The sequence below is a fragment of the Neolamprologus multifasciatus genome, chromosome 5 (assembly GCF_963576455.1).
Source record: "Neolamprologus multifasciatus chromosome 5, fNeoMul1.2, whole genome shotgun sequence".
Taxonomy (NCBI): domain Eukaryota; kingdom Metazoa; phylum Chordata; class Actinopteri; order Cichliformes; family Cichlidae; genus Neolamprologus; species Neolamprologus multifasciatus.
Genome location: NC_140443.1, coordinates 19312582 through 19588340, shown reverse-complemented (window position 1 = coordinate 19588340; position 275759 = coordinate 19312582). Strand labels below are relative to the sequence as shown.

Here is a 275759-nt window from a genome sequence, read left to right as displayed (position 1 = left end):
ACATTTAACAGCAAAAGTTTAGATAACCACCCCCCCCCCCCCCTCCCAAAATGGTTTGTTCCAGCTCGGCTCTCCCCTGCTCTGCAGCGCCACTGCTGCCAGAGCGATAGTGGCTGTTACGCAGCGGAGCGGAGGGGGAAGTGCCTGGCTTAAAACAGGACATATTAGCTGCATTTAACCTTCAGTTACTCTTTATATAGTTAGGTAGGAGTCAGACCATGTTTCTTTTTAGCCGAAAAACATTACACCAGGTAACCTGCAGGGTTGAAAATGTCTTTTCCGACGATGTTTGCTACCCTACAATCCGTCCTGCTCTGTAGTAAAATCAGTGATATTTGACCGTCCCGTTGCGCCCATTGAAATTTATATAGCCTATTTAAAATCTAAAACTTAACATTATCTAGCCTGCTGTTGTTACCACTGTCCTGTTTGAAATGTAATGAGAGAAACTGGTTATTTTGTCATATGTGCATGTGCCGATATTGAACCCAAGTTACTAACTAGCTAACTGACTGGATGCAGTACAAAGAGGCAGCCAGGTTCATAATGGATATGAGGAAGTTTTTTCAAAAGAAGGAGCCACACTTAGGTAAAAGTGTAAAATCAAATGATCCATCAATAAAGAATAATGTTGGATCAGTGTTTCAATATTTGTATCCTTTATTAGATGTGCATGTGGTTTGGTTATTTGCGTTTTGGTTGAAAGTACACTGAGAGAGGACTTTTTTTTATTAGTGATCTTAATAGTATTTTTTTTTAATCTAATTGAATACAATCTATTTGTGTATGATTGTCAGTCCAAAGAGGGAGAGAGGAAAGAGGAGAACATGAGGAGAAAGTACAAGATCAGGAAGAACCAGGTAAGGAAACAGGCAGGGAGTACTAACAGGCAAGACAGAAACTGTTAAACTGGCAAATAAAAAAAACAACAACTAATTTTACTCATACAATCTGGAAGTTGTGTTCTCCCTATATTAAAGCTGCTATACAGAATCTGCTAAACAAACTGGGTTGTCAGCCCTGGACTGCATTACCATATTGAGCTTCAGTCAGAGGAAGTCGGGTTGCCAAAAACTTTTTGAAGCTCAAGAGTGAGGCTGGTGCCATTCCAGATATGTTAACATTGTACAATCTTCTGGATAATCAGATCTTCCCCAAACTGAAAACTGTTATTCAGGTTGCCCTAACAAACCCAGTTAGCAGCTGTAGCTGTGAGAGGTCTTTTAGTGTCTTGAGTCAGCTCCATACCTGGCTGAGAAGGACCATGGGTCAAAGCAGACTCCAGCACCTGGCTGTGATGTCAGTTGAGAAAGAGATGCTTCAGAGACTTGACCACCAAAATGTGACAGATTTACCAACCTCAAGGTGAGGCGACATAGGTTAAAAGAAAAGAAAAAATCTGCAGAGCCATAGTAGTATCTGCAGTAAAGATCTTTTCATATATTGTATACATTGTACCATAGGCCAAGGTCTCTCAATTTTCTAATTTTTTAATAATATTTTGTACATTTCAAGGACTCTTCTATTTTTGGAGTGTATTTTTTATGTATCTATTTTATATTATACATACACATTAAAAGTGAATCTCTGTCCAAAAAATGCACTGAGTTTACTTTTTACTCACTATGAGCATCATTCATTATTCTCCCGCAGTAATTAAGGTTAGGATATGGTTTTTTTTATTCCAATCCATTCTTCTTTTGCAGCATTTAAATGACCTTTATCAGATTTGATGGTTTTGTTACAGACTTTTCAAAAAAGTGTTTTGCTTTTCTTTCACAAATGTGGGATTAAATTGTGTTAAAACGTACAAAACAGTGATGTCATGTTTTGTGACGAGGACCCAGGCACAGAGAGACTTGATGAATTTAAGAATCTTATGATTTAATAAAGAAATTTGCAGACTTGCACAGAGAGGGTAAAATTATGATGACTGATAATGGAGATGAAGTCAGCAGACGATGAGGACAGAGAGGAACAGGGGTTTAAATGCACCAAGGAGACAGTCAGAGAGAACTGGTGACAACTGGAGACATTTAAGGAGGGACTGACAGAGACAGGGAAGACGTCTCATTATGACGAGTAAAGTTTACCTGGCCTGGATGGGCAGCTCTCTGGGTGCTCAGCACCCCCAAAGCTCTGATCCTAGAATCGCCCCTGATTTAGGCTCTGCCTGTGAATCACTCTTTGCTTCTCTTCTTCCTTCCATCCCATCATTTCATATATCACTCTCCACTTGCTGTCTATCTGAAAACAAGGCACAACTTGCTATTGCAATAAACTATAATTTAATTATCCACACCTAACAACTCTTGCACTTAATGATGACAGAAAAATGTTATAGCACTGCCTTTAGTAGCCTCACACAGCTCCTACTGTTTCCTCCTCATGTCCTTACCAGGCATGTCTGGACATTGTTATATCATGAGTAATATTTTTTTTTTAAATCCATCTAAATAAAACACACACATGCACGCACACACAGTGACATTTTAGACCTTCTTTAGAATACTGTATATACTATGGGCAGTGTTGGGAAGGTTACTTTTAAAATGTATTCCATTACAGAATACAGAATACATGCCCCAAAATGTATTCTGTAACGTATTCCGTTACTTTACTCAATGAGAGTAATGTATTCTGAATACTTTGGATTACTTAATATATTATCATGCTGTTTACAACTACATGAATGTACTATTGCTGTGATTTATTCCTGTTACTGAAGGTCCGCGGCTCCGAACCGTAGTAAAGGGACCTCTGGCTAATATGGTGGGTTCGTGGGCTCGTAGCCGAAAACTAGCTTTACTTTGTTGTCTGGGTCAACTTTGCTAGCAGAGACAGAGAGAGGCGTTGAAAGGCTGCTCCAACGGAACTTATTGTTTCAGAGGAAAACACAAACACAGTGTACAGTCGAGTCTTAATAGCTTACTTACAACTGGGCTCGTCAAGCACTCTTCTTGGCTGCAGTGGTTGTTATTATATTTACATGCTTCCAGCTCCCGTTTTTGCTCGATGACAGCTTGTACTTTTCCTTTTTCTCCCTCCCTCGCTCACAGACACATAACGTGTATGGCAGTCCATTCTCCCTGCAGCACGGACTACACTGCCCATGATGCTACATTCTTTAGAGCTATACCTGTAGCATTCTGCCTATTAGCTTAGCACAACACCAACAAAAAGGCCTCTCTCACCCAGGAAACACAGAGAGAGAGGGAGAGCGTCACCCTGTAACCATGGCAACCGTAACGCTGCCGCCTGGAACAACAGAACATAGCTGTCAAACAAAACCCAAACAGTCCTGACCCGCGACAATATGAAACAGGAAAGTACTGCCGTGTAATCCATTTATTTCAACAAAGTAACTGTATTCTAAATACTACCTTTTTAAACAGTACCTGTAACGGAATACAGTTACTCATATTTTGTATTTTAAATACGTAACGGCGGTACATGTATTCCGTTACTCCCCAACACTGACTATGGGCATCATGGTGCTGATCCAGAATCCTTACATTATTATTTATTACTAGAGCTACAATAATAAAGCAATGAGGAGGGGGAAGTAATAAATATGAAATAATGTCATTATGATGATTCCATTTGTTTCACTATCCACTCTGTGCAGGGGCAAAGCTTATTACATTTTTAAACTGTAGAGATACAATAATTTTACTGCTGTAAAAATCAAATTTTGTCTTATTTAAAATATAAATCTAATATAATCTGCTTAATGTATGTTCTTTAAAATACAGCATGTGTTTTTTAATATATTATAATTATAATAATGCATAATTATGTGGACATGCATATTAGATCGTTTTTTAGTGAAATATAATCCCTCCAGAAAGGCAGGAAAAGCCCAGAAACTTACTTTAAAACTAAATATGTTCCCTAAAACGGTGACAGAGCTACAGACCCATGACAGCCATACACAGGTAGCCAGCAGCTATGACCAGCACTACTTGTGCAGTTAATAAAAGGACAGGTAATGTTTGTCGCGCTGTTGCACACACAGCACGCTCGTTTGTTTCAGTTCGTCAGTTGCCACAAGACAACTTACCAACGTGTACATAATAAGCTAATACTCCTGAATGCTATACACTACAGTGTACGCTGTACACCTACTTACTGGTTTTGTCGCATCAGTCTATGTCTCTGAGTTAATTTGTGTTTCTCCTACAGCTCCGGACCGCAAAAAATGAGCATGCTCTTTGTGAGCTCGTTCCCGGCTCGTAACCAGCGTGTTCTGCCGTCAAGGGCGATCATTGGTTAAATGTGATCATGTGACTGATGCAAGCCAGATCCTTTTATTTAGCAAAACTGTGATTAATAGTTAAATATTATTGTTGAGGGGCACAGACAGGACTCCACACGCACACACACATTAAAAAAAATTTTTTTTTTTAAAAGTTGCCTCAACAAAAGGGCACTTTCGGCACCCATCAAGAAAGGGGCGGGTGCTCAAGCCCCTCTAGCCCCCCCCCTGCATGTGCCTGCTAAAGGGAGCATGTAGAAGGAGAATAAGACAGGGCCCAGAATAGAGCCCTGAGGTATTCCACAAGTAAGTGAAGCTGGGGAAGAGTATTTATTACCCTGCATCACAGAGTATGATCTGCTCTCCAGGTAAGAGGCAAACCATTTTAGAGCAGAGCCTTGAATCCCAACACATGTCTTTAGACGGTTTAATAGGATTGTGTGGTCGACAGTGTCAAATGCTTCACTCAGGTCTAAAAGAATCAAAACTGTACTTTTTCCAGAGTCAACAGCTAAAAGCACATCATTGAACACCTTCAATAGAGCAGACTCTGTGCAGTGGAAGGCTCTGAGACCAGACTGATATTTATCCAGAATATTATGTGTGTCTAAGAATGAGGATAATTGGTGGAGGACAACGTTTTTGAGAACCTTAGACAAAAATGGCAGCTTAGAGATTGGTCTAAAATTGCCAAGAACTGACAGATCCAAACCAGGTTTTTTTTAGAAGCGGCTGGACAACAGCTTGTTTAAACAAATGAGGAACAGTTTCATTTGAGATACTGCCATTTACAATAACGAGGATGTTAGGGCCGACTGTCTTCACCACATCTTTGAGAAATGGTGTAGGTAACACATCCAAGGGGCACATATTTGGTTTCATGTGCATTATTATATTAGTAAGATGGGATAATGAAACTGGTTTAAATTTGGAGAAAAAGAATGACCATGTAGGTGGTTCAGAAAGGTCTTGGGATGAGAGCGGGATATGTGCTCTGATATTATCATTTTTTTCAATAAAGAACTTTTGAAAATCCTCAGACGTGTGTGAGGCAGTCTCAGATATGGCTGAAGTGGTGGGATGCAGGACAGAGTTGATTGTGTTGAATAGAACTTTAGGATTGCCAGAATTCTTAGTAATGATTTTGGAGAAATAATTTGCTCTTTCTACCTTGATGGTGCGCTGATAGTTATTTAAACAATCTCTAAACACTCGGTAAGAAACGTGGAGCTTATCTTTCTTCCATGTACTTCCTGTTTTATTTTGACAGTCCTGTGTTCAGCGTCTGTTCCCCGTCTTGTCTGTGTAGTTAGTACCAGCTGTGTTTCCCTTCTGTCTGCCATTTCCTGGTTACTCTGTCATGTATTTTAGTCCTATGTCATCCCCTGCTTGTTGTCACATCGTACCCTCTCTTTGTGCTGTGTTTCTCCCGTCATGTTTCAAGCCCATGTTCCTTAGTGTCTATTTTCCAGTGCCAGTTTAGTTTAGGTTTTAGGTTTTGGTTTCTTTTTGTAAGTGTTAAATTCCATGAAGAGCTCTTTTGGCAATAAAGCTGCGCCCTAAGCTTAACCCTCTGTTTCTGAGTCCTGCATTTGGATCCTCCCTCCTGCCTGCTGCACGGCACTAACCATGACAATTCTAGAAGATGCAATTACAAAGAGTGCCAAAGCAAACGTTTGGTAAAAGAATAGGACCAAGCATAAAAAAGGTTATATATTTTCTGCTTCACCATCTGAATATGAATACATGCCATGACAATATGGCATGTAATTTGCTCGGCTTTATTTACTGCTGTTTTTTACATGTTTATATATAAATTGTAGTAAAACTATATTGCATTTATAGGATACTATTAAAAAAAGGATTAGTGAAAATATGTCACTTCCAGCCAATTTAAAGCCAAAATTTCATACAAATACTGGTGTGGACCAGTAATGTGTTCAGCATAGGTTACCATAGCGATGTAGGTGTCAAAAGACATTAAAATCTCCTGTTTATATTCAGCTTACCTTGCTAACCCAATAATTTTGCTTTATAGCACAGTCCTCAGACCTTTTCCTATTTCATACACATTATATTTTTATGCATAGAAATACAAAGTGAAATAAAGGTAACTCTGGTTCTGTATTACTCACAGGGTCTAATCAACTCAAAAGACAGGAGTCTTACACTGAGAATGTAAGTGTAAGTGCATCCTCAGTATTTAATATGTTTACCACAGAGAAGACACAGATGCAAAAACCTTTTGCTCTATTTTTTTTTTTAACTTTTTCTTTCTTTTATTTTTTAGGAATCTCACTTAGATAATATTTCTACTTAAGACAATAATTTCCAAAAGATTAATAGAGAATTATTAAACCCAATTTAACATTTTGTATGTGCATGGCTTGCTTTCTGGTGTCAGCCCAGAGATTTGTATTACCAGTGCAGTATTATTCAAGTAGCATTTCTATGTTCTACATAATGTGTTCTGTAGAACATTATGGAGTCTTTTTATATACGGTCATTACTGTGTCTCACAATGGCAGTGCCAGCAAAAGTGCTGGAGCTTTCTTTATGTTTATCTACCTTAGAATGATCTTAATAAGGGCACCACCTTTAAAAGAAGAAAAACCAATGAAGCAATTAAGCTGATCTTTACTGATTAACCATTAATTTAGAGATTCTAATAACTACATTTGTGAAAATCAGCAGGAAATCTAAATAAGTTTTTAGTTTAATCAGTCTTATAAAATAGACTATTGGTTTGAAACCAGTTTATAATAATTACAATCACAGTTATATGTCAATAGTCAGTGAGGTTGAAGGATTTGAGAATTTTGGTAAAGCCATTCATTCCAACAACATTAATTATGCCAACATTTGTATTAAAGAAAAATTATTTACAACAGCGCTGAGGAAAACCAAACAAAGATCTAACTAAAGACTAAGAGAAGAATATATGTGCATGTGAGAAAATTTCCTCATCATGTGCTTCAATGTTAATAAAAAATGTTAATAAAAAATTGCCGCAAAAATTGCCTGCAATGTCTGCATGCATTACTGACAGTATTACGTTGCAGGGGAGATAATATATGTAAACCCAAGAATTTCTAGTGCGCATGGAGGGTACAGCATGAAATACAGTCCTTCTATACCAATACATGGCAGCTGCATTAAACATTGTCTGTATTATGTTCAAGATATTTTTGTAACAGGATATGTTTTGTTCTTCTGGATACAGTAGACACACACACACACACACACACACACACACACACAGATAAACAAAACAAAACTGTAAATTAAGAAGTATTTTTCTTAAATATCATTGGCTTTAAAACAAGAACAAATAAAGCCATGTTAAAATCTACACTGTCTTTCTGGTATTTTATGTGATTTCATTCATATAAATTTTTAAAAAGTAAAAAAAAAATATGGATGTACTTCAATACTAAAAAGGGAAACCGTCTCATTGTGCAAATTTATTTCTGTTCATGTTCTCTAAAAGCATGACCGTAAAAAAAAATTTGTTTAAAATTTTATTGTACAGATACTGATGAAGTAAATTCTCTAGCCTCTATTTCTATACTTCATATATTTACATCAGCCCCAGCATGTTTGTTTTTTTGTGACAGATTCATTCTTTTTAAGGTTGTGCACAGAGATCGTTTTTTATTTGTTTTTTGAAAGCAAGGAACTAAAACTGTAACACACATTTGCATCAGTATAAAATCCCCAGAAAGCTACTGTTGCAGTTTATCAAAATGTGCTTTTTATTAAGTTATTATTAAAACTTTGTAGGGGTGCAGAGTGGTGTAGAGTTAGCATTCCATTCAAATTTGGCTTACTTCAAGGTGTTCAAGGTGGAGTTAATGATTTATTGGTCAAAAAATGACAGATTATAACTTGGAAATTTTGATTCTTACAAGTGTCGTGTGTATGGTCAGCATATAGAAAGTACCGTATAAAGACTTAAATTGTCATGTCAGATTTGACCTCTGACCTCTCATTCAAGATTAATAGACTGATTCGAAGGTAAATGTGATATTAATGCAATAAAGAGCTATTAAGAACTATGTCCCTTACTGCAATGTTGTACTGAAAATGTAAAGAGACTGATAACCCCTTTTCAAGGTCAAGCAAGATCAAACTATAAAGATAAAGACGCGTCAAAATCACATGACCAATTTAAGACTGAACATAAACTATACTGAACACAAACTATTTTCTTGGACTGGCACAAATAATTTGTGTGCCTTCTTATTTCATGCAGCACACCTGATTGTTCTGTAAATAGATTTAAATGGTTATATAAAAAACGCCTGAGGCCTTGGCTGCATTTTTAGGTAAATAGTACCATATAACTTTGTTGTTTGCAAAACTTGTGCATAATTTTTTAGAAATATACAATTTCTATTTGCATTTCAAGTTATGAAAATGATTCGTTAAACATGTTTGTGGGTTTTACAGTAAAAAATAAAATAAAATTCTATTCGGATTTTGATTTTTTGTCTAAATTTAGATCAACTGTGCTAATATTGTATGCAAAAATGAAAAAATAACTCAAATTTTAGATATTTGAGGTTTTGCTGGAAATAATGATACCAAACAAGGCAAGATAAACAGTTTTTAAAGGTGAAATCAAAAGTAGTTAAAAACGGACAATTATACCCTGGACCCCAGAGGGTTAAAACTATGTTCCTTACTGCAATGTTGTACTGAAAACATAAAGGGAAGGGTATGAGAATTCTAAATATCACCTTATTTGACATCTGACCTCTTCTTCAAGGTCAAGCAAGGCCAAACTTTAATGAAATGTCTTTTATCTCTAAAACTATGCTTTAAATTCTGCTGCATTTGTGTGTGTTGGCCACTTTTAGGAAATAATACTGGTATATTGGGATTCTAAATATCACATTATAGTTTGCATTTAAATATCATGTCAAATTTGACCTCTGACCTCACTTTCACATTTGACAGCTGCCTTTCATTTACACTGACCCCAAAATGTGTTATATCTTTATAAAAGACAGTTTTGTTAAGAGAAAGAGAATGACTGTTAAGTATGATAAAATAAGTTTCAACAGGGCATTTAGCAAAAGTGTGGATTTTACAGTTGATTTTATTCCTGTACAAAAAATTTTCAAGTACATTAAAAAAGAACAAAAAAACAAAATGATTATGATAACGCCCAGAGAGGGGTCTGTCCCTCTTCTTGTTCTACATCACATCTATGGGGTGAATAATAAACATAGGTCCAATATGTTTATTGTCTTCATCTTTTTCCTGAAGTCAACAGGCGCAGGATGTGAGTGGGCGTTAAGCCGTCTAGGAAAGGATCTGAAAACTGGATTATAGATGGCAGACAGTTGATGTTGTAAACCACCGCCTCTGTTCACTACCACTGTGAACGACCATCTTTGAACAGAGGAAATCACATGATAGGGTGGGGCTAGGTTTCACAGCGGGTTCACGCAAAACCTTGGCTAATTGTGACCTACACCTGTTTACACCTTGGCACGTGTGATTATGTAGAGAATCAGCAGAGGGTTCATGACCCCCTTGGGGGACACTCCCCTAGGACTTAAATCTGGGACTCTCCACCATTTGACCTTAGAACTCAAGAAGCTTCTCAGATAAAAGGTGAAATGTCATCAAGGAACTTAAAGAAGTCCAGATGCTTTTCTTTCCAAGCTCTTTAGACTACCATGACCTGGATGACTGAGAACCTTCACAGACTTATTTCACACAGACACCACATGAGGCCACAACATGAAGTTGCATTTCTTTGTATTTGAAATGGTTTTGTATTTAACCCGATACCTTTTTAATGTCTGCTTTTAAACAATATTAAATGTTTATGTAATTACAGTATATTATATTAGACGGACAAAATTACACTTAGTGGGAGTTTCAATCTTTTAATATTTAGTTTTTAATCAGTTCTTTCTCCAACAGATTTCTTTGATGATATCAAAGCACGAGGTCAGTCACTGAGTCTAGTATTACGTTTCTTGGTCACCATCGTGGATATTATTTGTATTTCATTCACTTATGTTCGCCTCTAACTTTTCAGCCTTTAATCTGCCAAAAGTGATTCTGAGTAAATCCCTGATCAGAGAGACAGACTCAGTCACACTGAGCTGTGAAGCTCCATCATCTATTTTTGTGTCTCAGTGTGATTTCTAGTCAAAGTCTAGGCAAGTCAAAAAGTGTCTACAGGCTCCTCCTGTGTGCAGACACTAACAGGGACTATGCTGCTGAGGATGGCTCGAAAGACTTTACCTGCTGAAGTTGAAGTTAGATGTGCTTATGTTGCAAAGCATGATGGGTTTTATTTAACATGTCTTGACAGTGAACCATCTACCATCGCCATAAATGGTACGTAACTTTTCTGACATATATATTGCAATTACAGTATATACATGAACCTGAATCATTTACATCTCGGTGCTGACTCTGATAATTACCTAACTTCAATTTTTCAGCCCTTCTTCCACCTAAACTGAAAGTGAGACAACAGGTGATGACAGAGACCGACTCAGTCATACTGGACTGTGAGACTCCACCATCTGTTTCAATATCTGATTGTTATTTTAGCACTTCAGGACAACAACTTGCCAAGAAATTTTCTTCTTTGCAGAAACTGAATGGATCTGAAATGCTATCACTTGCACATCAAAGTGCACCTGTTACAGTAAAAGTGACCTGTTTTTACCTTTTTATATATCAGTCTCCAATGAGTAATGTGTCTCCACTCACCATAAGATGTGAGTAAATATGATTGTAAAATATCACTTTTAGTTGCAGTATTACAATAAGCAGCAAAACCACCCTATACCTATTCCAGACACATATGTTATAATCTGTCTCTGCAGCTTTTCTCCAACCTACACTGACAGTGAGTAGATCAGCTATCACAGAGATGGATTCAGTCACACTGAACTGTGAGGCTCCATCTTCGGTTTCAGAGTGTTATTTCTACACTTCGAGTAAATGAACTGTTAGAAAGTTCTCCTGTCTGACACAACAGACAGTAACTGAACTTCTGGAGATGGCTGGTCTCAGACCACCTGCAGAGATTATAGTGAGTTGTTCTTACACGCCTCAGACGGGAGGGTCAAACTCTTTGTACAGTGACTCTTCCTCCATCATCATCCAAAGTGAGTGAGCGGCTTTACCACAAAGTACTGATGTTATCTTAATGTGTGAAAGCAAAGAATGCATGATGGTCAGGCACAGATGTGATCCTAACTGTATTTAATGTTTCAACTTTTCAGCTCCCCTTCCACCTAAACTCATTATTGATCCACCGGTGATCACAGAGGCAGAGTCAGTCACACTGAACTGTGAGACTCCTTCATCTGTTTCTGTGCCTGAATGTTATTTCTACACTTTGAGTGGAGAGACACACAAGTTTCCTGTCTAACAACACTGACAGCTACAATATATAACGCATTATATATTGTATAATTTTAGGGTCTACCTTAAAATATAAAGTGCCTTAAGGCAACTGTTTTTGTAATTTGGTGCTCTATAAATAAAATTGGAATTGAAATATTTATACAATATCATAACAGCAGATGTTGTGTATCGTAACATTTCAGTTTTAAATGCGACTTCAGTGGAAAATCCAAAGGATGCAAGCATGACAGATTTAACAACCGTCATTCCTGATAAAACATCATCATCATCATAAAACATAATGTGTTTTAAGTTTGTCCTCTATTCTAATTTACAAAGATTAGTGTCACATACATTAAATATTATTTAATTACACAACAGTAACAGTTCTAATTAAATCTTTGTTTTACAAATCCAAATTTACAGAAGTTCTGATTCTGTATAAAGATGTAAAGAAAAAGAAAATGCAAAGATGTAGAAATGGACTTTCTATTCCACCTCATTCACAGTATGCTAATCACAGATGTTTCCTGCTGTAATATTCCAGTCTTAAATTGTGTTTAGGGACAACTTCAAAGGATGGAAGAACCACAGATTTAGCCACTGTCAGACCTGGTAAAAAAAACATCTGGGCACAAAGTTCACACAGGTATCTATCATGAACATATGTCATTGTTACAGTGTGCCTGTAATATTATTTTCTAGTTTGTCCACTACTGTTCCACATGTTATGTAATCACATAAAATAACAGGTATAACCCTATCTCTTTTCAAATTTACAAAAAAACATAAATAAATCCAGAATGCAATAATTTTTTAAATCTTATCCATCTGTATTTTATTTACAACCAAATGAATACAGTACAAAGTGAATGACTTTCTTTTCTTTCATTTATACATTTATGCAGTATCCTCATCACAGATATTTTGTGCTATAACATTTCACTTTTAAATGTTTATTTAGGAGCAAATCTCAAGGATAAAAGAACCACAGATTTGACAACCTTCAATCCTGGTACACTATCATCTGGGGAGACAGTTGATACAGGTATCCTTCATTAAAATATTTTACTGGGACAGCGTGACATTTCTTTTTTCTTTTTTTGGTATCTTTGGTATCTTTGTTGTTGTTGGGTTTTTCTTTTTTGTTTGTTTCAAGTTTGTCCACTACTCTGTTTTTAAAACACTGGTGCCACATAAATGTCATCTAATTACAAAACAGTGACAGATCTGAATTTATCTTTGTTTTACAACCAAGAATCCGAAAAAGTTATAATGCTGCGTAAGCTTTAGATAAAAACTAAATGCAAAGATTTACAAATGTCATTGTTTTTATTAACAATGAATAAAAGAAACTAAAAGTGAGTGACTTTCTATTCTACCTCATTATACATTTATACAGTATCCTAATCACAGATGTTTCCTGCTGTAATATTCCAGTCTTAAATTTGTGTTTAGGAACAACTTCAAAGGATGGAAGAACCACATCCTTTGAAGTCACTGTCAGACCAGGTAAAACATCATCTGGGCACAAAGATCACACAGGTATCTGTCATGAACGTATGTCATTGTGACACTGTAATATTATTTTCTAGTTTGTCCACTACTGTTCTACATAGGATCAGTGATGGGAATAACGGTTACTAACGTTACTAATGGCGTTACTTTTTTCAGTAACAAGTAATCTAACTAATTACTATTCCTACTGTTACAACGCCGTTACAGTTACTAACAAGAAAACGCGGTCCGTTACTATTTTTCAACAAACAGACAGTTGAAGCTGTGTTCAGCTTACCACATCTTATATCAGTTGTGCGAAAGTACCTGTAAGTAATCTGGACGCTACAGCTTTAAGCAGCTGCGCGCGCTCCCGCGGAAGATAATCACGATCACTGTCAAGCACAACACCTGAAGCTAAGGAGGCAAAACAATCGCATGAGTGATAAATAAGTGATGATAAACAATATATAGGCAGCATTTTTTCCTCAATAGTTTCGTCACGTTTACTGTCTAAGGACAGCGCTAGCAAGCGCTCTCTGCTTATGACCCCACAAAAAAACAGAGGACGTTTTAGGAGTGACGGCGAGAGAGAGAGAGAGTGAGCGAGAAAGAGCAGAAAAAGAGAGAGAGAGAGTTTTGAGAGATTTGTGACGTTTAGCATGTTTGGAGTGTGTAATTAATGTGTTGTCTTGTGTAGTTAGTGTGTAGTGTTGTGGATAGTTTTGTGTTGTGTGTCAGAACAATGAGGCGACTGCTGTCTCCAGGTAGAAAAAGGAGTGATACACCTGCTTTCAGGCCTGCAGGTATCAGGCTGTGATGTTCTCCTTTATAGTGGGCAATTATTACAATTACAATTATTGTTTTGGAGTGGCACAAATAATTTTTGTGGCATCTTATTGAATGCAGAACAGCTGATTTTTCTGTAAATAGTTTGAAATGGTTACTTTAAAAAATCAAGGTAAAAGGTAAATGGATGCAAATAACTTATGCAAAACTTGTGCATAGGATTTTAAAATTGACAATTTATATTTGCATTTAAAGTTATGAAATATGATTCATTAAACATGTTTGTGGTTGTTACAGTAAAAATATAACTTTTTCTACTCTGATTTTATGGTTTTTTCTGATTTTAGATCAATTGTGTTAATACAGTATGTCAAAATGAAAACATGACTGTAAATTTAGACATGTGAGGTTGTGCTGAAAAGAATGATGCCAAACAAGGCAAAGTAAATAGTTTTTAAAGGTAAAATGTGGAGGGAAAATCAAAAGTAGTTAAAAATGGCCAATTATACCCTGGACCCAGAGGGTTAAACATTTTTTTAAAAGTAACGCAATAGTTTCTTTTCAAGTAATTAATTACTTTTAGAATATTGTAACTCAGTTACTAACTCAGTTACTTTTTTGAAGAAGTAACTAGTAACTCGAATTAATTATTTTTCAAAGTAACTTGCCCAACACTGCATAGGATACATGTTATATAATCTCATAAAAAATAACAGGTATAAGTCTATCTTTGTTTTCAAACTCCAAATTTACAAATAAAAATAAATCTCTATGTGATGGTGTGTTATTTTGAAAAAAAAATCTCAAAATGTAACCAACATTTTAAATTATCATCTTAGAAATGGTTACTCCATTATCTATGGTAAACAATTTGTTAATGCTTGGTTTCACTGTCTCAGTCGCCATCTCAGCTTTGTCTCAGTCTTAGTTTTGTGGAACTGAAAAAGTAAGATTTTCTTGTTTATGTGCTCTTGCTGCAAAACAGATGTACTGATATTGAAACTGGTGGTTTCAACTGGTTGTGGAGTTGCTGTGGGTGTTGTCTTACTGGGATGTGTACTTGTGAGGAATCTGAAAAGAACTACTGAAAAATGCTGTTTACTTTTATTTATCTTTTAATGATCTTCAAATACATTTTTTTATTTAAATATTGATGCTGCTTTTCTTACACAAAATTGAGAATTAGAAAAAATTATTTTAAAAACAACTTGTATCAAGGTTTTTCCACTTTTATTTTTACAAAAAAAAATTGTATTGGGCATGGAAGCTCATAATTTTGCATGTTGTAGCATTATAATTCCAAAGTAAATATCTCAAGCCTAAATTACAGCTCGTCATATGACTTAAAACTTAAGCTTCTGTGTCTACTGATCAGAACTGGTTTGTTTAGTTTTACTTTAGTATTTCTTTTCTCCAATATTTCCTTATGGATCATGAAAGTTGTTTGATCAGCAATTACTTTTATGTTTTCTCTTTTTTTTAATAGTTCCAGTAAATTCTGTTACCAGCAGGTAAGACATGCTTTAACCTTATCTGCAACTGTTTCCAATGGTTTCTGTATTATGTCCATGAAAATAACTGTCTGGTTGTTTTTTCTTGTAGCTCACAAGCCCACTGCACTGGTAATGTAAACGCTAAGTGACTTTAAGCTTTTTGCAATTCTTACCTATAGTATATACTATGTTTATGTTTATACAATTTTTTTTTTTTTTACTTTCAATTGTAGATGGCTTAATGAACACAACACATCTTGGACAAGTGGTAATTAAAAACAAAAGCTCTCAATATAACATTCTGAGTTAGTGGCTCTGAAAAGTATCTGGACACTTCAAGCTGTGGCAGATGGGTACTTTTTGAAGTAATTTTTAAAAAAAAATCCTTTAACCCCTTTCAAAATACTGAAATTCACGTAGTGTCAATGGAATGACATGTTTGCACTATTAATAGGCTTTGTGGCTAGAGAAATTTTAAACTGTGAGCAGTCACATGTATTTTCAGATAACATTTATGAGTAGGGATGGGAATCACTTCTTGCAGAGAACTGGTTGTACCTTTGAATTGTTACTCTCCTTGCCTGTAAATTTGATTAAAGGTGCCACTTATACTATAATCATCTAATTTCAGTCCATGTGTTAGAGGTGAACGATAGTGACACAGTCTACAATTCAGATTTGGACCTTACTTTTATTTTTGTTGAACAAATGGACAAGAGTGCGATGGTAAAATGCATACTCCATTAAGAATAGAAACAACTGCATTATAGTGCAAATAGAACTTCGGCTCTTTACAAGTATGCTAATGATAAGCTAGCCAAGAATCCATAGTGACATTAAATCTGAGTGGATGCCAACTGCAGCAGCAGTGAGACCCTGAACTTCAACAGGTAAAAAAAGCAATGATGAACAGTAAGGCTGGACATCATTTCTACCACCTGTTCATGTTTCTAAAGGAGAATCACTACTGAAGTCTCTTTGTGCTGGGTTTTGTGTTGTCAGAAGTGTTGCGTTCATACCGATTCATTAACCTCCTAGGACCTGGCGTCTACATATGTGGATATCACATTTTGGGTTATTTAGACCAAAATACTAAATTTTGCTCTACAAGGGCCTGATATCCACTTACAAGGACATTATACTGCTTCTGTTCTATCAAAATTTTAAACGAATATCCTCATATGTGGCTCTCATTTTTCTTAAAAACAAAAATAAGGAAAAAAAAATCTGGTAATTCTTTGTTTTTACATTCATCGGGCCCCAATATGTCCAAATATCAAAGAGAAATTAAAAATGCATGCTGTGGAAGAGTTCGGGTCTTAGGAGGTTAAGACAAAGATTGCATGTGTCTCCTCATTAGGATAGGCGGGTCATCCCCTTTGTCCCCAGACTCTGCTTCCACCACAGAAGACATGCCAGTGGGATTGAGGAGGTCCTCAAAGTATTCCTTCTGACAATTCTGACAATTTTCACAGCTGAAGTCAGCAGCACTCCACCCACACTATACACAGTGCAGCTAGAACACTGCTTTCTTCTCCTGAGTTGCCTGACGGTTTGCCAGAATCTCTTTGAGGCAGTCCGAAAGTTTTTTTCCATGGCCTCGCCAAACTCCTCCGACACCTGAGTTTTTGCTTCAGCCATCGTCCGTGCTGCATTCCGCTTGGCCTGTCAGTATCAGCTGCCTCCGGAGTCCCACAGGCTAACCAAGCCCAGTAGGACTCCTACTTCAGCTTGGTGGCTCCCCTCACCTCTAGTGTCCACCATTTGGTTCGGGGATTACCACCACAACAGGCACCAACTACCTTGCTGCCGCAGCTCAGTGCAGCCGCTTTGGCAATGGAGGTGCTGAACATGGTCCATTCGGACTCAATGTCCCCAGTCTCCCTCGGAATGCTGTTGAATCTCTGCTGGAGGTGTGCATTGAAGATCTCGCGGACCGGGGCCTCTGCTAGACGTTCCCAGCACACCCTCACTGTACATTTGGGCGCACCAGGTCTGTCCAGCGTCCTCCCTCGCCACCTGATCCAACTCACCACCAGGTGGTGATCAGTCGACCACTCAGCCCCTCTCTTTACCCGAGTGTCCAAAACATATGGCTTAAGGCCTGTTGATACGATTACAAAATCGATCATCGACCTGTGGCCTAGGGTTCAGATCCGGGAGGCTGTCCCTCCCAATCACGCCCTTCCAGGTCTTGCTGTCATTGCCCATGTGAGCATTGAAGTCTCCCAGTAGGACAACAGAGTCCCCAGGAGGAGCACCCTCCAGTGCCACACCTAGGGACTCCAAGAAGGCTGGGTACTCTGAACTGCCGCTTGGCATAAATGTTACCTTCCCTGACCCGAAGGCAAAGGGAACAAACTCTCTCCTCCTCTGGGAGAAACCCCATCATACCAGCACCAAGCCGAGGGGATACCAAAATACCCACCCCAGCCCACCGCTGGGCATTGCTTTTAAGAAAACTTTCAGTGTAATACTTTTGTTTTGTTTTTTTGAGTCATGACCCCAGCACTAATCATAACAAGGAGGGGAAATACCTCCAGTATGCACAAACAGAGATCAGTGATGTACACGATTTCCACACTCAGTAATTATTAGAGTCAATCCATAGAAGAACATTTTTGGCATTGTTTGGGTTATTATGTTACATGTTTGATTTGTATAAGATGTTATGAGGGAAATATATGCTGCATGTCAATTTGTGTCAGGTAGGATGAACATTGTACATGTGTGGTAGGGGGATAGAATGAGCCAGCACAGCACTGGAAATGTGTGCTGTACAGCAAACAGTTTTTTGAGCGTGACATCGTGATATGATAGCTTTGTTAGTCAGAAATAAACCTGGAGAGCTCACATTAAGAAGTGGAAGAATTATTTTTTCAAAGTTTGGGACAGAAATTTGCCATTACAATAAAATTGTAATTAAGGAGTCTGAATGATTTCTGAGCTGTCTAAAAATCAGAAAGTTTGCCTCAGATTTATTTTTTCTCTCCTGAGCCTAGGCAACATCCCTTTTTTTGAGGATACTGGATAGCTGAGGAGAAAGCAAGGACTGTTTTGGTAGTCAGATGGGCACATGTTTATTTATAATTTTGATAAACGCATCATTAAAGAATTTTCATGCCAGCTCTACAACAGTGATGTGGAGCTGATTCTATTCCAGTTATAGTTCCATAAATCACGAGAGAAAGCTTGATCACAGAAATGGTTAAAAGTTCATTTAAACACTATTTGTGCAGCTACCACACAGTGGCCACTGATATCATTTCCAAATCTTAGGTAATAAATATAATCTTAAATGCTTATATGCTGATTATATTGGAGAGGCCCAGACTTCAGTGTAAAACTAGGTTGCAGGCTGACAGGAAATTACATGCTTTTGCAGAGCAAGCTTTTGCAGCTAGAAAGTGTGGTGTGACGTAGAGAGCAAGTAATAACTAGGCTTCTGTTTGTGCTTCAGACCTGGGGTTGTGTGTTTTGTGCACAGGTCTCCATATCCCGGATATGTAAAATAAAGATCATTTTTTAAAGTAAAAAGACCACTTTTGAGCCGTGTCTTTCTTGGCCCTAAAGAATCCAAAAGAATTTAACACAAACCAGAGTCTCAGTTAAAAATAAATAATTTTCTGGGCATTTAAGATTTGGGTGAGTTTTAGCTGTAAATTAGTGTTAAGTCAAATTGTTGAATGTTGTCATTGTGTTTCTTAAATTTGTAAAGTCTTAGTTCAAACTATAGGATCAAAGGCATTCCTTTGTCTGACCACCTCCCCAGCCTCTCAAGGTTCTGGGAGGAGGCTGTAGTGTTTTATCACAGACACATCCCATGTGAAGATTCTGTTTGTTGTTTGGTAAACATCCTGCCCTTTTATGACTTCACCTTTGTTGTGTATGGTGTACCAATACAGGAATTGAACCATATACTGGGTGTGGGGAGATTACCCCCTTATGACCAAGGATGTTGTGATCAGGAGGACACACACACACACACACACACACACACACACGCACATAGACACACACACACACACACACACACACACACACACACACACACACAGTGCCTTGGAGTTGGAGTTGGTCTGGAGACAGGTGAGGAGCATTTAGCTTCACAGCCTGGTTCTGACCAAGCCTTTCCTTGCTAGCGAGTAAAAGACCGATTGAAGATGTTCTGTCTTGTTTTTCATTCTTCATGAGGAATAAGTCTCTAAACTAGCGGGGCCTGTGGAAACACAGACTCAACAATTAGTTTTGTAGACATAGACTTAAACTCTCTGAGGAACAGAAGACAACCAGTTAAAATCTCCAGCCAGGAGAATTTCATTAAGTTCCATATGAAACATCACAGAAATTTGGTGTTGAAGTGTCCAAATTCTTTATGGGGCCAATTTCCAGTATGTGTATTATAAGGGTATCAGGTTAAATGTATTGTTACAAATAATGTTTTTCACTATTCCAAGTTTCCCATCATCTCTTCAATAATTATCCTCTCACTTCTGCCTTATTTTGCTTTTTCAAACTAGTCCCCTCCAGGAAACGAGCAATCATACTCCAGGTGATCCAGGTGAGCTTCTTTGTATCCTTATTTGTAAGAATGTAAATGATACAATTTAATGGCAAGTTCTATAAAACCTCAAAAACCTTTTTCTATAACATGCTTTGCATTAAAGATTTTCCTTTTCAGTTGCAGATTCTACTCAAGAAGATGGACAGCAACTTCAAAACAATGAAGTAAGTCTGTCACAAGCAGAGGTAGCAAAAGTATAGACATTCTTAAGCAGAAGTGTTGAAGAAATTAACACTGGAGACAGTGGAGAAAAAAAAAGAAAACAAGATGTACATTTGCAAACATTTTGTGAGATCTCGTGTTACTTCTGTGAGGTCCCACAAGTCCATGCACTTCCAGGTCAGTACTGAGACCTTGGAATCAACCATAGCGATGGAAGACAAACACTTGCGGCTTCGCCTAAATATGACAACATTAAATCAGTGCTTGGCAGTACACATGGTTTTTATAATTAAAGATTTCTGAAGACAGTTCTTAGTGTAAGCAGGCAAAGTCGTCACAAGGAGTACTCTGACCTGGCAGTTTTGGTTGAATTCATTAACTACCACCTGAAGTACTTTGAAGCTCCAATATCAAGTACAATAAATGCAGGGGGGGAAAGCATTTCTCAATCTCTTGCAAAACTTTTGCAGGATCTTGCAAAAGTACATCTTTTTGTTTTTTTCTCCCATGTCCCTTGCAAGGCTCTGTACATTTGAAATTATCTGCCTCATAAAAATATTATACCCTTATCCTCACTCCTCTTCTATAGCTAGCTAGATGTACCATGATCACAATTTGTGCCCATCTGCACTTGTCCCGGTGTTTTGCCATAAAAAGCACTGGCCCACTTTAACACCTATGGCGCTATAAATAATGCAAAAATACAGTAAATGCAGTAATGTGAAATAATAACTCCCCTCAAATGTCCTAAAACAAAAGTAACAAGCCTGTTTTGAAAATGTAAGAAGCAGAAAGTGTTAGTTGTGTTAAAATGTAAGGAGTAAAAGTGAAAAGATGTTAGAAAAATAAATGCTTAAGTAAAATACAGATACCTTAGAAGTATTTGTACTTTGTTACTTCCCACCTCTACTCACAAGGGTAACATTATATCTGCTGGTCATATAAGTTAATAGGTAATACAGTTTATTTTCTCCCCCCCAGTCTGACATATACCATTTGTACTCAACCATCCCCAAGGAGCCAGCTACATCAGCCCTGAAGAGTATGGTGTATAGCACTGTGAACCCTATGTACACCTCTGTAAACTCCGTGTAAACTGCAAATGAAAATTGTTTTAACTTGACTGCCTTAAGACAGTTTGCTAGCATAAATGTTAAATTCCTGATTAAATTAAAATGTTAAAACAAGTGTTGTTTTCTAATGTGTCTATTTTATGCTCAACACATTTTTTGTAATGTTTAATTTTTTGATATATTTTGTTTTTCCTCCAGGACTGTATATACAGTAAATAGCATCGCATTTATATTCATTGTCTGCAATACAGCTACACAAACTCACCCACACAAAAAAGTAACTTAATGTGTAAATGATGGAAAATATTTATTTGCATTTATTCATCAGCTTTCCTAAACATGTAGTTACGAGTATGTGGTCACCTTGACAAATGGCTGAACACATCAATGCCACATTCTTCAAACACACTGCTCTTATACATGCATCATGTACTTTTCTTAAATATAATTTGCTTAAAAAAACAGAATAAACAGAATAAAGCCATTTAATATTTTCCAATGTCTCGCTACTATTTTACATGATCCATTACAGACATCAAAGCAAATTTAGTAAAACAAATAAATTTTACTAAATAAATTGTTTTAACAAATCATTACTGTTTGTAATGATTTACTACCTAAAACAAAGACCACTCTGCATTCTTTTCTCATTTCACAAAAGTGCATTTTACATTCTGCAGACAATAGCTTTCATATTTTTCCTGACACAACAAATAATCAAACATTTAATGTCTTCCTGTGCACAAAGGCCCTTGTCTTAGACTTTGAGCAAAGCACTCTCACTTGTTGAGAGGCATTCTACGTTTCTTTCTTCTAATAAATTCAGCACACATGTAGAGCAATTTTGCAAACTCTATTTGGTATGCTTTGCTGTGCGCTGATCAAAGTCACCAAGCACTCCTGTTATTCTCATTTTCTTTTGTTCTCTGCATTAATGGATGTGTCTCAGTGCTACTGATTTTGTCTTTGTAGAGTGCTGCCTGTATTAAACGTATGAGCAAATTCATGTTTTTATGTGTCTATAAGCTTCTTCTCATTGAATTAGTCCTTACTGATTTCCACTGCAGCTGCTATTGGTCACCTGCTGATGGTCGCTGTTATCAGAGGCAGCAGAGCTGCTGCTAGGGGACCGGAGAAGCGTGTTGCTGAACCACACTCCATGGCATTTTCCTGTAAGGTACACAATCAATTGTCATATTGCAGTACACATGCTTTTTAGTAAACTTATCAGCTGTATTTGGCTATGACAGTACTGAATATAACTTTAGATAACTTTTTTAATAATGTTAACTTGACCCATATAATGTTATTTATATAAAAACAAAGTGAAATAATTATTCAGTGACATGGATGAGAACGATCGCCCTTGGAATTGCAATGTACAAGTGAAAAATACAGATGTGGACAATCAGGATTTCAAAAAAACAAAGAAATCAACCCTCTAAAATTCTGGGATGAGTTAACAATTCATAGCTGAAAATGTTAAATATAAGATTTATGTACATTTTTATTAACAGATTAGTTTTTAAACATTTAATGCTAGAAGAGGATATGCCATCATCACTCCACATTGTGTTTGGACTGGCCTTTCATATACTACTGTAGCCCACATCTTAAAAGAAGCAAGCCAGTGGGTTAAAAATCAAGTACCAGCTCCCTATTACTACTACCACTTTAACTACTATCTCTAAAGCTAACTTACTATTATATTATTATAACATTATTATGTTGTTCTTACAGAAAGAAAACAGTTTCAGTGATGTTATATGGAATTATATTACCATTATCACATTTTCATAGAGTAGCACATAACCTTATTTGTATTTCCTTTACTGTCAGCTTTCACTGTATCGATGTTGACCCGCATACATACAGATAGTGTGTGCAGATAACCACTTTCACATACCTCAGGGTGGAAAGGATGACATGATTCAGGCTTTTTTCTGTCCTTCTGATACTTCAGTCTCTCACATTTTAGTGACTCATTGTGTTCAAAGGAGTCAAGGGTGTAAGAATAAATCAACAAGATATGGTGCTAAGTTTGAAACCCAACTAACATGCATTAAACCTCACTTACCCTAAACCACAACTTCAAATTTAACCCGAAGTGTAATCATCTCAATAGTAAACCCCTCAAGATGAAATTCATGATGATCACTTTTTCTCACAGCCAGCTAAACATATTTAGGAAAAAAAAAAACTTTCAGCTATTTTGTTTCAGTTCATGAAATGTCTCTGCTTCATACAGAAAGGATATATATGATCTCAATGGGATCCATTGTCACTGGAGGAGCACTGCTGCAGTCACACTTATTATCCACAACAACCATGAACAGGTTGCTGCTGGGAATCTGCTGTATGACAAAAGATCTGCAGCACAAACACAAAGTCACATTTTTAAAAAAAGTTTAATGTTGGTTAAATATAATCAGATGATACTATTAGATTATTATTTCATGATTAATAGACAGTTCACTTTGCAGCACCTGATGCAGCCGTCGCACTCAATGTTTCCAGTTGTTTCTTTGATGGTGCGTTCAGACACAAATGCAGGGTATTCTGTATCACATGGTACCATCATGGTTTTACCCCGAGATCTCTGAGCTGAACGTGAAACAGAGCAGGTTTAACTGAAACACAGAGGCTTTACAAAATCAGCATTAAGCAGAAGAGGTTTTCTTTCTGCCGCTCATACTTTCCAAATATTCTCCCTCTCTCAGATCTCAAATGCCTATAAATCATCACAAAGTTACAGTTACCTTTAACTGAGAGATCAATATTCCACCAGCTGTACAGGTTAAATTCTAGCAGGAAACTAAGAGAAAAGCAGAAACATAAAACATAATCAGTGTTTGTGATGAAAGTTATGAGAACAGAGTAAACAATACTAAACAAATATTTTATCAAAAATTCTTACATGACAAGTTCAGTCAGAAGCCATTTAACTACAGAAAATGGCTAAAAGACAAAGAAAAGATAAGGTCAGCTTTTTTATTTGCTTTGTTTTGTATTGATCGTTATAAATGCTGTAGTTCATTTTCCACTTGTTCAACATGCATCAGCAGCATGCTAATGATAACCACAAACTGAAATATGTTCGATGGCCAGTGGTTTAGTTTGAAGACATATGCAGCTGTAGATGTTGTGAACCACAGATTATAAATATCCTTTTACTTCTCTTCCTCTAAACGCTGTCTGTTGCACACTTACATCTGACAAAGTGCGTGCACTGTCACTGCTCCCAGCATACTCTCTGCAAAGGGCCTGGTAGTCATAAAGAGTGATCCTGAAACACACACAGCACAGTGAAGGTCTTAATAAACATCTGATCTCATCATCATCATCGTTTATTTACATAGCACTTCGAAAACACACCTGGTAGACCAAAGTGCTGTACAATAAAAATATAAATATAGTAATAAAATAGCAAAAACCAAACATAGCAATAAAATGAATAAAAATGTCAGTTACCCACAGAGTTAAAAGCCAGGGAGTAAAAATAGTTTTTTTTTATCTGGACTTAAAAACTGGCACTGATGTAGCCTGTCTAATATGGAAAGGAAGAGTATTTCAAAGCATCGAAGCCGAAATAGAGAACGCTCGGGCTTCTCTAAGTTTCAGCCGTGACTTAGGGACTGAAAGCAACAGCTGCTCAGCTGACCGAAGTGAACGAATGGGGACATGGGGCTTCAACAAAACAGACAACACAAAAAGTCCAGTTTGAGAGATAAGATTTTAACCACAAAAGTGCCGAACCAGAAATTCCTGCACAGTGCTGTAAGCGGGAGATCAGCAAATCATGATCCACTGTGTCGAATGCAGCGGTCTTGTCCAACAAGACAAGCACTGCATATTTACCACGGTCTGTCGCTATCAGAATGTCATTCATAACTTTTACGAGGGCTGTCTCCATACTGTAAAAGGGCTTACAGCCGGACTGAAAGATTTCAGACAATTGAGAGTCATTCAAATAGTTCATCAACTGAGTATAAACAATCCTTTCTAGGATCTTACTCAGAAAGGGAAGCTTAGAGATGGGTCTAAAATTTGACATGACTGAGCTGTCTAACCCTGGTTTCTTAAGTAAAGGATGTATGACTGCATGCTTAAATTTGTTAGGTACTTAACCAGACAAAATACTAGTATTAATGATGTTCAGAATGTGTGGTCCGATGGTAGGAAATACCTTTTTGAGAAAGCGGGGAGGAACAACATCATTTGGAGAGCCATACGGCTTAGACTTCAACACAGTTTCACTAAAACAGGTAAAACCATTGGTAGAAAAGCAAGGACCATGCATGCCAGATCAGCAGAGGTCTCAACCTAGCAACCTTGTCCACAAAATAATTAAGAAACTTATTGCACATAACCTGAGAAGAGTGCAAAAGAACATAGCCTTCTGTATTAAGTACATAATTTATAGTGTTATAGAATACACGAGGGTTATGCGATTTGGCAGCAATAAGTTGAGAAAAATAGGAGTACTTGGCAGCCTTTGTTGCTCTCTGATAGATGTTCACAACCGTGAAGGAGAGTGGCCCAGTTCGCACAAACAGAGTTGAAAACTGGTGTGGTGTGTTGAAGGGGATAGCTGCTTAAAGTCAAGATGTGCCTTATTGTCATATATAGCAACATGTTTTTTAGCCTTTGAGTTTAATTTATTAGGTTAAAGCTCAACCAGTTGTTAAACTGTGTCTCAAACCTTTTGAAGGATCCCATTTGTAGCAGTTTGTTCATAACAGCACCTTCCACCTCTCCAAAGAAAAGCCCTGTCTGAGAGAGAAATGATGTCAAAGCACACCAGAAAGCATAAAAAAAATTATTTTAATTTGTTTAATTGTGTTTTATTTAAGCAGCATTAAGCATTCACAAAGAAACATGAGATGCAAGCTGGCTTTTTAGGGCATCAGCATGTAAATAGCGTCTACCACAGCGAGGTGGTAACCACTGAGAAGTGGTCAGCTAAATGTTGTGTAGTTATTTCAGTACAGCAAGCCGGAGCTATTTGTTCTTGGTCTGCAGCTGAAGGTTATGTGAATGCTCTGATGCACACAATGTAGAGCACTTATATTACCAGATGTTACTTAATGTTACTAAACTTGGGATTTTCTAAAGTGGTAAATGCATAGTTCACTCTTCCACTTTGATATTTCCTTTTGACACTAATGCATTTCAAGACTCAATGGAAAGCCTTTAAAGGAAGAACTGAATGAATAAATATCATAAAGAAAATTTCTATGCCTAAATATGTAATAGAAAAAATTGCTAGATTTTAAATTTATAGATAAATTTGTGCTTTTAAAAAACAGATATACTAACACTGGACAAAGGAAGGTCAAAATCTAAATAGCTGAGCAATTTATTAAAAAGAAACACATTCTTCAAGGCAAAACTGGTCCTTTGATGTAGTTTAGTTGCACACAGTACCTGAGACTGTTCTTCTGTAACAAGAATAAATCCATTGTTGTCAATGAGATAACAGTTGATGTCCTGTTTGAAATGTGGATATAAAGATCATAGTCATATTTTCTTCTAATACCTTTCAGTACTCCTCAAGTCAGAATAAAGAAGCTTTCTTACCTCATTATCGCAGCTAATGCTACATTTTCCATCCAGGGCTGTACACTGAGCATATAAAGGACAGGTTAGTTTCATGCATAATCATGAGGCTCACTTTTGTATGAAAAACTGTTGTGACACTTGTTCTGTTGTTACCTGTCTGCAGGCAGTCCAGAACTTCTTCTGAAAGTATTCAAGCTTCATTTGGATCCCTACAGCTGAGAGCAAGACCAAGCAAACGTGAGCTTGGACATAGGTGCAGCTAGAAACTAATGATATGACAGAAACAAAGTCATTACCAGCAACAATTGGAGATTTCCTGTCATCAAGGAGCTGAATTGCTGTGCTGGCCAAAACCACACTTTTATTTTCTAAAGCTGGAGGAGAAAAGGAAATAAATACAGCTCAAGTTATAGTTTCTGCTCACTAGATGGCACCCTTTACCCAGCAACCTCACAATAAACCTAGTAATGGAGTTCAGTCTGGTCTTTTTTGCAGCCAGATGACTATAATAATTCGGAAATGGGTTCTGTGACAGAACATTTCAGGTTATGATGGTAAAGCCTGGCTGGATGCAGTCATTATTAACAGGGGAAAGGGGGGCAAATGTCCCGGAGAAGGAAACTGAGATCTCTACCCTCCAGATAGTAGACAGCACGTGAGCCACATTAACGGCAGGAAAGCTGTGAGGGAGATGAGCATCCCACCAGTAAAAACCACAGTCCATAACAAAGAGAGAGACGTAGAAAGACAAGTTAATGCCTACAGCAACCAAATGAATTTGCAAAATGTACAGTGTGCAATGCTGCATTGAGATGAACTTGTATATTAGAAGATACAGGAAAATTTACCAGCACTGTGGAGATAAATTCATGTTTTGTACATTTTTGTACAGGCTCATAGAGCTGATATTTCACACTCCATAATGTTCTGCATACCTGTGCTGAAGGGGATGGAGTAGACAAATGTGCCGGGAACCTGCTCTGCTGCTCTCTTGTACCACAGAGGGAAGTGATCAGCATTAAACACACCCTCCTTGTCCTCTGCTGTCAGGAAATCTCTGAGGAAGCATACAGAGTGAAACTGACGTGAAGAGCAAAGGATTAGATTCATCAAGTACAATCACAGCCTCACCTCACGCTGAATGGTTAGAGAAATGTTGAGCGGTGGCACTCACCTGTTGGAGAGCTGATCAACGGGTACAAACAGGTTGGTTCTCGAAAGACCCGTACGTGTTCCCAGAAAAGTAATCTCCACTCCTTTGTCTGAGTTTCTGTTGATCGATTTTAAAGCAGTGAGTGCATGCCACAAAAACATACCTGCGATTTGATTTTAAACACTTTCCCTGAACATTTGTGACTGATATAAGGCAGCATGTAATTTAAATTTCTCTTTGAATACAGTATTTGACAAACTGGGTATTTTTACATAAAAGTTAACTTAACACGGATGTTCCTATTAAGTTCATACTTGATTGCTTTTTAGTTAGCCATGTAATTATTCACATATGACTTCTGGTGCACTTAGTTTGATATTTTATCTGCAAAATTATTAATATGTGACAAAAAAAATTCAGCAGCTTTATCAAAAAGAAATTATCATCAGTTGCAAACATGCATACACATCTTACACATTATTCTAAATTCAAAGTGTTGCATGATATCCTGTAACAGTGTAATAGTTGATGAAGAAGTAAATTAGCTTCAGCTATATCAGCCAAAAACTGAATTATACAGATGTATTAATTTGAGTCTTACAAAGCATATCTTTTTAAGGTATGTATAATTCGAACAAAAGATATGTTATTTAGAATTAAATAATTTCATAATGTGTCAGAGATTTATAAATACTACTAATAATTAACTTCATATTTGGGTAAATGCTTCTAAAGTATTAAAGTGATCAAACCTCAGCTACATCAAATCACCTCTGTGCATATGGCACTAACACAAACAGCACTTCTGACTTTGCTGGTAAAAGATGGCGACTGGATAATTGCTGCACTCCTACTTGCAACATGGAAAGTTTTGCAATCCATCATATCAGCATAGTCAATTAAAACTTAATTTAGCGTCGTGTACACATGCCACCAGATGGCTGTTTTTAACTCCCTGAGGCAACCACAACTTTTCTTAAATGTACAGTAATATATACCCCTGTGACTGATTAAATGAACACTAAAATCAAATAAATCATATTGTTTTATAATTAAAATAAAGAAACGTATTGCATATCATAATTTTGAGTTGGGGGGGGGGCTTTTTTAACTTCTACAATCTAATCTTATTTTAATGTTCTTTTATTCAACATGTGTGTTGAGCATAATCTTTATGTGTTTAAATGTATTCAAATATGTGGAATGCAATGTTTTTTTTAATCTATGTTTTTAAAAACAGACCCCAGGAAGATAATCTGTGCCTTCCTAATAAATAAACAAAACAAAAGATGTCAGTATTTACCCAGCAAACCTGCTGGGCTTCTGTAGGAACCCTTCACCCTTCATTTACAGTGACATTTAAGAGTGCAGATGAATTACAAGCAATCTTGTGATAGTTTGGTATATAATGATAATCATATTATTAATGCTTTATTCACAACTACATCTCAGGAATAGGTACCTAACATTTCTTACTCTGACTTGTTGAGAGCCAATCCAGTCCAATAGGCCTCGAGTGGAGCAGTGACCACAGCATCAAATAAAACCTCCTGGATCAGCTCTCTGTCACCTGTAACATCAGAGGATAACATGGGTCTGATTAACTGTATATCCATCTCATTCAACATGTTTTAGTCTTGATTGTTCACACTTGATAGGATAATTTCATTTCAGAAATTATAGGCTGCTTGTACTATGACTTGCTTATGTGTCACTTTATGTCTTACATTTGAGGTGCGGTCTGCGGCCCGTCATGAAGAGTTTAATAGCTTGAATCTGGGTCAGGTGACGATGTTCATGCTCCTCCTCTATGTTGCAGTAGGTCCTGCATCCAAAAGAGCCACACTGTCAGACCACAGGCCTCAGGATCCCTGGTGATCACAAAGGGGTAACCTACATAACGCATGAATGCCCACTCCCATAACCCCTGCGTTACCATTCGTCTGCCAGGGCGACATCTGGCTGTTCCAGATCACGGAGCCCTGAAAAACACAAGTCAGTAACGCTTCAGCAATGCCGGTCTGCAATGACTGAAACACAGAGTAAATTTACATGTGCAAGGATTTTTATCATTAGAGAAATTTGGTTATGTGTTGCTGATGTAAACGTCTTACTTTGTTGTGTTGGTACAAAAACCCATGTATAAATGGATATAAATAACCAGGTTTTATATATTTCCTGTAAATGCCACATTCTCAGGATACTCACTACAGGATACTAACCAAGTAAGATCTTCCTCACAAGCCATTTCTTCGTGCATTTGTGAAGTATTCAGACTTAAAAGTGTAAATCAAAGAGTGGAGTACCTGCTTCGAGCGACACATTTCCTCTGAAGAAGTACTTTCCGTGACCTCTTGAGAGAGCTACTCCGACACTAGAGGCACGCACCGAGAAGAACATTAGCCTGAGTCAGTCAACGTTTGAGTAGAAGTGAGACATAAACTGACAAAAAGTCATTTATGAATGTAATAAAACTTTTCTTCCACCTGAATGGAGTTCCTTTGATGTCAGTGTAGTAATAGTCATTGTGCATCTTTAGCACACGCCTCTGAAAGAATAACAGATTCATTCCCTCAGTTCAGAGACAACGAAGAGAACATTCTCATTTGTTATGGAGACACTAAGCGTCTTTATCTGCAGCCTCACCCCTCTATCCACAGTCTTCTTCACCTCCATAGAGAAGGTCCCTGTCCTCCTATTCACCATAGCATTGCGTAGCTAGAAGATAAAGCAGAGAGGGCAAGGCTGGGTCACTGATCATACTACCAGCCGGTGCTGGATTTCAATGCCATTGCACTGTGTTGCAGAAAACTGAGCAATCCCACCATGGCAATTCGTATGCTAATTTGATCTAATAGAAACCTTTGCCATTACTGAACAAAGTAATAAATGTGTAATTACAGTGTGTAATGCAGTCACTGCTTTGCTTAATATTGCAGATCCAAACACATTTAGTGGTTCATATTCTACTAAACATAAAGACTTAAAACGATATGAATTTTGGCACATACTATGCCATCTTTGTCTTCCCATTCCACCTCCGAGAGATCCACACTGCTGTAGTTGGGCTTCCTCCTCTTCTGACCCTCCTGATACTGCATAGAGGAACACAGTGTGCACAACTTAGTGACCTTTTTAGTGTAATATTATTTTATTTGAACTAATAGCTTAACTTAGGTTCAAACATGTCATCTTATCTAGCCTTATTCATCTATTAAACATACACATAAGACATAATTTTCAAATGCATGAGCCAGATATTAAGAAAATAGATCAATTTAGAAATCGTTATTTTTCACTGTAATCTGTCTTTTATGTTGCACTTTCAGAATTAAGACCTACTCTTATTTATCAAGTGCAGTTATTGAGGTTTTGCTGAGTAATTATTTAACAAATCGACTGTGAAATGAACACTGTCAGGTAAATTAAAAATAATTAATATGATTGATAGAAAATCCACGCTCAAACAACTCTACATCGATGCATTAAACTTTAACATGTCAAACTTTGCTACTGAATGTAGTCCCGATCCACATGAAACAACAAGTCAATGACTATGACCACAGCACAGTTTTAGCCACAAAGAGACACAAAGAACCATCACAGACCAACACACACACGCACACACAGTTGCACAGAGAGGAATAGCACTAACACTGGCACACACAGATCCACTAGCACAGCCATAGCTCCCGAGGAACCAACGGTGCCAGGGCGAGCGGCTGTGATCTCTGCCAGCGAGTGTTAAGTTACCTCTGGGAAATTTCAGGCCAGCCAGCCCTATGAATGGCCTTTATCCCTGCATGCATACATCAAAGGAAAAGGTGGGGATTACAGACTATACGAGCCCATGTAGCCTCCTAACCAGATAACACATTTGTCTCTGCGTACCCTCGTGGGAGGTTCATATTTTTGGTTATGCATACAATAGCATGGACAAAAGAAAAAAAGGGAAAATAGGGTCAAGTCAGGGAATGCTGTGAGAATGTTCAGGTGTAAAAGTAATGCTAAGAAAGTGAGTTACCAAAGGCCTGAGGTCCGGATGTATCAGGATGTAGCCATTGTTTGTGATGGCAAATGCATATCCATGGATCCCTAACTAGAGACAGAAAATGAGATACTTAAGGCAGAATGAAAATATGCATATGAATACATTAATCTAGCCCAAGACAGCTGATTGTACCATATGTTTGGGGATGAGCTTCATCAGCTCCTGCAGAGGGATGTCTGTTCCTACGACCCCCAACAGAATACCCTGGTTCTTCTGCATGAAAAGATTCAAAACACATACACAACTTTAGATAAAAACGGCGTTTAATATTCAGTCACCCAGCAGTGGGAGGATATCATTGCTCTAGTAAAAGGTGTTTAAAGTATGAAAAAGTAAGTTTAGTCTTTGCTTTGCATAATTTAAATGAAAGAGAAGGGGCATTTCACCGTTGCTTGTCAGTTTGGTAATTTAGTCCACCAGGGGTGTTTTTAAGGTATATGCGGAAGATAAAGTCAGAAAGAAAAATACTAAGGTCTGGTGCTCGCACTCTGATTTCAATTTCTCTTTATTGTTCGTTTTTTTTCAAAAGTTTAGATACAAAAATGTCTTTTTGTCAGAATTTTTACACCAAAGAAGCCATAGTTTGACAAATTTCTTGTATTCATATAGATTTAAAGTGGACTTATTATGTTCATCAGCCCTACATTTATATGCCTGAAACCAATTAGAATAGCTTTTTCACAATTTCCATATTAAAAATAATCTTTATTTATCAATACCAGAGCTTTACAAAGCCTATAAGTTTATCCATGACCCTAAAACAAGCAGTCTGAGCACCCGTTGATCATTTTTAAAACAACTTTCTTCTGACTGGCTGCTCTTTAAAAAAGAAGATTTGAACATCAGGGGAGTTTTTGTGCCCACAGCCACATATAGTGATTGATCTCACCCACAGAGACATGATACACAGCCGTTATGTGAAATTTAATCTTTCATTTAAAATTGAATTGAATTTAAACCCAATTTAATCAAAACACCTAGTAACTAGCTAATAAATGCTATAATTGACTCACAGTTTCATTCTTTGTGCTGAAGACCGGCATGGCCACTGTAGTTGTCAAAGTTGGGCCTGATTTATCGTTCAACTGAAAAAAAGACAGAAAAAAGTAAAAGAGGACTTTATAATTTGTAATAATAAAGCAAGGGAAGAAAATTTGTATTGAAAAAACCACTCTCTCCCCTAGATAGGCTCTGATAATCAAACATAATGAAAATAACTTTTTTAATTTAAGTAATTTAATTAAAAGCTGACAGGAACCAACAATGCATTCATCCACAGAACATAAAACTTAAATTAAACTTTCTTCACCATCACATTTGATACATTTTAAGACAAGTTACATACAAAGCATGCTGCCTATGTTTATGTTGACACATTTTGTTTATCAGCAGTAGCTAAAGTCCTGCAAAATTATATTAATGACATAGATTATGTAAAAACAATAAATCTGAACAACCCAATAAAGTAGTTAATTGGTAATAACGATACAGCCTAAGTTACATATAAGTGTGTTATTAATGTATTTATTAAATGTGTAAAAATTTATCATGTGAAAGGCAGGGGCGGAATTTATTTCCTTCACATAATATATAACTGTAGCATCCAAACGGCCCTGAAGAATTACATGTAAAATGAACTAAGGCTGGTTAAAGCCTTTAAATTGTCAGACCTGAACCATGTGCGGCTCATGTGCTCAGGAGGATGAAGGCTGACATCAGCGCATGAGCACCATTAAAATAGGTCTGCCTTTCCCTCACATTGTGAAATGGTACAGCTGAGCATGCCTGTGTCCGTGTTTGTGCATGAGCGTGGTTGATGTTCAGTTTGTGTGTGTGTGTGTGTGTCTGCATGTATATATGAAGCCAACGAGCTGTGAACTGCTGTGTGTACAAGCTGGCTTGACAAAATGAAGAATGGAGGCTCCTTAAATTCATCACAGCACACAATGGAAGAGAAAACTGGCCTGCTTTAGTCCTTACAACCATACGCACACAGGTACAGCAATGGACACCTCCATCGCTCTCGCTCTCTACCTTCTTTCCTTCTTTCTTGGTCTCTCCTCCAGTGTCAGTTTTATTATGGGCTTTAGGAGATAAAGTGCAATGATCCACAGAATGATGAATGGTGTGTCTGAGGCTGAGATACAAGAGCACACACTGCAGAGGACAATCTCCCAACCCTTTCTGTATGTGTGTGTAAATGTATATGTGCGTGTGAGAGGGAGAGTGTGTGTGTTTTAGTGTGTGCATGGGTATTGCCTCCATATTGGAAAAAAAGACAATAAATGCTCCTCTGCTGTTTGTGCCCCTCAGAGCAACCCCCCGACTGAAGCACGTCGAAAGGCGAGAAACAATGGGCAGGTATTTAACCTCTCAAGTCACTTCTGCTTCATATAATATGACTTGTACTGGCTGATACTGAATAAAAACTTTTTTTATATCCTGCCCATGATGCCTTTTCTGGTCCTACTTCAGAATCAGATCCACAGCACAAGGCCAGTTCTTGCACAAGAAAACGAACATTTTGCTGACGTACCTTGTAGGCCAGGGAAAGCTGATGGGGAAGAAGAGATACACAAGGATTGAATCATCAGTGAAATAAAATCTGCATATTCTGCATCGACTTTGTGGACACAGATGCACACTTGGGGGAAAAATCCATGCAGATTAATGAAGCTCATAATGAGGAATCATTCCAGCAGCATGAGGAGTAATAATGAGAGAGCAGACCCACACATGTGGATACTCATTGTACAGTACAAGAGATGGACAACACAGCATGAAAACCTCATATCATGTAGAACAGGATACAGCATTTAAATGTCTCTGAAACAGACAGTTCGACAAATCTGTTGCTTTATTTCTGATGCTCAGGTATTTTATGAAAAACGCTTTCACACCAGAAAACTATTGTATACTTGAATAATGAACCAGTAATATTAATTAATGTACAATACTTAAGATATACTTACAGCACTGTCCACGTAAGCCTCAGTCCACACTGTGTCGTGCTCATGATCGATAACCTTTGGGCGGCTCATGACATGAAGATATCTCATGACGTTCTCCTGAACATCAGCTAAGGTTGAGATCTGACTAAAATATCCTGCAATCACACACACACACACACACACACACACACACACACACACACACACACACACACACACACACACACACACACACACACACACACACACATTAACCCACAATCACATCAAACACACTTCTGCAAGAGGATGTGATCCATAAACTCATTAAAGAACAGCCCAACATGTGGAGTATTTAACACATCAAACGCAAGATTTACATCTAGTGGTTGGAACAACAACAAAAAAAATACAAGCGAAAACTCCAAGTTCACCAAACACATCAATGAACAATCATTCATAAAATGGATCTACAGGAATTTTCATCTTAAGTACAGATGATGTAGAAAATCACAGCTCACTAAGCAGAGCATCTATGTATAAACTATGCCGTTAGGGAGGGTCCTTCACACTCCCGTATCTAATGTATTCATATGTGTTATTCTTTTAAACTTAATTATTAACATTTTGCATAAGTGCATGAGAGACTTCCTGATGCTTTTTTTAATCGACTATCATGACCATAGTATTAAATTCCTGCTTATTACACAGAAACCACCACAGGTGTTTCCTGGTAATCATTACTATTCTTTAAGTGTGTTTTAAAAGTTTATTACCTGGCTATTAATATGTTATTAAGTAGAAACAAGCTGGTTTGCATTTTACAGCTATGTTTTCTGCTTATTATACAGAAACTACCCAAGATATTTCCAGGTAATAGCCTCACAAACACACAAGTTTGCTTTAATGGGATATTCGTATGTTATTAAATAGAAACAGGCAGTTTTGCATTTTGCAGCTGTGTTTCCTGCTTATTACACAGAAACTACCCTGGCTAATTTAGTGGTTATAACTTAGAAATGACCACATTATTTCTTTCTTGTTACCCTACAATTACCACTTTATCACAGAGCTGTATGTCCACATTGTTACCCCAGTTTTGGGGCCCTTATTATCCTGTTACATAAATTTCAGAGTACTATTACTCAACTCTAACCACTGTTGCTACCATGCTGGTACTTGGTTATTATGTAGTTATTACTTTGTAATTGCATAGTAATAACTTAGAAATTACCATATTATTACCCTCTTGTTTTCCCTTTATTACCGAGCTGTGATAGAAAGTGGTACCGAGTTTCCTGATGGTTATGTGGGAGTGTTTGAGTTATATGTGCGTCCAAGCCTGAGATAAACTTTGCAGATTTTCCTTCTGCCCCACTTCGTTCACTGCAGCAGCAACACATTCCTCCCACACAGCGTGTTTGGCTTTGTTTGTCAATCCTTCACCACTCGTTTGATTTCTAACAATTTAGCCCTACTCTTTTGGTGTGAGGCTAAATCCAACCTTTGCTAACATGATCTAGGCAAAAGGAGAGATAAGTTTAAAAGATATTACAGATCGCTGGTGTGTAAACTCCTCAGCATCCTTAGACAAATAAAATGTAAGGACACCAGTGGGGATGGTCTTCAGTCTAAGTCCATTTATGAATGCAAAAAATAATATTTTAAATTTAAACTTTATATTAAAACTTTTTAAACTATTATATGTTTTTGCATATTTTTATCCACACAATTAATAAATTGTATTAGATTTATTAAGGTGATGTGGTGCACTAAAAAAAGAATTCTGAATGCTAAAGGTAATACAATTTCAACATGCTGCACATTTAAATCAGCTCATAATACCCACCGTGTGTAGTTTTTAATGGACTTTCTGACCAGTGACTTAACAACCCAACATATATCCATCAATCCATCCATTTCAATAGCTACTTATAAAATTCAGGGTCATGGGGAGGCTGAACCCAGCTGTCACTTTTCAACATTTCCAGGAAAAATGACCCAGCTTTGAACCCACTGTCTTCACTGATGTCAACAGAAATGTCAGCAAAATATAAGATTGCACAAAACAGTATCTCTCAAATATTTTGTGTATATATTCCATGTTATTTGACTATTATTGGTGTGTTTTAAAACTTCTACTGATTATATTAAAATTAAGTCTAAAATAGCTTTTAATTCAAATATGGTTCCAAACCAAAAGAAAGTACCTCAAAACTGTGTTAAAGTACACTACTGCCCTCCTGCTGATGTCTCTGCTGGATTGCACAGAGCCAGTGTTTCTGTTTAAACTGAGTGTCACCTCCTGCTGTTGCTGACAATGTTTTATATCAGGCATGTTGGGTTATAACGCAGCGGTGGCCTGTATGGGAAGGAGGTTTGTGGCTTGTCATTCCACAATCCCTCTGTGATCTGTTTTCCTGGCTGTGACTTTCCCTTCCAGAGGGCACTCATCTGGAGCGTTGACGCGAGGGAGCCATCAGCAGTGAGCAGCCAAGAGGAAGACACTGACAGGAAGAGGGATTAGAGCAGATTGACCTCTGACCCTCCCAAGTGCCACTTCATTGCCTCTTGGCAGAAAGAGTCTGAGCAAGCACATGCATATGCGTGCACACACACACAAAACACACAAAGCTACACATACATGTCCAAACCGCACAGATCCCACAAATCCTTAATCTATCATATTATTGCACACAAGCGCAGCATCAGACCCTGTTTGACACTCTAATACGAAGCTGTCTTGGAAAGTGTTTATCAAAAGGTCTCCAACCTTTGTTGGCACAAGCCATCCATTTAAGGTTATCAGCAAACGCAGACTCTCGTCCAATCAGGTAAGGGAATAACCGGACCTGTTTAAAGGACACATAGATGACAAGAGTTTTTGAGATAGAAGGATTAAAAAAACATGCAAAGTGATGTATCTCCTCAGTGCTTCATCTTCCTGTCCTGATTCTATCTGGTTCTAGAGAAGGAGGAAGCTATATGTTCTTTTAAATTCTCAGGAGGAAAGTGTGTGTTTGCACTTTTCTTTTTTTAGCCAATCCTTTTTAGTTTATTTTAATTTTTTCATCTCTTTTTGAGTTTATGTATTCAAATTAAATTAATTTTCCTTTGTTATTGTTTGGGCATGGGGGCATGTACAACTGTCCTTCTGAAGAACGCTGCGTGACACTTTGCCAGACCTGTACGGCTCATTGGCTCCAGATGCTTTGCTAAGCAGAAAGCATATAGAAAACACTGAAAGGCTGCCATATAGCAGCCCTCGGGGTGTATTTGCGGGGTGGGTGGGTAGGATGAAGGGGGGGTGCCCTGCCAAACACTGCCCGGTGCTCTGCCAAAAGCCCCACACATATGCTTCACAGGACTGAACAAAAGCCCTTTAGCTGTTGTTTTTATGGCTCTGTGAGCTGCACAGCAGTTCATTTCATTTTAACTGCATTTAGGTCTTACTGAGAAAGACCAACAAAAGATTTTAAACCCAGTATTGAATCCACAAAGAAGTGTGGGGAGAGCACAGCAGAGGGGTAAGAGTCCTTTGAGCCTGAGCTGCTTGTACATGCAGTGCCCTTGAAAATAATTAATTTCCCATGCTTTATTCCCTGAGCTGTAATTCATCAACACACTGAAAAACATCATATTGACAACGATTTTTACACGAGTGATAATGAATTAAGAAACCAATTCCTCAAAACATCAGACCGGAGCTCCGGCTGGGATAATGTAAAATGTACATTTGATGCAAGAAAACTGCAGTGCAAGCAAAAAACTGTGATGCTTACAATTTAAAATTAGACAGAAAAGACAGCAGTGTAATGGAGACGAATATAAGAGAGAGAGAGAGACAGTGGTTAAGACTCACTTTTCTTTCTGGCCAGTTGTATTTTTCAAAAACATCGTCATACATCTCAGTTGCCCCATCAGTGACGAGCATTATGGCCTGACTGCACACGCTGCCACGACCGGTCTGATTGAACTAAAGTACAAGGGGGGAAATGCATGAGAGTAACATAGCATAAAAGAAAAATTAAACAATATCTATGATGTTATTTACACATGAAATAAATAGAACTAGCATTATGTTGAAGTAAATAAACCTGAAAAATGTGGCATACTTGACTCAGATGCAAGAAGATGCAGTGCAGTAATTAAGTGGCTTATTGACTTGTAGCAGTGTAAATGTGAAGAACCACAGGAGTGTGAAGAGACAACATCACAGGACAAATCCTGCTGAGCACACCTGTTCTTAACATATAATATGCATCTTTTCATTTCTGTTGTCATTGGAGGACAACAGAGACTGTGGCTGTATGTGTGAGGTCAGCATGACTCCGTGTCAGGAAAAACAAGGAAAAGGATGAAACCCTTGGCTGGTGCAGGTATTAAAAATTAGTTAGAAACATACAGCATACAGCAAACTCTTCTGATTTGGTAACTTTGGGTAAGGTTTCATCTAATATTAGAAAACAGAAAGAATGAAAGCAGTGACTAATGTGATCATCCACCACATCTGAATGTTAAAAAATGGTTTTAGTTCATCGGGTGTTTTTGCTGACAGGAGATCTTTTAAACTGTCAAAAGTAAAACATGAGAGTGGCGACAGTGAACCAGTATAAACATTATCAGGAACACCAATTTTTTACTTTGATTAGTTAGACCTGTGCCTTTTCTGAAAAATGCCAGCAGAGAGCTCAGTTGAGATGTTGCGGGATGCCTTTCCAGCTGTGGCTGTTCCTCTTTTCAGGCTGTTGACTTGCTCTTGTTTTCTGCCAAGCATCCATTCTTTCTTATAAATTCCAAACGCTTGCTGTTAAAGAGTTAAATCTATATTCTTTTTTCAGAAAATATATTATAAATTAGTATTGGCAGAATGTTTTTTGTGTTTGCTGTTTTACGGTACTTTTATATCACTAGCTTTGTAAAGCAGTTGAATTTTGTGTGTGTGCTTCTCAGCTTTACTCTCATCCATCTCACCAGGCCTCAGTATAAATGCTGCAGAGCTTGTCAAGTGCAAAGAGTTTCTCTGTGATCCGGTCTATGATAGGATGCATTGTGATTTTATTCACTGTGCAGCGGTGTAACAGTGAATTTCGATGGTAAGCTACAGACTACCTGATTACCATATTCATTGCAGAGCTTTAATTAATCTGACAAATGCAGAGGTAAAAGCTGCGCTCCCTCAGCTTCAGCAGCACTGCCAAAGCTTGCCTGAAAACAGGGAGATAAAAGCAGTGCGGCGTGGCTCCTGGCCTTATCTTCTTTGTGTTCCAATCACACGTTATTAATCATTGACGTTAATTAGAGCCATTAATCACAGTTCCGAATAGATGTGTCTGTGTTTGGTGGGTGGAACGGGGATTGCAATGGAGCATTTCGATGGGCGGCACACCTCCCAAATGCTCGAATATATTTGACTAGAGTGTGCTACTTTTTATGATTAGCTCGGTGTTGTACTTGGAGCACATTCTGACAGTGAAAACAAATGTGGCTTGTAAAATGAAAGTTTCCCTTGTGTTCGGGTCAAATGGAGCACTTGAATTAAATGAGAACGAAGAAGCATTTGTCTTATGTGGGCACGTGCAAAAATGCATTACTTTTATGTCAAATTAATCAATAAATGAATTAAACTTTTTATAATAAAATTACAAATGCTAATAATCCAACATTAAAATGCAATCAGAAAATCAGAAGCTGTTTCACCTCCTTTGTAATATGTTAATTTATTTGAGTATAAACTGAGAGGATGTTTGAAAGATTTGTCATTGAATGTCAGTCGCAGTTTTTTTTTTACTAGAACTTACATCACTCAGGATCATGAAAGCTTCAGTCAGAGCTTCACCAAGCAGTCCGATCCCTTTGGCAAACAGCTTGTCCAGATGTTCACGGAAATGCTGACACATAACCACAAAAGTGGAAGAAGTTTTTCAACTTTAGCTGCATGAATTCAACCTGCTGCGAGACATATATTCATTAGTTTTAATAGGGACTCACGTCTTTATTGGTTCTGTCGGCCCGGACCAGCGTACCATTCAAACAAGGCTCCACATAGTGGATCTCCTGATTATACTGTGGGAGTATAACAACCATTTAAACAGAAGAGATTTAAATAACCAATCTTTGTTTTTCATGGATGACTGCGCTCCAGTTATGCCGAATACAAGAACATTGTAGAAACATCTAAAAATGTGTTCATTAAAGTAACAGAGAGGGCCTGAGATTACACAGGAATATGAGAATCATTAATTTAAAGAAGTAAATAGTTTGTTTCGACTTTAACTTACAGCAATTATGTTGAAGAAGTCGTCATCTCCCAGTGTGTCTAATATGGAGGAAACAGTCTGTCTGGCGATGGTAAGCCTCAGCCCCTTCATACTTCCACTAACATCAACTAAGATCACAACATCCTTGGGAGACGTAGCGGCCTGAATGTACCTGCGAGACAGAGTTCACTTAAAGCAGGGGCGTCAAATATTTTAATTTATGGACCTTGTCTTGTTCAATTTAATCCAAAGGGACTAGGAAAAACCATCTATTATAAACAAAGTGTCTTTTTTTCTTTTTAGTGCAAAAAAAAAAGTAAAGGTACATTTTAGAAAAGTGTCAGTTGTGAGTGTGAGTGTCTTTAAAAATTGAATGCAATTAGTGTCTTCGATTTCCCACATCTAGTCAATCTGTAATTGCATTCATTGTGCATTACAAATAATAGCGGTTGAGCTACAAAGGCACAAAACCTTCACATGTAATTGCAGCTAAAAAAAACTTTCAGATGATGCCAAGATCTAAAAATAAACTTTTGAAATGTCTTCCTTTGTTTATGTAATTTTGACCTCCTCACACCAGGGATTGCAGGAATATATATATATATAAGATGACTTACACACTTCTTGGACAAATAGACGAATGACTTCTAGAATCTAGAAGCTGTGTGATGTACAAAACTTCTCAGGTACATGCCGGCTTACCACTTCCGATTTCTGCAGTCGAAGCCAATGACACCATGCTCATCTGGATGCCACTTAACTCCTGGGGGGCAGATTCAGACAAATCAGAATTGGCGGAATTTTTAAGTAATAAAATAACATTGCTTCACAGAGAGCAAACACAAGCACACTGACAAGATATATTAACATGTAACAGTAATCAAAATATAAGTTCTTCATCTGTCAAGCCCTTCAGTAAGACACAGCATACTACATTGTTCCAGTTACAGATCATAAAGAGTCACACTTTAGTGCGCTGGCTAATAAGCTACATATTGGCAGGTTTGTTAAATACGGTGTTCACCTTGCATGAATCTACATAAAAGACTGATAATGCACTATATTTTTAAAGCCACCAGATTTGTGAGGGGGAAAAAAACAAAGCTCTCCCACTATCAAATTTAGCCTGTGGGTGAATTTCTCTGAGCCACTGAGTGCTACTGTTGCCAAAAAACTATTAAAAAGACATTACAAGCCGCATTGTTGCAGTGGGCAACATGTTCCCTCGTTATGATGAACACACTCAGTGTGGCTTATCTCGAGTCAGTCCCACATTAACCATCCTGATGCATTAGACTCACGAGGCTCATCAAATCTGGTTTAATCTAAGGATAAAAACACTCACCACAAAATAGCTGTTGAGACCTATTTATTTAAAGTTTAAAAGCTGCAGTGCTTGAAAAACCAATGACACTAAAAGACTGGACATCTCTGCAAAAACTGAAAGCTCTAGAAGGATATCTGGGTGTGAATTAATTACATTTTAATTTGATATTTGTGAAGATATGAAAAGACATGAAAAACACACAGATGTTTGGCCATGAACAACAGCCACACACAAATATATTTGTCTTCTCAGTTAGTTTCTTTAACAGAAACCAAAAACACAACAATTTGCTTGTCTTTTCATATTTACGAAGATCCAGAAAAAAAAGAACAATCAGGCTGAAAATATTAAAAATTAATATCTGTTCATGTAAATTTATTTCCTCATTTAATGCAACGTGCTCCCAAAACAAAGAGCAGTATTGTGGAGTGAGTAATAAAAACATGAATACATATATTAGCAAAAAACTGATGAGAAACGTTTGGCCTTTATAGATTTCCCGTTATACATTAATCACATAAAGCCTACATCTGTTAACAATCTCAAAAGCCATTTCTCATCACTGCAGCTTCTCTACAGTGAACAGGCTGCCTGTTTTACATCAGCGTAACCGTCTGAATAACATCGTCTGGATCTAAGAGATGTTACTGAGTGTGGCTGCAGACCAACACTTGCAAATTCTGATTAATTGCAGTCTGTATATATGCATCCTCTCTGATGGTCTGTAAAATTACAACATTAGCCAAATTACCCCTTTAGTAATTCAAAATCATTTGTTCTGATCAGTTTTTTTTCCACTGACAGTTGAGAGCTCCCATGGGATGCTCTCTCACTCACTCTCAAACACTCACACACACACACACACACACACACACACACACACACACACACACACACACACATGCAGACTGACAGACAGATTGGCAGCACTCACCAGGGTACTGTCTGAAGAAACCTTTGGCACTCCCAAAGTACTGCCAGATAAGTGTTGGATCTCTTTCAAAATTATCTACAAACACTTTATTCAGGGCCTCAGACCAGTAAACCCCGTTCACTATATCAGGATCTGTAAATGGCAGCCACAGGGACACACACACAGGCATGGTGAAAAGAAAGGAGAAAAAGAGAGAAAAGTAAATTAAATGGTGATAATGGTAACCATTCTGGTCACCATTACCGAGTGCATGGTTGACCTTTGTCCCTTATTGACCCCCCTGAAAGAGATACAATGCCTGTGACTAAATCATCCCTCCCTTCCTCCTGCTGGGTGACTCCCCTTTTGTGCTGTAAACAGAGAGTTATGGGGAGTCCATTAATGCAGAACAAAAGCCACACAGGCAATACACGGGAAGAGGTGAAAACAAGAAGCGACAGAGCAGCTACCATATGGGCAGCATCTTTCCAGAGCGGACTGCTGCTGCTTTCTTGTTATGTCTGGGCTCATATCGATCACCTATCTCCACTTCGCCCAGCCTGTCACACTGATACAGCTTCAGCTACCATTCCTCACTTTCACCACTTACTTTCCTCCCTCCCTCTCTCCTCCCCATTCATCAGCTTTCTGTAGGTGAATATCACCCACATAATCCTGAATTTAAGGCAGCCGCAGGCAACAGGAATACACACCTTTGTTGTACATGTTGGTGGGCACCTGGACAACACTGAGGCTGAGGTTGACTGAGAGGTTATTGAAATGGTAATTGGGCTCCAGGATGAACTCTCCTCCTAGCTCCACATTATTGCCCTCCTCATCCACTTCATTGATCAGCACAGCATTGAAGTATTCATACTGCAAAAAGAGCAGACACAACAGATATTAGACATACAGATATGTTAACCAAAACCCGCAAAAACAAAGACAGAACAGTTACTGCACACACAAGACAATAATAACAATATTTATGTTCATATTTAAAATATGTAGTGGGGGAAATAATTATTTTATCCACTGCTGAATTTGTAGGTTTGCCCAAAAAGTAATGAAGAGTCTATAAGTTTTATAGTAGTTTCATTTTAATCAAGAGAGACAGAAAATCAACCACAAATCCAGAAAAAATACATTATATATAAGTTAGAATTTGATTTGCATGTCATTTAGTTAAATACGTACCTGATCGCTCTCAAGCCAATCAGAAATTTGGCTGACACAGATTAGCTATTTGCCCATGTGGCACACAGATTACAATCAACCAATTACAGATACACCTGATCTCAACTCATTATGTATATAAAGCAAACTTATCCACAGAATTTCAACCTCTCAACCACTATGGGCAAGACCAAAGAGCTGTCAAAGGATGTCAGAAACAAGCTTGTAGACCTCTAAGAACTAGCTACAAGACCATCAGCAAAAAACTTGGTGAGAAGGTGACAGCGGCTGGTGTGATTATTTAGAAATGGAAAAGATCTAAAATGACCATAAATCGCCTTCTGTCTTGTGCTCCATGTAAGATTTTGCCTCATGGGGTGAGGATGATCATGAGAAAGATGGTGGATCAGCCCAAACTACAAGGAGCTCATTAATGACCTGAAGGTAAATGAGACCACATTTACCAAGAACACAATTGCTAGCACACTAGGAAGTAATGGATCAAAATCTTGCATCACCTGTAAGGTTTTCCTGCTCAAAAAAAATGTTCAGGCCCATATTAGGTTTACCAGTGGACACTTAATTTGTTCAGAGAAGACTTGGGAGAAAAAGCGGTGATCAGATTCAGCTTAATTCAGTTTAGTTTTATTTATACAGCGCCAAATCACAACAACAGTCACCTCAAGACACTTTATAATGTAAGGTGAAAATTTTTTAGTCCTTTATTTATCCAGGTAAAAAATCTCATTGAGATTAAAAATCTCATTTCCAAGAGAGAATGCAAGTGCTGCAATAGAAAACAGAAAATCCCAACAATCATATAACACCCTATGAGCAAGTGCTTTGGTGACAGTAGAAAGGAAAAACTCCCTTTTAACAGGAAGAAACCTCCAGCAGAACCAGGCTCAGGGAGGGGAGGGGCCATCTGCTGTGACCAGTTGGGGGTGAGGGGAGGCAGACAGGACAAAAGACATGCTGTGGAAGAGAACCAGAGTTTAATAATAACTACTGACAAAATGCAGAAAGGTGTATATACACAGGATTCAGGGTCACCCCTAACCCCTGATCCCTAACTATATGCTTTAGCAAAAAGGAAAGTTCTAATCTTAAAATTAGAGAGGGTGTCTGTGTCCTGAATCCAAACTGAAAGATGATTCTATAGAAGAGGGGCCTGAAAACTGAAGGCTCTACCTCCCATTCTACTTTTAAAGATTCTAGGAAGAACAAGTAAGCCTGCAGTGTGAGAGCGAAGTGCTCTAATGGGAGAATATGGTACCATAAGGTCATTAAGATAAGATGGGGGCTGATTATTTAAGACCTTGTATGTGAGGAGCAGGATTTTGAATTTTGGATTTAACAGGGAGCCAATGAAGGGAAGCCAATACAGGAGAAATCTGCTCTCTCTTTCTAGTCCCTGTCAGCACTCTTGCTGCAGAATTTTGGATTAATTGAAGGCTTTTCCAGGGGGTTTTAGGACATCCTGATAATAATGAATTACAGTAGTCCTAGACCTAATAGATGCACAAAGTAGTTTTTTTAGCGTCACTCTGAGACAGGATGTTTCTAATTTTAGAGATATTGCGCAAATGGAAGAAAGCAGTCACATATTTGTTTCATATGTACATTGAAGGACATATCCTGGTCAAGAACGACTCCAAGATTCCTCACAGTGTTACTGGAGGCCAGTGTTATGCCATCCAGAGTAAGAATCTGATGAAATCCAAATCTAGCTCTTTGGCATCAACTCAACCTGCCATGTTTGGAGGAAAGAGAAATGCTTTGGATCTATTTTCTACTAAGGGTACCAAACTGACGGACCAAGGGATAATATCTTGAATAAGAACCTCCTTCTTTTAGCCAAAACACTGACTCACAGATGGGTCTTCCAGCATCTTATCCAGAAAAATTAGGCATCTTAGACCCTAAACCCCAACCAAAATGACCTTTTCAAATGTTAACACTCATGTGTGCTCTGTCTACATCTGCAGGTTCCAAACCATGAAATCAAAAGAAAAATTAAACAATGGACACAAATGGCATCAAAAACAGACCTTTCTAAAGCAGATTACAGTTAGCACAGTTGTTGTTTTTTTCTTTATATATATTTCTCAGTTTGTCAAAAAAAAAAAAAAAAAAATTGGCACTGGATGTGCAAACAAGGACTATGAGTAGAAAGTGAAACCCAACAATTTTTCTGCCCTGTCCTTCACTGCCTGCTGCTGCAGTAGAAAGACTACCTCATCCCGTGTGAGCGGCCTCTCTGTGGCCTCTAGTCCTCATTGTCTGCACTAAGAAAGAGAGCGTGAGAGATGGGGGAGGCAGGGAGGGAGGTGAGATGGGTGATGGACTCTCAACCATCCCTCCTAGGAAGAGGGGGAGCAAGCGGGCACCGCCATCAAGCAGCCTCTGACAGCTCATACCACGCCTGAGCAGCTCTCTGACGAGCTGTGGTGGTGGTGGGGCGGGAGGAGGCGGGGCGGCTGTGGAGGAGGAGAGAAACGTGCACCCTCAGCAGAATTGAGTGCTGTAGAGAGGCACGTTAACCACCAGGGTTATTACTGTAGAGCAGGCCATGGGACACTGCAGCTCTCCGAGACGGCCCGCTGACTCTTACACCACTGCAGTTAGCTGTAGGCCTTACTGCAGAGATCTGCCCTCCATTACAAACAGCTAGGCCTTACTGTATAAGCAGGCTCGACAGCTGCAGCTATCAGGTGTTACTAAACATTGCTGGATTTAACAGCCCTTAATCTTCACACTACTCTTATCATATCGAAGTTAAAACTTGTTAGTTTCAAAGCTTTTGCTTTGTGTGATGTGATGAGTCAGATTGTTCATGGGGGAAGTGCTGCTTACAACATGAAGTTAAAGTGTCATCAGTGAAACACTGTGATACATTCATTTATAGTAAGTATTTATAGTATAGCATCTTTAAAGATAAACATCACAAAATGGTTCACAATGAAATGCCAGAACAGAAAAACAAAAGTATTACTAGAGAATTAGCATAATAATGAGTGTGATTATACAAACTTAAATCTTTGTGGTGTCTATAAAGACCTTAGTTGTTGTTGTTGTTTAAATGAAGTGATTCAGATTCAAACATAGTTTTTTAAACCAATGTTAAAACATCTGAAGTAGGAAATAAAGGAATTCTCACAAAGCCTTAAAAGTATTTTTGAAAACATGCACAAAGTCAGACTTTATGTTGTTTCAATGTTTAGAGAAATTTAGAGCCTGTATGAAACAATTTTATTGATGTGTCTTGCTATGCATTTGTATTAGGAGACAGAATAATTCTAAAGGAATGATTTTATGAACAACAACTTTATATTGCTCATATTTTAATATTTAATACTTTCTTTTAGGCATACTGAAAGGAACACTGACACCCCCCAAAAAAAGAAACTAAATAAAGCTCTACTGTACAAATGTTTCGTTTACACCATCAGACTGGATCCGCACACCCTTGAATTGCACTCAGGTCAGCACAAAACATCCGAGTGTCCTGAGACAAAGCAGCTGAGATAAGAGCAGCCAGCTTATCTCACTGTGGTCAGTGAAATGGTGCGTGAAAAATGTGTGGTGTCAGAGGAGGCGAGGTTGGCTGAATGATGCCAAGAGGAGTACTATAATGACATCACATCATTACCGCAGGTGGATATTGAATTTTCCTTATTATTTTTTATGGCCTTTAAGCTGAAATGGCTGCGTGATAGGCCTGTGTGATAACTGTCAAGGGCTTGGATGAGAACTGTTGTTATCTAAGAGTGTGCAACAATTTATGTGTACCAATGCAGCCACGGGGGGATCATGAAAAACTGAAAAATAAAAAACAAAAAAAATGAAATATGATCTTTAGATATTTCAGGAAATAATATTTTTGACAAAAATATAAAGAATGTAATATTTGTGTTTCTTTGAAGGGACTCATAAATACATAATTGCATAAAAGATATAGTTTGGTTTGTGGATTATTGCTTTGAGTCTGATAAGTCTTCACATTTCCTACAGATCGTATTTCTTAAATATAAAATAGAGGAGGTTGGGGGTATTTAAGTATAAGCCAAACCTCCAAATAGGTTAAAGACAAAAATACTTCTTCTTTATTTCACTGGTCATATATTTCTTTTAAGGTAGCATCTCTCCCTCTTGTCCCTCTTGTTCTGTGGATGTGAACAGCAAAGAAATGGACAGGAGAACAAGGTGACAGAATGTATTCATATGATGTAAATGCTTCTATTAACTGTAAAGTGCTCCAGTTATTTCAGTGTTTTGTTGCTCGAGTGGTTTTCCAATCTACAGCCATGGAAGTGAAACAATGCGCCACGCAAAAGAGTTTCATTTATCTCTGTCCAGTGGACGGAGAGAGAGCGAGGGAGAGCGGTAACAAACGCCAGAAATACTGCATTCCCTCTGCAGAGACCAGGGAAGCGCTCAGCGCGCACTGGAAATCCGCCATGAGAGCCGCTAAATAATGTCCCCAACAAAGCCCGAGCGCATGAGCAGATCCTGTGAAGTATAATTAAATTTAGAATGACTTGTCTCCCTTCCCTTTTCTTTCTGGTTAACCTACAGACCGCCCTCTAATAGAATACCTTACCTGAGGGGGGAAATTGGTGGTACTACAAAATATAATACCATGCACAACAACCCGAAGCCCATAATTGTGTTCGCAGAGGGTGAGATAGATCTTAATCTCCACTGTGTTCTAGTTAGTGTTAATTACAGTATGTAAAAGCTTAAAGGCTCTGCAGCCTATATTCAAAAAAAAAAACATGGTTATGAGTTATGGTAGTATTGGCGCCGCAGCCTTCACTGTGTGAGGCTTGACTTATCAAAGAAACATTATGTATCAAACCGCTCGCAGGACGTCAGAGTGAAGGGCGCTGCCAACGCAATTAAAGACTTTTAGGGCCTATTACCCTTCTCTCACCTTGCAGCCGCTCCTCCCCTCACCAACTAAAAGATGATTCATCGTGATCTATGACAGTGACACGCCACTTAAAAAAAATCACGTCTTTTCTTTCCTTTTCTTTTGCAGCCTCACCTGCAGGTCGGGATTTTCCTCATGCTGATGATGCGCTTCTTCGGCTGCCTCCACGAGTCGCTGAGAGGAGAGAAGTGTTGCTTAATAAGAGCAAAACTTAAAAAAAAAAAAATGCATGTTTAAAATATACAAACTCTTCCGTTCATACATGGTGACTGTACAGAAACTGTTAAGACACTGCGTAAAACTTGGCGTAGCTTCGAGACTTCCACAAATTTCCCCCGAGGCTTTAACACTCTGCTGCTTTTTTTTTCTGTTTCTCAGACTTGCTGTTTGGACATTGCTCTGCTCCTCGATAATTTCCAAAGCGCAACGAATGACATTTCACCAAAGAGGAACGTGATCAAGGACCGTAGCACTGCTTTAAATTAAATCTTAGAACGAAATCGGCAGCATGTGAAGATTTCTGTCAGCGCTCTCCAGAACTTACGAAAATGATATGTTCTCAAAATTCAGTCGATTAATTCTTGACTGTCCTCGCAGCATTTTAAAGGGGAAAATGTACATAAAATATAGGCAACTGCTGCAGAGAGCAGGAGCGGAATGATTGATGGAGGCAGGTTGGAACGGGATTTTGATGCTTTTCACCAAAGCAGAGCTAACTTCTGGAATAGATTGATTCAGAGAAATATGCTTGACTCCGGGTTTCCCGGGAAACCGCAGGTAAGCAGGTAATTAACATCTGTCACGCGTGTCAAAACAAACTGCTATATAAACACAACTGCGGCTTTTTCCGCCGACTCCTGAGGATAAATTCAATTGACCCCAAAGCGAGTTCTAGTGGTGTCAGCAGTTGTCGAATAAAAGCAGCAGGAAATAGGTTAAATCTATTTTATTTTATTTATTTTTTTGTGGTAGTCTTATGTATGAATGTTTTTCACCCTTAACACTTGAGAACAGCGTCGATTTTCAATTTGGAGCAAAGCGACGACGCAGTCAGACTGAGATAAACCTGAGACTGATTTTGTTTTTGCACATGTCCGTTTATTTATATATTTAATGTGTATTATTCAGCCGCACTTCAAACTGATTCCAGCCAGGGTTTTTTTTTTATTAAATTAAATCTGTGTATCCGGTGTCATTTGTGGCCGGAGTTGCCATGAATTATCGCGCACATGGGACAGGGCGCAGGGAGATAAACGTTATCATTTCCCAGCAGTTCGTGCGAGGCGTAGCATTAAAATGGTTACAAGCTCCTGTGCGCTGAGGTCGCAGACAGGCTGCTGCTGTGAGGCTTGACTTCACCTCAGGCCCAGACTGTAACAGACTACATTCACGACTACACTTCAGAACCACGTAATCTCTCAAAGTTTCTCAGATCGGTGACTACTCTTTTTATTTTCTTCCTGGTATTCACGAACTTACGTATTATTATTACCAAAAAAAAAAAATGCACATAAAAAAAAGCAAAGCCAGCAAAAGTCATTGTGGTCACTGTTACTGAGGATAACTCCTGCAAATTTTCATAATCCCTTTATGAGAAACAAAATAAGCATAAATTGTTGACTTGATCAGACTCCAGACTGTCTTTCAAAGCTAAACTCTCATTGACACAGTTAGAGCTGCTTTTAATTGTCAGGTGCGTCAGAAAACATTAAACATTGAAGCTCAAGTTAAGTAAATGAGAAGGGAAGAATAAAAAAAAACAACAACCCAAAAACCTTATTTCAGCAAAAAAAAAAAAAAAAAAAAAAGGAAAGGAGAGGAGAGGAAAAAGACTGATTTCACCCCTAACCCATACATGCCCTTACCCTGACAAATTGAAATTAATATATTGTACCATAAATGTATTTTTCTGATAAATAAAAATTCAGTAGCACGGCCTACCCTTGTTGCTTCGGCTTTTCTCCGGAACATTTCTTCCATCTTCACAGCCAAGTTCTTGACCACTTTCATACCATCAATCTCTTCCACTCTGACTGACTTTTCAAATTCTTTATATTTCTGAAAATAACCAGAAGAATCATAAAGTGTGGCGCTGACAGGGGCAACAGCTGTGTGTCCTGTAACATGGAGAGCATAGTTTAAACGTAATGAGATCTCAAGACTGATTAACCCATTCCTTAGATCTTACTCAGCATGACAGGGAAAGAAACAGATAATTAACATCTTCTGTGTGTATATTTGTATGCATATTTAAGCCTTATTGTTTCACTGTATCCACTATAGAAATGAGTAAATTGTTAAACAAGGTTTAAAAGCTTTCACAGGTTGGCTGACGGGCTGCATGCAGCTAGTCTCAGGTGAACATAAAATCCATGCTGGGACACAGAATGACTGATGGTCTTTATCTGGTCTCAGTTACTGGCTGCACATGCCGCATCTTCCTCGCTGATTGGCTGGAGAAGGCCATGTTGGGTGGCCGGGAAGGGGGTGGAGCTGGATCTGAAGGCTATGCATGGTAAGAGGGTAATTGAAATGGAGTCAAAGCACAGAAGAAAGATAATAACGTGTCAAGCTTGGGCGACTCTGGGTAATGAACTACACCTCACGTAATGCTGATTCTGCTGGATGCACAGGACCTCCAGTGATACAGAACAAAGCCCGTCACAGCTCGAAGGAATATAGCATTACATAATCCCACACCTGCCTGCCACACACACACACACACATACACACACACATGCCAAGTAAAAACAAAAAGCTTGATCCTCCCACACTCTCCAGTCAGCCACTTCATGCACACATCCAGCAATCTTATCTAAAAATAAACACAAGCCACTAAAGGCTCGTAGCACGTCCAACATTACATGTTACGGGGACAGGATATACAAAAAACACACACAAACCAGTACATGAGGCGACAAATTACCTACTGAAAGGAAGAGTGTGGACTTGCAGTGGAGCAGAACAGTTCATTTCACGCCTGTCCTCCTCGCCCCAGCACCCTGAGTCCCCAGTCCCACCCCAGACCCCCACCTTCCTACCTCCCACCCCTCCAAGTCATCAAGTGGAGGTTAAGCCCCATCCATCAAAAACACTCATCACTATTATTGATTAGAGTAATGACCAATGCTTGAGTGCTGGGAGCCGGAAGAGCCAGGCTTTTCCCCCTTCTTTGTGAAATCGGGTAAATCACCATAAAAAGCATCTAATGATCAGCCTTAATGACCAGCCCCTAACGACCCGTCAGTTCCCTCACAGCTCACTGCTTTGTGCTGACTGGTTCAGTACAGCTCTCTCCAGATATGCCTGCATGACCCGCAACATAAGCAAAGTGCTTACATACAGACAAAGAAAAAAAAGTATATTTGCAGGGCATCATGAAAAAGTCTTTTTTGTTCCAATTTGATTTTAAAAAAAAATAGAAGGGGAGCTTTATATACAGCTGTGTTTCACTTTCAACCGCACATCTGAGCTTAAATTCAAAAGAAGTCACCTCAGAACAAGAAGATCCTAGGCTGGGACCCTGAAGACGTCTTCTAATTGCAGTTTGAACACTCTCTCCATGCTTGCGTGGACTTCCTCTGGGAAGTCCGCCTTCTTCCCACCCTCCAAGACAGGCGGGATTCTTAATCCTGCTGCTGCCCTTGACTGAGGTGGTGCCCTCAGAGCTGGAGTTGACACCTGGACGTGGCGCTGTGATTGCCCACAGCTCCTAAAATAGCAATGTGGATCAATGCATTAGTATTAGCAAGAGTCATGCACAGATTCATGTATTTAACAAGAGGAAAGTAAAGGTTATAAACAGCAGACCGGGAAGATGACAGTGTTCAGACAAGAAAAATGGAAACACTGTAATACAGTCCTCTATACCAGTTTTGTAATTAAAGCCTCATATAAATTTAAAGATTTCCCTATTTTTATTGCCACACATATGAAAGGATAACTCGAATATGACACCACCACAAAGAACAGCTCCACGATACAGTGAAAAAGAACCTGAATATTTAACTGTAGCTATACAGCACTGGCGAGCTCCTGCACTGCACCGCATTACATCACACTTAAGTGAGAAGGTCAGGAGAAGGAGTACGCACACTCAAAAACTTACTCAGTAAAAGTTGCTTTTCAGTTTAGAGACACGCTTACAGCATTCATCTATTCAAGCTAAGCTGAAATTGCTTGTACAACCTTTCAACATACAAAGTTTTTTTTAAACTTTTTTCACTTCAAAATTAGATGATTCAGCAGTTTGAAGTTAGACTAAATACGTGGGAGAATCTACAAGATTTCCAGAGACACAGCCATTAAAACACAGAATGTCCACTTTGACTTGTTAGCAGCAATAAAACATTTAACCTGATGAAACACATATTAAAGCTGACGAAGTGATTGCATGTTATTTTCCCAAACGCTGTCATCCTAACATTCATGCAGGGTCTTTACCTTACATCATAAAGCACTTGGTGACTGTTGTAATTTGGTGCTTTATAAATACAATTGAAAAACCCTCACTTGGGTTACTGCAAATAATTTGGTGTGTTTTTTTTTCTTTTAAATCTTTTTACCTGAACCCTGTAAAAAAAAAAATAATTCGAAGTCTTTGCACACAGTGCTATAAGCCTGTACAGCTATTCTGTATTCATGCACAGCTCCTACAGCTGTTTGCTTTGCAGTCCCTGGTTTGGTCACTTTTAAGGGCAACCTGCAGTTTACCATTCATCCCGAATGAACACTGACCACCTTTTTACACCGCAGGCCTGTGACTACAGCGCACACCTCTGCCATCATGTGGTCAGAAAGTTAAATCTACTGCATTGGACCGTCGCTCATCCTCCCGAGGTTTCACTTGTTCATCTTATCACTCCCCTACACCCTCTATCAAACTCCACCACACTTATTTAATTTGTCCCCTTGTCACAATCATATCCAAAGGTTGAAACTCTTGACTCCAGAGAGTTAACTGGAGACATGAGATGAGAGAGGAATCAGAGCCATGGTTAATGGGCCGTATCATGAACAAATACACACACACACACACACACACAAATGTGTGCATGCGCACAAAAACACATGCACACACATGTACACAGAGTGCTCTACCAAGCACACCTGAGTCTCCTCCAGAATAACGCATCAGCATTCAGCTGAGACACGGAAATGTCTCTGCAGTCATTAGATAGCACTACAGCATACAATGGATGTAACTGCATGGCATTCAGACAAAGGAAAAATCCATCCATGTTAAAAAAGAACATAAAGGAAATCTACCTTTTGCAGTAGCTGGGAACCAGAATATTTAGCAGATATTGATTTAATTTCTCCCCCAAATGCAGAGGCCCAAAGCTTTACGCTAAGAAAAAAGACAGAAAACGACAAGGCAATTTATCCAACAGTTCTCTACATAAAAGAGAAGAAGCAAAATTTAACAAGACAAGACAATAGAGTAGAGAGTACTTTGAGTATTTAAAATGTGAAATCCTTTTGATCTATCATTTTTAAGCTTCCTTTATGAAATAATCAGTGAGATTATTGCAGCAGATTATCATAAACCTTCACTTTCCTGATAAAAGTTTATAATCTGATGATCTAAACTACAGTTATTGAACCTTCTTCTATTAAACTGTAAATAACGTCTACGTGGCATCAAAATTTTGCACTGTGAATATTAAATTAACATCATTTCAGCTGACTAACTTGCCTATTTATTCCTAAATGGGAAGAAGATTTATTTAATGATATGCTAATTTTAAAAAGCCCATGAAACAATGAATACATGTTTCAAAAATAATGTGTTGCGGGTCAACTGTCTCCATGTGCAAAACAAACTTTGGTAAAAAAGAGAATCCTTCTAGCGCTTCCCAAATGGTTTCTCAAATATCCAAAGGGGGAGATTTTTTTTCCTTTGCACAGTTTTTATTTGTTTTCAAAATCTGTCCATTTCACATTAAATTGCACCTTAAATGAACTTGCTAGGAGAAAAAAAAAGTATTTTTTAAATATTTTACAGATAGATGCACAGCACTAACTTCCATATAAGTGAGCGTTAACTGCAGTGGAAACTAGATTTATTTACATCTTACACTTTATTTTAGATTTTACAGTCTTTGATTTAGACATTTTCATAACAAATGAAGCTTGGTAAAAACTTATTTAATTAAATTATACAGCATTGAAATAGGTGTCTACAATCTGCTACAAATAGGCCTACAAATAGATATAACAAAGAAAATGTAAATCACTAAACAGTTATGTGGGCATTAAATTACTAGATTACACTTGTATAGGACTGGGTGGGGATTCCAGCTATAACACTTCACACTTATGTGTGTTATTATAATGAAGAGTGTGTCTTCTTTATTGCAACTCTTAAAAAATAAAATGATAAAAATTTCCCTTTAAGAAAAAGATGCTGTAGTCCATCATATTAAAATGTCTTGTTTTATGAAAAATGAATAGGAGCTTCATGCTTACATTTATACAGTATATAAATGTAATAACAGCAAATGCAGGTATAACTGTAGATAAACAGCTAGCATTCACTGCAAAGAACGTTTAGGTCTACTTCTGCAGTTTAGTTTCCAGATATATCTAAATTCCTCAACCTTATTTTAATTTTTACAACATTTTTTGACATACATCCAAGAGACAAGCGGTATTTTATGAGATGCAAAATACGTTTGTTACTAGATACATTCATTTAAATCTAGAACATGCATGATTTGAAACGCGGACGTTGAGGTAGTTTAATTATCTGTAAGTCACAAATCGACACGTTCGATGCGAATCAAAGTTGCACAGCAGTTTCTCACTCACACTGACAGAGGGATCCCTTGCTGGGACCCTACCACCTCTACCACATTCAAGCCGACGAAGATCCAGAGCAGAAGAAAGCTGGTGCTGCACACGTGGGAGAACAGGATCCTCCAGTTTCCCTCCATCTCCAACTCTCTTTATAAAATGTGGGTACAGTAAAATCCAGCTGGACCGCTCGACCCCGGTGCACCTTCTCAAACCCGCGCTTCTGCCAGCACGTATCCTACTGTACACGGCTGTATGGACGAGAGAGAGAGAGAGAGAGAGGGAGAGAGAGAGAGAGAAAGAGAGAGAGAGAGAGAGAGAGAGAGAGAGAGTATTACACTCCAGCTTGTTTCTCCAACCTCTCTGCTCCATTGCCTTATCTGAAAATGGGGGGAAAGCCCTTACTCGGCTCTCGGGTGCAAGAATCGCGATTTCTGTGTGTGAGAAAGCCTGAAAAGCTCGGAGAGACAGGAGATCACTTATATCTAGCAAGACTTCATGCGTTTTCATTTCCACCTCAGCAGAGCAGCACACAGGTGTATGAGACTCTGAGCTGCAGAAGGGGGAAAAAGCACAGTGCTGTACTTCTGTACTTGTCTTCTGTCAGGTCGAAGGAAACTGGCACCGAATTGTCCTAAAGTTGTAGCATTAACGCTGACGCAGCAGTATAACTGTACTCGGCCGCTGGACCGTGCTGCCTCCAGTGTCCAATCTTTTGCCGGTATAAAGGTAATCAGGTGGTGCAAAACGTACTTTCTCTTTTTAAACACATATAAATGGTTAAATATGAATTCTGCTTGGCGTTTGAAGGGGACATTGTTCACATAAATTGTGGCTCTGCGGGTAATAATGAGACTGCAGATGTGATGAAAGCTTCCGCACTGGCAGCACAACAAAGGAAGAAGAAAACATTCAGTTATTTGCTTTAGCGAAGATGCGGGTAGTCAGCCAAAATGAAAGAGACAAAACACTAATGGGTAACCGTGGAGGGGGGAAAAGAAGCTCGTCTATGATTGGATGAAATCCTGCCGAATGAATCAATCATGGTCACTCAGTGGCAACTTTATTTTAAAAACGTCAATCCCACGAATTATTTGGGGAGTTGTGAATAAGCTCCTCTCTTGTGGAAACAGTGAAGGTGCAACTAAATGGCTTTGCAATAAAAGTGTTGGATTGTGCGCAGTTTTCACTCTCTGGTATTCAGTCAGGCCGAAAGATGTCCCCATCGTCCTGCACCTTAAAGGCTGATTAGGAGGCGATAATGATGTCAAGGCAGCAGGCGAGTTGATGCAGCACGCCTCCCCTCCACCATCCCCCCCTCCGGTGCCACCATCACCTCACCGGGAATCCTGTTTCGACTTGAAGCTTTTATTAGTTTAGTAATTGCATCATACATCAAAGTTGTGAGGAGCCTCTGCTGCCTGCGACGTGTCGATAAGGCGCCCGCATGTTGGATGACGGACAGTATCATCCAATGTCTTCTCTCTGACCGCCCGCTCTGTTCAGCGGCTCCCAGAAAGCTTTAATTAAGTAAATAAAAGCAACTCGCTCTTATTATCCTTAAGGTCCTTTGCTTTTATCGAGCCAGTTCAAGACGCTTACTGTAGCTCAAGGTGTGCTGTCCTTGTGCAAGCAGTGGCATGGTTTGAGGTTTTCATGTATTAGGATACAGAGTTCATTGACTACATTTCTTATGATCTCCACCCACAGAGTGCAGCTTGGGTGTATTTCAATATATCTTGTTCTAGTCGCTGCAGTGTTTTATGTAAAGCAGCCTATAGAGAACCTGAGTTATTCCAGGGTCTCTTTTTTGGCATAAATCTGTGTTTTCAGGTTAAATTTATTTACTGATCTGTATATTTTACTGAAAGTAGAGTCTGATTAGCTTAAGTCATAATTCAGCTAATCAGGTACTGAGTTTGATTTACAGTTCAATTTCAATTCAATTCAATTTTATTTATATAGCGCCAAATCACAACAAATGTCGCCTCAAGGCGCTTCATAGATACAGAGAAAAACCCAACAATCATATGACCCCCTATGAGCAAGCACTTTGGCGACAGTGGGAAGGAAAAACTCCCTTTTAACAGGAAGAAACCTCCGGCAGAACCAGGCTCAGGGAGGGGCGGCCATCTGCTGCGACCGGTTGGGGTGAGAGAAGGAAGACAGGATAAAGACATGCTGTGGAAGAGAGACAGAGATTAATAACAGATACGATTCAATACAGAGAGGTCTGTTAATACATAGTGAGTGAGAAAGGTGACTGGAAAGGAAAAACTCAATGCATCATGGGAATCCCCCGGCAGCCTACATCTATTGCAGCATAACTAAGGGAGGATTCAGGGTCACCTGGTCCAGCCCTAACTATATGCTTTAGCAAAAAGGAAGGTTTTAAGCCTAATCTTAAAAGTAGAGATAGTGTCTGTCTCCTGAATCCAAACTGGAAGCTGGTTCCACAGAAGAGGGGCCTGAAAACTGAAGGCTCTCCCTCCCATTCTACTTTTAAATACTCTAGGAACAACAAGTAGGCCTGCAGAGCAGGAGCGAAGTGCTCTAATAGGGTGATATGGTACTACAAGGTCATTAAGATAAGATGGGGCCTGATTATTTAAGACCTTGTATGTGAGGAGCAGGATTTTGAATTCAATTCTGGATTTAACAGGAAGCCAATGAAGGGAAGCCAAAACAGGAGAAATATGCTCTCTCTTTCTAGTCCCTGTCAGTACTCTTGCTGCAGCATTTTGGATTAACTGAAGGCTTTTCAGTGAGTTTTTTGGACATCCTGATAATAATGAATTGCAGTAGTCCAGCCTGGAAGTAATAAATGCATGAACTAGTTTTTCAGCGTCACTCTGAGACAGGATATTTCTAATTTTAGAGATGTTGCGCAAATGGAAGAACGCAGTCTTACATATTTGTTTAATATGTGCGTTGAAGGACATATCCTGGTCAAAAATGACTCCAAGGTTCCTCACAGTGTTACTGGAGGCCAAGGTAATGCCATCCAGAGTAAGAATCTGGTTAGATACCATATTTCTAAGCTTTTCAGCGCCGAGTACAATGACCTCAGTTTTATCTGAGTTAAGAAGCAGAAAGTTAGTGGCCATCCAAGTCTTTATGTCTTTAAGACATTCCTGCAGTTTAACTAATTGGTGTGTGTTATCTGGCTTCATGGACAGATAGAGCTGGGTGTCATCTGCATAGCAGTGAAAATGTATGCTATGTCTTCTAATGATGCTGCCTAGGGGAAGCATGTATAATGTAAACAGAATTGGTCCTAGCACCGAACCCTGTGGAACTCCATAATTAACCTCAGTGTGTGAAGAGGACTCTCCATTTACATGCACAAATTGGAGTCTATTAGATAGATATGATACAAACCACTGCAGTGCAATACCTGTAATACCTACAGCATGTTCTAATCGCTCTAATAGAATATTATGGTCAACAGTATCGAATGCTGCACTAAGGTCAAGAAGGACAAGCACAGAGATGAGTCCACTGTCAGAGGCCATAAGAAGATCATTTGTAACCTTCAATAAAGCTGTTTCTGTGCTGTGATGAACTCTGAAACCTGACTGAAACTCTTCAAATAAACCATTCCTCTGCAGATGATCTGTTAGCTGTTTGACAACTACTCTTTCAAGGATTTTTGATATGAAAGGAAGGTTGGAGATTGGCCTATAATTAGCTAAGACTGCTGGGTCTAGAGATGGCTTTTTGAGTAAAGGTTTAACTGCAGCCACCTTGAAGGCCTGTGGTACATAGCCGATTATTAGAGATAGGTTGATCATATATAAGATCGAAGAATTAATCAATGGCAGGACTTCTTTGAGCAGTTTTGTAGGAATGGGGTCTAAAAGACACGTTGATGGTTTGGAGGAAGTAATTATTGAAGTTAACTCAGAAAGATCGATTGGAAAAAAAGAGTCTAACTTAACATCAATGGAACTAAGAGTAGCTGTAGATAATATTACATCTGTGGGATGATTATTGGTAATTTTTTCTCTAATGATAAAAATTTTATTTGTGAAGAAGTTCATGAAGTCATCACTAGTTAACGTTAAAGGGATGGTTGGCTCAACAGAGCTCTGACTTTTTGTCAGCCTGGCTACAGTGCTGAAGAGAAACCTGGGGTTGTTCTTATTTTCTTCAATCAGTGATGAGTAGTAAGCTGTTCTGGCTATGCGGAGGGCTTTCTTATAAAGCAACAAACTATTTCTCCAGGCTAAATGATGATCCTCTAAATTTGTGACACGCCATTTCCTCTCCAGATTACGAGTCATCTGCTTTAGGGTACGTGTTTGAGAATTATACCACGGGGTCAGGTACTTCTGATTAGAGACCTTAGTTTTCACTGGAGCTACAGTATCCAGAGTCGTACGTAGTGAGGAGGTGAAATTATTAACAAGATAATCGACCTCTGTTGGGGTAGCGTTCAGATAGCTGCTCTGCTCTGTGTTGGTACAGGGCATTGACGATGATAACAGTGGCTGGATTATATTCTTAAACTTAGTTACAGCGCTTTCAGAAAGACATCTACTTTGATAAGGTCCACTCTCCACTGCTGCGTAATCAATTATTGTAAATGTAAATGTTATCAAGAAATGATCAGACAGGAGAGGGTTTTCAGGAAACACTGTTAAATGTTCAGTTTCTATGCCATATGTTAAAACAAGATCTAGAGTGTGATTAAAGTGGTGGGTGGGTTCTTTTACATTTTGAGAGAAACCAATTGAGTCTAACAACAGATTAAATGCCATGTTGAGGCTGTCATTTTTAGCATCTACATGGATGTTAAAATCACCCACAATAATTATTTTATCTGAGCTCAGAACTAAATTAGATATAAAGTCTGAGAAATCAGACAGAAACTCTGTGTAAGGCCCAGGTGGACGATAGATGATAACAAGTAAGACTGGTTTCTGAGTTTCACAGCTGGGGTGGACAATGCTAAGCATCAGGCTTTCAAATGAATTAAAAGTCTGTCTTGGTCTTTCATTAATTAATAGACTGGTGTGAAAAATTGCTGCCACACCGCCCCCTCGACCTGTGCTTCGAGATTTCTGGTAGTTAGAATGACTCGGGGGTGTTGATTCATTTAAACTAACATAATCATCCTGCTGCAACCAGGTTTCTGTAAGGCAGAGTAAATCAATTTGTTGATCAATTATTAAGTCATGTACTAACAGAGACTTGGAGGAGAGAGACCTAATATTTAATAATCCACATTTCACTGTTTTACTCTTTGGTTCAGATGTGGATACTGTATTGTTCTTTCTTTGTGATTGTTTAAGTTGTTTGTTGCTGGTTTTTAGTTTGTTTTTTGTCTTTTTGGAAGCAGACACAGTCTCTATGGAGATGGGTTTTTGGGGGGGTAGCAGGAGGAGAGAAGCTGCAGAGAGGCGTGTAAGACTGCAACTCTGCTTCCTGGTCCCAACTCTGGATAGTCATGTTTTGAGGGGTTTAATAAATTTGTCGATATTTCTAGAAATGAGAGCTGCTCCATCCAAAGTGGGATGGATGCCATCTCTCCTAACAAGACCAGGTTTCCTCCAGAAGGTTTGCCAATTATCTATGAAGCCCACATCGTTTCTGGGACACCACTCAGATAGGAGCACCTTTGATGCTGATAGGAAATAGGATAGAGACAGTTCCACAGCTAGACACTGGTGTGTTGACAGCCAGACGTAGGAGAAGTGTTAGGGGTGTGCATAAATATGACCCAAGATGGGACTCACCAACCTGGATTGACTCAATAGGAGTTCCCAGGGGAGTTCCAGATGAGTATAAGTTAGTTAATCAGATAGCGGCCGGTTTTGAAAGTGTGTTTCTATGGATAACTCCAAATAAAAATGTTGATCGCATTAACTATGTTCATTATAATGTGTTGAGACTCTCTAATCTCACCAGGGATGCGGTAGAAGGCCTTGCGGAACAATTGGGACCGACGTCGTTAATGGGAATCCAAAATCGCATGGCCCTTGACATGCTGTTGGCTGAGAAGGGTGGTGTGTGTGCCATGTTTGGGGACATGTGCTGTACTTTCATTCCCAACAATACGGCCCCGGACGGTACGGTTACTAGAGCGCTTGAGAGTCTGAAAATGTTATCTAAAACTATGCATGACCAATCAGGTGTGAACACTGGACTGGGAGACTGGTTCACGTCTGTCTTTGGGCAATGGAAGAGTGTTGTTATGTCTGCCATGTTTTCTTTTGTTGTTTTTCTTGCTATATTAGTGATCGGATGTTGTCTCATCCCTCTGGTCCGGCGAGTTTTGGTAAAGATGCTGGAGAGAGCCCTGAGCTCTGGCTCGAAGGGTTCAGCGGCACCGGAGTCTATGATGCCCTTGAAGGAGATTGTAAGCTGGAAGGATGAGTGAGACAAATCCTGGTGTAAGTTGGTCTCGCAAGCGAGCCCAAGAGGAGGAGTTGTCACGTAAAGGAATGTTATTTTTCTGTCACTATGTTATCATTCACATGCACAATCATTATTTCATCATTACTTCATTAGTCTATCACCTATCATTATCATTATTCGGTTATCATCCTTATTATCATGTATCATTTACCACATTCTAGATGCAATGCTTCATCATACATAGCACCAGTACAGTGGTGGGTGTAAGAAGTCAATTGAGGACACTCAACTTTTGGTGGCCTGGTCCAACAATCTTACACAACAGAACACTCGTCTTACACAGTTGTTCTGTTTCATGCCCATATATAGAAAACATCTGGTTTCGAGTCCGGGAAGGGTTGTTGTTGTTCTGATAAGATCATGTCCAGGAATTGTTCTGACGTCATAAAGACTATAAAGCTTTCTGTTTTGGGGATGAGCGGAGAGGCTGGCTCCCACACTCTGTAATACGTGTGTGTTTAATAAATCACTTCTTGGACACTCCCTGGGACTCTGTCTGCGCTTACTTTTCCTTCCAAATCAAAAGAACCTCTACATTTTGGTGCCGAAAACCCGGTTTGGGGGGAAAGAAGACACGCTGCGAGGGAGCGGAGCTCCTGGGGGGTGCCAAAAGACGGTGGAAACCAGGGGAGTGACCGACTGAGTGACAAAAACCGCGGTATAAAAGGTCAGTACCACCTGTTGAATAATTTTTATCCAAAGGTACTAAATGGGAAGTTAAAACTAAATTGAATGTTCACTCAGGGGGGCCTTCTGCTGGGTTCTGTCCGTAGTGATTTTATTTAATTAGGATAATTAGTGGTAGAAGTTTGATAAAATTCTCTCAAAAGTTATTGTTGTTTATTTTAGGGGGTTCTCTGTGTTTTTTGTGAGGTTTTTTGTGGTGTTAAAGTTAAGAGGCTTGGGTTGTGTGCCTCAAGAGAGAGTGTGGAGTTAGATGCCAAGCACTCTTTAAGATTAGGGGAATTGGGACTAATTGGGTGGTAGAAACGCGGTTTCGGGCGTCAGGTAAATAAAAACTGAGGGGCTGAGAGTCCCCAGGGATGCTTTTAAACAGTGTATAAATTAACCTAGACCGGGGTGAGACTCCGTAGAGCGCAGTGTCCAGCGTTTAGCAGCGACAGGTAATTTGTGGATTTGTGCACAGTTACCCCTGGTGGCGTCCAGGTAGCTCGGGTGGCCTCCCGCGGGACTTCGGACACCCGTTAAAGGCCAGGTAATCAAGGATTGCCTTTTACTGTGCTGTTTGGCTGAAGGGTGAGACCCGGCCGTGACTATTAACGTGGGTGACAGTGAGCTTTAAGTAAAGCTGAACGCGTGAGGTTGATCCCTTGACGCAGGACGTGGAGCGACCTGTTAACTTGCGGGGAGCGGTTTTAAATTAATTAGGGCTTAGGAATCTGACCGTGGCCGGTGAGGGCGTTCCCGACGCGGGGTTATTGATCATCAAGGCTGGTTCTGTGGACCAAGGTGAAGCCTGGGCTTAGAGCTTTCAAATTAGTCAAAAACTTAGGAATACTGGCATCTATACGGGCCCGTGTATGTAAATAGTGTGTAAATACCGGTGGAGAAGCGCTCATATTGTTTAAAAGCTTGCAGGTATAGGCTTGCTGTTGTGTGTGCTGGAGAAAAAAGAGAAAAGCGTCTCTGCCTCTCTGTCTCAAGCAGCTGCAAAGGAGGGGGCTTGGTGAACCCTGCAGTGTGTGTGTGTGTGTGAGGAGAAAGAGACAAAAGGGGGGGGCAGCGCATGTGCCCATTGAGAAATAAAGGAAAAAGTGTTTTTATCTATTTGTTTAACTGTGCAACTCGGTCTTGTTTTGCTTGTTTAATTCCTTCAATTTCTTCTTTAGTTTTATTTCTCTATCTAGGTGACGTTGTTTGTGGGGTGCAGAAAAGTAATCTCAGTCTCCCCAAGTGTTTCATATTACGAGCTGTAGGAAGGTGAATATGGTTGTTTTGTCCTGTTTCTTGTGGTGTGATTGACTAAATAAAAGCAATAAACTGTGTGATTGCTGGATGTTTTTCGGTCTTGTTCCAGGAGTGTACAGGTGTGTGGTTTGTCTTTGTTGATGTTTTATATGTTGTGAGCTGGTTGATTGGAGGGGATTTCTCCCGTTTGGGGGAGGAGTGCCTGTGTTGTGATTAAGTGAATTATTTTATGTTGAAACTTTGTTGAAGGTGTGTGAGTGTGAATCTTTGTTGGTTTCTTGTGGTTAAATTGAAGTAGTGGATTTTAGAGGTTTTGGTGTCCTGTGAAGGAGGGTGCTGTAACTTTGAGTGAAAGAAGAGATTGTGTGTGTGTGTGAGTGTGTGCGTGTAGGTGCGGCCCAGAGAAAAGGGGCAGTAAGCCGGTTGGGTGCGTTTGAGCCTGAGAAGGGAAATACGCCGAGCCTACTTCCAAAGGAGGGGCTTAGCAGTGGCCATTTTGGTGAGGGCAAGGTTTGGAGGTGGAGCTAATTAGCGGCCATTTTGGTGAAGGTAAGTGAGCTCAACAACAAAATGGCTGAAAACAAAATGACTGAAATCGGGAAGGCGACCCCTAGTGGGGAGAAGAACTATAAGCCACTCAAGGACCAGATAGCCCAACTCAAGAAGGCCCTCAAGATCACCTATGAAGGAGCTTCCAAGGAGGTTGCTCGCCAATGTAAAGACATGGAGAAGGAGGTGAAGAAATTATGTGAGGATCAACAGATAACGATGGAGGACAAAATACCTTTGCATTCGGTTTTCCAGCTAGGAGCTGAGAAATGTGAAAAGATAATCAAAGATCTCGAGGAGGAACTTGAGGGGGGTTTTAAGGGGAGAAAACTCAAGGCAGAAAAGAAACAGATGATGGAGAAACAGAGTAAGTACTGTAAGTATGTGATTGTCTGCCGAGGTGTCTCCCCCTGGATGAAAGACGAGGTCAATGACCCTACGCCAGGACTGGCAGAGGAAGCCCAGGCTGAGGGGAGGTTATATCCCAGCCTGAAGGGACTCCCCGGTGCACCGCCCCCTCCCTACATCTGTCCAGTGCTGACCCTGGAGGGTGGCACTCTTTGGGGACCGGAAGGGAGAACAGGAACCGTTAAAGGGGGAGTTGTGGATTTTCAGGAGGATCATGCACCATCGACGCCTCTACGCGACACCAAGGGGGTCAATACAGGAGTGTCGCAACCCCTGTCGCCGGCAGCTACATCGAAGGGGACTCAGTTCGAGTCAGCTGCTGGAGCATCAGATGGGGGCATAAACATATCAGGTGTGACTTTCCTCCCTCCCTCTCACCCCAGCTCAGAAGGAGCTGAAGAAGATCAACCTGTGGCTTCCACAAGCGCAGATCAGGTGACATCGGAGCAGCCTAGGCAGGGAAATACATCCCAGGAGGACTGGACTTCAGATGAAGATATGCCTGTGTCGCCGCGGCAGAGGCTATTGAAGGCGAGCCAAAAAGCCTGTCAGGAGCCAGGGGTTGGCGACCTGGAAGAAGGCCAGTGGCAGGGACAAGTAGTAGGGAAAATATCTACTAACCGAGAAGCTGTGGTAAGGTTAGAAGAGACCTTGAGAGACTTGGAGGCGGAAGGCGTGCCAGCACCACACCTAATAGCACAAACGATTGAAGCATTGAAAAAGGACCTCGCAGCGTCAATTGGTAAGACTCAGAAATCCCGAGAAGTGGCGAACCTGAGAATTGAAGGGTTTGGCCCAAACGTTCAGGGTGCCTCAGGGAGGAGAATCCTCCGGTCTGAAAAGGCCTTGCAGGGCCTGAAAAACAGAAGACAGTCGATCTTTGAGAAGAACCGGAAGCAGAGTGTCGGATTGCAAACTGAGGAGGAGTCGCTCTCAATGCCTCTAATGCAGGGTTTAAGGGGCGAGCCAGTATACCAGCCTTATAACATCAGAGATTTGGAGGCTCTGATGAAGCAACTGCCCCCTATTACAGAGGGAGGAGCTGCGTGGCTGAGGAAACTGGGGAGTCTTACTGAAGGAGAAGAACTTGCCCTGGGAGATTTTCGTGCCATGGGAGGAAGGGCCTTCAGGGGTGGAGGCCTGGCAGATGTGGAAGAGATAGCAGAAACCACATGTCAACCAAATGATGTCCCCTATGCAAGGGTGCGAAATGCTCTCTCTGACGCAGTGCGTGAGAAGTACCCGACCCCTAATTCAGGCACAATGCCTAGAATATTGTGGAGCCCAGAACAAGCTCCTAGAGAGTTTATAGAGCATGCAAAGGAACAGTGGATTGCGCAGACAGGAGAACATCCAGGACAGGAAGGAGAATATCGGGCGTGGTTCCGATGCGCTGTGTTAGCTGGTTTGCCAGAACGAGTGAGAGCAGACTTACAGAAGAATCCAGATTTTGCGGTGGCAAATTCGGTAAAATGGGAAAGGCATGTAATACATCGGCTAGAGCTTGAAAAAGACGAGGTGACCAAAAAGAAACAGGACTTGGAGGAGGCGCAAGGGCAGTTGGTAAAATTAAAATTGGCTGAGGCAAGAGAAAAATTGAATGAGAAGAAAAAAGAAAGTAAAGAAGGTGCTAAGAAAATGCTGGTGGCAAAGCCTCAGGGCGAGCCGGGGCCTGATTGGCCAGATTTGGACCCAGTCGTGTATCCTGATGACCGATGGCCCGCCAATGGACCAAGGCAAGGAAGACCCGCGGGGAATTGGGGGGCTAATAGGTCGTTGAGGGGGCGTGGTGGATCTCAAAGAGGAGGCGGACTAAGGGGTCGTGGTCTGGGGGGACCTATGCTGGACCTTGATCTGTGTAGAAGGTGTGGAGGACGAGGACACTGGGCTCGTAACTGTCCTACGCCATGGCTACCAGAAATAAGTTACCAACCACCACCCCAGGTACAGAGAGCGCCGCGAGGCAGGACATTCCAGACAAGGGGACTTCAAGCTCCCAACCCTGGCATGGCGCCAGTGGCTCAGTATCCCCTGGCCAACTGGGGCAGGGAGGAGGAGCTGTACTGACGGGACCCACAGAGACCCGGCAGCATGGGGATGGCAGACCCTCTGTTGCCGATGACCGTGGAAGGGACTGAACTGACCTTCCTGGTGGACACTGGAGCGACTTACTCAACGCTGAGACAGAAACCAAGCAGTGCCACACTTTCCAATCACATGGTCAGTGTTGTGGGTTTCTCTGGGGTTCCAATGACTCTGCCGACAACTAATCCAGCCCTGACGGTGCTGGGAAAACAGACATTGAAGCACAGCTATGTGGTGTCTCCCCATGTGCCTGTGAACTTGATGGGCAGGGATTTGCTCATTAAACTGGGGGCCACTATCATGTGTTCAGCTGATGGATTAACAGTGACACTTCCAGGAGGAAAAGAGTTCTTTTGCCTGGGGACTTTTTCAAAGAACCAGTATTTGCTGCAAGACTGTGAACAATCTACAGCGGATATATACTGGGGTCGGTTGGTGGATGAAGGCATTTTGAGACTGTATCAGCTGTGGAAACCTTGGATTATGGCCTCAGCTGTCTATTCTCCTCCGCGAGACCCATACCACGTCACCCTCTATTATGATAAGAACGAGGACGAAATTTATAGAGACCAGTTCCAGACTGAACTTGAGAGTCAGACTTGGAACATACGTTCTCAGAACATCTATGTTGGTCCTGAAGGCGTCGCTGCAGGAGTAAAATTAACCGAAGAACAACGGCCTTGGTTCAAAATGGGGCCTGATTCAGTGCCTCATATCACATTGGCGGTCCATGAGGGTCATCAGGCCAGGGAGCTGGGAACAATGGTCAGGAGAGCTCTCGACGAACCTTGTTGGCAGCCCACTCAGATTCCAGATGTCTGGTATTCGCCAAAATGCAAAATTTATCGCATCACTAGTCTGTCAGATGACGCAGTGGTATTGGAGCATAAGCAAATTTTAAGAATTCATGGTAGTGAAAGAGTAGATCATGCTGACGCAGTAGCCGCACTTGCGACTCTTCCTGATACTTTGTGGTCAGCTGGGTCTACGGATGTGGGCCTGGCAACTTGCTCGCCGGTCTTGTTCCAGCTAAAGTCCGAGGTACCAATTTGGAAACCGCAGTACAGACAGAAAAGAGAAGCAGAGGAGGGAATTGCAGAGACAATAGAAGGCCTATTGAAAGTAGGAGTCCTTGAGCCCTCACAATCATACTGGAACACACCCATTTTGCCAGTAGAGAAGCATGGGACAGGAAAGTACAGGATGGCACATGACTTAAGAGCCATAAATGCCATCCTACGTACTGATACTGTGCCTGTTCCAAACCCATACACAGCTTTGACGGCATTAACACCAGAACAAAAGTGGTTTACGTGTATTGACCTAGCCAACGCATTTTTCTGTCTCCCCTTGCATGAGTCTCTTAGGGACATTTTTTCATTCACATACAGGGGGCAACAGTATAGATACACACGGTTGCCACAAGGGTTTGCCCTCTCCCCGGGCATTTTCAACCAAGTGCTGAAAGAAGTTCTTTCACAGTGTCAACTCCCAGAGGGGTGTACACTGGTTCAGTACGTGGATGACTTGCTCATCGCGGCTCCGTCTGCTTCGGCGTGTACGGAGGCCTCGCTTACCGTACTGGAGAGACTCGCTGAGTGCGGGTTCAAAGTGAGTAAAGATAAGTTGCAGTTGGTCCGACCAGAGGTGACATTTCTTGGCCGTGTAATCGCGCACCAGTCAGTGGGTTTGCTAAACACCCACCGAGATCAGATTCTGACACATCCAAAACCACGCACAGTCAAGGAGTTGCTCTCCTTTTTAGGTTTAACGGGATACAGCCGTCAGTACATACCAAACTATGCAGGCAAAACAGCCCCTTTGAGGGATTTGGTAAAAACGGTAGGTGTCCGTAACCTTAAGGCTGAACTGCCATGGACATCGGCCACGGAGTTGGCATTTATTGCATTGAAACAAGATCTCTCGAGATCTGCTGATCTGGCCATCCCTAATTATGACGAACCCTTCTATCTAGATGTTTCAGAAACTGATGGGATAGTGAATGGGGTTTTGTTTCAGAAAAAGGGGGGAAGGAGAGATGTACTCATGTACGTCAGCATCCGCCTGAATCATTTGGAGACAAGACACCCGGTATGCACGCAGCATGCCCTTGGGGTGTCAAAGATTATACAAAAAACAGCACACATAGTGAGGGATCATCCATTGAAGGTGTTGACCACCCACAGTGTGGTGGCATATGTTAACTCACAAGCCTTCACCATGACACCATTGACACAACAGAGAGTGAGTAAAGTCTTAGACGCTCCTAATCTGACATTCACACATGAAGGAATCAATATGGCAGATTTGATGGGTTCGGGTGATCCGCACGACTGCGCTAAGAGAGCTGAAGTGGACGAAAAAATAAGAGAAGACTTGAAAGCAGAACCTTTGACGGGAGCTGAAGATTGGTTCACGGATGGATGTTGCTACAGAGATGACGAAGGATTGAAAGCAGGCTACGCTGTAGTTTGCAGAAAGGGGACTGAATTTGAGGTAAAGGAGGCTGGGAGACTTGAAGGGCAGCAATCGGCCCAGAGAGCAGAAGTAATTGCTCTAAGCAGAGCCCTGAGACTCGCGAAAGGAAGGCGAGTCAACATTTACACGGATTCAGCTTATGCCTTTGGAGCAGTGCATGTGGAGCTAGCCCAATGGCGGAGAGCAGGATTCAGGACAGCAGACAATGCACCCATCTGCCACAAAAAGGAGATGGAGGAACTCGAGCAGGCGTTGGGAGACCCAGAGGAGGTGAGTATCATAAAGTGTAAAGGTCACTCCTCGGGGACTGGCATGGTGGCCAGAGGAAATCAGGAAGCCGATCGAGCTGCGAAAGAGGCAGCAGGCTATAAAGCACTACGGCAGATCGTGCAAATAAGTGTGGAGGAAGAAGTAGGAGTCAACATGTTGGAGGAGGCCAGGAAGGCCCAAGAGGAGGCAGCCCCGGAAGAGAAGGGGGTCTGGAAGAATCGAGGAGCATGGGAAGAAGGAGGTCTCTGGCGAGGACCTGACGGACGACCGGTGTTGACCGCCAACCTAGCGGAACAGAAGATTGCAGAAGCACATGGGCTTGGCCATGTGGGTGTGGCCCAGATGGAGAGACATCTGTGCCATTGGTGGCATCCCTTTTTGAGGGATATGATTAAGGAAAAAGCTAGGACGTGCCTGATCTGTGGGAGGCACAATCCAAAGCCAGTGATTAAACCAGAGGCAGGTAAGTTCCCCATTCCAGAAAGACCAGGGGAAGAGATTGTCATTGATTTCACTGACATGATTGATGTGGGACCAGGAGGAGTCCGGTATTTGCTGGTGAGTGTGGATGCTCTGACGGGGTGGCCCGAAGCGTGGCCAACAAAGAGGGAGGATGCAAAAAGTGTGATTAAGTGTTTAATTAATCATTACATTCCCCGCCATGGGTTTCCTAAACGGATTCGTTCAGATAATGGAACTCATTTTAAAAATAAAGATTTGGCAGAAGTAGAACAGAAGCTGGGGTTGCAGCACCGATTTGGGACGGTGTATCATCCTCAGTCCCAGGGGAAAGTGGAAAGAATGAATCTAAACCTGAAAAATAAAATTGCTAAAATTTCTGCTCAGACGGGGCTAAATTGGGTTGCAGCCCTGCCAATTGCATTGATGATAATAAGATGTTGTGTTAATCAATCCACAGGTTTCACACCATATGAGCTGTTGACAGGACGACAGTTTCCAGGTCCTTGGACAACAGTCCCGGCGGAAGAAAGTATAAAAAGTAATAGAAAACATGCTGAATGTTGGAAAGAATTAAAAGCTCTTGTGTCTAGTTTCACACAACAGGTTGGAGTAGGAGTGAATGCGGTGGACAGGTCCGTCCCCGACGCCAAAGCAGTGTGGCTGAAGGTCATTAAGCGAAAGTGGAGAGATCCGAGGTGGACGGGGCCATTCGAGGTGACTGCTCGTACCACCAGTGCGGTTCGGTTGAAGGGAAAGGGTGAGACCTGGTTCCATTGGTCTCAATGCGCAGTGGCGGACGAGAGCTTACTCGAGATAAGCTCCACCCAAAGTAACACGGGGGGGAACATAGAGGCAGAATAATCCTCTCCCCCTGTGCAGCGGTTCTCCCCAGCAGTCTACCTGGGGAGACGAAGAAAGAAGAGGAGCGTCACGCGCCGAGCATCAATTCATTCCAGGCTCATGATAGGCTAGGGCTCTAGTCTAAAGTAATTGATAGTTTAAAGGAGTCGTAATAGTTTTGTACGTTAATCGCATATTTTTATACTCAGAATTTTATACTCAGAATTTTATACTCTTATTACGAAGTTTAAAGTAAAAGTAAAAGAGCCTGGGGACAGTGATCATGAAACTGTGGGAAAATTGGAAATTAATGGGAATGTTGGGGTTGATAAGTGTTGTAACGTGTTTGTTTGTTCATTGGCAGACAGATGAATTGCCCAGACGCAGAGGTCTATCCGCTCCAAAGTCCAAACCGATCGAGCCGTCGAGAAAATTCAAGCGCGAGGTTGGCTCAGGTGGGAACGATGGGTGTCTCAAAGCCAGTGGGGGAGTCGAGTTTGGGTATGTTAATGGGTCTACGACAGCATTCACATTCGATTTGTGTGAGGTAATTAGATGCCCAGGAGACGGTAGCAGCTGGAGATCATATGATGTGTGGATTTGTTATCACCCTATGGTATGCTACCCTAAGTCTGTGTGGGGCCCATCACAGGAAGGAGACATTTACAGTTATATAACGGATCAGTGGTGTTCTTGGCAGGATGTGGTTGCTTGGACAGGAGTAGGATGGCAGCCAACAGTTCCACAGGCCCTTGAAGGGATAGCCATTCAGAAAGATTATTCTGTTACACATAACCCTGTCACTCTCTCCCTAGGACCCTGGAGTAGACTTCCGGAGGCAAACTATGACGGAGGGGCGTTCTATTTAGTGATAGGGGTAGATAAAGCAGGGACAGATCCAACAGGGATAATTCGGGTGAATTTATTCAATCCGAGATCTAAACCGGTAGGGAATGACACTGTAATGAATCTCACAGAGCAAATGGATCCCTTAGAGACAGTTACTTACCAGGACTCAGAAGAGAAATGGTTTGTTGCCACAGATTACACTAGATTAAAACCTCAGGAGTTAATAGAGCGTGCCACAGGTTTTGGTGATAGGAATCTTTGGTTAGATTGGGTGGCTCAAAATGCTAAAGAGCAGGAAGTGGTTGATTGTGTTGCTTGTGCTACAGCTAGGCCTCGTCTGTTCACTGAACCCGCTCCTCTGTATCCAGAGGATGAGTGGGGTTATGATTGTATGCTGAGATTAACTAGAGAGGCAGTGAACACAGGTAACTGCACCACTTTGTCAGGGTTATATCCGCCAATTGATAAACGTACACAGCCAGGTTCATTCACACCTAAAAAGGATAATTATACATGTTTTGAGTTCTCTACAGACAGTGTGAGATATACGTTAGGAAGAATTGATCCAAGCTGGTGTCAGAGGACAATCCCCGGCAGGAACGGTACGGTTACTAGAGCGCTTGAGAGTCTGAAAATGTTATCTAAAACTATGCATGACCAATCAGGTGTGAACACTGGACTGGGAGACTGGTTCACGTCTGTCTTTGGGCAATGGAAGAGTGTTGTTATGTCTGCCATGTTTTCTTTTGTTGTTTTTCTTGCTATATTAGTGATCGGATGTTGTCTCATCCCTCTGGTCCGGCGAGTTTTGGTAAAGATGCTGGAGAGAGCCCTGAGCTCTGGCTCGAAGGGTTCAGCGGCACCGGAGTCTATGATGCCCTTGAAGGAGATTGTAAGCTGGAAGGATGAGTGAGACAAATCCTGGTGTAAGTTGGTCTCGCAAGCGAGCCCAAGAGGAGGAGTTGTCACGTAAAGGAATGTTATTTTTCTGTCACTATGTTATCATTCACATGCACAATCATTATTTCATCATTACTTCATTAGTCTATCACCTATCATTATCATTATTCGGTTATCATCCTTATTATCATGTATCATTTACCACATTCTAGATGCAATGCTTCATCATACATAGCACCAGTACAGTGGTGGGTGTAAGAAGTCAATTGAGGACACTCAACTTTTGGTGGCCTGGTCCAACAATCTTACACAACAGAACACTCGTCTTACACAGTTGTTCTGTTTCATGCCCATATATAGAAAACATCTGGTTTCGAGTCCGGGAAGGGTTGTTGTTGTTCTGATAAGATCATGTCCAGGAATTGTTCTGACGTCATAAAGACTATAAAGCTTTCTGTTTTGGGGATGAGCGGAGAGGCTGGCTCCCACACTCTGTAATACGTGTGTGTTTAATAAATCACTTCTTGGACACTCCCTGGGACTCTGTCTGCGCTTACTTTTCCTTCCAAATCAAAAGAACCTCTACATTTAAGGAGAACATGCGGCTAAACATGTCACTCCTGGTCTGATTGGGGAGGGGACCAGAGAAAACTACAGAGTCCGACATTGTTTTGGCAAAGTTACACACCGATTCAATATTGATTTTAGTGACCTCCGATTGGCGTAACCGGGTGTCATTACTGCCGACGTGAATTATGATTTTATTGAATTTACGTTTACCCTTAGCCAGCAGTTTTAAATTTCCTTCAATGTCGCCTGCTCTGGCCCCTGGAAGACAATTGACTATGGTTGCCGGTGTCTCTAGCTTCACATGTCTGAGAACAGAGTCACCAATTACCAGAGTTTGACCCCCGGCGGGTGTGTCACCGAGTGGGGAAAAACGGTTAGACACATGAACGGGTTGGTGGTGTACCTGGGGCTTCTGTTTAGGACTACGCTTCCTTCTCACCGTTACCCAGCCTTTCCCCAGCTGCTTGGGGTCTGCCGGGGAACAGCTAGCGGGGCCTACGCTATCTTCGGCTGCACCAGCTACAGGGGCCTGGCTAGCTAAGGGTGAGAGCAGGGTGCAAAGCCGAGTCTCCAATTCAGTAATCCTGGCCTCCAGAGCTGCAAATATGCTACATTTGTTACAGATATCATTACTGCTAAAGGAGGCCGAGGAGTAACTAAACATCTGACACAATGAGCAAGAAAGTGCAGAAGGGACAGGTGAAGTAGCCATGGTGCTAACGGGTCGGCTACGAGCTAAGCTAGCGAAACAGTACAGAGACAGTGAGTGAATACTATAAATTAGGTAGTGAGTACACAGAAAGTGTGCTTCGGATGAAGCACGTGAAGATTATACTGTGAAAAAATAATGTATTTAAAAGTTGTTAATTAAACTGCTAAGCAAATAAGCTACTCAGAAACACCACTGTGTTTGAGCAGGAACAGGAAGCGATACTATACCACAGAGCGAGCGAGCGAACACCAAGTGTACAGCAGCAGCATGAAATAAAATATGATCAATTGAGGTTTGTCTAAGCAACTCTGGTTTATCGTGTATCAGAAAAAAACGTGATTCTAGGGGAAAGCAATCTATTTCCTTGATCATTCTCTGATCCCTGACACTTTTCCTCCTGAACTCCAGCACGATTGCTTTTACTTCCAGCCTCCATTGGTCCTCATGGACCCTCTGGTCCCACCCCAGAAAACGTTCAGCAAAAAAAAAACTTCCAAGCAGTAAAAAGTAGTCAAGGTGTAGTCATAATAATATTGTGAGGGGGGATGGATTTGGTCCATGCCCTTTGACCTCTATTGTCATGCTATGGGATCTATGTTGCCTGATATCTGAACATGTTGCCAAAATGCAGGCTTGTTTTTTTGTTGTTGTTTTTTTCAAAACAGACTTAGTTTAGTTTAGTTTAGTTTAGTTTAGTTTAGTTTAGTTTAGTTTAGTTTAGTTTAGTTTAGTTTAGAATGGCTTGAACTTGATTCATCTGTAGTTGAAAAGACCCTGAAGTATTTCTGCTTTGTTGACCTCTTGGATTACTGTCTGGGCTCTTCTGAAGTCTGTTCATTTACTGTCCAGCCTGGACCTAAAGGTATACCTGAGGCTACATGCTTGTTAGGGCAGTTGGTGTTTATATGCATTACTTTAGGTAATGCATATAAACACCAACTGTGTACTTTGTGTAAATGTTGAACTGGGATAATCATTAAGAAAGTAATGGTTGAGACACCTTCATGAATGGGAAAAACAGACGGCTGCAAACACTGAATACACTCAAGAACAAAAAGGCGAGGTTAGACTCTGTAAAAATAACAAACAAACAAAAAAAACATTTAAAATAATCCTCAAGTCCACAATTCTGTTTGGAGATATGATACCATGATTGACTGGCACCAGAAAGATGGGAAGAGAAAATTAAGGAGAAAGAGAGAATCAGCTATCTAAAGCATGCCAAATATCTGATGAACATGATGGAGACCATGTTATCACACAGGCATGTACGGCTACCAGTGGAACCAAGCTATTAGTGTTTGTTGATGATGTGACTTGAGAGGCTGAAGTGTACAGGCCTATACTCTGTTTAGATTTAGCCAAATAATGTTAAACAGACCAGACAGCACTTGGATAGTGAGTTTCTTAAGACAAAAAAATGGGATGTTCTTTATTAGCAAAGTAAGTCACCTGATCTCAGCTGCTTGTTATCTCAGATAACAAGCAGCAACTAAACGTGGCTGCAGTAAAGATCTGGCAAAGGATCTCAAGAGAGGAAACACAGCAACTGACATCAAAGTATTAAAATCAAATATTACAAATATTATCTTTGAAATTAAGTTAGATTATCAAATTACCGTTGTGCCTCTGAAAATGAACATACAGTAAATGGTTAACTGAAAGCAGTGTGAGTATCTGTATTTACTGTCCTCAACTAAAAGTAAATATTTCCAGTGTTGGGAAGGTTACTTTTAAAATGTATTCCATTACAGAATACAGAATACATGCCCCAAAATGTATTCTGTAACGTATTCCGTTATGTTACTCAATGAGAGTAACGTATTCTGAATACTTTGGATTACTTAATATATTATCATGCTGTTTACAACTACATGAATGTACTATTGCTGTGATTTATTACTGTTACTGAAGGTCCGCGGCTCCGAACCATAGTAAAGGGACCTCTGGCTAATACGTTGGGTTCCGTGTCAGCTCGTAGCTGAAAACTAGCTTTACTTTGTTGTCTGGGTCAACTTTGCTTGCAAGACACAGAGAGAGGCGTTGAAAGGCTGCTCCAAAAACACGAACACGGTGTACAGTCGAGTCTTAATAGCATACTTACAACTGGGCTCGTCAGACACTCTTCTTGGCTGCAGTGGTTATTATATTTACATGCTTCCAGCTCCCATTTTTGCTCGATGACAGCTCGTACTTTTCCTTTTTCTCCCTCCCTCGCTCACAGACACATAACGTGTATGACAGTCCATTCTCCCTGCAGCACGGACTACACTGCCTATGATGCTACATTCTTTAGAGCTATACCTGTAGCATTCTGCCTATTAGCTTAGCACAACAACAACAAAAGGCCTCTCTCACCCAGGAAACACGCAGAGAGAGAGAGCGTCACCCTGTAACCATGGCAACCGAAACGCTGCCGCCTGGAACAACAGAACATAGTTGTCAAACAAAACCCAAACAGTCCTGACCCGCGACAATATGAAACAGGGAAGTACCGCCGTGTAATCCATTTATTTCAACAAAGTAACTGTATTCTAAATACCACTTTTTTAAACGGTAACTGTAACGGAATACAGTTACTCATATTTTGTATTTTAAATACATAACGGCGGTACATGTATTCCGTTACTCCCCAACGCTGAATATTTCCAAATTTATTTCACAGAATTTATAATATATATTATATATTGTACATTGTTTTGTTAAACACAGATCTACCCACCAAAGTCATATTATACCATGCATAAATACAATATTACATGCAAGATAAATAACAGCTGTTAATTTTACTGTGTGCATAATTTATTAGCAGGGTAACAATAGCATCAAGGTAAAAACAGAAAAGTCAGAAAAGTCAAACAAGGGCACTGAAGGAACATGGAGTGAGGAGTAGTGACACGGTAACACACAATTGCACAAAGTGCTCTCTAGTTACATAAGTAAGATTAGTATAATAGCTTTCCTGATAGCTGTCAACAACAACACGGTCTTTATGAGCAGATCGTTTTACCCAGGAGATGTTCTGGATGTGTTCAAATCTGTCAAAAATATTTTGGGGAAGTAATTTGGAAAAACAACATTTCAATATCAAAGTGCTTTCAGTGATCTGAAAACAGTTTTAACATTCTCATAAAGGTATGGAAAGTAAAGTTTTCCTGGATGAGACAATTTCCAAGAATTCAAGTAAATGTTAACCGACAACAGTAAGGCCTCTGATAGTGGGGTGGGCTTCTTTTTTTTACCATTTAGGTAAGATTTTGTTTCAAAATGAAAGAGAAGTCTATCATATGAATAAAAAAAAGAAAAAAAATCTTTTCATCAGTGCTCTGGAACACACGACCCAAACAGTTGTAATCTGTGTCTTGACTTGATTGAAAATAAGCCTCTTAAAGGGTTAAACATCGGACACCTCTTGGCATGTTCTCTTGATAATCTTGAGGATTAACCTCACCTTGCAACCCCAGCAGCTGCGGATAACTTAATTCAGGCCACTTCCAATGGTCATTCAGTCTTATGTATTCAGTAAAGGCCGTGACTGAGTGAACTGTTCTGGCTTGCTGTACCATATGTTATTAAGTCTAATATATAAATACAAATCACATTTCATCATCAAAAATCGGTTATGTTTTTTTCTTTACTTTTTAATCACTGCTGTGAATTTGTGTAACACATTAATTAGCAATCCAGTTAGCAGTGAAATAGTAATATAATAGTAATATTACACTTGTAACGTGTTGTTATAAATAAATATAGATCAAATAAAAATATTTATTTTTTCTTGATGATTAGGTTCAATCCTAACCTTTGCACTTGTTAAAGTGTTTTTATCTTGTTGTTGTTTGTCTGAGTTCTGGTTTTAGGTGGAACTTTAATACAGAGTTATTAATAGCACATCACCGTAATCCTGAGTCCAAACAGCCCGTTACATGAGTTTGTAGCTAAAACGTAACCGGTTACTTCATCGCTTGTTTAATCGAATCTCTCTTTAAGAACTAGTCTTAAGCCAGCCTTCAGAATGAACTTTGTTGCACACAGAGAGACAAAATTGTTCACATCAAACTAATTCCACATAATATAATTAATGCAATGATATATTTACCATAGTCATTATCCTACACAGCAAGCACTTCATGGCTTTGTCAACCTGAAGTAAATATTTTATTCATATAAACTATAAAAATACTCAATATATATGTTGTGCTTTCTGACAGAAATCTGTGATTAGTAATATAGTTTCAAAATTAAGTTTGTTGAAGACATTTGTATGCCAACATTCAAGAGAAAAATATTTTAAATCCTCGGACCATTTTGTATAACCCTTCCTTCCCCAACTCACTCAAATCCTAAAGGTAAAACTACTCTTGAAGAAAAAAGGATAATTTAATCACATTTGAACTGATTTGTTACACTATTATTGTCATTTTATTGATCTGAAAAATAATTTCCAAGAAAGATGATCATGTTTGTTACGCTGCTGTGTTCAAAATTAGCAACTTAGAGAGTTTAATTATGCCTATGCTTTTTCTATACAGAGCAGTACCACTAAAAGATGCATATTTGAAAAAGTTACAGTTTGATTTTTTTAAATATATATATGTCCTCATCTCATTGTGTCATAATGATCATAATTCTGGATTTATGTCAATCACTAATCAATGTCTCACTTGCAGTTTAAACTCAGCAAATGTTCTGTTTATGAGGGTGGGGAAACCTACAAAAGAAGTCACTAAGATGAGTGAGAAAATGTTTCTCCCACAGAAAACGCAACATCTAGATGAACAGAATCAACTTTTTGGGGCACGCAGTCTTAATTACAGTAGTTAGAACATGTTGTGAAACACCTCTCTCTAAGCATTTCACAGACAACTAAATCAGCAGTCTGATTTAGCTGTCCTCTGTGAGGGGGAACAGTCACAAATAATATAATATTATTGTATTTTTATTTTTGTTGTATTGTCTTGTTTTTCTTCTGTACTTGCTCAGTGGTTTGAGCCCAGCAACAAGCACTGCCTGTTTAAATCCTTTTACAATTAAGAAAAGGGTGGGGGATCAAGGACCATCATTTTGGAGGAATTACTCTTTGGTAAGTCCAGATCTGGAGGATTTATTCTTAGACTCGAGTCGTCTAATCTCCACTGTCACACTCGAGTAGTGAGATATTGAACTCTGAGCACCTCCAGGGAAGAAAAGACGACCATACCACTTTTTTAAATATAGTTTTGCATCCATGCAGCACTCTGGATCTTTGCAAAATGCTTCTTTTTACCTGGGTCCACAGGGGGAACCCTCTCTTCCACGGGCTGGCTTCATCATTCTGTCCATCATTATGGCCATTTTTACTGGTCCGGCCATCATCCTCAACGCTACAGTGATTATTGTGTCCCTCATGTACAAGCAGCTGAGGCAGCCGCTCAACTATGCTCTAATGAACATGGCTGTGGCTGATCTGGGCACAGCCATGACCGGAGGAGTGCTTTCTGTGGTCAACAATGCCCAAGGGTACTTTTCCCTGGGCAGAACAGGCTGTGTGATGGAAGGTTTTGCTGTGTCCTTGTTTGGTAAGTTCAAAGAAGACCACATAGAGTACAGTGTCATTAAAAGTACTTTCACCTCCACTAGCGTCTGTGAAAATTCAAATTTTATTTAATTTACTTATTTATTTATTTTAGGTATCACATCTCTGTGCACCGTTGCTCTGATCGCAGTGGAGAGGATGTTTGTGGTGTGTAAGCCACTGGGACAAATTACCTTCCAAAAGAAGCATGCAGTTGGAGGTGTTATATTATCTTGGCTGTGGTCCTTGACATGGAACCTGCCTCCGTTGTTTGGATGGGGAAGGTATGAGTTGGAGTGTGTTGGGACATCCTGTGCGCCAGACTGGCACAACAGAGACCCTCAAAATGTCTCCTACATCGTGGCTTACTTTGCGGTGTGCTTTGCTGTTCCTTTTGCCACTATCCTGGTATCCTACACCAAGCTAATGTGGACATTACACCAGGTGAGCTATTATAGATCATCGTTGAAAAAATAACACGCATACTTTTAAGTTATGGTGTTAAAGTCATCTGCGGGATTTGTAGCGAAATGGAAGTATGTGTTTGAATTTACATTATAACTCTGATCACTAGTAAAATCTCTTATTTTTAAATTTATCATATTTAACTGACAGCTTTAAGCTACACATACTATTCACAATAAAGACAATATTGTCTTTATTGACAAGAAGTGTGTAAACTTTATGATACAGTGTTTTATTTTTCTGTTTTTTTAAAGGTTAAATCAGTTCTAATCCTGTTCAGTAAAGTGTTTAGTGTCTTGCTGGGGCTTCTTGTCACTTTCCAGTTCAGTCTTGACTCTTACTGCAGAGATGTTTCCTCTCTATCAGTAACACACCATTTTACAGGTATCAAAGATGGCTTGTGTGGAAGGTGGCGCAGTGGCTAAAGGGGAGATGAAGGTGGCATCTATGGTGATCCTGATGGTCCTGACATTTCTGATCAGCTGGATGCCGTATGCCACCCTGGCCATGCTTGTGGTGTACAACCCAGATGTGAAGATTCATCCTCTGGTGGGCACAGTGCCTGTTTATCTGGCCAAGAGCAGCACTGTGTACAATCCCATCATCTATATCTACCTCAATAAGCAGGTAATAATTGTTTTCAACCAAATATGGTAAACACATTGAGGGGAACTAGTGAATCAACACATCACCACCACCCAGTGGGGATAAAATGTATTACACAGCTATTCAGGAAATACAGGAATAAATACAACACTGTTTCTGTTGGTATTATATAACTTACAGATTAGATATATTTTACATTGAATATTCCAGTTTTAATGAGAAAATTTTAAATTTGTCTACAGTAAATAAATCATTTCACCTCAGTTTAAAACTAGTCTATTTTTGTTTGTTTTTAATTTTACAGTTACCTTCACATATGATCAATTCTCCCATAAAGCCAGTAAAATATATTTTCGTTAAACAATAGACACACAGGAGGGGTTGTAGTTACAGACATGTATGTTTTTCTTAACTGTATATTTCTCTGCTTACAAAAGCCTTATTACATGTTTATACTCTCTTTCTAAAGCATATGTGTAGGGTTGGCAATGAGTTACATTTTGAAAGTTATTTTTATTTTGTCACACTTTAATATCACTGTTAGAGTGTTTGTTTTGTTGTATATGATATAACCTATAATCTAAAAGCTTATTTAATGTACGTAGTTTCTACTGTATATGCTGATAAATCAGAAATGTTATCATTGACTTACAATAATAGACTGCGATATATGTTTCCTTTAGTTCCGTAAATACGCTGTACCCTTCCTGATGTGCGGGAAAGAGCCACGGGAGGATGATGAGGCATCGGAGGCGACAACAACTGTGGAGATAAACAAAGTGTCTCCTTCCTGAAATGTGCAAATGCAACAGCTACCCTGAAACATGCTTGTAAAAATTCATTTTGCAGACATCTTCTGTCACATTACACAAATGTCAGCGAAGTTATGCGTTTGAATTATTTGTTTTTATTTGCGAGGCGACACTCACAGCAACTGTCTGTCTGCTAAAAAGTGTAGAATGCAAAGAGATTAGAACAGCATTTCAGCATAAGTTTATTCAATGATGATCAATAGAAAATAAAATATCAGTGTCGATTCAAAGAAAATCAAGGCCAAAATAAAATAGAAAAAAAAAATACAAAAAATGTATTGATACAAAACCTAGAGGGTTATAGTAAAGCATTTGCTACTAAGAGAAAAGATGTTTACTCAATAAAAACATTAAGGAGCAGATATCAAGACTTTCAAGTAGAGAACATTACCATGGGTCTTTCCATATTGTACATATATTACATTATCTTCTATTTTAATACAGCTTTCTGAACATTAATAGTAGTAATAGTAATTATAATCATAACAAGATGAAGAAAACTAATAGAAATGTTCAAATCAACATGTGTTTCTCTGTAAACTGGTACTTGATCGTTTTATTTTATTTTTTCTCCTACCTGCAAAACAGAGGAACAGTGCACCTTGAAAAATGTTTTTAATACTCTTTCATTCCCAGCATTATGAGGTGAGGTGTAAATGACAAATATAGATTCCACTAAACCATACACAGTCACAAAAAGTACAAAATTGTCTCACCTTAATACACAAATCTGTTTAGAAAAAGGAGAAACAAAAAGCACTATACAGTTACTTGTGCAAAGACAAACAGCTATGTGCTAATATTTAAATACCATTGGTAGACTGAACCAAATCATTATATTCTTTTTTTCTTTTTTCAGGAATCCCTGACATGAGGTAAAAGTAAGTTCTTTTAATCTTTAGTTTAACACAACTTTTAAAAGTGTTTACAAAATAATGCATATCTTCAGTTCATCAGTACTGTAATTGCTACGAATAGTACAATGTGCCTTTTATGTGCATTGGTCCTTTTTATGAGTTATCAACAAAAGGACTACAACACTTTTTTTTTACTCACAAACAATTCAAAGAGCCCTTTCAATGTGCACACAAAATGGAAAACCTACATTTTCATGACAGTATTCGGTTGAATTAGAGTACAGTATGCACTCGCCTACAACAACAGGTCACATTAACCCTTAAACGCTCTATGGTAACGCCTGAAATAGCCCACTTCAATTTATTTAGTCCAGTATCTTTATGCGAGAGAAAAACGGATGATGAATGATTAAAAGATATTTTGTTGCCTTGTGTTTTTAAACTTGTGGGCTCCAGCTACTCCTTTATTTTAACGTACCCAGCGTGGGGTTTGCCATTCATTTTCATACAGTCACACTAAAATCCACGTTCAGCCCTAGTTAATCTCAACGAATCCACTGTGGGATACTGGGACAAACAGATAAGCTGTGACAATGATATGTCTTCACCAATGCCTAACGAGGTATACTATACGCAGGAACCAGGGAGGCTGAGAAAGAAAGGTTGGGGGTGTGGGGGTTAGTATTGCTTTGCCTCTCTGCAGCATCCTGACACCAGGACACCCTCAGTACTTTCACCTAGAACACATGTTGGGGTTGTTTTCGGCCCTTGGATGTGTGCATGTGTCTTCTGCCACCTAAGCCCTCTCCACATACAGCACGAAGGCTAAGATGTGATAGCTAAAATTCGGTACAAAGGTCTAACGAAACCCTGCCATGACCAACAAAGAGTGAAATTCCCAGCATGAGCTTTGAAAGTGTTCATTTATCCCTGTTATTACCATCTATCAGTTTTCGTTCTTTCAGCAGCAAAAAGGCATTTCAGTAGGGGCTGACAAAAACCTAGGTTTGACTCCGAAGCCAACTAAAAAAAGCAGCATTGTTAATGCACTATGCATTTTAAAATACTGTGCACAAAATATCCAAACAAATGTGTTCGTCACATCTGTGAGAAATTTCAGCACTGGATCTTTGAGGCTTGCCTTCTAAAAATGCTCCATTGTCGGTTTGATGAAGTAACAAGTGTACTCTTATGCTAAGAAAACAAAGCATATCTTGTGCGGTACTGTCGCCACATAAGCAGAACCTCTAAAGAATGCTGTCGTCATAGGCAAAATAAAAGGTGCATATTGGCAAAAAAAAAAAAAAAAAATGCAAATAAATATCTGAACAGTTTACCTAATAAAATAATGCAAGTCTGCTTTTATAGTATAACATGAGTCACAAGGGTCCATATTGCTGATCTTTTAAATGATACATAATTACAAAATATAGAATATCTCTTTACAAAGTTTCTTTTGTTATATAATACAATTTACAGCATATCAACTATGAAATATTAATCAGGCTATTCTAAAGTGTTAAAATAACCTGCCTGCTAGTGCATTTATCACAAATGCTTTAGTTGCTTGAAAAGTACATATCTCAAGTTGAATGATGCTATAAGTAGGACTGTTAGTTCCTGCATAATCTGGTGCAACTCAGCTCTCTATCTCACTATTTCACTCAGCTCTAGCGATCTTTAAACGATCTGCGCTAACGACGAAGGGGTCGAGTTATTCTAAAAACTATGTGAGGAGATATGCCTTTCTATGCTTGCATTGAAAACTTGCATGATATGCCAAACCTTAAAAAAGTGACTGAGGTAATGACATCGAACATCTGATTGTCATCACCCTTAGAGACCCACCCTCTAGAGCATCTCACACCTTTGCCAGTTGGTCCATCTCTTTCACTGGCATCAGCGTTATTGTCTTTGACTGGCTGCAGGCAGAACCTGTATATTACCATCAGGTCAAAGCCTTTGGAAGGAAGATCCAGTCTGTCCCTCTGTGCTCAACAGGAATGGTAACTGGCTCTGTGCTGTGACCTCCACGGCTGGCAGGTGGAGAACAATTAAACGAACAGGACTTGTGTGTCTCTCATCCCTATGCCTTTTCTCTTCACTTTAAAGGCACTTCTTTGGGTCAGAGCCAACAGATGCATTTCTTTTAAATTTTCGCAAATCTATAAGGGTCCTAATGTGCAGAATCCTCCAGCCTCTGCTATAAAGTTGTGATGCAGATCATCTCGTCTGCCAGGTCCTCCTCGTAAGGACCTCTGGGTTCTGTCTCTGGCTCTTCATCGCTGTAGCTGGCTGCGGTGTCCGGCAGTTCATAATCCCTTGGAGTCAGAAGGGGAAACACATTTACCCCATTGATACCCGGGGACATTCCTCCATTCAGCAGGTGGCTGGCTGCACTCTCCATCTCATCTATCGTCATCTCACATGCATCTGCTATCTCGTGCTTTGTGGCAGCGACAAACTTGGGATCCTTGGCATATCTCCCAAGTCCTTCTGATATCAAAACCTGTTCGGAGGAATTTGAAGAAAAATATCTCAGTTTTTTAGGACTGTGTTTTGTGTTTTGTTCAGATGACACAATAAATCTGAAAATGTGCTTGTGAGATCAAAGCCCAGCTCATGCAAAATTTCCAGTAACTATTCCACCAAAAAGCCTTAAACTCACCGCTTCCACAAGGCTTGTTGCGCTGCCTCTTTTCTGGTGGTACTGGTTATGGTACTCCGGAGGAACCTGCAGGTGCACAGGTGAGTACGTTCTCTGGGAGAACTCGGGATCGTCTGTGTACCAGGAGCTCTTGCGCACAGACACTTGGCTACCAACAACACTCTCCCTGTGTGGGTGTTCCACACGTATGAGAGGGGTGTAGTATGGTGACTGGTCTTTACTGGCCGGTGTGGCAGGGGGTGTGGCCCAAGAACGGGTGGAGCGGGTTGGGGAGAGGCGATGGGCTCTGCTAGAGTCCAGCCCTGCTACGGCCATAACCTGATGGGTGAAGAAGAAGGATTTTGACGGTGGAACACAAAAGTGACTTGAAGTATAGTTAAACTTTGTTTGCTGCTATTTCATAGCTGTGTAGTATCTCGATTCAACAGTTTTCTGTGATATTTAGCAATTAATTTAAGAAAGCTGATGCAATCTGCAACTTACTAACAAATGTCACTCCACCCAAGGCCAAAAATGTAACTTAAAGAATGTCTGTGTTACCTGGTGCTGCATAAGGTGCAGTGGTAGAGCAGTACGCTGATGTGGAAGCTCATCATGGCTACTTTGTCTGCGCAGACACTCAAAGTTGAAGGATGGCCTTCTATGACCTGAATTAATCCCGAGTAGAGCAGTGAGCATTAACTTAGAAACAATGAGAGAAATTCAAACATACGAGTAATACAATACAATAAAACGAACAAAAAGCAAAGTTTGTGTACATATACAACCGTTAAAAGAAAACTATAGCTTTGTGAGGTTTGTCCACAAGCACACAAAAAAACCCCACACAGCTATTTTATGTTGCTCATCTATTAAAATCACCTTAACTGGATAAATGATTAACATTTGCCACTTTAGTAATTTTAGATATTCAGAAAATTTTTGCTCTGATCAATGTACTAATATACAATGTAATAATAAGCTATGAAGAAATGAAAAGCAAAGAGGGGTGTACCTCACGTAAAAGCTTTCTACAATATTTAACATTGACACATGGCACCAGATCAAGTAGGACGACAATCACAGGCTGTTTTTATAGGATGAACAATTTTAACATTTTAGCCACCTTACTTTTTTGGAACCAGAGCCCACATGAAAGGGAAGGATCTGACCAAAAACCAAGGACACTATTACTGTAGCAACAATCACACAATAAGAATACCCTAAAGCATACCCTTCTTTCCTGTCTGCTTACTCTATATCAAACCATAACTGACTAAATGAACATCAGGCTGTGTTAAATAAAGTCATTACTGAGAGTATAGACTGATTGAGAAAGATTTTTTTGAGCATAATGCTTATTTTTCTAATTGACTCCTTTTTGCCCCCTACTGGCCATTAGAAAGAATGCATTCAAATATCAGCCTCCACTTTCAGAGAAGAAAGCCATGTCTATCTTTTATATATAAATGATGGTCATAATATACCTTGAGGTGTTGCAGGAAGCAATCTTCTCTTTGGTGACCTCCGTGAGTCGCGGTAGAGAGGCTGCTCATCATCATCGTAGTAACTGTCAGGATGATGGTAGCCTTTGGGAGTCTCATACTCCGTGTCGCTGTTCTGATACCTGGTGAACATTACATTATGGGATCCATTATCCAAAACACCTTTGGAATAAATTTCTAGCCAAGTCAGAATGAAATTGCAATTGCAAACTGCAAAACTGTGAAAAGACTGTTACCTGTCCCCTGACAGCATACTGTCATCTTCATAAAACTCCTCCCCGCTGTAATACTCCCCGGAGAAATGGTCTTCATCAAACTCCTCCTCCCTTCGGATGGTGGGATGGCGACCATCCCCTCTGTGGGACCTGTGAAAGAGCCAGGGCAGAGGGGTTAGAGCGTGCACACTGTTACTGTCGTTATGGGGGTTACTGGTATACTGCCATGCACTGCCATGCAGACACAAGCCTACAGGGGGCAGCAATTCAAGAGACCACCCTTTTACAGCCAAACCAAGACAAACAGAAGTCCTGGGTTATCTCTGCCATGTAAACACCTCATCCACTTTGACATTCACTACTTTAATTAAAACACATCTCTTTCTAGTAAGTCATGACGTTAACTATGTGCAGTGTTGCGGGAAATGTGCACTAAACAGAAGAAGTGGACACAAGTAGTGATTTTCAATCACTTCATTTCAAACATTCTCATACACTCCCCTGTCTTCAAGCATCTGGGTAGTCCTTTAAAGCAAGCGCATCACTTTTACACATGCATTAAGCAGGGCTGCTCTCAGCACAATGCTGGCCACTCACATTCATTTCTCTATTATTTATCCAACAATGCATAAACACAACTGTGCCATAACAACTAGGAAAGCAAAATGACTGGCCAGCATGTAATGTGAAACACTGACTTAGCAAGGATGCAACAATTTCCAAAACCAAGTCAAAATAAAACAAAAGTCCTTCTTTTGCTGTTGAGACACATTGCTGGAACCAAACCTAGAAAAACAACATACCTAACATAGGTCTCATAGTAGCGCCTTCTGTCCAAGAAAGCACAGGGATGGTCAAGAAAAGAATTTAGTTAGGAAGGAGAAAGGGAGAAGGAGAGAACACAGGAAACTGGGTGATGAAAGTGTGACATATATATCATACAGTATATGAAGCATATACAGCATTCTCATATATATGTACGAGGAGAACAGAGAGTGACGGCGATGACTCCACTGTCGGTTGACAATTCCATTATCTATCTTTAAGATAAGAAACAATCTGAGAATCATTTCTTTTTCATAAAGAGGAAGCAATAAAATTGTCCCCCAAACTTCTTGGGCACTAAGGAAAAACAGGCCCAATACTGGAGAATGTAGTTTAAACAGAAGATGGGAAATCAGAAGAAAAATGTGCTACTGGTCACAAATTAAGTGTCAGTACAAGAGTAGGCTTATGATGCATGGTGGAATGAAGTTTCCAGTAGAGGCTAATGTAATGGAAAAGTGTGATAAGAATCTGCCTGTGGAAAAACACTTTTGTAGCAGTATTGTCCACCGATGTCTGACAACAGCAAGCACTCACACAGTGAATAACCACAGTGATGTTTTTAAAAATAAATCCTCTTATGTGTATACACCATAAGAAGTCTCTTCATGACTATCACTGGGCAGAAATGAAGACAAGGACAGCTCTTAATATGTGTTAGTGCCATATGTTCTTTCATCATTATCAAATTCATTGTAACATACACTTGTAATTACATTCATACAAAGGTGGTATCTGACTTTTCTACAAAGATTTTCTTACAGATGAGAATAGTTCAGACAGTATTGAAATTCCTGCTGCAACAGTCCATGTTGAGCACGTCTTGATGTGACGTAATATTTTACATGTTTAGTCCACATGTAATTGCAACATTTGACGCGTAATGGGAGTAAGTACACACCGCCAAATAAAATGTGCCAGAGACAGAGGGTACAACAACAGGGTGTGAATGGCGCTTCAGGTTTATATCAATTTATATAAATCCACTTTCACTCTATATTGTTTGATCTAATTCTGCAACATGACATAATGATCACTGTGTGGATACCTTTGACCCTGGGGTGTCCGTGGCTTGTCGTAATCATAATAGGAGCTGCGTAGACCTGGATAGCCATTGGGAGGTGCGTGTTCGTAGTAGCGATGGTGTCCTCCGTTGGGCAGACTGGACACGTTGGCATTGTTGAGGTTTATGTTGGTAGATTTGGGAGACTTTCCGTAGGAGTTGTGGTGGCGGTGGTGATGATGGTGGTGGTGGTGATGGTGGTGGTTGGGATGGGACATTGCATTGGCTCTAGACAGGCGTCCTACTGGCTGCTCCATGTGGGCGTAGTGAGGTGGAGGCTGCACTTGCAGAGGGCGCTGAGTGGCATTGGTCTGATGCCCATTGGATCGCCGATGACCACCATTCATGAGATGGTTACCAAAGAGTCCACCATTACGCTGTGAAGGAACACTCACAGTAAAACCACCAGCATTTCTCCTTCTTACAAGACAAATGCTATTGATGTTAAGTCTGAGGGCTGATATTGTTTAAGAAAAATATATGTGCAAAAGTAAGTTAGGAAGCTGGTACATGGCATGATGTGCGAGCAAAACAAAACACTGTTTAGATTGTTGGAACTGAAATGGAGAAGAAACATAATAAAGGAAAATGAACTCATTAGAAGAAGAAAAAAAACTTACATATTGCAGATATAAAATCTGAAGCCAGTGCTTCTGCTACAGATTTAGCTGCTAAATGCTTCCTACTCCATTTCCATCTACAGCTAGCTTTTTCATACGTACTTTTCCATGAACAAGAATTATTATTTACAAGCACAAACATTTCCCTTTGTGTAAATTTGAATCAGTTACCCTATAAATTTCCTCGTCTTCCTCTGGAATAAAGTCTATTAGTTCGTCATCCTGCAGATCACATGATATCGCTCGGCGAATTTCAGGCCCAATATCATGCAGCGTACGAAGGCCAGCCTGGAACCATGACAACAACAAGGCTAAGAGCTATGGTTGTGACCTTCATCTTAAAACTCACAGTGCGAACTCTGACATCATACAGGCACAACCACCACACATACTGAACATACACGCACCTGTGCTGTACAACACCTGACACTTACAGTACTTTCAGACTGTGAGAGATGAGAACACAGAGACAGGCAGATGTGCTCTCCTGAATGTAGCCTTCGGTAGATTCCAGATATGCTTCTGTCACATACTGGGAATACTTTGAGTACTGCAGGAAGTAATTTAATATGAATAAAAAAATGTGATTCATGGCTATTTCTTGAGTTAATTATAGAAAAATGTATGTTCAATCACCCATATGTTGTGTTTAGTATTCAATTTTCATTGCAATGATTGCAATTTGTCAAATAAAACTGATTGCTGCAGTTGCCTTCCTATCACCAAGAACGGGAGATTATGTTGACTGTGTGGTGCCTAAAATGACTGGATTCCAATTTCTTAACCATCTTATTAATTTGGAAAAAGAGAGCAATTTACATTTCAGGTGAAAGCATTGCATGTAATTATATAATGGATTTGTTTTACTTTAATATTTATTTATCTTCATATTTATTCTGCTATTAACTTACCTTCCCATTTTTAAGTTTTTTCTTTAAATTAAATCATTTTTGTATGTACTCATTACTGCGCTACTTTACTTTTACACTTCCAAAATACTTAACATTACTCCAAAAAAGTATTTATTCGTATATTTCGCTTTTACTTTTGCTGATTTTGTTTTGTAGCCCTTTCAGTCCCTTTTTTCCCTCTGAAATATTTTCCCCTAGTTGGAAAGTACTTGGATGAAAAAAAATAACAAAATGTAAATAATGTAAAAATATAATTTTCTTCTCACTCTTTTCTTTATAGATCTATATAATAGCAGAATACATAGAAAAAGTTAAATATAAAGAAACTAGTTGGTCATGTTTTTGTCTGACAGTGATATATGGGACTATACTGACGCCATATATCATACGATATAAGGTAACAGAAACTGCAACAAGCTTTGCATGTGAAATTCATGAGTCGTGGACTGTGATGCACAGAAAATACATGCAATGGTGGCTGAAGACAGTGATGTGCACTTAACATCAACATCTAGCTATTTTTTTAAGACACAGAAGACACAAGTACTAAATTCGCACAAGAGAAACATAAATCACAGAATCATACTGTACACCAAGATCATGAACGTCCTGCTGGATCACAAACCATAACATCAGCACTCTTGATGAGTTTTGAATGAAATGCACAGAGATGTATATCAGATTTAACAAAGTTCATTCATTCATCCATTTTAACAAAGGTCTCGACAGCCTGTCTCACGTTGTCAGAAAAACACTTGAGTGTCGTAAGACTCACCTGTAAAGCAATGGCTGTGTTGTTCTGGGAAGGGTGTGCACCCACCAGGCCTTCCTCTTTACGTTTCTTGAATTTCCTAAAGTAGTCCTGTATCAGGAAGGTGGCATAGAACTTCCCCACGGTTACCTCATCATCTGAGTGAACAGACCACACAAATGCTTCCTATGTCAGCAACACACAGTACCCTGGGAGAGAGAGGGAAAGACTCTTCTCTTCCCTCGTCTATGGGTGGGGGGGAGGGGAGGGGTTCACCACCTTAGAACTTAAGAATAGCGAGGCACTTTTTAACCTCCACCAACCAAATGATTTCTAACCAAATGTTATAAATCCATTTTGATGGTGTATATACTTTACCTCATTATGTACCAAATAGGATCATTTGCTGTGTATCAGAAAGGACAGAGAATGAACATATCCCAACACGACTTCATGTGTGTATTTCTGTGAGATTACATGTATGTAAGTATGTCTGACTTGTGGATGATTTAATTGGAGGAATTTGTGTTCAAACACCTGCAACATTAAAAGGACTCATAAAACTTTAAATGATTACTATTGCTCTGGAGAAAGTCTTTTCTTCTTCAAGAGAAGATCAACAAGAGCATCAGAGCTCATTGGAAATTAATGAACAATTTTAATTCTGTTCAGTTAATCATGACAGGAAAACAGAAAGGCTTTTCAATTTTTAAATGTGTATCAAAAACTATTTTTCCATTTAGGCCACTTGATTAATTTCTTCAAATTTTTCTTAATTTTTTTTTTCTAAATCTTTCTTGAATGTCAAAGGATGCTATTGAATGTTTTTTAACTGCTTTAGCACATGCAAGCAAGCAAAACTACAGTATGCATCATACATGTCCGTGTGTAATTTCATATGCTTGTGCTCATGTATGCCCCTACATAATATTATGTATGCTTTTTTTCTAAATACTGTACTCAAAGCTTGTGTTCTTGCATGTATATTCTGCCATTTTTTGAATTTAAAAAGCATGTACGAGTGTGTGAGAATCATTCTGAAGCAGGGGTCTGAATCACTTTGAACAAGCACGCTGGGGACAGAGATCAGAGAGAGAGGCAACACTAGTTCCATGCCACCACCCTAAAACAGAACTGCTTCAGAATATTCTGAAGTGTTTTCAAAGTTTTGGACACAGAGATACAAAAGTATGAGAAGAAAAAAGCTCAGGCAGTAAAAAAAAAAAAAAAAAAAGACAGAAGAGAGAGAGTAGAGAGAAGAAACAGATAAAGAAGGAAAGACAGATGTTAGAGAGAAAGACGAAGCATGCTCTTGCACAGTGGTCTATAAGGCCATGCAAGCCCAAAGCCCAGCAGATAGTCAGTGGCCTCCATCAGCATCCAGGGCAGGCGGGAGGGAGCAGTGTGTACTGAATACACACAGACTAAAAAAGACATAATGCTGAGGGGACAACAGGGAGAAGATGAACAAAGCAGAAACAGCACAATATAGCCTTATTTATATGTGATACTGTCTCAGTGTGAGCGTGAGTGTTGGGTTTTATTTAAGGACTTGGTTACAAAATACCTGTTTGGAGTAATTATATGTGAACAGCATGGAAGCATATGGTTTGTGTGTGTGTGTTTTCTGCAGGCTGCTTTAGGCTGATTTGTGTGTCAAACAGAAGGACATGAAGGTGTCTGTGATGTTAATTCCACTAACCACCAGCAGGAGGCACCACTTGATCCAGCAGCTTCATGCTGGTTCTCTTCCAAATTTTCTTGATGACAGCTCGCAGCTCTTCGTTGGCCTGCTCTAGATTACCTGCACCACAGGGAAACAAGCATCCCTGAGAACCCAGCCCTCCACTTTACAGCCATTTAAACTGAAGTTGAGAACAATTAACGCAGTGTGTGCATGAGCTGGATTTTGGGGGAATATTTTTCTTTGTTCTCTTAGCAGCAATTTAATGAAATGTCATTCATGTTTGATTTATACCTTCTGTTTTTATCTTTAGGGCTGTCCGCACCAGTGCAAACAAAGTGGCATTAAACATAACAGTACCATCACTGTTCAGAGGCATGTTCATGGCTACCAGCCTCTGAAAGAAGAGAACAAGCCTTTAATACTGTTATTGTCATTTCTACCTGAAATTATTAATCAAAATGACAGGAGAGGAGGGGAGAGGAGGGGAGAGGAGAGGAGACCTTGCAAGCCACTCTGTGAGGACACAGCTTGCCGAAACCCAGAGGAGGCTGGATGCGACGAAGAAGGGTTACAACATCCAGATGTTTAATTCTGCCTCTATATGAGAAAAATACATAGAAATGAATGACATAGTCAAAAAATGAACATGAGCATGAATATTCAGATGAGGAATAAAGCACATACTTTGCCTCAGGGTCATACTCTGACCAAATTCTTTTGAATTCATCAAGGTGGTGAGGACCAAGAATGGACCAATCACGTGTGAGATAGTCAAAGTTGTCCATAATGACGGCCACAAACAAATTAATAATCTACGAAAATAACAGAAAAAGGTCTTAATATATTTACAAAGTATTTTTTCAAAATAACAGACATACAGTATACATAGGGTTCTAGGAACACATGCTATTTTATAGAAAGGACATTTTTTTATGACACTATTGTGCTATGATGCACATAACTTGGACCTGTTGTTTTATGTTAAGATGATTTTAAGGATTATTCATTTTTGCCCCATTTCATATTAGCTCTAGGTGTAAGAATGATCAAAATGATGAGCAAATGTGAAAACTGATATCTTTAGGAAGCAGAACTCCCACTAGTGATACTGCAAATGATAAGGTAGTGCAATACACACCACGCAAGTATAACTGATAAGAAATGAATCCTAAGATAAACATAGTTTCATATCTGTGTACCAAGAAAGCACAGAGCATGTAGAAAGTGATGAAGTAAACTATTGCAAATCCACTGCCACACGTCATCTCCTCCCCGGGGTTGTAGTCAGACTCTGGGTCGCACAGTTTCCCTGGCATACAGGCCAACATGATCTCTTGCCACGCTTCACCTGTGGCACACCTGGAGAAAACGCAGGCATGGCACACACAAATTAATCACCTAGAAAACAAATTTGATTTTCCTGATGGCCTGACATCAGTTATCCACAGACCTGAAGAGAAGCAGCACGGCCTGTGGGAAGGTCTGGAAGTTGTTGTTTCTGTTAATGTGAGTGCCATCAACCATTGCAATCTTTCCAAACACCTGTTAGAGAAACATTGCCAAATGAATACAACTGCACTCTTACTGTTGTGGTTAAAAATCAGTGGAAAAAGTATTTTCTGTCCAGTTTACCAACCTGCATGCCAATGACAGCGTAGATGAAGAACAGCATGGCTATCAGAAGAGCAACATATGGCAGAGCCTTAAGACAAAAACAGGGGAAAAGTAGAAAAAGATTATTATGAGCAAATTCCATTTTTCCCTTAGACATTGATTAAACATTTGCGCTGCATCTCACCTGAAAGGATTTAATAAAAGTCCAAAGCAGGGTGCGAATACCCTCTCCTCTGCTGAGAAGTTTGACCAGCCGCATGACTCGAAACAGACGAAAAAAAGTGATGGAGATTCGAGCGCTGTCCTCTGTGTTCTGTGGAGGAAACGTTCAGTGTTATGCAGCAGAAGAGCAACAGAGCACGTTTATAGTGAACACAGAGCACCCGGCTGTGCTTTATGGGATGATGAAGTCTTATCCAAGACGTCTGTACCAGCTACATATGGGCTGAGAAAGCAGCACTGCATCTTTTCATAGTGAAAAACTGAAACTGTATCTTTAAATCAAAGCTGAGTTTTGCTTTTATTTGAGCAGAGATTTTCTGGTTTGACCGCTATGCCTTTCGGATAGGATTGCAGCTCTCAAAAACAAATGTAAAGACTTCAAAAAACACAATCTAGAGAAGTCTTTTAGGCAGTCTGCGGCAGCTGATATGTGTCTGTTTCTGCCTGTGTATAAAGCACTGTCAGGTTCCCTGTCACTGTAAAGACCTACAGGGAAGGAAGCAAGGAGGCAAGCATGCTGGAGAAAACCTTGCCATACTTGACAGGACACATCTGCACAAGCATGGCACCCTCAGTCCAGAGTCACTGCATGCGGAGTCACAGTGGGACCAACCCGAACGGGTCGGCCAGGAGGTTCACAGGTCAGAGCTGGGTGACCTGATCCCAGGGGTCATCCATGGGTCACTACCCCACCCAAGAATGGTGGCAGAGACCATGTAGCAGTGTCAACAATACAAACGTGAAGAGCGGCTTAAAAACCGCTCCCACCTAACAGGATACAAACGTCACGTTTGAGAGACACACTCTCCTTCGAAATAACTCCAAACAAAAGGAAAAATTAAAAGCAAATGTTTTGAGGATTTATGCGAAGGAGCTAACAAAAGCAACATGAGGAAAAAAAGAAAAGAAATATAACGAGAAAGGAAACCTGAACGTGAAAACGTAATAGTACATAACATGGACTTGAAATAAGCAACAGATCATAGAAAGTGTAACTGACAACAGAAGACCAAACAGAGAAATGCAAATCCAAACATGGCATGGCCCTGACAGAGTTAAAGGGGTGGGGGGTGGAGCATCTTACCCCCATCTCATCCAACTGAGGAGTCTCCGTTGGCTTTAAAATCAAAGACCTGTATTAATGACTTGTACAGAGGCCGCAGGTCTAACACACAGTGGGCCAAAAACGTGGAACAACACAATTGATAATTTTTGTTTTGTTTTGTTTTTAATATCACATGACACCAGCACACGTCAGCAAAGACGCAGACAGAACACAGTCACTACTCTTCTCACTGAGAGGACAAACTGTCTTATAGTTTCACTGTGACAAAGACACACATGTATTTACCATTAAATCTTATCTTAACACTTTAAAAGACCGCCAAACAACAAGTTCACATTACTTAACATTTCTATGTGGGGTTGACTGACATACAACATAAAATTACTTAAATACGAATCAACATTTAAGACTGACACACAACTTTATCACTCCCCCAGTGTAATGGTTTTTATTGATGGGACTAAATGATGATGACATCCTCTTAGACAATGTTAATGAGTTGTTACGTCTAACTGACAAATGCAATGAATCGATGTTGCTATAAAAGCATCATGTGCTGTTCTTACAGTCCTGCTGTATCTCGACATATACCCTGCAGGCTTCAGATTCAGACAGGTACACATCAACATATGACTGCACAAAAATCATATATTGTGTGCTTGAAGCATTATCTATGGCACAAATAGACACAAGAGAGTACAAGTAGGATGTTCACAATCCAATAGTTTGTCATTTTAAGTGACTGAAAATTTGCTGACCAAAAGAGCTCGAGTATGATCAATTATGTACACACAGTCGCTCGCACAGATTCACACCCATACACAACTTTTGTTTGTAATTCATGTCAATTGACAAATAAATCATTTGATATCATCAGCTGTAATCAGCGAGCATTTATCCCCAAACAAAATCCAGATGCAAAACTTTTAAAAAAAGAAAAGAAACATCAGTCATAGTGATGGTGGTTAGGCTGAGCCTGTATCATGATAATGTGATTTTACAGCAAAAAAAAAAGCATTTAGCTCCATGTGGAAAATATCAGAAAGGCTCAGCACTGACAACATAAGATAATCACACAGATATGGCTTGAGTCAATATTTTGCAAACTGTCATTATGAGGTGCAGCATGAGCAGAAATGATTAAAAAAATAGAATTAGCCTGAGGAGGTTCTTTAGGTAATCCTGGCCACAGCGCCGATGGAGCATGCGTTCAGCATTGCCACGTTGCTGGGGAAGCACTGCACGCACACGCAAGACCTTTGAATGATGTGAACTCATAGCAATGCAGCAACTCATGCATGTCAGTAGTGCCCTGCAACAAAACTGCCATAGCAGGGCGCTCTCACAGTCCGGTGCAGAAGGATATGAATAAACATCAGAGAGGGAAAAGAGAGAGAGAGAGGCAGACAAAGAGGCAGGAGGAGGAGGGAAACAGCAATAGAGACCAAGACTGGGACAGAAAAGAAAACCAGAGAGACTGAGCCATACTGAAACAGGGAGAAGAAGAAGAAAGGCAGAAAGGTAGAAAGAAGGAAAAAGTAGAGAGTTGCTGCGGGAGTGTTCATGCACCTGACTGGAGTCTACACACCTGCGCTACATATGAGCTCCATTCTGAGCTTTAAGAGCTCACTACAGGAAGACAGAACAAAACACAGAGACAATCACTCACAGAGACACAAACACAAGATCATCAAAGAACCTCAGACTCAGCTGCATTAAACCACCATCATTGTAAGTGTACAAAATCACACTAAATTCGTGCCTACTGAACTCCTGGGAGATTTTCAGACCTTACCTGAATTTTTACTTTGATGTGAACACTACAACTGAGGCCTAACTTTTAGTATAGTTTCCTTTTAGGTCACTCTGTGACTTGATCTGTTCCCTGATTGATGCATTACAGCAGCTGCATGTGAAGCCACAGTGGCCTCTACACAACTTTAAGGACAATAAATGGTGACATTAGGAAACACAAGTAAATTTTTGTTAGGAATTCCCAAACACACTGAGCTTCATAGGTTCATCGGTTTAATTCCCAACATTATTGCCCTTAATGTTGTGTAGAATTTCCAAGCTCTGAGCACCAGGGCCATTCTGTCTGGAAGTAAAAAGGAGTGTAGCAAGCGAACAAGGACAAACTGCACAAGGCTCTATGGAAAAAACTGACCGGAGGGGAATGGAGCGGGTGGCCAAGCGCCATCTGCGAGAGGCGGGACATGGAAAGGATGTTAGGGGGATGAGGTGAGTGTCTGACAGCCCAGCATGCATTTGGAGAGGTCACAGTGTTCTGGTAAGAATCTGAGTAATGACACGAGTCATGACTGACACAGCAAGCAAGTAGAAAAAAAATATTACTGACTCAAAACACATCCTCATAACAGATCTCCTGTTATGAATAAATGCAAAACTAGAATATCTGAACATTTACATGCAGTGCAAATAAGAAAGAAATGCCATGAAAAAGCATGTCATAGAACCACAATGTGAAATAAACATCATGTCTCCAACACACACACACACACTAACACACTCCTCTGCATACACTCGCACATACAACCTAAAGCACACGCTGAACACACATTAAACACACATGCATAACAATAAAAAACCTGAAAACACACCACTGTGTCTTATGCTTCAAAGAAAGTTAATGTTTTCTTGTGCACTCATGCAGACACACATTTTGGAACACAAACTAAGAAGACATGAAAAATTACTCCAGAAAAACAGCACTGCAGCTCAGACATGAGAGCACTCAGGAGGGGGGAGGAGGGTCAGTTTGGGTGATAAGCCTTTGGTATGCTACTGCTATAGTAAGCACCATATTCACCATAGTTATTATTTGGAAATGCAACATTTGGGTGTTTGTTGGAACTTTCTTTTACTATTTTTTCCTAGCTAAGCTCAAAGCAAAAGAAGCACAAAAGCAGACATCCAGTCTTTGATTTTAGATGTTTCTTTTAGCAAAGGAAAGCTATAAAGAGAAGGAATCATCTACTATTTTATTGAGCTTCGATATTAATTTTTTAAAAGTACTGCAAAATTACAAAAATCTCTTTGTCTTTGTCGTTAGTCCATAGCAAAGGGGTCCCAAAGATAAAGTTGTCATCAACAAAAGGTTACACACAAACAACATTTTTTCATTGCCATACTTGCCTCTACAAGTTTCTATGGAAACAAAATAAACAAGAGTAAGAGTTAGACAACTACATCAGAAACCATCCTGCTCTGGACCAAATTCTGGCCACAGTTCACAAAGAAATGTGAGGTTTTGACATTGCTATGTCCAAGAATAAACAGAATAATCAACACGTTCATCAACAAGTTTGTTGCGATGTCCTGTCAAAAACTGCAACAAAAGTTACAGCAGCACAGACAGAAGCAGAACTCCAACAGGAGAGATCTGAGTTAGGTCAATTTAGCATGAAAGAAAAGCTTCATGAAAATCAAACTGAAGTTTTACAAACAAAGCCAACAGCCAGCTTTAAATCATACTTTTTAAATTCTTTTATTAGGGATGCATTTTCAACATTTCTATTATATTTTATAGCGGAAGCTGAATAAGATTCACAGTAAATTTAAGCTAATAACACTAAAACTTGCCAGGTGGCTTTCTTATAAGGCTTCAGTTCAACTTACAAATCAGAAAAGAAGTAGTACTTACGTTAACTTCTGTGATAGCGATATCGACGACACTACCGACAACAATTAAGGCATCAAATGTGTTCCAAGCATCAGCAAAATAGTGCTGTTAGTGCACGAAGGTACATGTAAGGGGAAATGATGGGGATGAAAGTGATGACCAAGAAGACGGGGAAGGGATAGGGGAAGAGAATCAGACAAGAGTGGAAATTTAAAGGAAGTCGTTGTAATGAAATGGAAGGGTTGGAGAGAGAAAGAAAGGAGGAAAAAGTTAGACAAAGCAGCAGAAATCAGAGTCCTGCCCCTGAAACCTGCTATGGAGGTGGTCTGAAAGGAAAGAAGTCAAAGAGCAGCGGGGTGCTTCAAGCTGAGCTTACTTACATCAATCTCACTGAGAACAATGTCTACTATGCTGCCAATCACAACCAGGGCGTCGAACACATTCCAGGCATCCCCAAAATATCCCTGAGTGAGGTTGAGCGTGTGGTGGGGCGAGTCAAATGTGATATCAGCACAAAAACAAGAAGGCTTTACTCTCACACTGAAATTTAAATCAACGAACTGCTCATTTAAGGACACACGGAAACCCCAGCTAGCTACTTCACCTGAAGGGCTCGTGATTATACAGACTGTGACTGATTGCAGAACACTAAATTTGCACAAATTCCATGCTAACAATAAAATTACACATGAACACTCTGTGACTAAAAAAATGGTAAAAAGAAAAAAAAAAGATTATTTTTAGCTTAAAAATGGAAGCACGGCACCCCACACGTGTTTCTCTTACTAGCATCCTGTCCTTCTTCGCAACACAGAGCTGTCAGCAGGCAGGCATGCCAAAGGGGAAATGGAAACAAATATTTACATGTCCACATGCTGCTTCTTTAATAAACATAACTGAACATTTTACAAATCGCAGTTTTAGAAATATGCTGAAGAGATGGATACCACTCGTTGCTTTACTTAACAGTCATACTGAAATGTTATTTTCTGCAAGCTTGTACACTCAAAAAAAATGAAATTTGGTGGTTGTTACATGTACAAGATTCAAACTTGTAATTTGCACTAAATAATTTCATGTTTCTATGGTGAACGTAATTAAATCATGTAGCATCTGCATGAAATTCAGCAACTTAATTTGTTCTTGTTGAGATGACATGATACAATCTAGTAAGAGTGGTTCGTTGCCTGGACTCACGAAATTCACAAGATCACAGATAGATGTCAAACTGCAGGAAAATCGCTGGAGTTTTAAGAGGCAGACAACTACACCCACACCACGTGTATGCTATTGCTATTTATTGTGGTTTAACCTGTCAAGGACAAAAACGTACAGAAAATTCTGCATCAAGCCTTGTAATCATAGCTTTCCTGGTTTTGTTAAGCCTAGATTGACAGCATGGTGGTGTGATGGTTAGTGCTGTTGCCTCACAGCAAGAAGGGCCTGGGTTCAAATCCACAGTCTGGCTGGTTTGCAGTGTGTAATTAGGGTTAAGTTAATTGGTGATTCTAGATTACCCATGAATTTAAGTGCAAATGGTTTGTCTCTATGAAATCATCAACCTGCATATTGGTTCATTAAGAAAGACTAGCAGTAATTGCCTTGATTAACAAAGTAGTTGTTCAAACAACAAGATTTCACTGTGCTTTCCTAAAGTTTTAAACTTGTGTAGAATGAATTAAAACAAATTTCACTTTACATACTTAAATGAATCACTTCAAGTCAATGTAAGTATACTACGTTGATCCAATGTAATCTGATTACATTAAACCACCAAATCCCAAATGTGTTGGTTTGATATGGTCAAAAATGGGTTATTGTACTTGGTTAAATCACGTGGAAAAAGGTGCCGTGATTAAATTGTGTTCGTCCAACAACAGATTTTTTTGAGTGTATAAAGAAACTGAATATAACCATAGACTGTACATGAAAGCTGGATAACCATCATTATGAACGGGTTTGTGATGTTCTGTAAAGTAGTGAGTTTAGTATTCTGGATGCTACCACCAAATCTTTCTATAGCAGGCTGCAAACATGTTTATTTCTGCTGTAAGGCTGGACATGTGAACTGAGGTGTCTAAGGGGACTGACCTACCATTCAAAGTCAGCTCTTGGGGTTGCCAGTTGTGTTTGACACATTTTGCCCCGTTCATATTTTTTATGATTAGCTAAGCTAACTGACTACTAGTTAGTGTATAGACATCTGAGCGGTATTGTCCTTCTAACTCTTCTCCTAATGTTGAAAAGTTACTCTAATAAGCAAAAGCATTTCACAGCAAATGCATCCGTTTAATAGCTGGACTTAATTTGATGCTTCATGTCAGCTCACCCTGGGTTTGAAAGCGATGAGTTTGAGAACCATTTCCACAGTGAATACAGCAGTGAAGACCATATTGAGAATATCCATTACGTAGTTAAAGAGTGCAGACTGGCCGTAGTGCTGCAGACAGAGATGGAGATGGTCGGTTAACATAAAGATTCAATGTATTCAATATACAATGGGAAAGTAATGCGATGTGTCTGAACAAACAGTCTGTTTGCATTTTTTATGTTTTTCTGTGACTCTAGTACTTATGTTCACCACATTGCTTCTTATAATTCTGTCAGTGCCAAGAAAAAATAGCAAAACCTGAGCAACTGAAAATGACATTTTGCAGGCTGATGCATCCATACTAATGAAAAGACTTACAGCAACTTACGAGATACTCTAATGATTTAAGTCTGCATATTTACAGTCTCGTGGACTCCATGCAGTACTGGGAAAAAACTAAAAACACCTTTATTGCTTCCATTAGCATTCAGAGGGTAAGGAGCAGCCATGTTCTGGGGTTGGTTAACTGATTATCAGTAAGTACCTCTATAAAATAACAGAGGCTTTGGCAGTTTGCCGGTTTGAAGCATTCAGGTGTGTGTTAACACAATGCCACAATCTTTAACAGACGTCCCAGAAAATTCAAACCGAGGTCACTCATGTGGCACAAGTGTATGCTTCAACAAAAGTTTCTCTAAGTAGAAAAATCCATAACTTCAAAGACTCTTTGATGGCTGGTTGTCTGGCAGGTAAATACTTGACTTCTTACCTGTACAGCCAGGCAGAGTGTGTTGAGCATGATGAGCACAAACATGATGTACTCAAACCCAGTGGAGTTCACCACATACCAGAACTTGTACTGGTATGGGTTCTTTGGGATGTATCTCCTCAGAGGACGGGCTTTAAGAGCATATTCCACACACTGACGCTGCACACAAATACACAAAATATTTAACATCATCATTTAAGAACAATCTTAACGTTCCCTTTTAAATGAGACACAATATTAAAAATGTAAAGGAGCTCATGAGCATTAGAACGTCATCTGTCTTGCTACTTTGTTGATGTTTTGTTTTTCTTGACACAAAGTGAGAGGAACCCCAGATTTTTAGTGTAATACACTAAAAACATAAAGAAAAGCCTTCAAAATTAATCATTATACTTTACACATAATGTTTTGTGCTTCTAATGACACTGACCTGGTTCTTGTCGAGTTCACAGTTTTTATACTCCTTCTCTCCCTGTTCCTGAAATGTGACGATCACAAAACCTACAAAGATGTTCATCATGAAAAAGGCGATGATGATGATGTAGATGATGAAGAAGATGGAAATCTCCACGCGGTAGTTGTAAATGGGACCAAGGTTTTCCCTGTTGGAGTCAATGGCCTTGTACAATAACCTAAAGAAAGATGAGAACAAGCCAACACGTGATTCAGATTCACAAATTCAGGCTTTCTCCGTGCATTATCTAAAACGTAATCAGCTCAGTGATGATATCTTTCAATCTTACGCAGGCCAGCCTTCAAAGGTGGACACAGTGAACAGAGCCATCATGGCCATGAGGACGTTGTCAAAGTTAAAGTCACTGTTGTGCCACACCCGTTTGTGGACAGTTGGCTGGTTCACGTCTCCATCTTTGTACAGGATGTAGGTGCCCCTGTGACAAAACATGTTGCATGGAGGTTTAAGTCCAACCTGTGATGTTAAACCAGGAAATCTGCAGTTCAGAAGCAAGACGGGATGAAACTCACTTGCACTCTCCTGGGCTGGACTTAGCTTCATCTGTGCAGCGATAGAATTTTCCCTGCAAAAAGGAAAAGGAAACGTTTTTGCTGTTATTACACATTTTGAACTTCTTTGGATTGATGTGTATTATTTTTCAAACTCAGAGATGCTCACCTTGAACAGCTGCACGCCTATACAGGCAAACATGAACTGAAGCAGCGTGGTGACGATCATGATGTTACCGATAGTTCTGATGGCCACAAACACACACTGCACAACGTGCTGTAAGACACAGATAAAAATGTTTAAAGCAAGGTTTCAGATAGTGGCTATTGTAGGCATGCTAGAAAAGGTCTCGAGTAGCACCCACCTTCAGGCCTTTGGCTCTATTGATGGCCCTCAGGGGTCGAAGTACTCGAAGGACCCTGAGAATCTTCACCACAGAGATGGCAGAAGACCTGAGTGTAAACAAATAATAATAACAGTTTATAAAAAAGAAGAATCAGAGAAATATGAGCATTTTTAGGGGTCAAGAACCACTTCAGGAGCTCACTGTGGGAGATAAAGTAACTGCTGCACTCTGCTTGTATGTTAAAATCTGAATGGCCTGCTTCAACCAAAAGATAAAAAAAATGACATAAAGTGCTCAGATGATTGATGATTGAGCTTCTTGTCACCTCTATATTATTGCTCAAAGGGGATTTTAGTTTATTTCCTAACTTTCTTCCTTTAACTATTTTTCTTATGAATGAAACCTTTTTGTTTGTGCAAAAAGCTTAATGCAAATATGTTCTGGTTTTTCTGTACTCACTGAATGCCAAAGGAAACGAGGGAGACTCCCACCACCAGCAGGTCCAGAAGGTTGAAGTAATTCCTGCAGAATGCTCCTTTATGAAGAAAAGCTCCATATGTCGTCATCTAAGGAGAGGACAGAGGAAGTTAAAAGAGCAAATGACCAAAAAAAACAAAAAAAACATGTAGCATCCAGAAACAAATACAGTGTTGTACTCCTCACACTCCAGCAGAAACAAACAAACACACTGAGCTAACATTTTAAATAGGAAAAACTCATTCTCAGCACTCATTCCCATTATCTCACAGTCAAACACACACGCCCGCACACGTCTCCACACTCTTATAGATCACTCTGATTCGGGGTGGCGAGTTCAGAGCAGTGAAACAGGAGGCTAAAATCTACCATCGCCACCCCCACGGCCCTTAGCTACATGAATGTAGTAGTAAGTCATTCATTTCGCAATCTACTATGGGAGGCAATAAAACATGCATTTTGTTGCCATGACGTCGGGGATATTTACTACCTGCAAGAGCTCTAGTTATAGAGATTGGAAAATAGAAATGGCCTTACTGTCACATTCATGTGGACCGTCAGCTTAAAGCACATTCCATTATGTTCTTTAATAGTTCAGCGTAAGGGGAAGCAGCTCCCAATTAAAACTCCAGAGATCAGCAGGCAGAGAAGAAAAACCAGCCAAAATAACTCTTCTTCAAATAATAAAAGTAAAGGATTCCTTCCAAGAGTGCATGTAAATGTGGAGACCTGCAGACAAAGACTGGATGAGGTGGCTCACTAAGAGCAGTGGACGATTTAGAGTCAAACAGCACTGGGTTGGCAAGTGTTTGCCCACTCCCACGGAAAAAAGAAAGAAAAAAGCTGCAGAGAAAACTCCACATTTCTATGCACTCAGTCGGGGAAAGCAGACTGAACCATGCTCGGCAGGAGCATGGTTGATTTTGCCCCCTCTTTTATGGGTAATCTGAGGAGCAGTCAGTACGAGAGGCATGGAGTTAGCTTTGACTGGAGTTGATTTTCGACTTTCAATTACCGCCACTCTGAAGATGACCTCAAACTCAACTTCAGCCAATGCTCTGATATGTCTGAGCAGCCCATTAAAAAATTGTGTTGCATCGCACGGGAGGGGGTTGCATTACTTATTACATATCTGCATCATCAAAATCATTTCAGCAATGACTGCCCGAATGAAGTGACACCCATGTGAGTATAATGTAAATGTTCATGATGTTTCCTTCCCCTAACAGTTCTTTCATCAGTGCAATTTGAGCAAATCTTGTGTTTGTGTTCGTGTGTGCAATATAGTGACTAACAATTCCAAAATTCGCTTCATCTTCTTCTTTTTTTTTTGCTTTTTTTTTTTTTTTTTTGCTTTTTAAAAGAGGTGCCATGAAGAAAAAAGTAAATAAGAGAAAGGAAACAAACAAGCCAGGTTGTACTGAGTGGCGGGTGACACACAAGGAGAGAATGCAGCAAGGCTCTCGTTGTCATTTAAGGGGTTACCTTCAATACGATCTCAAATGTAAACATACTAGTGAAGACATAATCTGCATAGCCTAGGACCTGGAAGGCAACGAGACGTTTGGAATGTTATTGGGGTGTGGTTAGTTACAGCACGCACAGGGGACACAGGGAATTTACCTTCAAAACGATCTCAACAGTAAAGATAGCCGTGAAAGCATAGTCAAAGTAACCAAGTATCTGCAAGAAGCAACGTAGATGTTTAACAAAGACAGTTCATTGAGCAGCGTCATACATTACATGTTAACAAAATGAAAGGGGAAAAAAAGGAAAGCATTTTCTGGAAAGGATTTGTTAGAGTGAAGAACTCACAGCAAAGTTACTTACTGACCTTACAGCTGTTTTTGCCTGTTTTAGCTCATAAAATATGAGTCTGCACCTTGAAGCAGACAAGGAACTTCAATCTGCTTTTAAATGGAAGTGCAAATCGAGGAACAGAAACCAGGAACTAGTCTGATGTGTTTCTTATTTTCTTGTAAAGCACATGCATGCCCAACTAATTAATCAAAAGCTCTACTAAATGTACTGCAATCACATGCAAAACAATAAAAGACAAACAATACTATAAAAAAACAATGTGAACTTGAAGTGTCTTAGATTTAAAAGGCTGCCATTAAGGACTTGATCTCTATATCTTGGAAAGGACCAGAAGGAACGGAGCGATCAGATGTCCGCTTTCAATATAGACACTAGATTTTCAAGTACTTATCCCGGTGTCCTGACAGGACAATTACACTGAATATATGTTTTCGAAAATAAACTGTATCTAATGCTTTCTTGTCTAGGTTAAAGAGAGAATAAATCACATGGCTCAAGATAAAGAAATTGTGAAGTGCAGAAATAACAGACATGAATTTAATACATACCATTTTCACTGCAGTAAAAAGAGTATTGAATGTCATCCTATTACTGATTACTATGGAAAATAAGTGATTTATATTAAAAGTAAAATGCATCCTTTGTTTTGTTACTTTTTTATGTTTTTACAAAAGTGTATAAACTCATGTAGAGTATGCTTTGCAAAATCATCCATATAAAGTACAAAGATCAGCTATAGCAGGGATGCCGAACATAAGGCTCAGGTGACAAAGACTCCAATCCAGCTCACTGGGGGACACAAATTTCGAATTTCTAACTGTATTTTCAAAGATTTTACAGCTTTTTCTACTGATAAAAAGCTCGCCTACTGCCATTCATACTGCACTTAAGTCAAGTAATAGATAAACAGAAAAATTCTTGTTTTTCACTACCTACTATAGAATTGTGCATTTTTTTTATAGTGGGTCCACAGTCTTAACAAATTGGAAAAAATTACATTTTCTGGGAATGACCAAAAACTTTTGTTCATGATTGCAAAACAGGCCATGAGCTCCCAGAACCTTATCTGTACATGTCAATTGACTAATTTCAGCCCAAAGAGTTGTGCTGACAGACTTTCTATGTGGCCCACAATGTAAAAAGAGTCTGAGATCCCTGATTTAAAAGGTGTAGTAATTACAATAAATGGGCTAAAACATGCAAAACCAAGAGTACGGTCATTTATAGAAGCATCACAAATTGTTAACCAAAGGCAAACATGAGAAAAGTTATTTTTAAATTATTTTACTTCATTTATGTGACTTTACTAATCTGTTCATTTGAAGTTCAGAAATTTTATGACAGGGTTTATAAACTTACGATATTGCGAGCTGAGAAGTTTCGGATTGGATCCTCAGCAGCGAGTGAGACGGAGCTGAGCATGATGAACACCAGGATGAGGTTGGTGAAAATGTGATGATTAATGAGTCTGTGGCAAAACACACGAACCCTGAAGAAAAACAACAACAAAAACACAGCAGACATCAGTGTTATATGAATACCGACCTGTTTGTGCGTGCACAAACGTAATTTCATCTCACGGGTTTGTGTTGCTGAAGATGAAGAAGGCACTTCCCTCTGGGATAGGAGTGATCTTCTCCTTCTTTACCAGGTCGGAGATGACCGGCCGAGGCCCCGATGGGACTTCAGGATCCTCCTCCTCCGCTGCAGTGTCGTCATTGTCCTCCTCCTCCTCCTTAAACGAAGGCAGGAAATATGTAATGTGTAACACACGTAACTTTTCAAACTGTAAACATGTTTTATGACTTAATAAAATTTAAAAAAGAATACCTTGTCATCTTTATCATCATCTTTTTTGTCCCTGTAATGAACACAGATATTTTTATAAATGCAGACTGGAGTTTGAGCAATTATCCAAGCAAATATTTGAAGTAATTCGTTGTCACAAAGAGACATATTGGACGGTCACCCTTTTTTGTCTCCTTCATCTGTGTTGAGAGATTCTGCATCTGCCAAGTTGTCCACAGCGATAGCCAAGAAGACATTCAAGAGGATATCTGAGTAAAGTGTTAAGTCGAGAACAACTCTCCCACTACGAATAAAGTAAAATTCTAGTGACTAATCAATAACACATGTCTGCAGTGGATACAAAGAATTATTGTTTTCTTTGTAACAGCTACACCTTTGTCAGTGTGAGCGAGGATACAGTTTCCACAGATGAATAGGATGATGAAGTAAAAGCACACAATCATTCCAGAGGAGGACGGGCCCCCATACGCCATGATCCCATCATACATTACAGCATTCCAGTCTTCTCCAGTCAGAATCTGAATAGTTCACAATATTTATTATGTGAGAAACACAACAACTGAAAAACATCAAGCATAATAAGTGCCAGCTTCTTTGTACGATGCAGGGTGGCTACAATGAACATGTTAGAGCTGCAGTAAATTTGCAGTGATTGTGGGTATGATGTGGATGCTGAAACAAGTTTACTGGCATTCATATGCATTTGGACGCTGTGGTCTTATGCCAAATTGTTTTAGGAATTGACACTCACGGCCACTTTTTTAGGTACACCTTGCTATTTCCCTTAGCCTTCAGAACGGCTTTAATTCTTCATGACACAGATTCAACACGGTGCCACAAATAGTCCTCAGAGATTTGGTGCCATACTTTCATGACAGCATCACAGCGTTGCTGCTGATTGATCAGCTGCATGATGTAAATCTCCCATTCCACCACATCCCAGGTGTTAAACTGGATTCAGATCTGCCAAATGCCAAATTCAGACCCCATCATCTGAATTTCACAGCAGAATTCAAGACTCATCAGACCAGGCAACATTTTCCTAGTCTTCTATTATCCAATTTTGGTGACCCAGTGTGAACTGCCTCAGTTTCCTATTCTTAGCTGCTGTAGCTCATCTGCTTCTCCTTTGACCTTTAATATCAACAAGGTATTTTTGCCAGAGAACTGCTGGTGACTGGATAACTTCTTCTGTTCAGACCATTCTCTGTAAATAATAAAGATGGTTGTGTTGTAAAATCCCAGCAGATCAGCACTTTCTGAAATACTCAGGGCATCCTATCTGGAACCAACCACTATGCCACATTCAAAGCCACTTAAATCACCTTTCTTCTCCATTCTGATGGTTCAGTTTGAGTTTCAGCAGGTCATCTTGATCACGCCTACATACCCTAATGTCCTGAGTTGTTGATCATGATTACATATTTGTATGAACCAGCAGCTGAACATGTATTCCTAATAGTGGCTACCTAAAAGTAGTAATAGTAGTAATATTTCAGGCTGTGCTTTTCCTGACTAAAATCCAATCTCCAGTCCAGCCCCTCCTGCCCTGGTTGTACATCACCTCTCTCCAGAGGTTTACTAGCAGCACTTCAATTCTGTGTTTTTGCTAACCTGTGTCTCCTCATGTGTGGTGTCTGTCTGCTCATTCATCTGTGGTAAAATTCTCCCGTCTACAGTGTCTCACTTTAGTCTGCTGTGCCCAATCTGCCACAACCTTTCAGCCTGCCGCTCACAAACCATGCCATATAAAGAGATCAAAATGTTCTTTTGAAAAACTTCTCTCAACAATTCAAATTTGGGTTTTCAATAAAGCTTCTGAGTTCAGCCTTCAGGTACACTCACGTTCCTTACATGTTTAGTTGTTTTTATAAATCTGTTCTACAACTTCTTGTTACTTATGAACTGACATTTTAGATATGAATCTCTAAAATGGGCAAATACTGACTCATATAATGGCTTGTTCACAGAATCTGTCTAGTCTGCCACAAATTCTTCTACATCTGTATGAAACACACCCTTCACCAATTTTATTTACATTTTCAGCCTATTTTACTTGCTGTGTATTTGTATTTAACAGTCAGATTTTACTGTATGACATTATCTGAACTCTGTTAATACCTGAAACACAGTGAGGAGGGCCTGGGGAAAGTTGTCGAAGGTGCTCCTTTTTGTCTGGGTTTCGTCAAAGTTGAATTTTCCACCAAACACCTGCATGCCGAGCAGGGAGAAGATGATGATGAAGAGGAAGAGCAGCAGAAGCAGGGAAGCAATGGACTTCATGGAGTTGAGCAGCGATGCCACCAGGTTACTCAGAGACTGCCAGTGTCTAAACAGACGGTCGACCAAGAGAGAGGAGGACGGACGGGATTTTAATCGAACTCCACAGGCACAAGACTGTGAACACACGAGCACGAACGCACAGCATGTTGACAGTCTTACCGTGTGACCTTGAAAATCCTCAGCAGGCGCACGCAGCGGAACACAGAGATGCCGAGTGGAGACATGATTTCCAGCTCCACCAGAATGGTTTCAGTGATTCCTCCGCACACAACAAAGCAGTCAAAGCGGTTGAAGAGTGACACAAAATAAGCCTGCAGCCCAAGACTGTACATCTTTACCAACATTTCACATGTGAACAGGGCGAGCAGCACCTTGTTGGCCACATCTGAAAAGCAGGGGAAAAGATATTAAATCAGATGAATAAATAGTGAAAGAGAATGATGCATTATGTATTGGAGGGTTTTTCTGTCTTTTAATGTAACATATAGTAGATCAAACCTCTGGTTGCACAAATATTTTTATATTACACCTTCTTGCAGCTTCTTGTAGCTTTTTCTTTGTGTACACTTCATTTAATTATTACTCTTTTTTTACTTCAACCTTATTTCTATTTTCTATTTCTTTATTTTTTATCACAGTTGGACAAAATCTTGCTATGAATGCACATAATTCCCATTAATTAAACACATTATTTGCATAAAAATCATGACATTTAAAACAATTTAGCCTTAGCCATCCACAAAATACATACAGTAATAGAGAAGATGGGAAAAAAAATCAAATTAGTAAAAATATTCTGATATTTCATGAGAACATCATGACAACATGTTACATTAAGTAATCCTTTAAAAAAACACTAATTAATAGAAGATAACCCATTTAAACAAATTCATTCATTTTATTTCAAAATGAGACGTTTGTAATTCGTACCTTGCACCTGTGTCAGCCACAAAGGCTGATTGTAATGTTCTGATGATATGGTCAGGGTGTTGAGGAACACAAGGATGATGACCAGCCAATAGAAAGGCACTGACTTGACAGCCAAACGGCACTTCCTGCGGCAGAATCTGTTCCATCGGCGCCAGCGCCGACTGCAATGGCAAAGGACACTTTCAGCACAAAGAGGCTCAGTTTGCACATAAAGAACACAAGACGCAGTCACACCGATTATGAAGTCAAAACAATGGAACAAACTCATCACTGCAGTGTTTTTAAGAAAATCTCGAAAGTGTGTGCCTCGAAAGTGTGCGTAATAAGAAGAACGCAGTGAAGTATGGGTGAATGCCCACAGGGGACTGCATCAATGCGTTTCTGCAAGTCATACAGTACAGTAAATGAGCTGAAAAGTACTGTGTAAGCCTATTCTCTAAAAATACCTTATAGCACATGCTGACTATATAAAAGTTGTTGATTTATCATTCCCTGTAACATCTCATTAAAATACAGTAAAAAAGAAGCCAAGCAAAATAAAAATCAGTGTAATTGAATGCAGGCAAAAACCATATATTAACAGCTACATGCACTATGTAGACATGCCTACCTACAAATATACTGACCTGAACTTTGACTTTGAAATCTTTTGACTGAAAAGAAGAACAAGTGAAAGTTGATGAATGCATCTTGTAGCTGAAATGAGTTGCTAGCATGTAGTTAACTGACATCAACCCCAAAAAGTGCAGCTGCAATGTTTGCAGCATGAAGTTTACCAGTTTTTTTAAACACATATGACAAGATAAAGCAGGCACTGACACGGCAAAATGGCTGTGCTGACTGAAAATAGTGACACCGAAAGAAATCCTGTGTACAGGTTCATAGTGCAAAGTTCTCACCACAGAGGTCCGCAGCATGGCGTCTTTTCATCCTCCCCGTTCTGATTCTCGGTGTTCACAGACTCTGTTTCACTGGCTGGAACGCTTGCTGTGGCATCAAATAAGGGAGCATATTTAAAAAATATATATAAACAAAATCTATGCACTTTGCAATGGTAGAAGATTCTTCAGAAAGGCACAACGCATGCTTCCCATCAGGAGCAAGTGTAGAAAATGTTCCCATTGTATCAACAAGAACGTAGATGCACAAGAAACATATAAACAAAGAGAATTCAGAAACTCTTTTCAGGTGAACGAGAACTGTATGACAGTGATTTTAATCTCCAAAGCCACAGTGCAATCACAAAGCTACCTCAATGAAAGCAACGTGCTAAGTTCCACAGCTCTGCATCACTGTCATCATCAGTATCATTTACCAAGTGCTGAGAGTGAGCTGACGTGGGTCAGGCGAGTGGACAGCTGCTACGTGAGAGCTGACTGATGCAGACAACGAGGAGTGGAGAGAAGACGGGAGCCGAGAGAGGAAGACAGAGCTCTTTAAACTGTCTCTGAAATGCTACACTCAAACTACTGCCAGCACTTTGGAAAGACTGTGTGTGTGCAGACTGATGATGATTAACCGTGTGAAATGTCTCGGTGCTTTAACTCATGTGAGCGAGCGTGGTGTGCTCTCCTGCTTAGCTTACGCAGACGTGCCGGCTTTGATTCATTAGTGGTCGGACAGCTCTCAGCTCTGAAAATAGTGCTGACTGCTGGAGTAGTCATCTGGGTTTAACCCTGTTTCCTACATTCATACTGAGCTCCTGCATTTGAAGTGGAACATGGGAGGGAAACAGGGTGTGGTTGCTATCAAGCACAGCTGTACGGCTCTTCCATATCGGACTAGTTTAATAGGTAAGAGACAAGGGGTTTTTATTCAGGACGAGGACATAAGGAGAAACGTAAGAAGGCTGTGATGTTTGGACACAACAGGTAAAAAACAATTGTAAAGCACAATGTGATGGTATATTTTGTTAGGTTTCACACACACACCCACAAAGCAACAGTTATTAATCTATCCTGGTCAGTAATATGACACTGACTGGTAATATTGCAATAATGACAATGTACATTTCCGTCGAGTCTTAATAGTTTGAGAAAATATGAGCTAAATTTTCTGTATCAGATTAGTTTGATCTTAAAAGACTAACACACACACACACACACACACACACACACACACACAAAAGCTAAAGAACACTGGAGGGAAGCCACAGGATTTACCATGAGTGTCGGACGACTGGCTGAACCACCCAAACCTTCCTTTCTTCTTCTCAGTAAGGTCAGCCAGAGTCACCCCTTCATGTGTAATGCATGCAAGCCAATGCATTCAGACACAACGGCACAGCAGAGGGACATGGAGGGGAGGGGGCGAGAATGGGCTGCTATCAAAATGGGTCAGAGCAGACAAGCACCACAGGACAACAACAGTTTTCAAAATATCAATATTCAACCACGACAAGAGCAGCAGGAGCCACACCGCAGACACTGAGGAGGGCAGAAGAACGACACAGAGAGCTGTTAGTCAAAGGAAGCGTCTGGAGGTGGCAGCGCCCTGTACTAACATGTGACCATGCAAATTAAAGCATTTACCTTTGAACATGTTAGTAGGGGTTCATGTTTCGTGGACAGACACTATAAAGCCAGCATGGATGTCTTAGAAAAGCAGTATGGACTCCCTCCTTCTAACACGGCACAATTAACGGCGATTTTCCTGCTTTCTGGTAAATTTACAAAGCACCGCTGTTCTGAAAAATTGGAGCAATAGACTGGTGGAAGAGGCAGGAATATACACAAGGAGTACATAACAGACGTGGGGAAATCATAATGAGTTGACAAAAGGCAAAAAATAGAAAACCCAAGCTCAAACTCTAGGATGAAGCAGTTGCAGGTTTTCTTTTCTGTATCATGTGTGCCGCTTATATAAAGAGGATTTGGATTACTTTTTTTCTACTGCTTGAGTAACATGTTTCTTTTTTTTCCTTTCCTTTCCTTTCCTTCCTTTCCTTCCTTTCACTGGTGCTTACAGAGTGCTCCACTTCCATCACCGACATACATGGAGGCTGGAGACAAAACTAGTCTGATCATTTAGTTTCAAACACCTTCCACATATCCACATATGGATGTCAATACTGGCCTCTGTGTCGATATTTGTGCATCTACGCATTTGTCAGTATGTGTACTCTGCTTCTCTATAACCAAAAGGTAGAAGCACAGGCATTACTGTGGGTCATCAATAAATCCCAGGAGTCCTGTTTTGTTTTTTTTCTTTAACTGTGTTGATCAGCTGGCACAATTGATCAACTTGCCTTGTCTAGCTCCATTATAGCGTCCATTTTTGCAAATTTGCATGAGAAAACAGAATATTTCAGGGCTCAATCAGACCTAATTAAGATTTCCATGATGCTGGTTTCAAATCTCTGGTGGCTTTCTTCCTGCTTGATTCAAGCAGAATCATTGGGCTAAAAGCAGAGAGGACTTAAATGATGTGTTAGATTATTAAGATTTTTTCTAATTAATACCCCCTCTATCTGTTCTCAATATGTCTCAGCGTAATTGACCAGTTATCTGGGGCAATATGAAAAATAGAGCACTTTAGACCCAATAAGTCAGGACACAGCACCGATTCTGATTTAAGCAATGGCACGTTCTTTCTCCAGAGTGATTTTTGGTTTGAAGATACTGCTTTTAACCAAGAAAAAAGAAACTCTCTCAAACCAGTAATGATGTACACTACTTGATATTTATCCTTGACATGGAAAGAGTAGCTTCAATCAGTTATTTGCATTGAAGCACTCTTGTGATGGCAGCGTAGCGTTAACGGCCGGAAAAAGGAAGCGGGTCAGACGGCGCTTACGGTTACGCTTGCTCTCCTCATCTGCCTCGTCCTCATTGTCAGGGTCAATGTCTTCAGCCTGAGTGATCCAGTCCAGGTAACCCTTCAGATCCTCCTCCAGCTGTTGCTTTTCACGCAGCTTCTGGAAGTCTCCGCGAGCTTTGGCCTTTTCCCTCTCCTTGGAGAACTCTCTGTATTTGCAGAAAGAACCCCCAAAACAAAACAAAACAAACAAACAAACAAACAAAAAAAAACAGAAACACCAACAAATACACAGTAATGCACGAATTAAACACAAACATGGGACGTTTCACAGCAAACAAGAAACAAATTGTTTCACACAAAATGGAAAGCAACAAACATGTCGTTCTGTTCTAGATCATTTTTCCCAACAGAATAAAGACATTCTGTGTATGAGTTTCTGTATATCCTCTTTTCTACATTCTTTAGTCACAGCCTTTTAATTTCTTGTGTGTTTTTCAGAAATGTAGCCACTGGAGGGAGATGTACGCCTTTAAGAGACGACACAGAGCTATATTTAGAGCCCGGCAGTACAGTAGTGTATCCGTCAGGCGGGCATCTTAATCTTACAGAAAAGGCAATTCAGGTAGACAGATTGTTTCAAGAGAACTGCAGCATTTGCACAGTATCCAAACTTATAGTTTATATAAGACAATGAACTTGAAAACAATGAGATTCGACTGTATCTACCCACAGTGCATTGTGAGATAGTCTTATTAGAATAACCTGTATTTAAGCTGCTACACTAAAAAATTAAGATGAATGAAAAAGTCACATGTGTGACAAAAAAGTGAAGACATCCAATGTCAAGAAGCCAGCAATGTAGCACAGGTAAAGCTGTATCAAGGTGACTGGTGCTGACAGGTCATGCCAGTCTAAAGACGCCAACATGCGCTGTAGGAATGCTTGACTCGATTGTCATGTTAATCTTGTTTTCTTTAAAAAAACACAGGTTTTCTTCGCTGGTCAAACATCCAGAGTTAGTTGTACTGTAATACCCCACCCCCCACTCCACAGAGCAGGGAAAGCAAACTGGGGTTTGAGAGAGCTTAGGCGTGCAGAGGGAGTGAAGGGCGAGGAATAAGATTAATTTCTTTCACAGGAGGTTGGGTGGGCTGTCAAGGGGGTGGGGGAAGAAACGCTCACTTTGCAGTTGCCGTGGAAAGGATGTTATAGTTTGACATCAACAGAGGTCAGAGAGGAGCGATTAAGAAACAAAATAGACTCTAATGTAGACTGGCCACTTACTGCTTTATTACTTGTAATGATTTATGCATTTCTGGTGCACAATTTCCCAAAAACACACATACTAATTCAATTTCAAGTCAACTCTATTTTATTTATGTAGCGCCAAATCACAGCACCAGTTGCGTCAAGGTGCCTTATATGTTTATAGATAAAGAGTAATAGAGTGAAAACCCCAATAATCAACGGCCCTCTTTGAGCAAGCACTAGGTGACAGTGGGAAAGAAAAACTTCCACTTAACAGGAAGAAACCTCCAGGCTCAGGGAGGAGCAGCCATCTGCTGCAATCACCTGGGGATGATGTTGTGAGTGTCAAGGAGCACAGCAAACCCAAAGTGCATGCACTTTGCACACTACAGACCAAACCCACCGCAAAAGTTGCCTCTTACCCACTTAGCACACCTAATACAAGGTTTAACACGAAAAAGGATCCCAGTATAATCAGACTGACAAAATAAATCCACGGTGTTTCCCATCCAATGGCGTCATTGACCTACAGAAGCCAAAAGTAGCCCGTCAACAAACATGGACACATACAAAGACAGAAACCTTCTGCCTCAAAGAAGCAGAAAGTCTCTGTTTTGAAAGAGAAGATGGTGCTTACCCGCTCAACACACCCAAAACCAGGTTAAGAACGAAAAAGGAGCCGAAGATCACAAGACTGACAAAGTACACCCATGGAAGTTCAAAGCCCATGGCATCGTTCATCTGCAGGAGGGGATCAGTCACCGCAGAGAAAGGAGAGCAGGGGGAAAAGGAAAGAAGGATGCACAGACAGAAAAAGGGTGTTAAACTGTTAGAAAGGAGGAAGAGAGAACAAGTCTTAGGAGTGCTGATGACTGTCACGACAGTATCGTTTTATTTGATGAGTTGTTGATTGAATTCAATCATTTAGCCAATCAATCATATCAGAGTGGTAAGAGCCGCCCCAGGAAATTATCAGCAGCTTCATCATCAGACTGTCACTCGCATTGGTGTTGTGCGTTTGATTTGAGTAGACATTAAAGCTGAAAGAATGTGACAGTCACAGGTTATTGAACTGGGTGCACAGAGCGAGAGACTCACCCAGTACAGCACGTCAGTCCAGCCCTCCATGGTGATACACTGAAACACCGTCAGCATGGCAAAAAGAAAGTTGTCAAAATTGGTGATGCCACCGTTGGGACCTTGCCAGCCTTCCCTGCACTCCGTGCCGTTGATGGGGCACTGGCGCCCATGCCCTGAGATCGCACATGGAGCTGGCTCCTCTTCTGCTATCATATCTACAGAAAGAGAGTTTTAAATAATCTGACACTTAACATAAGTGCTGCAAATAAAATTGCTTTTTAGACTGCCTGGTCTTAACTGTAGGATTTCCTACTATAAACAGTGTAAATGTTATGACTAAGAGCACTCTGATTCACTGCATCTTATACCAAATAGCATCTCTTTAGCAGCTATCTTATTCTTCTCATTTACAGTTGTTCAGCAGTAGAAAAGTCTACTTTAGACTTTTAAATAACTTTGACAATAACTTTGACAATAACATATCTGTATATCTTAGAGACGAACCACTTTTCAACTTACAGTTTCACAATATAAAAACATATTATACAAAACATTATTGGAACAATTAACTAACATTTGTGGTTAGGTTTTATGTTTCAGTGAGTTCCATCAAAGAGGTATTTCCATCTCTGAAGATTTAGTTCACAAACTATTAAAATGATTATATTTCTGTGAAATATTGCTCCATCTCTCAACCCCTCACATAGACTTTGGAAATTCCTGACGTCTATGTTTGAAGTAAACTACTTAGAGAATAACTTCTGTCACAGAATCCAATATATCAGTCATGCAGTACATACTTTTATGTTTTTGTCTAAGTTATGAGTTATATTTCAGCTTATGGAGAAAACAAGCCAGTCAAGATTGAGTTTGGCATGCCTGATTTGATTTGACCTGCCACATTAATTTGTGAAAATTCATCATCCCTCTCAGAGCTAACTGTGTCAATGTTCATAGAGAATTACATATTGTTTTGTTTGCCATTAGAGGTTATATGAAATAAATAATACAATTTGAGTTCTAACTGGAAAAAGATTGTCTGGGACTCATCTTTGTCTGCTTCATTTTGTCAAATATGAGGCATAATCATAAACTTCTCTAACTATACTCATAAAAACAATCAAACTAGCTTACTATATCAGCTTTAATCTTGGCCAGTCTTCCTTGACCAGCGCAGGAACTGTTTGAGGAATGCTTCTATAGGTCGATTGCTACCTAAGATCCATTATAACTACTTATACTTTGTGTCTGCAATGAATGCTGAATTTTCTCCAGTGTGTCAAAATCCTGAACTTTAAACTCAAACAGTATGAAGCAGCGCTGAGCTAAATGTGGAAAGCACAGTCGCTGATTTTGTTGAAGTGAATAAAAAAGTCTTTTAACAAGCTGTGTGCTGGCACACAATGACGTGCACCACAGTTCAGGTCGTTTCGGCTGCCTCGCTCTGAGACACCTCAGGATGCTACAGTAGAACTCTGGGTTGGCATTCTGGCCCAGGGGGGACAAATTGACAGTGCACAACCCCGTGAATGACGAAAAAATGGCGCACACGTTCCTGACCAATGTGCCGCCTTGAGGCTTGGACACTGTAGACTGTTTTACTGAAAACTGCTGCGTGATGTCTGCATCATAGCAACAGACCCTGCTCTCTTGAAAGCATGAAAGTTGTGTCAGTTTGACACAGAGCAAGAAGGGAGGTCGGGTATGGTTTTTGATAGTCACTGACAGAGGCAAAGAAGATTTTGACCACACCCAATAAGTAATTAAAGCACAGAAACTATTACTGTATCTGATAAAGCTATTACCTGTCCTGATAAAAATCCCTTGTACTCATTTGTCTGGGTAAGCAAATCACCAGACTAAGCATTATCCTGATTATACCTTTAATCTGTTGTTGTTAATGGAAAATCACAGCTGACATACAACAACCTCAACTCCTTGTTACTTTATTTAAAAAAACAATTTGATTTTATATATAAAAGTCAAAGTGCTCACCTGTACTGGGGAAATAGCAGGTTGCATGCATTTTACCAATGAACAGCTCCAGGCCGATAATAGCATAGATGATAATGACAAACAAGACCAGGAGGGCAATGTGCAGGAGAGGGACCATGGCTTTAATGATGGAGTTCAACACCACCTGTAAACCTAAGCAAAGAAAAACAAACACTTTACACAAAGCCTGGCCGTACTTTGTAGTACCAAATGGAAAACACAAACTACAAATTCTACCAGTCTTTGTACCTGTTCTTAACACAAAAATTAGATTCCTGGCTCCAGATGGTGAAGTGGCTAATTCTGTTTGCTCTTGATCTTACTTAGCTTACCTTTAAATTGCATAAATACATAAAACGTAATCACAACCGTATAATAATTTCACAAACTGCTAACATAAATAAACGGAAGTATTTATGGTTTTCAAGTATATAAATATATAAATATAAATAACAATGTAGAAAGAATGTAGATACTGGTTTCAGTATATATTTCAGAACATCTTTGCCTCGTATATTTCATAAGCATGTTGTGTTTACTTCTGTAAGTTTGTTTATTATTATGGAACTGAGAGCACATGGGCCTTGGTTGCTGATGTAGATGCTTAAAGAAAATAGTCCTCAGGGACCACACATGGACCATCTGGACTTGCCGTGTTTAACCCTTAGCCCTGCATTTTTCTATAAAAAAAGGACTAATTTTATTGTACGAGAGATGCAAAAATTATGTACATTTAATAAATATGGGTTGCCAACGTGTGGAGCTTAAAAGTTCTCTTACTGGGTACTCCTGAGACCAGCCGCAGGGGGCGCAGCACACGGAAGGCTCGAAGGGCTTTAACATCAAATCCACCTGGCTTACCCCCGTGCCCATGCATTGATGCATGGTTATCTCCTTCAACTTCTCCCTTTTCTTCTTTGGTCAAAAGCTCCAATGCAACACTAAAGAGTCTGTTGGAAAACAAAGAAAAATCCTTACATTAGTCACCTCTGCATTTGAGGTACATAATGAACAGTGTTGACAATCTTTAACAAATAGTAGATAAAGATTAAAGATCATTTTTGAGAAGAAGCATGGCAAACCTTTCATTCAATTCTACTATTTTCACTCGTCAATAATTTATTGCAATTAAGAAACAAACCTTCACGAGCATGAGTAAACGTAAGACGTAACAAGTATGTTGTTGAATCTACAAGGCGCTAAAATGGGGTTAATAAACCTTCAGATTCTGACAAAATGTGAGAATATATTAAAAGTCTTTCTTTCTCATAGTTCATAAGCTCCTATTCACATCAGTAATGTCACTAAGTCAATTTAAGATCTCCAACAAACACTTTTGACATTAAAGATTTTGCCTGGCTGAAAGCTTTTTACTTTGCCGTTATTCCCTCAAAGTATCATTTAGCTGTGAAACTATTATGTAGTGGCATCAGTTTACTTTACAGCCACCCACAAGCCATACTGAAATCTCCAGGATACAATTTGATAAAAAGCAGTCTGAAATCTTTATTAACCACAATCCGCTGTAAATATCATTTTAGACTGCATCAAAATGGTTAGTAAACACTGTACTGATAATGATCCAATCAAAAAAAAATTTAAGACTAGAAAAAAACCCCAGATATTTCTTGCCCTACATGCAGCGCTTCAAAAAAAAAAAAAAAAAAAGCCAGTGGATATGTTGAAAGAGCAGGATAATATGACAGCATTGTAACCCGTCTGGGTCAGTGCCCAGTTTGAGTGTACCAACAAAACCTACCCACCCAGCAAAAATTTGGTGAAAAGACGACTTCGTCATACTAATTTGGATTTTGTTAAAAAGTGAAAGTCGTCTATTTACATATGTTCCCAGCATGTGTCACAGTCAAGGTCCATGGAACAAATGTGGATCTCCACAAAGTTTACATGTTAAGGTTGTCAAAAGATTTGGCTCCTCCTTACTGTATGTGTGGTCTGGGCAGAAATGCTCGCACCTTGCAAACAGCAAACATTACGCAAGCACATATCCACAACGCCTGCAAGCTAAAAAGCCAGCATACAAAAAAATGTATTTAACGTATTATTTTTTAATCTACCCGCCACCAAAGATCAAATTACAGATTTTCAGAAAAACAAAAGTTTTTCTGTCTTTGTTGTGCAACAGAACCACATAAATATATGAACAAAGTTCTGTAACTTTCACAAATACTAAGACTCATAGAAAAATGTGCAATATTATTTACACGCAGAGGTATTTTGTTTTACTAAATAGATCAGATATCACTAGATAGAAAGATGGATATTTATATTGTGAAAATACACTTTATGGACAAAACTACTGGCCGTCTGTATATGACACTTCCTCGGACATCAAAACCCATGGCATGAAGATCCCAGTACACGGTTTTTGTGCTGATGTTAATGCCAGAGGAGGTTTGGAGCTCTGCAGTTCCTGAGTCAGCAAATCATTGGTGACCTTTACACATATGCCTTCACATGCTCTCTACCATGCTTTATGTGGTCTCACACCTTGTGGCTAAGTTGCTGTGGTCCCTACTCCATTTCACAATCAAATATTAATGTCTGAACTTTCCCTTTTCCCAAATTTAGGCATAAAGGGACATTTTTTAAAGGTCAATTCTGGCCAGCCAGATTAAGCCAGGAATATAACATCCACTGACATCTGGTGCACGGTGGGTCTGTATACAAGAGATAACTGTACCATAGGAAGTGCCTCCTTCCGTGGTCGTAAAGTAAAATCAACAGTGAACAAATCCCTCCCCAAGAAAGAGGACCCTTCATTACACTCAGATAGACATTCCTCACCTAGCCAAGAGGGAAAATCATCTCAACACATTACATCAAAGCTGCGGACTAAAAGCAGGGAATAGAGCTGCCGATAGGCGCTGGAAGGAGTTCTGATGGCCTTTAAGCACAGTCTGCTCCGGCTTATGTTATACTGAGTCACAGCTGTAAGACTGACCGCCTGCCACTGGGGGTTTTATTAGTCATCCAGTCATGCTTAAAAGAAAACCCTCCTTCACATATTGACACCTTTTTGCTAAACATATTTCATAAAGTAAATCAGATGAAGCAGGTGTTTTCCCAGTGTCTCCAGTCATTATTCAAAGGGTCACTCCAATAGGTTTACAGGTTTAAGCCTATTTGCAACAAATCCCAGTTTAACTCTTCCTCCTAGAAACGTGTTTCTTTGCAAAATAGTTTTCCAGTTATGTTTAAGTCCAGCACAATCACTGGCTAGATTATAAAAATGTTTTTAACAAATTCACTGAAACACTTATGAACTCGGTCAGAGTTGGCTCGAAGCTTCAGGCACCTTTTAATAAACCAGACCACAATCTTTTCAAAACCCTATCCAAGTACAGCCAGTAAAGAGAAATATCTATAAAAATGTTTAATAATGCACATCCCAACACTGCAGTAGATATTTTACAGCAAGAATATCAGTGTAGTATATTAAATATGTTGCCAAAAATGTGTCCACTCTTTGCAACGTAGTAAAAACTTTGCTTTAATGCATAATAAATCACAAGGACTTCTGTAGCTTATGCAACTTTCTGAGTTTTCTCTTTGGCTTTTAAACTGCACAAAAATGTATTTATATTAATGTATTATTTAAGATGAACTGCATGAAGTGTAAGAAATATTTACCTTATCTGAGCCAGTATGTTCATAAGACAAACCTTGGTTTAGTATGTGTAAAAGAAAAATAACTGTGGTACATGAAACCAAAATGGAAAAGTAAAAGAAAGACATTCATTAGCGATTAAAAACTGTCATGTGATCATTTTCTACAGCTTAGTTACCATTAATGATTCCTTCCCATCCAAGACTTTATCCAATGTAATCTAAAATTCTGATCAGTGCATCTTTAGAAATCCATTTTGTAGATTTCAAGGCAGTACAATGGCTCCGTGGTTTGCACTGTTCCTCATAGCAAGCAAGTCCTGGGTTCAAGCTTGTGTACCATAGTACTCTTGCAAAAAAGTCTGACTTCCTGGTAAAATAAATGTTAAAATGTAGGTTTAAACCCAACAATATAGTTCTTCAAGTTAAAACAAAACACTATTTTTGGATTATTTTTTTTCTCTATGGGGAAAAAATGTGTGTTTGCCTTTCATGAAGTCCCTACACACTACTATAGAATAAATAGTGGACACACAAACATCCTGATGACTGAACTGTGACGATTTTCATCAGATCCTCGCAAAATTATTTCAAATGTGTCATTTCAAATTTTAGAAGCTGCAGTCACATTTAATAGTTGGGACAGCCGTCTTTGCATTTGAGTGGATGGCAGATCAACCCTGCATGCAGCATACAGACAGCGATCTGACCCAGCTACCCACTGGACTGTGTGTATTAGAGGAGAGAAAGAGGGAGGAGAAAAAAAGAGATAAGGCTGAGATAAGGATGAAGATAACACGGGGAGAGTGTGCAAGAGATAGGAATGAGGGCAGAGAGAGGTGGGGAGGTGTAAAGCATGAACCATTTGAGATATGAAAATGGAAGGGGGCAGTAATAAGAACAAGCTGCAGAGACAAAGGAGAGCAGCGTGAGAGAAAGACAGTCAGTGAGAGGAGAGGGAAAGATGGGAGGGAGTGTTGGAGAAGAGATGAAGTATGGAGAGATGGTGACTCACTCCAGTGGTGGTAAAGCTCTGATTTATTCTCTCTGTCTTTTCTGGGTCATATACTGTGGGTGTATGAGGGTCTCTGTTAGCAGTTGGCCACTTGGAGCAGAGGCTTAAGCAACTTTAGCTTTAATACTTACTTCTCCTCTTACAAACACTGTAAACTGCAAATGTCACAAGTCAAAAAAAATCCTAAAAGGAGACTAAAAATAGCTAAACCTTGTGACCTGGCCTGCAAACCAGCACACAGAACGAGCAAATATAATACATAAATATTAACAAATTTAACAATCACAACTAGTTGTGTCAATAAATGAAATAACAAAAAAAAAAAACTGAACCTAAGATTTTAGATTTCAAATCCCACCATCTGGCCAAAGTTCAGTGGGTTGCAAAATAATAATTATAATAAACTAGAACTAACATAAATAACAGTTTTGGTATGTGGTTAACAAAAACTAAGTGGTAACATTTCTGTTAACTGAACCAAAACCTAAGGAACTAGACTTAATGTTTTCTTTGAACTAGAATTAAAATGAATTAAAACTAGCTGAAAAGAATATTGCATACTTCTAAAGCTAAATAAAAGAAAATAAAATCATACAGGAAAATGTTTTTTTGTAGTTTAGGTTTTGTCAGTTTGGCACAAAGTGTTTTTCGGTGACACCTTTTCTGAACCCAGCTGTACAACAGCAACACTGATGCTAACAAAAGCCAAACTGAAACAGTTTCAAGAAATAAAAACTGAACTTAAGTGAACAAAACTCAAACTGAAATGAACAGAAAAAATCAAAAACTATCAGCCAACCAATTCTCCTGGTGTGAATTTTGGTTATGATCATGTCCCTTTCAATCAATGGCTTACAAACTGAAATATTTTCATAACAACCAATAGTCATACCAAATGTGAAATAGACACACATGCAGAAGCTGCATTACTGCATGCAGAAATTGCAGTACCAGCACGGGCAGATAAGATATTTAAAGTTAAAAGTCGGTAGTGAGCAAAAAACATAAAATATATTCCAGGGTTTTTAATTCCCGGAACTGATTAAACTAGCTGGCTCCCAGTCCACCCATGGACACGGTGGACCAGCATGTCTATTACACGCTTTGCCGTGATATCCTGATGGACTGCATCAACTACATCGCTTGCAGAGGATCTCATTATGGTAGTGCCAGCATTCTGTCAAGGTTTAGCAAAGAATCCACCATTGTCCTTTTACCATTTACATACAGAGCATTTATCATTTAACTTGAAAACTTACCCAATCACCACAATGACGAAATCCAGCATGTTCCAACCGTTTCTCACATACGCATTCTGGTGCATCACCAAGCCATAAGCGATAATCTTCAGAAAGGTCTCAATTGTGAAAATGATGAGGAAGGCATACTCAACTGTTTCCTGCAGATACACAAAAAGGCAAAAAAAAAAAAAAAAAAATGAAAACATGAGCAAGGTATTAATACAGACAGTGTTTTGGATATTTAACACACACAGGTACAGGAATAGGTGTAAAAGGCACAGTGCCTATCAAGGGATAAATTAAGCTCTATTTTACTGGTGAGCAAGGAAATGACTTTTTGTCAAAGCAAAAATATTTATAAATATTTTAAAATTAAATGTAAAAAATTAAGTTGTTTTAACTACTTAAAAATACAGTAAATCTATAATTTACAAGAACAATATTCCTCCAAAGCAATATTCTCGTCAACTTTCATTGATCAGTAGGCACTGAATTGATACATCAGGACACAAAAATAACCCAGGTTTGCAGAAATTACAATACTTGTTACACTATAGGAAACAATATACAAACAGACCTGATTACTGTGCAGTTTGTCGCCACCCCACATTGATTTTACTGACATTTAACAAACAAAAGGCCAAAAAAGGTAAATAGTCATTCATAGAGTACTTCCAAAGCACTGAACAATGATGTTCCACCCTAAGATCAGAAATACTGACACAGTGCACAAGAAAAGACAGAAACAAAAGATAAGGACATCAATGTTAGTGTAAATTGTCTTTTTTCTTTTTAGATGTATCTTCTAAATTTTGATTACTGGTTTGCAAACATTTCAACGCTCGATGACAGAGTGTGTCATTGCCTGCAGGACAACCTTCCTCAACACTGCCTGAATGTCTTTGATGGATTTCCTATTAAAGGGAACTCTGTGCACAACAACAACTATTAGAAAAATATCAGAGAGAGAAGAGTCAAAAAGCAAAGAAAAAGTGACCTCCAAAGGGAAACTGAAACTCCTGATTTGCCTGCAACATAGATATGCAGACATCAAGTTTCACAGCTTCTAAGTGTTGGTAATACTAGTCAGTGTATGAAGTGGACATTGTGTGGCTGCCTGTTCACAGCCATTCAGTGACCAAACACAGTGATTAACTTTTCTTGTAACAACTTGGACAACTTTTGTATGTGGAATCAACATAAATCCCATGGAAATGGCATCTCCTGTGTAAGCGTCACCTATAATCCTGAAAACATTTCAGTGCCTGGAATGTATCTTTGAATATGCAAAATTAAAATAAAATTGTGACCACTGTGTGCCACTAAAAAAGGGCAAATCTACAAAAGAGCCAGTAAGAGCCATGCTAAAATGGTTAAAACCAATTGACTAGTTTGGAATGAAAGGCATGAATGTATCAGAGAGCTATAGAGGTTAAAAAAGGGACAAACACACTCTGAACAAAATCTGTGTTTTTAGAGGGTATATACAGATTAGAACGAGTGATGTAACTCAGCAGTGCGCCTTTCTCCGGTTGTTTCAAAGGCAGAGAGAACACAGGAACATTAAGCTATCAGGTTGAGGTCAACTGGGAGTGGATCTGACAACAGAGGCGGGCAAAGGTAGTATGTGCATTTTAGACAGTGAGATGTTTGTGAAAATGGGGGTGAACACACTAAAAGGTGACATGGCACCATTTAAAAGAGTCCTCGCACCTTTTGCTAAGATGTGAAATCAGAAAGAAGCTCCTTGCATTTTTCAAGCTTGGCAGGTCAGCATAAACTGCACAGAGGCTGGCATTCAAAATATCTGCCAATCAGTACAGCACTGCACTAAATGTATCACAGGCAGGAACTTAACTTTAAACACAATGCAGAAAAATGCATGCATGCACACATACTGTAATATACATAATAACCTCGTCTGCCCAAGGGAGTCTTTAATCCCTTTTCTGTGGACACGATAAATGCAGGGGTACTGTGGGCTGCAGGGCTCGTTTTCCCAACAGTTTACTGCAGATTGTGAGAAGCACTTAGCCCAGAATAAGAGACATGGGCGTCTTTGTTACTGAAGTAAAAGGTTGAGTTAAGCTTACGGCCGCTGCCTCTATGACAGAGCACGCTGAGGCCACAGGGAGCAGAGAGAACAGAACGATTCATGTGAGGATGGAAGGAAAGTGACAGAGAGACAACTGAACAATTTTAGAGGCAGCAAACAGAGAGGCGGTCTCTTGCATTTTTCTGTTGTTGGTTAGCAAAAACATATAAATAAAACTCAAATCATATGCTTTAAAGCAGGCAACACACTTACCCTGATATGGACACATCTGAGAATGACATTGAGAATGTCAATTCTCAATGTCATTCTCATATATATATATATATATATATATATATATATATATATATATATATATATATATATATATATATATATATATATATATATATGTGTGTGTGTGTGTGTGTGTGTGTGTATTCTACTCTGTGGTCATCACTAGCTATTTAGCAATGACTGTATATTAAAAACACCCATTATTAACATTATCAGAATAATTTAAGCTTTCAGGGCCACAGTAAGTGTGTGAAAATTACCACTTCCTGGTTTGTGAAAGCATGTTAAATATAATGGCAAATGATAACCGTTCCCTTTCAATTAACCAGCAATTTATTCATTCATCAGCAACGGTAGCAGAAATAGAAAGAGGGAGAGAGACAATAAGAGAAAGAGAGCAAGGAAAGAGGCCTTTGGGAATGACCATAAATATCTCTGACTCATCTTATTGTGCTGTAAAGACACTTACTGTAGCATGTTTCCTCGTCTAATACAGTTTATGAACGTTATATGTAGTTAATAGTTTACGTCACTGCCATCCTCTTAGGTATATCACGACACATAAAGCACACGTGCTTACACATGCTTACTTTGCATATTTAGACTCAAAAATGCACCGTAACGGCAAAAGCAATAAACTTAGAGTAGGATACTACACGATATAACACAAGTTCCTCCTCAAGTCCCACAGCAACAACCCCAACTGGCCTTTCTCTGCCACAGGGTGAGTGTTCGTGTCTACAGGCACAGCTCACTTCATCTCACAGAGCTCCCTTCACCATATGACATATGATGCTAACCCACTGAACCATGCATTCTTCTACATAACACGCCATATGACTGAGCCAGGTGGACAGCAGTAATGTGAACCTATTAACAGTTCAGACTGGCCTGTCCGCAATGCTCATGAGCTGCAATTTAGCTTTCTCTAGACTTCACACAGAAATGACAAAAATCTAGATTTACAAAATTAAAGACATAAAGCTTGTTGTGCAATTTTGTCTATGCTGTTAAAACACTGTGGCTTAATATTTAAATCTGAAATTGCTCTTGAATGAATACATAGTTTTAACAAAGCAGCCTAGCAACCAATCAACATGCATCATTTTGGAAGAAGATAGACAGAAATACCCCTCTAACTTCTGTCTTTGTTTTAAACAGACAGAGCTTATAGATCATTAGCTTGGTTTTGAGACTGCACAGAAGGTGAAATATTAATAACAGTAATCTTTATATACCCTAGAAACCTGCCATACTACCCCTAAAAGTAGGGCTGGGCCATATCATACCGTTCACGGTAATACCGGTATAATGTTGGGCAACGACAAGAAAATTAAATATAGCGATAGAATATGGGTAAAACGAGCATGCGCAGTGCCTTTGTTTTCATACGCACATGGCGAAAACCGCTGACTCACGCGCAGCCACACAGTAATATGTTTTGAGCTTGGAACCCTTCACTGTGAGTAACAACACAAACTTCACTAAAGTAAAGTACACGGAGACCACCACAAAAATATTCATAACAACAAATCAGATCAGACTGTTACACTTCACCTACCTAGCTTAACATGAACATTTTAAAGAAGCTAACAAAGGACAAGCAGCTAAAGTGATCCAGAGTTCAGAGCTAGCCAGGCACGGGCCAGCAGCCTCAGTATGAGCCTTGGTATGAGCAACAGATCAAAACAATTAAAGGAAAAATTACGGAGATGACCGAAACACAGAAAACAGTTATTGACCTGTTATCTGGTGACATTGTAAACATTATGGAAAATACTTAAGTACCAATTGTCACAACCTGAGACCTTTACTACGAAGCAGGATTTGGGGTTATCAAGGCAACTTCATGGTTAATCTTGGGTTTAACCAGAAGACAGTTTATTTCTTAATGCACTACATGACCACAGCAACTTCTGGTGCAGACCTACTCTGGAGCAGGTTAGAGAAAAACAGGCACAAAATCTTAGCCTACTAACTGGTCAGTTATTCAGATTCTTAAGCTGAAAAATAAAAGCTGAAAATGTTTTACCCGCACCTAAATATTAACTAAATAAAATAAGAATCACAATTCATCAGATTCCCCTATGTCTTAATCATAGAGCTGTTATACTAAGAAGTCTGTCCACTTACACAGTCAGCATTTTTGCCAGTTTTCTGTCCCGACTTTAAATAGACTAGACTTTTTTAATATAGTCTTTTACAGTCTTACTGACCAAAGCACTTAAAGTGCTCACACATTTATACAAAGCTTTTAATACCTTTATTCTAACGCACTGATATTCTTCAACCTCATTGGTGTTAGACTGTATTATGTGTTTAATTGCTTCATATTGTTGTAATGTTGCAGTTTTACTTTTCTTCTAAAATGTTTGCCAACACCACCCCATTGGCTTCATACTGCAGCGCTCGGCAGGAGAGTCAAGACCGCTGAGGAGGAACACACAAACCACATCATCAAGACGAAGGCTAATAAGTTAGGAGTCAGGAACATAAGACTGGAATAAAAATATATCAAAAATAAATCAGGAATCTCCACAAAGATGATGACATAAACCAAGGTTAAACTTTTTTATTTAACTTTAAACCTCTAGATGTGTTGAAAATGGTCACAATTAGACTGAAAATATGTGCAGGTTCCTCTGACATAACATGTGCAGTGCACATTTAATTTGCTGTTTGCTCTGTTTTCATAAGTACCTGAATGTCTCTACTGTATATGTACCTGTAGGAATATCTGAGTATGAGACAGTGAGCCCACAGATGGAAATCAGAGAATAAATATGCATGTTTGAGTCCATGTTTGAGTGTATGTCATATGTAGAACAATATAGGGTATACACACTCCGTCCAAATATAAACTCCACAGTTACCAGCTACGGGACAGTTTGAGAGCAGATATCTCTCGAATCTTAAAGAAACATTACAGTGTCATTACGGATCTGATTCTGCACTGAGTAGACATACACTCTCCCGCTATCGCCCTCCCCCACGCCCTCTACATCTCTCTTTCCTTCCCCTGTCTGTATAGATCAGTCAGTGCCATCCAGCCAAGCCAGGGGGGTGAGGGCAGCCAATATTTAGTGCTTTTTCACCGCCTACTCCTGCAGGTTTTCACAGTAAATATCGGTGCTTGAGTGTGCAGTCTATATTGGGATGGCTGTTCAAGTGTTTATCAGGTACATCTTTTAATAAGACAGTAATCAGATTACCGGTTGGTCATATGTTTAGTAAACTGGAATATTTGTAATATGGTATTCATATACTTTTCTCAAATATTGTAGCGTTTTCAGTACTTCTTAACTACTAATTACAAATACAAGAATAACAAAAGCAGGAATGCAACAAATTGAAATCTGGCAACTACTCTAAGAAATACCATAATGCACTGCGCATCTGCCCTGTGCTCTCTTTTGTATTTGTTCATGTGTTTGTATGTACAGCACATAAATGTGTCTTTTTGTGTAGCTTATGTGTGCGTATCTGAAGTACTGTGGGGGCGGACAGGAGTTGCGTGTGAGATGTGGATGTCACTCAGCCAAGGAAAACACTACTGTACAGGTCATCTTACCCACACTGCTAAAATGAATGTCTCAACAAAGAAAAAAAGGAAACATAATAATATATACACACATATACATATTTGTTGCATAAGAGATAAGTGATAGCTTTTCCCTAAAGCTACACAGTCGACACACAGCTGAGCAGCGATGTATCTGCTGAATAAAACTGTTGTCATTTCCTCATTTGAAAATGCTGCTGCTGTCAGAGATCAGGTAGTTTGTCTCGCCACAGTTACAGCTCAGTGGAGGGAAAAAAACAGGATTGAGTTTTTACACTACAGCAGTTATCTACAATACCACATGACCTGTACAGAGCAACAATGCTTCTGACAGGAAACAACACAAAACAACCTAGGAAAACATGGGAGATGCAAACTTGACAAAGAGGTACACAGATGCATATACAGTATATACACGGCCAGAACTATAGCGCTCACTGAATGAGACCCAGGTCAAAGTAATCAACAACAGGTGGACACAATCAGGGGAGGTCAGACAGGAAGCAAAACTAACACATTAGAGGAAGGAAAACTATCTTTCAAAATAAAACAGAAAAAATGCCAAAAGACATGGCACATAAACTACTGACACATAGCAAGTGAACACAGAGAAACCAAGACATGAACAAGGAAATAAGACAAAGGATGATGCAAATGGAAACCAGAACTAAGTCTTACATTATACTATAGACAAGGCCCCAAAACAGAAATCCAACATTAACAAAAATCATCACCAAAATCTAAACTTCATATATGAGAACAACCAAACATAAAGAGTCCAAAACTGACAAACATACATGTAAAATTTTTACGACAAAATCCAGGGACGACAACATATTTTTATGAAAACGTTGTTTTAACTGAAATAAAACCACAAACACTCATTTTCAACAGAGAGGTCATGAAGCTTTTCTTGGATCTCATGAATCTTATGAAGGGTTGGTATAAAGTTTGTCAGTGTAACATGCAAATAGAAATGTAAATACATCACATTATATTTCTAATCATCATCTATCATCAACAGCAAATCAACAAACGCTTAGGACAGCAAACAACAAATGGCAACTTCTCTTTTTCCTCATGCAATCTTGATGAAAATATTTTTATAAGAAATGATTTCCTAAAACAGTTTTCCCCTTTAAGAAGGCCTGTTTGATGCATAGCCTTTGCACATGCTCGGCTGTTGTACATTATCATGGCTGCACAGTCACACAGCATTTGCACAAAGCTAGCATAGCTCTGCCTCTCGCCATCTCTACCTCAATTACACACACACAAACACACACACACAGACAAACACACTCTCGCACTTAGGCACATGTGCAAAACTACACATTCAAGATAACAAGCAGGGACAGAGCTAGTGTGAGCCACAAATGAGCAGCTACGTTAAGTGACTAAACACATACTTCTACAATCATCTCTATGGGAGTCCACGGTCCAGGCGTTACTGCTTGTGCCAGCCATTACACACACACATACGCACACAAAGAGAGAGAGCCGACTGCTTCATTTACATTTACACTCTTCTATAACACAACATGCCACTAAAACACTGACATGTGAACCTTGGCAGCACTTCCTATACAATACTTGTCATCTGCTCCCTCAGCTCCCTCCAAAAGCTCAGGGATAGTGGGACCTTTTACACCTCCAAGCCCACGTTGGCACTTTTTGTGTTAAATTATAATTGTGAACAGCATATGGTCTATAAAGACACATGGTGACCATAACTTTTTTTTAAATTGGCCACTTCATTCTTTTGCTGAGACATACCATAAAAACCACTGCGTATATAAAGCGGAAATAGTGTATATTATTCATATTTAGTTGTTTTTATTATCATGCTTGATGATAATATGATTTTAGTTACCTTGTTTGTCTATCATTGGCTGTCTTTAAGAGTGCCTTTTTGCTGATAATAACAAAGGCAAGCTGTACACATCATAAACCACCAGTACTATTGGAGTGGAGTGGAGTTTGAACCTAAGTGCAATGATTATGTTCAACACACTAATGAAAGTGTTGGTGTAAAATATTCAAAACATTATCTCTAAAATCTCCAGCCATGTAAAAAGATTTTTAAAAGTGAGACTGACAATAATCCAGACATGTTCAAATTATAATTAGTTGTGAAAACTTTGCTGTACTGTGCCTCAGATTTGACAGGAAGCACTGAATGCCTCTCAGTGGCTTGTTGTCACTCTGAAAAACTTGATGATTGTGATCAGTCAGCAGGCATTTGGCTTTGGGTCACAAGTTTGGCACCTTGATAGTTGTTGGTACGTATTTACATCAGAACTGATGATGACGCTGATAGTTGCTCATTTTCTGGTACACAATAGGCACATTTCATGCCTAGGACAGAGTCCCATGCATGTTAACTTCACACGTAATAGCCTCTCTTCTTTTAGTTCCTGTAAACATGTTGCTCATTGTGTGAAATATCTATGTGATTTTAGTAGAGTTGGCATTGCATTGTGCTGTAACTGACTGAATGTAAGCTAAGGGGGATACATGGTGGTGGATTTGCGTGATTAGTTATTCTGTAGTATATTTGAAGCCATATGTGGCATCAGTTTATACCATTACCATTATACCATATCAAACTTATACCATTTATTTGTATTTTAAAAATTGTGGCACAGTAAATTGTAACAGCATCCAAAGGGAAACTGGTCAGAATTGATCATTCTCTGCTGGCATCCAAATGACTCTTTACATGTTTGTGTCCTTTTGTCCCCAGTAAAATAAATAGCTCTGCAGCTCCAGAGTTACGCAATTACAGGGATATGGGCACAGACACTACCTGATACCAGACGCAATTCACTGCATGTTGCCTGACAAAGGATAAGTTGTATGAATCATATTCACCGTGAAAAGGTCATTGTTTTGCTCAGCTACCTTCAGCAGGAGCTGCCTGTGGTGTTGAGACTCAGATAGATAAGTCAGAAATGACCTTAAAGCAAAGGCAGGAGGGTCACAGACTATTTGTCTGTCCCTTGGACAAGGTGGGTGTGGAGGAGACGCAGTCACGTGTAGGGTGGGTTACGTGTACATTTCTTATTACTGAAGTGAAATGACTAAACAAAGAAGAGCAGTCAGAGAGCAAACTAAGCAAGAGATTAATGAAAATATGACTATAAGGTCCTGACAAGGGTTTGTGGTCTCACGGTGCATGTGTGCATTTGTGTGCTGGCTACATCCTGTTACTCACTTGTGCCTCCTGGTGGTAGCTAGACTCCAATCTTATGCCCTCTGTTCCGCCTGAGGAGAAAATTGCTTTCTATTTATAATGAGCTGCTGCATTTAACCAAGCCTTACTAACAAGATGGGCAGACTCAGGCTATAAAGGCCTCTGTGACTTTGTGACTTTGCAGCAATTGCACAGACTGAGTATTTTATCTCATGATTTCAACAGAACATGTAGGGACTGTCCTGAATATAGTTTACACATCCACACATCTACACAGCAGCGTATTGCATGCAGGTTTTAGTGTCTCTGTGCTTTGTAAGTGAATTAAAACCTGCATGCTATCGCAGCTTTCGGATATCATTTGTTCCGTGCTTTACACATCAGCCTCTGAGCACAGCAACTCAGGTTTCATATCAGTCCACCTGTGAGGCTGCAGAGCAGAGTAGTGTGAAATGGCAATCTTCACTCCAGCCTTACCTGCTGGCTGCTACAACAAAACCAGCTCAGCGTTTTTCTCTCTAGTGCTCCTCCTGTGACTACAGCGTGAGTTCTGTAGAACAACCAAGGCCAAGCTGGCACACCTGCCCTATAAAGATTTCTATTGTTCGAGCGATGCTGAAAAGGAAAAGATTGCATTATTTGCCCTCTAGTATTTGATTATATGCTGCCTCTGCAGAATTAAACCAAAAGCCTGTGCAAGCAAGACGAAGCTGTGTGTAGCACTGGGCAATAATCAGTGTAACCGCTGTAAGCAAAAAAAAAACCTATATAGTGTACTAAAAAAGCCTCTGTATAAATTCAATACAGAGTAGGTTAGAGTTATACGTCTAAAAAGTTAAAGCCCTAACTGTAAAAATTACTGAAAGCACACCAATACATGATAAATCTATTCATATCTACTCATCAGCCCATCGTCTCATCTCTGCTTAATGGTCTTGTTCATGAAGCATGAGAGCCACATAAATGTACTACTCAGTCCTGGATCCTGACAGGCACTGAGGTTTTTTGTTAATTCTTAATGGGTGCATTCATAAATCCAATTTGACACTCCTATCTAAACCACTAGAAGACGGTGATGAATATTACACAGCAGTGTATAGCAGGTTAAGACAACAAACATAAAGAAGTAAGACACATACAATAACTGCTATGTGGCAAATAGTATCCCAAATAGTATTTGGTAACCATTTAACTCAACATTTAAAAAGTTCCCAGACTTTGCTGCCAAACTAATTCATATCGGAACACACATATATGTAAATTCAGACACTTTCAACTGATTAAAATGCCACCATGATGCTCACGGTGCATTAAGGTGCATTTGTAAAAAGATCTAAGCTATAGACACTATACAAAGTTACTGGTACAAAATAAGAAAGCAGCCACACAGTCCATTAACAGTTTGAAGCTAGACACATATTAGTAGGTGGCATCTGTCCCTGAAAGCTGTTTGGCTCAACAGCCATCTAATGCACAATGAAGCTCTCATTCATTTGCATGTAGTTTATCTCAATGCTCAAATAAAACTCAAATGTATGGTCTGTCATTAAAGCATTTTCCTATTACAGATATTCTATGATATAAAGGCAGACAAACACACACAAATTAACTCACAAAAAGCCTTTTTGTATCATTATTCACAATGCAAAAGAATGACAATAGTTTTCAAATAAAATATGTTTTTATATTCAGCGAAGAGGAACTAAATGCTACTTATTTCTAGACTCTTTTTCTGTATTTTCTTTTACAACAGTTTCTTCAAGTTGTCACCATTACGATTCTAATAGACCACTTTTGGATTTCACTCCAAGCTGAACTTGACAGCATATGGTAGATAATACTGTATCAGGCACTGTAACATCCCAGATGGCCCACTTTTCTCTGATGTAGCAGTGCTGTGTAAATAAACACCCCGAGGTCACCCTCCAGGAGGTCAAACTGGGACGCAGCACACCTTTCTAAAGTAGACCAACTCACTTTTAACCAGAGCTGTAGCTTATCTTTCACAGCACGTTCAGCAACATAACAGTCAGAGGAACACTCTAGCCAGTCATTTAGAGCAAGCCAATAACCTTTCACTCACATGTTTCTGCTCATAAATAGAGCTTTCAAATCCTTTCATGTCTTCATACTCACTCGACACGCTACTCAAAACACACTAAACGCTATCAAACTCTGTTCATGCGAGCATCGCAGATTCTATGCATCTGTTTGGCCTTTGAAGAATCCACTTATCCTCAGCTGTGGAACAATGCTTACAACAACTACGCCCCCCATAATTCATCATACAGACATAAATGCACAAGGTGCAAAGAGTGGTGCAATGACGATAAAATTCTAAAAATAGAACGCTGAATAAAACCTGAAAATGATGACATGATAAAGCACAGTGAGAATGGGTGTCTAAGTATTTCTCTCCTAAGCACGGCAGATGCTAAATAATAAAGCTACTGTATACACAGAAAACACTGTCTGTATGCAGTGTCCTGCTGTTACTGCAAAACCTCTGGTATCTTCATCTCAGAAGAATGATATTATCAATCTATATACTTAAAGAGGATTATAAAGCAACAACACGTTTGATAATGTGTTGTGAAACAGCTTAATGATAATATAATCTGATGAAAGCTAACCAGACAAGAAGAGTACAGCATACACTGCACTCGACAATCTTCCTTCAGTTTCATCACAAATACAGCAAAAATCATATTTTTTATATTCCTTACTAATTATCCAATCATTAAGAAGACAGTAAGAAGTTGACATTATTAGTTGATATTGTTACTATGTGGAGCAATGTGTATGTAGCAGACACCAACAGACACCAAATTCAAATGCATAAACTGGCTACACAAACTACTCACCAGGTCATGGTTAGTGGAGTTGGAATCGTCTTCAGGGAAAGGGATATAAACAGCTAAGGCCATACAGTTGGCAAAAATAGCAATTAATATAAAGATATCAAATGGCCTGAGAGAGGAAGTTAAGGAAAATGATGACAGAGAGATGAAGCAATAAATTATATGGATAAAAACTGCTCATTTTTTAAATTGTGTATCTAACAAAAATACTTAATGAAATACTTCACTTATACAGTAGAATACAGAGCTTTGTTTCATAAATCTTAGTTGTCATTTATTTTTATTTGTTTTTATGTATTTGTCATTTAATGTTTTTATATGGTTTTTATAATAATGCTAACTTTGCCCCCTTTTTCAGGTTTATATAATTTGCACTGATGAGGCCACACGTGTGTACACATGCATATAACGTGACTGAAAAAGACAAAAACGTTGGAAAAACTGGTAAAAAATAACTATGATGGAAAATAATGGAAAAGAAAGAAAAACTCTTGCATCTAAAAAACAACTGCCGCCCCAACAGAGGGTTTATGACAAGCTACACTGATTTAATGAAATGCTGAACCGTGCCAGATTTTTATGACTAAAATTTTTAAAACAGTGGGAAAAGCATTCACCTCCATTATGTCCTCCACTACAGTAAGCACTGACATATTTTACTCTAGCTTTCCATTTTCATTTTCAAATCCTGAAAGGTTACATTTAAGCTTCTTGTCATTCAAAAATGTAATAAAAAAGAAAAAAAAAACGACCCTATTCCAACAACATTTGAGAAATTAACGCCACTTGTGCCGTGCTGTTGCACGTAGTCCATGCAGAGCAATTTGGGACACCTGATATGGCTACAGCTGCATTTCCTAAAGTGTACTGGTAGTCAATCCCCAGAGACTTTTTTTTCAACAAACATGAAAAGAGGGCTTATGAATATATCTCTGTGATTCATGTTGAGCAATCTACTTTATAACATCTGACGGCTTTTGTGATAGAAGCATCTGTTCTAGCAAAAACACCACCACAGCTGTGCTGTGCCAGGGTTCAGTTGCTTCGTCTATAAAGCTCACCCGTAATGACATGGTAATGTTCACTCTGTCTTTATTGGAGAGACATGCTTCAAATAGCACATTAGCTACACTGCGCCTACCTAAAATACATATATATATATATATATATATCAGCATTTAAGATAATATAAAAACTTATTTTCCTGTGACTTTAAGTGTATTCACTTTCCATCAGAATCAATAAAGTAGAAAAACTGAATTCAAACCTTTACTAAACACAAAAATGCTCCAAAATAAGCAGACAATATGTAAACCATGAGAAATTTAATCTGTTTACTATTTAGTTAACCTAAGTCTACATTTAGTGGCAGTCATCAATAATCATTACTTAATTATCGTAGCTAAGATCCAAGAGTTGTAGACACCAAAAATGATCACTGTTTTTATTGATCAGGAAAAAGATCAGCAGAAATTTGTTTCCCTATCAAGGGTCATAAAAAATTTAAAGCTGCCTGTTCTCACACATACAAACATATTTTCAAACATTTTTGTGCTTCTGTGTTACAGTGACCCAAAATCCTGCACTATCCCGTTCATATGAAGAGAAACAAAGACTTTGCTACTTTGCAGCCATACTGCTTCTATCTGAGATGTTATTTTACAATTTCAATGATCATCAAATTACTTAGAGTTCTGAATGATACAATCAATTATTAATGGCTATTAGATAACTCGATGTAATACGTAATTACATGTGTTACATAAAGCTCTAAACACCAAAATTTCACAGTTTCCTCCTTTGCCCATATCTACTCTTTTATCAGCCTTGATCTTTTGTCCAATCTAAACACAAGCATGCACATGCACCATTTAAAAGGATACTTCCACTCCACCAGGCTGATGCAGGCCCTGCGTATAGGGTTGTTGAGGTTGAGACAGAACAGAGCCCTCGGTGGCCTACTGTTGGCATTACTGCCCTGTTTCTTGCTTTTGGCATACTGCTGCCGCTTCTTCTGTGCCAACGCACCTACCGGGATGGTAGAGGATGTTGGGGCAGGTGGAGCGGGGGCAGCAGGTGGTGCCGTGGGAGCCGGTGCTGGGGCTGAGGCCGGGGCTGGACCCGGAGCAGGGGCGGTCGTTGAGGTGGGAGGGGCTTCTGGGGCGGTAGGGGCTGGGTCTGGGGCAGGCCCGTTGGCGCTCATGGTGCGGGCGTGGCTCTGTGAGGAGCATCCAGCAGCATGGATCTGCCAGGGTAGACCGGGAGACTATAGGAGGGCAGAGTAGTCTGACCAATGAGGTGGCAAGTCACCAGGGCGTCCGACTCTGATGCTGCTGGCATAATTTGCCTCTGAAAAAAATGTGAGGAAGACAGTTTGTTTTTTGTAACAACACAAAGCTCATTACACTGAACCTACCTCAATTGCTGCAAAGGCATCCAGTATGAACAAGTAAAGATTTTAAGGTTCTTTTTCTGGATACAAAACTGTGAATGGCTTTACTTCCTCATATCCATGTTACCCTGGGACCTGGAGTTCTGACAGTCTGTTCAACATACATTCAAAGCTCCATTACATTGGACCCTAGATGCTTGAATACACCCCGAACAAAGTGAATGATTTATTTCTGAATGTTGTGAATTATTTTTTTTGTTGCTATTGTTTTAAAACATTATTGATCGATAGCATTTCCATTAATTCTACTATTTTTATGTTGTTCTCGTCTTCATTTCTCTAATTTCCCCTGCTGTGTAAATAAAGCTGGCTTTGCCATGCCTTAACTTTGTTTATATTCAGTACTGACAGTTAGGAATAACCTCTAATTTTTCTGACTAATAATAGTTCTAAATCAGCATACAGTTTTTTCCCTGTCATCTGCTGTGTACTAAACATATATACAACACAGGAGGGGCTCCCAATGGAATTGCAAACAATTGGAGTTTAATGATGTTTAAAACAAAAGAGCATTAACCATATCGATACATGCCTATAATTAATGTTTGCAACATTATAAGGTCTTATAATTTATGATAGGAATGGCAATTAATCTAACACTACTATGAGATACCAAAGTACATTCTCAGTGAAACTCTAACCCATTTTTTTCCCTCTCTGATAAGCAATCCTGGTTCCACAGTCCTGTGAGTAACTCAAACAGAGAAATTACCTGATCACCTTCAACAAATATAGCAGGCTTTGATTGGCTTTGATGTAACGATCAAAGTCTGGGATTAGTAAATTGCCCCAAATTGTCTAAAAATAACCATATTTCACAAGGGGGGAAAAAAATAAAAGCAACATGCCACAATTCAGAGCTGCCACTCTCAGGCATCACTTGGTCACATCAGCTGTGTAAGTCCTTGAACTGCGAGCAGGCCCGCAGAGGAAGAAACACAAAAAGGTCACACTGCAGTGATGCTCCAAGAAGAACTAATCTTCTTATTGCACACACACACACAAAATGTGATATGTGTATTATTGTAATGCATGGCTCTACACCATCTGCAGCGAGACTGGCTGCTTTACATCTCTTTTTGCACTACGCTCCTGCCTTCATGTAGCCAAGGCTAGTGCAAGCTCAAAATGAGAACAATGCGTATTAAATGCATAATTTTTCTAGATATTAATTTCACTGCTGCATCGACGTCGTCGACCGTGCGACCGTGATGGAAACAGATACTGACATTTCCATGAGCAATTCGTGACAAAATAACCATCATCGAGCGTCCTCGTGTTTCTCCTTGGACACCACCAAGGTAAGACGTGGTCACCCCCCCCAAAAAAAAAAAACACAGCGATGTGAAATGACAGGCTGGACTCCGGGCGCTCATAGTGAAAATTGAGCAGCGCACAGCCGTCAGATGGTCCCCACTGCCCATCAGAAACAGCTGGCAACGTTATTACAACAAACCTCAATCAGCGGTGCTCTTACACTCGGGGCTAATACAGTGGACGGTCCACATGACCAGAAAAGGTATCAGCCTGGTATCAGCCCTGGAGAGCTCTATTCATGTCAATTTACCAGTGGCGGCTATTGTTTATGACAAGGCGACAGATCTGTGAATCTACAGAACAGGACAGCATCGAGAGGAAAGTGGCCTTTAATATCTGCTGTCCTCTGACAATAATAAAATGTACATTTTAAAAAAACATCATTGCCTGCATGCAAGAAAACGCGGCTATGCTAAGAGGCTAACTTCAGTTTGTGGAGCAGAACCCGCACCACGCTGTGAGCTACCTTTTCTGAAGACTTTATAATTCAGTCGCGGTCCTCTCCGATGGATAGCCGAGTCCGGAGCTTCGGAGGGCGAAAAACGCAGGTCCCGTCTCTAACGGCGCTCTAAAATTCATCAGCTCCGGGAGTGGGAGAGACACGGAGAGGCTGTGCATTAATTAGGCTCTTCCATGGTGATTGTGGAGAGCTGGAGACAGGAGAGTGCGCACCAGACAACAGAGCATCCTCGTCTGCTGCCTGCTTATCGTCACGGAGCCAGTCAACAGTGAAACCAGTGTCCAGCTGAGAGCGAGCTCTCCTCCTCCTGCCTCCGACTCATGGTTCAAAACACTTCAGATCGTTGCTGGGTCAAGCGGGCTATCCAGTGATAGCGCCTCTTTAATAAATAATAAATAAATAACAAAGCGACACCTTTCAGTTTTCCTTCCCGGATATTGTTGCAGAACATAAACTTATCTTTAAACTAATTACAACCTGTTAACTCCCTCGGAAGGCTGTCTTATGAGAATGTACCACCAAATATATCTGAACTCCATTTGAAACCCCGAAAATTAAAATAAATAAATAAATAGCAGGACATCAGTCATAAACTGGGTCAGTCATATAATTTACTCGATTAGAACTTGCTGGTGCTCAATAAACTCCCACCCCATGTATGTATACTCCCCTTTCAAGAGTTGAGACCCAATTGAAAAATGACTTGACTTCCGAATATTTAAGCGCTCTGCTCATATAAAAAAAGCATATTAAACCTGAAACTTTAAAATGCCGTCCTTAAAATATATTATAATCAAATCGGAAAGTCAGCTTTGTATAGACAAGATTCTGCAGTGAAAAGCAGTGCATGGGCTCAGGAAATTTGAAAACCACTGCCAGAAACATAGCTTACTGTTCGATCAACAATGGAAGTTTAAACTCCACCATGCTAAAAAAATAAATTAAAAAAAATGTGGCAAATGTAAACAAGATCCATAAATTCCACCACCTTTACATTTAAGATGGACTGAGGGGAGGTGGGAAAACTTTCCTCTGAGCTGACAGACCAAAATATTTAAATTCCTTTTTGAAAACAAGTCTCACTGGAGTTTCTATAAGCCAGAATTTAAGCAGATACATGGCTGTGTTAGTGTACATTGCAGAGAAAACTTGCATGTGCTTAATGACTCTATCAATGCTGAACTACTTATACAAGTTTATGCTGCCATTTTTAGCAGAAAAGGTCTTGCCTATATCAGCAAAGCAATGCCGAACTAGATTCTGCACATACAGTGGCTTGCAAAAGTATTTGGCCCCCCATGAACTTTCCCACATTTTGTCACATTACAGCCACAAACATGAATCAATTTTATTGGAATTCCACGTGAAAGACCAATACAAAGTGGTGTACACGTGAGAAGTGGAACGAAAATCATACATGATTCCAAACATTTTTTACAAATAAATAACTGCAAAGTGGGGTGTGCGTAATTATTCAGCCCCCTGAGTCAAAACTTTGTAGAACCACCTTTTGCTTTAATTACAGCTGCCAGTCTTTTAGGGTATGTCTCTACCAGCTTTGCACATCTAGAGACTGAAATTCTTGCCCATTCTTTATTGCAAAACAGCTCCAGCTCAGTCAGATTAGATGGACAGCGTTTGTGAACTGCAGTTTTCAGATCTTGCCACAGATTCTCGATTGGATTTAGATCTGGACTTTGACTGGGCCATTCTAACACATGGATATGTTTTATTTTAAACCATTCCATTGTTGCCCTGGCTTTATGTTTAGGGTCGTTGTCCCGCTGGAAGGTGAACTTCCGCCCCAGTCTCAAGTCTTTTGCAAACTCCAAGAGGTTTTCTTCCAAGATTGCCCTGTATTTGGCTCCATCGATCTTCCCATCAACTCTGACCAGCTTCCCTGTCCCTGCTGAAGAGAAGCACCCCCAGAGCATGATGCTGCCACCACCATATTTGACAGTGGGGATGGTGTGTTCAGAGTGATGTGCAGTGTTAGTTTTCCACCACATGTAGCGTTTTGCATTTTGGCCACAAAGTTCCATTTTGGTCTCATCTGACCAGAGCACCTTCTTCCACATGTTTGCTGTGTCCCCCACATGGCTTGTGGCAAACTGCAAACGGGACTTCTTATGGTTTTCTGTTAACAATAGCTTTCTTCTTGCCACTCTTCCATAAAGGCCAACTTTGTGCAGTGCACCACTAATAGTTGTCCTATGGACAGATTCCCCCACCTGAGCTGTAGATCTCTGCAGCTCATCCAGAGTCACCATGGGCCTCTTGGCTGCATTTCTGATCAGCGCTCTCCTTGTTCGGCCTGTGAGTTTAGGTGGACGGCCTTGTCTTGGTAGGTTTACAGTTGTGCCATACTCCTTCCATTTCTGAATGATCACATGAACAGTGCTCCGTGGGATGTTTGCTTTTAAAACTAAAGCAGCTGTTCCAACAGCTCACAGTGTGAAAGAACAGCTAATGCAGCACAACATCCCCCTTTTTTTGGGAAACAAGTTGCTGGCATCAGATTTTGGGTGTTTTAATTATGTGTGTGTGTGTGTGTGTTTCAGAATAAAAAAATTAAACATATATATAAAAAATAACAGTTACTGGTGACTGAAGGTGATGCTTATAGCATCTTATTAAAAGAAGAAGTGAAGTAAAACAGTGGAAAACAACTTTTTTGTATAATGTTGCAATAATTCATTTTTTCCATCATCACTTAAATTATAATAACTATTCATTATCATAAACATTCAGGTCTTTAACCATCCTCTGTGATTTGTTTCCATAGTTATTTAAGCACAGAACTAATTAACCTGTTTGCTTTGTAACCATAAAGCACCCTATCGTGGCTTCTAAAACAATCCAGCACTAAAAGCATAGCAGTGGGACATAAAGGTGGTCAGTTCTTTCTCAGAAGTGGGTGTTAAGCAGGATCTCAATGATTTACATTCTTTGATAAAATCTGTGATCCCTTCATCTCCCAAAACCAAAAGGTTTGCATTTATCACTTCACAGATGTGATGAATGTGATATAGCTCACACAGAATAGCCTTATAACAAATGTACCTTAGTTGCATATATAAATACATACTGCACTGTTAACGTGCTGCTATATAATATCTCAAAGGGAATGTTTACTCTGGCAACCATAGGGGGTTTGTTTTGGAGGGTGCAAATTAAATTTAATGAACTGCATCTACTTATATAAGGTAATCATTCAAAGTGATGCTCACTATTTGAGATTTAAAAATATTTTCTGTGTATACCGTCTATACAAATATAAATTATTGCTGTTATTTGTTTTCACAGACCTCCTGCCGAAGTCAGCGAGTGTGATTCCTTTTCACTGACAGTATGTTGCATGTTTTCATGATGAGAAAGTAAGTCAACACCACCTAGCCTGATCTAGTTGTAACACCTACCTCTCTCCCATTACAGCTGTTGAGCAAATAACCGAATGTTCCAGATGTATGCAAACATACAAAACACTTTCCTTTCAGCCATGTGTGCTACGTAACAAGGGGATGAGTCATACCTTATTTTGCTTTGCTACAGATTTTTTTCTCTGAGTGAGATTAAAAATCGTTAACAGAAACATTTGAGCAAATGCTTTACTTAAAAATATTGTTACTGACATTAGCAAGATTCTTACCATTATGCATTATGATTCCAATTCACTACCTTCTGTTGTTTTGTAAAAGATATATACCTCCTATACAGGTGTAGTATCATCATTAAAATCATTAAGTAAAGACTCCATCTGGCATACACAACAGTATCACAAAACACTTGTATCTGTTATACATAGAAGACCATTTAACAACTTTTGTCTTAATTTTAATTTCAGAGACTATATACAGGTTCCTTTGCAGTAGCTATGAATAAGTAAAATGAGACATGGTAGTGGTAATGTAATATAAAAGTGTAGGTATCTCAGTTCAACCACATTCACTGTTCACCAAATTTCCTTCAGTAACATCCCATAGACAACATGAAAATGGAGTCTGAAATAATAGCTACATTCCCTTTGCACAAACAGCTCAGTATGGTGTTACAAAGTCATACCTGCTAACAGCTGATGGAGGCCTCCGTCTCACCTACATGTTCCAGTGTACAACAAAGAGCAGAAAAAGCCCCTCTTCGTCCCCGCTGGAGTAGTCAGTGAGTTAACTGCAGCAGCAGTTGGTGAGGGGGAAAATACACCTGGGTGAGGAGGCAGGGACGGGGTACTGTATCAGCTTACCTGTCTGATAAGGATAATGGTTCCTTCTAGAATCATCTTGAATTATTTACATATAGAAGAGTAGTGTGTTTGTGTGTGTGTGTGTGTGTGTGTGTGTGTGTGTGTGTGTGTGTGTGTGTGTGTGTGTGTTGGTAATTAAATCCCAAACTGTTCTGAGGACAAATGTTTGTTTAAAAGTCACTTTATTCATCATACATTGTTGATAATGTAATCATAGTATGGACAAATATGTCACACATTAAAGGAAAAAAGTTCCATAGAAAGGACAAAGGAGATGATTCAGTTGGTTTACTCCAATTTATAGACAACAACATCATTAACTGGTATTTAGGCATGTGAAAATTTGGAAAATATAATAATACTATCCTTTTTTTCTTCTTTCTGTGAGTTAGATAATAATATTTATACCTTTCTCTTATCTATATTTTAAAAAAAGAAGTTGGAAAGAACAGCTTATCTTAGCATAAAAAACAGAGACTGGTAGGGGAATTGCTTGGATAGAAGCCAGCCTCTATTTGAAATGCTGACTAATCAACATTATATCTTGTTTGTTTATTACATACATGTATCGTTGTGAAGTATAGTGAACAGACTTTAAGGAATCGCTGCATCCAGCCAAGAAATAGCAATCTGTAAAACAATGTGTCATATTTATATTCTGCTCTTTTATACTGATTAAAAAAGTGGGGTTGTATTTGTTACTCACAAGTTAAGTTTTTCATTTGTGAGAAATTAGTCTGTGTGCAAAGCTCACACAGACTAACTGTCACGGTTGTCGTCGTTTGAGTTTCTTGTGTCTCTGAGTTTTTGTATTATGATCTTAGTTCTTTTTGTTGCCCCAGTTTATTCTTTAGTCTAGTGTCTTAGTTTGGCTTTCTTGTATTCTCTTTAGTTTTCTGAGTATTGAGTAGCTGCCCTCTGTGTCTCCTTGTTATTGTTCTCTGTGTTTCTTAGTTGCTCTGTCTCCCCTAGTTAAGTCTGCATCTATGTTACATTTCCTGTTTTACTTTGAAAGTCTGTGTCCTACGTGAATGTATTGAGTTTCGCTTCCCTTGGGTCTCGTTATGTCCAATTTCTCCCTTCTGTGTCTCATTCCCCTCGTTATTTCCCGGTGTATTTAAGCCCTGTGTTTCCCTGTGTCAGTGTTGCGATCTCCCTCATGCTGTGTGTGTTTTGTTACATTCTTCCCAGTTTAGGTTTTGTAGAGTTTTGTGTTCAGCAATAAAAGCTGCCATTTTGAGTTCAGTCCTGTTTCCAGTGAGTTTGCGTTTGGGTCCAATTCCTGCCTGCATACAGCCGAATCATGACACTAACTGCTTCCCATGTTTTAACAAAAATAACAATCAGTGTTTTACAATATTGTATGTTAACAGCTGGCAGTGGGGGCTTTATTTGACTTTACTTGTGTAATGATTTAGTACTAACTAAACTCTACCCATACAAAGCATTCTTCTTCTTTTTCGCCTCATGTCCAGAAAGAACCTGGCTTCGCTGTAGTGATGAAATCCCTGCAGAGACAACCGTATGGTAGTGAAGATGGTGGAAATAATAGTTAAATGTTGTAGGGTTCACTCACCTGGAAAAGCACTGAGCATATAACAGCACGTCCATGTTTTTAGTGAGAATGTGTTCAAATTAGTCTCCTTCAAAATTACTGAAAATGGAATAAAAACACAGACGGAGGTTGCAGTGGCCCCCAATGGACCACAGTTGCTATTTGGCCCAATCTGCCTCTCTCTCTCTCTCTCTCTCTCTCTCTCTCTCTCTCTCTCTCCCCCACACCCCTTAATTTCATCTGCTCCTCTGCACCACCAAACTTTCCCAACCAAAATGAACTTTTAAGAAAAACTGACCCTTTTAATACTTTCCATGCGTCACGCGAAAAAATTAGTTTAACTTCAACCATTTTTTTATTACACTGCCAGACAAAGGGACAGTGACGTTTTAATCTCCCTGCCAATATTGAGATGTTGTCTTTAGTGTTTCATCCACGTACAGGAAAAGCAGCAAAATAAAATTACCTGCAGAACATGCCTCATGCTCTCATTGTTGCTGGACTGAATATGTAGTGTATGGGCGATCTCTGAAGGTAGTTTTTCAATTGCAATTCATGGTGTAAAAGCTCTTACTTTTCTATTTAAATTTTAATACACTTAGCTTTTACTCTATGCCTTTTATGTCTCTCATTCAATTAGTTAAATTTGTTATACCATATATACCTTAAGGGGGCCTTTTCTAGCGCTCATAAGCTGCCTCACTGGTATTTTCTTTCTATTCCAGTTTAATCCTGGCCGCAGTAAAAATTCCCAGTAAAAGAAAATTTGGGAATTTTGAAAGTATTTTAAATTTCACCACATACGTCTGAAAACCTGGCGATTGCAGCACGTTCATGTGCACTGATGCAACAATCAGTGCTTTTGTGATGTTTATGAGCGCTGTGTGTACATTTGTGTGTAAGAGAGGGAGTGTGTTGGTGGAGCTGCTTGAAGGAGAGCAGTAGTGATGGAGCCTGAAAGCCCTGCAGCGCAGCTGTTCTCCCAGTGCATCGTCAAATTCGCTGCTGAGCCCACAACACACGCTCAGCCTTAACCCCTGCTCACACACTCTCCTCTATGAATCTTCGTCCCTCTTTGTTGTTTTTCTTCATCCACTTTGTCTGCTTAGCTAAAGCTCTTCACTCAAACCTTTATATTTCTTTAAATTGCTCATTGAATACTATTTGCTTCAGCTGTCTCAATAAACTATAGCACCAATGTGATATGGATATACTTTGACATCTCTTTGATTTCCACTTTTTTTTTGTTGCATATATAATCTCAGCCCAACCCAGACCACTCACAGGGTGGTTACCAAATCCTGTCCTGAGCATTTGAATGACTGAGTGCTCTGTTAATAATTCAATCACAAATGCCATGCTTTTGTATCATGCACTGTCAATGGGTGGGACCTTTGAGTGACAGGCAGCATTCTGATAGAAGGGCAAGCACCATGTCATCATGGTGACTGCAGAATGTTTTAAGGAAATGGAGTGATAAGAGCAGAGTGGAAAAGGCTCAAGCCTGAAGGAACGACTGGTATTAAAGAGAAGCACCAACATTTTTGTGTGTGCAATATATGTACATATATATATATGAATGTGAGAATAATTTGTGTGCAAGTGTACTCGTGTTCATATGTCAGCATGCCTGAGTACATATGCACATTACGTATGTTGATCTGTATACGTGTGTACATCTGTATCTTCTGTCTATGCCATTAAGCATTCAAAGCCAACGATGATGAATCTCTTTTTTTGCTTTGTGCTCGTGCAACCACACACATGTTGTGTGTTATTTAAAGGCATTGTTTCAAAAGTGGTGGCTTTGCTCCTCTTTTTCTGCCAGAGAGATTAAAAATAGAAACATTTATGATCTCTGAATGTACTTTCCCTCCAGGAAGAGTGCAACTGTGGGTGTCAGACATTGGCTAAACATCACCACGTGGTGTTGTCTTCCCATGCCACCATTGGCTGGCACCTGTGGGGCCCTGTGAAGCAAAGCTTTTCTGACAGGACCCAGGAGCCCAGAGGAGTTGCTGGAAACTGAGAGAAGGACAACGTCGGTGGAACCAGGATAGCAGTAGGAGGCTCAACTGATGGCATCAGCTTGGCTGTGAATGCACAGGTGCTGAGACCTGACTCCGAAGCTACAGAAGAGCGAAGGAATCCATAGAGATCATCTGATGACTGTAAAGATCAAGTGAAAAATGAAACAGGGACAGTCGAGGGGCTGATCAATTGTAGTAGTTACACTCTCAGCTCACACTTCAGTTTGTTTGGATCCTGTTGGAGTTACTAAATACTTGTTTGGTTTCTCTGTGAAGTGACCAAATAATTTATCTTTGAATAAATATGTTATTCTTCTAATGATTCCCCCACTATAACACCCCTGGCTGTTATAGTATAACAATAGTATAGAGGAACATTTTTTTTGGTTACATTCATACAACATTTATGGGGAGACAGTGTCCTCTGGTGTCTAATGTTTAGAATACTCTTGGCTGTGACGAAAGGACTTTCAAAATGGAGTACTGGAAAATAATGACTGTTCATATAGCATTTGCAACATTATGCCTTGCTGAAGCCTATACACACATACACACACATTTTTTGGCACGTGTCAGTATTATTTTCATCTTTTCAACTAAAAAAATTAAATAAAATTGCTCAATATATTGAGTTAATTATAAACTTATTTTCTGATATCTGCATATTGCATACTGTACACACGAAAACATTCAGAAATAACGATGGACAGTCTTTCCATATTTCTATCCTTTTTGTAATACTGCATGATCCAATATACAAACGGGTTCAAAGTGAAACTCAGTTAATGAGTAAGGAAGTCTGATTGACAGTTTAATACAAAATCCTGTCGAGCGATTTCAGCTTTTATGAGCTGCTGTCCGGTGGTTCTTTCAGCTGATGCCACAGAGACCGTTAAATGACCACATGATCCCGCCTGCATGCGTCATTTTCCCGTCTCACCGCTGTGGTGCGTTCACGGTTCAGACGTGCCGTTAGCTAGCGCTGCAGAGATGGGGTGAGCGTAATCCGAGTAACTTTAGAAATTACTGTATTGGCAGTTACACTGTTTCTCTTTCGAAGTTACTCAGATGCCTTGGGAGCCATCATTTCAAAATCTGAGCTGTTTTTACAGATCAGCACATGACAAACTGTTTCTGTGTAGTATGACCCGCACTTCCTGTGCTAGCTTAGGGTACAGTGATTGCATTTCCAAGGAATTTTTAAGGTAAAGACTGCTTAGTGAGTGCCATTTGATCAAAACAGAAATTGAAAGCTTACATATGCTGATCATTTTGCATTTGTTTATTATATCTGTATGTGTAATGTGTTGCTGAAGTTTTCTGCTTGATACATATTCTAAAACATTTTATAAAAGCACATTTATGATAATGACAAATGATAATACTGGGAGAGACATAACAGAGAGACGTGGCTCTCAATTCTGAAATGACATTTATGAGAGAACTTTAGATAGAAAGATGGTGAAAGTGTATCTACCAGGAGAGATGCTTTTTAAAATTATTTCTGTGCAAAGCGAGCAAACATTTAGACAGTCTGTATCAGGGTTGACTGAATATTCTGCACATTTTATGTCCATTTGAAGTTTGAAATGAAAGTTAATTTAGAAAACGCTTCAAATTAATTATAATTTATTATAAGTGCTGACATATGTTTTGATATGGCTGCTAAGTAAAATGATTTTCTTCTAGAAGGAGTCATCCTTTCGAATTTAAGCTTACCGTGTTGTTTAGTAATATCTAATAATAATAGTTATATTAAGTTCCAGTCTTAATAGCAAATGTAACATGGGCTTATATGTTGTAAAATGTAGTTGGTCTACACCCTGCCCCCTACACCTGAACTTCAGGTTCAGGTCCCCCACCAAAATATCGCAGACAAAAGAGTGCACCGAGTATTGATTTGTCTCCAAGACGCTATCGGTTCATACGGTAGAAATCGGTAGAAATAGACCAGTGTGATATCAAAGATTTTCCTCTAGATGGCAGGACAACCCTCCCCATAATTACAGGTCTGTCAGATGCTGTTCGCAAAGGCTGTAGATCAGGGGTGATTTTAGCCCATTTTTGGGGGTATGAATCAAAGCACCCCCAAAGATTTCTTACTTTTTTGACAATATTTGCTGTTTGTGTGACACACTACTAAAATATAAAAAAGCATTCAGTACTTGGTTGAGACGTAACATTTTAACAACAAAAGTATAGATTAGCTTTCTGAACAACACGATAAGAGAGGTTGTTATAATAATACAAATGATTCCTGATTGGTTTAATGCTTCAAGAGTTTTAATCTTGTTTTTGTTTTTTATCACCACATGCAGACTTTATACAGTGCACAAAGTATCAAAATCTCCAGCAAATCCTCCAGCAGGGTCTTCCTCTTCAAGAAGAAAAGGGGCTTTGTAGTTTTCACAATGGGTCACCACACCATGTAGCTCCATGAGAGTTTTTACACTGGTTCCCTTCTCACAACTCCAAATGAATTTGTGCCTCCTCCCAGGAACAAACTGTAAGAGAAATATGTAAATCACTACACTGTGGAGCTACACGGATCTTCCTCTTTTACCACAGTAAAATAAAAACGATGAAGTGGATGAGCTGGTAGATCTGTAAACAGAGGTGAGGAACCTTGACCTGAAGGTAGCTGAGAGTCCTCCATTGTATTATCAGAGTCTGGCAGAGGTGGAGAGGAATAACAATAAGGTTAAATCACTGCTTTTGGGTGGATAGAGTTTGACAATGAAGCTGTAGGGCTGGAGGGAGGTGTCAGAATTTGCAGATGAAAATTTAGCTGGCTCCCCGCAGATCCTCCAGAGGTCTATCAGAGTCTTCCTGCAAATGATACAGTTAATCCCCATCATTCTTTTCAGCATCATTAATATCTGGATGGCTAGCTGGAAAGTGAAAAGGTGTAAGCTTCTGTCTTGATGTAACCACCTTCAAAGATTTTTCCTTTCCTTCCATCTACCTTCCTGACTCAAGCATCCACCAGCATGATTAACATGGTCTTGAACACCTTGCAGTCTGATGAAACACTCCAGAGCAAAGTACTCTGAGGCAGTCTCCTCGACAGACTCACATCTTTGGCTTGGATGGAAGCCATCGGCCTGGGGAAGTGTTTTTGAATATAAAATAAGAAACATTTTTAGCACTATCAATGTAATGTATACTTTATTAATCCGCGTAGGGAAATGACTTCTCTGCATTTAACCAATTCACTCAGTGAAGCAGTGGGCAACCACCAATCCAGCGCCCGGGGAGCAGTGTGCAGGGACAGTACCTTGCTCAGGGGTACCTCAGGGTAGCCGTTCAGTGGATTCTTCTGATCACTCTACCTACTGAGCTATCCCTGTCATCTTCTTTCAATCTCGAATGTTAACAGACACAGTTATTTCCTCTTTTTCTTTATCCACAAATCGCTTAACCACTCCAAATGAGGTAAGTTTTAACACTACCCAATCACAAAAGACCTCTTCCCAGAGTCTCACCCACCAGCTACAGACAGAATCCCCCTTGGACATGTTTCCCCATCTTCCACTCATTGGACAAGACTCTGAGCACCACTCATCTAGAAGAGACTCTGTTGGTAGCAACTAGATATGGCAGAGAAATATCACAGCCTTCCTGAGCCTTCAGTTGTGTCACAAACCAAGGACGAGGAAGGCATCATTTTGATTTTTAGGCGCTCCTCTTCCTTGTTAATGTATTTATTCACACTCTAAGACAAGAGTTTTTTGTTTTGTTTTTCTTAACCTTATCACACTGGTAGACTGCATGCACTCACCCATAACTAAATAGGCAGGACATGTGGTTAAACACAGTTCTATGATTTGTAGGAGGGATAGAATTGAACTGATGCTGTAACACAGACACATTTTTTTAAAATTACCCTTTGGGACCTTTCACAACCTTTTGTGACCTTAGCTGTCAAAACATAGTCTGGTAAAAGGTATATAGTTTAGCTGTATGCCGTTATATTTTAGCAGCAACGCCCAGTGCACGTCACTAGGTTCCTCCTACTTTGTGTCTCTCAGCGTGTGTGTGTGTCCCTGTGCATCCATGTGTGTGCATGCCTGGTAGGTTAAATCCAGTTTCTCCTCGTTTCTATCTCTCTTTCTGCCTGCCTCTATAACTCACACACTCACACTAGCTTTGCTCTTTGGCAACACACACACACACACACGCACACACACATATTAAAACCACACATTTTCAACAGAGGATTGTAGTTGGTCCATTTTTCTGGTGCTTTAAAACTCAATATATCGCCTTCATGGAGGATTACCACAAACCTGACCAGCAGACAGTGCAAGCACTGAGGAACATCGCCAACCGCCTCCGAATCAACTCGATCAAGGCAACAACTGGAGCGGGCAGCGGGTACGTTGCATTTACTGATTCTTGCACACGAGCTTTGCTGTAAGATTGTAAATGCACTGCACGTATAAACATAAGAAATGTGTGCATAACATAATGCAAAACCTAGTTTTCCTTTGCATCGTGCACTCATCAACAGAAATAGTCACACCCAATGAACTATGCATGAACAGATTAGGATGTAAGGAACAATGTGTTCTGCTTTTGTTCTTCTCCTTTGACAAATTTAGATTTGGCTGAAATAATTTTAGTATTTTATTTCAAAAAATGTAAATATCTACATTGTGTTATTTCCGTGTAATTATACTTTATTTATGGCATATTAGATATACACAATGGTTTTAAAAAAATTCCAAATCTTTTAAATTGATGTGCAAGCAGAAATGAATGAAAAACATGAACAGATCTGGTTGACATCAACAGAATTTAGGTTATTTGATTTTTTTTACATTTACTTTGGTTACAAGATAATAATTGTCTATAATCATCTATTTTACTAGATACCCCTATGAACAATTCAACAGAGCAGACTACCCTGTATAGTATAATGGTGGGTGAACTGTACGTAGCAATAGACTCGAGTACTGTGTGGCCGCTGCAATCATGCGATCCTCTTCAATGGAAATTTCAATGAAAAGCTGCCTGTATTCTTTAATATAATTTCTCCTTAGAGCTCTTATTGATTATGAATGTCTAATTTTGAATAGCAAGCAAATTATTTTATCGGAGCCTAACTCCACATTGCACAATTCTGCAGTGATATGAAAAGAAAAACACTGAGCACCGAGAAATATTACTTGACTTAAAATATTCCAAGACTTATTAGAATTAATGACTTATTGATCTCGAATGCTTGGAAAGATGGAAAGGATAGCAACGAGCTGAACACGCCAAAATACTTGCCTTCAGACTCCATGGAGCTGGAATTTGTGATTTCTTTGTGACAGAAGTTGGCGGTTTAATAAAATGCATTAATGCCAATTATTTATAGATGCAACATATTTTAATGCTACAATTAATTATGGGCAGTATATACTAACAGTTTACGGGTCTCTGTGCGATTGTCTTTGCAAAAGCAATTTGAAGTGGTGTTTTTGACTTTTTTGTGTTGCACTCTTTTGAATAGAATCTTCATTTGGCATCTCAAGCTGAAATTTTAGCTAATTAAGTGTGCTTTGTGATAGCTTTACCTACCGTGATACTGCAGCCTTTTGGGACAGTACCATAAATATATAGCTATAGTGGATTTTATGCAAATACAGTAGGCTACTAATAATACACATATTAAAGTTTAACCTGTATTTTCTGTGTTTTTGAGTTTGCTGTTTATTTGGATTCATTTTAACAGCACCCTCTCATACACTGTACAGATATCCCACGTCATGCTGCAGTGTGGCAGAAATCATGTCTGTGCTTTTCTTCCACACTATGAAGTACCGCCCTGAAGACCCAAGAAACTTCAACAACGACCGCTTTATCCTGTCTAAGGTGAGAGTCAGTAAGCGCCGCTGGTCTGAATATGAGAGCTTCTGTTCCTTTTGTAATTGTAATGCCTTGCTTCTTTTCACTTCTATCTCAGGGTCATGCTGCTCCTGCGTTGTACTCCATATGGGTTGAAACAGGTTTTCTCAAGGAGAGCGAATTGCTCAGTTTATGCCAGGTTGACTCTACCCTGGAGGGGCACCCAACCCCCGTAAGCCGCCACATACTATACCTATAACACACCTCAGGACTCAAAGAGCACAAACTCTACTCAGAGTTTATTGATTTATTTGATTTGTGTACATTTCAGAAACAACAATTTGTGGATGTCGCCACTGGATCGCTGGGGCAGGGTCTTGGTGTGGCCTGTGGAATGGCTTACACTGGGAAATATTTTGACAAATCCAGGTAATTCCTAGTCCACACGCAATACACAAAACACCTATGGGAAAAAAAGGTGTTTTTGCAGCTTTCCATGAAAATATCAACTCAGTTGTTTAAAGTATGGACACAGCGTTGCATCGTATTTTTTTTGTAGTGCTTTGAATTAGGATTTTCCACATTCTGTGGGTGTATACTGCAGCTACATGATCTGCTCTAACAATTCTTCTGCTCTAATAATCACAGGCGCAGCAGTTACGCCTGAGATATTTTTACCACCCAGGCAGATTTCATTTTGGAGTAAAATCCTGATAGTATGCCTTAGACTGTTTATTTGTTTTAAGTTGCCACAAAAGTGGAACGCTGTCATACTTTAATATTCCTTTGTATAAGCAGCTACTTTGATGACATTTGATTCATCTACTAATATTTCAGACTGTGTGTGATTAATAAGTGAATAACAGTACAAAAAATGGTCTTAGTTAAACACTATTTGGCTCTTATGGCAAAGTAAGTTACAAAGGTAGGTGTGAAATTAAATAGTCACATCTCAGCCCTCAGGAAGCTTTAACATGTCACAGCTGATTACCCATCCAGGTGTCAGATAATGGTGATAAAACAAGCCTGACTGGAAAGGCGTTTTCCTCAGATATGACTTTTTTTTCTCACATGCACAACACATCACCCTCATCTACACAAACATAAAACACAAATACAGTATGCACGTCATAATCATGTAATCTTGGCTTGTTCTCCAGTTACCGTGTCTTCTGTCTGCTGGGGGATGGTGAGATGTCGGAGGGGGCTGTCTGGGAGGCCATGTCATTTGCCTCCTACTACCAGCTTGACAACCTGGTGGCCATTATGGACATCAACCGTCTTGGCCAGAGTGACCCTGCACCCTTGCAGCATCATGTAGAGAAATATCAGAAGCGTTGTGAAGCCTTTGGGTAAAATTGCATATGAGAAATCCATACTGATTTAGAGGCTGGTTAGCATCCGTTTATGGTATAAGCTCTGAAGGAAGACTGTATTTTCCTGTATTTTCTGTATTTCACATATTTACGTATTTCTTATTTCCTATATTTCACATAAATATGTGTGAAACATACCGAAAGCCTTTTAATGTGTGTATGTCCATAGCTGGCATGCTATCATTGTTGACGGACACAGCGTAGAGGAGCTTTGCAAGGCTCTGAGCCAGCCATGCCACCAACCCACTGCCATCATAGCCAAAACCATTAAGGGCAAAGGCATTCCAGGTAAATATTGTCTTTCATCTTCGCACCCTTTGCCCTCATTTTAAAATAAATGATATTCAAAAGTACACTGCAGTTTTGCAGTCTGAATGGCACCTACCAAGTAATGTATGTGTGCATATGAACTAAATGAACATAAGAGCATTTTTTTGTGTTTTCAGCTGCAGAGGATAAGCTGGGTTGGCACGCCAAAACTCTGCCCAAAGACATGGCTGAGATGGTCATGAAGGATCTGCAGAGCCGTATCATGAGTAGCAGCAAGCACCTGTACCCACCTGCTCCTATTGAGGACTCCCCACCTGTCAGCCTAAGAAACATCAGGATGCCAAGCGCACCCAGCTACAAGGCTGGAGAAAAGGTCTGTAAAGTGGACATGAATACAAATACTTTATTATCCAGGTAGCAATGAATGAATGAATGAATCCCGAACAACAGTGTCTACAAAAAAGTTGGAATGTTGTATGAAATGTAAATAAGTTTGGATCAGACATTTGCAAATCATACAAACTCTGTGGTTAACTGAAAATATTACAAAGAAATGCACAGAAACTGTGAAGTTTGAGCCAAGTATGGGGTGGCTGTAGCTCAGGAAGTAGAGCAGGCCATCTACTAATCGGAAGATTTGTGGTTTGATCCCTGCCTGCTCCAGTCTGCATGCCAAATATCCTTGGGCAAGATACTAACCGATGCATCCACCAGAGTAGGAATGTTAGATGAAAAGCAATTAAGCATAGAAAAAGGTGCTTGTATGATAGGTGTGACTAAAGCATGTTTTATAAAGTGCTTTGAGGGCTCTGGGAGAGTAGTAAAGCACTATATAAGAATCAGTCCATTTAACAATTAATTATGGAAACTAATTCAGTGCAGGGACAACAAAAGGGGAGGTTAGACATGATCACCACTCTGTGGGAATCTACATAAGCAAAATGATATGTTAGAGCATAAATTTAAGTATAAATAAAAGAATAAATATGTGTAAGATGTGTATGATCAAGACAAGAATTCAAAAGCAATCATACTTGAACTTGTGCATCTACGAAGTAGCAATTAAAACCAATTGGTATATAAATATATCATGTTTGATTGTAGCAAATGTTTTGAATTTGAAAAATAAAAGCATAGACAATGTTAACCAAACCAACTTTTGTTAATATAAGAACAGTAAAATGTGGTTTGTGTTCATCATTGAGAGTCTTGGTTTGGTTGTGGTTTGGTTGCTGCCTAAAGTCCATATTATTCACACCCCCTTCAAAAGCTTGTGGTTTCAACTGCCGCCCAATACACAAAGCACTGGTTTCCTGCAGCCCCTTCTGCAGGTGGTTGGCCCACAGGAGGGTGGACCCATGTGGTTGATCCAGGCCCCATGAGCTAAGGCCTGGGAACCAGGTGCTCAGCAAGCCTGGCTTTTGGGGAACGGGGCTCATCTGTGTCTAGATTTTTCTACACAGAGGTGCTCTTGATCTGGTCCATCACCCAGAACTAAACTGCCTTGGAAGACCCAACCAGGGCAAAATGCCTCGAAAACATAGCTCCTGAGATCGCTTAGGCATGCAAAACACTCCACAGAAGTAAAAAGATTGATGATTGATTCATTTGGCCTCCTTTTCTCTGCAGATTGCCACGCGGAAGGCATACGGAATGGCACTGGCCAAGCTGGGACGCTACAATGAACGTGTTGTGGCCCTTGATGGAGATACCAATAACCTCACCTACTCAGAGATCTTTAAGAATGAGCATCCCAACCGTTTTGTTGAGTGCTACATAGCTCAGCAAAACATGGTATGATCTTTGGTCAAATTTATGCCTTTTTCTTGATAAAAAATATTTCTTCAAAAACAGATGTGAATCCTATCATTCTGTCACTTTTAGTTTAATGCTATCATTTCATTTTAAATGTAACAGAGTTGCTTTTTAATAGCGATTCTTCTCAGTAAACTGCTCTGCTGTCTGCACAACCTAGCTTGCCACAGCTGCAAAACTGAGCTTATGTTATTAAATTATAGATGGCTTGTCTGTACCTGCCCTGTAATATAAGGATAGTCACATAAAAAACTCAAGTTCCTCCTTTTACATCAATGTGGCAGCTGCTGACACCAGTGGTTAGAAAACCCCTTTATTTTGCTTCGGTCAACATTTTATCAGATCCTAATTTGAAGAGAGAGAATCGAATTCTAATTTCTTGTCTTTTCATGTCCCCAGCAGCAGCCTGCTTCAATGTAGGTCAGGCATTTCCATGACGATAAGCAGTCATGACAAGTGTATTCAGAAGTAAAATATTAATCACTACAGAGGGTGGGACCATCTGGCTGAATGCATGAGAAAAGCCAAAAGTTCAAGGGTACAATAAACTGTCGCTTATCGAGATGAAATTCCAAAATAATGCAAGACTCACCTACACTGAAAAAAAGGAAATTGGTTGGTTGTTGCATTTACAAAAGTCTAACTTGTAATTTGAGCAAAATAATTTCATGTTTCTATGGTAAATGTAATTAAAACATGTAGGATCTGTTTGAAATTCAACAACTTAATTTGTTCTTGTTGAGATGACATGTCAAGGACAAACAGAAAATTCTGTTTCAAGCCTTGTAATCATAGCTTTCCTACTTTTGTTAAGCCTGGAAGGACAGCTTTGTGGTGTGGTGGTTAGCACTGTTACCTCACAGCAAGCAGGACCTGGGTTCAAATCCACAATCCAGCTAGTTTGCAGTGGGTTTTCTCTTGGTACTCTGGTTTCCTCCCACAATTAAAGTCATGCAGGTATATTAGTTAGGTTAGTTAGTGATTCTAAATTACCCGTGAATGTGAGTGCAAATGATTGTTCATCTCTATGTGAAAGATTGGCGACCTGTCTAGGGTTAACCCTGACTCTGGATTATTCCCCTAGCCCTCCTGCAACCCGAAAAATGATAGAGTGGAAGTGACAAAAATTGTGAAAGATTAAAATACTGAGTTGTGTTGATTTAACTCAGTTGTTTAATTGTCTGCCAAAGCAAAACAATTGTGTGCAACCAATGTCCACAATTGAATTAAGTAAATCCAACATGTTCTGTTTCTCAGTGTACAAAAACTTAATTAGTTACAAACAAAAACAAATGGAGTTTTGTTGAATTCATTTATGTAACGTCAGATGTTACTTTTGAGAAAGAAGAGAAGATGTGGGACTGTGGAAAGGTTTGGAGACAGGACAAGGGAAATTATTTGTAAGAGGAGGTATGCCACTGATCCTGTCCATATGGTAAAATAAGCTTCAGAGATTTTTGCAAAACGTTCTGCTTACTGTGGTCTTTAGTTCAAAGAGGCCTTCAAATATGGTTTGCACTACAGATATTTTACCCTCTGGGTGATCTTTTTGTGATGACGTTCTTGCAGCCTGTGTCTCTTTAGTTTGGCACATGAAGGTTTCCTCGCTCGCAAAGGTACTAAGAATGATTTCATTTCCCAGGTCAGCGTTGCGATGGGATGCGCTGCCCGAGAGAGGAATGTGGTATTTGCCAGCACTCTCGCTTCCTTTTTCACTCGCGCCTATGACCAGCTTCGTATGGCAGCAATCTCAGAAAGCAACATCAATCTGTGCGGCTCTCACTGCGGTCTGTCCACCGGTCAGTAGACTGCTGCCAATGAGCAATTCACGTGAAAACCCTTCTCATACATGTCACCAAACCCACACCTTCACAAATTCACCCTCGTTCCCTCTGCCACTTCAGAGCACCCAGTTCCTCAGAATATATCCACAGCCTCCTTAATAAATTCACAAGTGTATACAAAGAAGTCTGTGTCAGTTTGTGAGTTGTTTCAATCCTTTCTATTTTTCCCCTCTAATGCTGTGTTTTCCTTGCCATTTACCCTCCTTGACCTTACAGCTATTACTCAAACTTCCCCCTTTTCTCCTTTCGTGTCTGCCCTGGAAGCTGTCAACAGGGAACCAAGTGTCCCTCTGTTAGTGCAGGTACACTGCATGCAGCCGAACTTTATGCTTGTGCACCTGCATGCTTCAGCTCACCTAACAAGTGGATAACTTTTGAAGATTTCCTCAGTGTTGAATGCATAAAATCAACTATAAATGTGTATGTTGCAGGAGAGGAGGGCCCTGCCCTGATGGGTCTGGAGGACGTAGCTATGTTCAGGGCCCTTCCCACAGCAACCATTTTCTATCCCTGTGATGGTGTGTCTACAGAGAAGGCTGTGGAACTGGCTGCAACCACAAAGGTACTTAAACAAAAATGGCAACGTTACAGCTCCCCTACATGATCATCTATTCCAGTAATGATCTTTTCATTTTCCTTTTCATTTAGGGTGTTTGCTACATCCGAACCAGCCGCCAAGACTGTGCTATCATCTACAACAGCAATGAGGACTTCCATGTTGGACAGGCAAAGGTGAGACGCTATTTGTGCTTCTCTTAAGACAGTGAGAGATAAACACATGAGGCAGAAATGGCAGATTATTGTTCCAAAATAATCACTCGAAACACTACAGCTTATAGTGTTTAAGAGCTTCCTTCTCTTTGACAGGTGGTGTACCAAAGCAAGGACGACCAGGTCACTGTGGTGGCAGCTGGAGTGACTTTGCACGAGGCCCTTGCTGCAGCTGAACATCTAAAGAAAGGTCCGCAAGATATGTGCCAACACATCCAGAACAATTACAAGAAAAAAACATTGTAATCTGCTGCTAGCTGGTCAGATTTATATCTCTATTTTTTATTTAGAATGTATCTGTTAGACCATTGCTGTTCCTTAGAATAGGTTTTGAATGGTTCTGTGTTCAGTTTGTCATGTAAATGTTATCCTGAACTTAGTTTTTGTGTTTCTTGCACAAACTATGCTTTCTTCATCAGGTTGGCAGAACTGCTATATTCTCCTATATTCAATCGCTGAGGCTCGGTTAACCGTATGATGTATCTTTATGCATTGTATTTTTCTACTAAAATTCATCTTCCAGAGAGGATCTCTGTCCGAGTGATTGACCCCTTCACACTCAAACCTTTGGATGTCAAAACGATCATCGACCACACACGTGCTACCAGGGGAAGGATCCTCACTGTCGAGGACCACTACTACGAAGGTAGGTTTATATAGAAGTTGCTTGGATTTTGCATATTGCATGCCTATTGCCATCCAAGCAGCAACAAGCTCAGTAGATATAATGCGGCTGCGCCTTGTCATTGGCGCATATCCTTGGGAGTGTTGTGGTGGCATGTTTCCATTGGTTCACTGATGTAGACGGGTTGTGCTGGCAATTGCTTATTGGCTGAGGGCTGAGACCGCCTGTCACGTGCCTTCATTGCAGGCAAGGTATTGGTACTGTGGTGCATTTTGTAAGTGCGACAGCCATGGAGGCAGAGTGCTGTCAGATTTCCTTAGCTAAGCGGGTGCCCATGGGGCTGACTGTGACCTAGATAGCACAGACAGCTCTGGCCTGTGCCTACTAAGAGAAAGGGGATGGGTGATGGCATGGACGAGGCTGGACAAAGGAAATCTAACAACTGTAATTTGTCTGATGTTGTGCATCTCATCCATTGTACATCTGGAACAGTTGTGATGCAACGTTCAAGGGGATCATTTTTACACTTAGCTGTAATGATTTTTTTGTTATCCCTTTATGTAATGTGTTCACAGAGGCTCAGTGTTTTTGGATACTGTAATGGGAGCCAAATATGCTTGAACTTCCCGCTCCATGTTTTTATTCTTGGACACAATTGGGCAGTACTTCAAAATTACAAATATAGTACTTGCTACATTATTACATCTATAAGAAATAATGTAAAACAATATCATTCAAGGGCATAATTTTTCTATATAGCTACCTTTATTTCATTTCATTTATTTACTTCTGAATTCAGGACTTTACACACACAGCCTGAGATGACCATGTTAGAAATGTCCCATCCTTAAGACATCACATTGACCAGACAGTTAAAAATGCATTTAAGTGGATTTGTCTTTCACATTTGTCTTTTATATATTCCTTTGCTGTTTTTCCACAGGTGGTCTTGGCGAAGCAGTGTCTTCAGCAATGGTCAATGAATCTGGCTTCAGTCTGCACCGTCTCGCTGTGTCCCACATTCCTCGCAGTGGAAAACCCCACGAGCTGCTGAAGATCTACGGTATCGACCGTGATGCTATTTCCCAGGCCATTCGCAAGATGGTCAGCAGCTCTACCAATGCCAAGTAACTTTCTCCCTGCAACCACCTACCTATCCAATTACACCCCTGAAGATAAGGCTAAGTAGTCAAGTATGTTTTCGATTCACATGGCCCCCAACTCTTTGATTTTGTTCACAGTGAATACCCCTAAGTGTGTAGGCTACTAAAGTAATGTGATTTTGTGCTGTACACATTAAAGTAGAGTTCCACGTTTGCCTTCCTTTTTGTGTATTTATCACCAAAAACTGAGACACACAAATCCATGCAACATGCATATCCTCACTGATAATACCAGCGTTGTTATAGACCCGTTTCAATGACAGAGATGTGGACATAACTGACATTTTCATTGGTGGATGCTCACTATTAAAAAAAAAAATCCGGTATTACATGTCTGCTGTGTGATGCTCTAATGTGTTCTTAATGCTCTTGGATTCATTCAACTGACAGTGGTTTTATATTGTTTTGCTATAGCTTGTAATACTGAGTGGGGCATAGTTTTTAAGTCGGTGTTTATCATAGAGTGTGTGTGTCAGACAGAAACTTAGTGAGTTGTTGTTGTGAAAGACAATAGGAAACAAAGTGAAAGAAATGTGTACACGTCATAAAGAGCAGTCATGCAGAGCCAGAATAAACATTCAGATGATTTGACTTTCATTTTTGTAGTTTTTAAATTTATTTCTATTCAGCATTGTCTTTTGTTATTGAAATTTCAGTTACCGTAAACCAACACACCTCAGTGTTCATTTGTGCTCTAGCACTGCTTTTGGACCTCAACAGCAGTGTAATCTTTACACAATGTCGAGCAAAGAAGAGCCACCCAGTGCTGATAGGCGGTATAGTGGGCTGTGATGTTGAATAGCTAGTTACGTCCAGCGTGTCAGCCTAAGAACACTTTCTTTGTTACTTGAAATTTTGTATGTACCATACTTTCATGTAATAAAGCCCTCTGCATTTGACTTTGACCATTTACAATAGTTTCTGTTCGCCTTTGTGTTGACGTGTGTTATTTAAGCACTGCTCATAAACAGCAATCTGCAACTATAATGGGAAAGTATCTATGAAATTTATGAATAGCCATCAGTTTCAGCATGCATTGGTATGAGACAGGCCCATCTTATGAAAGTCAGATGAACTTCAGTGTATTGGTATAACATACATTCACAAGATTGCAGAGACATTTATAGTGGAAAAAAAGAGGAAACTACAGTGTTTGTTTCTACGGTGACAAAAAACGTCGCCATCTCATCATCTTAAATACCACTTAAATAGCTTCCTGTAAATCCCCCCACTGTAATTTTAAAATCACTACCACCAGGTTCTCGTTCTCTCTCATAGCTTCCTGTTCAAAACAAACAAATGCATTTTTTTGGGACATACAAATCCCAACTTTCAAAAACATTTTAAAACATTGAATGAATTCTGAAGAAGTGCTCCTAAAACTTGTACTAGCATGCCCCCTACAGGAGCAAATAAAGAAAAAGAAATAATGACATCCACCACCACACAATTCACATCAGTCATAATCGATTAAAAAAGAGTTTAAAGTTTAGTTAAATGAAGATCAGTGCCATAATATAAGAAAACCCTTGTTTGCTTGTAGATCAAGCATTTTGACTGAACATATTTCCTCTCCATATTTCCCACTGGCCTTCTCAGCTCAGAGAGCTGTGTTTCCGTTTTGCTCCTCTAAGAGCAAATGTTATGATTCCACATCCATACGATAGTGTGTAAACTGAAATACACAATATTTAACCACAGTTAAAACAGTATATCCCCTAAGTATCTGAATATTCCATGTATTCTATAAAGTCTTATATTTAAAGTATTGTGGTCTTACCATGATATGAGTGGAGGTGCAACAAAGCAACAAATAGTGCAACAGCAAATCCCCAGTAGGTATCTAAGGAGAGTTTGATGGTAATGTTTAGCTTTTATACAAAACCTAAATATGGATGTAAAATTAGGATTCTGACTTTGATATAGCAGCAGGAAGTACCTCCTTTGTTGTAGGGCGCACCTTTACATCTTTTAGTATGGGCAGGCAGGCCTGAGCAGGGTAGAAAAGTCAACACAGACATTGTGACAAGCAAAACCTGCAGTGCATTATGTAAAATTACATTTTTCTTTTTGGAAAAAAAATTTCGCTTTAAATTTTTGTGTGGATTTTATAAAAAATTCTACTTACCAGTAAACATGCCCAGAATCTCAAACGCTATGGTGCAAAATATACCAAGACATACTGGAACTGTGAGTGCTGAAAGTGAAAGCAAAAATAATAAATGGGTCGTTAATCAGTCTTGGCTCAGCCAGGGGTTAATTACTTTGAACAGCGGCTTAAAAAGTGTAACTTACTTCGAAATGGCCTATAGGAAGCCATTCCACATCCCAGTCCAAAGCAGACTGAATAGAAATGGTAATATTTATCTGAAATGTTCAGAATAATAGGTTTCAAATGAATATTCTACATAAAGAAACATTTCTGCCAAATCTGTTGATAATAAATAAACATAATAAATATACATACAGTGTTGATAAAAGTCAAAAATTGACTTCTTTTTGTACTCCTGAAAAAGAAATGATCAATAGCTTGATGGATAAAAAATACAACATACTGCTGCTTGATAGGAAATAAGAAAAAAAATCATGTGAGAGAAAGTGAAAGCAGCAATAGACACACTGTGTAGACACATTGTTATATTTATAACAATGTGTCTACACAGAGCAAGAGCTACAATCGTAGATAGAAAACCTCAGCGAAAGGCAGAAACGCAGGTGTACACACCATTTCAGCTCAGCTGCTCCTGAAGTCCCCAGGCAGGTGTAGCTGAACAAAACAATCAGCATTCAGTAGACAACTTCCTCAAACTGCTGCCAAGGACCGTCACTACCAAGAATTACCACTGAACGGACGTCCCGCTGACACAGTTTTTCTTTCACATTCATGTGTGTCAAAGGTTAAAAACAATAAGACAGTGCTCTGTCACCTTGTGAAGTACTAGATTTGAATCATGTCCTCAGTTGTTTGGCATTCAAATTTTTACACAAAAAAGCCGACACTCTTTGCACTCTTTGATCACATGACCACAACCTGGTGTCAGTCAACGTAGTTCATGAGCAGATTTATGTCAGGGACAGATACCTTTTGACCATTTAACAAGACTTCTAAAAGTACTTAGAAGTACTTGCCAGTTACTTTTATAATAAACTTTTTCCATTCTCTAATAAAGAAGAACATAAACAAAATATTAAATATTTTTTGTGATTTTTTAAAATATATTAGCCCCCTTTTTTAGTTACAGATAGTTGCAGATTTGTCAGCTGCACATCCATGACCCAAATCTCCCATTGTATCACATCCCAAGGGCGCTCTATTGGATTGATATCTGATGACTGTGGAGGTCATTTGAGTACAGTGAACATGTACAAGAAACCAGTTTGAGATCATTTGAAGACGGTTATCCAGCTGGAAACAGTCAATAGAAGATAGCCACAGTGTAAACAGATGGACATGGCAAACAGCAGAATTCAGGTAGACTGTGGCATTTAAATGATGCTCAGTTAGTACTAAGAACCCCAAAGTGTTCCACTCTCACACCATTGCACCATCAGCATTAGCATGAGCAGCTGATACAAGGCAAGATGGATCCATGCTTTCATCTTATACCAAATTCTGTCCCTACCATCAGAATGTTTCAGCAGAAATGAAGACTTATCAGATCATGCAATGTTTTTTTTTCTTTCCCAATCGTCTATTGTCCAATTTCCTGTTCTTAGCTGCCAATTGTGTGGAACCCGGTGTGATCTTCTGATACTGTAGCTAATGTTCTTCAACGTTGCACGAGTTGTGCATTTAGAGATGCTGTTCTGCACATCTTAGTTGTGGTGAATTGCCATTTTAGTTACTGTTGCCTTCCTATGAGCTTGAAGCAGACATCAACCATGCTCACTGGATATTTTCTCTGTAAATCCTAAAGATGGTTGTCTGCAATAATCTTAGTCGAGCAGCAGTAAAATACTCAAACCAGCCTGCCTGACACCATCAATCGTAAAACTTAAATGAAATTCACCTAACTCACCTTTCTTCCACATTCTGATGCTCAGTTTGAACTTCAGCAGATAATATTGGCCATGTCTACATGCCTGGATGCATTAAGTTGCTGCCATGTGATTGGCTGATTTGATATTTGCGTTTACGAGCAGTTGAACAGGTGTACCTAATAAATAAAGTGACTGAAGATCATATTTCTATAATTAACTAATCTACTGTTCATTCGACAAGTGAGTATAACAAAAATACCCATAAATTCTAATAAAGATCCTAATAAATAATTATAGTTGCAGTTTCACAGTTGATTCTCTAGATGGCGTTTCAGTAAACTGCGGGGTCATGTCTCGGCAGACGCAATGCATTCTGGTACTTGAAGTCAACGTGGCTTCAGAAGCAAGGAGTCCTTGAGGTAGCGCGCCTCACTGAAAACTACATTTCCCTTCGTAGTGACGCTGATTTGAATGCCGTGTAGGGGGAGCGTTTTTTTCTAATCGATGATCTCAACTGAAGTTTCCTCTGTCAGCTTCAAGAAGAGGCAGAAAAATATCGAGAATGAGCAAACTGTTCTCCAGTTTGAGCTCCGTCGAGGTCCGCAGTGAGAGAAAGGCCGGGAAACTAAACACAGTTTAAGCCCAACAATGCGCCCCAAACAAAGAAGGCAGTGATTTGCGGTCTTGGTGGTTTGCTCCGCTGCTCCCGCTAGTCAGGGCTGGGTCCCGTTACGGTCGGGAGTCGGCGGCTCGCCAAGATGTCTATGGAGGAGCAGGAATATGCTGAGGCGGTACTGGTGACAGAAGCCGGGCCGCAGTGGCTCCAAGCCGAAGTGGAGCGTCTGACCCGGGAGCTTCGCGAAACGACCCAGGAGAAGATCCAGGCGGCTGAGTATGGGCTGGCGGTGCTGGAGGAGAAACAGCAGCTCAAGCAGCGATTTGATGAGTTGGAGACGGACTACGAGACGGTCCGACAGGAACTGGATCAGCTGAAGGAGGTAACCCGAGGTCACCGCCACGCAGCCAGATATAAGTCCTGGCATCAGTGAAGGCGAGGAGAGCAACTTAGTGCATGTTATAATAGCAGCACGGTGGGAATTTAGAGTGACATCGGGGATCAAACTAGAAGCAGTCGGTAGTGGGGTTTGCTTCCCCTGAGCCCCAGCCATGTCTATTTATATCCCTCCTGCCTCCTCAAATATTATATGAAGTTTGAAATATGCATAACCACTTCCAAGCAGAAATATTGCAGTGTTACCTAATGTTGCCTCGCCTTAAAGGATGAAAACTGTCATTAGTTTTGATTACTTGAAATCAGACTGTAGCTGCAGTGGCTTATGTCACATTTAAGCCTGTTTGGCCAATTTGCTGTTAACCTGTTTAAAAATAACATAGAAGTTTTTCCAGTGGTGAAATCATAAAAAATAAGTTAACAACCCTGAATATCTGTATTTCTTTTCATCTCCTAATAGCTTGTCTGTTGAGACATTTTTAACAGTGTCAGCCAAGCCCTAGGCCCTTCAGTCTCACAGTAGAGGAATAACCTCTACAGCTAAATATGACAGGTGAAGGCATCTATCAATCTAGTAAACATTTAGCTGAACAAAGATAACTTGGCAGCACTTTATCACAGCAACTCCTAAGATTAACAGCAACTCATAAGATGCACCGCCAGCCACTGAGATCCTAACATGTGGGAAAATCTGTCTGTATTTCATTAGAGAAAAAAGAAGTGTGTGTGTTGGGGGTGGTTGGGAACTTCCCTTCAGTTCAGTCTTAAGACTGTTGTCACATCCAGTCTATCAGTCAGTAGAGGAAGTGCATCCTAAAGCATTTCCACATTGCTGTCTGTCAGCTGTATGTCTAAATGTCCAATTTCTATTATTAGTGTCCTTCAGTGTTTGTGTTCACATGAAATGGTGATAGGTCATTGTGTGTAGGCTGGGCTTAAATGGGTCGCAGTCTTATTAATACCTTTATACAGGAAATCTAGTCTAATATCATGAAATGTAAATTAAAAAGGAGGATGTGAGATTTTTGCCACTACCAGTAATTTTCTGGTTTATAGATTATAGTTGCATCACGAAGTGACTAATCGTTGTGGTCATTTACTTAGTATCTCATGATTGTGACAATTTCCCCTTACTACAGCACATCGCTGAGAGTGATGTAAGGTAAAGGAATCGTCCATCCTCGTCCTCTATCAGCCTCCTATTGATTCCCATCATCATGACTGACCATGACTATGATCCTAGTTACACAGATCTGTTTGTCTGACTGAGAATTGGCCGGAAAAAGACACCTAGCTCTACAGTGAAGTCCATTTGCTCTTACATCCCCACTTAGTAACTGTTGACTTAATGTGTGTTTAGCTGTTTAGTACGTAACTGTGCAGACATGGCATCAAATTATTCATCAATTTACTGCTATTCTGAAAATTAGTTCACCTGCTTAGTAAAACCATTCAACTGACATTTTGCAAAAAGATTTCAAAGACTGTTCCTAGCAGCTGGTTAAACATTGAAAGTATGCTGCAGCTTTGGGAATATTGCTAGCCATTTATCCAATCTGTTTTAAAGTAGATAAATATTTATTTTATAATATCAAAGCAATATCTATACAGATTTGTGTTTGATGATTATTTGAACAGTGTTTTTTAATTGCAGAAAACACTGACCTGTCAAAATGTCAATAAAATTAAAATTTCTGACACATTTTGAAATTTACATTTGAGTACATTTGTAATCCTCAAGTGACTGAACTGTTTTACCAAGTGGGAGTCATGTATGAAGCCAGAGTATTTTGTTTTATACTGGATACTTTTTTTTAAGATTCTATATTTTAAAATAATATTCTATCATTTATTTATGACAGATATGCTGCAGTGCTCTATTTTTATTAGTCATGGTTTTATGTATTACTGGGCTTCAAGCATTTACAAATACACTTGAAAGCATTTAGTTTTTTTTTGTTTATGGCCTATGTGCTTTAATTATCAAAAACCATAAAAAGTCGTCACATCCACTTTTTTTAGTCTATCTTTGTGATTATTATGCAGATTGTACTGTTCTGTATCCTATAGTAGAGCATGACTGCTGTAAGGCTGTCACTTCACTATTATAGTTTCTCACAAACCATCTCTTATTCTGTTACAGTATAATTGTTGTCCCTGCTAGTTTCAGTATTGGTATTTCATGTTTGATGTTTTTTGTGCTAATGAATGTCTACATCCGTAAAGGCTCTGTCATCATCATCATTAAATAGAGAAATAAATTCATGTTAGGAAACATTTTATCATTAAAAAAATCAGTTTGGCCAAAATTGTTGTATGAATAAGTTTCAAATGTTATCTGTGTTTGCAGCAAAACTCTTCATAAAAACCAAAGAAATAAATGCAGTGAATGTAGCACGTAACCATGCATCGCCAATTTAACTACAATTTTATTTAGAGTGATGACTAAAAACCAATACTCGTGTATATTTCCTTATCTGTGGTTTCATTTCCTCTCTTGAGATGGAGAATTTTACTTAGGTCATTGTTATTAGAAAGAACTGTCCAGTACTCCATACACACACATTTGTGATATTTTCTGAAATGGTAGATCTTTATTTAACCGAAGTCTCTAACTAGTTATGTTGGCCATGCTCGTGGTTGTGTGCATGTGTCTTAAAGCAGGTTTGTAACAAATCCTTAATCAAACATGTTTGTTCTATTGCTTTTTCTGTCTGTCTTTAGGCCTTTGGACATGCTTACTCAACCCACAGAAAGGTGGCAGCAGATGGGGAGAGCAGGGAAGAGTCTTTGATACTGGAGTCTGCCAGTAAGGAGGCTCTCTACCAGCAGAAGGTCCTGGAGTTACAGAACGAGCTGCGACAGTCCAAAGCTTCCCTCGCCAGTGCACAAGCTGAAAATGACCGCCTGTCATCCATTGCCCTGGAAATGAGAGAGGTAGGTATTGAGAGTGCTGCAATATGAATTTCTTATCACAATTTACACTCAAACAATTTAACTCCTGTTGAGCATTTTCTTATCATAGTATATGGTTGCCCAAAGTTTGAATCAGCGTCTTTTATGTGTCATCGGAGATCTGCTATTTGCAGCACAATTGGGAAATCAATGAAAGCTTGTAATGCTAACTGAAGTTGACTTGTAGACTACTAAAAGTTGCCAGTGTTGGTTGTGAGAGAGCTGCTTCTTATCATGGGGGAGGGCCAGTTTGCACTGAGCCCAGCAGGAAAGATGATGTAATGGTCCGCAGTGAGTGACACAAAGGATGTCCTCCACCGCGGCTCTCTGTAGAATGAATTGGTAAGTGGACCATGTCCTCCTTCCGTCATTGCACATGGCTGCCAAAGACTTGTGACATGTGAAGCACTCTTGCCCTTATTTTAACTCATTTGCTGAACTATTGCAAGTGTGTAGTTTGTGGTTTACACTGCATTTGCTAATGGTGAACATAGGTTTAAATGAAAGGTCATCCAGTTATTCTCCCGTTGTCCCCGTTCTTGTGTGCAGAATTCAGAGCTGGCAGAGCTGCAGCGCAGTCAGCTGCGAGATGACATCAGAGAGTACAAGGTTCGGGAGGCTCGACTGCTGCAGGACTACAGCGAGTTGGAGGAGGAGAACATCTCACTTCAGAAACAAGTGTCTGTGTTGAAACAGAACCAGGTGAGACTGGCCATAAAACTCAAGTTTTGTAGTGGGTGGAAATCATTCAGAAATAGCTGTGTTGTTCATGTTTTTATGAGTCAGACTAACCATATTATCATTTTGGTTCTATTATCACTACACAGTCATTATGTCATTTCCTTACAATTTAAAAATATGAGCACGCACCAAATTTTACATTCAAAAAATGGGTCTGTGTATAATATTTTGGACAACCAAGATGCACTCGTGCCTGTTTCACAAATTATAACAAATGCTGCTTACTGGTGTAAAAGTATTAGCTGTGTTATTTATATTTTTGGCTGTCTCTACAGGTGGAATTTGAAGGTCTAAAGCATGAGATCCGCCGCCTGGAGGAAGACAGTCAGTGTCTGCACAGCCAGCTGGAGGAAGCAATGCGTCTGAGAGAAATTGCCGAGCGGCAGCTGACGGAAGCTTTAGAGACCATCAAGACGGAGCGTGAGCAGAAGGCCTCGCTGCGCAAAGAGCTTTCCCACTATATGACCATCGGCGGCTCTGTGTACAGTAGCTCTTTCAATATTTCCATTGATAACCCCAAACTCCACGAGGATCCTTCGGCCATCAATGAACCAGACAATGATGATCTAATAAGAGGCTTTGAGAACGGCTTGGTTAAATTGAGTGAAAGTGATGAAGACAATAGAACTGCAGTGAACAAGAGAGGAGAGGGCTTCAAACCAGTCCCTAGCTTGGTGGACGACCTGCTGAGTGAGCTCAACATATCAGAGATACAGAAACTGAAACAACAGCTGGTGCAGGTATGAGATTCATCAGATGCACTTGGATCAAGAGCCATCATTATCTGCCTGCAGCATACCTGATGCCATGATTTCTCATTCAGTAAAAAGCTGAAGTTCTACTGTAGATGTCATAGAAAGGCTGCCATGCTATTTTCACTAGATGATTATCGTGGCCAAAAGAATTTAAGATCTTATCACAGGAGTTTTGAGAAAACGGGAAATGCTGTCAGTCTAATGCATCCCTAACTTTATCTGTTGCTGTGTATTCTGTGGATCTAGAGCGTAAAAAGGGCAACTGGGCTAAACCAGCATGGACAAATGTCACCCATGTGTGCAGTAACTCAGTTTGTATACCACAGAACACCACAAACTGTGTGGGGTTTATACAAATGTACAAGAAAATGAGAGAACTAACTAAGTAGCTGAGCTAAATCTGTAATGTAGTGATATTAAATTACTAGTAATCATCAGGATTGGCAGGTCACACTGAGATAGCTATTATTGGGTACACCTTTAGCTGAGTCACTCAAAAGTTCCTGAAAGGTTAAGAAACTTTAATTGCACTCTGTCACCTGGCCAAAAAGGCCATTCCTGTTTTCTTCTTTCTCTGTTTTTTTTCTATAGTTCCCTAGCTGACTAATGAACTTTTTATCTGTATTTCTGTAGGTTGAGAGGGAAAAAGTTGCCCTGATCAACTCTCTGCAGGAGAGCCAGAAGCAGCTGGAACAGGCCTATGGGACTGTGTCCGAGCAAAAGGAAACGGTCAACAGGTTGACTGAAAATCTAAGTGCAATGAGGAAACTTCAGGCCAGTAAGGAGCGGCAGTCTGCCCTCGACAGTGAGAAAGACAGGGACAGCCATGACGACGGAGACTACTATGAACTGGACATTAACGGGCCTGAGATTCTGCAGTGTAAATACACCGTTGCAGTGTCTGAAGCTGGAGAACTGAGGCAAGAGCTGAAAACACTAAGGGCGCAATACGAGGAGTGTCGAACCCAATATGAAGATGAGCGAGCGCGGCTGGAGAGCAACGTCCAGGACTTGAGGTCAAAGCTGTCGTCCTTGGAGAAAATTAGCCAAGCAGATAAAGCAGCGATGTCACGTCTGGAGAGGGAGCTCCGTTTGGCCAGCGAAGCTGCAGGAGAGTCACTTGGCAGCCTTAATGTGGCGCAGGATGAGCTCGTAGCCTTCAGCGAAGAGCTGGCCAATCTCTACAACCACGTGTGCATGTGCAACAATGAAACCCCTAACCGCGTCATGCTCGACTATTACAAGGAAGGCAAGGCCATCGTAAGAAAGGGGCAAGAAGCAAAGGATCACCAGTCAGTACTTCTCACTAACGGGTTAATCAGTGAGGCTGAATCTGGAAAGTCCGACTCCAGCAGCTCAGCAGTTACTGCAGCTCCAGCACACGAGCACCGGCCGGAACCCATGAACATCTATAACCTTGTTGCTATTATCAGGGACCAGATCCGCCACCTGCAGCAAGCGGTGGACCGCACCACAGAGCTGTCACGTCAGAGACTTGCCAACCTGGAGCTGAGCGCAGTGGCTGACAAAGACAAAGAAGCGTGCATGGAGGAGATTCTCAAACTGAAATCCCTGCTTAGTACCAAAAGGGAGCAGATTGCCACTCTCAGAGCTGTTCTCAAGGCCAACAAACAGGTGAGAGGATGGTTTGTGTATGTGTCAGGGGAACGATGTTTATTAATGTACACATAGAATAGAATAGCGATGCAAAAACCACAGAATTTAAAAATTGCAGAACTTTACATTAATGTTTTTATGTTGTTCCCTTCAGACAGCTGAGGTTGCTCTGGCCAACCTCAAGAGTAAGTATGACAGTGAGAAGACCATGGTGACTGAGACTATGATGAAGCTCCGTAATGAGCTCAAGGCTTTGAAAGAGGACGCAGCTACGTTCTCATCTCTCCGGGCCATGTTTGCTACAAGGTACGACACATACTTTCAATGTAAATTAGCCATTATGTACATAAATTGGGCAAATATAATTTAAAAATAAATAAATAAATCAGGTGGCTCAGACCAAACGAATCCTTCTCTGTTACAGGAGACATTAAAAAGAACATTGATATAGATTTGTAATATTTCTGCTTCTTCACTCGAGAGAAAATATTTTGCGTTTCTGTGTATTTCTCTGAGAAAGATGCAAAGCATTGTGGGAGCAGTCTGATGTAATACTTGTGCATCCAGTTAGCCTGGTAATCATCCTTCCATCTGGAAAATGCAGTCTGGGGAATCATGACAGTCGCAGTAGTTTGAGGCAAATTGCTCCACCTGCTGGCAGTAAAGTTTACCCCCCTCTTCTCTTCTCTTCTCTCCTCTTGCATCTTTTTTCTTCTCAGGTGTGATGAGTATGTTACACAGCTGGATGACATGCAGAGGCAGCTGGCTGCTGCTGAGGATGAAAAGAAGACGCTGAACTCTTTGTTACGTATGGCCATTCAGCAAAAACTCGCATTAACTCAGCGCCTAGAGGATTTGGAGTTTGACCACGAACAAGCGCGCCGCAACAGCGCCACAACAGTGGGAGGCAAGGCCAAAACGAAGGGCAAGGGAGCCTCTTCCAGCCGCAGTGTAAGTCACGAGCTGTAATGCAGAACGACCTCTAAGGCACAAAATTTCAGCAAAGGCCAGCTCTTCTAGATGTTTTCAAAATGTAAAAAAATAATAATAATTTGGGTCAGAATAACTCTTTCTTTTACTGGTAGGCTCGATATTCAGCATTGAGTTATTTGTTTGTTTTGACGTGGCTAAGTATAAGCAGGTGTAATGTGGAAAGAGGAAGAACTTGTCCCCTGTAGTAGCCTAAAAGTCTATTGGTGATTCATGTCTGAACCCTGCATGCACAGCACACCCAACACCTGTGTTGTGCATCTCACATAATGCAGGAGAAACTGAAATTAATTTTATTTTTTTCTCTTTTGTCTTTGCAGTAAACTCATGAAGCCAAGTGTCCTTAACAAGCTCCGTCAGGTTATGCATGTCGGTGGCCAGTTGTCTGCTCTCCTGGTTTCTCCACTCTCAATCACGGTCCATATCATGTCACTACGAAGACAAGAATATATCAAACAGTATTAGCCAAGAGCCTTGTTTTAGAGTGCCAAAACAGCTATTTAAAATGGCATCAAATTCTATGAAAACTGCAGAAAATAACACACCAGCTACCCGGTGCAGTCCATCAGTCTTCCAAAATATGAACCACTATGATTACTCAACCGGTGGAATAGTCACAATGGGTGTTTTGTTGGTTACTTAACGCCTGACTGACTTAGCACTTTTCTGTTTCACGTATTTGCTCCAAGCTTATTCCACTTTCTAAAATGATGCTAACTGTTTCAAGTATTGTGTAATGTTTGTACTCTGTGTGCATGCTTGTCTTCCAACATACCTTTAACCTTATTTATTTCATAGGAACAAAGTCACAGATTGCTTTTAAAGCCACAAGTAAGTCTCTGATTTTGATGTCTGTTGGCCTTAGATTTAGTATTTGACATATACTGACAGCCAGAATTCTTGACAACCGTGTCTTCTGTCGTGCTGTATTGTCATAACTCTATGATCCTGGAAATATGAAGCTTCAAATACAGGATCTTAACTACATTGTGTATCACTATGTTCCTAACAGATAAAGCAGAGCGGTTACAAATTAAAAGTATGCTCGTTATGTCTGGAAAAAGAATAAAAATGCAAATCTTATTTAAGGATTTATAAGTTAAGGTCAGATGTATAGTATTCATAAACTCTATTCATGATAAAGAATTTTTAAAGTTACTGTTTTAATACAATTTTTTGTAAAGCTTTTCAAAAAAGTCTGCAGTGCCATTGTGTTTTTTCTTTATACAAGTGCCACATTCAGACATGACAACAAAAGAGAACCCTAAGTGTTTGTGCTATATAATAATATTTTACATCTTGTTGCTCACATTATTGGTCCTAATTGATTGCAGTTTTTACTATAACTGTAATTGTATTTATTTGTCTCAGTTCATTCAGACTACAGGATTTGAAATCCTTTTTATTTCATAAGGGAGTGTGCATTTAGCTGGCAGGTTGAGACTTAAAAAAAAGTACTGAAATAAAAAAAAAAACACAAGCGAAAATCCTAATTGTAATATCCTGTCACTGCTTCCTGTTACAGTATGTCTGGTGAAGAAATAAATCTAACTTTTACAATTCTGATGGGTTTTTTTATTTTTATTTTTTTAAACTCATGTCTTTATATTTTTCAAGGAAACATCTGCAAACATACATGTAAATATAAGTATATAAGGCAAAATGAGCTCTCATGCAATTGAGGCTTCAGTGAACAGCAGAAGAATAAACTGAAGGGCCAGGTGTAGCTCTCAGGCCCTGTGTCAGGTATCTGCTGGATTTTTCCCAAATTCCTAAGGACATGACTTCAAGACACTGTTCATCTGCTGTAAATAGTTTTTCCTGACTTTGTCCAGCTTCCTCAGATTTATTAAGCTAATAGCTCTGTGGGAATCACATATTGGTGCGAAACGGTATTTTGTGGTTGTCAAACTATGTTATCTTCTGCATTTTTCTTATATTTACCAAAGAAATGGAAAAAACGTGTTTTTTCCAGCTAGTAGCAAAGTGCCTAAAAAATCCTATTTAAAATTGGTTATTTGGCATGTTACGTGTAAACACAATGCTGCTTCATCCCTTGAGTTCGGATACCCATTTGGTCAGTGATGGACTATATCACATCTAACATTAGCAACATTATGTACGCTATTAACATTAAGTGAAACTAGGTGGTTTTACAGAGAGCTCTCATTTTGCACTTATGTGTATAGACATAAAAAATATACATCAATTATGATACAAATAGATCCAAATAAAATTGTTACAGTTCTAATTAGTTACAGCAAAAGCTACATTGTATAAAGTTGGTTGTTAGGGGGTCTTTGCGCTGAAAAGGGTTCTTTTTCGTTAATGGGAGACGTTGACGTAAGCCCATCCCTGCCGGCGGCATGACGTCAGCGGGCGTGTCCAAAAACAGAGGGCACAGGGGGACTCTGCAATGGGAGGTTTGTGTATTTCTTTACCTAAAATAACAAATAACGCTTATTCTACATTATCTAGCTCTCAGTTTTGCTATAATATGACCCGATTAGCTCGGAGTGACCAATATTACGACAGCAGTGGCAAGCTGAAGTTTGCGCTTTGCCAAAGATAATGTAACGTCTCATTCCAAGTCATGTTCGGGACTTTGAAGTTTCTTAACTTCGCCACGCCTTATACTCCACTCTTGCTAAAGTTTCGAGAGACAAAAAATAATTGGCTTTAAAGTTTCTTTTCTATGAGTAAACCACTGCCTACTTACGTACCCTTCCAAAGAAAAATGCTAGCCTGCTGATAAACAACTGCCCATATACCGAATGGGTTTAACGCCTCCGTTTACACCGACAGACAGTTTTTGTGAGCAGCTCACAGAGGACAGCACCTTCCTCAAACATGACCCGAGACTGGACACAGAAGTCGTGGATAAACTCATCCTGCAGCTCAACAGAATCTACCCGCAGATCCTCACTGACAAGGAGGCAACCAAAGTGAGTCATCCTCAGCAGCCATTTACTGTCTCTGTGGCATACTGACAGTGGTGCAACGGAATAACATTCAAGTAAAACAATGTTGAAAAAAAAAAAATCGAAGTTGTACTGCTCTAGAAATACACTGCGGTGTTTATTAGTGTAGTTGCAAGTGCATAATAAAACCAGCACAGCAACAGAATGGCCATGAGCTCACAAGCTGTATAAACGATGCTGTTATTACTAGTTTGATCACTTGCATGCAGCATTTGGTTTCGCTATAGCTGTTTATGGTAGCTGCTATGGTTTATACAGTGGTTGCTAGGGGTGTAACAATCTAGAAACCCAGAACAAAACCACTATTCAAACATCTGCATACCTGTATCACAGTTTCATCTTTCCTTACTGTGATATATACGTGGAGGTGTTAAGGTCTGGTTAAAGCTGTTGTGTTCAAAAATCGTTAAAGTGTGCACTGATTGAAAATACATCACAATAACGGATGTTTTTTGTTCATGCTCAGTTATAAGAAGGTTGTCAGGTCTGTGGTTTAAAAAGAAGACGAAGAAGAAGAAAGAAAGTGGTTTTGGAGAGTTGTTATAATTGTAGTGATTGCAGATTTTCAGAACCTCATTCTGAAAATGGAACCATAGTCAACAGGATAGCAGGAGTAAAAGAAAGAAAAGCGTGAAGCTGCATAAAATTAAAATGCTCAAGCAGCGCCAGGTGCCTTTAAAATTGTATTTCAGCAGGCACACTTACATAAACTAGTTTAAATTCCAGTAATAAATGTATTTATTTATGTCCCATCGCTTCAAGTGAAAATATTCCTATACAGACACCTGGAAAAAGGATTCACGGTTCTGGAAATCTTGAGGTTAAAACACCATAGTGAATGATTTCAGTGTAAGATTAACAAATAATATCTGTTGTTAACTGTTGTCCAGTTCCGAAACTTGGATGTACCCACAAGTGTTCGACTGGGTGAACTCTTGACACACCTTCAAGGGAAAGGAGAGGAAGCATGCAGGGAATTTTACAGGGCTCTTCACTTGCATGTTGAGGAGGTCTACTACAGTTTGCCTACAAGGCTTCACCTCAGAGGTTAGTCTCTGAAATGGCTTATACTCATATCATACCACTTTCATACATATCAGTTTTTTTGGAGGTTATGGGGAGTAATTGTGGTTATATATGTAGGCATATTTTACATTTTATTCCATCCTGCTTCCAGATTCCTTGGATCCGCTCAAACTTCCACGGGTCATCAAACAGAGACATGCTTTGAATGACAGAGGTAAGATTTGGAGGGAGGGTAAAGAATTAGTGCCAGCATGTGTGCCATGTAATATACAGTGTAATTTATTTATGTATATAATTAAGAAACAAAACTATAAAACATAAACAGCGATGCTGCTTTTAAGCTATGAGGGCTTTCCAAATGTTTAAAAAATAACTTTCAAAACTGTGACAAAACTATTCAAGGCAAAACTTGTATCTAATTATTTAGCACTGACATGATACCAAATTTTTTATGTGCCTCCTGTTTTCCAGGTCCCCTCTTCTTTATGGGCTGTTTCACTTTTGTAGTGGGAATGGCTTTCTTCTATTACTACAGTGGTAATTTTTTTTCTCCCAAATTTTTCACATGACTTCATCTTATATTGTCAGGATTATATAAATGCTCATTTTAATAGTGTGAAAACAATTTTCACCTTTTCCAGAGGTAATTTTTATTTATTTCTTATTGTGTAGAAGCTAAAGTGACTGGAGGAAGCCGGGCACTCGGGATGGCTGCTCTTGGACTGAAAAGAAAAGCTCAAGAAGTTCTTATATGGTACACTGAGGAAAGCCTCATAAAGTAAAGGGAGTCTTCTTCAGTTGTTCTGCTCTTGCTGCTTTTACCAAAGCACAACACACTATATATTTTCAAGGGTTTTAAGGTAATTATGTACACAGTGTAAATGATATATACGCTTATTTTGCTTGTTTGCATTTGGTACTTCACAATTGAAAGTATCCCATTTAAATGGTCTTGAGGGATTAATACAGTTGAGGTTAAAACTAGTGTAGGAAAATGAAATGGAGGATTTGTGCTGTGGAATGCCTCCACAAAACTAGTTTCAAACTTTTTTTCCCTAACACCCAACTTATTTTATTACTTTTATCAAACTGAGAAATTTGAAAACTAAATAATGGGGTCGTTCTTGACTTTAATCTATGATTTGTTAAGAACAAATTTTTTTTTTTTTTTTTTTTAAAGAACTAGTTTTAAGCTCTTCAGTTAGGTCAAGAACAGCCCCTGGCTGCCATCTTGTGGTTAAAAGAGGAGCTACATCACTAAATTTACTTCTGTTTCATAAGAACTTCCCCAAATTCCGCATCTCACAATACAAATAAAAGATATTAAACGTGTGAACAATCCAGTGCCACATGGGACAAGCCAAATCCAGAAAAGTAATGCTTTAAACGACTTTATAGCGAATGTTACAATCACGTGACTGCATCTACCAATGCGAGGACGGCTTCCTACCGCAGTGCACTGTGGGTAGAGTTGCAACCAATTGAAAACATAAATATCGAATGTAACTGAAAACAAAGAAAACATAAATAGTGAACCACTCGTTTGAAGAAATCCATCAATATTCAACCTTTTTAATTAGACTAAAGTTTGGAAGTGACACCGTGAGTGAAACCAAGCCGTGTCCTCGCGGGTATATATGTCGACGTCCTGCTTTTGGGAGGTTGTGTTGTATGAAAGGAGAGAAGGTTAGCACTCCCCTTGACAAGGATGGAATTGGCCCTTGTGGCCTGCAACACACATACGGTTAAGGCATTGCCACCTACTTCGTGGCATCTCTAACCATGTTTTTTTCTTTTGTTATTGTTTTTAACCGCTCCTTGAACTTCCCCGTTACTGTTTAGCTGACTCTGTCACTTACCGCGCCCTGCTTTTCCACCGAGCAGTTGAAGAACGGAAATCTATCATACTCTTTGCTTCCGCTGTTTCGGGCAGGACGTTCATTTTTCATTGTCCTCGTTTGGCTTACCACTGAAAACCCGGCGTCAAACTTCTCACTGAAGTAGTTACATTTAGTTTGCTACAGTTATAAATCCATATTGTATCATATAGTATGGATATTTTTGTCTTGTTGTTCATACTGTGCCTCTCCTGCCTATTTTAAATACTGTCTAGTAATACATTAACTTGCACCAAATGTTGAAGCAAATACAACTTCATAGTATTTTCTGTAAAAACGCACACAAGATATACTAGTAATGGTGCTTAAACCTTCTTCGTGGTTTGAAGGTTAATTCTCAGGATGTCAGATGCTAATATTGTGGCAAATTGTAGTTTAAATTATTTTTGTGTTTGTGCCTTGTAATCAACAACCTCTAAACATAAAAAATTTGTCTAGTGGTGAAAATTAGTTAACATAAAGCCAGTTTGTCATGATTTGTGTGTCCTGTGCCTTATGTGGGGATGCCATCATTTTGTAAAACTGACTTTTGTCTTCACACAATAAACCAGGAACAACAAAAAAACACTCAACTTGATGGTTATGTAGTTTTATTTTGTATAACAAATTGTTTAAAAATAGCCAGTGTGTAACACGGGATTATTAAAGGATAAAGACAACGATCCTTAAAAATGCATTTAAAAAAGTCTCAAAGTAACCATATAATTCACAATAAACAAACAGAAAAACAAACTAATTCGTAAGGCAAGGAAAAAAGTTTAACCTGTTAACATCCACCAGGTCACCGGTAATCCATCATGAGTTAGGGTTTGGTTTTATTTCAACCACCGTTGATGAGGTGTAATACATTTCTTTTTGGTTCATTTGGGGTTTCCCATTCAGGTGAAAATTCTATAAGAAACGTGGTGAACATTAACCAAACGAAAAACTCTTAACCATAGGTGGGTCAACAATGAGCTGGTGTATGCTAGGAGGTTGAAATTTTCTTTAGACAGATTTTGCATAGCTCTTTAAAAAATAAAGCAGTTAAGGCTTGCTGTAAACATTATTAGAATGGTAAAGCTGTTACACATATAATACCTCTTACAGCAGCAAGACAGAATGAATCATGATGCACTCACCATTGTTAATTTTCTTTGGATTCTGTGGTAGTAACTGTGATTTTTGTTTGTTTTTTTCCCAAAAACATAAAGGCATACTAACCTGTTTAAGAACTTCAAAATAAAAGCAGGTGGTCTTCTTTAGCTGTTGTTTGGGAAACCTTTACAGTGATTGTGACTATTGCTCTTAATGTTTGTTTTCCGCATACAGACAATTACTTATTTGCATCAGTAACCTGAGCATTATAAGATCTGAGGTAACAGACTAGTTAATAGCCACATGAAATAAGAACTGATCAACACATGTGCATGACTGGCCATGGTCTGAGAAACTCCTTATACTCAGAAACACACACAGGAGACAATATACTGTAACTTGATTCTCTGAGTTCACTGGTTCTCTTGAGACCTGATAGGTTGAATTACAGAAAAGCAAATACACCTGCATGCCAGCCAGTTTGGTGAATAAATATCTTGTCTCTCCCTGTCTGGATGTCCTGCCTTTACTAAATTGATCAGTAGGGATTGAAAACTATTTAAAACACAATCAACCACTCGAGCTGGGCTGCTGGACACCGAAGGCCGTAATGAAGACGTTGATAACCACTATAATAAAGACGAAAGCTGTGGTCACATTCTCCAAGATGTCCAATCTGTAGTGATTTCTTTCATCATTTAGATTCCACTTAACTAAACAGAAGAAGAAAAACATAATCGTGAGTATGGAGGAATGGAAACATTAGTCATCATTACTGTTTGTGCACAGTCACTAGGAACTACCTCATTTCCCCACATGGGGGCAATACACAGTTTTCTGTCACATTAATACTGAAAGATAAGACATGAATTAGCTGACAGCTGCTGCCCTCAGGTGTATAATTAGTTCTTTCCTTCATTAAGACACTACATAACAAGGGAATGTTTATGGGTCTGTTTATAATCAAGTGATACATGCTATCTAAATGCACCAAATCTTCACGTCAACCTTGGCTGAATGAAACCACCCGTGCTCTCAGACACGACGTGCAGAGAAAATGGAAAAAGCATCCTGCATGACCGCTTAACAAAATATCAGAAAACTGTTAAAGCTGCAAAATCTGCTTTCCTATCCGGTGTAATTTCTACCAATAGTCACAAGCCCAGATTTCTTTTTAATGTTTTTAATTCTGTGGTTAACCCCTGTGCCACTGTTCCTAGTGTAGCTTCCTTTGCACTGTGAAAACTTTTTGAAACATTTCACTGAAAAAATCTCTGCTTTAAGGTCCCTGCATTCACAGGCAGTGTTAGACCTAGATCCACTTTCTAAATGCTCAGCTGTTTTTCAGCAGTTTGAGCCTGGGAATTTTTCTGCCTTAACCTCCTAGGACCTGGCGTCCACATATGTGGACATCATATTTTGGGTTATTTAGACCAAAATACTCAATTTTTCTCTACAAGGGCCTGATATCCACTTACGAGGACATTATACTGCTACTGTTCTATCGAAATTCTTCTTTAAACGAATATCCTCATATGTGGCTCTCATTTTTCTTAGAAACAAAAACCAGGTAAAAAAAAAAAATTGGGTAATTCTTTGTTTTTACATTACTGTACTGAGTACTCAGACTGCGCTTTTAAGAGTTTTTAATGATCTTCTTTTAACAGTCGACTCAGGTTGTTCTATTGTTTTTGTCCTTTTAGATTTGACTGCCGCCTTTGACACAGTTGATGATAAAATTATTTTATCAAGACTTGAACACGTTGTTGGTCTTAAAGGCACAGTTTTATCATAGTTTAAATGATATTTATCAGAGAGGTCTTTTTCTGTTACTATTGGGCAATACTCCTCTTCCTCTGCGTTGTGTTGTGGTGTGCCACAGGGGTCTGTTTTGGGTCCAACTCTGTTCTCCCTATACATGCCGCCTTTGGGGTCTATTTTTAGGAAATACAACATCCCCTTTCATTGTTATGCTGATGACATCCAAATTTACTTTCCCTTGAATCTGGATGTCTCTGTCCCCCTGCAGGCTTTGCTAAACTGTCTACATGATGTGAAAGACTGGTTAACTCAGAATTTTCTCACACTAAATGAAAATAAGACTGAAGTTATGGTTTTTGAAAGTCATGTCCCTTTTGATAAGCTAACTGACTAAGCTAACTACCCTTGGTCCTCTTGCTTCTCATCTTTCTCACACTGTAAGGAATCTCGGAGTGTTTTTAGGTAGCTCTTTTAAATTAGAGAAGCAAGTGTCCGCAACAGACTACTGCAATTCTCTCTATTTGGGTCTTCAACACTCATCTCTTCATCGCTTGCAGTTAGCCCAAAATGCTGCTGCCCGTCTTTTAACAGGTGTTAAAATGTATGAACACATCACTCCAGTTTTAGCAAATTTACGCTGGCTTCCTGTCAAATATCATATTAATTTTAAAATTCTTTTACTTACTTTTAAAGTTGAGAATTATGCTGAGAATTTTGGTTGAAAGGCTTAACAATCTAAAAGGACATTTGTTCACAAATTCTGAATTATTCATGACCTTCACGTTATAGTACATGCTTTAAACTTAGACTTCACATAGCTGACAATGAATGTATATATGTGTGTCAGATCAGACAGAGACTAGAAAAAACAACTTTTAAATTGCATTTACGAACACATTTATGAATAATACCTATTTATCACTTTATAAATTAAAGTAGTAAAGATAATAAAATTATGGTTTACACTGAATTAAAAAAAAATCTATAGGCTCATATTTTGATTTTTTTTTTAAAGGTTTCAAGCCAGAAATACCAAGAAAACTGTAACAAAGTTAAGCAAATGGAAATCTGGCAACAACCTCCAGACTTACCTATGAAAATGAGCAGAACTCCGACTAGGATTTGCAAAGTGAGAGAGATGCTAATGAGAACAATGAGGGGCACATAAAAGGTGAAGCTTGGTCCTTGCTCCATCACTGCCTTCAGCTGGGAGGCATTAGCCATGAGCAGAGCTACATCCAGCATGCTTTCTGCTGCACTCTTCTTATTGGCATAGTGGTTCATATTCAGGGATGTCTGTAGCCGCCTCTCATGGCCCTGCCGCGGGGTCTGAACACAAACACAAACCCCAACATAAGTATAACAAAGACAGTGAATATTACACACAATCACATTTAACAGCTCTACTCTCGATAAAGCTCAAAACATTAATACATTCAGGTAAGTTACCCGTTTAGTGATTATTAAATTAAATCACAATAAACACACTTGAATGTAGTACTTGTTTTGCACAATTTAACTAAAAAGCACAGTGATCTTGTCCTGTTGCATAAACTGGGTTATTTACAAGGTTACTTTAATATACAGAAGAGGGAGAAGTCCTCTGCTGCTGCCATCATAATGGAATTTATTTCAAAATGTAACTGGCTGACTTTACAGTTTTGGTTTCCCTAGAACAACATGTCATGATTAAGAATGACTTTGTTTTGTATTCTGCTGTCGTCGGCTCCGAACTATAAATGACAAAAATAATGCAGCAGAAACAGGATATTTTTTGACAAAGCTTCACATAAGACAAACAGCCCAGAGTTTGTTTATTGCCTGCTTTAGTCAACACATGACTTCTCAAATCTCACTGAATGTCTTTAGCAATATGGTGCATTGTCCATGTCTGGGTGTTGTTTCAAAAAGTCAACATGTTACATGCTGAACCTGAGAAGTGATGTGGACGATATTAATGGAAGTGAAAGTATTTTTTTTAAACTGAACAGGAACTCTCATCAAGTAGAAGGAGAAGGAGTTGGATTTGGGCCAAAGGTCATAAATAACACACATCCTCTTATTTCTTTTTTTCCCCCAAGTGACCAGGTCACAAAAACACCAAAATGACCTCTATCCAAACACAGGGGGAAAGTGAGTGAAGACGCTTATTAATATCTCATGAATAAGTATTTGTTAGCGCATACATTTGGCATCATACAGGGTGAAATCACCACACTTATTCCACTATCAGGGTTACATGTTTGATTACTGCGAGATACTCAAGATTATTTATTCAATACTAAACAGAAAGCACTAAAAGAGAAAGAAAAAAGTAGTAGTTATCTTCAGTTTCTCTTCCAAGTTAACTTGGAACTAACAAAAAATAATAGTAACTTTTCGTCACAGGAAACTATGGTCACTGGTGAAACCCCAGTTTCTCCTAATGAGATTCTCATACAAATTGCTCAAAGTTTCAGCTGGGTGGAGGTTTAACGGCCCAACAACACCAACCTTGTGCACCGGTTGGCAACATTATACGCTGAGGTCTGACTCTGACTGCAGCCATGAAAGCCTGCCAGGCCACAGAGGGAGAAAAAGATACTTATGAGTAGGGATGGGTATTGATAAGATTTTCACGATTCCGATTCCATTTTCGATTCTGTTTAACGATTCGATTCTTTATCGATTCTCTTATCGATTCTTTTTTTTAAAAAAAAGGAGAACACTAAGGTCGATTAACTTAGAACTTTGTTTTATATCTTCTCTTTGAACGAGATAGAAATTTAGGAGTAACATGGCCTTACAAACCCAACAGTGAGATCTTTTCGAGACCCTCAAAGCGCTATATAAATGCAATCCATTATTGTTATTAATATCATCAAAGCATCTGCATATTTTAGTCTCAGTCTGACACTTGCAGTACTATCTGACAAACAGTTGAATGGCCCTGATCTTCAGATGAAACTGCACTAGCAGCATTCTTGCTAATTTCAAACACATTCCTCGACCGTGGGTTTATAGTAAAAGAATTATGTCCTGACCCCACATTACTGAAAAAAACAAAAAGAGTCTAACAACAAACTGTTCGGTAAAAAGGGCAATGAGAACATACTTTGCTTTCTAGTGCAACAACTGATTTCTTCGATTCAAACATTGTCAGAGAGTAAGGCCAAACCAATTTACCATTTTTAAGATCAATACCAATATTTAGTGATATAAAAATGACTTCTGATTAACAACTCATTAGCCAATGAACAACCTTTTTAACTCATTCGGACCCAACGCGAGGGACTGACCTCACAAACTCAGCAGGGAAGTGTTTACAGAGGTCAAGAGAGAGAGCTGTTTCTATAGGACAGGAAGTGTTTTTGCAACCACAGCTTTAACCATCTTCAGATAGAATTTTTTGAGGTACTTCTGAATTGGCTTTTGGTTTTCTATCAACATCTACCAACAACTGTGTTACAACAAGAGCTATTACAACACAGTGGTAAACAGAATGAGCAAAAAAATTCCTCTGTTTCAATTTTTTGGACTCAGGGCTGCATTATTTATGTGATCACATCATCTATCAGCAGTATTATTTTATTTTACATATCAAAAGAAAGCCGATTACTAGTAAAGATTAGAAATCATAACACTAACATTAATGGGGCAATCTGGATGATCAGCTTGTAATACTGCGTTTAGTCTTTGACTGTTGCTCATGTGTGATGTGGTTTTCATTGTGTAGCTAACCAAAGGCCACCATAACCCAAACTACTATGGGAATGAGTGACCTTTGGCTGCCATTCCTGTTTTATATAATGTCTGTGGTTAATATTAAATCAAGCTGTATGTACTACGCAGTCTAAGGAGCACAGGAACTCTGAGGTGAGAACTCGGTGTATGTCTCTCACTCTGACTTGATCATTATTACTTTTAATTATTACTGACATATCGGGAATGCAACTAATGCGACTCAAATTATGACTAATCAAATTCATAACTAATAGCTATTTAATAGTGGTGGTAACAAACTGATTATAGGATTCACTTAATCAAGTAACCTAATAATTTTGGTACAACTCAAATGAGCCTGTCAATCATTAATGACTGGGTTTCTCTGCCTTGGGTTCGGATTACCCATTGCATACTTCAGAGTCTTTCCTGTGGACTACTGTGGCAGAATAAGCAATAACACTTTATTGTAGCTTTCCACTGCACTCATCTGCTAAGGTCAGCATGCAGTGTATTCCCATGCAAGTGACACCTTGGACGTTTTGATAAAACACAAAATGTCATTGTTACTTTAATGTCATAGATAACTCTAAACATCTCATATAAATAAAGCTCCTACTGATCTCAGACTACGGACACAAAGGCATGTTAAAGGTGTACTATTTGAACAAACCACTTAGTTACATGTTATCACTGATTTTGGGTGAGCTCATCCACCCGATCCACCTGATCCTCCACAGAACAATGCTTAAACCCCGTCCTCATGTATCATCTGAAGTAAACTGAGCCTTTGGACAACAGCAGATGAACTCTCTCTCACACCACAAAACCAAGTGGAAAATGTCAGAAGATGTTCAAATTAGCCTTGGAATTACAGGCAAATTAAAGCAAACCCCAGCTAACTGGCTACAATTAGCTCACTACATTTCTAATACTTTGAATGACACAAGTTCAGTCGCTCTGGTCTACATCAAGCGACATTATGAGTATGAGTGAACAGATGAGAGAAATGGATGGGAAAAAAACCCGTGTAAGCCGGGAATATCCCACACTGCCACAAACTGGGAATTATTTCTGTGGGAATGTGCGCTTGGCTGAGCCTGAGCAGGATGTTAGTGAGGGCTATATTGCTAAACAAGAATTTGTTGGCAGTCCTTACCTCTGCCTCGCCGTTTTTGTCCGCATCGCCGGTCAGTTCGAAGTTTTCAGTAGCCATTATTGTCAATGTTTGTCGAAGAGGATGTTCATGTAGCTCCGCCGTGGGTCTCTGGAAAGCCGCGTCTGTAGTCGGTCCTTACAGGCTTGTACAATGAATATGTGAGGAAGAAGGACGAATAGCTTCAGACTACCGCCCCTGAAACATGAGGGCGGCTGTCCTCAGAAAAGCGGGGGACTGATAGCAGAACTGCGAGGAGGGCTGGGTATCACTATACTATATATATGGGGTTAGTACGACACACTTAAAGTTAAAAATACACATAAATGGAATTTTATTTTGATCATTGTCACACTTATTCGCTGACAGACGGTTGAAGAATGACTTTACTGCCATCTAGTGTGGTAATATTGTATTGCCCTTAAAACAAAAACCAGAATTGGAATAAATGAACTCTTTTTTGCACTCACATTGTATTTGTCCACTGAGAGCAGCTCTTTTGAACCAAAACAAAAGTAAAAAAAAAAAAGTGTAAATGATGTGCAAACTGCCAATAAAATGTAAGGATAAATAACGTAAACTGGTAGATCTGGTACAATAGTTTGAGGTGTTGGAGAGCGATTGTATACTTGGGCTCTTAGTCTGTGGGGCACAGAACCTGTGAGAGACCAGTCGTATATGTGGAGCATAACAAGTTGAATTCATGTGATTATGTAAGGAAAAGAGACAAAGAATTTATTAAAATTTATAAAATTAGCGTTTGACATGTAAACTCTTTTTATTTTTTGGTTTTTGAAAGTGCTACACTGTCTTAGATATAACTTTACCTGTAGTGGCCCAAAGTAAAAAGAAAAAATATATATATATGTAAAACTCCAGGAATAAACAGTTCCTAAACCACCCACTAAATGATGTCATAGCATCATATATTTGTCACCAGTGGATGATGATTACGTTTTACAAGATTGCTTTCTACCGCAAGTCAAGTATCAAATTAAGCACGAAAAAGCAAATCAGATCTTTCAGCTGAAATGTCGAACATACTTTAGGTGATGTGTGAGTGCTACATAAGGCACAGTGAGGATGACAGGACTGTTTAATAATTGTTTTTATGGGCCTTTAGAGCGCCTGTTACCACCCACCAACTGATTCCCATTGTTCCCTGCGTTACCCTGGTAATCTTTGTTTCACAAAGTCGACTCTATATAAAAAAAGAAAAGGTTAAACTCAACTTTCCTGTTGGTGTGGAGAACGTAAAAATACTTTCACAGTATAGTCTTAAAAAGAAAGAAAGAAGGGGACCTCGCATTTTGTGTTCAAATTTCAGGAAGCAGAGGGCAGACTGAGGCAGAAAGGATTTTCCTCACAATCGTGGACAAGGAGTCAGACCTAGAGCTGTCAGGAGATGAGAAGCATCAGTTTAAAGTTTGGCAGTATTAGTATTTATAGTATTTATTCTAAAAGTGCATTAAACCGTACCTTTCCTGTCTTTATCAATTCAATTTAGATGATACAGAAATTGGGTGAAAAAAGGACAATGCTGCCCACATACACCAAGACAGTTGGTCCTCTGATTACATCACATGACAAAAATCATTGTTACTTTAATGTCATAGATAACTCTAAACATCTCATATAAATAAAGCTCCTACTGATCTCAGACTACGGACACAAAGGCATGTTAAAGGTGTACTATTTGAACAAACCATTTAGTTACATGTTATCACTGATTTTGGGTGAGCTGATCAACCTGATCCTCCACAGAACAATGCTTAAACCCCATCCTCATGTATCATCTGAAGTAAACTGAACCTTTGGTCTTTATCAATTCAATTTAGATGATACAGAAATTGGGTGAAAAAAGGACAATGCTGCCCACATACACCAAGACAGTTGGTCCTCTGATTACATCACACAGAAAATAGGAAACCAGATTTTAGAGTAGAAAAAATGTCACAAGCCAAACGGAGGTGCTTCATCTCTGAATATGGCCTTAAAACTGCAAACGTTCATCAGCATATCTGTGTTCACAGCATGACTCAGATAACATTAGATCCATATTTAGTGGTTCCTAGTTATTGCCAAACCAATAAATCAGGACAGATTCTTCAAGATTAGTCCATCACAGAAACAAATGAGGGGGAAAAGATAGCAGTTGAGAAACCAAACCTCAGAGCTCCACGTCTTCAGAGCCTTGCCTTACACAATACTTGGTATCCATAATTGATATTGGGGTCATCATTTTGCCCCAGATCAGGTGTCTCAAAAACTGGTTATGTCCTCCTCTGAGCTTCCACCTGTTTTACTTTGGTCAATTATTTCTTTGTTGTAACAATGCTTCTTGGAAATAAATCTCATAGTGTTGGAAAGCCTGTTTATTTCCCCTTAAATGGTGCCACACTTGTAAGGAAGATGCATTTGTGGATTGAGCAGCAGAATTGAGTGTGTGGGCTGGGCCCTTATAAACTTCTCAAATCTTCCCTGCCAATGCCAAACAGCTTATCCAATACTGACTTCTGTTTTGAGCTTCTGGTAAGTAAGTAAGTAAAATTTTATTTATATAGCACATTTCTAGATAAAAAGATCACAAAGTGCTTCACAAAATATAAAACAAAAAGTCAGTACCCCAGGTGCTGACAACATCTTTTTCCACTAATTTTGCTGATACCAAATGCCCTGATTAAAATTATAAATATATTATATTATTTTTTAAATAAAGATAATAACATATTTCGCACATCTTTCAGATATCACCATAAAAAGTGTTTAAATACTTTAAAGATATGTGATGTAGACTGTTATCAGATCTTCGTAGTTTATTAGTATAATGAAAATAATACTTATGTCACAGAGATAATATGAAAATGTCTTAAATATGTATTAATATATGCTATCTTTCTGACTTAATTCCAACTTAATTTTTATAATTTGTTTATTTTTGTTTCACGATATGGATTAAAAGACCCCGTTTAACCCTGTTTAATAAATGTTTAATAAATCCTGTAAGCACAAATAAAATGTCTAAGGGGACTGAAACCTATGATAGCTCTTCGAGAAATACACCAGATGTTCTCATGTGTCGGTCTCTCTGCACGTCATCCATCCGGATGAGTCTGCTGTTAAGACAGGGTCCGGTGCGTGTTATCCGGTAACCCACAGCGTGCCTCTTGGTTGGTAGGCTTTCAGTCATCTTCCCATTGGAGGCTTAGCGCGTCACGATTAGGGCGGACAGCGGTGTGGACCACACAGCCTGTGTCCGGGGAGGGTAAAGGTGCCGCCTAAAAGCGTGCCGAGTTATTGGATACGTGTTGTTGCTAGGGGCGTGGGTTGTGCCGTGAAATGTTCTAGTTTCCCCAAACCTGAAAGAGATGAAATTGAAGAAGAAAACAGTATTATCAGCTGGAACGACAGATGCGCTGAGAGCTGGGTGCTCCGACGACGTGGGGCAAGCTGTGCCGCAGTGAGCATAATCTGATAAGCGCTTGTATCCATCCTGCACTCGGCTTCAGGACGACGCAGGAGAGGAAAAAGTATGTGCGGAGTGTGAGGATAGATGAAATTATGCTGAGGTCACACTTCTCGGAGCTGATTCACACTTTCACCCGGAACACCTGCTGTATATTTGCATCCACCGGAGTCCGTCTCGATGACTGCCGCGCACTTGCTTGTCCCGTGATGTGTCTTTGGAGGAGCCGGTGCGTGCCACGGTCTAAACATCCGCGCCTGTCCACTGTAGGCCTATAGAACAGCTATTTGTCTGCGGAACAAATCACAGTTTTATAGTAGGCGCAGGATCTTATGCAATGTGGTCGAAACGGATTTTGTGAGCTCATAGGTTAAACTGACAGCGACATCAGGCTTAGGTCGCCTTGCTCTGTGCTGTACTGCAGCAAGGTGGACCACCGGGGCGTGAGGTGGCAAGGAGCAATGCACGCATCCTCCCCGCTGGACATTTTTTGGGGGATGTTTTGTGTCCCGAACAAACAAAAAACATAAGGCCATACACCCTGAACTGGCGAACTGCGTCACCGTGTTGGAGTGTTGCAGGTAAGCAGCGAACTCTTCCACCGCTACGAGAGAGCGGCTCATCATCCTCCAGAAACAATGTCGCCGGTGAGTGTTTAACAGTATAACCGGGATGGATTCGGTGGATTCAAGCAAAGATCCGCCACTGGGATCCACGTTTTCCTCAGCACCTAATCTGGACTCGGACATTAATGCAAATGCTTGCAGGCCTGTGTATGAGAATGGTACAGACCACAATGTCAACATACAAAACACAGCCCTGCGTGGAGCAAGTGACCCCAGCTCATACCCCTCCACAGACTACCAGGTGCCGGTCCGCCACAGGTTTATTCGGCGGAGCCAGTGGTTGTCAGACTCCGAAGAGCCGCCGGTGGACACACCGGAGTTCGTCAACAGCAGCCCGGCACTCAACATCGACCTGCGAACCATCGTTGACAGGAGTCGGGCGCGGGTTCTGCACGCGACCCGCCTCCAGGAGACCTCGAGCACGGAGAGCCAGGTGGACCTGAAAGACATGGCCACAGAGAGCGTGAACGCGGACGAGGAGAAGGGAGGCAGGAGCGAAAGCGAGCCCAAGGCAGAGGTCGTGCCCTCCGATGTCACAGGTAAAGCAGGAAGTGACGAAAACGAAGAGGAGCCCGGAATGAAGGCTGTGGCCACCTCGCCTGGAGGGCGCTTCCTCAAGTTTGACATCGAGCTGGGGAGAGGGTCTTTCAAAACTGTCTATAAAGGTCTCGACACCGACACCTGGGTCGAAGTGGCCTGGTGTGAGCTTCAGGTGGGTTCGCTAATCACTGAGGTCCAACATCAATCAGCCAACACAAATTAGCTGACTATAAGAGCTCTACAGCATTATTGATTGTTTTTCATTCGCTCATTTGAAGGTTAAAAATAAAAAGCAAGACAATAATAAAGATCTTTATATTACACATAAATACCCATATACATGCCAGTCATGTACCAAACTCTCAGGCAGGGTCAGTGGATGCTGTGTTACATTGTTGCCTTTGGTTCTTTTCCTCATTAGCTCAGCCAGGTCACAGCCATGGTTCTGTATCTAGCTGGGATTGATTAAAAAAGCTGAAGTTACAAGCATTTACAATACATATGACAGGATCTATGTGTGAACACACACACACACACACACACACACACACACATATATATATATATATATATATATGTGTGTGTGTGTGTGTGTGTGTGTGTGTGTGTATTACAAGAAACTTCACTTTTTCACTTTTTTAAAATTCAGCAATCAGTTTACAAGCTTTTATTTTTATAATTCTTAGCCTAGATGTTGCTATTTCCAAACCAAGTTGAAGTAACAGCACATTTCCGATTCAGTAGATTACAAAGATGTCTTTTAAAGGAAATCTGCATCCTCCTTGTCCCCTGTGCACATTATTGACTCTTAAGTGAATTGAATTTCATCTGTACCTACTCAGCCATGTCAGCAGATGAACTGAAATGGCACTTTAATTAGTCAGATTTGCTTATAGGCTATATTTTAGCAAGGGGTGATGCAGTGTTTCATATGAGTGACAGCTTGCTGTATCACTAATCTGTGTATGTGGTAATCTAATGATTAGTTTAGATGCTGCCCATGTGATATACAGATTAGTCTGCAGACAGACCTGTAGATAGTGGCTGCCCTTTAAGGGCTCAAATTGTGCTAAGCTTTTTCAGTCTGCAGATTTATGAGCAGGCATAAGAATACAATTTAAAAAATTAAGTATTAAGACATTCTGCATCAAAACACAAGCAGAAGCGTCTTTGTTTTTCCCAGCAGATCTTTTTCATTAAACTTAAATAGCTACTACTTCTTGGTGTATGCTTAGTCACTGAATTGGCTTTCACGTTACACGCGGACTTAGACATTTCGTTGGGGCCAGTGCACAAAATGATGAGTCACCATCTCATCGTAATCTTAGAAACCTTTCGTGCGCTTTAAATGATCATAATTACAATTATTTCATATAAGATGGAAAAATTTCACCTCATACTCTTGCAGAAAGTGTAGGAAGGCATCTCAGCAAGTCTGGCCCAACAAATCACTGAATTTCTCCCTAATGAAAAAATCACAGCCTAGCTCTGTAAGGTTGATAGAATTAAGTGGTAGTTACATTGTGCTTCTATTTGCATTCAGTAGATGAAAGTAAAGTACTGATGTAGCCCATTTATTCAGCGTGTCTTCATCTCATTTGAAGAGTGAGAATGGCGATTGTCCAAGGCCGTACCACAATGCGTCACTACTGTTTAAGATTAACTTTATGGCTCATACTGGAGGAAATGCATTTGGTTTTCTGATCCTCATCAGTACACCTATCCATATCTTCAGTGCTCATTCTTGTCTGTTAGAAGAGAATCCAACCACTGGGCATATTTTTAAGCACTTAAACACATAATTAACTGGATTTCACAGCAGAGTGTGCTTTTTGAATGTGTGTCACGTTTGATGAGCTCTACAGTAAGTGTATTTGTGCATCATGCGTGTGTGTTTGCATCTGCGTGGTGTCTGAGCAGGTTCTTAGGGGAGATCTAGTGATGATTCAACCATTCTGTCCCTCGAGATGAGGCCTTGCCCTTCGGAGTGTCTCTGTCTGTGTAGCTCACTCACAAAAAAAGCCACTGTAACTCAAATGCTCTGTGTGGTTTGTACACTGTGTGCGTACGGAAGTAGAACTAAGAATGAGACAGCAGAAAACATAGATGCTCATAGAAATCAGAAATGAATTAGAAATGAATTGTATTTGAAGTGGAGCTTTTTTCCTGGTGTTGAGCAAATCAGGCTGCCAGTTTTGCTACTTACTTGCCTGCAAAAATGCAATCAAACGTTTGCTGACCGAGTTGTTTACCCGAAATTAGCAAATCGCCTAACACAATTTAGTAAAATGCCAAAGCACTTTACCACACTGAGAAGTGTGTCTCACAGTTGTACATTTTGTCTGATGGCTTAGTAATGAATATCAAACAGCGATTTATACCCTCGTGCTGTTACCACACTGATGTGTCTGGAGAGTGAGTCTTGCTGATGCAGCCTTCTGCACCATGAGAGTAGAAACGGGAAAGGCTGGGTTCATCTAAGTACAGCTTATAGTATACGAAGTATTTGATACACAGTAAACCAAGAGTTCTGTATGTTTATATTATTTCCAGATTTATGTCCACAACATTATATTTTATTTCTAATATTATTTATTATTTAGTTTTTCATTGTGCACAATTATATTTCAGTAAAGACAATCCTGGTGCCACACCCTGCTGAGACCTTATCCCTCAAAGCGTCTTCTAATAATTTGTATGAAAATTGCTTTTAAAAAAGGACAATGAAGATATGGGGATGAGGCAAACTGTAATATATTTGTACACGATAAGAATCAGAGTTATGAAAGAAAGTCAGATCTGTATCCTTCACAGTGTTGCATGTAATATAAGACACCTCAGACTGAGCACTGTATAGATCACTATGAGCTTTGCAGGACATCTGATTCTCAGGTATTTGTCGATAATCAATAGCATGAAATGTACATCAGGTTATTGTGGACCCCCTGGCCTTTGAAACATCAAATGCACCCGAATGGTTTCTGCTGAAACGTGTCTATGGAGACGGCTCTAAAGAAACCCTGGAGGTCATGCAGTTTTTGGCGTTGTCATAGTCTTTGAGTTGGATGTGCTGTGCTGACAAGAGAGAAACTGAAATGTGGACGGTGTTTGCTGTCAGCTGTTTTACTATTTATACAACAGTTCAGGGAAGAAAGGGGCCAAAATATTGATCCATTATACACAAATCCACTCAGGCCTGTATAAGTAAAGACGTAAAATTTAAAATTTGTACAATTTAATTCCTAAATCAAGGATTTTCATTATGCTTTGTGGCTTTGTGATTGAAAGGAAAATAAAAAGAAATCCTAGCTCGCTGTTATAAAGTCTTAATGGAATTTTTTTTGTGTTCCATTATTTACCAGAGGTATGTTTGACATTTATGATTAAAAATGTGATTAAAGCTCACGTTTATCTGCCATGACAGATGGGTCTGTCTCTGTATCACAGCAACAGATTAAACAAGACTTCTACTCATCTGTCTTTTGAAAATGTGATTTCACGAATGCTGTTGTTATTTGTGTTTTCTACACAGTGGTAATAAAGAGAGTAATTGGTTCAGACCCCCATGTATACCCACTCAAAATGCCAAAGCTGCTTTCACTATAAACATGAGCCACAGGCAGCAGAGTCCCATCATAAAGCAATGGGAATATTCAGAGGAATCATATTTGTTCCATTACCGTCTCTAACTGAGAAGAATGCATATCTGTCCTTAATGAGAAACAGGTGCAGCGACTTATTGAAACATTTGCAAACAGAAGTGGAAATACATTATAGAAGGCAAACACAGAGGCTGTACAAAAGTAATGAGCTTGAAAGTCAGTGTTTGGTATGTTCACCTTTATTCTGCACCACTGTCTGAACTATGTTAGGCAAGCATTCTTGTATTTTCTTTAAGCAGTCTTCAGGAATAGCTCTCCAGGCTTCTTGAAGGACATTCAAAGCTCTGGATGTTTCTGCCTTTTGTTCTGTTCTCTGTCAACACGATCCCACACTGCTTCAATATATGCATTTCTATATATGTGTTTGCTTTCAAAGAAATAGTTGTCATGTTGAAACTAAAGCTGTTTCTAATCAGATGCATTCCAGGTGATATTGCATGGTGGAGAAAATCTGATGGTACAGAAATTCCATCAGTTTTGACAGGATCTCCAACCTCACTGGCAGAAACGCAGCCCCAAACCATGACAAAGCCTCCACTGTGTTTCACAGATGGCTCTCCTTCCTCATCATCATTCATCAGTTCTTGTGTAATTTGGCATACCTCAGCCTTTTCTCCCTGTTTCCCTTCCATTTCCTGGCCTTCCACTGAGGCCATTTTTGCTCAGGAATCTGTGAACAGTACACGAATCAAATGAAGAGCCAGATGCATCTCTCAGGGCCTGTGTCAGGTCTTTGCTGCCTTTTCCCCCCATTTCTTAAAGACAGGACTTTCAGACATTGTTCATCTGTTGCAGATAGGTTTTGAGACCTGCAACTTCTTCTTTTATTCTCCACCTGTCAGTGAAGTAAAGTAAAGAAAACACTGCACAACATGCTGAGATATGCAAAGTTTTCACCTAATAGAAAATATGCTATTTTTTGTCTGTCAAACTGTGTTATCTTTGGCAATCTTTTTAGTTATTTATTTTGTAGATTTGACTAAAGAAATGGGCGCAAAATAGGTATTTCTGTCCCAGGCTGCTAGTAAAGTGCCTAAAGACACAAGTTAAAATTGTTTTTTTGCTAAGTTGTCTTCTATGTGTAGACCCATTACCAGTTAGTCCTCTGAGTTGCCTTTTTATGATTAAATGATTCATAGGTCAGTGTTACATGGCTTAACAAACAAACAAGCAAACATTCCTATGAAAAAAAGGACTGGGCTGAAAATCCCTCAGAAAACGTGCAGAACTATTATTTGAGACCACTTTGCAAAGTTAGAAGTCTGGCTTGTTGGAAGCAAAATATAAAGAAATGAGGTGGGTAGAGAAAGACAGAGAGAGAAAGAAAGAGAGACAGAGAGACTAATACTGTTTCTTTACACTCTATAGAAGTAGATGCATAAATAATAGTAAAAAAACAAACAAACAAACATTTTCTTTCTTCATTTTTCCAGGAACGGAAACTGTCCAAAGCAGAGAGACAGAGATTCAAAGAGGAAGCAGAAATGCTAAAGGCTCTCCAGCATCCCAACATTGTGCGATTTTATGACTTCTGGGAATCACCCGTCAAAGGGAAAAAGTGTATTGTTTTGGTGACAGAGCTGATGACCTCAGGAACACTAAAAACGTGAGCGGCAAAAGAAAAATATTTCCTGTCATAACCTTTGTTTGTCTTTTTTGCTATATTTTAATCTGCCCTCCAAAGCTGTTGAATGGCATAATTTTAGTCATTCTAATCAACGGCTGAAATCCAACCAAAAGCTGAAAGATATATTTATGTGAATAAGGGGGTGGATTTTCTTCGTAAAGTGTAATTAGCAAAATAAATGAATACCAAATAGAGGGTAGGACACAATAGAAAAAGATTTTCAGGCAGTCACAATTAGGAAATTGGTTTGAGAAAAGAACAATCATTAGAGAAGGCAATAACAATTCGCAAGAGAAGAACAGCTAACTGGATATATTTTATAAATGCAGAGGTTACTTGGGGATAGATCTCTAAATGTGATTTCAGCAACTATCATTCAGCATGTTTGAAAAGCCAGCTTTTACTTGTTGTCAGCTGGAAATTCTCTATTACCACAATAATATATACATTTTTTTTTTTTATCTTCCAACAGGTATCTGAAGCGCTTTAAGGTCATGAAGCCTAAAGTTCTTAGAAGCTGGTGCAGACAAATTCTCAAAGGCCTCCACTTCCTCCACACTAGAACTCCTCCGATCATCCACAGAGACCTTAAGTGTGACAACATCTTCATCACTGGTCCTACGGGCTCTGTCAAAATTGGAGACCTGGGCTTGGCGACTCTAAAGAGAGCCTCTTTTGCTAAAAGTGTTATTGGTTAGTTACCATGCAGTTGGAAAAACTGCTGTTTTAATGATTTGGGAATTTTCACAGTGCAGAAAGAAACTGTAAACGCAGTGCAGACACAGTGTGTCAAGATTATTTTACCTGATGCATCAAAGTCAAACATTTGCTTTTAATTCTTGGCTCTGTTTTTATCTTTGGCAAAATATTTCACTGCACTCACCAATCCCACACTAAAATGTGTCAGCGGGTTATTTGTTGCTGCAGGTAGTGTTCAGTACCAAAAATGACACTGACGATCATGGTGGGAGTAAACGGTAAATCTGTGTACTGCATAACCAAAATAAGGGAACTTGTTCCTTCTAAGTGTGGGATTTTGTGCCTGTTATGTTTTTTATGTAACAAAACAAAAATTTCTGTGAAGTATAGAATTACATTAAAAGCTCAATATCTATGTGTCACTGGATCCGACCAGCTGTGACACAATGAGTGTTTTGAATCATTGGCCATTTTTAAAAAACATTAACCCTACTTGGTGTAGAATTACTGAGATTGTTTGGGCTTTATTATTAGCTTTTTGACCACCTTAAAGTTGCTATATTTTACTGTCATGTTTAGAAAATTCTTCACGATTTATCAGGCCTGATCAGTTTCTGCTGTTGATGCCACTGGAGTTCAATTAAACCATCACTAAGTTTGTAATTTATCATCTTCTCTTGCATTAATTTTCCAGGCACTCCAGAGTTCATGGCTCCAGAGATGTATGAGGAGCACTATGACGAGGCCGTGGATGTCTACGCCTTTGGGATGTGTATGCTGGAGATGGCAACATCTGAATATCCCTACTCTGAATGTCAAAATGCTGCTCAGATCTACCGCAAAGTGACCAGCGTGAGTTCACGTTCAAATCCTACTGCTGCTATAATAACTTTCAATCTATGATTACAACAAAGCCAAGCTATATCTCAATTTTTTTGGTTCTTATTTAGAATGAAGGGTTCATTATAAGCCTGCCACAATATCCGATTTGTTCTGCACATTTGCAGTGATCAAAAGACAGTCAAATTTACATGTAGGTTTGCTTATTTTGTTGGAGTTTTTTTGCCTGCACGGATGCACTGTTGTATTTTTGTGGTGTTCCAGGTCAAACTTGGAAGAAAAAAATAAAGCATCTAGCTGGTTCTGCAGCGCTTGGAACACAGGACCCTGAGAGCATGGGCAAACCTCGGACTAATTTAGTTAAATTACTGTTATAATAGACAACAGTATCTACCTAATGTAGCTAATGCTGACACTTTTAATTTGGCAGATGAGAACTGTCCTATTTCTTTTGAAAACCTTTTTTCCCAGGGCCCATATGTCTGAAAGACAATGTGTTTAACAGACTCTGTATTTAAGGATTTTATACAATGCAGACAGAAGTTTCTTCTATTATTTCTCCAAGTACTTCTGTTTAAAACCTGTCATTTGGTAAGCTAAGACATGGATTAAATTTTTTTTAGGGGGTGAAACCTGCCAGCTACAGCAAAGTCCGCGACCCAGAAATTAAGGAAATAATCGGGGAGTGCATCTGTCACAGATGGGAAGAAAGGTAATTGGACCAGAACCTCTATCTCTGGCTTATGACGCATTGTTGTGTGGGTAGAGATTGACTCTTATATTAGCACTGCGTTGTTTTGTTTCTCCTCCTGCAAAGAGACGTCAATACCACTATTTGACTCTGTGTTTTACTGTGCCAGTGACATGTAGTGCAGGTCTGTAGTGTTTGTGTATTTCTTGCAGGTACTCCATCAAGGACCTCCTGAATCACGCCTTCTTTGCAGAGGACACGGGTGTGAGGGTGGAGCTCAATGAAGAAGATGATGGGAAAAAAGCATCCATTGCTCTAAAGCTGTGGGTCGAAGATCCTAAAAAACTGAAGGGAAAATACAAAGACACTGGTGCCATTGAGTTTACCTTTGATTTGGTCCATGAGGTCCCAGAAGTTGTTGCCCAAGAAATGGTAAGGACATTTTTTTTTCAAAAAGCACTGTTTCTCAGTGCTTTGCCAGTTCATGTTTCTTATTGGTGTCTATTAAAATGTTGCCTCGCAACAAAGACCTGGATTTGAATCCATCATCTGGCCGGAGCCTTTCTGTCTAGAGTTTGTATGTTCTCCCTGTGTCTGAGTACTCTGGCTTCTTCCTACAGCCCGTCAGTGAGATTAGGTTTATGAATTTAAACTCTAACCATAACAAAAGTAGTTTTGTTTGTTTTGTTTTTTTGTGGTTTGCTATTTCAATTCAGTTTCTGTTATTTCCTGTTATGAGGTAGTTGGGCTATCAGCATAATGATATACAAAGTGTCTAATAATGTTATGGAAGTCATTACATTGGAACACATCTTCTGATGTAGGTCTGATGTAAGGAGTGCGTTACTGGTTTGCAGTACTGCGAAGTGCTTCAGATACCACAGGACTATGTCTACATAGACACTAGAGCAGGGGTGTCAAACATAAGGCACGGGGGAAAGAATCAGCTCAGCAAAGGGCCCACTAGAGAGCTTTGGGAAAAGGAGGGCATAAATTTTCAATTTTCAATTGTATTTTAATCAATTTTAGCATTTTTCCTGTTGGTAAAGATCTCCATCTGGCCATTTATATTACATAATAGTAATTATTAATTGTTTAGTTAAAAGTCTTTACATGCCCTCGGTGTAAAAAGTGAGTTTGACGCTCCTGAACTAGGACAGCTGATCACTTGACCTTTCGCTCTTCATGCAAACTTCTGTTAATGCAGGAGGGGTAGTTCTGAGCTGCAGTGAGTATCTTGCCTGTGCCTCCTTAGGTGGATTCAGGTTTCTTTCTGGATTGTGATGTGAAGATCGTTGGGAAGTCCATCAGAGATCGTGTAGCTCTAATCAAATGGAGGAGGGAGCGGACTGTCTCACCAAATGGAAACAGCGAGACACCTGTGAAGAAAACTCAGCAGAACCTCCTGCAGGTTCCCAGTACAGGGATGCCACAGGGAGCTGCATTAGCTACTACAGATTATGAAGACCAAGAGTCAGAGCAGCAGACTCTGATCTGCACCGTCCCCGCTGCCACATCTACCACATGTAAGAAACTGAAATTAGAATATTATGTGAATGTGTGCATTAACACAAAACCTGAAGTTAAAACCAGTGTTGATTTTAAGAGCCAGTTGACCAGTTTTAGTTTTATTAAGAATTTAAACATCTAAGCTCTTTTAGTTTTAGTTGATTCAATATCACAAGAGCATCACAAACTAAATCTGAAGTGATTCAGTTCACTAAAATATAAAGTGTAAAAGTTTGTCGTGTTTTTACCAGTGAGAGTTGCTCCACATGGTTTACAAAGCATTTTATTTTCCATGACATCAAATACGAAATGCTGCTGCTTTTCCTGCTAAGAGATATTTTGTTGTGTTATCATGAGAAAGCATAGCTGAGCCTGCCCTCCCTGCGTGTTTTTCAGATTAAATGTGTGTATCTAACCTTACTGCACAAGGACATTACTTCTGATTGGATCCTACCTATCTACACAACGTAATTAGCTCTGATTGGATCTCGTATTCCCAGAACGTCTTCATCTCGCTCATATGAAATGTGCTGACAAAAGTATCAACACATGTCATGATAGTTTTTCTCCTCGCGCATTTGTTATCATCTTGTTTTTGTCACTGACTAAAACTACAAGAAAAATTATTGGTCAACAAAATCAAACACTGGTTAAAACACACGACACAGACTGTTGCTAAAAATAGTTTCCGTGAACCTAAGCGAGAATCAGACATATGGCTGCTGCAGTGTCTGAGTGATGCCAAATTACGTGACATAATTTAGCATTTGAATTTTATTGAGATTCTACTCCACTGTCTCCCACACCCAATCTCTCTTTTTGAGTGTCTGTCCTTCCTGCATATGGACAAAAAGCATCACGGTGAATCATAATCTTTTACATGCTCTCTTATTACAGCTGACAGTGGCGTGAGCTCCACAATGCAATTAGATGAGCTAAACAATCAGCAGAATGGCCCCTACCCAACGCTTCAAGAACCTGTTACCACAACTCAGATTATCTACAGTCCTCCTGCACAGACTGACCCTCAGCTGCACCAGGGGCCTTACCAGCAGTCCACTGCACAGTCCGTGCAGTTACACCAAGGAGTGTACCAGCAAACCGCAGGCCAGCTGCACCCTGGGACCTTTCAACAACCTGCATCACAACTGCACCAGGGGCCTTATCAGTGTCAAACAGTGAGTAAAAGCATTTCATGTTATTTTCATTTTCTCTTTCTGATATCCTTAATGATATTTTTCTGAAATAACGAAAATGTTATTCTTTTTTTCGGAATGATACCTCATCAGCGTCACTACAGTGATCCCTATGTATGCCATGAGAACCTGCTCATCACTGAAAGTACTATGTGTCTTAGGCATGGCAGTGCCTCAATGGTTGAGATGGTACAGTGTAGGATGCAATCGCTAACTAAGACAACTCCACTCCCCTGCTTGTGTCCGTTACAGGAAGTGTCTCCGGCAAATAGCACAGAGAGTCGAGTGCACGATACAAACTGCCTGTATGCTAACTCTGCCCAGAAGCCGTCATTGTTATCGCCTTTCTTGCTCCCCCATCAACACTCTCATCATGACTCAGCAAGTCATTTCGATTCACCTCACCTTCCCCTTAATTTACAACCTCCTGCAGAGCTGCCTCCATGTGTCCCACGCAGCCCAGGGCATCACCATCACTGCAAAGCTTGCATGTCTCTCCTCTGCAAGGACAGGACAAAAGGAGATGGATCATTGGGACACAAACACAAATGCACTGACACCACATCCACCCAGTTTGCTCCAGTCTCCAAGCCAAGCTCGCCCACATCTCTTCATGAGCCAAGGTCTCCTCCCTCTCTGCCCACTACCACATCATCAAATTGTCAGCCCGTCGTGGCAGCTTCTCCTTCACATCTTTCTCCACCTTCACAAAATGTGTTCCCACGGAGTTTGTATGAAGGTGGAGATCTCACGCTCCTCAACTACTGTCTCCATCACATTGTCAGTCGCAGGACCAGCTCCCCCACCCTCTCTGATAGAGGTGTTAATCATCCACTACACAACCATGGGGAGGCTGGGGTTTGTTGTTCTTCAGTAGGTGAGCATAAAGACAAGAGCCAGAGCCTGGATGCTCCGTTCTACTGTTCTCCAAATGTGGTTAGGAACCTGCAGTTATCATCACATCACAGCAAAGACAGAGCCAATTCTCTGGTGGGTTAGAGAAGAAGACTTTGCATAGCCTGAAATGCCATAGCAGCAGCCTGCTGTATCTTTTCTGATCCTGCAAGTTGCCTCTCTCCCCTGGCCAGTATGTTAGCAGCCAGTTTTTGCTCCTGCTTAATCAACATTAAGTGCTGAATTACTCGCTCAAAGTGCTTCTCTTAACATGTTGGATGGGCAATGATAGATAAATGCTGCCGCTTCCCGTTTCCATTTTAATGGATGAACAATTCCAGCTGCTAAAAAACACTCCTCTCCATTTTCTTGCAAGTGACCACAAATGCTTTGACAAACTAAACTGTGAGCCACATTTGTTGTATTAAATACAAACACATATTATACAGTTCTACTATCCCTAAAGAAGGTCTCCCATTATGTGTTTCTGACAGACAGTTCCTGCTCCAGCTACGCCAGCCACTGCTGCTAACCAGAGCAGACAGTGCTTTCCAGCTGCAGGCCCAACTCTACAGACACAGAACACTGCCCAGCCCAACCAGGAGCAGGTACTGCATACATCTGACTCTAAAATACCCTGGCAACATCTGTAGTGAGACCCAAAAATCTGAATTATGAAGCGACAGTTTGAAAGTCGCTCATTGGAGCCCACCCAGCTGCCTGTCCTAGCGTGCTTGACTCGCAGGGCCTCGTCATTTGACATGCAATATAAAAAATACAATTTCAACTTTTAAATCATAAACTGAAACATGCGATATAATGGAAGTTAATCTGCCATTTGATTTAGTGGTGCTGGCCATTTTAAGTCAAGTAGGTCTAGTGCTGTGTGTGAGGTGGGTGAAAAGTGTATCTGATTTTCCCTTTAATAGCCAATGTGCACTGTACTGTATATCTGTGTATATGTGTGTGATGTGAATAGCTGTTCATGTGGTTTGTGTCTCCTTCACATTTATCTCTCCTCACTGTAGTACCATCTCCAACCAGCTGCTATCCTGCCAAAGGTAGAGCAGCATGCAGAATAACTGAAGTCTGCCTGCCCTGCAGCTCACTTGTAACAAAGTGAAGCTGTTAAACTGTTTAGTTATTAGTTTTAATTCTCAGTTTCAGATTCATACTGTAAAAAAAAACTAAATAAGTAAAAAAAGAAAAAAAGAAAAACAAAACCCCAAACATGTCATTTCCTTCCTTAGCTGTTATCTGCAGAGCAGCCTGCTTCCCACCTGAGTCATCCTGACACCGCTACCAGTTTTCCACAGTTAGTCTCCAGTGCTCCTTCCCCACTTCTACCCCTGCAGATCAGCATGCAGGTGTGTTGTGTTAGCATAGAGAAGACAACAACAAATCTTCCTATAAAATGTTATAATAGGTGGCAGGGTAGAGTAATAAATAAGGGGCCTGTGTGAATGTTATTTCTATTGGTTATCTTTGTTCATTTTATATCATTTTCCCTTTTTCTTTCCCAGTTTTCCTCACCATATGCAGTTATTCAAACAGGGGGCCACAAGCCTTCACCCGTCTCCCCAGCTCCTCTGCCATCTGTCTACAGCAGCAGTGAATCCACTATGTCTAGCACCTATTACTCACGTTCACCCCACCGTCCCTCTCTGCCTCTGATTCCTCATTCTGCCATGCCATCTATGTCTACTCTTGGCACTCCTCTGTCCACACCTCAGCATGTAGCCAGTGTGGCATTCCCCCTCCCATTTTTTGCCATGTCCATGTCCTCAGCAGTGCCACAGCAGCAGGGCAGCCCCTCCACATCTCAACCAAACCTAAGTTTCCATTCCACCCATCCCTTACCTCTCTCTCAGGTACAACCCACCCCATACCCTGCCCCCAATCCTGAGCACGGTCTGGCTGAGCAGCCTGTCCAGGTGAATATTTCACTCAGTTCTCACTGTAATGGTTGGTTGGATCATAGGAAATCTGTAATACTAAGGTGGAATGGGTGTGATGCTTGCTGGGCATGGGTTTAGCGACTCAAAGACACAGAGTACTTGAACTAACTGATGAACAATTCTTTAAATGTGCTTGTTTTCTTTCAGATACAGTCACTCACTCCTCATGGCACTCTGGGAGACTTTCAGCATTTGGGTGCGGTTCACTCAGTTTTGCCTACTGTTCAGACTTCTCTCTGGGGAAGGGGAACAGATTCAGAAACTAGTGGAGCTGGCCTTGACTTAGCAGGAGCTTCTACAGTCCCAGCCCCAGCGTCAATCCCAATCCCAGCTAAAGTTGATACTCAACCTCCAGCACAAAGTCTGGCTGTAGTGGGAGCACAAAACCAACTTCAAGGCCCAGTATCAGCTCAGGCCGCAGCTATGCCTCAAACCACAACCCTTCTTAAATCCCCCACTTCAATCCCAATACAAGTTCCAACAGCAATTCAAGCTGCAGTCTCAGCCCCGGCTCAACCACTAGTATCAGCATCAGGTCCCATTTTGGAGCAAACAGAAGTCTCCTCTGTGAGCATACTTTCATCCAAACCCGAAATGTCAGTCCCAGGCTTGGTTTCAGGCCCAAACACGGTCACCCTGCCAGCACCAGTTCAGTCTGCAGCTCCTGTTCCCGCTCCAGCTTCTGTCACAACTTCAGTCCCAGCTCCAGTTCTGCAGCCTCCTGGCACCCAGACAACAGTCTCAATGCCCGAGCGTTCCAGCCTGCCTGCAACTCAGCAAACTGCAGACATGGCATCTGCATCCAGCACCCCTCAACAAGAGCCCTGTGCAGAGGTAGTGATGAATCCAATGTCTGTGAATATTTCAGAGTAATACCAGTTTATACACTTATGTAAATTCTATAAGATTTACCTCTGCTTGATTAAAATTGTCTCTGCAAATGACAAATAAAGTCATGTGAAAAAGAAAGTTCTTCACAGAACTCTTTGGAGATCCATGAAAAACTAAGTACACCAGCCAGGTGCTTCTAAAGAAAACTTGATTAACTGATCATCAGCACTTGTGATCCCCTCTGTAAAAGCAGATGTTTAGGCAGTTAGGTGTGGGGGTAACTCAACGCCACAGTCTTACGAGTTTTTAACGTCTCTGAAAATTCAGCCCAAGATCAGACCGTACGATGCTCCAAGAAACTGTGAAAAAAACAAACAAACGCTTCTCAGACTCCAGAGGCCTTATTAACCATGTCAGGTGTTAAAGTTCATGAAAGAACATGGCTCCACAGCTTAGGTTCGCTTAGATTACAATACGCCAGCACATCAGTGCAATTCATAGCAGCTGTGTCAAGCATGGTGGAGGAGGGTGATTATTTGTGCTTGTTTTGCAGCTACAAAACCAGAGCATTCATTGAGTTGACCACGGACTCCACTGCATATTAAAGTAATCTAGAGTCACATTTGAGGCCATATGCCTGACAGCTCAAGACTGGCTGAAATTGATCCCAAATGCAGCAGCAATTCTACAACAGAATGGCTGAAAGAGAAAAGATGTGTCAGTGGCCCAAAGTGCAGACCTCAACCTGACTGAAATGCTGTGGCAGGACCTGAAGAGAGCCGTGCATAAATGAATGCCAGCAAACCTCAGCAAGGGATACAGAAACCAATTACTTCACATTATTACTACTTCCACAAATGATGGCTCATTGAATATACTGTAGCTCTGTAAAAACTTTCTTTTTCACATGACTGTATTAAAGTATCCGCTGGTCAGAAAGAACGTTCAAACTGCAGGATTCATTTCAAATTACATTAACATAAATTTTATACATCAGTCCCATCATGACACCAGCTTCTGAATCTTAGTTTAACATGCTGAGAAGTAACAACACACATTAACCATATTACATTATATATTAACCACAGTAAGGCTTAGTCCCCCAGTGATCCATTATAGGTCCTTCATCGAGGTCCTCTTACACTCCCATTTTTCTATTTTCAGGAGGTGCTTCAGGAAAAACCAATATCTTTACCCAGTTATGAATTTGACAGGTGTGTATCTGTTGTTTTTAAAAAAATCTATTTTATGTCTTTTCAGATTCTGTAGTTTTTACAATTTTGTGTGAGGAAAATGTGCCACTTGGCCGTGAATTGCTAAACTTTCTTAAAATATTCTTTTTCGTTTTAGTCTCAAGTCTGATATACCATCTGGTAAGGAAACAAGTGATGGCTATGAAAGCTTTGCTAGTGTGGGAAAGGGAGATGGGAAACCGAGGAAACATCACCGCAAGTCTGCCCGCACCCGTTCCAGGCAGGAAAAGACCAGCAAACCAAAGCTGAGCATGCTCAATGTGAGTCTTGGTGACATTTGTGGTGTCAGAATGTACAGTTTCTTGAAATCTTTTATTTTTCTGATTGTAAAGTGTAAGCACTGCTCCCACAGGTTTGCAACACTGGTGATAAAATGGTCGAATGCCAGCTGGAGACTCACAACCACAAAATGGTGACATTTAAATTTGATCTGGATGGAGACGCTCCCGAGGAAATCGCTACTTACATGGTTAATCCAGACTTGTACAATCTAGACTTTGTGTTTAATAATTTCTTAATATTTACATTATTGTTTAACATCTTAACAACTGCATATCTACAGGTAGAGAATGGCTTCATCTTGATGTTAGAGAAGGAAATCTTTATTGACCAGCTGAAGGATATTGTGGATAAAGCTGAAGACATGCTGAATGAAGACATGGAGGGTGAAAGGGACACAGCTTTGAGTTGCAGTCCTTTACAAGTCCAGCCATTTGAAGCGTTAGTAGGAGAGGTAAGAAACAAATACACTCATTGCTTGAAAATACTGTAGGTTTAGATATTAGCAGTGACATACTCATAAACACGGATTCAGACAAATAAATAGAATGGCAAAGCAACTGGCATACTGACTTAGCTTTCATCTGTACATTTCTTTGTAGAGTCAGCAGCCTGGAGGATCTCAACCAGTCTATCAGCAAAATGGTATTACACTTTTCTTAGAAAAACATTTACCCATATGCATGTCTGGTAAATCCTTTTTCCTCATCACTATAACTTATTTTAAAAAATCCATCCCAGTTCTTCATACAGGAAAGAGATGGTTCATAATCTGCCCCGTAGAGGAGATACCCACATCCAGTCAGGAGACCCCCTCTGACGGGACAACTACGCAGTCACCTGGGAGCTCAGCCACTATGCACCTCGCTGACAGCACCACTGCAAAGCCCTCCAGAGGTGACTGCAAATTTTCTAATAATATCCAGCAGCTTCAAGGAGCAAGAACACCACCTTGTGGCAGTACAATGACAGGCATCCTGCAGCTCAGATGGGCAAAAACTGATTTCACAATAAATAAAGTAGACCTTTTTTAAAAAAAAAAAAAAAAATCTGTGTAATTTTGATTCTACCTTTTTAAAAACCTTTTGCAGAAGAGGGTTCATCTTCCACAATGTCTGGGGGAAGTGGAGGTTTCTCTTATGACGTGTATGGATTCTGCAGTCCTCCAATAATGTCCAACACAGACCCGCTCCTCCTGGCCACCCTGTCACCTCCTGTGTCTGCACCTCCGACTCTCCAGTCAGTGCCATCAGTGGAGCCAGCAGGCAGTTCAATGCAACACAGCATGCAAGCCCAGACAGCCAGAACACAAACATCATCCCCGCATGCTGCTTTCCCTGTGGAAGATTCACAGGGATCCCCTCTCGGCTCCATCTCACCAATCCATGCATCTCAGAAGTTGCCTGATATGACATGCCCGGTTTCTATTGCTGACGACGTGCCCTGCTGCCCTCTGGTCATGCCCCTCTCTCTCGATGTGAGCACTTCACAGGTCGGATCTCCGCTTACTCTTCCGCTCCAGGAGCCAGGATCAGTCAAAGAGGCACCGGCTGTCTCCTACGCCCCTGCAGCACGGAGCGAGCGACCACAGCAACCTGTGGTGCTGCATCAGCCTTTTGCCACTGTTGGAGGGACCAAAGTGTCCTCACTACCACAGAGTCCAGCACCATCCCAGCATGGTGCAGGCCCCAGTGAGTCCGATGGTGAAGGAAGACTGGCTCGTAGCGGCTTTGTGGACAGCACCATTAAAACCCTGGATGAGAAACTACGGAATTTGCTCTACCAGGAGTATGCTCCCATGTATCCATCAGGCAGCGCTGCAGAGACACCAGGGTCTGGCACAGAGTACATCCAGTCTCCTCCTGGTCCAGACAGCGCAACAGGAGGCTCAGGAAACAGCACCCCAGGGCCAATAGGGGAGGGACGCTACAGAGGAGGTGAACAGCTGGTAAGTATGTTTTGTACTTTGTTGTACTGTATCCAAATAATATTAATTTAACTGTTTAATATATTTTAGTGTTTTAATGGAGTTCAAGAAAAGGAGCACAGCTAAACTGATCTAAGAGAGAATGACAAATATTATTTAGCTGTTCCTCATCAAGTATTTTAAAGGACAACGAGTAATAGTTTGTATCCTCTGCCCTCTATAAGCCTCAAATTCCAGAGAGAATGGACAGTTTGAGCGCACTGAGTGATTCAGCTGTGTGTGGTACGTCAAACATCGCAACATAATCGGCATCATTATCTCCTAAGTAAAATGAGATGCGAGTTAATTCCTGCAGTGCTACAGTTTTAGTATTGTGGATATTTTCCTTCCAGCGTCCCTGTCGAGAAGACACGTTCCTCACTCTGCTTCATGCTCTGGAGCAAGAGGTCGATTTAAGGTATGAATGAGATCATGTTCACACATTCAAAGTGAAGGTAGAGCTGTTTTTCAGCACCACACCATTCATGATGTCATACGACTTCTTCTTCTGTGCTTTTGGCAGATCACTCCTGTTCCCCCTGAAGTGGCCAACAGACGAGATGTGAAGCAAAGGAGCTGGAGCAGCGCTGCCTCACCGGCGCACCCTGTGGGATACATTAGGGACCATGGTCAGTTTGACGCCATGGCTACCTCCACCACAATTGGCCGTTTCTCTGTGGTGAGCACTGAAGATGACATTACACAGAGGACACGTTGTAGCCGTTACTCTGCACCACCTGATTTCTATCTGGACACGCCTCCTTCTAACGCCAAGCGGGGCTCTTTACCTCGTGCAATGACATCCGTCCCTGTGGACGTCACGGTCCACGCTCGCTTCCTCTCCTCAGATTCAGGGGCAGAGAGCAGCCCTGCAAAGCTGACTCCTGCCACCCCGTTGCAACACTCCCGCTCTGAGCGCAGAGGAAGTGACCTCATGAAAAGGGCAGTGGCCTTTCTCCGTCGTTCTGGTCGCAGCAGCAGCGTGCAGAGCTCTGACTCACCGAGCAGGCATGGTGGGGTGCACGGCTCTGCCTATGGCAGCAGTGATAATGACTCCGAGATGGAGGATTCAGACATAAAGAGAGAACTACAGAGACTCAGGGAGAAGTAAGCATCGCTTGTGGTTTGCTTTCTGTCATGCTGCATGTTTGTATATGAAGATATTTTGTCATTTAGCTTGTAAGTCATTATTATTTTTCTCTCCTGGGTTTCCTCAGACATCTGAAGGAAATCTCTGAGCTTCAGGCCCATCAGCGAGGGGAAGTGGAGCTCCTGTATCGAAGACTTGGTAAAGTTCCTCCTCCTGGCCTGGGAGTTGCTGCACCACATGCCAGCCGTAGAAAGAGGTCCAGCAAGCACAGGCTGAAGCCAGGCAAACTTCTCAGCCCTCTGGTTCAACAGTTTAGAAATGTCACAACCAAAACTGGTGACTCTAGCAGATCCAGTGAGTGGCTTTGCAGAAATCCAAGTACTAAAAGTTAAGAATATGTACTGAAAGACTATTTATTGATGTTATCCTCTTGCATTTGTGTGTCTTTAGGTGCTGCTGCAGGTACGGGTGACAACACAGTTAGTTTAAATGGGTCTCCAGCTAAAGGGTCTTTCCCCACTCACAGCAGGGCCCGGTCATGCACCAGCCACCTTCCCAGCTCAACCTCGGAGCCTGTGCAGACTCAGCAGCCCTGCTCCCTTAAAGGCTCTTTATCTTCTGATAACATTTATGCTGGACTACACGGAGATGGAACTGGCACACAAGTGCCACCGGGGCAAGGTACCACACACCCTGATTCAACAGTATTAATAAAACCATTATTTGTGTTGTCGCTTTGTTTAATAATGTTGGCAATGGAGTGTTTATTCTTCTTACCCTGTTGTCTTTTCCCCTTGATTATGCTCCTCTACAGGCTGGTCTAATTACCCTCAACCATCTGAGAGAGTGACCTATAAATCGAGTAGCAAGCCACGAGCTAGATTTCTCAGTGGGCCTGTGTCTTTATCTATCTGTTTGTATCTCTTCTCTTCCCGCATAGCTTCATATTTTCTGGTTTCCATATTTTCAGTAAAACTCCTTTTAGTTCACAGGGTTTTTTATGTGCTATTTTTTTTCTCTGCCTCATTGTTATTAGTTGGTATTTTATTGTATTATTTCATTTCAGAGATGATTTTATTTTATTCAGCAGTTTACACAAATTCCCTGAAAGAGAAGCTGAGAATTTTACCCAATAGCTATCAGTCATGTTTATTTATGTTTTTATTTATTTATTATTCAACTTATTTTTACAAGTGTTGAGTTTTACCTCACGTTTCACGTGTCTCACTAATTCTTTTGCTCTCTGCCTGTGTGCAATAAGCACTTATCAACTTTGTATTCCTAGGAAATAGACTCTTGCATGTCTCATGCATCCCAAACTACAATAGATTTTCTCGTCATGCTTCTTTCTAACCCTGTATTACCTGTTTGTTATCTGTGTCACTTTGTAATGCCTTAAACATGGGTCATCTGCATGATTTGCTAACTATACGGATTGTCTCATTTAAGGGAAATGATTGCCTTGTTTATCCATTTGTTAGTGTGATTTTATTCCCTTGTTTTGCAGTGCTCGGTAGCTTTGTTTTGCACCGCTCCCCGTTATTGACCATTATAACCTGCTGATGAAAGCAGCGATTTGCATTAATCCTTTTTTGTTGTGTAGGGGCGACACTGAAGCGACTTTGTCTTGGTAAAGAGCGTGGTAGCAGTATGTAAAATTACAGTCTCATTAAGAATTTGTTTTTCTGTAAGTCAAGTTGTTTGTTTCATTTTTGTAATCAGGGTATTAAACCAGGTGTTTATATGTGTGTGTGTCTTTTTTAGGGTCTGGAGCTTCAGCAGGGGCTTCCAATCTGTCACAGCAGCTGCCTGGGGGTGTCACACCTCCTCCACATCAGCCGGTGATAGGATTGGCCCAAGCTCAAGCCAATAACAGCAACAACAAAACAGGCACATACAGTAGCACATCTATGAGTGCCCATGATAGCAACCTGCCTGAAGACTTACAACGACTAATGGATGACTGGGCCCAGGAGGTTCTGATTGTCACCCACCGGCCTCGCACTAACTCTTTGAGTATAACTCGACCCCAGCTTTGGGATCAGGATCCACTTCAAACAAGTGAACAGCTTGCTAGGGCTTCAGATGTGAGTGCTATGGTTATTATCTATTCTATAAAAGAGATATTGCAAATATACAGTGTTTAGATCATGAGGCCTGAAGTGTATAAAACTACTCTAATGGCTATAACTTCAAAATGCCTTAATGTTGTAGGGACTCATTAATTAGAAGAGTTCATTACAGAATACAGTAATACGCTTTCATTTTATCATGACTTGCACTCTGACTTGATTATTGTATTTCATTTCCAAATGCATGCTGGGGCATTCATTAACATTACTAGAGGTTGTTGCCATGCTAGTATTACAGTACTATATCCTGCATGTCTATAAACAATGTTAGTGTAGTGATTATTGTTTTAATATGCAAAAGTGCTATGTTTACTATTTACTTTTAACTATGTAACCCTTTTAGTTATCGCCATGGACAGCTTCAGGACCAGAGGCCTGTAGTCTGCCACTGTCCTGGCCTGATGCCCCTGGGTCAACAATGATCGCCACCCCGCCGGCGGGGGCACATCCCTCTTATCAGCATCACTCTCCTGCTCCATTCAGGGCCTTGCCCTCACCTCTCTCTATTAGCCAGTGGCCTGGGTTTTTCTTTCCCCTTCCTTCAGGAGTCTTTGCCTTTCCTGCTGTGGCCTCAGCTCAGGATACCCACAGCTCCATTCCAGCACCATCATATCAGCCAACTGACCCCAAGGCGAGGACTCTCTAATCTCTGTAGCATTGTGTCTTCCAACTCCGTTACCAAAAATATATCTCATTATAGTTCTAGTCAATCTGTACATAATAGTGTAAATATATATAACCAGCACGTATGTAATCATATGTACATACTCATCCTTAGTCTTTTTGTTATTTGTTTCATTTTGCATCAACATACCTCATGTCCGTATTACAATGCATAATCCTTGAGTGCAGTCCACTTGTAATTAGCTGAATCGTGCATTAAAGTGCAGATTTCATTTTCATTTTTTTCTGTATGTGCATTGAATGTACATACTGTATTTCTCATTCATATTGTGTTTTCACTTAAACAGCTGATGTTTGTGTTGCTCATCTCACTCATATATATATAAGCTGCCGAGTGTATATATGAACTATCGTCAGTCTGTAAATAGCTCCTGTGTTTGTACAGTTACCATTAGATAATCTGTAGGTTGGTGCTGCAGTTATGTGTCTTAATGCAACACCTTATTTGCCACCATCATGCCATCACTGTGAAGACTTGACATCCTGGTCACTAAGGCCAGTCGCTTTACTCTCTCTCAGTCCAAGGATAGGTTTCATTCTTCATCGATGAAATGCTTCCAGCACAAGCGCTTGAAATATCCTTAAGAGATTTGAATGAACTTGAACTTTATCTTCAGGTGGGAAAAAAACACCTGTGAGAGTGCCTTGAAATGCAGTTTCCGTTTTTTGAAGAAAAGCATTTAGATTCAAAGCATACTCTAGATATTCTATATAAGCTTTCACCTTCACAGGTAAATTATGTGATTTGAATAATGAATGTGGATTAAAACATGTTTAATTTAGCAACAAAACACAGCTAAACACTACAATCCGGTGTTGCAGTACATTAAATATCAGAGATTGTAAAAAGATTAATGAATATCCAAAGCTGAATTAGGTTAGCATATACTTGTTGTAAGTTTCCGTGTTCACTGAAGTTATGTTCTTGCGGGATTGCTTTAGCACCTGCACAGCAGCCTGCATGACCACACGGATGTTCTCTGAATCCCCACTGAGTGGTGTTCTGTGTTTAGAGTGGATGTTGTTCAGAGAAAGTAATTGAAATCATACATAAGGAGGGCTGAAGGACTCAACACACGAGTCAAAATCATAATCATCCCATACCTCTACTAATGCAATCTGTAGCTTTACATATTGTTGCCTTGTGGTTTTTAAGAGATTACTGCGTGGATGGTTGTCGTTTGATAAATGCTGTTGATGTGATAATATTAGGGGGGCACATGACGAATGTGAATTACCGAGAAGCCACAACTGTTTGATGTTTGCGTAATAGGCATAGGTTTTCAAAATTGTATTTATTAGATACTGGCCTTTTAGCTCATGCTTATATGTATTAAGGCTAAAATGATTCAAGGATTTCCAAAAAATATAGTGCTTTCACTATTTTAGTCAAAAACAATACTTTAATACATCTCTTGCATAAATCATTTACTCCCTTACAAGAGTTCTGGGGTTGCATAAGTCATTTTGTGTACTTTTGAGTGCAAATGGCACAGTCATCTTAAGAAAACACTTGCTTTTATAAATGTGGTCCCTTGTTTCAGTATGGTAAGCCAAGCAGTTCTGTAAAGGCACGATAAACACTTTTGGGGAACCAAAACAGAAATCTTCCATATTTGCAGAATTACAGGATGCTAAATTTCCCATAATGCAACACACTAGCATCTTTACATCATCAGGGTTGTTATCTTTCAACCTTTAAAAAAATTATTTTCAAATTCACAAAACACATTACGCAGACTGAGTATAACACATCATAAACAGAACCTTAAATGTAAAATCATTGGCATGACCCTTTAAAATTGTTTCACTTTTGCACATTAAGAGAGTAATTTAAAATGGATTATTTGTCTATAAGGTAGATCTTTAATAATGACCTAGATAATTTTTTTTAATCTCCTATGCAGTAGTTTTCTTTGTGCTTTCCACTGTAACTTCTGTCTTTAAATCTAATGCTTGCAATGACAGCTAGATGTATGATTGCTTTTGCCTGCTATATCACCTGTTTTCCCAGCAGTTTCCTGACCTTGTCAGATTGATACCTTCTAAAAAAAAAAGCTGTACATACTTGAAGACATAAATAAATTCATTTTTGCTTGACACCACACAATATTAGTCACATACTGCTTTCATTAGTAGTCACAAGCCAAATTGTCTCTGGGTCTCTCACTCTTCTCCACTCTAATTCGCCAAAAAAGTATTGCTTATTACAAATGAAAAGACAGTTTTGCAAATGCAGTTCTGGGAAAGTTATCACTCTATATTTCACCAAACAGGCTAAAATCTATGTTAAAATCCACATTTCACCACTGGTATTTGTATTTCACGGATAATAGGAGATTTCTGAGGTGTTTGCTTAAAGTTTTTGTGTATTAGTATCTTTCCGTCAGGCATAATACACTTGACACTGCAGTTTGAAGATCATCCTGATCTTGATCGTGGCTCAAAGAGTTGGCCGTTTGTCTTGTAACCGGAAGGTTGCCGGTTTGAGCCCCGGCTCGGACAGTCTCAGTCGTTGTGTCCTTGAGCAAGACACTTCACCTACCGTCTGCCCCAAGGCAGCTGTGGCTACAACTGTAGCTTGCCTCCACCAGTGTGTGAATGAATAGTGGAATTGTAAAGCGCTTTGAGGGCCCCGAAAAGCGCTATATAAATGCAATCCATTATTATTGTCCAAGGAAATCTAAAAAGTAGAACTCCAGAATTACACAAATTGTCAAGGTGTCTTGGAAGCATTTCTAAATAGCTGGAGATTCCAAGATTGTTAGTTTAAACAGTTGTGTATATACACAAGTCATTTGGATGTGTCACCACATTGCCAAGGTCTTAAAGAAGGCCAGCAGCCACCCTCAGATGTGAGGAAATTAGTGATGTTCAGGAACAACACTGGATCTACCGATGTTCAAGTACGCTATCAACTGGTTTCATCATCGACCAAGACATGTTGACCAAGAAAGAAACCCAAATTCCACAGATTTAATATTGATTGAAATCTGCAGCTGCCCACATGGGCAAGCAAACTGGCTTCTAGAAAAAATGTTTTGGACAGATGGAGAAAAGATTGAGCTACTTGGCCACAATAACAAGAGGTATGTTTGGAGGAGTAAAGGTGAGGCTAAGAAACCTGAAAACTGTGTACCCGCAGTGAAGCATGGTGGTGGTAGTGTCGTGGTCTGGAGCTGTTTTGTTGCTAGTGGTACTGCAACACTGCACAAGGTGGATGAAATAATGAAGCAGGAGCAGGGGGGTTGACTTGGAGGTGATTTGGACACAGCTGGGTGTTCCAACAGAATGCTAATCTGAAGCACACGCCAATTACAGTTTTGGATAAAGGAAGCAAACATCTGCAATGGCCAAAGCTTCAGCCTTAATCCTATGTGGACAACACTTAAAAGCTGGCTCTATGCAAAGAAACTAATTTAAGTGAACTCAGTTATGCCAATTATGCCAAGAAGAGTGGTTAAATATCCAGCCAAATTATGCCAGAAGCTTGTTAATCGCTACCAAAAACATTTGGCTTGGGTTCAATTTGCGAAACGACTTTAAACCAAATATTAATGATGGTGTATGTATAGATTTGACACTGTATGGATTAGATAAAATTTAAAATAAATTTAAAAAAGAATCCAATTCATGCTTTTTAAAGTCGTTAAAGATAAATGCTGTATTCAACCTTGGAAAAAGAACTTTTCAAATAAATCATTAAAAGCCCCAAATAACCATGATATTCGTGCCAGTGATGAAAACCTTATCTAATGCTTGCAATGAAACCTTCAAGGCTGTTTTTCCCAGCACCTTTCAGATGGTTTCAGAATGGCACAGTCTCAACTACATACTTTAAGTCATAAATATTTTTTTGCCCTAAACAAAACATTATTAGTTACAGTCACTAGTAATGGAAAGACAAATTATTGCCAAGACAGGAAACAGAATTTCCTGTCACTAATGAAAAGACAGCCGTGGGACCAAAGTCCTGGTAAAGTGCAAAGGTTTGACCCTCAATGTAAACATGAACTCCCACAGAAACTGCTGGATTTCTGGTAAATTACTGATTTACTTATGTGAGTGGGTGTTTTTGTCACAGACAGTTGTTGAAACTGGAGATAGGGAAAACAGAGTTTGAAAAAATAGGTACACAATAACGCTGTCCTTGTTTGAGTTCAAAAGAGTGTTTTGGCTGTTTTGCTGGCATTTTGGTTGGAGGCATCATGGGGAGAACTGTGGTGCAAATCACCTTCATCATATTCCTGCTGGCTTTGGCTTCCACACTGCCAAACAAGGTAAGTTCAGTACACATAAATGGCAGCAACAGCATTTCAATGTAACAAAATCCTTAAAAAGTGCTATTTATACTTCACAGATAACAAGAGATTTATGAGGTCCATTGATTTTTAGCTCTCTTGGCATCTTTCAGTACACTGAACTTTGCAGGGTGAAGGTCCTTTTGACTTCTTCCTCCAGTGTTACTTCATGTTGGTCCTATTACATGATAATAATTTAACATAAGGACTGAAATAAGCTTAAGCCTTTAAGTAACAGATAGAAGATAATGTAATGACACCTTAAGTGAAGAAATCCTGAATGTGTTTACTTTATCCTTTGTCTAGGGTCAGAGTATAAAGTAGTCTATTAGCTCATTTTAATGTTTAAAGATATACATTTAATAACAGTGATGGTTAGTGCTAGGTTAAGCGATTTATGTCCCATTAATTGATTTATTCTTATATATGTGTTTTCATGATTTGGAAAGACCTTGAGAATCAACTGTATGCATAAAAAGTATTCAGGGAATAAATGTAAAGTGAATTAACTTTTGGTATATCCCATAAACACTAAATGAAAAAAATTTAAATTTCTGTATTTAGACCAATGAGATTCCACATTATCCACAAAAACAAAAACAAAACAAAAATCAACACATAGCACAGTGTAAAACTCTGTTTCCATGTATTTACTGCATCCTGGTGAACTGTTGGCATTTATCAGGTTGCAATAAATATTTGATAATTTATTGCACCCAGCAGCTGCAGTGTGTCAGCTGGTGATTCTATTAATTTATTTATTTTCATGTGTTGATGTTTTTCAGCACATAACCAGTCACATTTATGGTGTGGATGTGTATCTATTTCCCTTATGGCAATGATATCATCCAAAAACAAATAATTTTTCTGCTAAATTTGACCTTTGGTCAGCTGCTAAGCTCAGTTAAGCATTATTTTTTCGGTGAAATGTGCCTCCTGTGTTTGCTCAGGATGACTGGGACATCTACAGCTTTCACATCAACTCCACAGTGACCAGTCGTTATGCCACCACTGTCATCACAAGCCGTGTGGCCAATCGTATGGATGAGTCAAAGGAAATTGAATTTCATGTTCAGATTCCCAAGAATGCCTTCATCAGTAAATTTCGAATGTGTGTGAAATTAAAATAATGTGTAACCATCCAGAGACTTTTGCAAATAAAGAATTCTACAGTGAAGAATAAATGACAGGATACTCAGTAGTATGTGCATTTACACAAGGGCTTTTCTTGATCCTCTTCAGGTTTATTGATGGCCAAGTTTATGATGGTGTTGTAAAAGCTAAGGAGCAAGCTCAGCAGCAGTACACTGAAGCTGTGTCCCGTGGTGAAAGTGCTGGACTTGTCAGGTATTAACTAAATGATTAAATGATAGGTATTGTACAAATACACTGAGTGTTCCTTTGGATAAAGAAGAAGAAAAAGAAAACATTTTTGTCATTCAAAATTAGTTTGGTCTGTTCTTGTGTTTTCTCTTCTTTCTTAATTTCTCTAAAATAATGTTAATGCGAATAGGAAAATATCTTTAGAGTTAACCTTATTCTCTGCTCAGGTTCAAATTACAGCCATAATTACAATTTAGTGAGATAATTTTTTTCTGCTTTAGTTCTGTAGGGAGGACACTGGAGGAATTTAAGACCTCTGTAACTGTGGCTGCTCACAAAAAGGTCACTTTTGAACTCACATATGAGGAATTAATGAAACGCACACATGGCAAGTACGAGCTGCAAATTCATGCTCGACCCACACAGCCTGTCAGTGACTTCAAGGTGATTGTCTTATTGGTATCTATTAGTGAAAAAATGCTGAGATAACATCACACAAGATGAGATCTTTTATTTTTATTATATTGTATTTATTACCAGGTGGATGTGTACATTCACGAGGAAGCTGGCATCAGTTTCATCAATGTGAAAGGAGGCCTGAGCACCAATGCCCTCGCTAATGCCATCACCAAAACACATGCAGATAAACAGGTACTGAAATCTTTTTTGTTGCAGAACAGTAAAAAAAAACACAAGCTTTCTAACAAGAAACAGTTTGAGGTACTAACAGGTTGTTATTCATTTGCAGTAAGAGGGAGCTTGATCTCAGTGTAAAATGAATGACTATAAAATGAGTACAATGCACAAATAACATTATAACATTACCATATTATCATTATGGTAACAATGATATTTCTTCCAACATTATGGCTCATTTCTGATCCTTGTACACAACACAAATGCTAGCAAAGTTCTGATGTCTGGCGTAATGTAGATGGCAGCACATCGTGCTTCCAAATCGTAAAAATCCTACAGCAGTTTATTAACTAGAGATCACTTGGAAGAACTGAACATGATTTACAGAATTTACATGACATACAGAATTGGATTAATAATTATTTGGCAATTAGATTCTGATGAACCATCATAGTAGAATGAGGTCCCAGCAATGATAGGCATAAGGGCAGGATCCCCATGGATTCTAGATGCCAGTGGAGGTGAAGGTGAAGATGGAGACATGGATGCGCCTCTGAATGATCAGTCGGAGGTGGACATGGTGATGAGACAGGCTGGATGAATGAATGGCAGAAGAGAACTGAGATTTTAAAACACACCAAACAAAGTCTGATTGGCTTATAAAAGGTTTGGAAGAAAATGATTGGACTAGAAAAACGCTGTCAGCACCAGTGTTTGGGTCATTACTCAAGAAAAATCAACTATTACACAATACTTAACAAAAAACACTTTACTTGCAGGAGGAGGTAATTTGTTACATTACTTGCTACATTACGTGTTAAATTACGTTATCATCACTCCATAAAATGACCTGAAACAGTTACATAATTACCAGAAAACAACAGAAACCTGAGGCTACAGTCCCACACACAAACACAGATCACTATCATATTGCGGATGAAGACAGTCTTGCTTTTAGTGCTTACAGTTTAACACAAAGCAGAGAAAAAACAGCCCAAAGAGACTAGAAAAGAGGCTGGTTTCTAAATCTTCTTAATATGTTTTTTTCTGTACATGGCTAAGTTTTAACCCACATTTGTCTTTGTAGCAGTGAAGTGTTTTCGGTTTTCTGAAGTGTTCATGATGCAGTGGTTCAAATACATATTGTCATGGTCTGGAGTCTGTGACTCCGTGTTTATGTTAAGTTTATTATTATTCTGTGGTTTTGGTTATCTTGGGTTTTTGTACTCTTCTGTTTCACATTTCATGTTCCTATGTTGGTGTCCTCCAGTCTGTGTTTAGTTGGTGTGTGTTTTGTTTGTGTTTCCTGTTTTACTTTGAAGGTCTCTGTCTGATGTCAGTGTGTTCTGTTTACGTTTCCCCTGCCTGGTCAGGTGTTATGTCTCCCAAGTGTGTTTCCCTCCTGTTTCCCATCCCCTGATTACTGGTGTGTGTATTTATAGTGTGTTTTCCCTCGCCCTCGTTGCTGGTTCGTCTGCTTCTCTCCGTCCGTCTTCCTGTGTATTTTCCTGTGCCTCCCTGCATATCTGTTAGTTTTTCCAGTTTCGGTTTTCTTAGTTTCATGTTTCACCCTCGCCATCTCTGTTGTATCCACTGTTGGTAAATAAAGTCACTTGCACCACTGCTGCCGCATCTTGGGTCCTTATAATTCACAAATTCACAATTCAAAAACATAATTTCAGTGGTTTACTAATCATTTAATTCTGTTTGCATTTACATTTTCAGCAGACCATGTATACAGAAAATAAAATTACTGACATCTCTCTCTTTCAACTTTCTAAACTCTGTGATTCACTCTGTTTTCAGGCGTGGGTGTATTTCTATCCAACAGTCGACCAACAGAAAATGTGTGACAGCTGTGGAGATCAGGGTATGAATGGAGATCTGGTTATTGTTTATGATGTTAACAGGGATAATGGACTGGGACACATCAAGGTAAACCCTGGTCTTTTAGCAACACAAACCGTATGACTTGGGCTAAAAAGCTTCTTGAATAATCCTATAACCAATCAAGTTGGTTTTTTTTTAATAACGCCGCCTTAGAAATCTGACGGATACTTTGTTCATCATTTTGCACCATCTGATCTTCCACGGATACCAAAAAATGTCGTCTTTGTTATTGATCAAAGTGGCTCAATGGGGGGCAGAAAAATTGAGCAGGTAAAGTATTTGAAGGGTCTGTTTCTGATATTATTTTATACTTTTTTTTTTTTTTTACATTTTTAATGAAAAGAAAAACAATATGTAGCCATGAATTATGTTTTCTTACCCAGACTAGGACTGCATTAATCCACATTCTGAATGATCTGGCAGAAGATGATCACTTTGGTCTGATCACTTTTGATGGCATAATTTCTTACTGGAAGCGAGAACTCGTTCAGGCAAACAGCAAAAACCTGGAAAGTGCCAAAAACTTTGCACAAAATATACAAGACAGAGGATGTGAGAAGTTGCAGTAAATACACATTTTGGAGTATCAACAGTTGGGAGGGGAATAGCGGTACTGAAAATGTGTTTGTTGTTGTTGCATTTCAGCCACAGACATAAATGAAGCAGTGCTGCAAGGAGCACGTATGCTGAATGCACATAACAGAGAAGGTTCAGCATCTATCCTTATACTTCTTACAGATGGAGACCCAACCTCAGGTTGTAATAAAACACATCTGTAAACAAATGTACACAAATATTTCATGAAACTGAGATCTTTATGAGCTTATTGTGGTTAAAAGTCCTGATTTATTATGAATAATGAGACTACAATGTTTCTGAGCTGAACTGGGTATGTCTCGTCTCTTTTCAGGGGTGACAAATCTGGAGAAAATCCAGTCAAATGTAAGACAGGCTATTGCAGGCAAATTCCCACTGTACTGTCTCGGTTTCGGTTTTGATGTTGATTTTAAGTTCCTTGAGAAAATGTCGCTGCAAAATAACGGTGTGGCACGACGGATTTATGAAGACTCTGATGCTGATTTACAGCTGAAGGTATTTAAATTATGCATGCTCTTCTTTTATGTGATTTGAAACCCCTGAGAATTGAAAGAAAAAAATACGAGCATGATTTGTATCATTTCCACACTGTATGTCAACAGGGTTTCTATGAAGAGGTGGCCACACCTCTACTGACAGATGTGACAATGATCTATGTGGGTGGGACCAATCTAACCCAGACTAACTTCAGTCAGTATTATAATGGTTCTGAGATTGTGGTGGCCGGTGAGATCACAGATAATAACATTGAAACCTTCACCCCACAAGTTGTGGCCATTTCAGTAAGAATCAATCCAAAGGACTCATCAGCAGAACTCTTCTCAAAACCTTTTTTGCGATAGACTGACGTTACAATTAATTTATTACAGAGTAATAGAAGAATAATATTCTCTAATCCAAATGAAACCATGGAATCCACTGGAACAGTGTCTGATGACCGTATCCAGAGGGTTTGGGCGTACCTCACAGTTAAGCAGCTTCTGGACAAAGAGTGAGTTTGACTTATAGCATCTTTCCACTTTTTTTCTTTTCAAGTGATGAGCTTATTTTAAAGGGTAGCAACACAAATCTTTCCCCTAAACTAAGTAGTTGTAGATTTGTACAGCAAAGCTGAGATTTCGGGTAAGGCTCATCATAATTTACCTGAGCCTGAAGAAGAAATGGTTTGTTCAGTCCAAGGCCCAAAAGATTCTGTTTTACACACCTTTATATATTTGTTAGGAAAATACTGCACAGTTTCCAGTTTTAATGGTGATATGAGATGGTAACAATGTTACCACCACTTTTAATTCTATTTAATTTATTTGTGTACTTTTTAACCGGTTGACTCTGGACTAAAGGCTGGTTTCCAAAGTAAATTTATTTCTTTAACTCTGGGGTGTCACAGCTGTTGCGATACAGCTGCAAATCCTTCTTGAAGGAAGTAGTATATTAATTTATCCATGTTCATAATTCAAACAGCCTTTCAGGTTTGTAACCCTATATCAATATTTTCAAAACCCTGGATTATCTTTGGACATGGAAACATTTTTTTTAATTGCTTAATTACATTTGATTTCTGTGTCAAATCCCTTATTTATTTAATCCTTTGTGACACAGGCTTCAGTTATCTGAAACTGAGAAAGAGAAAGTGAAGAAGCAGGCTTTGGAGCTATCACTGAGGTACAGTTTTGTGACCCCTCTCACATCCATGGTGGTTACAAAGCCTCCCGGAGAGAACACAGATGTGCTTCATAAACCCAAGGAAGGTGAAACACCACAGAGAAGGCATTTCACTGGAGGTTATTAAAAGATTATTAAAATTCAAGTATTTTATTTGGATCAATTCACTTAATTATTTGTTGTTTCTCTGTCACATAAAAGAGAACCATTGAGTATTTATAATTTAACTACTAGAAAATGTAGAAAAATTGAAAACTAAACAGTTATGTAATAATATAAATTATTAATTTCTATTATTACTTGTAATAATAGAAATTATTACAAGTAAAGTTTCTATTTAGTGTTTTGTTGGTGATTAAATATGAGAATAGTGATGCCTTGCCTGAAATCATACAATATTTGACAGAACTTTGCAATATTCTTGTCTGAATTTTTTGTAGTTCCTGTTCCTAGTAACCGCAGGACCAGGATCCAACATGTTCCTGTTCATGGTATAAAGTGTATTTTTACATTGCATTGCATGGATGGTATATTAAAAATACAAGAAGGTTTGTTTTTTTGTTCTTTTTTTACACAATTTGGTTTTCATTATTATTATTTTTCCTTTTGAGCTTTTAGTGATGTATTGTCTGAAGCCATACAGTATTCACCAGACTTTTGTGATATTCTTGTATGTAACTAATGTTGTCTGAATTTTTTTTGTAGATCATGGAATGGTCATGTTAAAACATGCTCTAACCCCCAGGCATCCGGCCCCTGTTCGTGTTTTAAGGAAAAACACTCGTGGTATAGTATTGCATGGATGACATACTGAAAATACAAGAAGTGTCTTTCATATGAATAGGCTTTATATGACTTTTTTCCTTTTTATGTTTTAGAGGTCCAAACTATATGTCTGGCTCCTTCAATTAAAATTCACTCCTTACTTCTTTCATTTCTCTTTTTTGTGTGTGCACATCTTAATTTTCAGCTATATAGAGCAGTTACAAGATGTTATCAAATAATAGAAATTATTAGAATCACATTAAGTGTGTTTTTTGTTTGAGGTTGAATATGAAAACAGTGATGTCTGAAGTTATACAAAATTCACCCGAGCTTTGCAAAATTCTTGTGCGTAACTAATGTCTGAATTTTTTTGTAGTTCGTAAACTCAAGAGTGGACTTCTAGACACTTCTAGTCATTTTCCACTGGCAACTCATGGTATAGTATTGCATGGATGGCATACTTTCGTTTTTCTTTTGATAGAATTAAAGATTTTACAGGGGATTTTATACATGGCATCTCCAGGTTAAACTCATGATACTTCCCCAACTGATGACTTAAACCAGGCTTGGCCAACTCCAGGCTTTGAGGGCCGGTGTCCTGCAGGTTTTAGATCTCACCAAGGGCGTAGATTTGGCATGGACGGAAGGGACATGTCCCCACCAATATTCAGCGATTATTGAATTGTCCCCACCAATAATTTGATCTATTCCAGTAAAGAAAATCAAACCCGATAGAAAGACAAAAAAACGATCTGTCAACGTCTCATTCACCTAGCGGTGCAGAAAGAGTTAAATTACGTTCTCTACTGGAGTCCTACCTCATGTGAGAAAAATGGCCAATGTGATTGGCTGTGCCTTTCAGGGAGCTCTGTTTAGTTTTAGCAGCGGCAAGCCTGCGCTGCGAGGAGGAGAGGAGGATGGCAGCAAAAAGGAAGAACCTGGATATAAGAAAGTATTTTTCAAAGAAACCTGCAAGTCACTTAAAGCCAAATTAACTCATAAAATGTGTCCGTCATAATAACGTTACAGGCTATGCTAGGCTTTGGCCCACATCAGTCTAAAATTGTATGCAACCATGAATAACGTGTTTTGGAAACTAACTGAACAACATGCAGCACTTTTAGTTATCTCAGTCTCCCAGAGTAGCATTTCTAATTTTGATTGAAACTGTCAGAGAAAACGGCAGCTTTGAGCGAGCCAGGATATTAGTTTACAGAGGCTGTTAAAATTATACGTCTAACATTAAAATGTTGGTGACACAATAATTTCATCCTAATGGTACTGACATGTTCATAGGGTTAATTTTTGAGACAAAATATCATGAGGTAGTCATGATTGTGCAAATACTCCACCTTGTAATGCAGTTTGCACAAATTGTTTTAAAAATGCACTCACCCTACAAACATTACTGATGAGTCAAGATCTGCACAAATTGACAGAAACACTGAAGCAGCCACACATATTATTCTTATTGTCATCTATGTCCTATTTGTCAGGTGACAGAAGAACGAACACAAAGCTCAGAGAGTAATGGTGACACAAGATCACAGGTGAAGTTGGATGATGACTTGTTGGTTCATTACTGTATTTGAAGCACGTGTGTGACTGCATGTATTTGGAATGTCTCACTGTTATTAGGTGACAGAGGCAGCTCTGCCATGTTGTAGCTCAGACAGAGGTGAAGAAGTGAGGTCACAGGTGACTGACTGATGATTTGGTGCTGTAGATTAAATAGTATTTATTATCACGACAATTGTTAGGCTGCTGATGTAAATTGTTTCATTAGTGTATATTTGACAAAGAATCTGAATTGACATGTCTCACTTTTTATATGGCACGGATCAATGTGTTATTTTATCAGGTGGCAATATGTTCTAGTGCAGTCAGAGGGGAAGAGCCAGGGCCAAAGGTGAGGCACATCAAGCACAGAATAATAATTGTAATCTGAGGATAAAACGCAGGTACTGAGGCTGAAAGAAGCTTCAGTGCTCTCAGAAGACTAAAAAGATGGCTAAGGTCAACAATGACTCAAATAAGATTAAACAATGCTGCTGTATGCCATGTCCACCAGGAGAGACTGGACAATATAGATGTAAAACAAATATGCCAGCGGTTTATCTCAGTTAACGAGAGGAGAAGGCATGTGTTTGGCTCCTTCACATAGTGGACATTGAGTTGTTGTGTGGGACACCAGTAGTCCATGTCTGTTGCTGTAACAGTTGTTCATGTTTAGAATAGAAAATCTCAGCTCACTGATCTGATCGGGGCAATAGTGCCTAAATGTTGCATAATTTTGCTGAGAGATCTTTTACTTTGTGGTAATCTTAGACGAGTAGTTTTATGGACAAAAACCACCAGGTCATTCAGTGTTCCCTTAGTGCCAAAATATAACAGACGTTGGTGTACTATAACTGAAGTAATGTTGTTAAGTCCTTAAAGTCATATTCTTTTATTGTCATGACTGTATTTGAAGCTATTTTTATGTTTGTATAATACCTGATTTATATGGAATATGGCTGAAGTAAACTAAAGCCTAAAATACTTAGTCAGTCATTTGTTTAATAGTAAATTAACATTATATAATTCACATATAAAACTATGAATTGTGATTTTAAATGGTTTAAAAGCATAGCAAGAATAGCATATGTAGGCAAGTATATTTCTCCTGTTTTTATTAAGAAGCAAAAACAAAATGGGAAAAAAAAAGAAACGGGGCAGGGTTCGGTGGTTGAATCATCCGTCCCCACCAATGCCAAAACTAAATCTACGCCCTTGGATCTCACCCTGGGTCTACACACCTGAACTTCAAGACATGTTGAGGACTTAAATCAGCTGTGTTGGATCAAGGACACATCTAAACCCTGCAAGACACCGGCCCTTGAGGCCTGGATTTGGACACCACTGACTTAAACAAAGGAAATTGTTTTTGTTAATGTAAATATTTGCCATAGAATAAAGTGTGTATTTATTGCTTGATGTTTAATACAAGAACATACATGTTTTGTCCAAAGTCATACAATATCCATCAGAGCTTTGCAATATTACTGTGCGTAACTATTGTCTAAATTTGTTTGTAGCTCCTGCTCCCCCTGTCCCTGTGTTCACGGTCCTCTCTACAACTGTCAATGTCCCACAGGCAACTGATGGTATTGTATTTTATTGATAGTATAAAGATAGATCCTCAGAGAGGATTTTGTAAATGGCATTTACAGGTTAAAATGTAAACAAAAACATATCATCATAATACTACCTCACACGATTACTTAAACAAAGAAAATGATTTGTATTTAGTCTATTTTCTAAAACTGTGTATCTGTGGCATGAGGTGTTGTTCTTTTATAGATTTATAAAAATTAATTTCCATGTTTAAAAAAACCTGAATTTGTTTTTTCAATGTTTACTACCCAAAAGAAGTAAAGTGACTAATATGTGAAAACAGTAAAGTTGGTGTTGAATGTTAAGCTTTTTATTTTGAGGAACAGAGTTTCTATATACTGACTCAGTGTGTCTATGTGTATCTAGTTCCTCTTCTTCACAGGTTTTTAATAAACACTGAGAATCAGACTGTTCCATTGTGCTTTGATGTCAGTGGCTCACTACAACTTAAACTACTTCACCATTCCAGTGAGGGTCAGTAGTGTTAACTTTTCCTAATTTAATGAACCCTGATATATTTTTTCTTTTCATGCATAATAAAATCTTACTATTCAAATTTCTCATTAGCATTTTAATATAATCCCCAATTTGTTTAGTGTGTTAAGAGCTGCATTTCTCTTTTGTTTTAGAGCTGTTTGTGAATGGTAAGCTTGGTTCAGTTGTGAATGGAGGCTTCAACAGTATTTTTATACACTTCCAAACTGACCATCATGTTGAGATTGACTCCAGGGGCGTGACTGTACGAGAAGGACAGACAGTGGCACATCACACTGGACAGGATACCATCACAGCTGGGAGGTAATCTTGCAATATAATGGTACAAACTCATGTTCTCAGTATTGTATACAGATATGTAACTTCACTTTTTCCAAGAAGTATAGGAGATGACGAATCCTAAATTAGCTTACATGAGTCAGACTGAACAAGAGAATAAACACGCAACAAATGGAGTTATCACTGATTTTTATTTGTACCGATTAAACATATGAAATGTTTTTTAGTGAGATCTAGTTTGGTAAGCAGACCCTTCAACAAGGTTAGTAGTTTACAAATGCAGAGCAAATTGGCTGCACAACATTATTCTTATAATGCTTTTTAAAACTCATGCTTACATTAAAGGTTCTGTACACCCACAAAAGTGGAACAATTTTTTTTGTCAGTGACAGAAACTCTTCTCATCTTCAGAATTACAAGATTCGTCTTTGTTGGTGTTCGTGTTTGTACATCTTGCTCACTTTCTCCTTAGCTTTGTTTTGGGAAACAATTTTCATCTTTCATTTCATTATAATCCATACAATTGTGGCCCTTTGTAATGCCTTTAATAGTTTTGGAAGTGTAATCTGAACACAAGGCTGTCAGGAGCCCACTGCAGCATTTGGCAGGCATCACAGTGGTGCCTGCTAATTGCAGAATTTTTTTTTAAAAAAGGTGGTAAATTTAAAAAAAAAAAATTATTCCTATTGCTACTTATCTAAGCAAATTACGATTTAGGACGTTATGATAAATATGAAACGATTGAGAGTAACAATTTTTTTCTTTGGCGATATAGCATCAAATTATGTCACCTGTTAATTTCTGAAATTTTGTTTTAAAGCCTGGAATTTAGTTGGAAAGACGTGTGATGAGATGTGATAAGGATAAGTAAAGTAAGTAAGTCATAAGTAAACCACACACTTACTGGCAAATGACTTTTAACTGATAATTCATTAGCCAATGATAAATGGACCAGTTTTTACACAGTGCTTTTCTACTCTAATACAGCACACAAAACTATACAACTTGCCTCATTCAACAATATTCCAATATGAATGGAGAGCAACTTCACATTACCCGCAAAAGAGCATCTGATGTTGGATGCTGTGCATCTTTGAACATGTTGCCTGTGGAAAAATAGGCCTATAGTATGACTTGACTGGTGTAACTAAAGGGATCTTGTGAGACTAGCAAACCTTTCAAGTTTCAAAATGAATTTGCTCTTAGGCATGATAGTCAGCCTGTGCACCCTCTCATATTACAGAAGTTTAATTATTATTGTACATGTGCAGGGGAAAAATCCGCCAAAATATGTGAAATGCTCAGAAACTTTACAGAGCTTTAAAAAGTTCAAATAAACTCCATATCCTTGCAGTGTGACAGTGGTTGTGCACAACAAGAAAATACATGTTACAGCTGGAAAGATGCGCCTGGTGATCTTAGTTCATGAGAAGAATGGCAACAAATTCCTTTGGCCAGTTTTAAAAAAGCATCGCTCGGCTGGCGACTCTGAAGGACTTTTAGGTGAGTGGAAGGTTTTTGTGTATGTGTGAATATTCACTGCATGAGCTGGAAAATTGTGTATATAGTTAAGAAAAACCCGTTTACAACCAGCAGTGGTGTTTTCTGTAAAAATATCTTGATGCTGGGTCTGTTTTAGTATCTGATTCTAAATGTCAGGTTCTATTTTATTGTTCTACTCCCTTTTTCCAGCTGTAAAGCCTGCAGTGTATGAGGTGGTGCAGCAAGTTCCTGTCACAAAACTAAAGATTAAAAACCAAGAGACAGATGTTACAAGGTACATTTTTTGTAATGTTTTCAATTTCTTCATTCAAAACATAAAGCCGTTTAAGATTCCACCTATAATCTTTTTTTCTCCTTTTGTAGTGACAGCGCTACTGATTACAGCATCGACCCTCCTGTCACAAAGAACTGCTGGCTTATGTCTGCTGACTCTGCCCTGCAGAGGCCACTGGCAGATTTTTCCGTGGCACAACTTTAAGCGTGAACAGTGCTGAATTACAAACATGAAGAAATAAAAAGTATCAGTTTAAAAAAAGAGCATTTTGAAACGTATTCAATGTTGATCTCAGAATGTATGTCTATGTAATGGGAAAGGCTTAAGACCCAGGGCATCAAAGGAAGGTAATAAAAGAGGAAGTAGCAGAAAGTGTCTTCTCTCCATTGTTTAGATGTGTAGTCGTTGAAAATTGTGGTTTTGGGATGTTACAATGTTTTGAAGTCTATGCTGAGTAGATTGCGTTGTCATTCAAGCACTTTGTGATAATACTGCCCTTCAGTATGATTCAAGTAATGAGTGAAAGGTGTCAGATTATAATATTATTTTATGCCATGTTAGACCCCTAATTAAAGATTGTGAATTATTATGTAGTTTTAGTTTGCATTATGCTCCTGAATTAGAAGAGGGTGATAACTATTACATTTGGTAAACTGATTTGCATTACATTAGACTGTTGATTTATTGTGAATGAATGATATTGTTTTATGATGCATTATACTGCTGAGTTATAAGAAATATTGTTCACAGAAAGTCATCGTCTTATTTGTCTGATTAGAAGAGAACAGAGTATACTGCCCCATCTTAGCAGGAGCAGATAAACAGGGAGCCAAGGTTGTAGCTTAGGCGCTGTGTGAGAGAAAGAATGTGAATGTTTAGGCTTTTATGATTAGGTGGGGGCCACTAGAGGCTATAAAAGTTTGATCAAGGCTCCACCATTTTGAGATCTGATGCTGTCTGCTGTATGGTGTCCATCTCCCACGCGTGTGTTCATTAAATCATCGTTTGACTTGACCCGGCCGGACCAGTGTGGTTATTTTGGTTTTCCTCTTGTATCCATTCCCAATATTTGAATCCGTAACAGTTTTGGGGGCTCGTCCTGTGGTATTGGGATGGAAGTTTTGGAGGCTTGGACGGTCCGAGGTGGTCAGACGGGCAGACATTATCCGGCAATCGAACTGAGTGGACAGGCGCCTTTATAAAAGAGGTAGGCACAGGCCTGTTGATTTTATCCGAAGTGTGCTGAATTGGACGATGAAATTAAATGTCTATTCAGTAAAAGTTGCCGGTGAGTGTCTGTTTTGATTTTGAGGAAAAAATCTCATGAGTGTTGAAATTTGAAGTAAGGTTACAAGTAATAATACTGGGTTAGAGTCCCAAGGTAAAGGAAAATAATACTGAGTTAGAGTCTCAGGTAGTTGGATAGGGAGTTGGTCATTTTGTGAGTTCGAGTCTCCATTGGTCTAAAGATTGCATTTCTGTTGGTCATTTTGCGAGTTCGAGTCTCCAATGTCAACAACGTTGCATCTGCCTCAGTCATGCTCTTGTTTTTTGGGTGTTGTCTGTTGTTTAAAAGTATTATAAATTTTGTTAGAACGGTGGTTAGAGGCCACTAAGAGGCGCATAGCCCGGAGGTTACGCTCCCTCCTGGCCGCGGACGCGCGACCTTGACCTGTCGGCGAACAGGGTTAGTTCAGTTGGTCACTGTGGAGCTTGGGGCACTCCAGAATAACTAGGAGTTAGAGTCTCCTTATCTGCGCTTTTTTGGGCACTTTAAATTGAGGTAGGGACTTTAGAGATGAGGCCAGATACAGTTCGAGTCTGATACTGGTTAATTGATTACAAAAAAGTTGGACTTTCTTCGGTTGGACCCGTTATCTTAAATTTGTCAAAATTGTGTAGGCGCTAAAACTTTCAGGCCTGAGAGTGATTGTAAATATAAGACGTCTTTGTAATATAATATAGAGTTGAGTGTGAAACGAGGCTGTGTGTGACGACAGTGTGTTGCGAGCTATTATTAGATAGTGTGTGAACATGCAAATGAGGTGGTTGCTGTGAAGCCCACAGAGGACTTCCTGTTTAGCGTGTTATTGAGTTTTATAAATATGATTTGCAAACAATGATACATGCCTGTAATTAAAACGCTGATTTTGCTGATTACAATATTACAAATAAAGTTTTAAATCACTACGGTGAATGTTTAATGTTTGGCTGGGTTTTGATATGGGAGAGACGGCTTCGCAGCTGCTGGGGGTAAGTGACCGGAAACTTGCATGCCCATAAAAGGCAACTGCCTGACTGTGTGAACTATGCACCAAGAGAGAGAGTAAAATCTAGGCAGATGAACCAAATGGATGTTGTAAGAAAAATAGTAAATGAATGTTTTAGTCTCTTAATACAGGTGGATTTCTCTCAACCTGGAAACCTGAGTACAGCAGCAAAAGGATAGATTAATAAAATTGGGACGACACACATGCCAAGCTCTGGCTCAAAATTTTACAGTTTGACCTCTCACTTTGTCCATAACCGAAAAAGAAGCTTAAAGGACATCTTCTCCTCCAGTTATCGGTTACCATCACTGGAAATTTTCAGGCAAGTTTTTCACTGAATTGTTTTTGGCACCATGTGTCCCTGAATCTCACAAGCAAGCTCTAATTCCTGGCTGAAGACATGGAATGCTGTTATTTAAGGTGGGAAATCAAAATTTGGGAAACAAAATTAAAAACACATACAATTGGAGAAATGCCTTGCTTGAGAAAAAAAAAAAAAAAAAAAAAAGTTAAAATAACCCACCCACAAACGCACATACACGCAATGAAGAAACAGCTTACACTCATGAACACGTGAAAATTTTCAAGCAAGGTTAAAGCAGCGAAACTTAACATACACCTGATGTTAAATGATAAAGTCTATCCACTACTAACAATTAAACTCTCTGGGTTGCAGGACAACAACTTGACTTCAAAAAGACAGACACTGGTAAATCACAAACCAGTGATGAAACAACAAATTTAGTGGTTAAAAGAGTCAAATTGTGACATGTTTTCCTGTGATTGATTAATATAAGTGATTATTGAATGAAATAAAATTCCTTTTTTGAATTATTAAACATGATCTTAAGAATTTTAACGTGTACCTATGTTGTCCTGTCAACGTGGTGGGTTAGGAGTTGATTATATAGTGAGAAAAAACAAAAAAAGGGGGGGAGAAGGCTGACATAGGGCCTGGCCCCTCTCTGAATAACATAGCCAAAACAACATCATTTTCAAACAACATCATTTTCCTGTTCGTCTGTTTTTGTTTTGTTTTTGTTTTTTCTCTTTATGCTTAATTACAGGCTGCTTTGTCGGCCCTGAAAGCCGAGGCTGACCTGGACTCCTGCTCTCCCCTCTACCATCTTTGCTCTCCCTTCTACCATCTTTGATGTGACCCTGACCAAATGCTACAGCAGCTGGACTCACAACAACAGCCTGAGAATGTCAACAGTGCTGCAGGAAAGAGATCTCATGCAGCGGAGACGGAGAACGTTAAATCCAAGGCCCGTTTCACTACACGGGGGAGATTTCCAGATAGCTTCAGCTGACAGAGCTGTGACGAGACGCCTATTAAGCCCTGATGATAAGTGAGGCCGAGCAAAAGAATGCTGACCTTAACAACTCTGCATTAAAACTGTGCAGGACAGTGATGGACCAACACGGAGGATCGGGCAGCAAAAAGGGCGTGCCAGAGACACGAGGAGTGACTGAGGTCAGAAGGCACCTCAGATTGGACAAAAGCAGCAGAAGAACATAAGCTGAAGGCACAGGTGTCGGGGTTCAGCCAGGAGCTGACCTCTGAGAAGAGCCGAACAGCAGAGCTGCAGAAGGCCGTGGAGCAAAGCAAGGAAAACATCAAAAAACTTCAATCTGACGTGTACGGAAAAGACTCTGAGGTTTCTGCCCTCAGTGAGAGCTCAAGACATCAGAGCAGAAACTGAGCATGCCTCAGGAGGAGCTGGCTGCTAATCGAACCCATCAGTCAGGCTTGGAGTCCCAGATACAGGACTTTAAATCAGGCCGGAGCTTGCTGGAGCAGGAGGTTGCCAAACCTGACGAGAAGCTCCAACACAGGAGCAAACCCTGAAGGAGCTACAGAAGCAAAAAGGGTCAAGTTAAGGAGGAGCTGGACAAGGAGAAGATGCAGGACACTGGAGAAAAGGACTGCCTCAATTGGGGCCAGAACCAGTATGGAGAGAACTTTGGGCAGCAGCACCAACGGACCCAAACGGACTGAAAAGGGGGAGGGCGGGACCCCAGAGCAAGCCTCAGGCCATGGTTTACCCAGAACACCAGAACAGGAAAGTGATGAACACAAACACACACACACAAACACACACCTCTACATACACTGACTCAGAAGCAAGAGAAACACACATATGAACACATATGCACTCGTTGATTGACTGAGAAATGAACACAAACACACACACACAAATCAAAATGCTGATTCAATTCATTGAGAAGTGATCCACACACACACTCACATACACACATACACCTACACATGTTTGTGCAATGAAGAGTGATACACACACGCTGCTGCAATGAAGAATGCTTTACTAACAAATGCTATGCTGATACGCAAAATGCTGCACACAAACGTCCAAATACAGAATTTGTTACAACAACAAGAAGCCATTGATTGTTTAATTGGTTAAATGCATTTCATGTCACCCAGAGGGCATTTGTGCAGATTTAGGGGACAGGGTCTAGAGCAGTTTGGTTAAGAAAACAATGTCTGTGAGTGATGTCTGTTTATGGCTCAAGGCCTCAACTGAATTGTTTACTGTGCTTCACACAGCCTGATAAGGAGCAGTGGTACAGAGTGAAAATGGTGAATTAATGGTGTGGGCCTTACTTCGGAGCGCCACATTTTTGTGATTGAGATTTAATTGAAGGAGGAACACACTGAAAAAAAATAAATAAAATAAAAATAATAACAATAATAAAATATAAAATAAAAAGAAGAAAAGGGGGCCAGCCCTTGGATTTACGTAAGCATCCCACGTGTATTTAACACAATTGCCTCAGGCTTTAAAGATTTGTACAAAAATTCAACAGGAAATCATAGCTTCCCTGTATTTCCTACATTGTTGGCATGCTGGTGAGTGCTGTTGCTCCACAGTAAGAAGGTCCTGGGTGCAAGTCCACAGTCTGGCTAGTTTGCAGTGGTTTCTCTCTGGGTATTCTGGTTTCCTGCCACAGTGAAAAGTCATGCAGCTGTTAGAGTTAGGTTAATTGATGATTCTAAATTATCCGTGAATGTAAGTGTAAATGGTTGTTTGTTTCTAGGTGATAGACTGGTGACCGGTTCGGGGTGCACCCTGCCTCGTAACCTATCACTTTAGAGTTATTTCCCAGCCCTCGTGCAATCAGGATAAAGATAGGAGGATGGTAGTTGTTGTAGACCCATTTAATTTTTATGGTAACCAGAATTTAGACTTTGTTGAACCGTAGGCAATATGAAGACAACATGTAGTATTTAAGGGACCAAGTAGAATTTGGATAAAAGTTATTGAATAGTGTTGAAATAAAAGGACAGAATTGTGAAGGATTAAAATATTCCAGGAGCTCAACTTACTCCATCTGAACATGTTTTAATCGTGTAATATGAACTCAAAATACACAGGTTAACTGAAAATGAAAAGGTTGTGTTGATTTAACTCAGTTGTTTAAGTTTCTACCAAAGCAAAACATTTGTGTGCAACTAGTGTCCACTATTGAATCAAATAAGTCCAACATGTTTTTGTCAGTGCAAAAGAAGTTACGGTACCTGTATTCCTACACAATATTGTCCCGGGACAGAGAAAAACTTTCTGGTGAAGTTTTGGTTGATTTTGGGTTTTGCTTAACACTAGGTTGATTTTATCAGTGAGGTTTGGATTGTTTTCTTTCTCTAAGAGAGAGAAAGATGGTTTTATGCTTGGACAGGTTTCTAATGGGCCCCAGTATTTGTTATTATATGAGTATTTTATTGGTTACGTTGTTTTTGCTTTTGTCACAGTGCACTGAAATAAGAACATCTGAGAGGAGTGATCCACCGGTGGTGATATTTTGGTATTTTGTGAGTTCCTGATTTAACAAATCAGCTCTTTAATCCAGGCCTGAGAGATTGAACTTTAAAGCGCTATAAAACATTCTTACTGAAAACAGTTGCAAAGTATTTTTCTCCATGATTATAATGGGCTTGGGAGAAATTCACTTATATGGGACATTGATCACATGAGAAGTCCTGAGCCTAAAAGGATTGCAGCGAGTCAATCCAGTCCAAAAAACAAGGAACTGTTTTTCCTTTAAAATGATGACGTCATCTTGCTGGTGATGGAGCCTCGAATAGGTTCCGCGTGAGACTCCATTATCAGCAATATCTGGTATGAATGTGTGTGAATGTATGCATGTGACTGGACTGTGATGGACTGACGACTAAAAGTTTTAACTGACTTGATACTGAGACAAAAACGATACCGACTTTAGGATTAGTACATGTCTACAAACAATTCACCTCGCCTGTAAAAGAAGGGTGGATGTTTTGTCTCGCTTTGTTTTGTTTTTGCAGGAGTAGGAGGACAGAGGCTAAGGGGGGAGGCTGCAGCGTCACATGAGTGTGAACTGCAGACTTAACCCTTTGGTTGCTAATTTTGAGCTACTGATGTTTCCATTAAGAAAATTGGGTTTTATTAGCTGTGTTTCGATTAATGCAGCACATTATATTGTTGGGAATGTTAAATGCTAAAGTGAAGAGAAGCTTTGATTTCACTCAAGACTGAACATGTTATTATTAACCATAGCAGGCCACTGTAAAAAAAAAAAAAAAGCCAATTAATTTAGATAGAAAAAGTCAAAAAACTCTACTGATGTCTATGAATAACAGGGGAATGATAGACTTGTCACATTCAAAATATAGATATGTAATGACAAACACTGGTCCACGTCATTTAGGTTCTCCATTGAAATAGTCAATAATTTAGAAAAGTAAGATAGAACCGACAGACAGGGGCATGTGGTGCTGCACAAGAATAAGAGCAAAATAAAGAAAAATTAAAATGTACCATTACACTCAGAGGATCAATATGAAATTCAATATATGCTAATTTTGTATGAAGTACGTGACTGATAACTGTTCTGTCCTGAGCTTTTGTTTTTACAGCGCCCACTTGACCACACCAACAGTTTCTTGCCACCAAAAGCGGGTACTTGCAAAGAATAGGGAGGAATATCATCAGAAGTGGGAAAGGTAAGCCCCGATGGGGGTGATAATGTAACACACCCAAAGAAAGATTTTAGGTCTGACCAACCGTCTCAGTCGTGGGCAAAACGATGACAGTCAATAAAATTCTAAAAGATAATTTAGTGACAAAAAATATTAAGAGATAAAAGATAAAACAGTCCAGTGTCCCATTCATGAATCAAATAAAAACACACAGTCCCAAGGTCAGAGCCAGCTATGCCACACGGCCAGTTGCACTCCACATGTTGCCTTTAACAGGGGTAGAAGTTGTCCTTGGAGACCCACCACCCTGCAAGCATATAGCCAGTGATCACTCCAACCTGTGCAACTATGCTGCCTTTAGGCTGTGGCATATAATAGGCCCTGGCCTGCACAGAGAGACAAAATGACACCTTCAGTATAAAATTCATAGCGCAAAACCCATGCATCCCAAACATATCAGATTATCACATTACATACATGCACAGAGAGACAAAATGACACAGCAGTGTTTGTAGTGTGGGCTATAAGTAGACCAGTGTATCAGTGCAATCAAGTACACCTGCCTGTAATTAGTCAAACCGAATTCCAGCCATTGGCTAACCAAAAATGTGACACACACACAAAAAACCACTCCCAACCCAGTGCAACTTCACACAATAATATGGAGCTGAATTAACACAGGCACACTAGTCTACCATGTTACAATAACACCATTAATTTCACGTATGGTCAAATTCTTAAAACTTGACCCCAAACATGAAAAATTCTTCAAACATTTAGAGACAGAGTGGAGTTCTAGATAAACATAATGCAGCAAACCACATAAGGATGGAGCATTGGAATCAATAAGATGGTGAAAAAACACGCAGGAAAAATGTTGATCATGTTGATTATGTTTATTCCAGTGCAGGGATTGGCTAATCTGACCAGGAAATGTTATAAATGGATTGTCGGAACAATCAGCGTTAAAATCACCTTTGACAGTCCAGACTAAGATGGCGTTGGACATCTTCAGGGCGGAAAAGGGTTGGTGTGACCAAGGTGTGGTTTGGCTTGTTGTATGTATATTTCATAATGATACAGCTCTGGATGGACCAGTTACCAGGGCATGGAAGGAGGACAGACTCATTAAATGAGGAGAAGGAATTTTCTGGGATTGGAGATCCTGTGGGTGAGTGGTTGACTAAAAGCATGCATAAAATAAAAGCTATTTTTTGCTATTGATTGGTAAATAGATTGATAATTGGCCACATTCACAGTTGTATTGACTTGTAGTGGACGTAGTCTACTTCATGTTTAAGCACTCTAATTAACAGATTGAAAATAGTGACATTAAAGGAAGAATATGCAGCACCACCCTGTCAAATGCCAGTGCCGGTGGGGCTCAGTGATGAATCAGGTGAGCCTCATGGCTGAATTAAAACATAGAGGCCCCTGCTGTGGTCAGTAAGGGATAAAAAAGGGTGTGTTTTACTGTTATTTTAGCATCAGCATTATTGTTACATCAGAATCATATAACAAGCATTGCATTGAACATTTATTGAAGCTATTGACATATTAACATTTGTATTACAGTGATTGTTATAACCCCATGTTAATCTTCTATCTACAGGTGTCAAAAGTAGTCAACAAGTTCATATTGAAGTGAAGTTCATATTAATACAGGTTTTGTTTGTAGACGATTGTGAAGACGCAGGCTCTGGGCGGAGCCAGGTGTTGAACAGATCTAACATGACAATTAAATTGATTTCATTCCCTAACACAGAATAACAAGACTGGAGCAACGACACTGGACAGGAGAAAGTCTGATACTTTCTAAGATATGAGGTCACTAACCTTTTCTTTTAATTTTCTAGCTTCATTGAATGGACACATGTTAGAATTAGAAATGGCTAATTTGTTTTTATGTCTTTTATTAGAATGAGTGGTTTTAATCATTTTTATACATATCTTGCAAATGTGCTTATAATGAGTTGGCACTCGGTTTTTTGAAGGTCATAAGCTTCGTTCGGCGATAGTCCGGACTGATAAAGTGTAGGAAATGCCTTGAGTGCAGCGGGCTAAATGCAAACACGCTTACACACACATACACTAAATTAGGATAAGTCCTTGGGACATTCTGAATGTTCTAAACCAATTCTGAATCACCAAAAGATCAGTAGACAGCAACATTAGATTAGAGCTAGGAAGAGAGGTGTTTTGGTTTTCTGTCTCTTACAGAGAAAGGAACAGACACCAGACGAGGTCACAGATATACGAGGATCCTTGGCAGCAGAGACAGACACGGTGACTGCTGAAACATCAACTGGGTTCAAGTGTCATGGCATTTTGGGCTCCAGTTAGTCACCTCAAAAGGATGGATCCCATAAACACAGCAATAACCATGAAGGGGTTGACGGAAATCCAGGAACACCACACCAACGACGTTCGAGAGGCTGTTGGTCATAAGGAGAACACCTTTCTGTTCCTTTTCCTGGGGAACACAGCTGTGATCCCAGAATACACAGATCATTGTTTGAAATCGGGGCAGAATAATCCCCTGATCTGTGCAACGACTGAAGGGTTGTCTAACCCCTGATGTTGAAGGAAACAAGAGCCGAGGATCACCCGACTGGAAGACATTGGTGCATACAGCAATAAAATAAAGGTTAAAAGCTCCTCGGACAGAGGTTCTAGTCCGAGTACGTTTGGAGGGTATAAGGTAGCACCGAAATAAAGCTGTGGGAGAACTGGGGAGTGATGGGAGTATCATCTGTATCTACTGTTGTTGTTGTAATAAAAGTTTTTCTTGCATCTGAACTGCGCAAACACAGAGGTCATCTCACATATGGTTCACCCAACAGGGGGACAAAGGGCCTAAGGAGTAAGGAGAAATGAACCCGGTAACACTGGATTGGAGGGTGTAAGTGAGCTCTTTAAGTCTAAAGAGCTCATCAGGGGGAATTGTCAGATTATAATATTATTTTATGCCATGTTAGACCCCTAATTAAAGATTGTGAATTATTATGTAGTTTTAGTTTGCATTATGCTCCTGAATTAGAAGAGGGTGATAACTATTACATTTGGTAAACTGATTTGCATTACATTAGACTGTTGATTTATTGTGAATGAATGATATTGTTTTATGATGCATTATACTGCTGAGTTATAAGAAATATTGTTCACAGAAAGTCATCGTCTTATTTGTCTGATTAGAAGAGAACAGAGTATACTGCCCCATCTTAGCAGGAGCAGATAAACAGGGAGCCAAGGTTGTAGCTTAGGCGCTGTGTGAGAGAAAGAATGTGAATGTTTAGGCTTTTATGATTAGGTGGGGGCCACTAGAGGCTATAAAAGTTTGATCAAGGCTCCACCATTTTGAGATCTGATGCTGTCTGCTGTATGGTGTCCATCTCCCACGCGTGTGTTCATTAAATCATCGTTTGACTTGACCCGGCCGGACCAGTGTGGTTATTTTGGTTTTCCTCTTGTATCCATTCCCAATATTTGAATCCGTAACAAAGGACATTAATCATGTTGTGCAGCAAGCATAGTCAGGTGGAGGATGGGCTGCACATGTGATTGTGTCACTGTTTTTCTTCTCTCTAGTTTGTTTTAGAGTGAGGGCCGTATTTTAAAACTGATTCTTTTTTCCTTGGTTTTGTCTTTATGTCAGCTGGACCTGCTGCAATATTAATTAAGAAATGTCCAAACACCTCACAGCAATGTGCCACCAATTATTTCCTTAGGAAAGCACTTAGTGGATGTAATAAGTGTCCCCATGGGATCGCATTTATTTAGAGTGGATCTGGTTAAAGAAAAGCACCCATAATTTTTGGGTGCCATTGCTGGCAGGTTGCACCATTAAAAGTACTCTGTGAATCGTTAGTGGCCTTTCACTGTGATAGTCACATTTTACTGCAAATCCTTTTTAGTCATAAAATTGTATAAAGGTTTGGTGATACTGACCTCTTATCCTGTTTATTCTGGACTCGTCCCTGCATGATATTCTGACTGGGAGTTTGTATGACAAGGATCAGAGACGGTCTTTAATCCTCCACAGTCTACTTGCCATATCTTGTCTACACCGTTCCCTCAAATTGTTTTGTTTTTTTCAACCACAAACATTTGTGGCCACATGTATTCATTGGGTAAGTCCAATGAATACATGTGGCCAAATAAAATGGTAAGGGCATGTGCAATGCTAACAAGGTGGTAAAGCACTTCCACACCTTTGATGATGACTCCAACACTGTCCAGGTTATCTATGGTTTCTTCATGTTCATGTTTCATGGCCAAGATGGCCAGGATTAAATTCATTAAAGGCTTGCCTAATTTGTTTGAAGATGAAAGTTTGTTTCCCTCGCACCAGGATCATTTTGGTTTTTTGGGCAATGTCATTTGTCAAACTTAATTCAACCAAAGGTGGTCTGTATTTTTACACATTACAGACACCATAAAAACATTAGTGTCATGATGCTCACTCGTTTTGTGTTTTTGCAAGGTAAACACAGCAAAACCATCAGGATGAACAGTACTTACGTGCTTTTATTCAAAACCTCCACGTTTAATAACAGATTAATACGTTAGCTTGTTAAATATTTCCTGGACTCCAACATTTCTTCTTGGAGAGTTTTGAAGACACCACCAAAGAACCGCATGGCTATTTATTGATAGACCTCACACCAACCTGCCCAGAGTGGGGATATTGCCTGAAAAGCAGCTTTGTCTTTTTATTTTACGAGGAAAAGTAACCAAAGAAACCAAGAAAATAACCATTACTTTTTCCAAAGACACTGATAGAAGAAGTTTGGACTCTGGATTAGAGCCTGGTACTGACAGTTTTTGATGATGTCTTTTTTTTTTTTTATCTGTCTGCTCATCCCTGGTCATCCCTTGACTATGTTTTTTATTGATCTGGTAAAAGCCTGCCTTGCTGCTCTTCTCATTGGCAGGGATTAAGGCCACCTGCTCTTTGAATTACTTTATTAGTGCTTCAGGGAGGAGCCCGAGCTCGCTGATTTAACTCAGGAGGCTATTTCCAATACATATATGTCAAGCAGCGAAGAACCTCTGGTTTCTCACTTTCTGAACTATGGCTTCAGGTGACAGGGTGTCATAGCCCCCCAACAGCTGCTACTCAATGATCAGCTGCAGAATAAGTTATCAGTTTTCTCACTGGTTGAGTTTGAGGTGAGGGCCATCCTTACTCACTATTGATGCTTTAAGGAGGAGCTCCAGGTCGCGGCTTGAACCCTCAGGGCTTCTTATTAGCTGCTGAGTCTAAGTTTCACTTTGATTGTGATCTAATTTTGCATTAAAAAACAAATAAAATTTATTATGCAGTTCCAATGGGCTATAAATGATCTGGCTTTCACCTTCACTACTCCTCTATGTTGTTATAAAGCCTTACCTATGTAATATTGTTTACACACACACACACACACACACACACACACACACACACACACACACACACACACAAAAGCAGTTATGAAAATAATGTGTGCCCAAAACTTCCTGTTAAAAGGGAGTTTTTCCTTCCCACTATGATCCCCTATGCTTGCTCATAGGGGATCATATGATTTTTGGGGTTTTCTCTGTATCTATTATTGTAGGATCTACTGTACAATATAAAGCGCCTTGAGGCAACTGTTGTTGTGATTTGGCGCTATATAAATAAAATTGAATTTAATTAAATGTGATACAATTTATAATTGTCATAGATTTTATTACCTCCCATAGCAAATCACTTGATAGGTGCCGGTCATAAATGACCTTTTTGACAAAAATTTACATCACATCTCTCTTTTTGTTCATGCTTTCCCAGACGTCTCCAGTACATACATGCCAACCCTCCCAATTTTTCCGGGGGAATCCCGAATTTCAGTGCTCCTCCCAAAAATCTCCTGGAGCCACCATTCTCCCGAATTTCTCCCGATTTTCCACCCGGACAACAAAATTGAAAAACCATATAGCAGAATTCATAGCGCGGCCCAGCCAGTTCCAGTTTCCAACAATGGCGGCAGCTACTTAGTTTTAATATTACTCTTATTACTCTTTCTGGGTTGCAAAATAAACTTTTATTATATTTTCAGGCAGGGCCATTTTTAGCCCAAAATGAATCAAAGCACCCCCAAAGATTTCTTACTTTTTTGACAACATTTGCTGTTTTTGTGACACACTACCGAAAATATAAAACCCATACAGTACTTGGTTGAGACGTAATAGTTTAACAACAAAAGTATAAATACCCCCCCCCCCCCCTCCCCGAATGGTTTGTTCCAGCTCTCCTCTCCTCTACTCTGGCTCTAGCACCCTTTCTGCCAGAGCGATTGTGGCTGAGTGCCTGGCTTAAAACAGGGCATGTCAGCTGCATTTAACCTTCAGTTACTCTTTATATAGTCAGGTAGGAGTCAGACCATGTTTCTTTTTAGCTGAAAAACATTACACCACGGTAACCTGAGAGCGTTGAAAACGTGTTTTCCAACAATGTTTGCTACACTACAATCCGTCCTACTCTGTAGTAAAATCAGCGACATTTGACTGTCCTATTGCTCCCATCGAAATTTATATAGTCTATTTAAAATCGACAACTTAAAATTGTCCGTAGCCTGCTGTTGTTACCACTGTCCCATTTGAAATGGAATGAGAGAAACTGGTTATTTTGTCATATGTGCATGTGCTGATATTAAACCCAAGGTACTAACTAGCTAACTGACTGGATGCTAGTGATGTGTGATACAACTGATTTCCTTGATATCGATATTTCAGTATCGATCCGCACATCACTACTGGATGCCCATAATGGATATAAGGAAGTTTTTTGAAAAAAAGGAGCCACAGTCAGGTAAAAGTGTAAGAACAAATGATCCGTCAATCAAAAAATAATGTTGGAGCAGTGTTTCAATATTTATATCTTTTATTAGATGTACATGTGGTTTGGCTATTTTCCTTTTGGTTGAAAGTACACTGAGAGAGGACTTTTTTTATTAGTGATCTTAATAATATATTTTTTTCATATTAATGTAATTTTTTCATCTAACTCAATACAGTTTATTTGTGTGTGATTGTCAGTTCAAAGAGGGAGAGAGGAAAGAGGTGAACGTGAGGAGAAAGTGCAAGGTCAGGAAGAACCAGGTAAGAAAACAGACAGGGATACCTGGCTGAGAAGGACCATGGGTCAAAGCAAACTCCAGCACCTGGCTGTGATGTCAGTTGAGAAAGAGATGTTTGAGAGAGTTGACCACCAAAAAATGATAGACAGATCTGCCAAGCTCACGGTGAGGTGACGTAGGTTAAAATAAAATAAAAAAACCTGCAGAGACATAGTAGTATCTGCAGGATAGGATATGATAGGATATGTATTTATTTTTTATTCCAATCTATTCTTCTTTTGTAGTAGTAGTCTTTTGCAGCATTTAAATAACCTTTATCAGATTTGATGGTTTTGGTTATGATGACTGATAATGGAGATGAAGACCAGAGACAATGAGGACAAGGAGGAACAGGGGTTTAAATGCACCGAGGAGACAGAGAGAACTCGGGACAACTGGAGACATTTAAGGATGCAGGGACTAACATAGACAGGGACGAAGTCTCATCGTGACAAGTAAAGTTTATCTTGCCTGACTACGCAGCTCTCTGGGTGCTCAGCACTTTGATAACTTAAAAATGTTATTGTTTGTTTTTTTTCAGTGTTTTATTTGTTTGTGAGTGAATCGGTTTGGCTGAGATTAAAGTTATTAGATTAGATCGTCCAATTTCACAGTCGCTCACTTCCGGCCTACCCGGCTTTCGGAGGACCTGGCCCACTTAGACCGCAAAGGCCTCAGGAGGATGCAGCCTCTGAATTTGAATTTGGACACCCCCGCTGTTTCTGGCCAGCCAATAATAACGGTGACATTTAACTTATTTTATCTGATAAATAAACACTGTAAAATTCAGTATAAGTATACCCCCCCCCAAAAAAATCACATATCACATATTTAAAAAAAAGCTAGGCTCACTACAACCAGGGGGGACACCGCACTCCTGGCACGTTGTGCCTCGACCTCCTGGTTGGCTTCGAGCTGGTGGCCTCTGAAGGATGCACCCAAAACATTTGCGAGATCTTGCAGAAGTTTTGCACGCATTCGCAAAAGTTCATCTTAATTTTTTTTTCTCCCATGTCCCTTGCGGGGCTCCGTACTCCAGTCCTTGTTACGTTCATACTGTTTTAAAAAAACTGTTCATACTTGCAAATAATCTGTTTTTGTTCTGAGACAATAATATTACTCACATTCACCAATAGTGAAAAGCTAGATTGTTGCCATATATCTTTCACTTTGATTTGTCAGAGTGCTATTGCTTATCACAAATGAAAAAGACAGCTGTGGGACCAAAGTTTGGCCATGTTTGGCTCAAGTGCACAGGTTTGACCCTCAGTGTAAACATTAAAGGTCTAATAAAGTGCTGAGTAAGCAGTAAATTACTGTTTACGGGGAATGTTTGTGTGAGGGGATGTTTGTGTAAGCGAGTGAGTTTGCCCTTTAAAAAAACTTTGTGCATAATAACAGTGTCCTTGTTTAAGTTCAAAAGAGCGTTTCAGCTGCTTTGCTGGTATTTTGGTTTAAGGCATCATGGGGAGAACTGTGGTGCAAATCACACTCATAGGACTCCTTTTTGCTTTGGCTTCCACGCTGCCAAACAAGGTAAGTTCAGTAGACCTAAAGGACCAAAAGAGCACTTCAAGGGAACAGAATAGAAGATAATGCAATGTCCTCTGAAGTGAAGAAATACTGACTGTGTGCACATGTTTACTTTATCCTTTGTCTGAGATCAGGGTAAAAAGTGGTCTATTAATTTATTTTAATGTTTAGAGCTTGGCATTTAATAAAGGTGTTGGTCAGTGCTAGGTTAAGGATAAATTGGCCTTTCTGATTATTTGATTAAGTGATTTATTCATATATATATATATGTGGGGTTTTTTTTATAACTTGTAATACTGTCATGTTATTTGGACATTGGAAAGACCTGGAGAGAGTTAGGTTTTTTTTCTGTGAAATGTGCCCCCTGTGTTTGCTCAGGATGACTGGGACATCTACAGCTTTCACATCAACTCCACAGTGACCAGTCGTTATGCCACCACTGTCATCACAAGTCGTGTGGCCAATCGTATGAACGAGTCAAAGGAAATTGAATTCCATGTTCGGATTCCCAAGAATGCCTTCATCAGTAAATTTCGAATGTGTGTGAAGTTAAAAGGATCTGTAACAATCCAGACACATTTGCAAATAAAGAATTCTACACTAAAGAACAAAGTACAGGATACTCAGTAGTGTGTATTCACACAAGATCTTACCTTGGTCCTCTTCAGGTTTATCGATGGCCAGGTTTATGATGGTGTTGTGAAAGCTAAGGAGCAAGCTCAGCAGCAGTACACTGAAGCTGTGTCCCGTGGTGAAAGTGCTGGACTTGTCAGGTATTAACTAAATGATTAAATGATAGGTATTGTACAAATACACTGAGTGTTCCTTTGGATAAAGAAGAAGAAAAAGAAAACATTTTTGTCATTCAAAATTAGTTTGATCTGTTCTTGTGTTTTCTCTTCTTTCTTAATTTCTCTAAAATAATGTTAATGCGAATAGGAAAATATCTTTAGAGTTAACCTTATTCTCTGCTCAGGTTCAAACTACAGCCATAATTACAATTTAGTGAGATCATTTTTTTCTGCTTTAGTTCTGTAGGGAGGACACTGGAGGAAATGATTAAATTATACATATTGTACAAATACACTGAGTGCTCTTTTGGATAAAAAATAAGCAAAATACCCCGAAAAGGTTGATTCTGTTCATCTGGACGTAGCGTTTTCAGTGGGAGAAATATTTCGTCACTCATCCGCAATCTTATAAACAGTACATTTGCACAATAAAACTAGCCCATTGAATGAACAATGGGCTGTGAGGTCAGTTCCTTGATCATTAATATGCAAATTGTCATGACCATTGATCCACAACCACTGATCAAGGCCCATGAGTACCATTCACAGAGAGTTGGGCGAAAAGACGGCGAAAGATGTACCCTTAGGCCCTCTCCTCAATTCAGAGATAGTCTTTCCCTTTTCACGTGAATGGCCTCCTTGACTCCTCGCTCAAACCAGCTTTCCTCCTTGTCCAGAATTTTTACATCCTCGCCTTCTGCTTTGTGCCATTCGCGTCACCAGAAGTTGTTTAGTTTCCCCGATGTATAAATCATGGCAATCCTCATGGCACTTAGCAGTGTACACTATAATCACTAGGTTTGACTCTCATCATCCACTGGAGCACAAACTGGGTGTTATCGGGATGCTACAACACAGAGCAAACACCATCCCCACAGATACAGCGGCCAGGGAAGCAGAAGAGCATCACATCAAGAAGGCCCTGAGTAAATGTGGCTATCCCAGCTGGACATTTGCTAAAGCTGGGAATGCACCTAAAGAAAGCTCCAGCTGATCCAGGAGAGAAGGACAACTGCTGCCTAAGTGAAAACCGTTGGTGATCCCGTGTGTGTCAGGAGTATCAGAATAGTTAAAACACATTTTTTCTAAACATCCCATCTCTGTGACTTTTAAACCCCAAAACACGCTGCACCAAAAATTGGTCCACCCCAAGGATCAAGTTCCCCGGGGGGCTAAGGTTACATCTTTTGCCATCTTACAATGGTGTAATTGCAGCCATTCCCCAACTCTCTGTGAATGGAACTCATGGCCATTGATCAGTGGTTGTTAATCAATGGTCATGACAATTTAATATTAATGATCAAGGAACTGTCATTCAAAATTAGCTTGTTCTGTTCTGGTTTCTCTTCTTTCTTTTTTTTCTAAAATAATGTTAATTGTGAATAGGAAAACATAATTTGAGTTAATCTTATTCCCTTTTCAAGTTCAAACTACAGCCATAATTACACTTTAGTAAAATGATTATTGTTTCTGCTATAGTTCTGTAGGGAGGACACTGGAGGAATTTAAGACCTCTGTAACTGTGGCTGCTCACAAAAAGGTCACTTTTGAACTCACATATGAGGAACTGATGAAACGCACACATGGCAAGTACGAGCTGCAAATTCATGCTCGACCCATGCAGCCTGTCAGAGACTTCAAGGTGATTGTCTTGTTGGTATCTATTAGTGGAAAATGCTGAGATAACATCACACATGATGAGATCTTTTATTTTATTGTATTTATTACCAGGTGGATGTGTACATTCACGAAGAAGCCGGCATCAGTTTCATCGATGTGAAAGGAGGCCTGAGCACCAACGCCCTCGCTAATGCCATCACCAAAACACATGCAGATAAACAGGTACTGAAATCTTTTTGTTGTAGAACAGTAAAAAAAATTATCGGCTTTCTATAAGACAGTTTGAGGTACTAACAGATCATTATTAATTTGCTGTAAGACGCAGCTTGATCGCAGAGTGTAAAACGTATGAATATAAAATGATCAAAATGCACAAATAACCATTACGGTAATGATGATATTTCTTCCAACATTATAGCTCATTTCTCATCATTGTACAGAAGAATTGGGTTGAAAGCAGGGGTATTCAACTAACATTTCTTTAAGCAAAGATCCGGATGATCATAATGTGAAATTATTTCGTTTGCGATCTAGACTGTCAAATCAAATGAAATCAGTACAATTGAAAAACCTTTTGACAAATAATTTGAAAAATAATTCCAAAATGATTATTGGTCACACAACATAGAACTGAACATTGCTTAAAATTCTCATACACCTGTCGAGGTGCACACTGATGATTAGTTTGATTATGTTCACTTTGGACAAAACTGCCTTGCTTTTGTGTGTGGAGCCAAACATTGTCAGGATACACAAGGCTACTTTCCTTAAACCTGAAAAAGTTGTCCCAGGAACCATTTGGATCCAGAAAGTGGAAAGATCAGTTCTTACAAACTGCTCTTTCAGGCAGTTTATAATTGCCTAAAGCGCAGGTAAAACTGCATGTGTTGTATCTTTTCTTCTTATACTGTCTTTTCAACTTACTACAGCTCAACTATTGGCACTGTAGAGACCAGTGTTTATCACCTGGGATCCACAGAGTTGATTGGCTGAGTGGTAATGGGGTGGCTAAACTCACATCCAATGCATTTTCAAAACCTGGACCATGGTCCACCTGTTAATGACATCTGGTTTAATGTTTTGATCCTTGAATACATATCTGTAATTCCATTTTCTTCTAAAGGTTGGGCTTCTCCAACACTCTTTGTATGTAAAGTCATGTTGCGTTAATTTGAGACAAATGAGTAATTCTGACAATGTTTCATTTAGGATTTTTAACAATACAAATATCAGACCAAAACGGAAAGCAGAAAATAAAATCACTGACATCGCTCTCTTTGAAGTTTCTAAACTCTGTGATTCACTCTGTTTCCAGGTGTGGGTGTATTTCTATCCAACAGCTGACCAACAGAAAATGTGTGACAGCTGCGGAGATCAGGGTATGAATGGAGATCTGGTTATAGTTTACGACGTTAACAGGGATAATGGACTGGGACACATCAAGGTAAACCCTGGTCTTTTATCAACACAAACCGTATGACTTGGGCTAAAAAGCTTCTTGAATAATCCTATAACCAATCAAGTTTTGTTTTTTTTGTTTTTTTAATAACACCGCCTTAGAAATCTGACGGATACTTTGTTCATCATTTTGCACCATCTGATCTTCCACGGATACCAAAAAATGTTGTCTTTGTTATTGATCAAAGTGGCTCAATGGGGGGCAGAAAAATTGAGCAGGTAAAGTATTTGAAGGGTCTGTTTCTGATATTATTTTATAAATCTTTTCTCTCTTTTTACAGTTTTAATGAAAAGAAAAACAATATGTAGCCATGAATTATGTTTTCTTACCCAGACTAGGACCGCATTAATCCACATTCTGAATGATCTGGCAGAAGATGATCACTTTGGTCTGATCACTTTTGATGACAGAATTTCTTACTGGAAGCGAGAACTCGTTCAGGCAAACAAGAAAAACCTGGAAAGTGCCAAAAACTTTGCACGCAATATTCAAGACAGAGGATGTGAGAAGTTGCAGTAAATACACATTTTGGAATATCAACAGTTGGGAGGGGAATAGCAGTACTGAAAATGTGTTTGTTGTTGTTGCATTTCAGCCACAGACATAAATGAAGCAGTGCTGCAAGGAGCACGTATGCTGAATGCACATAACAGAGAAGGTTCAGCATCTATCCTTATACTTCTTACAGATGGAGACCCAACCTCAGGTTGTAATAAAACACATCTGTAAACAAATGTACACAAATATTTCATGAAACTGAGATCTTTATGAGCTTATTGTGGTTAAAAATCCTGATTTATTATGAATAATGAGACTACACTGTTTCTGAGCTGAACTGGGTATGTCTCGTCTCTTTTCAGGGGTGACAAATCTGGAGAAAATCCAGTCAAATGTAAGACAGGCTATTGCAGGCAAATTCCCACTGTACTGTCTCGGTTTTGGTTTTGATGTTAATTTTAATTTCCTTGAGAAAATGTCGCTGCAAAATAACGGTGTGGCACGACGGATTTATGAAGACTCTGATGCTGATTTACAGCTGAAGGTATTTAAATTATGCATGCTCTTCTTTTATGTGATTTGAAACCCCTGAGAATTGAAAGAAAAAAATACGAGCATGATTTGTATCACTTCCACACTGTATGTCAACAGGGTTTCTATGAAGAGGTGGCCACACCTCTACTGACAGATGTGACAATGATCTATGTGGGTGGGACCAATCTAACCCAGACTAACTTCAGTCAGTATTATAATGGTTCTGAGATTGTGGTGGCCGGACAGATCACAGATAATAACATTGAAACCTTCACCCCTCAAGTTGTGGCCATTTCAGTAAGAATCAATCCACAGGACACATCAGGAGTACTCTTCTTAAACCGTTTTCCCTGTTGACTGACATTACATTGCATTTAATTTATTACAGAGTAATAGAAGAATAATATTCTCTAATCCAAATGAAACCATGGAATCCACTGGAACAGTGTCTGATGACCGTATCCAGAGGGTTTGGGCGTACCTCACAGTTAAACAGCTTCTGGACAAAGAGTGAGTTTGACTTATAGCATCTTTCCTTGTATGACTCTGAAATGTGTTATCAGCTGTTATGTCTTTAAAGTTTCTACCTCTACATCAGTGTCTTCAAAACACTAAACATTTTTTTTATAAATAAAACTGTTTATTTATTTTTTTCTTTGTTTATTTTTCTAATATTTTAAGCATATATAATCATTGAATGCTGTTTAGGATCACATTATATATATACATTATAAGAAAAATCTGGATATATTGAATGGATGTCTGAATATATAGAATTAAATGTAAACATATAGACTGAAACTTGAATGTATAGAATGAAATTTGAATATACAAGGTGTCAGAAAGACAGGTGAACTGCAGCAAGACAATATATTTTAAGTTTGTTAGATCAGGGCAGCAGGTTGACATTAAGTCCCAAAATTCCAAGTAGAATGGTAAATGGGCTGTATTTGTATAGCGCTTTTACTAGTCCCGCCTAGGGACCCCAAAGCGCTTTACACACCCAGTCATCCACCCATTCACACACTGGTGGAGGCAAGCTACAGTTGTAGCCACAGCTGCCCTGGGGCAGACTGACAGAAGCGAGGCTGCCATATCGCACCATCGGCCCTTCTGGCCAACACCAGTAGGCGGTAGGTGAAGTGTCTTGCCCAAGGACACAACGACCGAGACTGTCCGAGCCGGGGCTCGAACCGGCAACCTTCTGATTACAAGGCGAACTCCCAACTCTTGAGCCACGGTCGCCCAGAAGTCTGTTAAAGGGACATCAGATAATATGCCTGCAGTAATAAACTGTGTTCTCTTCAGTGTTGGATAGTTTGACATCAACATCTCCATTTCTTACCTTTCTATTAAACAGTCATGTACATCTCCCACATAAAATTATATTAGTACAATTATGTTTGTTCATCATCACTCATCTCCTTAAATTTCAAAAACAACTTTTTTCACATCTTTTTAAAGGCAGAGTTTTTACACTTAATCATAAAAGTATGTTTCTCAGAAGCTAAGGATTTGGACAATATAGACAGCAAGGCTGTCTATGGTCTGGTAATGGATCTCTATGATTTGGCAAGACTGTATTTTACCTGTAACAAACAATAGATTGTGTGCTTTTTTATGAACTTTGCTGAATTGACTTTCAGTGAAGAAAATCTCTTAGATACATATTTTAGGACATGGATTCAGCTTAACACCTGTAATGTGTGAAGTTACATACAAAACCATTTTACACTTTGTCACACAGGCTTCAATTATCTGGACCTGAGAAAGAGAAAGTGAAGAAGGAAGCTATGGAGCTGTCACTGAAGTACAGTTTTGTGACCCCTCTCACATCTATGGTGGTCACAAAGCCTCCAGGAGAAAACACAGATGTGCTTCATAAACCAAAGGAAGGTGAAACATCACGGATATGGCAGTCGCCAGGAGGTCAACCCAATTTAGCACACCTTACTCCTGCTAGTGGGGGTTATATTGGGTTGGTTCATTCTGGTGAGCAAATCAAACCAATACAACAACATTCATCAGTTCAGCTGAGGAGACGATTGCTTACAGTACAGAGATGTTCTGTGAATGAAAGAAAGGGAGTATGAAATAGACTGAGTCAAATAGATGTGAGTCAGACAGAAGCAGGATGTAAGATGCAAGCTGAGGCAGCTTAAATTGGGTGGTACAAGTGGCTAGTGGCTAGGTTAGTGTACAGGAACACCTGCCCCATAGAAATGAGAAATCCCCATGGGAGACACCACTAAAGGTGTGTGTGTGTGTGTGTGTGTGTGTGTGTGTGTGTGTGTGTGTGTGTGTGTGTGTGTGTGTGTGTGTGTGTGTGTGTTTGTGTGTGTGTGTGTGTGAGCTATTTAAAGATTTAGTTAAGAACTTTAGTGTTTGGGCATGGATGTTAGTAAAAGCATTAATTAAACTCAATTATAAATGAATTAGTTATCCTTATTTATTATTATGTCCCCTGCATTGCCTCCAGCAATATTAACTTTATGTAATGTGTGTAAATGTTTTTTACAGCTGCTGATTTACTTCATGGGTTTAGGTCCTACGATGACGTGCTCTATGAAGATGCAGGTACTGTATTGCATACATGGAATACTTTTTTTGTTCTAAGACAGTCAAAGATTTTTTATTGTCATGCAATGTCAACCAGAGATCTGAAATTTTCTGGTATGTAACTAGTGCTGTTTAAATTATTTGCAGGTTATTTAAAGGCTACCCATGTCCCAATTGAAGTAACTGACGGTACTGTATTGCATAGATAGAATACTTTTTTTTTTCTAAGAAAATCAAAGACTTTAAAGAGGGAACTTTGGAAAAAAAATCCTCAAAAAAAAAAAGAAGAAAAGGGGAAAAACAATTTTAGAATAAAATGGTCTTTAGTGCTATGCATGATAAAGTCTCTTACACTTTTATTGGAAAACTTGTATTTATAGGTGAAAATTTAAAAAAAAAAATCTATATCACCATGACACTTTCTTAACTTAAGGCAAGTTTTCTAACATTCTATGACTGCATGGGAAAATTATTATTATTTTTTTAATATAAAAATTGATTTATTTTCAGAATTGTGAAATAGACAAAGTATGTAAAATTAAAGAAGTGTTTTATGTTTACTTTTCCAAAAAAAATTCAAAAATGCCCAATGCATTAAAAGAGTTGAGTAAGTGTTGATTGCACAGGTCTTTATTTTCAGATTCCAGAGTCTAACTTTTTGTCTCTATACCTCTAGCTCCTCTTCTCCACAGGTTTTTGCTCAACTCAACTGGGAATCAGACTGTTCCACTTTGCTTTGACTTCAGTGGAGCTGTAATCCTTAAACTATTTCACCACCCCAGCAGAGGTCAGTAGTCTTTCTCGTGAGTATTTTCATATTTCTCCCCTAGTGGTTAAAGAGCAGCATTTCTCTTTTGTTCTAGACCTGTCTGTTAATGGTGAGCTAGATTCAATTGCAAACGGAGGTTTCAGCAAAATTTTTATACACCTCAAAACTCACCAGCATGTTGAGGTTGATGCTGAATCACAGAGGGTCACTGTACGAGATGGACAGACAGTGACATATCAAGCTGCTGGACAGGATCCCTCGACAGTTGGCAGGTGATTTTGCAATATAATGGTCAAAACGTATGTTCTCACAGTATTGTTTACAGACGTGTGCCCTTATTCAGTTCTTTTCCCAGGATTTACATGAGGCAATCAGTATATACATCTCTGATGTCAGTTATATATATGACAAAACATTTGCTGGGAAATGAAACCTTAAAAGGGCAGTTTGGGCCGTTTATAATTTTAATTCTACACTTTTTTGTATGGAGTATTTTGTGAGATTTGGCCAAATCTCACTAATTTAAACATGTCTGCCATAAAATTAAAATAAAAGGTTCATTTCTATCACAACTACAAACACATCAGTAGGAGTGTATAAGCTTCGTAGCACAATATTTACTTTATATTTTTTTAAATGCTCAAGTTATGTCATTTGCTTTAACCATCCAACACATAAGCTCTCAAGCTGAGATACCCAGAGAAACCAAGAACATGGTGGTGAGAGGTCTCACTCTTTAGCAACAGGAAAGAAAAAGAATCCAACAAAATAATTTCTGGATGCAACAGCAATCCTTCAATATTGGAATATTGTAAGGCAAATATACCAGGACAAAAAAAGTTTTGGATGGGAAAAGTTAGGAACAACTTGCAGAAAGGCCAAAAAATTAATTCTGTTCATCCAATTCAATTCAATTTATACAGCAATAATAGATTCTTTTCATCATCAGTGTTTTCAGTGGCAGAAACGTTTTGTCACTCATCCAAGTGACTCAGTTGACTGCAAGATTCCCAAACCTTATAAATAGTACATTTGTACAATGACTGAAACTAGCACTGAATGAACAATGGGCTGTAAGGTCAGTTTCTTGGCCATTGATATGCAAATTGTCCTGACCATTGATCAACAACCACTGATCGAAGCATCATCTTAAAATGGCCTGCGGAGACAAATGGGATAAGCTTCTTTAGCCATACAACATATGATATCCTTCCATCACCTGTCCCATCCTGTCCCCACTGTTCAGTTCCAGTCAGTCTCAAGCACGTATTAGCTGTGTCCCAATTCAGGGATCGCATCTTTCGAAGGATTCAGCCTCTGCTGTCTACGTAAGCCGGGTCCTTCGAAGGCTGAGAAGGCCAGAAGTCTGAGGCTGTTAAATGGGATTGTCTAGCCTTAGTCGCACTGCTCAGGTTGCCCAGCAACCATGCTTCTAGCCGCTAGAAACGTTTTATAGAGGATTGTTTGACAGAATGAAGACAAAATTCATCTTTTTCTTGTTTCATGAGGTTTTTTTTATTTGTTAAGTATCTGAGGCTGAGACCACAGGACTTTAAAAACATGATTGTTGGGCTTCATTTCTATACCGAACAATAATTTTAAGATTAGGTAATAAATAACAATTAGTAACAAATAGTAATAACAACTAATGTTGTTCATGAGACTAGTGTCATCTCACACAGTGCCACAGCACTGAACTTGAACTGTGTTTCAAATACTGAGCTTTAATAAAGATTCAAGTTGCATTTATTTATTCCTATCACTTTATATCTTCATCTCAAACACAGTACATCTTTTATAGTGTAAATATAGATGTATTGTATATAAGAGAGATAAATATTGTTTTGTAAATATGTTGGCATTATTAAATTTGTCTGAATGCTTACATATATGGGTAAAAAGAAAATTTATGAGCTGGGATAACTGTCTGTTTGTGATAAAATGGAAAAATGAAAATGTAGACGAATATATCAAATATTCCCTAATATAAACATGTTTTACTGCCTTCATAGTTTTTAACTTGAAGGCCTTGAATACTTTTTCTGACACTAAAAACACTTGAATGATAAAATCATTTTAACATTACCTAATAAGACTGATAATTAGGACAGACAATTGGCTATTTTAAACATTTCTAGCAGTCCTTCACAAAGAGGGAACACTCTCTCACCTGGTGCTGGCTCTTCCTCCTCCTCTTTGGGGTCCTTAGGGACTAAGTAAAGCGCTATACAAATACAGGCCATTTACCATTTACCTCTTCCTCAGACTCTGCTTAGTTTGTCCTGGTGGATCATCAGGGGTGCAAAACCTCACAGATGATCTGCAGCAGTGGGTTCCTCAGTCTGTCCTCACTCTGGCGACTTGCAGTTCTCAAACATGGAAATCAAATGTGCAATAAGCTGTAGGATTCAAACACACTTGTAACTTATGCTTATTATTTTATTTAACAATCAGAGAGAAAGAAAAAGAGAGAGAAGGGAAAAGTGCAGGACAGACAGAAAGGTGAAAGTCTCAGGTGGCAAACACTACTAAAAAACAGCAACAGAGAATGAGTATTTTCTGTTTGTTATATAAGGAGTACTAAATAAGATAAGATACCTTTATTAGTCCCACAAGGGGAAATTTCATGTTAAGGCTGCCGGCCCAGTTGGTACATTGGCCACATGTTTGGCTCCTATGATTAAAGCACCGTTTTTTTTAGCTTAACAAGTGAACCGTTGGCACTAACATCACTAATGTCACGTGACGTTGCCACCATGTGGCCAACAGTAATGTTTTAATGTTCTTCGTTATTAAAACATTTGCATCGCCGCATAAATAAGTGATATAAAACTCAATACTTAATTTTTTAAAATTTACTCAACCGTTGGCCATTTGTTCGAAAAAAACAAACAAAAACTATCCACCGCTGTGCTATGAATCCTGGGATATGCTGGGCCTGACCACCTGACCCATCCTTCAAATTGGGGGAACGCATTTGTGGGCCGCATTTAGAGCAGTCCTCGAATTGGGACAGCCTTCGTCACCTGGCTGGGACGTAATCGGCCTTCAAATGCGGCCTCCGAAGGATGCAGCCCCTGTATTGGGACACAGCTACTGATTGCTTGTAATACCAGTCTGACACATAGCAGATACAACTTACACACCACCAGGTATTGAGATGCCTGGCAGCTGCACTAGAGCACATGCACATGCAGATTTCCCAGAGGTTTGGAGGACAGGCCTGTAGGACAATCATCAAAACACTGTCAGGGATGCATGCATGTATGCAGATCTATACAGAAACACCCAAGTGAAGATACATAAGTGACGATTATCAATCTTACATCGAGTAGCAGGAAATCCAAAGGTGTGTGCTGATATTTTGGGATTGTAATATATATAAAGTTTTCATTAATTTCACGAATTTTTTTTACAACCAATGCTTGAATCAAAGGCCCTGCACACTCACGGTTAACCACAAAAAGTGGCTTGACTTCTTTTCAATGACACTAGCTTTTGTCAAGCTTAGAAAAGTTTCTATTACCGTATCATTGCCTTGTTGTATCTTCCAGGTAGAAGCAAGTTTGTTGTATTACATGGAGTTGTGACATTGTGAAATGTCTATTTCAGCCCTCAGTCAGACAGTAGTCAGCCAAGACTAGTGAAATGATCTGTGAAGGTTTTTAAAATCTTCAAAGAGCTTTAAAATATTCATATAAAGTCCATATTTTTCCAGTGTGACAGTGATTGTGCGCGACACCGAAATTCACATTGCATCTGATGACATTCTCCTGGTCATCTCACAACATGAGAAAAATGGCCAAAGACTCCTTTGGCCTGTTTTAAGACAGCAACCCTCAACCAACGACATCGAAGGACTTTTAGGTGAGTGAAACGACATGCATGCACATACTTTGTTCATTACTTAAGAAATAAATGAATTTGTCAGTGTCATGTTAAGAATATTAACAAAGTTTGCACCGAGCATAAGTGGTTTCTGTAAAAGTATCTTGTTGCTGTGTCTGTTTTGTTATCTGGTTTTCAGTGTCAGTTCTTGTTTCATTGTTTTACTCCCTTTTTCCAGCTGTAAAGCCAGCAGTGTATGAGGTGGTGCAGCAAGTTCCTGTCACAAAACTAAAGATTAAAAACCAAGAGACAGATGTTACAAGGTAATTTTATGTAATGTTTTCAGTTTCTTCATTCAAAACATAAAACTGTTTAAGATTCCACCAAGACATGAGCTTTTTTTTGCTTTTGTAGTGACAACGCTACTGACTACAGCGTCGACCCTCCTGTCACAAAGAACTGCTGGCTTATGTCTGCTGACTCTGCCCTGCAGAGGCCACTGGCAGGTTTTTTCGTGGCACAACTTTAAGTGTGAACTATGCTGAATTACTAGAAAATATTTGGTTTAAAAGTAGAGAAAACATTTTCTTACTGTGGAAAATGTCCTTCCACTTGTTCAAATGAACAAATAAAGTATCCCAGATTGCAAAATGGCTCATGTCTACATAATTTTATTAAAGAAAGAAAGAGAATAAAGAAATAAGGATTTGGAGGTTGTGGTGCCAAAATAATACATCTAACCATGTGAATTCTAATGAAACGATTACACAGAAAAACACCACTGTGTTACTTCAGTGAAGCTTCTAATCTGACCCAAATCTAATAAATGACAATAGATAGAGCAAGAGGTTAGAGATTAAGAGATTACTATTAAGAGATTACTAGGCATTTAATAGGCAGTTCGATTCCTGCCTGGGGCGTCTGTATCCAGTAAGGGTCCTAAGGCTAGACCCCCTATGCTAAGCGAGCCTACTGCAGACATGAGCGAGACAGATAAATATGAAGGCATGCCGGCTCGGACGTCGCCTGCATCAACAAGGTCCGCGTCAGGTGTTGAGGAACCAGGGCACCCTGACGAGAAGTGGGCTACTGGAACAAGAAGGCATCGGTGGGCAAGAGACGAAAACAGGGCGTTGTTGGAATGCTACTACGCAAGTAACCCCGGCGGAAGGGGATACATGAATAGGATGAGGGACCTATGGATTCTTCGATACCCAACATCCACAATGACGGCAAAACAACTAGTAGCTCAGTGTTCCAACATTTGAAAGAAGGGACTGCTTTCACAGCTAGAGATTGACGAGGTACAGCATAAATGCTATGGCAAGGAGGAGTCAGGACGCCAGGTCAGGGGGGAGATATCATCACCCCCACCCGAGATTGGGTACATAGCCCCAAGTGCGACAGGAGAAGGATCATTGACTGTGAGAGGAACTGACCTGAAATATAGGATCATGGCCAAGCTTGAAACCTGGATCCCCCAAAGCCGGTTACCAAGATTACGTGAAGTACCCTCAGAAGGTCTGCTGTTAATGCAGCACTACGGACAATACCTACAACCACGATTACCGACACTAACAAGCTGATCTGCAATACGGTAGCAGTGATCAGTGAGTGCTTGGCTACAAGTTGAACAGCCACAAGGGGCAGTACCCTCCATGGAGAAGGAGGCTAGAGGGCAAGATCAAAGTAGCACAGAGGGAGGTTAGCCAACTAACGGAGTTGCAGAAAGGTACGACAAAGAAGGTGCATAAGAAATACAGCAAGCTGTCCATACCTGAGGCCTTGGAAACTGCCAAGCAAAGACTCACAGCCTTGGCCAGCCGCTTGAGGAGGTACACCAGAGAGATAGAAGGCAGGAGAATAAACCAGCTGTTCTCCACAGAACCAGCAAAGGTGTACTCTCAGTGGCAAGGGAACAATAATAAGAGAACAGCACCACCAAGGCTGGAGACGGAGCAATACTGGAAGAGCATATGGGAGAAGGACGCAACCCATAACGGCAATGCTCAGTGGCTAGTGGATCTGAGGGCAGACCATAGCGACCGCCCTGAACAGGGTCCAGTAACCATCACAGTGGCAGATATCCAAGAAAGGGTCTCTAGTATGAAGAGTTGGACAGCACCAGGGCCCGACATGGTTCACGCCTACTGGCTAAAGAAGCTGACTGCACTCCACGAGCGTCTGGCAGCACAAAAGAACCAGCTGCTAGTTAATGAGGGACACCCGGAATGGCTAACCGAAGGTCGGACGGTCCTGATCCCCAAGGACCCCAAGAAGGGACCAGTCCCCTCCAACTACCGACCAATAACCTGCCTCAGTACTACATGGAAGCTCCTGTCAGGCATCATATCGGCTAAGATGAACAGGCACATGGGTCAATACATGAGTGGGACACAGAAAGGAATTGGCAAGAATACCAGAGGCGCAAAACACCAGCTACTGGTAGACAGAACAGTCAGCCGAGACTGCAAGACCAGACTGACCAACCTGTGCACTGCCTGGATTGATTACAAGAAGGCCTATGACTCTATTCCCCACAGCTGGATACTGGAATGCCTAGAATTGTACAAGATCAATGGGACCCTAAGAGCCTTCATCAGGAACTCAATGGGGATGTGGCGTACAACACTAGAGGCCAACTACAAGCCCATAGCACAAGTCACCATCAAGTGCGGGATCTACCAAGGAGATGCTCTGTCCCCACTGCTGTTCTGCATAGCCCTGAACCCCCTCAGTGAGATCATTAACAAGACTGGCTACGGATACCGACTATGGAACGGAGCAGTTGTCAGCCACCTCCTGTACATGGATGACATCAAGCTGTATGCCAAGAGTGAACGAGACATCGATTTACTGATCCACACTACCAGGCTATACAGCAATGACATTGGAATGTCGTTCGGACTGGAGAAGCGTAGTCGGTGGTAACAAAGAGAGGGAAGGTAGTCAGAACTGAGGGGATTGAACTACCAGAAGGCAACATTGCAGACATAGAGGACAGTTACAAGTACCTGGGGATCCCGCAGGCAAATGGGAACCATGAAGAGGCCGCTAGAAAAGCTGCAACCACCAAGTACCTGCAGAGGGTCAGGCAAGTCCTGAGGAGTCAATTGAACGGTAAGAACAAGATCCGGGCCATCAACACGTACCCTGCCCGTGATCAGGTACCCTGCTGGGGTAATAGGCTGGCCAAAGGAGGAGATAGAAGCCACTGACATAAAGACAAGAAAGCTCCTTACCATGCATGGAGGGTTTCACCCCAAGTCCAGCACCCTGAGGCTGTACGCTAAGCGGAAGGAAGGGGGCCGGGGACTGGTGAGTGTCAGCACCACAGTCCAGGATGAGACAACGAACATCCAAGAATACATCACGAAGATGGCCCCAACTGACCGAGTGCTCAGTGAATACCTCAGGCAGCAGAAACCCAAGAAAGAGGATGGAGACGAGGAACCACCATGGAAGGACAGGCCCCTGCACGGTATGTACCACTGGCAGATAGAGGAGGTGGCTGATATCAAGAAATCCTACCAGTGGCTGGACAAAGCTGGACTGAAAGATAGCACAGAGGCACTAATCATGGCAGCACAAGAACAAGCTCTGAGTACAAGATCCATAGAGGCTGGGGTCTATCACACCAGGCAAGACCCCAGGTGCAGGCTGTGTAAAGATGCCCCAGAGACAATCCAGCACATAACAGCAGGGTGCAAGATGCTAGCAGGGAAGGCATACATGGAACGCCATAACCAAGTGGCCGGCATAGTGTACAGGAACATCTGTGCCGAGTATAACCTGGAAGTCCCGAGGTCAAAATGGGAGATGCCCCCAAGGGTGGTGGAGAATGACCGAGCTAAGATCCTGTGGGACTTCCAGATACAGACGGACAAAATGGTGGTGGCTAACCAACCGGACATAGTGGTGGTAGACAAACAGAAGAAGACGGCCGTAGTGATCGATGTAGCGGTTCCGAATGACAGCAATATCAGGAAGAAGGAACACGAGAAGCTGGAGAAATACCAAGGGCTCAGAGAAGAGCTCGAGAGGATGTGGAGGGTGAAGGTAACGGTGGTTCCCGTGGTAATCGGAGCACTAGGTGCGGTGATTCCCAAGCTAGGTGAGTGGCTCCAGCAGATCCCGGGAATAACATCGGAGATCTCTGTCCAGAAGAGCGCAGTCCTGGGAACAGCTAAGATACTGCGCAGGACCCTCAAGCTCCCAGGCCTCTGGTAGAGGACCCGAGCTTGAAGGATAAACCGTCCGCAGGGGCGTGCTGGGTGTTTTATATATATATATATATATATATATATATATATATATATATATATATATATATATATAATTATTATTATTATTTGAAATTGGACTGTAATTATTTTATTTAAGAAAATGTTTTCTTTACGAAAAAAAAAAACCCCCAGAGGGTCAGGCAAGGGTCAGGCAACACAAGGACTTTGTGGCAACAAAGTCCTTGTGATGTGCACTGGGTTTGACCCTCAGAGTCAACAATAAAGTTTACAGAAACTGCTGGATTTCTGGTAAATTACTGCTTTGGGGGAGTATCTTGCGTAGGTGGGAGGTGAAAGAGGAGGGAGAGAAAGTTTGCCCGTTAAAAAAAATATGTACACAATAATCTTGTCCTTGTTTGACTTCAAAAGACAGTTTGTTCTGTGTTTGTGCTCTGCTAGGAGGCATCATGGGGAGAACTGTGGTGCAGTTCACCCTCATTGGGCTGCAGCTGCTTTGGCTTCCACACTGCCAAACAGGGTCAAAATACATAAATGGCCATAGCACCACTTTAAGGATCCATAATTAAAAATTAAATATAAATAGTTAAATAAATAGTTTAAAAGCCAAAAACAAAAGAAAACAAAACATACTTTTTATGTACCTCTGCAATTCATATTTCACAAATAATGAGATATCTGAGGTTTGTGATTGAGTATTTTGCGTCTCAGCATCTTTCTGTCAGTTCAACACCAAACTCTGTGGGTTGAAGGTTCTCATGACTATTCTCAGGATTATTTCATGTTTTTCATGTGTGGTGTTTGTGTACAAGTCAGCTGACACATTAACTCTGGCAGTTGTGCATTAGTTTGGAGATAAAAAGAAGGATTGGGGTAAGATGAAGTATGCAATAAGTAAGCAATATGAAATAATGTAATGTCCCATGAAGTGAAGAATTTCTAACTGTATGTGTTTGTATGTCTTCCTTATCCTTTCTGTGCATCCACAATCACAGATCTCATTTTAATTGTTCAGGCTTGTTATTTGATGATGGTGTTGATTGGTTAAAGTAAAATTGGCTTGTTTGGTTGTTTGAACTATGGAAACATGTGTTGGATGTTTCTAACAACTTCCCATCTGATGCATAAAAAGTTGGTCTTCAGCAAATAAATGTAAGTGAGTGTCATGCTCTTTTGCGTGTGTGCCATGAAGACTAGATGAAAAATAATTTGAAGGTTTTTGCAGTGAGACCAATGAAATTCCACTGAAACCAGTCAATGAGATTGGTTAAGCCTGTCGTTTTTTCTCAGGATGACTGGAACATCTACAGCTTTCAAATAAAATCCGCAGTGACCAGTTGTTATGCCACAACTGTCATCACAAGTCGTCCCCTTCATAAATTTGTAATCTGATGGCAATCTCTGCAATCCTGGTGTTAAAGTCCACAATATTCACTTCATCAATAAGTTCCTGTACATTTAATGTGTATTAGTAAGTTTTAGACACTATTTTGAGTTAAAGCATATGAAGGCAGGTAGATGCTTGTATTTTTTCAGCAGATGCTTCATCTGTGGTCATGTATCTTTCACTAGAGCATTGTTAGTCTCCCAGTGTAATGGAACATGTCTTCATTGTGTATTTTGTATTCCGCCAAGTAAAAACTGGAGATTTAATGCATCATTGCTCAAAGATGAAGAATTTATTAAATATTTTTTTAAAAAAGGGGTAGACTTTACATTTAGACTATAATGACCTGCTTGGAACATCGGCATCTGTTCTCTGGTAAGCAGGGAAAGCTGTGATGATAGATAAAAAATGTCATCCAATATCCCTTATTAATGTAGACTTCAAAATAATCCGCAAAGTTCTCTCAAATAGAAGACAAAAATAATACATCTTGAGCTAACTGGTTTATTAAAAGGGAGGTACTCATAAACAAAAATATGTAGATTACGTAATTTAATAGACTATTAATGTAGTAAAAACACTGAAACCACAATATTGTCTCTAGATGCAGAAAAAGAGTTTGACAGAGTTAACTGGAAATTTTGCCACTTTCCACAAATCTGGTTTTGGAAATTCCTTCATAAACTGGTAAAAAAAATATTATTATAATTTCTGCTGCTGCTGTTGATTCTGTGGTTTCCCTACTGTGTAGTGTGTACTGTGTTCTCTTCTTGCTTTCCTTGAGCTTTGTTGAGAATAATAGATTGCTTGGTATACGTTGGAGTTAGAGAGACTGTAGTTTGTGATTGCTTGCAACATTATAATATGGCGGTTAGAATAGAATTGAATAGAATAGAATAGAATAGAATAATCCTTTAATCCCACAAGGGGAAATTTGGTTGTAACAGCAGCCAGAAAGACACATATACAAACAAACAGTACACAGGACACAGAACAGAAACATACACAATTTTTCTTACATATTTACATATGGACAATGGTTACTATAAACAGAGCACTGTACAGTTATTAAATGAAATAAAAATAACTACAGATAAGAGGCAAACCAGGTTGAAGTGCGAATCGGTTGAGGTTGATGGGTGTAAGAATACAAAATAGAAAATAGGCCAGAGGTTATAACTGTGGCTATGTCCACACTAATGCGTTTTTGTTTGAAAACGCATTGTTTTCTCTCCATTTTGGCCTCCCATCCACACTGAGACGACATTTTCCCGAAAACGAATACATTTAAAGACTGTGTGTTTGCGTCACAGTGTGGAGAGTGAAAATGGAGACTTTCTTTTTTTTTTTTTTTTTTTTTTTTTTTTTTTTTTTTTTTGCCTGTCCCGTTTGGCTCTTTTGCCATCAGAATTATTGTCTAAAGGCGAAGAAAGATGCCCAACGGTTTTTCTTTACCAAATTGACCATCCCAGCTTTGCCGTAATGGTCCATTTGATTCACCTTTTATTCTTTATTTTATTTTCACTTGCTGAATACGGGACAGATTTGACTGGGGGAAAGAAAAGGGAGAAAGAAAGAGGGAAAGAAAGACAGTTGAGAAGAGGGACGGGGGAGAAGGGCAAAAAACAAAAACCAACAGAATAAGCAGAAGAAAAAAAATAAATAAATAAAAAAATAAATACATATATCGATCACCTGGATCACCTGTTGAGAAAGAAAAAAGAAAACAAGCAGAAGAAAACGAGAGTAATACAATAAACCACATCACAATGATATATGGGAATATGACAGTAACTACTAAATATTAAACATTATTGTGCAGCACGTAAGATCGACAGCACAGTGTGCATTGAGGTAGGAGCCAAAAAGGGTGTAGTTTGTGTGTGTGATCACCCGTGTGTACACCTGTGAGCATGGACGCGCTTGTTTTCTTAAAAGGTTCCCTCATGTAATGATCTGCTAGAGGGTGTGGGGGGCCACTGCCCCGTCCTCCAGGGCATGAAGCAGGTATGGAGGAGATCAAAACTCCAGACATCCAGAGGCCCCCAGAACACAAGAGACCAAGGAAGACCAACAGAGGGGCAGCCGCGCCACTGTCCCAGAAAGAGCCGAGGAGAGTCCCAGATGAGGGGTCACCCAGCAGCCACGGAGCAGAAGCCAGGGGGGGCTGCAGTGACGTGCCCGTGAGCTCCGCCGGCAGCCAGCTGTGCCTGAGTGACCGAGCCCCAGGCCGAGAGGCCGGGGGCACCCCACCTCCGAGGTGGCCCAAGCGAGCCCCAGGCTCCAGGCCCCGATAAGCAGCCGCCAAGGAGTGAGCCGGTGTGTACCCGGACGCCCACCCCCGGACACAAAGAACCACCAACGCACCGATGTCTGAGGGAGTCCGCCCCCGGCAGGGGAAGTGGTGGGGGGAGATAGGCCTCCAAACCTTGGAGGGCCTGAGCTGTCCTCAGAGAGGTGGCATCTGATACCCAACCTGACATATAGACACAGACATACAGGCACACACAGATACAAACATCCATTCCCACCCTCATGCTCTCATATGCACTTACTCCACACTCAACCAACGTGGAGACAGACATAAAGAGACGCTGTACACACAATCACACTCCCCAAGCGTACTCTACGAACCGGGTCTAGGTACCCTTGCCCCTGGAGGGGGGAACTGCACCCAGACCCAGGTTGTGTTACCCTTTTCCCTGCGGTGGGGAGAAGCAGACCGCCCCGACTCCGCAGCAGCAGGGAGGCCCCACATTCCGGATCCCAGTCGGACGGCCAACTCCTCCTCCTAGCCCCCCTGCTCCAGCAGGAAGCAGAGAACGAGGGTGAGAGAAGACTCCTAACCTCCCTCCACCCGCTCATTGTAGTGTTGATGTATGTGTGTTCTAAGGTGCATTTAAAACCCAGGAGGGCATGGAGCTACCTGCCAGAGAGCAGCAGGTAAGCGTATAGTCCCTCCTGCTAGCCCTCAATGTCTACGTGTATTTAAAATTGAGAGGTGGGCAACGACGCCGGGGGTGAGGTGTACACCCTGATGGTAATTGGGATTCCGTGTAGCGTGCCCACCCCCAAGATCCTATATGTATGTGTAATGAGAGTGTGAGTAATGTGAATGTCTAAGTTGCGGGATAAAATTGAGGCAGAGGCAGCCAGAAGGGGACAGAGGGGGGGGGGGGGTTACCTCCTCTGCACCCTGGTGACACACCCCTACTCCAAGGCCCTGCATGTGTGGGTGGTTGTGGTGGAGCGGGAAGAGGGAGGCAGCTGGAGATGGGGAGGGAAGGAAGGGAGGGGCAAGTGACCCCTCCCTGGGGCCAGCTCCCCCGCTGACCCCAGTAGGCACCCCCATACTCCGCGACCCGCCAGGGAAGGGGGGCCCAGGCCCATCCGAACCGGGGACCAGTGCAGCGGCGCCGCCCGGCCCCACAGAGCCCGGGGCAGTCCACCCAACCCCACAACAGAGAAAACTACACCCACCCCATCATCCACTCATCTTCCAGACTACATAAGACAATAGACGCCCAGGCTGAGATCTTCCTCCACCTCTCCTGTATCTCCCCCTCTTGCAGAGAGAGTTCCTGAGAGAGGAAAGCTCCTGCAAGATGTGACAACCCCCCCCCCACCAGTTGAAGAGCCCCCCAGGTGGCTCGGCGCACCGGCGGCACCCTGCGCCAGTGGCGGGCCCCCATATACCCACCGGCCCACAACCCCGGCAACACACCAACCAGGACCCAGGCCCCCGAGGCCCGGCCAGGGCCCCAGGCCAGAGCCGGAGCGCCCCCAGAACCTCACGCCCGTCCCGGACCCACCCAGGGGCAGCCAGGCTACCAGGTCAGTAACCCCCGTCCGTCAGCACAGACCCTCCCCTAGCCCCGCTGCACGTAGCCACGAGGAAGCCGTCACCTAAGAGCCAACAGAGCCCCTAATTGGCCATGACCGCTACCCCGGGTTGAGCCCCCCAAGGAAGATGCTCCTGGGGAACCGCCTGACGCCCTAAGCCCGACCCTACCCCCCACACCAATCACAACAGTGAAGGCGAGACCAAAATATGACCCCCCACCCCCACTAGGTGATGGAGGTGATCAAAGGAGTCCAGAGCAATTGATCTGATGTGGTGGCAGAGGCTGTATCAAGACTAATGTAATCTAATAGATAATTTCTATATTGGTTAGAATTAAGATTGTTTTTATTTTTCCAGTTCATGAGGACTGTTTTCTTGGCTATGCATAGGGCAGTGAAAACCATATGGGCTATATTCTTTTCTGAAGTGACATTATCTAAGCTGCCCAACAAACACACTAAGGGGGAAGTTGGAATGTTACATTTCAGACACTTTGATAAGTCTTCACATATCTCGCGCCAAAACTTCTGAACTGGTGGACAGAACCAAAGAGCGTGGATATAATTGTCCGGTGAATTGGTTTGGCAGTGTGAGCAGTTGTTGGTAGATGCAAAGCCCATCTTGAACATCCGATGACCTGTATAGTGCACTCTATGTAGTATTTTGTATTGAATTAATTGAAGACTGGGATTTCTGATTAGATGAAAGGTTTTTAAGCAAATCTGAGACCAGAAGTTTTGGTCTAAGTTAACTGATAAATCCGCTTCCCATTTTGCAATAGGAAGTGATATTGATTCATCTGTTTTAGAAAGCATTCTGTACATTTTGGATAGTAATTTGGGGGTTTTAAGAGTAAAAAATTGAACCACACTTGGTGGTGTTTGTAGTTCAACTTGACCCAGTTTAAATTTCTTTTTTATTATGGATTTAATTTGTTGATATTCTAAAAATCTTTTCTTGTTGATCCCATATTGTGTAACTAGTCTGTCAAATGAAATAAATTCTGTTCCTTCTAGTATATGTTCTACATATTTGATTCCTTTACCATTCCAATCTGAAAAGTTTATCATATTATTGTTTTGTAATATGTCAGGGTTGTTCCAGATAGGTGTACGTTTGCATGGGATTAATGAAGACTCCGTCAATTTTAGAAACTCCCACCATGCTGTCAGAGAAGAGCTGATGTTGATGCTTTTGAAGCATTCATGTCGTTGGATGTTTGAGCTGATAAATGGTAGATCTGAAATCTCTAGATTATTGCAAAGTGCTTGTTCTACATCTAGCCAAGGTTCATCTAAGAGGGTATGTTTTAGCCATCCTGAGATAAACTGAAGCCTGTTGGCTAAGAAGTAGTGCTGAAAGTTCGGTAGTTCTAATCCTCCTTTATCCTTGGTTTTTTGTAGTGTTTTTAAGCTTATACGTGGGGGCTTATTTTTCCAAAGGAATTTGGACATATATGAATCTAGAGATCTGAACCAATCTTGCGGCGGTTTAGTTGGGATCATTGAGAATAAATAATTTATTTTTGGTAATACCATCATTTTTATAGCAGCAACCCTTCCCATGAGTGATATGGGTAGACATTTCCATCTAGCCAGATCACCTTCTACTTTCTTTAAAAGTGGGGTATGGTTTAATTTAGTTAGATCTGCAAGCTTGGGAGAAACATTAATACCTAAATATTTTATATTTCCCGATTGCAGTGGAGTAGAAGAGGAATTATGGAAGCAGCAATTAATAGGAAGGACTGTAGATTTTGACCAGTTAATTGAGTAATCTGATATTCTTGCAAAAGAGTTTATCAATTCAATCACCCCAGAGATATTGGTTTGTGAATTTTGGAGAAAGAGTAACACATCATCAGCATAAAGGCTGATTTTATGTTCTACGTTCTTGCATTTTATGCCCTTAATTGCTGAATTCTGTCTAATTGCTGCTGCTAGTGGTTCGATAAAAATTGCAAACAGTGAAGGGGAGAGTGGGCATCCCTGCCTGGTGCCCCTCAGGAGACATAAGCTGGAGGATGTCTGGTCATTTGTTCTGACACAAGCTGTTGGGGAATTATATAATATTTTTAACCAGTTGATGAAAGAAGATCCAAAACCAAATTTGTGTAAAGTTGCAAATAGAAATTTCCAGTTAACTCTGTCAAACGCTTTTTCTGCATCTAAGGAAAATATTGTAGTTTCAAGGTTTTTACTGTATGAGTAGTCTATCAAATTAAGTAATCTACGTGTATTTGTTGATGAGTGCCTACCTTTTATGAAACCAGTTTGGTCAGGATGAATTAAGAGGGGGGTTATTTTCTCTAGTCTCTTCGAGAGAGCTTTGCAGATTATTTTGAGGTCTACATTAATAAGGGATATTGGACGATAGCTTGAGGGATATACAGGGTCTTTGCCTGGTTTTAGCAGGAGATTAATGTTTGCAGAATTCATATTTGATGGAAGTCTGCCCTTTTCTTTGATTTCTAACAACGTTCTGTAAAAAACTGGTGCTAGAATCGTCCAGAATTCTTTGTAGAATTCTGCAGGAAAGCCGTCTGGACCTGGAGCCTTATTATTGGACATATTTATCAGGGCTTCCTGGAGTTCACCTGATGTCAGTGGCGAATCCAGTGCCATTGCTTGAGAGTCTAATAATTTTGGGAGAGTTATGTTGTCTAAAAATTGATCAATTTCCTTTTTAGATGGGTTTATTTGTGGTGAATACAACGTTTTATAGAAATCCCTGAAAATGTTGTTTATTTGTTTCGGTTCATATATTGTGTTCCCAGATGAATCTTGAACAGCACATATAGTTGTTTTTTCTTTATTTATTTTTAACTGGTTTGCTAGAAATTTACCGGATTTATTACTATGTTCATAATTTTGTAAGCGTAGTCTTTGTACTAAGAATTTTGTTTTTCTATCAATTATCCCATTTAATTCTAGTTTTGTTTTGCGTATTTTGTTCAATGTTTCCTGATCTTGGTGGGACGTGTAGGCTTCTTCTAGTGATTTGATGTTTTTTTCTAATTCCTGAATATTTTTGTTTTCTTTTTTCTTTTTATGTGATGAGAAAGAAATTATTTTACCTCTCATCACAGCTTTCCCTGCTTCCCATAAAACAGAAGCTGATGTTCCGGGAGTGTCATTAAAGTCTAAATATGAAGTCCACTCTTTTTTAAAATATTTAATAAAGTCTTCATCTTTAAGCAGTGATGTATTAAATCTCCAGTTTTTACTTGGCATAGTATTATTCTTGTGCATTAGTGTTAAAGATACAGGAGCATGATCGCTGACAACTATAGGGTGAATCTCAGTGTCTGAAACGTCTCTCAGCAGTGAGCTGCTGACCAAAAAATAATCTAGACGAGAGTAGGAGTGATAAACATGTGAAAAAAAAGTATATTCCTTACTGGTGGGGTGAAGGGAGCGCCATGCATCGCAAAGACCAAAGTCGCTCATATACTGTTTGATTATATTTGTGGACTGCCAATTACGCTGAGTTCCTGCTGTATTGAGCCTATCCATTTCTTCATTCAGTCCAAGGTTGAGGTCGCCTCCAAGCACAAGTGTGCCATCTAAGTGTTCAGAGAGTGCACTGAAAAAACCGTGAAAGAATGAGGGATCATCAACATTTGGACCATATACACTTACAATACATAGCTTTTTATCAAGTATAGATAGTTTAATGATTAAGAATCTGCCCTCTGGATCTATAACTGTATCGAGTACTGTGAAATTAATTTTTTTATGAATTAAAATTGCTACTCCCCTTTGTCTAGAATTATAACAGGCTGAGAACACATTAGGAAACTCAGGTGTTTTAAGTTCATTCGAACCTCTAAGAGGTCTGTGGGTCTCTTGTAAAAGGACAACATCTGCCTGTAGTTTTTTGAGTTGGTTAAATATTTTTAACCTCTTTTCTCTGGAGCCAGCTCCATTTACATTCCATGTAACGAATCTTAGTGCACCCATAGATGTCTGTGCATAACTAGGGGTGTACTCTGTGTGTGTCGCTTAGACAGGTGGAGAGAATACCTCACTTGTTCATAAATAAGGAGAGGGAGAGAGAGAAAAAAATGTGTGGCGAGATGCTCCCCGAGTCTGACTATGTGTTTGCATATTTACTAATATGAGTATGCTTGGCTTAAGTGTGTGTATCCCATAGGTCTGTGTGCGCTGTCTGACTGATGTAAATGTGCTGCCGTTGAGCGCATGACTGTGCGTGATCGTGCAGTGAGTAAGTGTCGAAATAAATGATGTTGTTTGTGGATGAGTGTGGAAGCAGGTGATCGAAGCAGTGAAAGAAATAAAGAAAGAAACCAAGGACGAGGGTGAGCAGCATAAAAACAAGAGGGGGAAAAGAGAGAAAAAAAAAAACAAACAAAAAAAAAAACAAAAAAAAAACAAAAAAAAAACGAGAAGAGAGAAAAGAAAACGTAAACATTCCAATTAAATCACTGACGGAGAGTGACGGTGTTAATACTGCTATGAAATCACACTTAAGATGCGATTTGATACCGGTAAGTTAAACAAATGTTAATCCAAGTTAGTGTGAGTGGATAGGGAAAGGGTGTAGCGGATTCTTATCTGGTCTGAAGTTAATACAGCCACGGAGTGATGTTGGGGTCGCGGTGGAGCTGTCCGTCCACGTACAGCCGGTCCACAGCGATGACAGCGCGGGAGCCCTTCTGGATGAAGCCGCGTCGGATTGGGAAAAGGACCCTGCGTCGTTCCAGGATCTCTTTGGGGAACTGATCGTTCACGCTGAAGTCCGTTCCTTTTAATTCCCTGCCGCGGCTTTTCACATGTTGCTTTTGTTTGAAGTGGCCGAATTTGGCCACGATAGGACGTGGTCTCCCGGCCGTAGCCCGAATGGGGCCGAGGCGATGCACCCTATCGAAGACGATGTTCTTCACCGTGTCCTCCGGCAGCTTCAGGTGGGTTTTGATGAAGCTTTTTACCGTGGTCTCCGCGTCCTCTCCAGCGGCTTCTGGAATACCAGAAAATACTAGATTATCACGCATGCTACGAGCTTGTAGATCAATAACCGTTTCTTTTATTTTTTTATTTTCTCTATTGAGCTGGGTAACATTTTCTGTGAGAGATTTCACCGACTCCCTTAGCGTGGCATTTTCAGCAGCGAGCGTTTCCACTTGCTGCTGGCTGAACTCCAGGGATTCTCGCAAGCATTTAAATTCCCGGTGAAGAATCTCCACCAGGGACAGCCTTGCGTCGAAACTGGACAATCGCTTGTCGATTGACTCCAGTATGTCGGCAATATCTTTGCCAGCTGGCGATGTTGTGCCGGGGGAATCTGCCGGGCGTTGTCTTTTCGACGACGGCGTCTCAGATTTGGCCGGGGAAGCTGTACTCTGGGCCTTCTTCATCACGAGATCCTGAAAGCACTGATCAATATAATCTTGGAGAGCGTCTAAACTCTCCCCGTTGTTCTCCAGGGTGTTGGAGATAATTTAGGCAAATATTGTTAGTTATGAGACAATTGAAAAGTGTATTTGGTAATACTGAAGCTTAAAGAAATTTGTTCAAATCTAAACTACCATTTGCTTTAATTTTCCGCCAAAATCTCCGGCGTCTGACGTCAGTTACAACATTAGTCGCTTACCTTGACTGTCACTTCCGCTTACCTCTGCCGTCTCCTCCTCCTGCCGTCAGTGGAAATATTCACTTCTGAATATTTTCTAAAACATAAAAGACTTTCTAAAACAATGACGCATTTTAGTCATGTGATGCAGTCATGTGCCTAATTAAACAAAGGTAGCAGAGGGCATTACACAGCAGCTGTTTTGTTTGCTCTCAATTTTGACAGCCCTATTAAAGATTAATATCAGTTTGTACATGCTCCAGATACATTTTCTTCAAATTATTTAATTCTCACTGGCTTTTGCAACTTTGTACTTCTGTGTTACTCGCAACAACAACTCCACCTTATTGTTAGTCCATTTAAAAAAACTCTGTGCTTTTCCTCGACCTTTTGCCACGATGTTTCAGAGAAAAATAAATAAATGGCTGACAGAAATGAGGCAGGCCGAATCTTCTTGCACTTTACGCATGCGCAGCTGGAACGTAAGCGTTTTCGGCTGTTTCAATGTGGACGCACAACTCTGTAAAAACGACTGAAAATGCTAGTGTTGACGCGGAGCGTTTTCAGACGAAAAAGCAGTTTTCAAATCTATCCGGGCTAGTGTGGACGTAGCCTGTAACTGTTGTGTGGAATTCTTCAGATCAGCCTTTAGCATAGGACTGCATAGGATGCAGTGTGCTGATCTTCAGGTGCATCTGTAAGGGAAATGGGTAATAAAAAGATATTGTAAAACTTGGAAACATCTCTGCGTGATCTCTAACAAGACAAAAAGAATTGGAGAGCGAGACCGCGTTGTCTCTTTAACAGCTTCTTCCTAACCTCTCTTGTCTTTGTATTTCTCTTTCCTATCCCAGAGTCCTGCCTGTTCTGATTATAATAACTTAAACGTAAAAGAAAATAAATTAATAATAAAGATTAAGTTCAATTCAATTTTATTTATATAGTGCCAAATCACAACAACAGTCGTGTCAGGGCACTTTATATTGTAAGATAGAC

The 275759-nt window shown here is 39.8% G+C and overlaps 12 protein-coding genes, 2 long non-coding RNA genes and 1 other non-coding gene across 41 annotated transcripts; 10 read left to right on the top strand and 5 right to left on the bottom strand.

The window, feature by feature from the left end:
• The first annotated feature begins 8728 nt into the window (after positions 1-8728).
• On the top strand, positions 8729-21252 carry LOC146518458 (uncharacterized). The gene is made up of 6 exons (XM_085159245.1): positions 8729-10621; positions 10729-11014; positions 14878-15046; positions 19944-19975; positions 20091-20151; positions 21131-21252. The coding sequence occupies exons 1-6, from the start codon at positions 10495-10497 to the stop codon at positions 21242-21244; spliced, it is 789 nt and encodes a 262-aa protein (XP_085015371.1). The 5' UTR covers positions 8729-10494; the 3' UTR covers positions 21245-21252.
• LOC146518459 (uncharacterized) lies at positions 11162-14253 on the top strand. Its single transcript, XR_014874051.1, has 2 exons — positions 11162-12692; positions 13103-14253. It is a non-coding gene; the product is annotated as an uncharacterized LOC146518459 (long non-coding RNA).
• On the bottom strand, positions 16133-57094 carry LOC146518457 (voltage-dependent calcium channel subunit alpha-2/delta-3-like). Of its 3 annotated transcripts, none has more exons than XM_085159196.1 (39): positions 56344-56540; positions 54799-54880; positions 53024-53242; positions 51472-51588; positions 49645-49704; positions 44132-44294; positions 43440-43571; positions 41881-41941; positions 41200-41350; positions 40910-40984; positions 40720-40809; positions 38781-38894; positions 37692-37770; positions 34961-35094; positions 34525-34542; positions 33002-33073; positions 32121-32201; positions 31962-32036; positions 30949-31032; positions 30584-30655; positions 30424-30485; positions 30244-30311; positions 29874-29919; positions 29665-29762; positions 29414-29507; positions 27959-28054; positions 27720-27841; positions 27081-27158; positions 26938-26999; positions 26803-26847; positions 26650-26712; positions 25925-25995; positions 24433-24508; positions 24140-24180; positions 23982-24037; positions 23709-23826; positions 23480-23592; positions 23129-23211; positions 16133-22392 (listed from the first exon to the last, which is right to left on the bottom strand). In XM_085159196.1, the coding sequence occupies exons 1-39, from the start codon at positions 56466-56468 to the stop codon at positions 22300-22302; spliced, it is 3489 nt and encodes a 1162-aa protein (XP_085015322.1). In that variant the 5' UTR covers positions 56469-56540; the 3' UTR covers positions 16133-22299. The 3 variants fall into 3 exon arrangements, with proteins under 3 accessions (XP_085015322.1, XP_085015323.1, XP_085015324.1); XM_085159197.1 differs by having other exon boundaries at positions 30949-31026; XM_085159198.1 differs by lacking the exons at positions 16133-22392; positions 23129-23211; positions 23480-23592; positions 24140-24180 and adding an exon at positions 56734-57094 and having other exon boundaries at positions 56344-56579.
• A 22758-nt stretch (positions 57095-79852) lies between these two features.
• Positions 79853-84482, top strand: LOC146518456 (parapinopsin-like). Its single transcript, XM_085158474.1, has 4 exons — positions 79853-80361; positions 80473-80801; positions 81207-81449; positions 82112-84482. Exons 1-4 carry the CDS (start codon positions 80031-80033, stop codon positions 82220-82222), a joined length of 1014 nt encoding a protein of 337 aa, XP_085014600.1. The 5' UTR covers positions 79853-80030; the 3' UTR covers positions 82223-84482.
• Positions 84483-85252: 770 nt separating this feature from the next.
• Positions 85253-142151, bottom strand: cacna1da (calcium channel, voltage-dependent, L type, alpha 1D subunit, a). Of its 9 annotated transcripts, none has more exons than XM_085158440.1 (49): positions 141728-142151; positions 139376-139841; positions 137496-137601; positions 125560-125699; positions 120439-120608; positions 119659-119811; positions 117682-117878; positions 117221-117324; positions 115372-115541; positions 113739-113813; positions 112476-112563; positions 112203-112229; positions 111577-111737; positions 110806-111031; positions 110485-110692; positions 108761-108881; positions 108524-108611; positions 108385-108415; positions 108135-108289; positions 107914-108043; positions 106357-106416; positions 106219-106278; positions 104716-104822; positions 104275-104362; positions 104079-104186; positions 103931-103983; positions 103690-103836; positions 103377-103578; positions 102947-103105; positions 102196-102306; positions 99888-99971; positions 96242-96274; positions 95120-95248; positions 94958-95023; positions 94772-94863; positions 94521-94680; positions 94006-94133; positions 93822-93918; positions 93613-93715; positions 93337-93438; positions 91659-91792; positions 90144-90260; positions 89338-89729; positions 88268-88291; positions 87486-87614; positions 87232-87371; positions 86306-86412; positions 85766-86083; positions 85253-85606 (listed from the first exon to the last, which is right to left on the bottom strand). In XM_085158440.1, exons 2-49 carry the CDS (start codon positions 139693-139695, stop codon positions 85301-85303), a joined length of 6426 nt encoding a protein of 2141 aa, XP_085014566.1. In that variant the 5' UTR covers positions 139696-139841; positions 141728-142151; the 3' UTR covers positions 85253-85300. The 9 variants fall into 9 exon arrangements, with proteins under 9 accessions (XP_085014566.1, XP_085014565.1, XP_085014567.1 ...); XM_085158439.1 differs by having other exon boundaries at positions 88268-88294; positions 141728-142150; XM_085158441.1 differs by lacking the exon at positions 88268-88291.
• An 11469-nt stretch (positions 142152-153620) lies between these two features.
• Positions 153621-164160, top strand: LOC146518454 (transketolase-like). Its single transcript, XM_085158472.1, has 14 exons — positions 153621-153923; positions 155291-155408; positions 155500-155613; positions 155713-155810; positions 156542-156733; positions 156927-157045; positions 157204-157400; positions 158657-158821; positions 160485-160641; positions 161118-161248; positions 161335-161418; positions 161554-161647; positions 161981-162103; positions 163026-164160. Exons 1-14 carry the CDS (start codon positions 153817-153819, stop codon positions 163211-163213), a joined length of 1887 nt encoding a protein of 628 aa, XP_085014598.1. The 5' UTR covers positions 153621-153816; the 3' UTR covers positions 163214-164160.
• LOC146518453 (uncharacterized) lies at positions 163427-167529 on the bottom strand. Of its 4 annotated transcripts, none has more exons than XM_085158482.1 (7): positions 165971-167529; positions 165713-165752; positions 165541-165612; positions 165374-165442; positions 165185-165235; positions 165026-165088; positions 163427-164920 (listed from the first exon to the last, which is right to left on the bottom strand). In XM_085158482.1, exons 1-7 carry the CDS (start codon positions 165971-165973, stop codon positions 164841-164843), a joined length of 378 nt encoding a protein of 125 aa, XP_085014608.1. In that variant the 5' UTR covers positions 165974-167529; the 3' UTR covers positions 163427-164840. The 4 variants fall into 4 exon arrangements, with proteins under 4 accessions (XP_085014608.1, XP_085014607.1, XP_085014610.1 ...); XM_085158481.1 differs by having other exon boundaries at positions 163427-164527; XM_085158484.1 differs by having other exon boundaries at positions 163427-164527; positions 165713-167529.
• A 455-nt stretch (positions 167530-167984) lies between these two features.
• Positions 167985-176862, top strand: LOC146518452 (protein bicaudal D homolog 2-like). The gene is made up of 8 exons (XM_085158471.1): positions 167985-168224; positions 170963-171175; positions 171743-171895; positions 172210-172674; positions 173323-174324; positions 174461-174612; positions 175026-175257; positions 175617-176862. The coding sequence occupies exons 1-8, from the start codon at positions 167985-167987 to the stop codon at positions 175617-175619; spliced, it is 2460 nt and encodes an 819-aa protein (XP_085014597.1). The 3' UTR covers positions 175620-176862.
• Positions 176863-177629: 767 nt separating this feature from the next.
• On the top strand, positions 177630-181095 carry card19 (caspase recruitment domain family, member 19). Of its 2 annotated transcripts, none has more exons than XM_085158479.1 (6): positions 177630-177719; positions 178102-178241; positions 179168-179324; positions 179455-179517; positions 179775-179840; positions 179979-181095. In XM_085158479.1, exons 1-6 carry the CDS (start codon positions 177713-177715, stop codon positions 180083-180085), a joined length of 540 nt encoding a protein of 179 aa, XP_085014605.1. In that variant the 5' UTR covers positions 177630-177712; the 3' UTR covers positions 180086-181095. The 2 variants fall into 2 exon arrangements, with proteins under 2 accessions (XP_085014605.1, XP_085014604.1); XM_085158478.1 differs by having other exon boundaries at positions 179976-181095.
• LOC146518449 (ninjurin-1-like) lies at positions 180487-189247 on the bottom strand. The gene is made up of 3 exons (XM_085158480.1): positions 188901-189247; positions 185131-185368; positions 180487-182991 (listed from the first exon to the last, which is right to left on the bottom strand). The coding sequence occupies exons 1-3, from the start codon at positions 188955-188957 to the stop codon at positions 182849-182851; spliced, it is 438 nt and encodes a 145-aa protein (XP_085014606.1). The 5' UTR covers positions 188958-189247; the 3' UTR covers positions 180487-182848.
• Positions 180968-181095, top strand: LOC146518451 (U6atac minor spliceosomal RNA). Its single transcript, XR_014874330.1, has one exon. It is a non-coding gene; the product is annotated as a U6atac minor spliceosomal RNA (small nuclear RNA).
• Positions 189248-192029: 2782 nt separating the features above from the next.
• On the top strand, positions 192030-216950 carry wnk2 (WNK lysine deficient protein kinase 2). 12 transcript variants are annotated; one of them, XM_085158432.1, is made up of 30 exons: positions 192030-193701; positions 198625-198797; positions 199291-199511; positions 200212-200369; positions 200981-201069; positions 201261-201480; positions 202304-202574; positions 203455-203735; positions 204006-204743; positions 205142-205255; positions 205676-205708; positions 205898-206014; positions 206171-206581; positions 206753-207439; positions 208601-208650; positions 208787-208949; positions 209042-209158; positions 209252-209422; positions 209571-209613; positions 209710-209865; positions 210060-210916; positions 211120-211177; positions 211288-211352; positions 211458-212041; positions 212152-212378; positions 212475-212705; positions 212839-212937; positions 213628-213672; positions 213789-214111; positions 214500-216950. In XM_085158432.1, exons 1-30 carry the CDS (start codon positions 193036-193038, stop codon positions 214800-214802), a joined length of 7671 nt encoding a protein of 2556 aa, XP_085014558.1. In that variant the 5' UTR covers positions 192030-193035; the 3' UTR covers positions 214803-216950. The 12 variants fall into 12 exon arrangements, with proteins under 12 accessions (XP_085014558.1, XP_085014552.1, XP_085014553.1 ...); XM_085158426.1 differs by having other exon boundaries at positions 203847-204743; XM_085158427.1 differs by lacking the exon at positions 205676-205708 and having other exon boundaries at positions 203847-204743.
• A 1589-nt stretch (positions 216951-218539) lies between these two features.
• On the top strand, positions 218540-231982 carry LOC146518447 (inter-alpha-trypsin inhibitor heavy chain H3-like). The gene is made up of 22 exons (XM_085158467.1): positions 218540-219120; positions 220092-220252; positions 220384-220488; positions 220746-220908; positions 221005-221115; positions 222907-223035; positions 223144-223260; positions 223374-223542; positions 223636-223746; positions 223901-224082; positions 224190-224369; positions 224457-224578; positions 225187-225368; positions 225690-225740; positions 225955-226035; positions 226391-226450; positions 229092-229160; positions 229537-229644; positions 229800-229968; positions 231299-231447; positions 231637-231721; positions 231811-231982. The coding sequence occupies exons 1-22, from the start codon at positions 219049-219051 to the stop codon at positions 231923-231925; spliced, it is 2691 nt and encodes an 896-aa protein (XP_085014593.1). The 5' UTR covers positions 218540-219048; the 3' UTR covers positions 231926-231982.
• Positions 231983-237004: 5022 nt separating this feature from the next.
• Positions 237005-242779, bottom strand: LOC146518446 (uncharacterized). The gene is made up of 2 exons (XR_014873958.1): positions 239471-242779; positions 237005-239379 (listed from the first exon to the last, which is right to left on the bottom strand). It is a non-coding gene; the product is annotated as an uncharacterized LOC146518446 (long non-coding RNA).
• Positions 242780-247464: 4685 nt separating this feature from the next.
• Positions 247465-260347, top strand: LOC146518445 (inter-alpha-trypsin inhibitor heavy chain H3-like). Of its 2 annotated transcripts, XM_085158468.1 has the most exons (20): positions 247466-247641; positions 248017-248177; positions 248307-248411; positions 249909-250071; positions 250161-250271; positions 251365-251493; positions 251610-251726; positions 251842-252010; positions 252104-252214; positions 252369-252550; positions 252658-252837; positions 252929-253050; positions 254288-254532; positions 255061-255117; positions 255247-255288; positions 255776-255886; positions 255963-256140; positions 259587-259735; positions 259935-260019; positions 260111-260347. In XM_085158468.1, the coding sequence occupies exons 1-20, from the start codon at positions 247570-247572 to the stop codon at positions 260223-260225; spliced, it is 2604 nt and encodes an 867-aa protein (XP_085014594.1). In that variant the 5' UTR covers positions 247466-247569; the 3' UTR covers positions 260226-260347. The 2 variants fall into 2 exon arrangements, with proteins under 2 accessions (XP_085014596.1, XP_085014594.1); XM_085158470.1 differs by lacking the exon at positions 255247-255288 and having other exon boundaries at positions 247465-247641.
• Positions 260348-275759: the final 15412 nt, after the last annotated feature.

What these genes read in the sequence shown, in the direction of transcription:
- wnk2 (XM_085158426.1), top strand. Translation starts at nt 193,036, where the DNA reads ATGGATTCGGTGGATTCAAGCAAAGATCCGCCACTGGGATCCACGTTT. An exon ending in CCCTGCAGATCAGCATGCAG is followed by an intron (nt 206,015 to 206,170) that starts GTGTGTTGTGTT and finishes TTTCTTTCCCAG; the next exon opens with TTTTCCTCACCATATGCAGT. An exon ending in ACAAGTGCCACCGGGGCAAG is followed by an intron (nt 212,706 to 212,838) that starts GTACCACACACC and finishes GCTCCTCTACAG; the next exon opens with GCTGGTCTAATTACCCTCAA.
- LOC146518452 (XM_085158471.1), top strand. Translation starts at nt 167,985, where the DNA reads ATGTCTATGGAGGAGCAGGAATATGCTGAGGCGGTACTGGTGACAGAA. An exon ending in CTGTGTTGAAACAGAACCAG is followed by an intron (nt 171,896 to 172,209) that starts GTGAGACTGGCC and finishes CTGTCTCTACAG; the next exon opens with GTGGAATTTGAAGGTCTAAA. An exon ending in CGGGCCATGTTTGCTACAAG is followed by an intron (nt 174,613 to 175,025) that starts GTACGACACATA and finishes TTTTCTTCTCAG; the next exon opens with GTGTGATGAGTATGTTACAC.
- LOC146518458 (XM_085159245.1), top strand. Translation starts at nt 10,495, where the DNA reads ATGCTGCTGAGGATGGCTCGAAAGACTTTACCTGCTGAAGTTGAAGTT. An exon ending in ATCTACCATCGCCATAAATG is followed by an intron (nt 10,622 to 10,728) that starts GTACGTAACTTT and finishes TCAATTTTTCAG; the next exon opens with CCCTTCTTCCACCTAAACTG. An exon ending in AGCAACTTCAAAACAATGAA is followed by an intron (nt 20,152 to 21,130) that starts GTAAGTCTGTCA and finishes TCTCCCCCCCAG; the next exon opens with TCTGACATATACCATTTGTA.
- LOC146518454 (XM_085158472.1), top strand. Translation starts at nt 153,817, where the DNA reads ATGGAGGATTACCACAAACCTGACCAGCAGACAGTGCAAGCACTGAGG. An exon ending in ACAACTGGAGCGGGCAGCGG is followed by an intron (nt 153,924 to 155,290) that starts GTACGTTGCATT and finishes TACACTGTACAG; the next exon opens with ATATCCCACGTCATGCTGCA. An exon ending in AAATATTTTGACAAATCCAG is followed by an intron (nt 155,811 to 156,541) that starts GTAATTCCTAGT and finishes CTTGTTCTCCAG; the next exon opens with TTACCGTGTCTTCTGTCTGC.
- card19 (XM_085158478.1), top strand. An exon ending in CTGACAAGGAGGCAACCAAA is followed by an intron (nt 178,242 to 179,167) that starts GTGAGTCATCCT and finishes ACTGTTGTCCAG; the next exon opens with TTCCGAAACTTGGATGTACC. An exon ending in ACATGCTTTGAATGACAGAG is followed by an intron (nt 179,518 to 179,774) that starts GTAAGATTTGGA and finishes CCTGTTTTCCAG; the next exon opens with GTCCCCTCTTCTTTATGGGC.
- LOC146518457 (XM_085159196.1), bottom strand. Translation starts at nt 56,468, where the DNA reads ATGGAGGGAAACTGGAGGATCCTGTTCTCCCACGTGTGCAGCACCAGC. An exon ending in AGGAAAATCCCGACCTGCAG is followed by an intron (nt 44,295 to 49,644) that starts GTGAGGCTGCAA and finishes CTCTTTTTGCAG; the next exon opens with TATGAATACTTCAATGCTGT. An exon ending in TTACAGAAGAACAGTCTCAG is followed by an intron (nt 25,996 to 26,649) that starts GTACTGTGTGCA and finishes TTTCTCTCTCAG; the next exon opens with ACAGGGCTTTTCTTTGGAGA.
- LOC146518453 (XM_085158481.1), bottom strand. An exon ending in GATTCTGGGCATGTTTACTG is followed by an intron (nt 165,236 to 165,373) that starts GTAAGTAGAATT and finishes TACCCTGCTCAG; the next exon opens with GCCTGCCTGCCCATACTAAA. An exon ending in TGCGCCCTACAACAAAGGAG is followed by an intron (nt 165,089 to 165,184) that starts GTACTTCCTGCT and finishes AACTCTCCTTAG; the next exon opens with ATACCTACTGGGGATTTGCT.
- cacna1da (XM_085158439.1), bottom strand. Translation starts at nt 139,695, where the DNA reads ATGAGCGCCAACGGGCCTGCCCCAGACCCAGCCCCTACCGCCCCAGAA. An exon ending in TTCGTCATTGTGGTGATTGG is followed by an intron (nt 120,609 to 125,559) that starts GTAAGTTTTCAA and finishes GTTTTCCAACAG; the next exon opens with ACTCTTTAGTGTTGCATTGG. An exon ending in TACTATGAGACCTATGTTAG is followed by an intron (nt 87,615 to 88,267) that starts GTATGTTGTTTT and finishes GCTCTTTCACAG; the next exon opens with GTCCCACAGAGGGGATGGTC.
- LOC146518447 (XM_085158467.1), top strand. Translation starts at nt 219,049, where the DNA reads ATGGGGAGAACTGTGGTGCAAATCACCTTCATCATATTCCTGCTGGCT. An exon ending in AGCCTGTCAGTGACTTCAAG is followed by an intron (nt 220,909 to 221,004) that starts GTGATTGTCTTA and finishes ATTTATTACCAG; the next exon opens with GTGGATGTGTACATTCACGA. An exon ending in TTTTCCACTGGCAACTCATG is followed by an intron (nt 226,451 to 229,091) that starts GTATAGTATTGC and finishes ATTTGTTTGTAG; the next exon opens with CTCCTGCTCCCCCTGTCCCT.
- LOC146518445 (XM_085158468.1), top strand. Translation starts at nt 247,570, where the DNA reads ATGGGGAGAACTGTGGTGCAAATCACACTCATAGGACTCCTTTTTGCT. An exon ending in ATGCTGATTTACAGCTGAAG is followed by an intron (nt 252,551 to 252,657) that starts GTATTTAAATTA and finishes GTATGTCAACAG; the next exon opens with GGTTTCTATGAAGAGGTGGC. An exon ending in ATTTCACCACCCCAGCAGAG is followed by an intron (nt 255,887 to 255,962) that starts GTCAGTAGTCTT and finishes CTTTTGTTCTAG; the next exon opens with ACCTGTCTGTTAATGGTGAG.
- LOC146518449 (XM_085158480.1), bottom strand. Translation starts at nt 188,957, where the DNA reads ATGGCTACTGAAAACTTCGAACTGACCGGCGATGCGGACAAAAACGGC. An exon ending in ACAAAAACGGCGAGGCAGAG is followed by an intron (nt 185,369 to 188,900) that starts GTAAGGACTGCC and finishes GTTTGTGTTCAG; the next exon opens with ACCCCGCGGCAGGGCCATGA. An exon ending in AGTTCTGCTCATTTTCATAG is followed by an intron (nt 182,992 to 185,130) that starts GTAAGTCTGGAG and finishes TCTTCTGTTTAG; the next exon opens with TTAAGTGGAATCTAAATGAT.
- LOC146518456 (XM_085158474.1), top strand. Translation starts at nt 80,031, where the DNA reads ATGCAGCACTCTGGATCTTTGCAAAATGCTTCTTTTTACCTGGGTCCA. An exon ending in TTTTGCTGTGTCCTTGTTTG is followed by an intron (nt 80,362 to 80,472) that starts GTAAGTTCAAAG and finishes TATTTATTTTAG; the next exon opens with GTATCACATCTCTGTGCACC. An exon ending in TAATGTGGACATTACACCAG is followed by an intron (nt 80,802 to 81,206) that starts GTGAGCTATTAT and finishes ACCATTTTACAG; the next exon opens with GTATCAAAGATGGCTTGTGT.